The following is a 288,358-nucleotide window of genomic DNA, read 5'->3' as shown; positions in this document are numbered from 1 at the left end:
CTCCCTGGCCCTGGCCAGTTCCAACTGTGAATTGTGTGGATGGCCGGGCAGAAAAAATTCTTACCTGCAGCGAATGTCCGGTTGCTGCAGTGCCCTTGTGGGACATTGCACCAATACAGAACAACTGCCTTGACTGTCTCCCTGAATTGATGCTGAAGTGAATCTATTCTAGAAACCCATTGGACTAGGTTTTCTCATGGTTCCTGCCTGTTTGAAAACATTTTGCAAGTGTAGTTCTTTTACAACCATGATTTTGTACTAAAATAGCACATACTGAATAGCACAGGTAGCAGTCAAATCTCTGAGTAGCAATTTACTTTGTGCTGCTCCTACTGTTCAACTCCTTTACAAATTTCAGCAGCACATCTTGCTGCTCTGGTGTAACAAGGTGGAAAGCACTATCACAGTTGTCGATGAACTCATTGAGTTGCACCTTATTACCTTCAAAAGAATGTTGAAACAATTTAATTGCTTCACTTAAACTAATATACATTCTTTGTGGTGCCAAGGATGATCCCTGTCTACCAAATACCTGCTGCTCGTTAGGCTCATTTTTCTGAAGAATCTGTTCCCCACCTTCTGTGGCGGTGCATCATAACTTGTGGCCGTGCAGTCCACCTTCTACGAGTTGGGTCAAAAAGTTTCCAGCCTAGCAAATATAGAATGACAGAAGTTTCACAATAACAATTTATTTTTCAATATAATACCCGTGGGCACGCTCAAATAATTTCTGCGTACCATTCAAATAAAAGGTCTGTGATTTCGAGTCCAACCAAGTGTTCACTGCATCATCATTGCCAAATCGTTGTCCTTTGAGGTCTTTTTTTAGGTTTGGGAAAAGAAAAAAGTGTGATGGAGCGAAATCTGGAGAATGTGATGGATGACATAATTTGAAGCTAAATGTAAGCCTGTGGAGAGAAAAGCTTCTTCATACAGTTGTACAGCCTCAAGGGCACGCCCATTTGCTTCGCAATGAAGTACGTATCAACTCTTAATTAGTGTAGTCTCTGCCTATGGTGCCTTCACGTTCGTAACTGATTGTGAGGCCGGTACAGCACAGTGCATGTAGGAGTAAAGGGAAGTAATTGCGCATACGTAAACAAACAGATCGTTGATCCCAAACCTTGAGATACCAACTTAAATACCACAGTATTCAGGGGAGGGAAGTAATTGCGCATACATAAACAAACAGATCGTTGATCCCAAACCTTGAGATACCAACTTAAATACCACAGTATTCAGGGGTGTTCACAGTTGTTTCCCAACTTGAACTTAAGTGATACTTCGGCAATGGCTGATTTGTCGACCCATGTTTGTTGGAGGTCTTTTTAAACTTTTGGCCTGTACTTTACATGTGTGAATTATTGACCATCTCTTCTGAAACACCCTGTATATGTATACAAATAAGAACTGATTTGTAATGGAGTGAGGGAAATTTTATTTATGAACATAAATTGGACCACAAACTACAATAAGCACGTTTTTTTTCGCTTTTCAAGGTAGTCACCATGAAAATTTAAGTCGTGGCACAAGCTTTTGGCTCCCGGCATCAAAGAACTCTGTCGTCTGACCGTGAAACCAGTTAGTAACAGTTTCTTTCAACGTCATCATTTTCCATGTGCTTTCCACCAAGGAAGTCCTTCAGTTTTGGAAACAGATAAAAGTGTGATGGTGCGAAGTCCAGGCTTTAAGGTGGATGATCCAGTAATTCCCAGTGAAACCTGTCCAGCTGCGTCTGTTCTCACCACAATGTGAGGGTGAGCATTATCGTGAAGCAGTTTGACACCAGTAGAGAGCAGTCCTCGCCAGCGATTTTGAACAGTGCACGTAAGCTTTAATAATGTTTCGTCGTACCTCTCTGCACTGATCATTTCTCTTGGCAAAAAAGAACGCCTTTCTGGTCCCAAAAAACTGCAGTGAATGTTCTTGTTTGAATTTTTGTGCCTTCGTCAGAGTTTGAATGATGCCAGTCACTGTGTTGACGTTTAGTCTCTGGACTGTAGTGCACAATCCACTTTTCATCAGTGGTCGCAATGTGAATCAAGAACTTGTCACCATCCTTGTGATAGTGCCCCAATCGGATAAAAAATTGTGCCATTTGCTTTGTTTTGTGTTCTTTTGCCAACATTTTTGGTTCCCATCTTGCACACATTTGTTTGTAGTGCAGTTCCTCAGTAATAGTATGAAAAGCTACTGATTTTGAAACTTGTGGAAATTTCTGCTGTAGCTCGTCAATAGTGAAGCGCCTGTTCTGGGGAATTGCCTCATCAACTTTTTGTGTCACGTCTTAATTCATGACAGTAGTCCGTTCTTCATCGTGATCATTTGCCCTTCCTTCATTAAACAGCCTACACCATTTATGCACATTCAGTCATTCATTGCACCTGCACCACAAACTTAACAAGCTGCTGGTGAATTTTAGCAGGATTATCTTGTTCCTCATTTAAGAGCCACATAACCAAGTGTGCTTTACAATTGGCAGGATTAGTGATTGACATGGTGAAAAGCGAAGCAGTGTAACCAGAAAATCAGTACTGGCAGATACATGAAATGTAATGGCGGCATAGTGAGAGACTGGCCAAGAATTGCCGACCGTGAACGGACGTCACATGACGGGACGCACGGACACGATGCGCTATTGGTTCTCACTTTAACACTTACAGTGCTGATGTAGTTAGTAGTCGCTGTCACATGCGGACTGGGTAAAATCAATGTTTTTTGTAATTTCGTACTACTGTACAGCTCACTGTTATTGGAATTCCAAAATATTTTTATGTTTATTGGACTTTTTATGTTAAGTCCTCAAATTTTGGGGTCAATAATTTAAAATTTGAAGGCACCAATGAAATTTCGAGTCAGTCATATTTATTGCTAAAAAGAATTACAGTACTGTGGTATACAATCGGCGATGGCTGGCCTCACACAATGGACTCTGGCTTTCAGTCTTTTGAGCACTTTGCAATAAAAAGCACCTTTGACGGTTTGGCTTCGGGGCACAAACTCGTGACTAACCACACCCCTGACACTGAAAAACACAATCAACACGGCTTTCACTGTTGATTTGCTTATGAGAGTCTCGTTTGGACATGGGCATGCTGCAGTATGTCATTCGGCACTCATGCGCTTTGTCTTCGGGTCATACTGAAACACCCATCTACATCTACATCTACATCTACATCTACATTGATACTCCGCAAGCCACCCAACGGTGTGTGGCGGAGGGCACTTTACGTGCCACTGTCATTACCTCCCTTTCCTGTTCCAGTCGCGTATGGTTCGCGGGAAGAACGACTGTCTGAAAGCCTCCGTGCGCGCTCTAATCTCTCTAATTTTACATTCGTGATCTCCTCGGGAAGTATAAGTAGGGGGAAGCAATATATTCGATACCTCATCCAGAAACGCACCCTCTCGAAACCTGGCGAGCAAGCTACACCGCGATGCAGAGCGCCTCTCTTGCAGAGTCTGCCACTTGAGTTTATTAAACATCTCCGTAACGCTATCACGGTTACCAAATAACCCAGTGACGAAACGCGCCGCTCTTCTTTGGATCTTCTCTATCTCCTCCGTCAACCCGACCTGGTACGGATCCCACACTGATGAGCAATACTCAAGTATAGGTCGAACGAGTGTTTTGTAAGCCACCTCCTTTGTTGATGGACTACTTTTTCTAAGCACTCTCCCAATGAATCTCAACCTGGTACCCGCCTTACCAACAATTAGTTTTATATGATCATTCCACTTCAAATCGTTCCGTACGCATACTCCCAGATATTTTACAGAAGTAACTGCTAGCAGTGTTTGTTCCGCTATCATATAATCATACAATAAAGGATCCTTCTTTCTATGTATTCGCAATACATTACATTTGTCTATGTTAAGGGTCAGTTGCCACTCCCTGCACCAAGTGCCTATCCGCTGCAGATCTTCCTGTATTTCGCTACAATTTTCTAATGCAGCAATTTCTCTGTATACTACAGCATCATCCGCGAAAAGCCGCATGGAACTTCCGACACTATCTACTAAGTCATTTATATATATTGTGAAAAGCAATGGTCCCATAACACTCCCCTGTGGCACGCCAGAGGTTACTTTAACGTCTGTAGACGTCTCTCCATTGATAACAACATGCTGTGTTCTGTTTGCTAAAAACTCTTCAATCCAGCCACACAGCTGGTCTGATATTCCGTAGGCTCTTACTTTGTTTATCAGGCGACAGTGCGGAACTGTATCGAACGCCTTCCGGAAGTCAAGAAAAATAGCATCTACCTGGGAGCCTGTATCTAATATTTTCTGGGTCTCGTGAACAAATAAAGCGAGTTGGGTCTCACACGATCGCTGTTTCCGGAATCCATGTTGGTTCCTACATAGTAGATTCTGGGTTTCCAGAAATGACATGATACGCGAGCAAAAAACATGTTCTAAAATTCTACAAGAGATCGACGTAAGAGATATAGGTCTATAGTTTTGCGCATCTGCTCGACGACCCTTCTTGAAGACTGGGACTATCTGTGCTCTTTTCCAATCATTTGGAACCCTCCGTTCCTCTAGAGACTTGCGGTACACGGCTGTTAGAAGGGGGGCAAGTTCTCTAAAAATTTATCTAAAAATTCCAGATCTGCTTCGAGGCTCTGGAGATTCTTGGCAGGCATCCACACAAGCTCGTTTGCGAACGCCCGACGAAATCTTCCATCTTGGCGCAGATCTTCCTCGTCGACAATTCTTTGGTGACGATGTTGTGCACTGTCATTTTATCAAGTCTGAGGTTGTCTGTGTTGTGGTTGGCATGAGAGCCAACACCGGGTTACTAGAGGAAGCCGAAAGGCACGCGTTTTAGCTCACGCAGGCTGGCGTGAGGTCTGGAACAGGACAAGGAAATTAGACTTTAGAAAAAACGAATGTAGCTGGTGGAATACTTAACTTTAATCCATAAATGGTGAACGTCGCTCTTGACGGTACATTTTTCACAGTATCAATAGTAACTGGTAATGGCGCCTTGCTAGGTCATAGCAAATGACGTAGCTGAAGGCTATGCTAACTATCGTCTCAGCAAATGAGAGCGTATTTTGTCAGTGAACCATCGCTAGCAAAGTCGGTTGTACAACTGGGCGAGTGCTAGGAAGTCTCTCTAGACCTGCTGTGTGGTGGCGCTCGGTCTGCAATCACTGATAGTGGCGACACGTGGGTCTGACGTATACTAACGGACCGCGGCCGATTTAAAGGCTACCACGTAGCAAGTGTGCTGTCTGGCGGTGGCACCACAGTCTGCTATCATCCTGACACTCACCAGATGGTTGGTGTTCAATAAAACGTAAACACGGTTGATGTTTTTGTCAGTTTTGCTGGTTGACAGGCGTCCGGAGCAGTCCTCTTCCTCAATGCTGTCCCGGCCCTCATTAAAGCTCTTCACCCACCTGGAAACCTGGACGTTTGACAGGCAATCATCGCCGTATGCTTGCCGACACGTATCCAACATTTCCGTACCCAGTTTTCGTAGTTTCACAAAAAACTTGTAACATTGCTCGATTGTTTGCTGCACTTCGTGCCATGACCGCTGACTTTGCGACATGTCCACTCAACGCACAATGCTGCCGAGACAGGAGACTGCAGGTGACTGGCGCGCCACTTGTTTTTGGCCAGACACCCCCCTCCTCCACAACCAATCCCCCCTCCCTGGTGAGTGCACACTGCGAAGTACAGTCGCCTCAGCAAACAATCGGTCTCATTACTTCTTATACAGGGTGTCCAGAAAAGAACTCCCTGATTTGAAAATTAAATATCTCGAAAACAAAGATCGATAGAGGAATGCAGTAAACGGTATGTTTATTGTGAAAGCTGTAAGAAGTTTATACAGCAGTTTGAAATAATATTTACAAAAGCTGCTAACAAATGGTGCTGTACGCTGTACAGCTCATATCAGCATACATAAGTGAAATAATCATATGAAAACAATCTTTGCAAACAATCACATCACAATGTTTTCAAAATGTTCACCATTGGCACTACAGAGATGGCGCAAACGAAGAATGAAATTCGCCATCACATTTTGTAGTGTCTCAACCGAAATGGATTCACATGCCACAGAGATCGCCGATTCAAGCTTGTCCAGCATGGCGGGATGCTTCGGCAGACCATGTCTTTCACTGTGCCCCACAGAAAAAAGTCACAGGGAGTCAAATCCGGCGAATATGGAGGCCAATCCATGCCTGCACCAGTAAATTTGGGATATTCCAAAGCAATGACTCGATTCCCGAAGTATTCCTCAAGAAAGCGAAACACTTGTTCGGTCCGATGTGGTCCGGCTCCATCTTGCATAAACCATTCAGTACCTGGTCGATCCTCTAACGCTTGCTGTGTGGCGACAAATTGTTCCAAAATTGCAACTTAACGTGCACCAGTGCGTTTCTCGAATGAAAAAAGGGCCAATAATGCCTCTGCTGCATACTGCAGTCCACACAGTAACTTTAGGAGAATACAGGGGTTTCGCTTCACACCAATATGGCTTTTCGGAACCCTAAAATCGCCAGTTCTGCTTATTCATGTATCCATTCAGGGGGAAGTGTGCTTCATCTGTAAACCAGGTACAGCCAACATCAAATCCTTCACTATCCATCATTGTGAGCATCTGATTAGCAAAGGCAACCCTTTGTTGCACAGCTCGTACGAGTATGGCCGGTGCGTTTGAATTTGAATGGAAACATGTGTAGGCTCTTTCTCAGTATTTTCTGCGTGCTGGAATGCTTCAAACCAGTCTCAGATGCAATTCTACGGACGGATGACATTGGATTTTGCTGAATAATTCCAGAAACTGTGACGATATTTTCAGGGGTAACTGCGCTTTGCTTGTGGCCAACATGCCCCACTAGATCATCAGTTACGCTGCCTGTTCGTTGAAATTTTGTGAAGAGCGTACGAATGGTTTTCGCATCCGGTCCTTTTAGAACATTAAATCGTGCTTTAAAACTTCGCCTTGTTGCCATAGGACTCTTTTCTAACCTGTGGTACTCTAGCACCAGAAAAATGCCTTGTTCAATGGAGTACATGGTTTTAATCTCTTCCTTCGGTACGCTAACCTCCTTTCACGTATCAATAGTGGAACTGATCGCTCTGGGCTTCGGATCACTATGTGTACTAGGCATTACATACAGCGATTACAGCGCCATCTGTTAGCAACTTTTGTAACTATTATTTCAAACTGCTGTATAAACTTCTTACAGCTTTCAAAATAAACATACCGTTTACTGCATTCCTCTATCGATCTTTGTTTTCGAGATATTTAATTTTGAAATCAGGGAGTCCTTTTCTGGACACCCTGTTATTATTATTATTATTATTCGTTACAGTCAACTTTGGACTACGCTAAGCATCAGTCATTTCTTGTGCTTTTTCTTGCGTTCTTCCCAGTACTTCTTCATTTTTTCTGAGTGGGCTTCTTTACGTTCTTGCGACCAGGTTGTTCCCGTCTTCTTTGATTGCGTTCGGTCTTTGAATCCCTGTATTTTGTTGATGGCATTCCTATATTCCATTCTGTTGTAAACTGTCTCTGGTATAATGTTCATTTCTGCAATGTCTTCTTTTACTTCTTTCAGCCAGTTAATTTGTGTCTTTCTGCTTTCCATGTATTCCAGGATTTTCTTTGCCGTTCTTTCTGGTGCCATTCTTTTGACATGCCCATAGAAACTCAGTCTTCTCTTTTTAAAGGATGTTGTCAGTTTTTCAATTTTCTCGTATAACTCTTTATTGGATCGCAATTTATAATCCTGTCCATCCTTTTTAGGTCCTAAGATCTTTCTCAGTATTTTTCTCTCTTTTATTTCCAATTTCTCCAACAGACGTTTTCTGTTCAGTGGGATGCATTCAATCGCATACAAACTTTCTGGTTTTATTACCGCATTGTAGTGCCTGAGCTTGGCATTGATGGAGATCGACTTTTTATTGTATACATTTCGGCATAGCTGGTATGCCGTTTCCATCTTTATTGCTCTTTCCTGTAGTGAAACATTTGGTAACCCTGTCGGTGTAATCCATTCCCCTAGATACTTAAATTTATGAACTCTCTTAATTATTCCATATTTAGTCTGCAATGTCTGTGTTGGGTCTGTTTTGTCCTGTATCATCAGTTCTGTCTTTTCATACGATATTTGTAGACCTGTCTTCTCAGCGATCTCATGCAGCATTTCTATCTGAATCTTTGCTGTTTCGATGTCATCTGCCAATATTGCCATGTCATCAGCAAATGCCAGACATTCAATTTTTGTTTTATTTCTTCCTAACGTTATTCCATTTTTCACTCCAGCTTCTGCCATCTTCTTTCTCCATTCCCTGACCACTTTTTCAAGGACAATATTAAACAACAGCGGGGAGAGCCCATCCCCTTGTCTAACACCTGTTCCAATTACAAACGGTTGTGACAATCTACCCAAAAACTTCACTTGCGATTTTGTTCCCGTAAGGGTTTCCTGGATTAGACTTTTGCTTTTATCATCAATCCCAAATTCTTCTAATGTGTTAATCAGAGTTGGTCTATCAATAGAATCATATGCTTTTTTGAAGTCTATGAATGTAATTACTAGATTTTTCGATGTGCGTGCGCGAAGTTGTATTATGGAGAGTAGACTGAATATCTGTTCACTGCATGATCTTCCTTTTCTAAACCCAGCCTGATATTCACCCAGTTCTTTCTCTACTTGATTTTCAATCCTGTTTTGTAGTGCCTTGGATAGGATCTTATAGGCCACTGATAACAATGAGATACCTCTGTAGTTATTTGCATTTGTCTTGGTACCCTTCTTATGTAACGGATGAATCAATGCTGTCTTCCATTCCTCCGGAATCTTCTCTGTATTCCAAATCTCTTCAAACAGCGCCTCGAAATTATTTATTAAGTTTTCTCCTGCGTATTTCAGTAGTTCCGCGACTAACGAATCTTTACCAGATGCTTTATTGTTTTTCAATCCTTTCAAGATCTCTTTAATTTCTTCTTTATTAGGTGGTTCAGAGTCTGGTAGCTTATTCTTAGGCTTCTCAAATGTCAAGGTTTCATCAGGTCTTTTGCAGCTTAGCAGCGTTTCAAAGTAGTTCGCTAGGTGTTGGCAATTTTGTTCCACGCTGGTGATCAGATTTCCTTTTTCATCTTTGAAGCAGAGTGTCGGTGGTTTATATCTTGTTATTGTAGTTCTGAATGTTTGAAAGAAATTGCGTGTATTATTCTTAGAAAATTCATCTTGTATTTTCTGTATTTGTTGTGTGTCATATTTCCTTCGTTCACTTTTAATGATTTTCGTCATTTCACGTCTTTGCGTTTTGAACTGCTCCCAGTCAGTTGGCCTTTTGGTTGAGTTGTATTTCTCCCAAGTTCTGGCTCTTTTCTGTAGTGCTTTCTCACAGACCTCATTCCACCAGGGATGCTTTTTCTTTTTGGTTAGTAAAATTGTTTGTTCTGCTGCGTCTCGTATTGAGGTTGCAATTTCTTCCCATTTGTGACTTTTGATTTTATCTGTCTTTTCCTTGTAGTCGTCTAAGACTTGCTGATTGAGCATTAAGTCCTGTACTCTGTATTTGGCTATTTTTGTTTCGTCACTCTTGTGACTTCTTTCTGGTGTTAATTTCATCTTAATTTTGGTCAGATAATGGTCAGAATCAAAGTTGACACCCTGTATAATAATATTTTTTTTTTTTATTTTTTTTTTTTATTTTTTTATTTTTTTATTTTTTTTTTTTTTTTGTGCTCTGCTGTGTAATGTACAAACCTGTTACCCTTCACCAAGGAATGGACCCAGTATTTGGCATTGCCCATGGCGGTTAAGGTGAGTCAGGAATTGCTTCTTCGCTAATCAACAGTTTATTACTTGACCATGAATCACAGCGCAGCGCAAGTCACTTCACAATGGCTACACATGCGGGAATAGGGGGGGGGGGGGGGGGCTAAAAATTACTGGTTTTGCATTTTATTGAACTCTACATTCACAGTTCCTTTGAAGTATTATCCATGTGCACTAATGCACTTGCTGCAATGCTGTTGCCACTACTGAAAACATCTCTATAACTCCTGAGGCAGGCTACTGTTCAAAACGAGTTTCCTTTTCCTTGTCATCCACATCACTGAATCACTTTCCCTTCAGTTTTCTTCATTTGTGGGAACAAAAAAAAAAGTCGCATGCAGGGGGATCGGGTGAATAGGATGGATGAGGCACAAGCACCTTTTTTTATGCCAAGAACTGTCAGACATCAGAGCTGTGTGCTTGGAGCAGTCTCTTGGTGGAGTAACCAGTTCCTGTTTCTCCACCGTTCTGGGTGTTCTTGTCACACACTGTCTTGTAATGTTCTTAACACATCCAGATAAGTGTTGGTTCACTGTCCTGGAGGAATAAACTATTTGTGGACAGTGCCAGTGACATCAAAAAAACAAATCAAGCTTATTTTCACATTGGATCGCACTTGAAGTGCTTTCTTGGGACGTGGTGACATTTCAGTTTCGCAATGACTTGACACTTGCTTTGACTCTGGATCATACCTGTAGCACCAACTATAATCCCCAGTCATAACTTATTTAAGAATATTTGGATCATTCTGAACTTCACTCTTCAAAAAGCAACAAACATTCACATGGACCGTGCTCCAGAACGCTATTGTTTTCGTCAGAAATTTGGTCGGTGGTCCTTCGACGATCTTCATCAGTTAAACATTTAATTGTGGGAATGTTTTTGTCAGTTTGGGACGTGGCGTGTTTTCAGTTGACATGATGAAAGATATAAAATGCGAAAGCATTTGTGGACCTGTGATTTTCCCCAAAGCGTTACTATTGAAGGCTTGCTGAAGCATCCCAATAGTCTTGGCTGCAATTTTTCCTAACAGAAAATAAAATTTCACACCGAATCTTTGCTCCTTCCTGTCAGCCATGTCATTAATTGCTGAAAGGTTGAAATAGAAACACAAACAACACAGCACTGCAAACAAACCACTTAACTTCGACTGACCCCACCTTACTGAGTGATGGGAGAGATCCCGAACTAGCAGCACCTAGCAACACAGCACGTAACTAGAAAGTGTGCATGTGCAATAGTATGATTCTGGTTATTTTTGGGTCCCTCCCCATACGAAATGTTCTATATTAGATTGACTGCATCTTCAGTACACTTCAGTTGCTCTCTAATGATGTATTTTAAAGTAACCAAAGGCAACATATGGAGAATGTGAAAAATGTTAGAAATACCGAATACTTAAATAATGAGGACAATGTACCTTACCAAGATAAAAAAAAAAGATAACTTTGAAAGGCGGCGATTAGAAGTAGGGAGTGAGATGAGGATCAAATCTTCCTCCACCACGACCACGACAACACCGTTGCCACCAAAGTATCTGTTCTATGTTATACCTCATTGTCCTTTTAGCTCAAAAAGGTTTTAGTGCCACAGAGATGAAACACACTTTTAATAAAGCTACCAGCTCCAGAATTTTTGCTGTGTTTTACTCTCCATTGGATGCAGTCCTCATATATGTCAGTTTCTTTTTATTATTATTGTTTCTTCCCTTTCTCAGAAGTTATGTCTGGTTAAAAATGGAAAGTGACACGGACCTTGATCAAGTGTGACTTCCTTTTAACTGTACGGTATATGTTACGTTGCATTTAGGAGCTTTCGAGTAATTGAACATGTATCAATAATTACAGATTTCTGTAGTTGTATATATAAGTTTGGATGTAGCTGTACTGCGTTGATGTACTGGTGGATATTGTGTAGTTGATAGTATAATTGGTATAATGTCAACTTTATCCTGATGCCCCATGTGCTTGACTTCCTCGGCCAGTTGGATGTATTTTTCAATTTTTTCTGCTGTTTTCTTCTGTATATGTTATTATTATTATTATTATGTGTGGTTGGACCCTGTTGTATCACGCATTCCATTTATGATTGGGTCATTCCATGTCAAATCAACCAATTGTACTTCATGATTTGAACCAAGACCCCTCAGATTTGGATGAATTTTTTTTTTTATTCAGGTAATGTACCCACTAACACTAGTTTAAATTTGAAATTTGAAATTTTCTGATCTGTGGTTTTTAAGTTTCGAGGATTTAAAAATAAAAAAAACTTTTTTTTGATCAATCGATGATTGTTTTAAAATGCTGTAGCTCAAAAACTATACAACCTAGAGAGCTCAAACTTGCACCATTGTTTTACCTCTAAAAATTCCCTTCAGTTTGATATGTAACATGTCTATGCTACGTAAATCTGAAAATTTTAAACTATCCCAAAAAAAAACATTTTTTGAAATTTCCAAAATACGTACCCTCAGATTTTTTATAAAAATTGTGTGTGTTGTCCAGTCTTGACTGACTACACGCATGCAAATTTTCAAGATGGGATCTCAATGGGTTCTTGTATAAAATAATATTTTACTATCGCAATACACACTAGTGAGGTGAAAAGCAGACTATTTCTAGGCTATGAATACTAAGGTAGGCCTATGAAATTCTAACAAACTTTTATTTTAGCCTTTTTATGCACTTGCCCGCGAAAGGCAAAGGTCCCGAGTTCGAGTCTCGGTCCGGCACACAGTTTTAATCTACCAGGAAGTTTCATTACCCTCTTATTGTTTGTTAATTCGTTAAATGATATAGTGTTGTTTTAATTTAATGTTCATTATTCTTTCAGCTATGCATCAGAAGGAAGTGAACATGTTTTAATTGGTAATATACGTACTACAAGTTAAAATTTTGAGTAAGGCCACTCATCTTCATCCTTAATTGTAAATGGCACAGATTCTCTTTTTCTTGGTTTTCCAGTGTTATTTGTAATCATTTACAACAAATTCCTTATATTAGAAATTGGCATATAAATAATTTCAGTTGGGAAAAAGATTAACTTGTTGATATTTGCATGGATAGAACTGTATTTCTAATACTAATTGGTAATTACAAAGTTAATACACATGGTATTTATACAACTTTAGTGTTTAGTGAGGGTAGGTGTAACATAATTTAAATGTGCTTCTTTTATGATATTTTAAGATATTTTTCCAAACCAAGAGAAGACAACTTCATTTCTTTAGCACTTAAAGTGTAGGTTCTTCCTGTAGCTGTTGTTGGATTCGCTGTTTGTAAAAGAGTATTTCCTGGGACATCTAATATATCTCTTGGTTGTGGATAGTAAAAGGACTGGGTGTAAAAAATTTATTTGGTACATGTCATTGTATTTTTATTCAATGCATCCTAGCCACCAAGAGTCATCATATGCTACTGTCACAAAAACAGCAGCAATATTTTCCGTATGTGACGGTGTTATTTGGTTCAGTGTTGTCACATATTCAAGAGACTCATCCAGACTAAAATGATAAGCCTTGATAGTAATTTCAATCTCTCTGCAGGGTTTATATGAGTGAAACTTTTGTGTTTCCACAATCGCTTTTAATTCACTAAACCGAGGAAGTAAGAATTCTTTGGTCAGTTCATAGTCATCTGTTGTGCAATATTCAAAGTCAATGTTTTTTATGTTTTCCATGGCAAATACAAAAAGTGATTTGGGTGTTAAGATTTGTTGATCATACGGCTTTTGTAAGCTGGCTTTAGCGGCTAGCCGCTTAACAGTTCCACCAAGGCCACCCCATGCACTCTTGCCATGGGATGTTGCAAAGAACTCCCACCCTGCCTCAACTTCAAAATCAGTTTTATGCAAACACAAATTAAGGAAGTTTTTTCTGATTTTTATATTGTGCAGCGCTGCCATCAGAAAAGTAAGTAATCTTTTTGAGTGCAAAAGGCAATGTTTGCTTTATGATTTCTGGCAGTTTTTTCTGGAAGACATAGAAAATGACTGTATTATGTTTCAGGCAATCTGATATGAAGACATACTGTAGATGTTTTAGTTTTCCCTCCCATTTATAATATATGATGAAAGGATGCGGTGTAGCTTGGATGGTAGTCCAGTAAAATGATTGTATTTCATCTTGTACTACGAAAGAGTAGTTTTCTGCAAAATCACAGTTGATTACTACATGACCTTCAGTTAAATTGTCCTTGATTTCACTGTAGTATTCTTTCTGCTGACTAGCTTAAATGAATGAATTTTTACTTTCATTAGTGTGTCCAAAAACTCATCCATAAAGTCATCAGCACTTTTTACTACACTTTCCATCAAACACCTATCTACAGTTACCCACTTTTTGTAGGTAACTTCATCAATCATATAGTCAGTAAACTTTGCATTCAATAGATTTTTAAGTCTAGAGACACCAGGACATTCTTTACAAATATCCATAAAACATTGTTGCGGTGGTGGATTGCACATCATCTTGACTAGGCAGGAATGATAAGATTTCAAAGCAGTTTTATCTCCATCCAAAACAAAATTTTGCATCTTAGCACCATTCATCATTAGCTTAATGTTTCGGTGTAAGGTACACACACAAACAGTACGTGTGCCACTTCTTCCAGCCAGGATACAGTTCCTTGGTCTTAATTCGCAAAACTTGAAAAACCCAATTTTGTTTGCAATGATCTTTTCCTTAAATAACTGGTATATTTCTTGCAAATTTGTCAACACTAGCCCCGTTTGAACCTGGATCTTTCCATCTTTATTTCTTATGGCCACACAATCTTTTTTTCCCTGGCATCATTCTACTAACGTCGTCAGAATTGTAGAAGTCTTTTACACAGTCAGCAGTATTCTCATGTAGAGTTCTTCCAGGTTTAGGATTAGGATTTGACAAAATTCCTTTTTCTTTTACTAACAGTTTTACTGCACGAGCCATGTAGTTTGTCACTCCAAATTCTTCTTCTATTTTCTGACAGCTTCAACTCATGGGTAAGATAGACAAAATTATCATGTTTTCACTTCTTTTTGTTGTTTGAGCAAACTTTTCTTTTAACTGTTGAATAATCTCTGATTCATCTTTGGAATGTTCAGTAATAACTTCTTCAGGGCTCGAATCTGGTAGTAAGTTCTTTTCTAAGCTAGACTTTATTTTATCAAGTTTTTTCTTTGTATAGGTAGGCACAGCATACTTTTTCTTCTTTAGTGGTGACTCACCAATGAGTTCCAGTGACTTGTTCAAATAGTCTATGGAAGATTGAGGATCAATAAAAGAATTGTTTACATTTTTGCTACTGCAAGATAAAACTACTACTTCTGTTTTGTGTTTGTCACTAACCTTTTTCCTACATACGTCACATATTTTCACGCCACTAATGATTCCTGAGTCTAGAGAGCACATCCAGTCTGTTTCATTTCTTAGTGATTGTACACGGACTTTCTTATGTTCTACTTTAGAAGGGTTACAACATTTAGCAGCAATAATTGCCCAGTTCTTCTGAGATGCCATTTCTGTAAGGTAACAAATTCTACTATCAAAAAGTAAATATATATATATACAACTTAAATAACTACTTTTCTGTTATTTGGAACATTCTAGAAAAAATAAATATAGTAAATAATCGTATTTTGTGATGTTTGATATATTACCACATACATGGCACAGCGTACACTAAGACTACACCGCTTATACTAGATCACTTGGACAACTTAACACTAAAACACAGTACAATATAGAGCACTCATAAGTTTTTTTGCTATGATATTTCATACACATTTTAATGTAGGGTCGAGGCCCCACTTACGACCACATTAATTACATGTTTTTAGGTTTTATCATGTTTAACTTGTAGGAAATGAAAATATAATACTTAATCTTATCTCTCAATAAATTAAGTTTCTTCTGATGCTTTGTACAACATGTAGAATACAAAAAAACAGATTGTGTGTTGCTTAAAGAAAAACACTACATAACTTCTGCAACACAGATATTTTCATTAAATGGTGGCTTCAAACAAGACCAACAAAAAAATGTTTCTATAGACAATTGAATAGCACATTTCATATTGCTTGTTACAATCTATGGTAGGATTGGCTTGTATTCCAAAGGAGCTTAAAATTGCGCCCGTTACATCAAAGTGACCATAAGTGGGGTAGTGGCCAAAACAAGAGCCTTGACCCTATATGAAAATCTCATGTTTTTTAATAATAAAAAGCGAATGTCGTATAAAATCGTAAGATTCCTAAATTATAATTTTTTTATATATTTTATTCTCGCATTAAAATATCATTTAATGAATTAACAAACAATAAGAAGATAATGTTGCATAAACACACTAACATAACAATTTAAGTTTGTTAGAATTACATAGGCCTACCTTAGTATTCATAGCCTAGAAATAGTCTGCTTTTCACGTCACTAGTGTGTATTGCGGTAGTAAAATATTATTTTATACAAGAACCCATTGAGATCCCATCTTGAAATTTTGCATGCATGTAGTCAGTCAGACTGGACAACAAATACAATTTTTATAAAAAAAAAAGTCTGAGGGTACATATTTTGGAAATTTCAAAATTTATTTATTTTTTTTTTTTATTTTTTATTTTTTTTTTTTTTTAGTTTAAAATATCCAGATTTAGGTAGCATAGTCATGTTACATATCAAATTGAAGGGAATTTTTAGAGCAAAACAATAGTGCAAGTTTGAGCTCTCTAGGTTGTATGGTTTTTGAGCTACAGCATTTTAAAACAATCATCGATTGATCAAAAACAGAGGTTTTTTTAATTTTTAAACCCTAGAAACTCAAAAACAAAAGGTCAGAAAAATTTGAAATTTCAAATTTAAACTAGTGTTAGTGGATACATTACCTGAAAAAAATTCATCCAAATCTGAGATATCAAGGTTCGGACTATTAGTTGATTTGAGATGGAATGATCCCCAGTCATAACTTATTTAAGAATATTTGGATCATTCTGAACTTCACTCTTCAAGTCACAGCAAACATTCACATGGACTGTTATTGTCTTGTCAGAAATTTGGTCGGTGGTCCTTCGATGATCTTCATCAGTTAAACATTTAACTGTGGGAATGGTTTTTGTCAGTTTTTGTGGTCAAAGGATGATTGGGATGTGGCGTGTTTTCAGTTGACATGATGAAAGATATAAAATGCGAAAACATTGGTGGACCTGTGATTTTCCCCAAAGCATTACTATTGAAGACATGCTGAAGCATCCCAATAGTCTTGGCTGCAATTTTTCCACCGACTCTTTGCTCCGTCCTGTCAGCCATGTCATTAATTGCTGAAAGGTTGAAATAGATACACAAACAACACAGCACTGCAAACAAACCACTTAACTTCGACTGACCCAACCCTTACTGAGTGATGTGGGAGATCCAAACTAGCACCACAGCATGTAACTAGAAAGTGTGTGTGCGCAATAGTATGATTCTGGTTATTTTTGGGTCCCCCCTCATATGAAATGTTCTGTCTTAGATTGACTGCATCTTCAGTACACTTCGGTTGCTCTCTAATGATGTATTTTATTGATTTTAAAGTAACCAAAGGCAATATATGGAGAATGTGAAAAATTTTAGAAATATATTACCGAATACTTAAATAATGAGGACAGTGTACCTTCCCAAGACGAAAAACAGATACATTTGAAGAGCGGCGAATCGAAGTAGGGAGTGAGATGAGGATCAAATCTTCCCCCACCACGACCACGACAACATCGTTGCCGCTATGAGTATCTGTTCTATGTCTTACCTCAATGTTCTTTCAGCTCAAAAAGGTTTTAGTGCCACAGAGATGAATCACACATTTTTTAAAGCTACCAGGTCTGGAATTTTTACTGTGGTTTACTCTCCGTTGGATCCACTCCTCATGTGTCAGTTTCTTTATTATTATTGTTATTATTATTATGATGTGCGTATGGACCCTTTTGTATCACGCATTGCATTTATTATTTGCCTTTCTAATAGCCCATATAGCTTTCATTCTTTCGCTCTGTGTTTTCTTCCTTTCTTCAGACCACTTGGCCCCTGATCATTTAGGGACTTCTTTCTCTGGCTTTACTACCCATTTATTTATCTTCCGACAGTAAAATTTCCTGTCTAGTATGTCCGATGTTCCTACCTGTGACTTTTTCGAGTCATATTTGACTTCTTCTATCCATGGAATGTTCTTCAGTTTCGCAGTGTATGTCAAAATCTTGTGAGTTTGTCTTGAAGATAGGAGTCTATGAATGTGTCCATAGAATTTCAGCCTTCATTTTCTGATATCTGCGGCAGGGTTGGACAGTTCTTCTGTTGCTTTGCGCAATTTGAGTCTATACCCGTCTTCCGTTTTATCTGGTTACAGCATTTTCCTCATGAGCTTTCTTTCCTCCTTGAAGATGTTATCCAGATCGCCTTTTCTATTAAGTACCAAGGTTTTGCTCATGTACAGCACTTGAGGTTTAATCACTGTATTATAATGTTTTATCTTTGTATGAATGGACAGACACTTCTTGTTGTAGATTTCACGCGTTCTCCCATATGCTCGTTTGAGCTTTTGTAACCGAACTTTCTGTGCTTCCTTTTCCAACCCTCTTGGTTCTATGATCTCACTGAGGTATTTAAAGTGTGGAACTCGTTTGATCTGCCCATATTTTGTGTTCAGTTCCTGAATGTCGAATTTAGTGCAAATGAACTTGGTCTTCTCAAATGAAATTTGTAGTTCTTTTCTCAGCGCATTCCTTGAGGATTTCAATCTGTTTGATTGCTGTATTTTCGGGTTTTCTATTTTTTCTCCCATTCTCGGGTGGCTTTATGCAGAACAAGATTGAAGAGCAGTGGTGACAATCCATCGCCTTGTCGCACTCTTGTCTTATATCTCAAAGGGCTCTGACAATTTGCCCATGAATTTCACTTTTAACTTCGTGCCCATGAGTGTCTCCTTGATGAGTCTTAATGTCTTTTGATGAAGTCCTTGTTCTTCTAAGATGTTAAAGAGCGGCTGTCGATCGACCGAATCATATACCTTCTTCAAGTCGATGAACATATAGCTGTTCTTGTGTCTTGTTTGAAGAAAGCATGCATACAGAATTTTGTAGGTGACTTCAAGGAGAGAAATCCCTCTGTAGTTATTGACACCTGTTCTTCTTGTGTAACCGATGGATGAGTGCACACTTCCATTCTTCAGGTACCTTTTCCGTTTTCCGGATGTCTTATGAAGATTTGTGTGAGCTCCTCAAATGTATTTGGGCCTATGTTCTTCGATAGTTCTGTAACTATACCATCTTCTCCACATCCCCTGTTACTATTGAGTCTGAAGATGTGTCCATGGATTTCTTTTTCGGTAGGTGGTGGAGATTCTGAGTTTACTTGTGCAGGAGTCTCTTTGGGCCATGTTGATGTAGGCTCCTGGAAATTCAGTAGCTCTGAGAGATATCGAGCCAATTCTCTACAATTATCTTGCTTGGCCAGCGCGAGTTTGCTGTCTGGTTTTCGGAAACATAAGTTCTGAGGAGTGTATCCTCAAATCCTCCCTCTGAGCATCCTATAAAAGTATCTAGTATTGTGATCTCGGAAGTCTTTTTCTATTGAGTTCAACTGGTCCTTCGTGTGCCTCCTAATTTGTCTGATAATTTTTGAGGCTTTCTTTCTGTAAGGTAATTTTGTTGACTTTCCAGTGACTTCTTAGAGTTATATTTCTGGAAATCACTTTCCTTTTTATTGTTATTTTTTGTCACTGTTGCACTGGCTTTTTTGTTAACAATCTTTAGTTTTGAACGTATCCAATAATTATCTAACCGTTGTCACACCGCATGTTGGCAGTTTTCCCTGCATCAAGCACTTAACAGTTGACTGTATCCCTGACACAAGTCTTAATCAGATGTGGAATTCCAACATTGGATTGACAGAAGGATCTGCAGTTGATTGATTCTAAAATTATTAATGTAATAACATTAATTTATTCTTAGCAGATCACAGGTGTTCAGTTTTAGAAATTCTGTTTTCTTAATATAACTGCGTACTATAATTTTTTACTGCCTGTCTTTCAAGTACCTGATATTTTGCACTTTTATTACATCTCTTTTTGCCTGTTGATCCCACAAACAAGGAGATCTGTTTAGAGTTCCAAGAATTAGACACACACATCACATTGTGTGACTACAGTCACCACTGTTATGTGCATGGTCAGGATGTTCACGAGCTGTGTGCCACTATGGATGACCGTATCTTTGCGGGCAGTCAGATATTGTAGCCATATGGTGGAACAAAATAACCGCCAGTAAGCTCCAAATACTATCAAAGAACTCAATATCAAAAAAAGTTATGGAACTCAATTCGAATGAACTCAGTGCTGCTCTACTCACACTGTAACAAATTTGCTCGATCGTCTAACTGCTTGGATCATCTATAGTGACTTCAATGATGGATGTATGGTAGCATAGTGCCTTCTGGCTCATTACTCAACTCCACAAATGCATTGTCCACCCTGAGGCGACAAATATTGTAACACGGTCATGAAAAGAGACTAAAAACTGACTGCATAATCTGCTGAAAGTTTGTTCTACACACTTGGTCTTGTTTTGTGAGATAAATTAGATATACTGTTCTGTATTTTCAAATAGAAAAGTCTAAAAAACTGCCACCAAGTCTGTGCTAAACAAGTGCACATTTTATGGTACTGAAGTTAATATTCTTTTATTCCCTTCTGATTCAGCTGTTTCATATGAAGTACTGTCACTAACTGTCATTATTATCCATAGTGGCCCAGTGACTTCTCAGTTAAAGTCACAACAAAAGTCAGTTTACTGACAATCATGTTATTGCATAACACTCGGTGATCAGTCAAGTTTGCCAAAATACTTATTTCATTCTAATTGATTTAGTGTCTTGAAGTGAAGTCGACATACTATGCCACATGATGTTATGTAGTAAGAAAGGTAAATTTTCACTTTTGTTTTCAACAGTCAGAAAAATCGATCAAATCGTTTATTAATGGTAATTCCATTTTGTTCTATCCACTATAACACTGGGACCCAAGAATATGTTACTGAAATTTTCAGAGCCTCTGGAGAGACATCCTTTCTAAGTCAGAGATAGATCCTGACTCCTACACATTTCATCTACAGTTCCAGAACAAAAGGCTGTGTTCACGGGCAGCCACTGAGTGTTGTAGCTGTTCTCATATAACTAGATAGATAACCACCTTGATCTGTCATAAGCCTTTAATAAATCCTCATAACCTTCGAAAATATAATCTCTAAAAATTCCGTACAAACTTTAACTAATGTCAGTTTTATATGCCTGAAAGGCTGGAGTATGTATATTACTTTCTCAATATAAATACCAGATATGCGTTCAATTTTGTGTAAAGCAAAAGTCAGTGGCTTGTGTTTCTCTCAAATTGTGGCTGGTTTGGGGTTATCACTCACATTCAATTGCATTGGATAAATCCTGGCTCAAGGTGCAAATCTGCCATTTGAGAAATGGCTCCATTAGCCACCTTTAAACAGTGTAAAAAGGAGGCTCGACTGAAGTGTGCAAAAGAACATATGTCACGGACCGTTGAATGGAACAAAATAATTTTCAGTGATGAGAAGTAGTTTAATTTGGATGAGCCAGATGGTTTTTAGTATTACTGGCATGATCTGAGTACAGAAGAACATGTTTGAAAGGGTAGGAACTTCGGCAGTGGCAGCATTACGATCTGGGTAGCATTTTATGCTGAAGGCAAGTCCAACGTAGCAAGGCTGCACCCTGAAATGAAATCCGATGATTATAAAGGAATGCTGGATATTGAACTGGTTCTTGTGTATGAGGAATTTGACGATGGTAAATTACTGTTCCAGTGCGATAACACTGGAATTCACAGGTCTGCCAAGAAAAAGTTGTGGTTTCAAGACAAAGAAATCCCATGTCTGAGATGACCATCAAGAAGTCCCGAATTTAAATCCTATTGGGAATGTGCGGTGTTTCCTAGCACAATGTGTGTATCTCAGTGGACTACAGTTTGAGAGAGTGACCAGACTGAAAACTCCAGTTCGGATGGAGTGGACCTCAAACTTGGAAGAAGAAATCACTGCCCTTATACATTTGATGCTTAAGAGGATTTTCGCTCTTATTAAGAACAATGATGGTTTGACTAAACACTAGGTCATAGTTGTGATGGATTTACTGTATATGTTTGGTTATTCTGACAATAATTATAAGTGCCTTTATATCAATTTCCAACTCCAAGATTGTCTTAGTTCTTTAAATGTCTTTATGTGCCAATGCCAATGGAAAAAAAAGAATGTATTTTTCTTACTTTGTTGTAAACTATATGGGACAATTGTTTGCAATACCAAATATAGGAATAAATACTTTTTACCACAAGTGACAACATGCTTTTACACTAATTTCCACCATTGTATTGTTCTGCATCTTGTAGTGTGTGCAGTTGACATGAGGGAAGCCAGGGCACGTGGAGAATGAATCTTAAAATGGTATTAAGTATGGGAGGAAAAGAACAAAAATTATAGAACTGGCTATAACAGTTACCATCCAAGGAAAAAAAAAATTGTCTGTAAAATCATTCTGCTCACTTGCTGTACTACGACTTACTTCTTCTTCGTGTATATGTAAAACTCTCAGAAAATTTAACAAACAGCCTTTCTGTGCAATGTGCCGTACTAACATAGAGTTATATGTATCGATAACAGTGTGATCGTGTTCTGCCAAATGCACTCCAAAATAAGTTTTGCTCTATGAACCTTCTTCCAATTATTCATCACTTCTGACTAACATACACCTTTTCCCAGTCTTATATATTCATCTACCCGTACATAAATACTCTTTGAATCCTTCTTGAAGATTGTGGCAGAATGTATTTAAAATGAGACCATATTTGGGTTTCTTTGCATTACATTCATGTATGGAGCATAGGAAGAATGGCTATACAAGTAATAAATAGGGGGCTGAGGAATAGCTTCACATTCTTCACTCAGTACTGCTTCTTGAAATTTTGTGAGTAACTTTTGTGGGATAATTTGTGTGTTATCTTCAGGTTTTCCAACATTCCTGCACCTCTCTCCCATGAGTCAAATGTGTAACTATTTGTGCTGCCCTTCTTTGTATAGATTTGATATCCCCCTGTAGTTCTATTTGGGATGGGTCCTGCACACTTCCGTAGATTTCTGTGATGGGGCATATTAGTGTTTTTAAGCAGTCTCTTTTGTAGACTGGCTGCATTTTTACAGTTTTTCTGCCAGTGAACTGAAATCTGCCACCTGATTTACCAATGACTGAGCATATGTGATTGTTCCATTCCATGTTCTTAAAAACTGTTGCTCTCTGGTATTTGTAAGAGTCTACTGATGGCAGCTGTAACTTACTAGTATTTTAGTTGCAGGATACTACTTTTCTCCATTTGTTAAAATGTAATCTCTAAAAATTCCGTACAAACTTTAAGCAAGTTGCAAATTCTTGGACAAGTTTGAAATCTATTCGAGGTCTGATTGAATATTTTTGCAGCCTGATTTCAGATAGTTACCTCATTATTTGTAACTGCATTGTCTGTAGTCTGGAGCTGCTATTAATATTTGCTGCCAGATCGTTAATATAAAATATAAACAAGGGTCCGTACACACTTCTTCCAGCATGACTGAAGTTACTTCTACTTTTGTTAATGACTCTGCATCCAATATAACATTCCTTGCTTTCCTAATAAGAAATCCTCAACTCGATCACAATTTTATTGATACTCCACATGCAATCATACTTTTGTTAATGAATGTTGATCTGGTGCCAAGTCGGAAACTTTTTGGAACTCTAGCAGTACACATCAACCTGATTTCCTTGATCCATGGCCTTCAGGATGTTTTGTGAGAAAAGATGGGTTTTGCACAGTTGACATTTTTGGGATTCATGCTGGTTGGTGTGGAGGAAGTCATATTGTTGGAGACACATTGTGTTTGAGCTCATATGTTACATGATCTTACAACAGAGGGATGTTAATGGGATTAGATGGTAGTTCTGTGGACCACTTCTGCTACCCTCTTTGTAGACGGATATGACCTGTGCTTTTTTTTCTGGCCGCTCTTGTTGTTCAAGAAATCTGAGGTATATTGACTAAAATGGAAGCTAACCCAGCTGCAGATTATGCACATGTATTTGGGATTATGAAGCTGTATAAAGATTATTTATCATAATACGCCAGAGAGTTTTTATTTTTTGCACTTTCTGTTATTTTGCTTCTTTTAATTTATATCTAATCATGCTGGGAAACTGATGATTTTGGAGCCATTCATTCTAAGGCAAACAAGCAACTACAATAACAAAAACAACCAACAACAAAAAATTGATTTTTATAACTGTAACCAGTGTCTTTGTTTTTTCTTTTCTTTATGTGGAATTAAAGTAGCTTTCAAGACAGTGTCACAAAAACAGTAATAAACAGAATGTGTGAGTTGGAAAGTGAAGTTTTAGACTGGTACTGATGACAGTGATGAATTATGACTTATGTTAAATTTCATCATTATCAGTCCTAGATTATGTCTTACGTCTAGTCCATTTAATGCAATCTGTCTTACTACTGTGTTTCCTCTGAGGTCTGTAGTTCAGTAATTGCAATGGTATCTGTCATTTTTCATCTCTCTCTAATGCGCCAACCATTTGTATTCTAATTTGTAATTATGTCATTATCTACAAATTTATGGAGTTTCTCCATCAGTCAAGACTTTAAAGAAGATGAAACATAATGACAACTGCTGTTGGGAATGAGATTTTCACTCTGCAGCGGAGTGTGCGCTGATACGAAACTTCCTGGCAGATTAAAACTGTGTGCCGGACCGAGACTCGAACTCAGGACCTTTGCCTTTCGCAGGAAAGTACTCTACCAACTGAGCTACCCGAGCACGACTCACGCCCCGTCCTCACAGCTTCACTTCTGCCTGTACCTTGTCTCCTACCTTCCAAACTTTACAGGCGCTCTCCTGTTGGTTCGCAGGAGAGCTCCTGTAAAGTTTGGAAGGTAGGAGACGAGGTACTGGCAGAAGTGAAGCTGTGAGGACGGGGTGTGAGTCGTGCTCGGGTAGCTCAGTTGGTAGAGCACTTTCCTGCGAAAGGCAAAGGTCCCAAGTTCGAGTCTCGGTCCGGCACACAGTTTTAATCTGCCAGGAAGTTTCATATCTGCTGTTGGGAATATCTCGCACCAGATGAGTGTAACCCCAATGTTTGCGTAGTAGAGTAATTATGGTGTACGCGTACGCGGAGAAAGTGTTCGTGCAGCAATTGCTGACATAGTGTAACTTAGGTGGTATAAGGGGAACCAGCCCACATTTACCGAGGCAGGTGGAAAACTGCCTTAAAAACCATCCAAAGACTGGCCAACACACTGGGTCTCGACACTAATCCACCGACCATCCCACTCAGAAAGCAGTGTGTCAGACCGCACGGCTAACTGGGTGGGCTTGCTGAACTTTAGATGTGTATTCTGCAGACCACATTTGAGTTTGAGATTTTGTGGTGTATCACCAATTACTTGATTTGTTTTTATTGCACTGATATGATGTTATTATGTACAGCATTTATCTGTCTGTCAACCAATGTACGGGAGCACAAGTGAAGCTGTAATGTTTTGAGACACATTAAGTTTTGAGTGTAAAGAAAGAAATGTGTACCAGTTTGTAAAAAAGTGTTGAATTTTTTCTGCATGATGTGGTCTTGCCTGTTTGTTATTCATTTATAAATAAGAGGTTTGTCTTCTTATTATTCTGAAGTCTGCCTGTTAAGGTAACTACTTGCAGTCACTGTGGGGATGCATATGTATTTCATAAAAACTGAGAATATATTTGTGTGTAGTACCATTTTTACCTCAAGTAAATGCTGTTATTTTTTCATAGCAAATAAATTGGAAGAGGTGCAGGCTACTCTTATGTAAGTCATTGTGGCAATGAGTAGAAAGTATTCTCTACCAAGTGTCTGAGGCTACAATACTTAAGATGCTGTGATATGTGTGCTATCCCTCATACTAGGAACACCTGAGAAGCTGTCAACATTTATGTTCAAATAATAATTTCTGTGTAATACATCCTTACTGTATGCAAGTTCATTTGTGCCTCATTTTTCTTTCCTTTCCACATGTACTTGTTATTGTGTTTTAGATCTGTTTGTAAAGTTTAGTGCCCCTATGTAAAATATTCATTGTGGGTTAGAAGAAAATGGATTGCTGTTTCACAGAGAATGTTTGCTTATCTTTTCACCACTTAACAATTGATGAAATAAAAATAACTTATCACTAGGTTTTTTAATCTTGCGCAAAAGTTACATCTTTGGGTGTGTATCTGGGATCATTTGATGTCTACTGAAGTTGCACTCAGGACATAGACTTGCTGCAGAGAATACAACAGATCACTATTGCATGGGTCCCAGACAGACGACTCACTGCAGCCTACATCCTTCTGAATCTGCTTAGTGTATTCATCTCTTGGTCTCCCTCAACGATTTTTACCCTCCACGCTGCCCTCCAATACCAAATTGGTGATCCCTCGATGTCTCAGAACATGTCCTACCAACCGATCCCTTCTTCTAATCAAGTTGTGCCACAAGCTCCTCTTCTCTCCAATTCTATTCAATACCTCCTCATTAGTTATGTGATCTACCCACCTTATCTTCAGCATTCTTCTGTAGCACCACATTTCCAAAGCTTCTATTCACTTCTTGTCCAAACTATTTATCGTCCATGTTTCACTTCCATACATGGCTACACTCCATACAAATACTTTCAGAAACGACTTCCTGACATTTAAATCTATACTCGATTTTAACAAATTTTTCTTCTTCAGAAACGCTTTCCTTGCCATTGCCAGTCTACATTTTATGTCCTCTCTACTTCGACCATCATCAGTTATTTTGCTCCCCAAATAGAAAAACTCCTTTACTGCTGTAAGTGTCTCATTTCGTAATCTAATTCCCTCAGCATCACCCGACTTAATTCGACTACATTCCATTATCCTCGTTTTGCTTTTGTTGATGTTCATCTTATACCCTCCTTTCAAGACACTGTCCATTCCGTTCAACTGCTCTTCCAAGTCCTTTGCTGTCTCTGACAGAATTACAATGTCATCGCCAAACCTCAAAAGTTTTTATTTCTTCTCCATGGATTTTAATACCTACTCAGAACTTTTCTTTTGTTTCCTTTACTGCTTGCTCAATATACAGATTGAATAACATCGGGGATAGGCTACAACCCTGTCTCACCCCCTTTCCAACCACTGCTTCCCTTTCATGTCCCTCGACTCTTATAACTGCCATCTGATTTCTGTACAAATTGTAAATAGCCGTTCGCTCCCTGTATTTTACCCCTGCCACCTTCAGAATTTGAAAGAGAGTATTCCAATCAACATTATCAAAAGCTTTCTCCAAGCCTACAAATGCTAGAAACGTAGGTTTGCCTTTCCTTAATCTAGCTTCTAAGATAAGTCGTAGGGTCAGTATTGCCTCACGTGTTCCCACATTTCTACGGAATCCAAACTGATCTTCCCCGAGGTCAGCTTCTACCAGTTTTTCCATTCGTCTGTAAAGAATTCGCGTTAGTATTTTGCACCTGTGACTTATTAAACTGATAGTTCGGTAATTTTCACATCTGTCAACAGCTGCTTTCTTTGGGATTGGAATTATTATATTCTTCTTGAAGTCTGAGGGTATTTCGCCTGTCTCGTACATCTTGCTCACCAGATGGTAGAGTTTTGTCAGGACTGGTTCTCCCAAGGCCACCAGTAGTTCTAATGGAATGTTGTCTACTCTCGGGGCCTTGTTTCGACTCAGGTCTTTCAGTGGTCTGTCAAACTCTTCACACAGTATCGTATCTCCCATTTCATCTTCATCTACATCCTCTTCCATTTACATAATATTGTCCTCAAGTACATTGCCCTTGTATAGACCCTCTATATACTACTCCCACCTTTCTGCTTTCCCTTCTTTGCTTAGAACTGGGTTTCCATCTGAGCTCTTAATATTCATACAAGTGCTCCTATTTTCTCCAAAGGTCTGTTTAATTTTCCTGTAGGCAGTATCTGTCTTACCCCTAGTGAGATAAGTCTCTACATCCTTACATTTGTCCTCTAGCCATCCCTGCTTAGCCATTTTGTATTTCCTGTCGATCTCATTTTTGAGACTTTGTATTCCTTTTTGCCTGCTTCATTTACTACATTTTTATATTTTCTCTTTTCATCATTTAAATTCAATATTTCTTCTGTTACCCAAGGGTTTCTACTAGCCCTCGTCTTTTTACCTATTTGATCCTCTGCTGCCTTCACTATTTCATCCCTCAAAGCTACCCATTCTTCATCTAGTGTATTTCTTTCCCCCATTCCTGTCAATTGTTCCCTTATGCTCACCCTGAAACTTTGTACAACCTCTGGTTCTTTCAGTTTATCCAGGTCCCATCTCCTTAATTTCCCACCTTTTTGCAGTTTCTTCAGTTTTAGTCTACAGTTCATAACCAATAGATTTTGGTCAGAGTGCACATCTGCCCCTGGAAATGTCTTACAATTTAAAACCTGGTTCCTAAACCTCTGTCTTACCATTATATAATCTATCTGATACCTTTCAGTATCTCCAGGGTTCTTCCATGTATACAACCTTCTTTCATGATTCTTAAACCAAGTGTTAGCTATGATTAAGTTATGCTGTGCGCAAAATTCTACCAGGCGGCTTACTCTTTCATTTCTTAGCCACAATCCATAGTCACCTACTATGTTTCCTTCTCTCCCTTTTCCTACTCTTGAATTCCAGTCACTCATGACTATTAAATTTTCGTCTCCCTTCACTACCTGAATAATTCCTTTTATCTCATCATACATTTCATCAATTTCTTCGTCATCTGCAGAGCTAGTTGGCATATAAACTTGCACTACTGTAGTAGGCGTGGGCTTCGTGTCTATCTTGGCCACAATAATGCGTTCACTATGCTATTTGTAGTAGCATACCCACTCTCCTATTTTTGTATTCATTATTAAACCTACTCCTGCATTACCCCTATTTGATTTTGTATTTATGATCCTGTATTCGCCTGACCAGAAGTCTTGTACCTCCTGCCACCGAACTTCACTAATTCCCACTATATCTAACTTCAACCTATCCATTTCCCTTTTTAAATTTTCTAACCTACCTGCCCGATTAAGGGATCTGACATTCCACGCTCCGATCCATAGAACGCCAGTTTTCTTTCTCCTGATAACAACGTCCTCTTGAGTAGTCCCCGCCCGGAGATCTGAATGGGGGACTATTTTACCTCCGGAATATTTTACCCAAGAGGACGCCATCATCATTTAATCATACAGTAAAGCTGCATGCCCTCGGGAAAAATTACGGCTGTAGTTTCCCCTTGCTTTCAGCCGTTCGCAGTACCAGAACAGCAAGGCCATTTTGGTTAGTGCTGCAAGGGCAGATCAGTCAATCATCCAGACTGTGGCCCCTGCAACTACTGAAAAGGCTGCTGTCCCTCTTCAGGAACCACACGTTTGTCTGGCCTCTCAACAGATATCCCTCCGTTGTGGTTGCACCTACGGTACGGCTATCTGTATCTTTGAGGCACGCAAGCCTCCCCACCAACGGCAAGGTCCATGGTTCATGGGGGGAGGAATTAATATTTAAAAAACATAAATCATTCAGAAGTGGGAGAAAACTGACGTGAAACTGCAACAGGGTAAATTAAATAACAGTTGGCATGCAACTGTCGTACTTTTACGAGAAAGGATGTATTTCATTCAGAAATTGAATTATTATTTTAGTTGTTTGTATGACTTTTCTGTGTAATTTGAATTATGTTGTCTTGTTTGAAGTAAGATCTGATGAGCTTTCAATCTGGCTAACAAACCGAACATTGGCATGCACACCATGTCAGTGCAATAAAATTGTTTTTTTTCCTGTGTCATTCTGCTGTGAGTCTGTGATGTTTCACAAGGAATTTTCTCTCCTCTGGTGAAATGTGGATTGGTGCAGCAAAAAACCCGATAAGATTTTATTGCACCAGTATTGGTTGCTTATCGAAGTGTCTTTTGTACTTATTTTTGTTAAGGTGTTATTACTATAAACATTCAAACAGGTGTAGGCAATAAAAATGTGAAAATTGTATGACTTCATTTTGTGGATAGGTACTGATGTGTTATTTTGTGCAGAAATTAATTAATGCTGATTTTTAATTTATGCTATTTATTAAATATATTTATTACATTAAATTTTTTTGTATTGAGAACGTGGTAACCTGTCACAGTAATTTTTACAGAACGTAACTGAGCCACAAGCACTGTTTTCTGGATCTACAAATTACTTGTTACACTGAAAAAGTAGCTATCAGATGTTTTGTAATAAAGCCATTTTTCTTGCAAGGTCTGTTACGTTTCATTTGGAGACAGAAGCTATCTTGTGTTTACTGTTTTATGGTTGTAACTAGGTTCCAGTGTATGCGGCCAACAACTGCTCTTGCACAATGTTCCATATACAAACATGATGGCAGGTTTGATCCCATGGGGAAGCAGTTGTGCCCAGCGACTGTGTTTATTTCAACTAGTAAAGTGTACAGAAATTGGTTGCAAATAATGTTTGTTGTGTATCCAGATTTGTCACTTTGTGGCCTCTTCAGTGCTAAAAGACACACAGAACCAGTTACAATAAGGTAAGATGCATGCCTTATTAAATGTACGGCTGAATAAGCTTTAAATGTGAATCAGTCATAAAATACTTACCAGTATAGGGAAATTAAAACATTAAAAACACTTATATTTGCACGTATTTGCAGCTGGACTATCCATGTCAGACGTTAAGCTCACACTGTGACCGCTGTTTACAGTTTCAGCACGACTGGCTTCAATTTGCTGCATATCAATCTATAGTGCCCTCTTTACTTGTGTAATACAATGACAACATGTATAAACTGTATTTTACAATTCATATGTTGCATCATTTTATTGGTTAATCTGCCAGGAAGTTTCATATCAGCGCACACTCCGCTGCAGAGTGAAAATCTCATTCTGGAAACATCCCCCAGGCTGTGGCTAAGTTATGTCTCCGCAGTATCCTTTCTTTCAGGAGTGCTAGTTCTGCAAGGTTCGCAGGAGAGCTTCGCAGGAGAAGGTAGGAGATGAGATACTGGCAGAAGTAAAGCTGTGAGTACCGGGCCTGAGTCGTGCTTCGGTAGCTCAGATGGTAGAGCACTTGCCCGCGAAAGGCAAAGGTCCCGAGTTCGAGTCTCGGTGCGGCACACAGTTTTAATCTGCCAGGAAGTTTCATTCTGGCATTTTATTGGTTATTTTATGTTTTCTAAGAAACTTATGTAGATAAAATTAAGAATGTGGTTGTAACTAAAAACAGTGACTAATATTTTACAGTTATACATGGTGGTTATTGTGTATACTAAGCTGTGGCATTGGTTATTTCTGTGCACTTTTCAGTTGAACATAATTCTAAAAATACAAAACATCTTGTTCGGAATACCTAAGTTAGTATTTTTTAAATTAAATCTCTTAATTAAGACTGTTTTACATTCTAAGCACATTTGAAGGAATTGGAGCGGACAAGATTGGGGTTACAAGTTCTCGTACGAGCAGCAGTATGTCGAAAGGACCAGAAATCTTTCTGCTGTAAAATGTCCTCTCTCATATGTTTCACATAAAAATACTTTATGATTTAAACAGTTTGTTGTTAAAACTAATAAACTTTCAACTAACTCGTGCAAGGACGTGGGACACACACATCATATTTGTCTACAGAAACTTTGTACTCATATGCAAACTAGGAGTAGTGTAATTGTAAGTAATAGAGTCAGGTAATTAACTGCTTGAGGTATAAGTACTTTCAATGGTTCAAAACCATAACCGTTTTCAGATAATTACAAGCCCAATTTCAGGTGTACAAGACTGTAAAAGGGTAAATAAAGAAGCTATAATAAGATATTGTATAAGACCTAACACTTGTCTATTATAATAATAGTGAGGATTCCCAATTTGGCTATAAATATGGGGTTGATATGGTCGGGTTAGTCAGAATGAAAAAAGGGTGTTACACCAAATAGCTAATAAAATATTTTACAACCGAAACAGTTAAGTGCTCGACATGCGACTCAGTAGCAAATGTCGTTTTAACCGTATCTAATGCAAGCTGTAAGGTTTCTAACTTATCTCAAGTGTTCCGTGAAAGTGATTCGAGCTCTCCTTTTATTGGATGTAGCAGACTTGATGCCTGTACACTGGACATTAGTCAAACAGAAGTGTTCAGTAGTCAATATGTTATGCCACAGAGGTTCTCAGTACAAGCGATGTGATCTTTGATTGTCGCAGCATTGTCGTTGTCAATGAAATATTCAGTGAGAAGAAAAGACTGATTTCAGAAGTGAGAAGAAATTCAGGTAATGTTGTTGCTACCCTGCATGCTTGCGCATAATTTTATGTCATGTGTTTGAGAAATGCAAATATTTAGCACAATCTTTTCTCACAGGTTCAGGTCAGTTAGTTTGATTGTTGAGACATGTTTAAACAAATCAGGGTGTGTATACGACCCGGGAAATCCGGGAAAAACCCGGGAATTTTTTAGAATTCCGGGATATTTTTGTTTAGTTTTAGTTTTCAGTTAATTTTTTGTAATTTTGACTGGTAAGAAATAATACTCTAACGGATATTACTGCATCCCGCTACTGCAGAATAATACTGCAGCAGTAAAACATGTATGAGAGAAAAAATCTAAAAGAAAATGTAAGTTGCAAAGGAAATGTGCCATGTACACAACATAACACAGTGCCCATACAAGCATCTGCCAGTAGAAAAATGTGTCAAAGGCTTTAGGAAGACTATGCAATGCTTCGTAACAACGAATTGCCTCCAATGAGCGTGACGTCAAAACTGTTTACATTAGATTCGTGTGAGCAGTTGCGAGCGGACCCAAGCGCATGCGCAATTGAGTTGCGCATGTACCTTCTCCCGCTTGTGGCTATAAAAGTGTGGCTGTTAGCTGTATAAGCAAGCAGCAAGATGCTATCCAGAAAAATTTTACTGATGTGCGCAAGCTGCCATATTCACTGGGAGCAAACCGGGGTATCTGCCTCAGGAGGCAAGTTCAGACAAGCATTAATCGCCTTGCAGAACAATGAAGCTGTCGGTTTGCTAAAGAAATATGGCTTTATTAATCTTTTCCGCTGAGTCAGTCAATTTTATTGAAACGAAGTGTTTAATTCCACACTATTGGCTAGTTTCAACTGTTCACTGTATTTCAAAAGAGCATGTTTTCAACTTATAGCACGTATGGCATTATGCCATAATAAAAAAACCAAAAATGAGACAATACAGTACTGGTACTCCAAGAAAATTTACAACCGCATCTGGACATACGAATGAGCACTTTAAGCTGAAATATGCGTTTTAGTATGGTTCACGGAACTCCTCTGATGCCTTGTTTCGTTTATGACATAACGTAAGATCTTTTAATGTTTTACGCGTACGAACATAAGGGCTTCCTACGTCATTGTAGCTGCGCAAGCGCGGAGATGTCTGTTATCTGGCGCTCTCTGGCAACTGCTGAAACAAACCTCTTTCTAACAGGTCCTGGGAAAATATTGCGAATGATTGATTGAAAAGCGTCACTTTCAAAGTAAATTATCTTTTACGCTAGATGAACAAAGTGCGAGAATGTGCGATGAATTTCTTAAATCACCGAGCGTTTGACTCTCATTTAAAAATCAAGTATTTGAGGACGATCATATAGAAAAAATTTCGAGCCCAGAAGATCAAGACATTTATGTCGGTATTAAAACTTTTACTGGCACATTTGTGTGTTGTATCTTAAAGTGTAACACTCGCAAAAAAAGATCAAGATTATACGTGAAAGTGTAGCTACTCTTGCAGCTTATTAATCGTTGAGACCAATATTATATGTGAAAGCTCTGCTTTTCTCGTAGCAACACTGCGCATGTTAATGTACACCATTAACTTTTCATATTTGTGTGCACACGCTACCTAATAGTGATAATGCTATTGGCTGACTACATCACGTGCCCTAAGCTCTAAATATCCTCTGTGTCGGCTGGCGAAATCACGTGACTTACTTACAAAAGTGCATCGAAATCTCGATTTCAATGCTTCGGAAAGTAACATGCGGTGTTTGGTGGAATTAGAATTTATACGTTCGTTATACAAAAATATACAGCGTAAATGGTCTTTTTTCTGAGTTTCGTTTTCAAAAGGGCTCAGAAATTCTACGCCAGTGTATAAAACCATAACCATTCAAAGGATTGATAAGTTTTGCAGTTCTGAGGAATATTATACTGTCACTTAACACGGAAAAAGTGATTTTCAACCGGGAGAGAATGTGTTTTTAACTGGGAAATCCGGGAATTTTCTTCCTTGTCCTTGTATACACCCTGCAAATGCTTAACAAACGCAGCAGATTCCGACATTAGCATTGGTGCTGACCCGTGCACGCATGCCGTGCGGCGCCATCACTGGGTTCAGAGGAAGGCTGGCTGTGTACCTTTGATGCAATAAAGACAGTGACAGTTGCCAGTGTTTCTCTGCATGCTTCGGAGTGAGTCACCCCTCTCTCCCTAACCGTACATCTCGGTTGTTGTGAGATACTACAACCCGAGCTTGGGGCTGCCCTCTTTACTTGTGTGAAGCGTTGACAACATATATTAATTTTGTTTTACAATTCGTATGTTTTATTATTTTATATGTTATTTCATGCTTTGCATTTTATCTATTATTACATAATTTATAAGAAACTTATCTACATAAAACAAATAAGATGATTGTAACTAAAAACAGTGACCAATGGTTCATAGTCACACATGAAGGTAATTGTGTTGTGAACTAACCAGTAGCATCAATTATTGTTGCACATGTCACAGCTGAACATAGTTTTAAAAATCGTGTTCAAAATAAGTAAGTTAATAATTTTTTTTAATTAAAAGTGTGTTACATACTAAGTGCAGTCCAAGAGATCTGAACAAAGTTGGTGTTAGAAGCTATCATACCAGCAGTGTTATGTTAAAAGGACCAGAAATCTTTCTGCTAGAAAATGTCTTGTCTCACAAGTTTCGCAGAAAACTACATTATGATTTAAACAGACATTAAAGCTAGCACTTTCATTTAAATCAGGCAAGAATGTGAGACACATTATATTTGTGTCCAGAAACTTTGTACTCATAAACAATCCAAAATGTGTGTAATTGTAACTAGGTTGTTTTTGTCTGATAAGTGTGTCTGCTGGGGCCAGCCCATAATAGCTGAACCTCAATGACTTTTGAGCTGTTCCCAAAACTGGGAGCTTCTTGTAGCCAACTGCTCATTAAGCAGTGTTGTACGAGACGATGCCTGACAACAAAAAATTTCAAACTCCTCCAACAGATTATACGCCTTTCCTCCTCGCATGGATGGAGCATCTTCATATGTGAGAACAAAACTGGTGCAGTACGCTCGCTTTCAAGAAAGTAGGCAGCGAAGTTAAATTTTTCCAGACTCATTTTTAAGATTTAGTGCGACATGTTCGCTAAATCTGTCTTCCAGCCATCTACCATTTTGCCCCATATAGCGAGAATCGCAACCAGGAAATTCAGATGTAATTATGTGGCTCAAACTGGTAGAAGGCTGGAAGCCAGGTTTAGTGAACATGTCGCACTGGATCTTAAAAATGAGGCAGGAAAATCTACCTTTGCTGCCCACTTTCGTGATAATGGAAGACATATTGACCTGTTGGAGAAGTTTGAAATTTTTGCCAATATCAAGCGTTGTCTCGTAGAATGCTGCTTAATGAGCAGCTAGCCATGAGACACTCCCAATTTTGGGAACAGTTCAGAAATAATTGGAATTCGGCTACTATGGGCCAATCCCAACAGATGCATTGATCTGACAATTATGACGTATTTGTGATTTGTAATTGGTTTTTTGTTTTATTATTCTTTTTTTTTGTGTGTAAACTGATTACCAGCCCTTAAAATGTCATGTACGTTTGTTGTAATGGGAATCCAAACAATACAAATGGTGTGCTTAAGTAAATGCTATCTAATGAAATGAGTCGGAAATCCATCTGAGACTATGCAACTGTGTTGCAATTAACCTTTACCAAAAATAATTAGAAAACAAAAAACTGTATCCTAAAGAATTAGACTGGTGAAATTGAGTATTGCTAAAGTGCATGACATCACAGTACATGTCTTGCAATTCTAACATAAAAAAACTAACAAAGTAAAAATTCTACATAAAATTACAAACTGAACTATGGATGAATAACTGCCCAAAATGCTTTTGCGAAAACTGTCCTGCAAATTTCAGTACCAAAACTGAGTAAATAAAATTCCTCAACTCAAAATGGCACATAAACGGAACACATAAGAGTGCACTGTAAAAATAAGAATGTTTTACAAAAAATGAAATCCGAACTGCACTTTCCCTAAACTGAACCTGACAATTTTGTAATGCAATACATAACTGTGAATGACTTTACTGTGTCCTGAATGTGACATTTGAATGTCCCTAACAAACTTTTGTGACCTACCTTGCTGCAACGGAAACTCTGTACTGTTCAAAAGTAGTAAAAATTAAAATTTTGTGCAGCAGCAAACCACTAAAAGAAAACGCCTGCCATGGAAGGAAAAACATCTGTGCTAAGCACATCATGCTCTATGGTTGTTCCAGTAAGTTCAATCGGCAACACACAATTACAAAATTAAACCTTCGTGGTCAGATAGTAGCAGAATCAGAGTTTACTGAATTACGTAGAAGAGGGTAGCATTTAAAAACTGTATTGTGAATTATGAAACTCACTCCGTAACAATTAAACCATCTTTACAAAAATCACTTATTATAAAATAAATTACTCTGCCATAAAATTACGAGGGCAGTTCAATAAGTAATGCAACACATTTTTTTTCTGAAACAGGGGTTGTTTTATTCAGCATTGAAATACACCAGGTTATTCCCCAATCTTTTAGCTACACAACACTATTTTTCAAAGTAATCTCCATTCAATGCTACGGCCTTATGCCACCTTTAAATGAGGGCCTGTATGCCTGCACGGTACTATTCCACTGGTCGATGTCGGAGCCAACGTCGTACTGCATCAATAACTTCTTCATCATCCGCGTAGTGCCTCCCACGGATTGCGTCCTTCATTGGGCCAAACATATGGAAATCCGACGGTGCGAGATCGGGGCTGTAGGGTGCATGAGGAAGAACAGTCCACTGAAGTTTTGTGAGCTCCTCTCGGGTGCGAAGACTTGTGTGAGGTCTTGCGTTGTCATGAAGAAGGAGAAGTTTGTTCAGATTTTTGTGCCTACGAACACGCTGAAGTCGTTTCTTCAATTTCTGAAGAGTAGCACAATACACTTTCAGAGTTGATCGTTTGACCATGGGGAAGGACATCGAACAGAATAACCCCTTCAGTGTCCCAGAAGACTTTACCGGCTGAGGGTATGGCTTTAAACTTTTTCTTGGTAGGGGAGTGGGTGTGGTGCCACTCCATTGATTGCCGTTTTGTTTCAGGTTCGAAGTGATGAACCCATGTTTCATCGCCTGTAACAATCTTTGACAAGAAATTGTCACCCTCAGCCACATGACGAGCAAGCAATTCCACACAGATGGTTCTCCTTTGCTCTTTATGGTGTTCGGTTAGACAACGAGGGACCCAGCGGGAACAAACCTTTGAATATCCCAACTGGTGAACAATTGTGACAGCACTACCAACAGAGATGTCAAGTTGAGCACTGAGTTGTTTGATGGTGATCCGTCGATCATCTCGAACGAGTGTGTTCGCACGCTCCGCCATTGCAGGAGTCACAGCTGTGCACGGCCGGCCCGCACGCGGGTGATCAGACAGTCTTGCTTGACCTTGCGGCGATCATGACACACGCTTTGCCCAATGACTCGCCGTGCTTTTGTCCACTGCCAGATCACCGTAGACATTCTGCAAACGCCTATGAATATCTGAGATGCCCTGGTTTTCCGCCAAAAGAAACTCGATCACTGCCCATTGTTTGCAACGCACATCCGTTACAGACGCCATTTTAACAGCTCCGTACAGCGCTGCCACCTGTCGGAAGTCAATGAAACTATACGAGACGAAGCGGGAATGTTTGAAAATATTCCACAAGAAATTTCCGGTTTTTTCAACCAAAATTGGCCGAGAAAAAAAATGTGTTGCATTACTTATTGAACTGCCCTCGTAATTAAACGGTGAGTGAGTAGTGTGTCTATAACTCTAGAGTCCAAGCTCTGTGAGCAACCCTATATATATATATTAACAGATTGCAATTATACAATTTATCTTTGTGACCCTAACTTACACGGCACATCATGCACCTTACATTGCTCACCAATCCCAGGTTTCTTGCTTTTACCCTTCTTTACTTTCACCTACTGTTGGTTTCCGATAACTGTTGATATCTCTTCTACCATTCTTTAGAATGGTTTTATGCAACTGATGTGTATAACGGACATTTTTGTGGGGAATTTTTATCTTCATGCTGACTGGTGAGGCCATTTCCACAACCTGGTATGGTTCATGGTAATTTGTTAAAAGTTTCTTCTTCTTCCTGTCTGACACATAGGGACTAATGACCATCACCCCCTGCCCCACGCAGTATTGCAGCAATTTGACCATGAATCTGTTTGATTATTCCTGGTGTTCTAGTGCCTTCTTGTTTGCACATTCCTCCAAGCTTCCCTAATTCTTCTGCAAACTTCCTCGCCATCTCACCATGTGGTCCTAATTTAGGAATTGAAATGTCGGAGGGAGATAGCATTTTCCTGCCCTACACCATCTCAATTGGTGACAAGCCTGTTGCAATGTGTACACTGTCCATAAGGTAAATAGGCGTCCCCGTTGTCGTGGCTGGAACCTACATAATAGCTTAATGTCTTTGCAGTTGTCTTGTGGTCACGTTCTGTTCTCGCATTGGTCTGCAGATGAAACTTCCATATACGCACCACGTGACATAGCTGTTTCTTTAAATCTGAGAAAATATTCCTACACTGCTCCGTAATTATGGTCTCGGGCACCCAAACTTTAATATACAGTTGGTTACTAATGCCCGCGCTACAGTATTAGCCCATTGGTCTGCCATCCATACCATTGCCAAAAGAGAGAAAAATAATTGATCATTGTGAGGTGTTGTATTAAATGGCCTGAGGGCATCCTACCCTGATATAGACAATGGACTGGACACATCTGGTAATTAATCTTTGCAGTGGCACTTTTTGATGTGTGATCTCGGCCCTCTACGCATGTGGCATACAGTCCTTCACATGCTGCTCCACATCAAGTTTTCTGTTCTTGCACTAAAACTGCTCTGCTACATGTCTGTCCATTGCATGTCACCCACCATGACCTAACAACATACTATTGTGAGATTGCTACAAAAAAGCCTCTGGAACTACCAGACTTGGTCCAGTGCCATGTCATTCTATTCAACAAATGCTTGTGCGTAACAAAATGTGGCTGTGACTTAAATGCCTGGCACTCCTTATCCCTTTCCTGTGCGTTTCTGCCACTCCTCGATTCTCTTCCCTAGTGAACTTAACATCACTACCACGTGGCTTAACGAATCTACATTTACATGTGATATCCGTGGTCTATGGATTACCTCCTACTTGAATTCACTAAGTGTAAGTGCCCACCGAGTTAATCTACTGGATGGATCTTTTTAACCAAGCAACCATTTCAATGAGGTGTGGTGTGTGTCAACTGTAAATTTCCTACCATATAAACAACACCAAATATACGTAATACCATATATGGTTGCCAACATCTCTTTCTCCATTGTTGAGTAATTACACTCTGCTGTAACTGTCTTGAAGCATAACCTACCGGATGTTCTGACCATATACAGTACCATTTGTCCCAAAACACAATCAACTGCCTCATTTGAAGCATCACACCAAAGGATAAACTCTTTCTCAGAATCCACAAAAACCAATATTGGATCCGAAACTAATATTTCTTTCAATTTTTCAGATGTGTCCTGATATTCCTGTGACCAATGGAATTTCATCCCTTTCTTCAGTAGCGTGTTCAATAGTGCAGCTATTTTCACAGAGTCCTTCACAAACCGTCTATAATTGCGCTCAATAATCACGTGCCCCAGATAGTTTACCTGAGTTTGCGCAGAATGGCACTTGTCCACATTTACTGTCAAATGTGGCGATTTTAGTCTACTAGGCATCCTCCAAACGTTTCACATGCTCTGGTAAATCCTTTGACTAGACAATTACGTTTTTGGCTTTAATCCTCTCAGTACCCCATCTAACAACTGCTGAAAAGTTGCTGGTGTGTTCTTTTGTCCAAATGGCATGCATTAACCTAGACTTAAAGCAAACATGGTGATCCAGTACCTGCTTTGTGGCCATATCCGCTTCTTCTGTAAGTGTTGTTATCCTAACAGCTGACTCTTAAGTCCTCTGGGTTCTCCATCCATACCCTCTGTACCATTTCAGTGGGTATACCATGCAAAAACACTCCCACCACTTTGTTTCCTGCCTCCTGTAACAGTACCCTATTAGTTTCTGCATTCTGGATCTGTACATATGTCTTTGCGTTTAGCTTACGGATTCTGTCGGAGAATGCTGCCACAGACTTGTTGCTCTGCACTGATAATGTACTTAATTTCTCCCAAAAAGTATCACACACTGTTCCGCTTTTGGTACCTCTGGCACAGTCTAGCAGACCACTCCTGGAAAGTATGTGCTTTACTCAGTGTCTCATGGTAGACAACATATGCTTTGACGTGCCCCACCAAATGCATATTAGCAATGTACAGGGTTACTTCATCTGACCACCCATGTGCGTCCATGGTGTCCCTAACATCCTCAATGAAAATTGTAATGCCCTCTGTTGCCTTGGCTGAGAAGGAATTAATCAGTGCGACCGCTGCCGAGTCATATGGAACAAAAGGCATGAAAGCTGTCTAAATCCAGACTTACTTTCTCGTGACTGATTGCAACTCATGGTGACTCTCCTTACGAGCCTCTAACTTAGATTAAGTTCGAAATTTCTCTGTTTCATGCCTTCAGACTGCTCTGTTAATGCTTGCATGTGCTGAGTTACAGCAGCAACTGCATCTGTGGTAGTAGCATGTGTTTCCATCATTTTGAATACTCTACTTCCACATTAATTCACCTGTTTTTTTTCTCTTTTTTAAAAACGACAAAACGCAAACTTTCATTTAACCCTACAAAAGAAAGTAATCACAAGTTACGAGGGTGAGTCAAATGAATACCTAAAATTTTTTTTAAAAATATTCTTTATTGCGCAGAAGTGGTGGAAAGCTGTATCACTTTTCAACATAATCTCCCCCATGCTCAATGCAAGTCCTCCTGTGCTTACAAAGTGCATAAATTCCTTTAGAAAAAAATTCTTTTGCTAGTTCGCGCAACAACTCTTGCAGTCCATGACGTACCTCTTCATCAGAACAGAGCTTCTTTCCTCCCATTGCTTCTTTGAGTTGTCCAAACGTATGGAAATAACTTGGGGCAAGGTCTGGTGAGTATGGTGGAAGAGGAAGAGACTCAAATGCAGGTCTGTGATTGTTGCAAATGTTGTATGGGCAGTGTGGGGCCCTGCATTGTCATGTTGGAAAAGGACACCTGCTCACAGCAATTCAAGTCACTTTGATTTGATTGCAGGCCGCAGATGATTTTTTAGGAGATCTGTATATGATGCAGTGGTCCCTCTTGGCATGTAATGCTCCAAAATGACGCCTTTTTCATTCCAAAAGAGAGTCAGCATAACCTTCCCTGCTGATGGTTCTGTTCGAAACTTCTTTGGTTTTCTTCAATAAAATTCTTCAGGGTATCAGACCGCATTGTCATAATTTAAAATGCGCCAACGTTTCGGCCAGCATTGCAGCTAGCCTTCATCAGGGCCTTACGTTAACTGCTAAATGAACACACTTGGTTCCTTAAATAGCTGCACGAGAAAACCGTGTCGTTACTTGATTGGCTGTAAAAGGAGGAGGAGGAGGGGTGAAAGGTATGCTTTATTGGTTTTGCCTTTGTTATCTGTCATTGGCTGAAATAGCTGTTTTCTATTGGTCTTTATATTAATCCACCCCATTGGAGGAGACGGGCGAATAGCGAACAGGTGACGGCTGTGACGTCACACTATTTCCATGCTGTCCAGACGCCGGCTGCGGCGTGCCATTGCTTTGTGTGCTCGCGACCACTACTGCGGCTCTCCGCGTGTCTGCATGGGCCGCCACGGCTCTGCCGCCGCTCCGTAGCCCTGCTATTGCAGGCAGCCAAGACCTCGGAAGCTTGTACCCGTCCTCCCTATTCATGTTGGCGGGTCTTTTGGCTATTTCTATCGCCTCTCTAATCTTTCTTTTGAAAGTGAGAGGCTGTTTCGCCAGGACGCGGGCTTCTTGAAAAAATATTGGTTTCCCGCACTCGTCTCGGTGTTCCGCCACTGCTGACATAGTGTGTTGTTTCAGGCGGATATATCTTTCATGTTCCGAGAGCCTTGTGCTAATCGGACGTCCCGTCTCACCTATGTAGACTAATCCACACGCACAACCAATTTCATACATGCCAGCTGTGTGTAGTTTGTCAACTGCATCCTTGGTAGAACCGAGCATGTCTGATATTTTGTTTCTGCTTCGGAAAATTGGTTTGATGTCGGCTTTTCGTAGAATTTTGCCAATACGTTCGGTGACCCCTTGTACATATGGTAACACAGCAATGCTCTGTGCCTCCTCCTCCTCTTCCCTATTAGTCTTCTCCCTTGTCGACATGGTGCTGTCTATCATCTGCTTCCCATAGCCATTAGTTCCGAAGCTGGACCTGAGGCGTTCAAGTTCTGTGTTCAGATGTTCTTCGTCGCTTATCCTGTACGCTCTCTTCGTTAGCGTGTGCAGGGCGGACTTCTTCTGCGTGGGGTGATGGTGGGAGGAGGCGTGAAGGTACCTGTCCGTATTGGTTGGTTTCCTGTACACTTTGTGGCCAAGTTTACCATCAGGTTTTCGATAAACTTCCACGTCGAGAAAAGGCAGCACCCCATTCTTCTCTGTTTCCATTGTAAACTGAATTTTCCTATGCTGTTGGTTAAGGTGCTTGTGGAAGTTCTGTAACTCCTCTTCTCCGTGGGGCCAGATGACGAAAGTATCATCGACATAGCGAAGCCAACAATTTGGACGTAATGGTGCGGACTGGAGGGCTGTTTCCTCAAATGCCTCCATGAAAATTTCTGCTGCGATAGGCGATAGGGGTGAGCTCATAGCTACACCGTCAGTTTGTTCATAAAATTGAGCTCTCCACTTGAAATAGGTGGTCGTCAGACAGTGGCGCACAAGCTCACATTGAAACATCCCCTTTTTAACAATTATACATGACTGTGCTTAAACTGACACACAATATTTTGTTAGCGCAACGCAATCTGACTTTCAAAATTCCCTACAAAAGAATGGCCCTGACTAACATTAAACTATACCTTTCACAAATCACTTACCTCACAAAAATCTTCGCTGCTCAAGCTACTGCAATACAGCGAGCGCCACTACTGCCAGCTAAATAAAAGATTCAAACTATGGAAGGCACTAACTACTGATAGGGATAGTTAGCAAATGAAAGATATTAATAGAGAACAAACAATGTATTTACCTTGATATCATCATATATAAATATAGCAGTTCATGACAAATTTCAAAACTCCGCCATCTCTCTCCCCACATCCACCACTGCTGGCGGCTCACCTCCAACTGCGCAATGCTACGCGCTGTTCACAGCCAGCTGCCTAACACTACAATGGCGAGTATTACAACAATGCAAAGCAGCCACAGACTGCACACAGCACAGCCAGTGATTTTCATACAGAGTTGGCGTTACCAATAAAAAACCTAAACAGCCTACTTACATAGAAAAAACATAAACAGCCTACTTACATAGCCCCCATGCTCCCCACAAAAAATTTTACAAATTGGTTTGGGCAGTGCCCAATACAGATTTGAAAAAATTTTTCATAATTACAATAACAAAGATATCAAATGCACACACTTATTGATACAATGTTGGTCAAAAGCTAAAAATTTCTCACAGTCCATAAAGACAGTCCAGATTGTTCATCACAGTAAAAATGCAGATTTTTTTCTCAAAGTCTGAGCAGTGAAAGAAAATGCACATGGAAGTAGTGGATTTCCATGCAGTCGTGAAGAAGTAGCGTTGTCCTTCCAACGGAAAGACAGTGCTGACTCTTGACATGCTGACAGATAATGGGCCACAACAGAGCAAACCCACAGCCGAGTCAGTCGACGTTTTGAAGAATATTGGTAGTTAGGTCATCAGAGAGCAGACCCACTGTAGTCCTGGTAGAAATTACGGTACTGGTGGGCCACCAGAGGTGCAGACCCACTGCAGTCCTTGTAGCAATTGGTGGGCCATCAAAGATGCAGACCCACTGTAGTCCTGGTAGAGACGGCCAGCAGCCATCTGTTGCAAATGTGCAGGTGCACAATCACCATCGAAGAGTCTTGCGGACAATATAGCAAGTCCATAACCACCACTTGTGCACTCACAAAGTTTTTGGAATTGTCCTTAGAACCAGCAATGCTGTTATCCAGTCCCTTGCTGAATTATTAACACACGTGCAAACACTAACAGTCCCTACTTCTCACATATTGTCCATATACTATGACCAACAGAAACGTGTGCAGTGAAATGTAACTTACAAGTTAATAATAAGATGAACTGGTGTCAATTACAATTTTATAAATTTACAACATGAAAATACAATTACAAAGGTACAAAATACATCATTAAAGAACATAATAATACAGATAACATTTGTAGTACAGGCTTTACAAAAGAATCGAAATAACATATACGTCAGTGTTCCAGGAATTATGACATGAGTACATACATAAAAGATCAGAATAACTTTCGAAACACCAACTTCACACATGAGCATTAACACAAAACAGAGTAAATAATATCTAACATCTTTACAAAGTAAATAACATATTATTAATGCCAGTTATATTCGAGGATAACAGTATTCCTCATCATAGTGAATGTAGCTTAATATTAAAAGAAGAAAAAAATTCTATGAAATTACACAGAGACAGGAAGAAAACAAATACACAAGGGTACACAAACACATAGTGGGATAACACCAATAGGAAAGGACAGGGTTCGTTTTCAGTGTAACATGTGGTACTGCAGTCCAACCCAAAACTTCATATATCTTTCCTCTTATTTCATCCTTTGTTTCCACCAAAAAAAATTCTATCTAAGCATGCTTTCTGTATTTATATGTTCACACATTTCTTACCTCAACATTTATTTCCAAGAAAATCCTACCTAAACCTGTTTTCTGTACTTTTTTTCGTATAACTTCTCAATGCACATCTTCCAATTCATCGAAACTCATTCTCTTAGAGGCTACCCCCTCTTAAGATAACTTAAATCTACTGAGCTCAGATGCTAAACTAAGGAACGAGGCAATGCAGCAGCACAAAATAAGTAACACAAACAACAATGACCAAAAAAATGGAAAATTCCAAAGCAAGCTACAGTAAATCTAAATTACCAAGCAATGCAACATTACAACTAATATGAGCCAATGTGCAGCAACAAAAAATAAATCTGGCTTAGCAGAGTAACACAAATTAAAGTTCAGTAGCACTATGCCTGGCAAACAGCAGCTTATATCTAAACATGACATAGCTCAAGCAGAAAAAATAGTACACTAAAGATAACAATGCAGATAAGGGAAATGTATAATCACATCTTAATGTCTAAGTAATTAAAGTGGTGCACCACAACAACTGATTGTAAAAAGAAATATGACCATGTACTTGAAAAGAAAATTGTGTGTTACTGTTACTAGTTCCTTCTTATTGTTCTTTCCTTTCCAAGTGCTCCTTTTTTTTTTAAAGAATGTGGATCACAAAATTATTATTTAATAGATCTGTTGACAGAAAGTGTTCACATTAGCAAATGCATTTAATTTTATTTTATGAAACCAATGCTGCAACACAGCTGGAAAACAGATGTCAAATGAAATAAGCAATTACGCAAACCAAAGCATAAAAATATCATTCAATAGTCATGTGGCATTTCGTAAGTCAGTAGCTCTCAACTCTCGTAGAAAGACACTTGTCATAATCAGGTTTGCAGATGTAAGAATATTTCCCATCAGTTTATAAGCATTTCAGTAAGTAGCAGAAAGTAGGCGCTCCACAATATAATCATATGTTTCCAAGTAATGAGCGTGTCTTATTTGCGATGCTTTCCACAAAGGAATGTCAATAGCCAGGTTAATGGTCTCTCCCTTTTTTTTTTTTTTTTTTTTTTTTTTTTTTTTTTTTTTTTTTTTTTTTTTTTTTTTTCCTGCGCCTCTGAAAGGCTAATGGCTTTTTTTTTTCGGGCGGCCGTCGCCCAGGTGGGTGCCCGCGACGCATTACGTGCAGGTGGTCACTTAACTTTCTTACGGAAATATTTACGACAGCAGTTTCCGCTACAGTGACAGTCTCACATAAAAATATTTCACAGGTCAAGAATTAGCGTTGCAAATCTGTAGAAAGAAAATCCTATAAATATAAGTGTCCAAATAAAATATTCGAAGTCAAGAGTCCCTACCCACTATTCATTACTCCTTACCTTATTATACATATACGTATCCATCGACACTCGTCAATATTTCGTCATTATAAATATGAAGCATAATCAAATAACTCGTATAGCCTCAGCCTATTAATCATAAACATACCTCAGCTGCATAATACACATCGTCGTCGTAAAAATAACATCATAACACCTCAGTCAAATCTCAAAATCGTCGTAGCTTCCTCCAATAATTAAAAAAATTCTCTGCTCATGTCAAAAGTGTCATCTGCCTCAAACGTACCTTAAAAATCATGAATCCATACCAAATACATCATTCAAAGCTCTCATAGTATCACAATGGTTCCGAAAAAATATGAAGAGTTCACACAGTACAGACAAAATACAATTTCGTAAGTGTGAAGTTATCCAACGGTGTAATTACGTAAACATGTGTCACTGACGTAGTAAAAAACATGTTTATCTCTCAGTTAAATGATCAGATAGCTGTGTAATTTGTGTGTTAGAGAAATATGGTACCGATGTGTAAAGTTGTATAAGCAAATACCATATTAGCTAGGGTTCCTTGTGGTTGCCACACACATGGTACACAAAGTAGGCGTATACCCCCCTGAGGATAAATGTAATTATACTCCCAGGTGTTACAAATTACAGCAATGGAATGAAATGTATCACGGAAAACTTTCTTCGTAATTAAAAAAAAATCTTTAAAAATAAGTGTTTTAAGTATAAGATTAATCACTGAAATGCGTGTTCTGTAGCGCTAAATGTGCATCTTGTTGTAAGATAATCTCTGTGGAAGTGTCGTAGTTATTTTCCTCCGAAAGCTAAGTTCTGCAGAAGCCAATGTACTTACCACATGATAAACAAAAGTGAAATGCTTTGCGTATAGATATCGTAGTTATTATGCTTATTGGCGTGATGAAGAAAGTACTGTACAGTAACGTATTGTTATGCCATGAAAAAGGCTGTCTCATTGTTGCTATACCACAAAAGTTACTACTAAAACATGTTTTTCTTCCCAGAAGAATTCAGAAAACTGTGCAGATATGAAACAGAAACACTGCAAAAGCAACATTGTAAATTGTCACTCATTAGTAGCGTCGTGATAAAATCGTGTAGCTGTCACATAAACTAACCACTGTGTCATCTGGTATCTCACTGAAAGTACTTTAAATCCAGAATATATTTTCAAGTAAACCAAAATGTTGCATTAAAATCTCATTAGCAGTACTGGTAAATGTTCTAAGTATGTAAGCCTTATAGTCGTTCCATAATCGTGCAACTAACAAGCAAGAATGTACACACACAATAACACTGTGACGTCTGTTCACTTTAACAATGCATTCGTCATTTCTGTTTCAATAAGTTCTCTTGGTTCTCGATTGGATATTTAACTTCAAACATTGTTGTATGTTAACAGATTCTAAGTCTGACAAAGCATATTAGTAATGTGAAGCGAAAAATTTTATGACAAAGACTAAGTTAAAAAGCAGATTATCTTTCAATAAACGGTTTTACATGTGAAATGTGGTGTAAACCTTTACTCTTCCTAGTACGCAGAGTTTCAACTTCAACGCAATTATCATGTGGTATACGTCGGATTCTGTAAGGTCCATTGTAAACTAGAAAGAATTTGTGACTCAAGTGTTTCTTCTTATGTGACAATGAATGAGCTTTAATGAGAACTTTCTGACCAATATACAACTTCTTTGCATTTGCTTTACCGTGTAGTTTTCTCCTTTTGTCTGCTGCAGATTTTATATTTTTAAGAGCCAAATCAATTATGTCTTTGTGTCGAAGTTTACGTATATTCGGGAAAGGTACAAGCTCTCTGATTCTGTTCGGTGGTTCTTCATTCTTCAGTACAAGAGTAGGTGGTAAAGCAGTGGAGTCGTGAGGCATTTCATTCAGCACGTTTTGAAATAAGTGTAAATATCTGTCCCAATGCTGATGCTTTCTGTGACAATAAAGTCTGCAAAGCTTATTGATTTTTTTCATAATCCGTTCGGAGGGGTTACAATGTGGTGAGTACAATGAAATAAAAACAGGTTTGATTTTATGGTTGCGAAGCATGCGTGACCAAACAGAAGATCTGAATTGCGGTCCGTTATCTGAAATGACTTTACTAACGTGTCCAACTTCACGTAAGAAATTTTTAACAAAGGCGTTGGATACAGACCGTCCAGTGGCTTTACGTAACGGAGTGAAAGAAACAAATTTTGAAGTAAGTTCAACAGCGACTAGAACGTACGAAAATCCATTGGATGTTCTGACAAGCGGTCCCAAGAGATCAACAGCCGCAAATTCTTTTAATTTAGAAGGAATAATAGGAAACAACGGAGCACGATGTGAGACAGTAGATGGTTTCGCTTTTTGACAAAGTTTACAAATAGACAAGACTCTTCGAATTCTTTTTTCCATATTGTTAAAATAACAAGTCGTTCGAAGAATATGATAACATTTTCGTGGACCAAAATGTGCGTAGCTGAAATGAATGTACCAAATGAGCTTATTAACAAAATCGTCTGGAATGCAAAGTACCCATAGCTTGTCATCAACAGTGCAGCGTTTCAAGAGTATGTTGTTTCTAACCAGGTAATAATGCCGAATCTGTGTATGTGTCTTTTCATGCCATTTGCTCTTGATGTCTTTCCAAATCGGATCTTTATCTTGTTCATGAGCAATGTCCTTTAAAGATGTGGTGATGAAGTTTTCAAAGGCGACTTTCTGAATGTAAAGAATACTGAAATTTTTCTCGAGGTTGCCTTCTGTGTTACTTTTCTCAAGCCCAGCCGGTGCGCGTGACAGTGCGTCCGCAACAATGTTCTCCTTGCCGGGAATGTAGACTATTGTGAAGCGGAATTCTTGCAGAAACAATGCCCAACGTTTTAACCTGTCATGATTTAATTTTGAAGACATAAGAAATTGTAATGCACGATGATCACTGTACACTTTTACATGCTTACCAGAAAGAAAGAAACGGAATTTGTTAAATGCCCAAACGATAGCTAAAGCTTCTAATTCAGTAACGGAATAATTTTTTTCAGATTTTGTTAGCACTCGGCTAGCAAAAGCAATGGTTTTCTGAATGGTAGTGTCATTTTCTATGGCTTCTTGAAATAAATGGGCACCAAGACCGACTTTAGAAGAATCCGTGCTAAGGCAGAAATCTTGTGACAGATCTGTATGAGCTAAGATTGGCGCGTGAAGTAACGCTTCTTTCAAAGAATTGAATTCCAGCTGTGCTTGTTCGTCCCAGTTCCAAATAGTATTTTTTCCAGTGAGAGAACAAAGTTTTGGTGTAACAAGAATTTGCATATTCAGAAAACGATGGTAAAAATTTACGAGACCTAGAAAACTGCGGACTTGTCTTTTTGTGGATGGAACTGGAATGGCTCTGATTGCTTCTAACTTTTCTGGATCCGGCTGAATGCCTTCAGAAGAAATAATATGTCCCAAAAACCTCACCTTTGACCTACCGAATTCAGACTTTTCCAAGTTAACTGTAATTCCAGATTCTGCAAAAATACGTAACAAACTGTTGAGGATGCGATTATGTAGTTCCCATGAAGCTTCTGCTATTAGAATATCGTCCACATATAAGGTGATGTGACGTTTTAAGAACTCAGGTAATGTGGAATTTAGCCCGCGAATGAATGCTGCTGAAGAAATGTTCAAACCAAAGGGAAGTTTCCGAAACTGATAACAAACGCCGAAACAAAGGAAAGCTGTGTATTTTCTACATTCTGGATGAAGTTCGATCTGATAAAAGCTGGATCGGAGATCAATGGAAGACAACACTTTTACACCATTAAAATTTTGAAGAAGTTCTTCCAACGTTTGCGGCCTGTCTGTTTCAGGAATAATGATCGTATTGATTTGTCTCGAATCTAAGACAAGCCTGATCGATCCATTTTTCTTCTCAACAACATGTAATGGATTGTTGTATGAGCTTACTGCAGGCTCAATAATGCCCTCGTCGAGCATAGATTGTATTTCTGTTCTAACACGGTCCCTATAATGTGCTGGAATTACATATGGTCTAACACAAGATTTAGTATGCTCACGAACACGAAATTGGTATTGAAATCCCTTGATTGTTCCTGTTTTATGAGTAAAAACTGTGGAATGTGCTTGTAAAATCTCAAAAAGGTCCTGCCTATCAGTGTCATTACAATTCTCAATTGTTTGAATTTTATTCTGAATTAACTTATTAGTGTCAAATGCGCCGTCGATATCATCCCTGTCAGTACTTGCAGAGTGATTGTTAGTGTCTAGTTCCGTAGAAAAGTCCGAACTGTTGTCTAACAGAAGGTAAAGCCGATTAATTTCCTCGTCATGGTTTGAGAGCCAATCTTCAAATTTCAAAGCTATTGACTTACCTTCTTTCTCTAAACCTATTTCAGCATCGTGAAAGTTTAAGATTGCTTTGTATTCATTCAAAAAGTCTACTCCCAATATAATTTCCGTTGACAATAATGGAACAATGAGAAAGCTCATAGAGAAGCTGTGGCTTTGACAATAGAATTCTAAGTTGGTTTGTTGGTGTACATCTACACTTTTTCCAAAGATTGCACCTTGTAATTTAATCTTACGTAACGGAAGTGTGGGACAATCGTTCGATTTGTTGCATTTGCTAAAGGCTGTTTCACTAATTACTGAGATGGGACTGCCAGAGTCAAGTACTGCCGTAAATTTTACGTCATTTACTGTAATGTGAATCACAGGATATGCAATATTGTTATGTTTTATGTCGTGTTCCTGGAGTAAGATGTCCCTAATGTCTTCCATTTTTACGTAATTACTAGCTACGGCAGCTGCGTCGTTAGTGTCATAAGAACGTTTTGTGGCTGCCAGCGGTGTGAGTCATTGCCTATTGTCTCTTTGTTGGCGAGCGCCGTTATTGGGATTTGGAGACCTAACTTCTACAAATTCACCGTGACGAGAGGGCCCTGCCCTGTTTAAATCCCGCCAGTTCTGATGCAATTCAGGTCTGTCGTTACGATCACATCGTCTGTCGTCATGTCGGTAGTTCCTGTAGTTTCTTTCTTGTCGGTTAAGTGGTGGAGAATTTCTCCCTGAATCGTAACTGCGCGCTGGACCGTTGCGTCTAAAGTTATTCTGTCTCCCTTGATAATAATTATTTTGGTTCCCAAATTGTCTGTTTCTCTGATTGTCTCTGTGATAGTCACTACCGCGGAGAGGTGATCTTTCCCTGTAATTATTACTACTCTGCCAACGGTTGTAATACGGGTGGTGTCTGTTTCGGTCACGATTTGTGTTGTGAGAATAGCCTTGTCGCGTGCAGTTATTATTTCTTTCATCGCGGAATTGCGACTGATGTGATCTGTAATTGTTGTGCTCCTGCGTTCCGCGATTGTCAGTGTCACTTTCCAATTCTTGTAACAGTCCCTGAAAAGCTTCAATGTCGTCTTTGCAACGTCCTGCCAAAATAATATGTCGTAAATGTTCAGGTAATTTGATTAAGCAAATGCGGATGAGTTCTGAGGGGCTGTATGGGTTTGACAGGTACTGATTCTTGTGCAACATGTCTTCAAAATATTTCACAAGACTGGAGAATTCAGATTGTTCGAAATGTTTCATCATTATGATACCATCTTTTACTCGGTCTTGTGTGGCTTGAGACCAATATGCTGAGAGGAAGGCATGGTAAAATTCTCCTTCACTGTGGCAATCGTGAATGACCGATCGCATTCTTACAGCTGGTTCATTCTCTAAGTAGCCACACATAAATTCTAATCTGTGCTCCAATGACCAGTTGGGAGGAAAACAATGAGAGAATTGATGGAGCCATGCTTGTGGATGAATGTCGTTGCCAGAATTCTTAAATGTTTTGAATTTACGTGTAGTAATGAACAGCTTATAGTCAAAATCATCATGTCGGCGAGTCGCATATCGGTCATTGTTAGGTCGTGTCGGCCGTTCCATCTCAAAATTCGGTGCACATTGCCAATTTCTTTCATAACTCCCAAAATGCCCTGTGTTGTTATTTTGCGGCTTTTCCGTTTTTCTAAGTCCCTCTTCCCGTGTTGGAGCGCGAGTGTCCTCTGAAATACGTAATTCTTGTATTACCTGTGTCAGCTGATCTTGTACTTCCCGGATTTCTCTTTGGTGTTGTGTATTAATTTGATTCTGATTTTGTTTGAATTTCCTAATTTGTTCGTACTCTTCTGTGTCATTAAAGACTACCGGTCTTGCGTCAATCAGATTATCATCTACCTTCGTAGATAAATTAGTGAACTGATCCAAAAGTTCGGCTACTTTCTCCGATAGTGTACTTATTTCCTCAGTGTGTTTTTCTGAACCAAGTTTCAGAGTATCTACTGTGTCCTTAAAGTTTTCCTGAGTTTTTGCAAGTTGCGTAACCGAATCGGTAGATGCAACTGAGTCATATTTAGCTTGCAAGGTCTCATGATTTTCATGAACAATAATTTGCAGTTCTTTTATGGCTGCTTCATGATTCTGTAATGCATTTTCATGCCGCGAAAAGATTGGTTGAAAATGCTCACAAATTTGAGTTTTTACGTCATTACAGACTTTTTGACATTTCGATTCAATGTGATGTAACTCAGTAGTTAAATCTTCACGCGTTTGTTCAAGAGTTTGTTCCAATGAGTCTAACTTTTGAAGCTGTTGCTGTGTTTGTCTCTGATTTTGTTCCATTGTGTCTAACTTTTTGAGATTTTGTTCCACTGTGTCTAACTGTTGCTGTGTTTGTCTCTGGTGTTGTTCCATTGTGTCTAACTTTTCAAGCTTTTGTCCCATTTGTTGCATTAATTGTAATAACAATGCACTGGTGTCTGAAACATGTTCCTCAGTGCTTTTCGGCAGTGAAGTTGCACCAGCAACATTCACATTTTGACAAGCGGAAAATGTGTCTTGACTCATTTGAGAAAACGGTGAGAACCCAAAACCTGAGTCTGCAGTATTTGCAATATTGTGTTCTGTCATTCCCGATTCCTGAGGCTAGCTGTTGCCGACCAATCGATCGATAACGCTTCCCGGTTCACTACCTGTTTCACTGTCTACACCATTGTTTGCCGCCCGCTCCATTTCCCTATGCGCAATTACCAAATTACTACTTTGAACATTAGTTAATTCATTACTCTGCGGCGCTAACACACTGCCTTCGTCTTCACTGTCATTTCTCAGTTTACTTTGGAGCCTAGTATTACGTTTTTCACACGCCATAATTGTCACAATATTTCACACGATAACACAGAAAAGCACAATTTGAAGAGCAAAATAAAATAACATAGCAATGGAAATAATGTCTACTTAATTGCCAGCGCAGCTGCGAAATACTTGGTGCAAATCTACATGCATGCCACAGCTGTTTTACTGTACAACAATGAAAAACTACAACTACAAAGGAAATTCTCTCTATGATTACGCGCTACCAATAAACAATAGCTACACCAATTACACAAACTACAAGAAAAAAAATCAGAAGATTCCAGTGAGGTATCCTCGGCTAAGGGTCGCCATATGAAACATCCCCTTTTTAACAATTATACATGACTGTGCTTAAACTGACACACAATATTTTGTTAGCGCAACGCAATCTGACTTTCAAAATTCCCTACAAAAGAATGGCCCTGACTAACATTAAACTATACCTTTCACAAATCACTTACCTCACAAAAATCTTCGCTGCTCAAGCTACTGCAATACAGCGAGCGCCACTACTGCCAGCTAAATAAAAGATTCAAACTATGGAAGGCACTAACTACTGATAGGGATAGTTAGCAAATGAAAGATATTGATAGAGAACAAACAATGTATTTACCTTGATATCATCATATATAAATATAGCAGTTCATGACAAATTTCAAAACTCCGCCATCTCTCTCCCCACATCCACCACTGCTGGCGGCTCACCTCCAACTGCGCAATGCTACGCGCTGTTCACAGCCAGCTGCCTAACACTACAATGGCGAGTATTACAACAATGCAAAGCAGCCACAGACTGCACACAGCACAGCCAGTGATTTTCATACAGAGTTGGCGTTACCAATAAAAAACCTAAACAGCCTACTTACATAGAGAAAACATAAACAGCCTACTTACAACATATATCAGGTGCCACGCGTTCTTCTAGGATGTTCACAGTATCTGACACTGGGACATCCGCCACATCCGCATAAGTCTCGATGCTCACAACAGGAATTTGTGTGATCTGCAGCTATTTCTGGCCGGAAAACTTCAGATGGAAGACTGGGATAAAGTCGACAGGTTAACCTTTCAGCAAGCATCAAGGACCAGCAATAGTATTACTAACTGCCAGATGAGAAAGTATGACAAACTACAACAGAAAGCCACGGACGAAACATTGACGCTGGACAGGCGACGGACAGTGGTCAACCTCTCCAGCCACACCTTGAGCGAAGCAACCACAGCAATTCTGGCCAAGGGGATGAATTTCGCAGTCGCACCTAAGCGAGTTCCAAAAGAAGATATCATAGAATCCGTAGAGGCTTCGGTACGTCATCTGCCACAGGCCGAGGCGGAGAAGATCCGGCAGGAAACGGTCAGAGTTCTGAATAAAGCAAAGCCACCGAAGCAAAACATCAACGCTGAGGAATACCGTGCCATCAAGGAACTCAGGGACAACCCCCACTTAGTAGTGGTACAGGCAGATAAGGGCAACGCCACTGTAGTCTTGGACACAACTGATTACAACAAACGAATGGAAGATATTCTCGCAGAACCTATCTACAAGAAACTTCAGGGAGATCCGATGGCCAAGGTAATCAAAACGACGCAGGCACTGCTCAAGCTCTTTAGAATCAACTTCGACAAGGCCAGAAGATTTATCCCGCAAGTGACACAGGCACCAAGGATATATGGTGTACCGAAGGTACACAAAACCGACTTCCCCTTAAGGCCCATAGTAAACAGTATAAATTCGCCGACCTACTACCTAGCGAAAGAACTGGCACCTAGGCTCAGACACCTAGTGCATCAAACCGAGTCCTACGTTAAGGATTCCACTCACTTCGTGTCTCTCTTAAAGGAAATGCGTGTTACGGACCAAGATCTGATGGTTAGTTTCGACGTCAAATTCCTATTCACGAATGTCCCAGTGTCAGATACTGTGAACATCCTAGAAGAACGCGTGGCACCTGATATATGTGAGCTTGTGCGCCACTGTCTGACGACCACTTATTTCAAGTGGAGAGCTCAATTTTATGAACAAACTGACGGTGTAGCTATGAGCTCACCCCTATCGCCTCCTCCTTTTACAGCCAATCAAGAACGACACGGTTTTCTCGTGCAGCTATTTAAGGAACCAAGTGTGTTCATTTAGCAGTTAACGTAAGGCCCTGATGAAGGCTAGCTGCAACACTGGCCGAAACGTTGGCGCATTTTAAATTATGACGATGCGGTCTGATATCCTGAAGAATTTTATTGAAGAAGACAACGGCCGCAGAAGCCTACGCTTACATTCTTTGGTTTTGGCGATGAGGAATGGCGCCATTCCTCGCTCGCTCTCTTCGTTTCCGTTTGGTGGAAGTGAACCCAGGTTTTGTCCCCAGTAACGATTCTTGCAAGGAAGCCATCACCTTCTCGCTCAAAGCGCCGAAGAAATTCTTCACAAACATCAACACGTTGTTCTTTCATTTCAGGAATCAGTTGCTGTGGCACCCATGTTGCAGACACTTTGTGAAACTGGAGCACATCATGCAGAATGTGGTGTGCTGACCCATGACTAACCTGTAAACATGCTGCAATGTCATTCAGTGTTACTTGGCGGTTTTCCTTCACTATGGCTTCAACTGCTGCAGTGTTCTGTGGAGTCACAACTCGTTTTGCCTGACCTGGACGAGGAGCATCTTCCACTGAAGTCACACCATTTGCGCACTTCCTACTCCATTCGTATACACGCTGCTGTGACAAACATGCCTCACTATACTGAAACTTCATTCGTTGGTGAATTTCAATAGGTTTCACACCTTCACTATGCAAAAACCGAATAACAGAACGCTGTTCTTCCCTGGTGCAAGTCACAAGTGGGGCGGCCATCTTTATATTGCGACGGTACGTGTGCATCTGCACTATGCATGCTGTTTGTAGCATGCTTACCAACTTACGAGATAACGGCGCAAAATTTAAATTTGTTGTTACAAATTTAATGTTTTCATTGGACTTACCCTCTTAAATCCTCCAGCAAATCATCGCCCATATACACTCAGTACAACTACGTGACACATGATTAGTACACCAACATACAGAACAAACAGCTGCTACAGCTCTTGTACACAGTAGCTTGTGCCCAGACAAACTGCAAAATGGACACCTCACTGGCTCTAAATTATCACGTCCACCATTACCTCTAAACAAAGACAAGTCAGTGGGGTCCTGTGGCTTCACAAAATTAACTCTAAACAGTGTGTAATCGAGGTCACACAACTAACTCTGACAGTGAAAGCAAACATCAAAAATAATATAAATAGAACTTTGACTCAACTCGCTCACCAAAATATAGTGTCGGATGTGAACGAACACTTTCTGACACAATGTTTTGTGTCGGAAAGCAAAGCGACCACTTCCTGACACCAAATTGTTACAACCTTTCCGAGCTCAGGGGAGAGGGGTGGCTCACGTTGGACTGTGCTGAAAAAGAACGAGGGTGTCATTAATTTTATTGCATCGAAGGTACACAGCTGGCCTTCTGGCGATGCCAGTGATGGTGCCACACTGCGTGCATGCGTGGGGCAGTGCCAGCGCTAATGCTGGAATCTGCTGTGTCGGTGCCAGTTCGCCTAGCCCTCCAGACGTAGCGCACCTACTTGTGTCACGGCTAAGTGGCTGCCACATGTGTTGGCTGCACCGGTAGCCTGGGACACTGTTGACCGCACCCTCGAGTGGAACTCGCGGACCCCACGTAGAGCGCCGAAGGGAAACAGCTATCCACTGTCGTTGTAGTTACCCTTAGCAGCTCGGGCCGTCTGCACAGGGCAGCTCGGTCAGTGATTGCAGTCAGCTCTACACCTGGGAGGTCACGAGATGGCATCCAGGCTCTGTTCCTGCAGATGGCAGCTTGCTGTCCGCCAGACGATGTCTCCCACAGAGCGGAGGTTAGAGCTCTCTCGCTCCTGATGTCGGTTCAGCTGCCAGGTGCGGCCCGCCCTGCCACAGCTGTGGCACGTCCTTACAGTGGAGGTTGTGTTACTTTCAGCAGGCAGATTGGCTGCCAGTATCTATCACAAGATGTCGTCGTGGTTGGCCTGCAACTTAAACAATCATCATTCTCTCTGGTTCTAGACGCGGACAGAATGGCCACATGTGTGGTGTAACAAGGCTTAGGCCTGTCCCACCCCTCATTAAATCGACCAAGACTTATACGAATAATTGTAAGAACAGTTACTATTATTATTATTATGTTCTTTAAGTTTGTTTTTGGGTTTTCAGAAATACTGTGGGAAGAAAGTTTATTTATGTTGCAGATAACGTGGAAGACGTTGCCCAACGATCACCATGAAAGTTCGACGTAGCGGCAAATGGGCAAGGAATAAAACGAATGCTGCAAACTACTGCGAGCCATGGAAGAGCCTGGGCCGCGAGGGCATCGAGCTTCCTAGGTCGTTGTTGGGCAACGTCAAAGGAAGAGATATTCTGCTTTCTCTTTGTAAACAGATCGATCGAGTCTTGAAAGGTTCGTGTAAAACATATAGGCAGGTGACACATTAGGTGGGACCCGATGCCTGTAATACTTCCACAGTTATTAAAAAGTTGTTAAATGGCAAAACCAATAGTTCATCATTTATATAGATAAAAAGTAGTAAAGATCTAGGAAAGGAAGAGTTGCAGCGTCAGAACGAAAAGTGATACATCGCTCAGCAACGAAGGAGGACGTAAACGGCGAGCGTTACGTGGTGAAAACAAATCAACTGATAAAATAGTAAGTCTGTAATTAAGCTTAAAGCCACGTAACACTGCACATGATTACCTGATTTGAGCCTCCAGGATTATGTCACGTATTTATACATGTTTTCCCTATTCTTTATGTTGTCCCTCTGGAGGGAACAAGTGGACTGCTCTTTAATAATTGCAATGTCAGCTTTACTCAGCCTGCCTCGGCCCCGACACACAAGTGCTGTTGTAACTGGGACGTATGGTTCTTCACAGCATGTCAGTGCCCTATGCTGTTCGGATTACTTCAAACTTGTAGACCGTGCCTCTCGGGCCACGCTTTCTTGTCTGCGAGCGGTATTGTAATCCTACCTCGCAGAATTGTTTGCTAAATATCGACATTGCCCACATCTGCTGTCTGATGTGACAATTGGTCTTTAAACTACTACTAGCTGCGTGAAATTTGCAAGAGGTTAGTTTGAGCAGTTGCCAGCTTTGCTGCGCATGCGCAGCTACGATGACATAGTCAGCCCATGCTTGGTGCTTGCTCTGCTCATACACTTTTTGTCGCGTTTCTGTGTGGAATTTCGTGCGTGGTGGGGCATTACGTGACCATGTGCAGCCCTGTGGCACGTTGTTCAGAGGACGCACAGAGTTGTACTTACAGTAGTTGCTTTATCATGTTGTTGTTGTCTTCAGTCCTGAGACTGGTTTGATGCAGCTCTCCATGCTACTCTATACTGTGCAAGCTGCTTCATCTCCCAGTACCTACTGCAACCTACATCCTTCTGAATCTGCTTCGTGTATTCATCTCTTGGTCTCCCTCTACGATTTTTACCCTCCACACTGCCCTCCAGTACTAAATTGGTGATCCCTTGATGCCACAGAACATGTCCTACCAAACGATCCATTCTTCTTGTCAAGTTGTGCCACAAACTCCTCTTCTCCCCAATTCTATACAATACCTCCTCATTAGTTATCTGATCTACCCATCTAATCTTCAGCATTCTTCTGTAGCACCACGTTTCGAAAGCTTCTATTCTCTTCTTGTCCAAACTATTTATCGTCCACATTTCACTTCCATACATGGCTACACTCCATACAAATACTTTCAGAAATGACTTCCTGACTCTTAAATCTATTCTTGATGTTAACGAATTCCTCTTCTTCAGAAACACTTTCCTTGTCGTTGCCAGTCTACATTTTATATCCTCTCTACTTAGACCATCATCAGATATTTTGCTCCCCAAATAGCAAAGCTCCTTTACTACTTTAAGTGTGTCATTTCCTTATCTAATTCCCTCAGCATTACCTGACTTAATTCGACTACATTCTGTTATCCTCATTTTGCTTTTGTTGATGTTCATCTTATATCCTCCTTTCAAGACACTGTCCATTCCGTTCAACTGCTCATCCAAGTCCTTTGCTGTCTCTGACAGAATTACAATGTCAATGGCGAACCTTAAAGTTTTTATTTCTTCTCCATGGATTTTAATGCCTACTCCGAATTTTTCTTTTGTTTACTTTACTGCTTGCACAATACACAAATTGAATAACATTGGGGAGAGGCTACAACCCTGTCTCACTCCCTTCCCAACCACTGCTTCCCTTTCATGTCCCTCGACTCTTATAACTGCCATCTGGTTTCTGTACAATTTGTAAATAGCCTTTCGTTCCCTGTAGTTTACTCCTGCCACCTTCAGAATCTGAAGGAGAGTATTCCAGTCAACATTTTCAAAAGCTTTCTCTAAGTGTACAAATGCTAGAAACGTAGGTTTGCCTTTTCTTACTCTAGCTTCTAAGATAAGCCGTAGGGTCAGTATTGCCTCATGTGTTCCAATATTTCTATGCAATCCGAACTGATCTTCCCCGAGGTCGGCTTCTACCAGTTTTTCCATTCGTCTGTAAAGGATTTGCGTTAGTATTTTGCAGCCGTGACTTATTAAACTGATAGTTCAGTAATTTTCACATCTGTCAACACCTGCTTTCTTTTGGATTGGAATTATTATATTCTTCTTGAAGTCTGAGGGTATTTTGCCTGTCTCATACATTTTGCTCACCAGATGGTAGAGTTTTGTCAGGACTGGCTCTCCCAAGGCTGTCAGTAGTTCTAACGGAATGTTATCTACTCCTGGGACCTTGTTTCAACTCAGGTCTTTCAGTGCTCTGTCAAACTCTTCACACAGTATCGTATCTCCCATTTAATCTTCATCTACATCCTCATCCATTTCCATAATATTGCCCTCAAGTACATCGTCCTTGTATAGACCCTCTATATACTCCTTCCACCTTTCTGCTTTCCCTTCTTTGCTTAGAACTGGGTTTCCATCTGAGCTCTTTATATTCATACAAGTGGTTCTCTTTTCTCCAAAGGTCTCTTTAATTTTCCTGTAGGCAGTATCTATCTTAGCCTTAGTGAGATAAGCCTCGACATCCTTACATTTGTCCTCTAGCCACTCCTGCTTAGCCATTTTGCACTTCCTGTCAATCTCATTTTTGAGAAGTTTGTATTCCTTTATGCCTGCTTCATTTACTGCATTTTTATATTTTCTCCTTTGATCAATTAAATTCAATATTTCTTCTGTTACCCAAGGATTTCTACTAGCCCTCGTCTTTTTACCTACTTGATCCTCTGCTGCCTTCACTGCTTCATCCCTCAAAGCTACCCATTCTTCTTTTACTGTATTTCTCTCCCCCATTCTTGTCAATTGTTCCCTTATGCTTTCCCTGAAACTCTGTACAACCTCTGGTTTAGTCAGTTTATCCAGGTCTCATCTCCTTAAATTCCCACCTTTTTGCAGTTTCTTCAGTTTTAATCTACAGTTCATAACCAATAGATTGTGGTCAGAGTCCATATCTGCCCCTGGAAATGTCTTACAATTTAAAACCTGGTTCCTAAATCTCTGTCTTACCATTATATAATCTATCTGAAACCTTTCAGTATCTCCAGGCTTCTTCCATGTATGCAACCTTCTTTTATGATTCTTGAACCAAGTGTTAGCTGTGATATAAGTTATGCTCTGTGCAAAATTCTATCAGGTGGCTTCCTCTTTCACTTCTTATGCCCAATCCATATTCACCTTCTATGTTTCCTTCTCTTCCTTTTCCCACTATCGAATTCCAGTCACCCATGACTGTTAAATTTTCGTCTCCCTTCACTACCTGAATAATTTCTTTTATCTCATCATACATTTCATCAATTTCTTCGTCATCTGCAGAGCTAGTTGGCATATAAACTTGCACTACTGTAGTAGGCGTGGGCTTCGTGTCTATCTTGGCCACAATAAGGTGTTCACTATGCTGTTTGTAGTAGCTTACCCACATTCCTATTTTCCTATTCATTATTAAACCTACTCCTGCATTACCCCTATTTGATTTTGTATTTATGATCCTGTATTCGCCTGACCAGAAGTCTTGTACCTCCTGCCACCGAACTTCACTAATTCCCACTATATCTAACTTTAACCTATCCATTTCCCTTTTTAAATTTTCTAATCTACCTGCCTGATTAAGGGATCTGACATTCCACGCTCCGATCTGTAGAACGCCAGTTTTCTTTCTCCTGATAACGACATCCTCCTGAGTAGTCCCCGCCCGGAGATCCGAATGGGGGACTATTTTACCTCCGGAATATTTTACCCAAGAGGACGCCATCATCATTTAACCATACAGTAAAGCTGCATGTTTTATCATATCCCACCCAGATTAAGGATCCAAATAAGGAAGCAGTTCATGGCATAATATAAACTCCACAGCTCAAAGTACCATAACATTTTGCTATGTGGTGGCTTTGACAGATTTCTTTTTTAATTCGTACTCTGCAGTATTGTTATGTAGCATTTGCAATTTGCCATCACATTTACATCTACACAGCACTGAAAAAAGCTAGTAAGAAGGAGTACAAATTAAAAGGGGAGGGAGAGAGAGAGAGAGAGAGAGAGAGAGAGAGAGAGAGAGAGAGAGAGAGAGAGTGTTCCTTGTGTAGCTTACACCAGAATAAGTGACAATAAATTTCGTGACTCTTTCAAAATGTGTTAAGAATTAACAAGGTTGTATGGGAGTCAAAGAAATTGTACAACTGATAGTTTTTATTCTTCTCTAATTTGCTTGCTTAGTCAGCTTCAAGTCAATGTTTACGTATGTTCGTATGTATATAGCATTAAGAGATCTTACAGTGTCAAAAGAGAAACAGGACATCAGAGACTACTCCAGGAGCATCGGAATTTCATAAATCATAGTAAAATGCTTCATTCTGCTCTAATTGCACATTTCTATGTCCAGGTGCACTCTGAAGTACCTGATATTCAGCTTTTGTATGTGGTTTTCGGGATACCAATTTTGTTGGAGGTCCAGTACTGTATTCTCATGTTTGGTTCTTTATTATGGTATAATGTTTTTTGTCCTAGGAAGTAAAATTTGCCCTTGAAATTGAACGAAGTTGAAAGTAGCCAATAGTGCGGAATGAAACACTTTGTTTCAAATAAACTAACTGCCTCCGCCGAAAAAATTAATAGAAGAAAATTTCTCTACAAAACTGACAGAAATAGCTTCATTAAGACATTAATAGTTGATTGATAATAACGTGGAAATAATATAAAATCAGAAAATTGGAACTACTAGCTTATTTTAGTCTTTCATTATTATGAGAATGTATGTTAATTCACTTGATGGCTCCAGGCCACAGAAATCTGTTTTGTTTTCATTTGACGTGGGAGCTGTAAACGAAGAGACACTAGCAATTTCCCAAAACATGTACACAGGTCATGTGGAGAATGACCCCCACTATAACTCAGCTTGCTCTGCGTATGTGCGAATCTGGCAGCTTGGGCGCGCCAGAAAAATTTTTCTGGGTAGCTTCTGGCTACTTGCTGCTACTCCTCACACAGCAAACAGCCATGCTTCAAGTAGCCAGAAGCGGGAGAAGGCACTACTCATACACGAATTCAGCTCTGTGCATGCACACGAGCCCGCTGGCAACTGCTCAAACGAACCTAAGAATTCCCCTAATCCACACCTGTACTTATTCTTGGTGCAGCAAAGCTGTAGATTGATATGATGTACACTGAACCTACCTGTGCTGTGTAAACAAAGCCCTCATTGTGAACTCAACATGTGAAATGAATAGTCCAGTTGGGACTACTTGCATATATGGGTGGTTTTAAGGTGTGAACTACTTTTACTGTGTTTTATGAGTGGCTCACATTTAATGCTTATACAACTATATGTTAAATAAGGCATACATGTTACCTTATTGTAACCAGTTCTTTATATGTCTTTGAGCTCTGAAGATGGCCACACAGTGACTGGAATCTAGATGTACAATAAACTGAGGGCTTGCTGTATCCTGTACTATTAGAAACCTGTAATGTTAATAAAAGGAATCTCCCAGAACTGGTATCCACACATGCTCAAGTTTGACCATATCATTTTGCCCCATGTGGTTCCTATTTTAGTGAGGTGCCTAGACTAACTGAAACAACTAACTGAAACATTCACAAAATGGATGTGTGCACTTTGTTAATAATGGTTTCGAAAAAATTGAGTGAGAATGAGCATAAAACATTTGTTATTTTGGCTGCAACAAATTCTGTAATTAACTGTGAAGTCTGTGTTCAAAAACAGCCATTTAATTCAGTAACGCACATCTGTATTTTACTTTTGACATTTGGCCACACTATACACCTATCCATCAATGCACGTATGTTCAAATTAATATTTTATGTATACATAGAGTAAAGAATATTTGTTATTAAAGTATTTAAACATTCATCTTTGCAACCACTAAATATGTGTATCTCCCATATGCAGTTTGCTTTATTTATTTAAAATTTGATCAGCGGTTCTGTTTTGGTTTTATTTCTCCTTACATCTGAAAGCCTCATCTGCAGTCCACTACCAATGTTTTAAATAAATAAAATAAAATAAACATGACAGAGTAATTTAGATTTCAGTAGTTGTAAAGACAGATAAAAAAAAAAGTAACTTCAGACACTGTGGTCACACAAAGGAAGAGGAAAGGCATGTGGTTGAGTCCGTCATTATTACAGCATGATGAATCTAAATATAAAAGAAAGTGTCATCCTAACTAAAACTGTGCTTATGTTAATTTTCTTTCCTAGGATCAATATAACATTGTCTCGTGATTAAGGAACATGTCATTGCACCAAATAGATAATAATGGAACATACAATCAAAATAATATAATGAGTAATGACAGTAATAATTTAATCTCAAGCTACAAATAATGAGCAAATGTTAGGGATGGCAAATGTTGCATGTAGTAGTAGTAATAATAAATAATAATAATAATAATAATAAAATGGTTTTTCCAAGCTTTCCATTAATCACCTATTTAACATCTTTTGCAGAAGACCTAAAAGTCAGTAGCAACTAAACTACTGACTTACTAAATGCAAAAAAGAATTTACACAAAGATGTTATTTGTCATATATTCTGAGAAATGTGCATTTAGAGGACTAAATGAAGACATCAGAAATCCAAGCAGATGCCGAGAGCTTTACAAAAATATGAAGGTAAGTTCAAAGATTTGCAGCCTGGTGTAGAGGTGGTATCGCCATGAGTGAAATTTTGGTTTTGTTTCGTTAGTACATGTTCCATAGTTGTGGTGTCTGTGTAGCGTTTATTGCCAACAAAATTATGTATGGTAAATTAAGGTATGTGTGTCTCTTATTTTCAGGTCTGTGTGCAACAGTTAGGATGACGTATAAGTGCGAAGCATTTTTTTTTTAATGTTGGTATTTCCGGTTGCTATGGGTTTATTTATTGATCATTACCTCTCATTTGTAGTTCACTGCTGCTATTTGATTTTACATATTGTCATTTTGTCGTTTTAAGATAGTGGAGTTGTGCACACTAGAAAATGGAGTGCTGAGTAGAGAAATCTGAACATTTCCAACATGTTCTTCTGATTGAGCACAGTAGACGGGTGACAGCAGCAGAGGCAACCAGAAACATGTGATGTGTTTGGAGATAATGCCACTGGACAGAGCACAGCAAGAAAATGGTTTTTTCGTTTTTTTTTATATTAGTGACTCTCCACATTCAAGAAGACCTTCAGATTTTGATGATGATTGTTTAAACACATTAAATTATTTATGTCAGCATGCTCGAGAACTGGGAAAATGTGATGAACTGCGATCATTCCATCAGTGTGCAACATTTGTGCGCAATGGGGAAGAATCAAAAATTAGGTGTGTGGGTACTGAATGCTCTAAGCCAAAATCAAAAAATCTGCGGGTGGCCATACGTGCATCTCCGTTTACTCCTCTTCAGTTCTCTCGTGAACATCAACCATATGAGGTGCTTGGCCTAGCAATGAAGATGAGAACATATAACATTAATATGCTTCATCCAATGCTGTTCCAATAGTTTTATACCCTTCTGTAGTACCCCCTTGAAAGTGCTGCAGAGTTTTGGTGTACAGCAGCAGTCACTTCTTGGTTGGATGAAAAATGCTGACCTGCAAGAAAGATTTTGAATTTTGGGAAGAGTTGAAGTCTGACCCATGGAATAGGTTGAATAACACAATAATTCATAACGCAGATACCACCACGATTATCCCCTTGGGAAGACATTTTTGCGGGCAGTGCATCATTGTGTTGAAAAGACGATTTTTTCTTCAGCAAATCGGGGCTCTTTTTCTTGAATTTTTGCATCAAAATCTGTTAGAATGTTAGAATAATATTCCCCAGTTACTATTTTAACTCTTAGAAGAAAATCTTCTAACAGAATACCTTTTGTGTCTGAGGACCCCAGTGCCGTGACTTTTCGTGCTGATGACATTGTCTTCTTTGGAACTGAAGACCTAGATACTAGCCACTCTTTCGATTGTTGTGTGGATCTGTGTTTCACGACTGTCTTGTACAGATGCAGAAAATTGCCAGTTTTTATGAAAATGTGCCAAAAACTGTTCATAAATTATTGTGTGAATGTATTACTGTCTGCTGTGTATGGGCTTACTACCTATCTTGAACAAAGCTTTCTCATAGGCATTTCTTATGCAGAATGTAGCCAGTACATTCACAACCTTGGCAATGTCACATAGCTTCATATGCTCATCTTAAAGACTGTATCAAACTCTTCTTTGATGATTTGTGGTGTGGTTGCACTTTGTGAATGTCCTTCATGTGGATCATCTTGAACAGTTTCATAGACTCATTTAAATTTGAGTCAGGCATACACATTTATGGACCTCGAAGTACTAGCATCACAGAAGAGCCTCGGATAGGACTGATCTCTGTAAAACGACCTAAGCAAGAACAAGGACTACGGAAGGAAATACAACTAGGGACCTGGAATGTCAGAAGCCTATACCAACCTGGGGCAGCAAAATGTGTAGTAAGGGAGGCGGATAAGTATCAAATTGATCTATTGGCCCTGCAAGAAACAAGGTGGACAGAAACCGGAGCTACAGAAATGGAAAACTATGTCATATTCCATGGAGCCTCAGAAACGAACCACTCACTAGGAACTGGTTTTGCAGTGAAGAAATCACTCTGTACCACTCTCATAGATTTTAAATCAATCAATCCCAGAATCTCATTCCTAACCATAGACACGGGAAAACACAAACTCACATATATAAATTGTCATGCCCCAACCGAAGAAAGCGATGACATCAAAAAAGATATTTTCTACGAGGAATTAGAAACGGTTTTAGACAATGTACCAAGTGAACATTACAAAATTATCCTTGGAGATTTTAATGCGAAAATAGGGAAAGAAGCAGCATTCATGGGGACTATCGGAAAGCACAGTTTACATGATGTGAGCAGTGATAACGGCACTAGTCTGGTTAGCTTTGCGACTGCAAAAGGCTTGTTTATAAGTAGTACTGATTTCGACAGGAAGAGAATATATAAAGGAACCTGGGTGTCTCCAGATGGGAAAACAGTGAACCAAATTGACCACCTAATTGTAGAGAAGAGAATAAAGAAATGGATACAAAATGTTAGAACGGCAAGAGGTGCGGATTGTGGACCAGACCACTTCCTTGTCAGAGGAAGGATGAAAACAATATGGAGAGCCAGGAAGTACAAAAAAATGCAAAGAGTCACTCGATATGACCATGAGAGTCTGACTGAAGATAATATAAGAAGAACTTTCAAGATAGCACTAACAAACCATTTTGAGGCTTTGAATGAAGAGGAAGGAGATACTGTGGTAGATCCGAACTGGAAGGCGATTGCAGAGACCATTAAAGAAACAGCCCAAGAAGTAATCCCAAAGCGAACTAGGGGAAAAAGAGTGTGGTTCAATGAGGAGTGTGAGGGAGCTATCAGGGAGAGACAACGGGCCAAACTACTGTGGATACAAAGCAATATGCAAGAAGAAGAAAAATCGAAGTTTGAAGAAACGTAACGGCAGACCCAAGTCAGATTGAGGAAAGCAAAGAGAAAATATGCTAAAAGTATCATGGAGGAAGCTGAACAAGACTTTCATGGAAATAGGTATAAAGAACTTTATAGAAAAGTGAAAAGTTTTAAAGGAGGGACATACCATCAACACAGATTCATAAAAGATGCCAATGGAAGAATGTTAACAGAAGATCAAAAAATTGGAAGAAGATGGATGGAATACTTCAGAGAATTACTAAACTCTGATGAACCAACCGAACTACTTGAGTTTGATGAACCAGTAACAATAGACCCAGAATATCCTCCACCCACCATTGAAGAGATAAGGAACCAGATTAAAAACCTTAAGAATGGTAAAAGTCCAGGTGAGGACGGTATTCCTGCTGAACTTCTCAAGGCTGGAGACGAAATCCTCTGTTTCAAAATACACAAGCTAATCGAGCAAATTTGGGTAAAACATGAAATACCAAGGAATGAAAGGTAGCTGTGATATGCCCCATATATAAAAAGAAAGACAAATCCGTATGTGACAACTACAGGGGCATAGCGCTACTCAACACCTGTTTTAAGATCTTGCGCTGCTATGCTTGTTTGCGCTGGCCCACAAGGAAAAGACAATGTGTCAATAGCTGGCGATTGAGTGCATATAGTTACAATAGGACATGTAATAGACATAATGAAAATACAAGTAAATACTGGATAAAGGAAATAATTAAACAATATCTATCCCAAACCCTATCATAATGAAAAATGTATGCAAAATAATATGAATTAAATAATTCTGACAATAAATATGTGATATAATTACATGAAATCAAGGAGGAAACAAAAGGGGTATATAAGAAAAAATTAAATAGAAGAAAAGATAAAATAGGCTGCAAACTGAGTGTTGCAAAATCACTCCACAGGTAAGCGAGTTGTAGCTTGATGTACAAGTTCGTTTGCTGGGTGAAACAGAAGAGACATGTCAGTGGCCACAAACATCCATCTGGCACAGATTATACCTCCAGTTAGCGTAATAACAGCACATTCCAAAGTATGGTGACAAAACAAACAATATGTAAGCTCTTTCTCATCCCGTCCGGTAAGTCTCCCCTGACCCATGGTACTGGGTGACTTTCTGAAATCTACCCCTTCTTGTAAACCTCTCCAGTCATTTTGCTTCATGCTTCTTCCTTCCCCCTTGACACTTCTGCTGGAAGAAGGAGCCACTGGTTCTGGAAGCTTGCATAAGTATGACCTCCTTTTGTGCGTGTTCTGCTGCAGCTTGATGAGTAATTTTTTTTATCTGTCCACTTATATTAAATTGTAAAAAATTGATCAGTTTTTGTTAATAAATTTATAAATGATCATATAAATGTTTAAGAAATATCCCTAATTGCAACTGTGCTGATAGTTACGCGTAAGGTCAGGAACATTCTTATTGAGACTGCAAATCTCAAATTCCTGTAACAAGTCGAGTTTTCTATCTTTGGATGCTCTATGCAATATCTCCATAATGTGTCAGATGTTTCAAAGAGCATGGTGTTCAGCATCCAAATGCATTCCAAAAACTGTCCTGTTCTGAAATATGCTCTTTATAGTGAGTTTCAAAAGAACAAACCATCAGATCATCATAAAAATGATCACAGTCACTTTACCTCATTTTACAAACCGCAGGTCTACTGAATTTATCTTTCTTCTGTCTGTCATTACTAATATTACATGTTCTTATTTATTATAACTATATGTCCTCAGGCCCAATCTACCTGCATATTCCCTTATCCTTGTGGGCCAGCGAAAGAACTTGCCCCCCTTCTAACAGTCGTGTACCACAAGTCTCTAGAGGAACCGAAGGTTCCAAATGATTGGAAAAGAGCACAGGTAGTCCCAGTCTTCAAGAAGGGTCGTCGAGCAGATGCGCAATACTATAGACCTATATCTCTGATGTCGATCTGTTGTAGAATTTTAGAACATGTTTTATGCTCGAGTATCATGTCGTTTTTGGAAACCCAAAATCTACTATATAGGAATCAACATGGATTCCGGAAACAGCGATCGTGTGAGACCCAACTCGCTTTATTTGTTCATGAGACCCAGAAAATATTAGATACAGGCTCCCAGATAGATGCTATTTTTCTTGACTTCCGGAAGGCGCTCGATACAGTTCCGCACTGTCGCCTGATAAACAAAGTAAGAGCCTACGGAATATCAGACCAGCTGTGTGGCTGGATTGAAGAGTTTTTAGCAAACAGAACACAGCATGTTGTTATCAATGGAGAGACGTCTACAGACGTTAAAGTAACCTCTGGCGTGCCACAGGGGAGTGTTATGGGACCATTGCTTTTCACAATATATATAAATGACCTAGTAGATAGTGTCGGAAGTCCCATGCGGCTTTTCGCGGATGATGCTGTAGTATACAGAAAAGTTGCAGCATTAGAAAATTGTAGCGAAATGCAGGAAGATCTGCAGCGGATAGGCACTTGGTGCAGGGAGTGGCAGCTGACCCTTAACATAGACAAATGTAATGTATTGCGAATACATAGAAAGAAGGATCCTTTATTGTATGATTATATGATAGCGGAACAAACACTGGTAGCAGTTACTTCTGTAAAATATCTGGGAGTATGCGTTCGGAATGATTTGAAGTGGAATGATCATATAAAATTAATTGTTGGTAAGGCGGGTACCAGGTTGAGATTCATTGGGAGAGTCCTTAGAAAATGTAGTCCATCAACAAAGGAGGTGGCTTACAAAACACTCGTTCGACCTATACTTGAGTATTGCTCATCAGTGTGGGATCCGTACCAGATCGGGTTGACAGAGGAGATAAAGAAGATCCAAAGAAGAGCGGCGCGTTTCGTCACAGGGTTATTTGGTAACTGTGATAGCATTACGGAGATGTTTAACAAACTCAAGTGGCAGACTCTGCAAGAGAGGCACTCTGCATCACGGTGTAGCTTGCTCGCCAGGTTTCGAGAGGGTGCGTTTCTGGATGAGGTATCGAATATATTACTTCCCCCTACTTATACCTCCCGAGGAGATCACAAATGTAAAATTAGAGAGATTAGAGCGCGCACGGAGGCTTTCAGACAGTCGTTCTTCCCGCGAACCATACGCGACTGGAACAGGAAAGGGAGGTAATGACAGTGGCACGTAAAGTGCCCTCCGCCACACACCATTGGGTGGCTTGCGGAGTATAAATGTAGATGTAAACACGTGTAGCTCATTAGTCTGCTTACAACTGTGAACGGGCCACCTACAACTAGACCTAATAGCATTCCTTTACATAATATGGTTTGGTTGACAAGTTAGTGGTATTACAATAGTTTACGTCAATATGGCTGTTGAAGTGGGTCTGTACTCTGCTTTTTTTTTTTTTTTTTTTTTGTATTGACATCTCTGTTTATCTCTTATATCCTGAATACCTTAATTTTATCTCAGTTGGACTTGTCATTATTTTACTGAGATCCATCTCTTACATAAGTCTTCCACTTCATTGTGGTATACACGAACTGTTTTCAGATTTGCGAATAAGCGTAACTTTACAGTTGTATAATGGAATGACACCAATGAAAATTTGTGCTAGATCAGGACTTGAATCCGGATTTCCCACTTACTTTGAGTGGCCACCTTAGCATCAGGCTATCCGTGCATGGCCAGATCCAAACTTCCATATGTTGTCAACCATGTTTCTACAACGTATTGTAATTCCATTATACAGCTAATGGTTACCTGTATTTGCAACTGCAAATAAGTTTCATGTATTTCATAACAGCTGTAGTTGCCAAAGCAGCTGTTCCTTTGGACGTGCTTACATGTCTGAAGAAACTTCGCCTCGTACTTCTGAATGACATCGGCACTGAAATATCATAGTTGTTGTGATGGGTCACAAATTAGTTGGACTCTAAGTAGATGATGAATGACATGATTATTGCATGTGTAAAATGTACAACTTGAAATATGTTGAGTGAAAATGAACGCTTATCTTTCATTGTACAGTTTCATTTTGCTGTGACTGAGAGTCAGAGAGTGGGTACATTTATATACTTTGATAGAACCAGTAGCGGCAAGTTGAAAAAGAGAGGGTTCGAGGGAGAGACGGGGTGATACATACAAGGTGATTTCAAAAATTAAGGTGAGTTTATATTTTTGTGAAAAAATATTTATTTATTCGTCAGTATTCATGTTGTCTCCATCAAAGTAATCCCCTTGAGATACGATACACTTGTGCTAACACTTCTTCCAATCCTCAAAGCACTTGTTATAAGCACTTCTTGGCACAGCCTCGAGTACTTCCAGCGATGCAGTTTTTATTTCCTCAATCGTTGAAAATCTTCATCCTTTCATAGGCCTCTTCAGTTTTTGGAACAGGAAAAACTCACAGGGGGCCAAATCTGGTGAATACAGTGGCTGAGGTGTGATTGTCATGTTGTTGTTTTTGGCCAAAAAATCTCTCACAAGCAACGATGAATGAGCAGGTGCATCATCATTATGCAAAAGCCGTGAATTGTTTTTCCACAGTTCCGGACATTTTTTGCATATTGCTTCTCGTAAATGGCACATAATGTCAAGGTAATACTCCATATTGACCGTATGACCTTGAGGCAAAAATTCATGGTGCAGTATGCCACAGTAATTGGGGGAAGGGGGGACAGTGAGCAAAACTTCAACATTTGATCAAACTTGGCCTGCTGTTTACAGTCTTGGCTCTCTGGGATGCTTCCATTGGGATGATCAGGCTTTGGTTTCTACTTCTACATGGATACTCTGCAAATCACATTAAGTGCCTGGCAGAGGGTTCATCGAACCACCTTCACAATTCTCTATTATTCCAATCTCGTATAGCACGCAGAAAGGGCACCAGTATCTATGTCATAACTGTAAACCCATATTTTGTCACCAGTTATGATTCTTTTGAGCATATCAGGATGATCATTTATGTCATTCAAGAGCTCCTGAGCGACGCTCATTCTGTTCAAAATTGAGAAGTTTTGGAACAAACTTCACTGACACTCGTCTCGTGCCGAAAACATCTGAAAAAATTGCGTGACACGAGCTGACCGATATGTCAACATCCTCTACAACTTCCTTACGGTAATTCAACAATTTTCCAAAACAATTTTCTTCACAGCTTTGACGTTATCATCTGTTGTTGACGTGCTGGGGCGTCCAGAGTGAGGTTCATCATTGGCCATCTTGGAAAAGCCTGTGCCACTTGTAAACATTTTTTTTTTCCTTGCTTAAATCAGAGTCACCATATGCCACTGTCAACATTTCAAGTGTTTTAGAGCAATTGATCCCATATTTCACACAAAATTTGATGCAAATTATTTGCTCCATCTTTTATAATAATAAAAAATTGCCGAGCACACTAAAACATGTCTAATGATGTATGTTGTACACTTGAAACTGAACATACGTTAGGGACATCTGTACCAACACAACAACAACAAAACAAAAATTGATAACTGAATGTACGTTTCTCTCTCAATTTGAAAAGTCACCTTATTTTTTGAACAGCCCTCATATGTGCATATGACAAACCCTTCGTCTCGAAAATATTTCTCTTCTTCACACCTCCTCTGTGTTACCACAGATGGCGTGTCGTTGACCTCATTTGTACTAGGATTGCAGTACATGTGAGGTACCCATTTGCTTCCACCGCCCTGGGTAAGGTCTAGTAAATGTTCACCAACTTGCATTATTCTATTGTGTTGTCCCTCTGTAGAAAACAGCGCAATGTCATGGATCCATTATCTTAAGGCTGTAAGAAACTCTTTAAGTGAGGAACTGTTATTTTAGAAATAATTAAATTTTTTAATTAGTTTGTTTATTCGGGGTGCAACTTGCTTTTTATTAGCAGAACACGAGAAACTGCACAATTAAATTCCACTTTAGAGTCACAAATAATTTCTGTTCTTCAACAAATTAATAAACAACATATTTTCGTAATTACAGCTTTCACATTCACAAATTAGACATTACAAGTTAAGACTTAGCTGATACCGCAGCAGACAGTGTGGCCATCATCCGAGACTGCCGAACCAGCTCTTTTTTTTTACAAACCATGATCACTAATGAAATCTAATTACACGGACTATAGCAGACATGTCTGTCCTCTGACATTGCTGAACCAGCTTTGATCTTACAGCTGAACCACTTCGCCCACCATCCAAGTCAGGTGCGATCTGAATATCATCGAAGTGCTTTGTCTACCTTTTTGTTTCGCAGTTGTTTATTATTCTTCTGGTTATTAATACGTGTGAAATAATGGAATGATAGCACACTATTGCGAGATGCTTTAATTTGAAATGCAAGTAAATACACCTTTAGTTTTTGTAATATTAATAATAGAAGATTACCATTTTCGCCCACACCTTCCAAACGCAGCAGCCAATCATGGAGAAGTAAGATAATTTGGGTGGTCTTTCTCACAATAAATGTACTGAACAAATCATATGTCATTGGTACCTCACACCACATTATGTCATCTTGTCCTGCTGCCTTCTCAACTGCTCTAACAAGAGCTTCTTGTAGCAAAATATAATGGTTGCAAAGCCAGAAAAAATTACACAGTCTAACCCTTTTGATGAAATAGACTGTCATTGGTAATACAACTCGAAGTGCTGTTCAGTGGAAGCTCTTTCCCAGAGCACTGTTGAAAGACACATTTCACAACTATATGCAAGAACTTGCAAATTAACTTGAAGAATCTAACTGATTGTCTCTAACTTTGTCGTCACCTGACACGATACCGTTCTCACTGCTTACCGTGGACCAGGAGTCGACTTGAACATAGCCTGGCATAGAACTGACATCATGTCTGTGTGTCAGGCTGTTTCAAGACACTCCGACGTGAGGAACAGATCTATGGTGTTGACAACCTGCGTCACAGTTGTGGCGCATGCTGTGTGTCTTAGCCTCATTTCATGAGCAGACTCTATATGTGTGTTTATAATGCGTATGTAACTGACCTTTTGCTTGGATTATTACAGTTGGTGCAATCACTTCTGGTACTCTAACGTAGTGCAGTTATGTGGTATTATTCCAGAACTGAAGATGGCTGTTTAATCAGTTGAAACTAGTCAATGTTATTCACTTGCGATTTTGACTATTAAAAGATTTTGTTTGTAAGTTTCTATGATTTACTCATCTTCTATTAATGTATACCTCAACTTGTTAAGTGGCCCTGAAAGTTCTTTTTGATGGACTTGGTGGAACAGAATGAAAGAAAGAAAGAAAGAAGCCAACAACAAAAAATGTATTATGCAGGTCTACCTATCACCTGTAGCATTATTTGCTGGCCTCTCTTTTTTGATAGTGTGGGAGCTCATACATTGTAGAACTTTTGTACTCTCATCTTATTTTTTAACTAGAAAATTGTCTTATTTCTAATACTTTTTTCTCATCACATGGCACACCCAAGTACTGATATATATCAGAAAGTATGGGAAGAAGTGGTAAAAGCTCATCACAGAACATCTATTTAAGAATTTGCGAACCACACATTTCTGACAGTGACACAGTGTTCAGTGTTGTGATGTGTGAAGTTATGGCTGTAAGTGGAAATAGCAGCTGATACACGGTTGTACAGCCTTGCTGCTCACTAATTTTGTGTGTTAAAGTAGACAATATTCTCAAGTTCTAACATTTTTATGGTGCTCAAATAACATGTGCTGTGGACAAAGGTGGTAATATGCAGGTCAAATGAGGGAAAGAAAGACAGCCTGATAAAAAAATTGAAGCACCCAGAAGAGGAGGAGGAAACAAAATGGAACTTCAGAGTGATGAGGTATGTGATGTTATAAAGAGTTATTTGATTACAAAATAGTCAAATTCATAAAGAACTTGACAGTAAGGTCCCACTTATCAGTATGATGTAGCATCCTCTATGACCTGAACATATGCACCAATTCAGTTGCGAAGGGTGTCATAGAGCTTTTGCATCCTCTTCTGAAGTAAGCTGACCCACAACTGTTGTAACTGAATACTTGCTTCAATTTTTTTGAAGTTATTTCTCTTGAATAAATCATATTATTTTAAGTTAATTGTTATCATTTGGTTGCCTGTACATGTTTATCATCATATCTACTGATTTCTGTCCCATTCAGATAATTGTTGCATGGTGCATTTGGTTTGTTTATTGCACCAAACGCTTGTAGATTCTGGTGCGTGGTTATGTTATACAATATCTATTTAAGACTCCTCTTTCTACATAAAAAAGCTGTTTTTGGCTGGCAATAAGTGCTGATAATGAGAAGCTTTTTATTTCCTGAGGGAAAACTTAATATTTCCCAGGTTTAACTGGCAGAGGAACTTTATTTATTTGACATCATACAACTATGTTTGGTACAAGTCAAGTGTAATTTTTTTTTGTAATTCAGTGAGTATCATTGTAAATTTTTGTTTATGTAATAAGATAGTACAGTGTGCTGCTGGCCTGAATAAAAGCTGGGAAAAGACAAGACCGATCAGTCTCTCCCCTCACCCCCAATTGGTTTACAGTGTTTTGTGTTTTACTTGAAAGTGTGTAAATGTGACTTCCCTTGTTATTGCACCAGACTAGTGTTAGTCATAATTTGTTGTTAGTATACTTTACAGAAGTGGTTGCTTCTGCCTGTTAATGTATAAGTTGACTCGATGCACATCCTCAACTTCCTGATTGGCTGTACAGAATACTATGTGTGAATGACAGGAAGGAAGGAAGGAAGAATGATAGTGTATGCAATAAAATTGTTATAAAGCAATAATTTTATTCCAAACATACAGTATAAAGAGACACAATATATCATACATCAAAAGTTATATACAATTGAAGAACACAAAAGTGGTGATTAAATAAATTATATGATATTGAACTATGACATTTCAAGAATACTGTGTAACTGAAATGTGAGCATAATGTCTTTGATTGTTACTGTTGTACATTTTTACAATGACCGTGTAATATGGGATGCGTGAAAAAATGTTTCTTCAGTCAAGGGCCTGGGAATAGCCCACAGAATGGAAATGCAAATACTGATTCTTACTGTAGCTAAATTGTTTGAAAATTAACACTAAGGCAGCCCATGCTTGCATACTGCTGTGGCAGGCACTCTAAAATACACTAGTCAGTCAAAGTTTGGGTGTTAAGAGTTACATTGAGCAGAAGATATACTGATTAAAACAAGATAGTAATAAGTTGCTATTGTGTAGTTATATGTTCCAGTAGTAAGTACATGTATCAGGTCTTGCAATGTTTACAGACCTACAGTTTACTTCGCAAGCATGAGCGGCATGGCACTTTTACTCTTACACCCTTGTAAACATGAAGATAATAGAAAGAGCAAAGATCATGTACATTCAGACAGCACTGAAATTCTTCTGGACAGCACCGTAACTATTTTAAGTAACAAAATGAACATTCACCTCTAATGGTTGGAAGATATTGATTAGTAGCTCATTGTAGAAAGACCCACAGAAATAACATTAATGTGATATAGCCACATATCTTTTAAGAAGCTCTGTCTCATAAGAATACTGTCCAGGTATTGCAGCACTTTATTATAAAATATATTTACAAAAACCTTCCTTTAAAAAAGTTACCCTGATTAGAAATAAGCTCAAATTATTACACTGTATGCTGTAATGTTTACATTGCTGGGATTGCAGTTCTATTGGAACAGACACTGTGAAAATTGCAGTCAAAATATTCTTCAGTCTCCAAGTATATTGCCTGCCAGTTCTGGGCAACTCACTGTGTGCTCTAGGGGCATGACAGACAGTTACAGCAAATTGTTGAGCTGCTTGTATCAGTTTTTGCTCATTGGCTAGATAAAGTCTGTGAAATATACTAATAGCTGTGAAATCTAGTACAATTACAGGGAAAGAGTAGCAGTCACAGTCTAGGTGAGCTGTGTATGTACTGTACGCATACAGCATCATCTTGTGTGGCAGGGAGGTAAGAGAGGTGTGGGCATGTTTCTGACTGTCTCAGCTCACAGCACCCATTTAACACAGACAAGTGGAGTGTAGCCGGCTGCGGTAGCCGAGGGGTTCTAGGCGCTTCAGTCCGGAACCGCCCGACTGCTACGGTCGCAGGTTCGAATCCTGCCTCGGGCATGGATGTGTGTGATGTCCTTAGGTTAGTTAGGTTTAAGTACTACTAAGTTCTAGGGGACCGATGACCTCAGATGTTAAGTCCTATAGTGCTCAGAGCCATTTGATCCAAGTGGAGTAGAGACCTTGAAGTGGCTACTTCTCCCTCAAATAGCTCCTCAGTTGCCCCCACAGTGAGTGTACCCCTCTCTGGTACTCTCACTAAGGAAATAATTCGTGTCTTTATCAGAAATTGGACCCACTCCTTGCTTAGCAGTGAGATGCACTGATACTTAGGCACGAACGCAATAAACGGATTCCGTATTTTAAAAATATTTGTATTTTTCATTTGACTTTCCTCATATGATGTTATTATGTACAGGTGTTGTAATATATATTTTATTCAAGTAACATAAAATCCACCAGGTTACAATGAAAAACCTCAAGTGAATTTTGGAAACACTGATGAAGGGGATTTCACTGTGAAACACTTATTAAAACCTGGAACACTGAAATACAGGCAGGTGATGGACTTTTGTTCATAAAATGAATCACTGTCTCTGTGCCACATAAAACCATTATGGACTTGTATTTTAGCAATTTTAAGGTAAGGGAGAAGTGCTGGAAGAATACAAGTGGCTTGTGCCCAGGTAGCTCAGCTGCCTGCAAAATGGCCCAAGTTGAAGTCCCTGTCCAGCACACAGTTTTAAACCTTTCTTCGTTACTTGCCACAAGACCTGTGGGGCGCCATGTTGTGATGTAAAGTATCACAGGTGGAGGGCAGTTGCCATACCACTGTTGGTCGGGAGCTGTACCCCTCAGCAGCAGCACGGCAGGCACCGATACGATACTATACAACACTACACTACACTTCACTACACTAAGGTAGGTGCCGGAGCACTCTTGACGGCGGACGAGCGGGCACTGCATGTGCTAGAGCTAGCCAACTGCTCGCTAGCTCACTGCGCCTTGCTCTCGATGTGCAGCACGCGCAAGCCCTTGAGCAGCCAGAAGCAGGATGAGAGTAGGAAGAAGGACTGCAGGACTGAGACACGGGGTCCGCCAGTCACGTGCAGGCCCGAGCCCTGGACATAGGCCAAGAAGGCGAGGCAGCGCACCAGCTCCAGCAAGCTCGCATGTGGGCTGTTGTCAAACAGCAGCCCGATAGCGGTCAGTGACGCAAGCACGTACGCCACAAACAACAGCACCACTGCGGGGCTCATACCCTGAGGACAAAATAGGCACTCACTGGCTTGCACACACAATTGTAGCTACAGATCTACATCTACTACTTCAGCTACAGTTACAACTACACCTACATCGTGGTAGATCGAGATCGTGTTTAGATAAAGTAAGTGTGCGTCAAGAAAGGTCTAGCTCTACCTCTAGGCAGATGTAGGACTATATCGAGAGTGTGTATATGAATGTATAAACAACATCTAGAGGATTTTTCAGAAATTCCCTATACAAACTTCTGGTACTTATAGAGGGGAGTGAGTACACAATATTTTGAACAGGACCCTGGAAACATACCGTTTCCATGCTACAGATGCTTGGAAACTTGTTTGTTTGTTAGGTAGGTTTGCAACAGGGTAGTCATGATGGGGATGCCTGTGACAGATTGCCTGATATATTGGACATGTATCTTACCTTTCTCACCTGGTTGGAGCCTCATGTACATGTCTGTGATTGTTGGAGGTGGTAAGCATGTAGTTGTTCGTCATCCACAACATCCCACATGGTGCTGGGAGCAACATTCATTGCACATGCAATTGCTCATGTACTCGTTACAGATTCTCTTCAACGTGATACATTACGGCCTCTTTGAAGCACTACAGTCATGCTTGTTGATGGTGAAAGTACCCCTTACTCAAAGCCATTGCATAAATGGCATTTTATAAATGCAATGAGCAGCTCTTTCATTAATGTGAGCTTTTTGTCATACAGAAGGATCATGTCAGTGTATTCTGCAAATGTGTACTCAACGACACTGATCTAGCACTCACAGACACTTGAATGAGGCTTGAATCAGGCCAGAGAGGTAGGATAGATGTCAAACAACATCAGCCAATACAATGTAACGCCCCTGCGCCGCGCTTGGGGAATAATGTTAAGGCAAGGTTCAAGATAAAAAAAAAAGTTCTGGATAATTGATCGGGGGGGGGGGGGGGGTGGGGGGGGGGGGGTGGCAGCGGTTGTGTATCACAATTGGATGGAGAAGGGAACTGAGGTTGGGTTCAATTTATAGGGTATGTGGCAAAAGAGTGTTTCCACTGCAGGGCAGTGGCCACTAATGAGTGTAATGGGCAGGGGTACTACGAATGTAGTGTGTGGACATTAATTTGGGAATGTGAGTCTCTTGGGAAGCATGCAAGGGGTAAAGAGTGTCTGCCATGTAAACAGGAGATCCTGGGTTTGAGTCCCAGTCAGGGCACACATTTTCAACCGTCCCCATTGATGTATATCCACGCCTGTCAACAGTGTAAGGTCTTGATTTAATTATCATTTCAATGAGATCAAAGAGAAAAAAAATTAAGAGAGATCTGTGGGTGGATAAGTGTGAAGAAGGGGGACAGCTGGTGTGACTAGGTTAGTAGGTGTAAAGTGGAATAGAGAGGAGGAGGAGGAGGAGGAGGAGTCGGGGAGGAAGGGTTTGATGAGTGAGATAAAAGTTCCTGTGGCAGAGGAAGGTACAGGAAATAACATTAGAAAATACGCAAGAGTGATTATTTTGAAGGTACAGGATTAATGATATAGGTGGGAGTAATGTGGGCCATGAAATGCTGCACCAACAATCGGGACAGCCTTGTAGCCGTCTGTTGAGTGCAGCCGAGGCAGTTGATACAGTATGGCTCGTAAGTAGAGTGTGCAGTGCAGTTTGTAAGGTGACAAGAGAAACACAGGAAAGAAGAAAAACAAGGATGGGCACTGAGTATAGTAATGCATTGGAAAACAGTAAGAAAGGAAAACAGCACTGGGTTATGGAATGGAAGAAAGCTCATCAGGAAAATCAAACAATGGAAAATCCAGGTTGGAATGTAACAATGCACACAAACGCAACTCACACATGATCACAGCCTCTGGCTACTGAAGCAAGACTGCGAGTAGGAGCGCATGATGGGAGAAGCATCCAGGTGATGGGGGGTGAGGAGGTGGCTAAAGCAGGATAGGGGTGAGGGGATGGTAAAGTGCTGCTTGTGGGAGTGTGATGTTTTCCTTTGCAACTATTTTCTAATGTATTGCTATAGTCAGTGTCTGTCGTCCTCTCTCTAGCTTACTTTATCTCTCTCGTTGCCTCACAAACTGCACTGTATGCCCTACTAACAGGCCGCTGTATCAACCGTCTTGGCCGCATACAACAGACTGCTACAAGGTCGCACTGATTGTTAGTGTAGCACTTTATGACCCACATTAATTCCCGCCTTATCATTAATTCTGTACTTTCAAACTGATCACTCTTCTTGCATCACTCTTGCGTATTTTCTCATATTATTGCTCCTTCCACCTGTGCCAATACAGGAAAGTTTCCTTATCACTAGCCACAACACAGTCCCGCATATTGTTCTGCGTTGTTGTTTGGCTCATGGAATCTGATCAAACATCCTCGCCATCAAATTTCCCTTCTCGGGTTGCAACAATGACGTCCATCTGTTCAGATTATGTCAGTCACTAACCCCCATCAACTTAGTCCTGTAACCCCCATCAACTTAGTCCTGCAGAACCAAGTCGAGCAGGCTCAAACGCCCTTGCGATACCTCTTCTCCATCCTAATTCCTGGATCTCACATCACACACTGAAACTCTTGCCCTCCAGGAACTAGAGCAACACGCACAATGCCACCTCAAATTACTCTCCAGCCTGTTCACTACTTCTTCACGCCTTGGACTACTAGTATCCACCACCTCCAAACCCACATCCCTCACAGCTGACAAACCATGTCTCACAAACCTAGTACATTTACCACCACCATCCCAAATTCACCATATAAACTGACTGCAAACACAGTCGTGAGCTTTTCCTCCATATGCCTTAGCCCTGCAAATGTATCAGCCCCTTCCTAAAGGCTTCACCCTTTACCCCACTCCCAAATTCAATCATGCATGACTTTTTGAAGACCTTCTCTCCTCCTCCTGGTCCCTACAGTGGAAACACACTCTTGCCACAAACCCTACCAATCAGACTCAATAAAAGACCAACGTTAAATCCAGCCGGACTCAGTTCACTTCTCCTGCCCAAACATCTTCCCACCACCTACTCCAGTCTGGTCACAAACATCATCACCAATCTGCTCAAAGGCCGTGCTGCCTGTGAAACAAGTTATGTGAATTACAAGCTAAGCTGCAACCACTGTGCTTCATTTTACTTGGGAACGACAACCAACAAGCTGTCTGTCCACATGAATGGGCATGGGCAAACTGTGGTGACGAAACTGTTGGATCACCCCATTGCTGAGAACGCCGCCCAACATGGTGTTCTTCATTTCAGTGACTGCTTCAGAGCCTGTGCCATCTCGATCCTTCCCACAAACATCAGCTATTTTTGAATTTCCCGCAACCCTCCTGGCCTCAACCTTCATTGATCATTGTCCTTACCCATTTAGCCCCATCTCCGTCCCCATTCCAGTGCCAGACAGCCTTCCATCCTGCCAGTGCACCCACAGTCTTGCTACTTATCATCTTTTCTGTCAACCACCCCTCCCTCTCTGCAGGCCTCTCTCCACCTTGTCTCATACACTCTCACAAGCCCCACTTTACCGTCTGCCACCACCCGATTGCCTCTTCCATTATGTGCTGTACTGCTTGCCATTTATCTTCAGTACCCAGAGACTGAGTTGGATTTGTGAACCACTGTGAAGTGAATGGCAGAGGTTATGTACTAGTTATCAGGGTTTCTTCCACTTCCATTCACGTATGGAATGCACGAAACAGTAATTGTTCAAATGCTGTAATTAATCTTGTCATGATCCCTATGTGAGCGACATGTACGGTACGGTAGTACAATGCCTAGAGTCGTCATTTAAGGCCAGATCCTTATGTCTATCTTTAAGAGTCTGCCAGGCCAGTTTCTTCAGTATCACTCTGACACTCTCCTGTGGGCCAGACAAACCAGTGAGTATTCGTGCTGCCCTCTATGTATACAGTCCATATTCTCTGTTAGACATATTGGTACAGGTCCAACACACTCGAGCAATATTCTAGAATGGATCGCATGAATGATTTGTACGCAATCTCCTTTGTTGACTGCATTTTTCCAATAAATTGAGTCTACCATTTGCTTTGTCCATGACTGACCCTATGTGATCGTTACGCATCATATCACAAGAAAGTATTATACTCAGGTATTTGTATGAATTGGCCGATTCCATTTGTGACTCATTGATGTTATAATCGTAGGATACTACATTTTTTTCATGTTGTGGAGTCCACAATTTTACATTTCTATACATTTAAAGCAAGTTGCCGATCTTTGCATCTCTTTGATAGCAAGATCCGACTCATTTAAGCAGCTTCTTTTAGGCAATACTGCATTAGACATCTACATGAATCTAAATTTACCTCTACACGGGTCTACAACCACAAACCACACCTCGATACATATAGAGCCAAATCTCAGCGAACCTATATCTAGATAATTTACTTCTGTTTATATGTGTATAGTCCCCTACAGTTAGGTAGGTCTACATTTTGATAGATTTGCATCCATGTCCAGACAGATGTAGATCCATGTATAGACAAATCCTAATCTACACATAGAATAACAGCAAAGAAAACTTTCACATACACCAATAGCTCACATGAATTGAAATTGAGGAAGCTGTGACAGTCTACACATGAATCCAGTAGAGCAATGAAGTGGGGTGTGCGTTTGAAAATAGCAGACTGTAATATCCCCAGGAATGAAGCAGTGACATGCATGCTTCTCTGAAGGAATGGCGAATACAGCCATTATAAAATACATTAAATGTAATTGCAGAAGCGAATATGGACAAACACCAATTGTATGATGGAACAACGACAGTGAAAGTTTGTGCCAGACTGGCAGGCGACCCTCGGATTTCCCAGCTAACGCGAGTGGTCGCCGTACTACTAGGTTGTCCGAGCACACTTCATGACCAGATCCAAATTCCCATATGTCGCCAACTATGTTTCTACAAGTTGTACTGTTACATTCATTATGTAGATTCCTGTACAGGAGAGACATTTTAATTGAAAGTCCCTTGCCTGAAGTCGGTAGATAAGAACGATATTGCAGTGCCCATGTTGTTCTGAAGTGTGATGTAATGTTCCTTCAGAAATGCATGCATGTACATTGGCATGCACAGAACCAGGCCCACTGTTGGGACCAGAAAGAAGCCATATTGCACGAAACACAAGTTGCTACTGGTAGTGCAAAAGATAAACTGAGAAGTGGGGGAGAGGGAGGCGTGGACAAGAAAGAAACAATGCAGAGAAATCGCAGCATCTGTGGAAAATTCACCACTGAAATTGACACGAAAAAGGTCAGTGAAACTGGTTGTGCCCCAGTCTTTGCACAAAGAATAGAAATAGTACCTAAATTAGGTGCATGTCGACCCACAAGTGTTCAGAATTTTGTCGAAAAATTGTTTAAAATTAAGTGTGACAAAGAGATCCATAGCAAGAATGTGCCATTTACCGGAGTTTCCGGTTATTTAACGTTATTTTAGTCAAACAAAATCCATATTTTTTATGATAAAGTGGATAGCAATATTTCCTGCTTTATGTTACAGGCTGTTTTGGATGGCAGACGAATTTTTTTTTAAATAGTACTGCCAGTCAACGTCAATTTGTTCATCTTTCATTTGGAAGAGCAAGGACTCAGAGGACCACTGGTTTCAGTGAGATGATGCGCCTGCCCATTTTGGTCCAGGAATGTCTTCGTGACGTTTTCTCAGAAACCTGGACTGGCTGTGAATCACTTCCATTACCAGTTACAGTTGCCTGAAGCCCCCAACCTCTCAACATGTGACTACTCGCTCTGGGGTTTTATCGAGAGCATTATTGTGGAGCAATGCTGTGCAACTGTTGATAACTCGAATGAATCTGTAGGCTACATTCCAATGGATTACTGCAGTGACGCTGCGAAAAAAGTACCTGATGCCAAATTATTTTAGGTACAGAAAATGAAGAGATGCAAACTGATGTGGGCAGTTAAAGACGTCACTGGTGGGTACTTTTTTTTTGTGGTAATGCGTATCGTTCCTAGAGGTTAAATATTTACTAAAAGTAATATAGCGGTTAACATGTGTAGGGGATGACAGGACATCGAGCCTATACTGTAGTGCAGAAGACTGATCGAAATCCCACTACACACTCATACATTATGCAATAAATTGAAGTAAAAACGAGGCATGTGAGAAACATGTTTCTCACTGAATGACTGCTGCTTTTCACATCACATGTGATTTGTACAAGAAAAGTGCTATCTCTACGTGAGGTAAACTATGATCATAAAAAAAGAGAATGCTTGCTCCTGAATTCCTCTAAATGGCAGGAACATTGGGAAGCATAGAAAATCGAAGGAAAAATATTACACAAGATTAAGGGCCCCAACTTTCTCCCCAAACCACTTTCAAGAAAACGAGTGCTTGTTGCATTGGTAATGTTGGAACCATTCACTCAAACGATCAAAGAACCATTAGTGCCAAATAGTTTACAATAATTTATTTGGCGCAAGTCATTAATGAAATTGGTTGTAGTCTGGTCTTGAAGATGCTCATCGTAGACCGAACTTAATTACCTGGCACATAATACTGTGGCATGTAACTGGAATAAATATAAATAACTTTATTAGTGTCACAGCAAGCAACATTGTTGCGCTACATTTTTTATGACTTTTGTTTTATCAGATTTCCTTTTCGCAGTGCGGTGTCAGTCTTTATTTGCTTTTGTTGATCATTTTTATTGGACTCTTCGTTTTTAGTACTCTAGTGAGAAACTACTGACTTGGGAAATCTACTTTTGTCATCGTATTGCTCATACAGACATAACATGTTAATACTATTGTTTGTAGACAACAGCAGGAGCTTGCTATTCATGTGAGATATGTTGTGTGAGAGTTTCAGCTGTCGAATTGCATGTCCACTACCGCACCCTGGCTGTTCATGAAGGAGTCCCAACCACAACTATTGTCCCCTCTCCCATGACTCCATATGTGCAGCTATGGGCCGAGTTATAAAAGTTTTCTTTCATTATTTTGGTTAAATACTTAAAAGGTGCCGCTGATGTATCTACTGTGTGTGTGCTGGCGCTCACCATGTGCCTAGCGGCGAGCTCCTGGAAGCCGTAGACGACGACGCAGAAGTGCAACAGCAGGTAGGCATTGCACCACAGTGGAAGCCGCACGTCGTACTTCTCCCGGCTGCGGATCTGTACAAAACAAAAATACTCTGTTTAGGTTGGGTGGTTGGTTTGGAGTGAAATGGACTAAACTGCAAAGTCATAAGTCCCTTCATCCCGACTATGTTAAATTTAGTGACTTGGCTTCCCAGTGTTTCAGGAACTACTGTAGCCATTGACATGAAACTTTTACAGGACATTAAACAGTACGTTCTTGAGCCTGCTAAACTACAATAGAAGGCTGCTAAAAGAGTCACTACAGATTAGGGTACTCTTGCCACTGCAAGAACAAATGTGGCTAAGGGATAATTTAATGGCTATCAATTCAGCAGTGAAGACACTGCAGCCATTTTGCAGAGAGTGGAGTTCACCGTACCATGTGTGTCTGTAAGCAAAGCTTGTTCATCCACCAACTGCTGAGCGATCGGTGAATATCACTTCCAAACCCTGATACTTCAAGGACAGCCAAGAACAGGTGGCGAAAAATCGTGTGTTCAACAGAATCTTTTTGACTGAAGAAGAGTGATAAAAATCTGAGGTTCGGGCACAAGCCATGGCGCCAGTGCAATGTCTCCCTGACCAGAGACGGCAGTGGAGGAAGTTGCAGTTCTGAACAGAGACACTGGAGGCGTGAGGCAATTGCAAACCCAGTTCGGAGTCGCTGCTGTGGGAGGTGAGACTTACTTCCAGCGAAACGGACACGGTAGTGTGCTTTCAGGGAAGCATATTTCTGCAGCTGTTATTGGTGCTTGACAGTGTAATGGTTCATTATTTGCGAAACCATTACCACCTGCCAACCCAATTTTTCGATACTGTAGATTAATGAATATTTTTCTATGTAATGTCTCATATTTTTCACTCTGTTCAAATATTTTGAGATGTTGAAATCGATATAATATCTAGTGTGAATATGTTTGTACTTATTGTTATCTTTGATGCTGGCTTGTGATTTTTTTGGCGCGGAAGTGTAGAGGGCAGTCAAGTTTTTGTGTTGAACGTGAACAGCCTTTACTCTGTGTCGGAAATTAAAAGATGAGTGAGTTGTGGACAATGAAAAATGTTGAGAGTTTTATTAAGAGCAGTAACGGCTGCGAAATTGTATGATGAAGTAATGTTTTGAACATGCGAAAGTATAAAAAGTTTAATAAATGTGAATTCTTGTGAAAAGTGAGTGTCAAGAATTATCTTCAAGTGATCATTGTTTAAAAAAGTATGAAGCACATTGCAATGAAAAACATAAATCATCAAATTAATCCTGAAAAATTGTTTTTGTAAGTTCTTCAAGTCGGCGTAGTTAAATCCGAGTGCCTTTCGCACCAACAGCGATAGTCATGCTACCTAGACAACATTTTTAATTAGGAGCCAAAGCCAGATCGAGATTGTCGTTGGATTGCAAATACAAGGTAAGTGATCTTTCTTTCGCTACTGCCTGTATCCCGCATTGTGCGTAGGATCGGCAGGGTTAAGGACGGATTTGGCATGGTTAAGTTTAAGGGGTGGCCGGATGCCCTTCCTGCCGCCACCCCATACCCCCCAGGACGGAATTAGTGTACCCCAGCTGTCCGCCTCTGGTGTAAATCGTGAAATAGTGTGTGAATGTGTTTCAAATGTCTGCGAGTCGTGTAACTGAGGCGGGACGTGGGGGACCAGCCCGGTATTTACCTAGTAGGATGTGGAAAACCGCCTAAAAACCACATCCAGGCTGGCTGGCACACCGGCCGTCGTCGTCAATCCGCCGGGCGGATTTGATCTGGGGCCGGCACGCCTACCCGAGTCCAGGAAGCAGTGCGCTAGCGCTCTTGGCTATCCTGGCAGGTAAATACAACGTAAGCGATATTGTTAATTTTCTTCAGTGACTGTAATCAATTGATTTAGAAGTACCTGCCACATTAAATACCTTGTAGTTGGGCAATAAAAAGATTATACTTTTGAGTGCGTGACCTGATAATTTTTGAACTAATTAACTGTTAGTGGAGGTATTGTTATAACAGGTAACAGAGAGACAAGCAGGCTGTTCACAGGGCTGGTTCGGAAGACTCCTGCCATAAGTCGGACCCCACAGAGATGAATAGGGTCAAATATCTGCAATGCTGAGGGTGATCAGAACCATATGCAAGACTCCCATAATGAAGACAGGACTGAATCAGGGATTTGTAGACCCCCAACGTGAACTCGGTGGAATAGCTTTGGGACGAGCTGGAATGTTGACTTCGGTCCAGACCCCAGCAATAAACATGGCTACCACCTCCAGTTTCTGCTCTTGAGGGAAAATATCCTGCCATTCCTCTAGAGACATTCAGATACCTCGTTGAAAGTCCCCTTTTTTAAAGACAAAGGGTATACAAACTCCATATTACTGTTTATTAGTAGGCTTTTGGATGCTTTCGATGACATGGTTTAGTCATTGTGTACTGATGACAGAGGAGTCAATATACAGTATTTAAAGTTCCTGTTACAAAGTGTACTACAAAATAATTAATAAAATGCTCATCCCTCTTGTAGCTGCACAAATTCCAGATGACCACCAGAGATCTGCAGTATGAAATCATGTTCATACTGTATTTTAAAAATACACAAAAAAAGAGATTTGAGATGCTCAACTTCGATCATGATGGTAAGATAGTGGTCAGATTTTTTTTCAAAAACATAGAGAGACAGATTTACTCACGTGCTGTGTGACAACTAAACTTATTGTACAGTGCATTACAAAATGTAAGAATCCCAAAAACACTTAATCTCAGCTGTTCAATTCACATACGTAATGAAATGTTGTGTGTTTTATTGTATTGGCATCACTTACATCCAGCTTGTCCTCGTCGAGCCCCAGGCGGGGCTTTCCCGGCTGCCAGCTGGGCCCCTTCCACACGGCTGCCAACTTGTCCCACCAGTTGTCCATGGCACGCCACTTGTCCACCACGTGCTGGTTGTAGAACACCTGCCAACACAAGAGGCATGCCGTTTTGAAGGGGACTCTGTGGTTAAACTGGTGTTATGGCCAGAAAATAATCTGATTTCATCTTGCTGCCTGTTTGGATGAAGTGTAGGGTACAGTTGTCAGAACAACTTGTTTCAAGTAATCTAGAAGTAAGTACCATATTTATCAGTTTAAGCAAATTGGCGCCAGTCGTACTTGGTTGTTAGTATACAGGGTGGTCCATTGATCGTGACCTGGGCCAAATATCTCACGAAATAAGCGTCAAACGAAAAAACTACAAAGAACGAAATTCGTCTAGCTTGAAGGGGGAAACCAGATGGCGATCTAGATGGCGCTGCCATAGCTCAAACGGATATCAACCGCGTTTTTTTTTTTTTTTAATAGGAAATCCAATTTTTTATTACATATTTGTGTAGTACGTGATTAAATATGGATGTTTTAGGTGGAAAACTTTTTTCGCTTTGTGATAGATGGCGCTGTAATAGTCACAAACGTAGAAGTACGTGGTAACACTCCGCCAGTGCCGACTGTATTTGCTTCGTGATACATTACTCGTGTTAAAATGGACCGTTTACCAATTGCGGAAAAGGTCGATATCGTGTTGACGTATGGCTATTGAGATCAAAATGCCCAACGGGCGTGTGCTATGTATCCTGGACGACATCATCCAAGTGTCCGGATCGTTCGCCAGATAGTTACGTTATTTAAGGAAACATGAAGTGTTAAGCCACATGTGAAACGTCAACTACGACCTGCAACAAATGATGATGCCCAAGTAGGTGTTTCAGCTGCTGTCGCTGCTAATCCGCACACCAGTACAAGACAAATTGCGCGAGAATCGGGAATCTCAAAAACGTCGGTGTTGAGAATGCTACATCAACATCGATTGCACGTGTACCATATTTCTATGCACCAGGAATTGCATCGCGACGACTTTGAACGTCGTATACAGCTCTGCCACTGGGGACAAGAGAAATTACGGGACGATGACAGATTTTTTGCACGCGTTCTATTTAGCTACGAAGCGTCATTCACCAACAGCGGTAACGTAAACCGGCATAATATGCACTATTGGGAAACGGAAAATCCACGATGGCTGCGACAAGTGGAACATCAGCGACCTTGGCGGGTTAATGTATGGTGCGGCATTATGGGAGGAAGGATAGTTGGCCCCCATTTTATCGATGGCAGTCGAAACGGTGCAATGTATGCAGATTTCCTACGTAATGTTCTACCGATGTTACTACAAGATGTTTCAGTGCATGACAGAAAGGCGATGTACTTCCAGCCTGATGGATGTCCGACACACAGCTCGCGTGCGGTTGAAGCGGTATTAGATAGCATATTTCATGACAGGTGGATTGGTCGTCGAAGCACCATACCATGGCCCGCGCGTTCACCGGATCTGACATCCCCGGATTTCTTTCCGTGGGGAAAGTTGAAGGATATTTGTTATCGTGATCAACCGACAACGCCAGACAACATGCATCAGCGCATTGTCAATGCATGTGCGAACATTACGGAAGATGAACTCGCTGTTGAGAGGAATGTCGTTACACGTATTGCCAAATGCATTGAGGTTGACGGACATAATTTTCAGCATTTATTGCATTAATGTGGTATTTACAGGTAATCACGCTATAACGGCATGAGTTCTCAGAAATGAAAAGTTCACAAAGGTACATGTATCACATTGGAACAACCGAAATAAAATGTTGAAACGTACCTACGTTCCGTATTTTAATTTAAAAAACCTACCTGTTACCAACTGTTCGTCTAAAATTATGAGCCATATGTTTGTGACTATTACAGTGCCGTCCATCACAAAGCGAAAAAAGTGGTACAACTAAAACATTCATATTTCTTTACATACTACACGAATACGCAATAAGAAATGGAGGTTCCTATTTTTAAAAAAAATGTAGTTGATATCAGTTGACCTATGGCAGCGCCACCTAGGGGGCCATCCATAGCGCCATGTGGTTTCCCCCTTCAAGCTAGACAACTTCCGTTCTTTGTAGTTTTTTCGTTTGACACTTACTTTGTGACATATTTGGCCCGGTCACGATCAATGAACCACCCTGGATGAGATGTATGGGCAACTTGCCTGCCGGACCTGCAACTCCTCTTACGCCTGTGGTATGTGAGCGGCCTAACAGAAAAGAGGTTTCATAACAGCAGATGACAGAACTCAAATCACGCACATTTACTAAGCCAGCAGGAGGTAGCGCGAGAGCCGGTAGATGCCACCGCCCCATGAGGAACTGTTTGCTTCCGTGGACCTTGTGATCGCAAATAGTTCCTGTAGTATCTGCAAGTGGTCTGTCTCTCTAGGGTGGGGCAAATATATTTCGAACCAGTCTTCCGTGAAGCTCTGGGCCAAGTGCCGACTGCACCTGGAGTTTTTCCGTCAGAGTGTCATTTGGAATCTTCTCTACCCATGATGCCTTGCAATTCGCCAGTCACTGCCGGCTGAACGAGATACCAGTGTGTCACCGCCATCACTAAGGCTTTTCAGCATCAGGACTCTGGTATCAGCCACCGATCTTCTCTTCATATATTGTCCTACCAAGCGAACCTTAGACTGGATCTTTGTCTGCTACCAAATAAATACCAGATTTTGCCTATTTCATCACTAAAGCGTAAATTCGGACTTGCGTGGATTCCGTGCTGATCCCGGTCCTTCACGAACTATTGTGATTAATTTTTCTCCAATGAGGAGCTTTTGGTTGATGCATTTATTAATAAAACTGTTCTACATTGTTTACTTGGACTGGTTTTCATTGTGTCTGAATCGGTACAAGTCTGTCTTTTCTGGTTCTTTTTACGTTTTTGATTTATTAATGGCTTTTGGGCATCACCCGTACAGCCAGCCTCAGACAATGGAACCAACAATTATCTGATACATTCATTTAAACTTAAAAAAAAATCAAATGTTTGTGAAATCTTATGGGACTTAACTGCTAAGGTCATCAGTCCCTAAGCTTACAGACTACTTAATCTAAATTATGCTAAGAACAAACACACATACCCTGCCTGAGGGAGGACTTGAACCTCAGTCGGGAGCAGCCGCACAGTCCATGACTGCAGCGCCCTAGACCGCTCGGCTAGTCCCGCGCGACATTTAAACTCAACGATCTAAATAAATTAAGATTCACTATATTATGATGTAAAAAAATTATTTCTTCATGTATTATTATTTGTCACACTGTTATAAAACCATATAGTAGCTTTTACACTTTTGTGGCTTCTGTTGCTAAAAGGGTCTTAATGTTTCTAGGCAAAGTAGTTCCAGAGGTCGATAGACGCTGTACTTTCCTCACTGCTGCATTTAATGAAGATAATGTATCTATCCAAAGTGTCGCCAGAATCTCCCGTGCTTGAAGCAAAGTTGAGTGGTTGTCACTATAAAGTTTCTGCTGAAATTGCAATTTTCGTACCAAGGATATCATGAGGGTTTAGGCATCAATGCGGCATAGTGTCTCCTTTTAATTTCTTTATGTTGTGGAGAACATCATTGGGTGGCACTCCATCATATTTCACTGAGCCACTGTACATAGGTTCCTTTTCCGGAGTATCTACTTTTTCATTTCCCTTTATTCTTCTGTGTACTTTCAACCCATAACATGATGGTCACCTTATTTTGTCGGGAAAGCTCCTGCACTGCTTCTGTAATGCGATATATAGACTAGATAATTTTGGCACTGCTGTCATAGAATTTTTACAACGTCAGTGCTGAGCGCGAGTCTGATAAAATTATGACCGTTTCGCCGTTTCTTCTTTTGCGCCGGCCGGGGTGACCGAGCTGTTATAGGCGCTACAGTCTAGTACCGTGTGACAGCTACGGCCGCAGGTTCGAATCTTGCCTCGGGCATGGATGTGTTTGATGTCCTTAGGTTAGTTAGGTTTAAGTAGTTCTAAGTTCTAGGGGACTGATGACCTCAGATGTTAAGTCCCATAGTGCTCAGAGCCATTTGAACCATTTTCTTCTTTTGCGTATTGAAGTCCCTCTAAAATCGCGAAATGTGCTGCAGTGAGTATGGACAGAACTTCAGGGGGCTTAAATTTGTCGCCTCAGTCTTTCCATCCACAAATACACTTCCTGCCCCGTCTTTTTGTTTAGACTCATCTCTGTAGTGATATGATTATGAATACAGGCTGCAGAATGAAATAAACTTGTCCCAAGGCTGGGGTTCGAACTTGGATCTCGTGCTCACTAGGCCTTTACGCTAACCACCGCACCACCCTGGCACTGTAGCTAACACAGATGCCCAGATTATCCTAGTACCTCTCCTTCCCTAATACAAAACCCAATTCACACCTCAGCCATCCTAGATAAAGCTGAACTTCATATGTCTCTGCAACATATAATTTATCTCGTTAATATACCATCTCTGTAGATCTGTCTTGAGGATGGCTATGCTGCTTAGTTGTCAGCTAGAATTTTCTCATTCAGTGAACCTTGGTCGAATGGAAGACGCATTTTTATTTTCAGCTTCATAAGGTGTTAGTGAAGGGCATTCTGAAGGAGCTTATACTTCGGGAAGAAGAAACGTATTCACAGTTAAGCTAAAGCAGCTAAGTAAAATCCTGTTAAGGGGAGTAGGTTCTTTTTAGTCAAATGTGTGTCTGCATAGCACTTTGTAATGAGCTCTCTAAGTCTTTTTTAATAAATAGTCATCTAAGAAGCGAAAACGTTTCGAGATGAATTAGACTGATTTATTTCCTGCATTGTTCTAATGGCGTTTCATTTACTTCCACCAGCAAAGTGTTAGTTGAAGTCTAATTTGCATACTTCGATGCAGACTATTAACTTCATACTGTCACTTATCCGGCTTCTCTAGTCTATTTGGTGTTGCTGAACTACAGCTGATGCATCTATAATCCATGTAAGACACAAGACTTGTCAGTATACGGGCTATATCAAAAAGAATTACACGATTTAAAAAAATCGTTACTATTGTTTTATTTGAGATGTGCGTGAACAACATACTGTTGGAAAGAGCAAACACTCTAGCTTTACATGTGACCCGCTAGGTAGCAGCAATGTGCCAGTTCTAGGAAAAATTGTGTTCTACCTTTTGCGCAGCGCGGATCAGGAATAACTGTTCAGCGTGACTTTCATACTAGGTATGGTCAAAGAGCAGTAGGCGATGGCATGAGCAATTCCGAGAAACAGGTTTTTTTGTGTAAAGGCATATCGCCAGGCCGTCCGTGGTTGTCTGACACAGTCGTCGGATGCAGCTGCCATGGTTTCACAAGGAGTCTGCAGAAATCCGTTCGCCGTGCAGCTCGATAGCCTCAACATTCCCCCGATGTCCGTCCGGTGGGTGTTGCATCGACGTTTACACACACACACAGTTCAGCTACTGCAAGCACTTCATTAAGATGACAAACAACAAGGTGTGGAGTTGTTCTGTATTTTTGTTCCTGGCAACATGGAGGATGACAGCCTCCAAGGTCACTGAATCTGACTGTATGTGATTATTTCTTATGGAGGTTATAAAAGACTGTTTGTGTGTCTCCGCCACCAACAATAATGAATAAACTGAGACATCACGTAACAGCAACCGTGGAAGCTGTAACTCAATACACGCTCGCTGCAGCGAGGGAACTATTTGAATACCGCATTGACATATGCCGTGCATCTTCAAGGGGGCATATTGAAAACGAGGGGGCATATTGAAAACGTATGAAAAAACCTGAGTTTCCTAGTCTTTAAAAAAAAAAATCATATTACAGGGCTATTACAAATGATTGAAGCGATTTCATAAATTCACTGTAGCTCCATTCATTGACATATGGTCACGACACACTACAGATACGTAGAAAAACTCAAAGTTTTGTTCGGCTGAAGCCGCACTTCAGGTTTCTGCCGCCAGAGCGCTCGAGAGCGCAGTGAGACAAAATGGCGACAGGAGCCGAGAAAGCGCATGTCGTGCTTGAAATGCACTCACATCAGTCAGTCATAACAGTGGAACGACACTTCAGGACGAAGTTCAACAATGATCCACCAACTGCTAACTCCATTCGGCGATGGTATGCGCAGTTTAAAGCTTCTGGATGCCTCTGTGAGGGGAAATCAACGGGTCGGCCTGCAGTGAGCGAAGAAACGGTTGAACGCGTGCGGGCAAGTTTCACGCGTAGCCTGTGGAAGTCGACGAATAAAGCAAGCAGGGAGCTAAACGTACCACAGCCGACGGTTTGGAAAATCTTACAGAAAAGGCTAAAGCAGAAGCATTTCTTAAACAGGAGATTGGAAAACCGATGGATCGGTCGTGGTGGAGATCATGATCAACAATTCATGTCATGGCCTCCACGCTCTCCCGACTTAACCCCATGCGATTTCTTTCTGTGGGGTTATGTGAAAGATTCAGTGTTTAAACCTCCTCTACCAAGAAACGTGCCAGAACTGCGAGCTCCAATCAACGATGCTTTCGAACTCATTGATGGAGACATGCTGCGCCGAGTGTGGGAGGAACTTGATTATCAGCTTGATGTCTGCCGAATCACTAAAGGGGCACATATCGAACATTTGTGAATGCCTAAAAAAACTTTTTGAGTTTTTGTATGCATGTGCAAAGCATTGTGAAAATATCTCAAATAATAAAGTTATTGTAGAGCTGTGAAATCGCTTCAATCATTTGTAATAACCCTGTATATTTTGATTAGTTTCAGAAATATACAGGGTGGTCGGAAATCCCCGCTACAGACTTGTAGGACTTGTAGAGGGGAGTGAGTACATCGTATTTTAAATAGCAACCCATGTCTGGAAACGTCATCCGACGAGACTAAAGAGCCTCAAGTTAAGGGCGCGGGCGTCTGTAAATGTACGTACACAGGGGGTGATTCCGTGATGATGTTGCAGACTTTCTAGGATGATGGAGAACGATAAATGTATTAGTTTGAAGTAAGGATCCCTGTACAGGGAACGAACGAGTCGAAAGTTATAAACGAAAACCGTTCTGATACCTCTGACAGTTGAATACATGTGCCGGTTCTTGTGTTGCGAAGAGTGTAGGGTTGGTAAATTTCAGTGGTGGTAGTGTGGACAAAATGAGAAAAAATGTCCAATAAACGTGGGCTCTAAAGTGAGTACATGAGGAGCTATGACCATTCGTTCATCTTCGCTAATGTGAAACACATCTCCTCTACTGAGCAACTGTTCATAGCTGTTAAGGTACGCACTTTAGAGCCCACGTTTATTGGACATTTTTTTTCTCGTTATTGTCCACACTACCGCCACTGAAAGTTACCAACACTACACTCTTCGCAACACAAGAAACGATACATGTATTCAACAGTCAGAGGTATCAGAACGGTTTTCGTTTATAACTTTCGACTCGCTCGTTTCCGGTACAGGGATCCATATTTCAAATTAATATATTTATCGTTCTCCATCACCTAGAAAGTCTGTAACATCGTAACGGAATCACCCCGTGTATACGCACATTTACAGACTCCCGCGCCTATAACTTTGACGCTTTGTAGTCTCGGTGGATGACGTTTCCGGACATGGGTTCCTATTCAAAATACGATGTACTCACTCCCCTCTACAAGTCCTAGAATTTCCGACCACCCTGTAGATGTGACAAGTCGGATCAATCTTTTTGATACACCCTGTACTTGACAGCTTGTGCAACTCGAGTCTTTAGACATTCCTGAGGGCTGCCCTTCACGACGGGATTATTAACGACATGTCTGAATTGATGAGTGAGTGGAGGGGAAGGTACTGACCTGCAGGTAGAGGGGGTTGAAGGAGGGCTGGTTGAAGACGAGGCCGTAGACGATCTCCTCGCCCTTCCGCTCCTCAGCGAAAGTGCCGAACAGCCGGTCCCACACGATCAGGAAACCGCCGTAGTTCTTGTCCAGGCAGTACAAGTTGCAACCTGCAAGCACACCAGCACACTTCCAGTACATAGCGCAGGCGATTGCGTTCGTGAAAAAGTTTCAAGCGTTTTTTTTTCATAAATTTAATAAATACAAGAGAAACGCATAACATAGACTGTAGTTGTTGTTGTGGTCTTCAGTCCTGAGACTTGTTTGATGCAGCTCTCCATGCTACTCTATCCTGTGCAAGCTTCTTCATCTCCCAGTACCTACTGCAACCTACATCCTTCTGAATCCGCATAGTGTATTCATCTCTTGGTCTCCCTCTATGATTTTTACCCTCCGCACTGCCCTTCGATACTGAACTGGTGATCCCTTGATGCCTCAGAATATGTCCTACCAACTGATCCCTTCTTCTAGTTAAGTTGTGTCATAAACTCCTCCCCAATCCTATTTAGTACCTCCTCATTAGTTATGTTATCTACCCATCTAATCTTCAGCATTCTTCTGTAGCACCACATTTCCAAAGCTTCTATTCTCTTCTTGTCTAAACTAGTTTTCGTCCATGTTTCACTTCCATACATGGCTACACTCCACACAAATACTTGCAGAAACGACTTCCTGACGTTTAAATCTATACTCGATGTTAACAAATTTCCCTTCTTCAGAAACATTTTCCTTGTCATTGTCAGTCTGTCTACTTCGACCATCATCAGTTATTTTGCTCCCCAAATTGTAAAACTCCTTTACTACTTTAAGTGTCTCATTTTCTTATCTAATTCCTTAGCATCGCCCGACTTAATTCGACTACATTCCATTATCCTCGTTTTGCTTTTCTTGATGTTCATCTTATACCCTCCTTTCAAGACACTGTCCATTCCGTTCAACTGCTCTTCCAAGTCCTGTGCTGTCTCTGACAGAATTACAGTGTCATCGGCGAACCTCTAAGTTTTCATTTCTTCTCCACGGATTTTAATACTTACTCCGAATTTTTCTTTTGTTTCCTTTACTGCTAGCTCAATATACAGATAGAATAACATCGGGGATAGGCTACAACCCTGTCTCACTCCCTTCCCAACAACTGCTTCCCTTTCATGTCCCTCGACTCTTATAACTGCCATGTGGTTTCTGTACAAATTGTAAATACCCTTTCGCTCCCTGTACTTTACCCCTGCCACCTTCCGAATTTGAAGGAGAGTATTCCAGTCAACATTGTCAAAAGCTATCTCTAAGTTTACAAATGCTAGACACGTAGGTTTGCCGTTCCTTAATCGATTTTCTAAAATAAGTCGTAGTGTCAATATTGCCTCACGTGTTCCAACATTTCTACCGAATCCAAACTGATCTTCCCCGAGGTCGGCTCCAACCAGTTTTTCCATTCGTCTGTAAAGAATTCGCGTTAGTATTTGCAGCCGTGGCTTATTAAACTGATAGTTCAGTAATTTTCACATCTGTCAACACCTGCTTGTAGTTATCTGTTATATATTCTCCATCATTATTTACTACATTCCGCCAACGATGGGGAAATTATTCGATTCCGCGATAGCAGAAACCGCAGGGGTTTGAGGCGGAGCACTCGTTGAGCCACGTTCGGAGTGCATTTTCATCCGGAAAGGAATTTCTTCGAAGGTTACTCTGTAGATAGCGGAAATAGTGAAAATCCGAGGGCGCAAGATCATGTGAATAACGTGGGTGCGGAATGACTTCCCAACTTAACTCCTATATAGTGTAGTAGAATGTGCGTGGGCGTTATTGTGGAGTAGTATCACTTCGCACAGTCTTCCAGGTCGTTGTTCTCGTACTGGGTTTGCAAGACGTCTCTGTTGTTGACAACAGATGTCAGCAGTAATGGTTACATCTTCGTAGCGCACCACACCGTCGCTGGTGCGTAAGGTTATCTTTTGTTAATGTGCGCACAGTTATGTATGGGGAGTTTTTGTTTTGTTTGGGCTCAGCCATTCCTTATGTTAGCACAAAGACAATTTCTCATCATCAGTAAAGATACAAGACAGGAATGGCCGGTGTTGTTCACGAATTAACTGATGACGAGCAAGCTGAGATGGATATATGGACACCTGCTGATTTTTGATTTCCTTTACAGCATGCGGTACCCATACACCCGATTTTTAAACCTTCCCAAGTGAATGCAAATGTCGGACGATTTTCGTTCACAGTTCATCGCATTTGCGAGTTGTCGAGTACACAGACCTGAATCACTGTGGATTAATGCATTTAAACGCTTTTCATCAAACTCCAAATGTCTTCCTGAACGTGGAGAGTCACTAATGTCAAAACTGTCCTCCTTAAAACGAGAAACCCATTTTCTTGCCGTAGTGTGTCCAGTGGCATTATTCCCATACACAAAAAAGCTCTGACTGCCTCTGCTGCTGTCACCCGCCTACTGAACTCAAACAGAACAATATGTCGCAAATGTTCAGATTTATTCACTTGGCGCTCCATGTTCTAGCGTCCACAGCACCACTCACTATCTACAAATGACAAAGTGTAAACTCAAGTAGCAAAAGTGAACCCAATATAAAAAATGCAATCGCTAAATAAACCCGTAGTACCCGGAATACCAACATGCAAAACTTATGCGCCAACCTAATATTATATACAGACAAGTTGCCGTTTGCTGTTGTTTCCAAACTTGACCAATGTACTTCAGATTTTTACATGGCACTTTTAATGAACATTCGGACGGACATAGACTATATATTTGTTTAATATATAAATATGTTGTATGTAATGGAGAAACGTTGTTACCAAAACTCTTGGAAGTTCTTGACTGATTAACTCCAGAATTTTACACGATATTCTAATGAACATTCTGACTGACATGGGCTATATACCTTTAATATATGTAATATACACTCCTGGAAATGGAAAAAAGAACACATTGACACCGGTGTGTCAGACCCACCATACTTGCTCCGGACACTGCGAGAGGGCTGTACAAGCAATGATCACACGCACGGCACAGCGGACACACCAGGAACCGCGGTGTTGGCCGTCGAATGGCGCTAGCTGCGCAGCGTTTGTGCACCGCCGCCGTCAGTGTCAGCCAGTTTGCCGTGGCATACGGAGCTCCATCGCAGTCTTTAACACTGGTAGCATGCCGCGACAGCGTGGACGTGAACCGTATGTGCAGTTGACGGACTTTGAGCGAGGGCGTATAGTGGGCATGCGGGAGGCCGGGTGGACGTACCGCCGAATTGCTCAACACGTGGGGCGTGAGGTCTCCACAGTACATCGATGTTGTCGCCAGTGGTCGGCGGAAGGTGCACGTGCCCGTCGACCTGGGACCGGACCGCAGCGACGCACGGATGCACGCCAAGACCGTAGGATCCTACGCAGTGCCGTAGGGGACCGCACCGCCAATTCCCAGCAAATTAGGGACACTGTTGCTCCTGGGGTATCGGCGAGGACCATTCGCAACCGTCTCCATGAAGCTGGGCTACGGTCCCGCACACCGTTAGGCTGTCTTCCGCTCACGCCCCAACATCGTGCAGCCCGCCTCCAGTGGTGTCGCGACAGGCGTGAATGGAGGGACGAATGGAGACGTGTCGTCTTCAGCGATGAGAGTCGCTTCTGCCTTGGTGCCAATAATGGTCGTATGCGTGTTTGGCGCCGTGCAGGTGAGCGCCACAATCAGGACTGCATACGACCGAGGCACACAGGGCCAACACCCGGCATCATGGTGTGGGGAGAGATCTCCTACACTGGCCGTACACCACTGGTGATCGTCGAGGGGACACTGAATAGTGCACGGTACATCCAAACCGTCAACGAACCCATCGTTCTACCATTCCTAGACCGCCAAGGGAACTTGCTGTTCCAACAGGACAATGCACGTCCGCATGTATCCCGTGCCACCCAACGTGCTCTAGAAGGTGTAAGTCAACTACCCTGGCCAGCAAGATCTCCGGATCTGTCCCCCATTGAGCATGTTTGGGACTGGATGAAGCGTCGTCTCACGCGGTCTGCACGTCCAGCACGAACGCTGGTCCAACTGAGGCGCCAGGTGGAAATGGCATGGCAAGCCGTTCCACAGGACTACATCCAGCATCTCTACGATCGTCTCCATGGGAGAATAGCAGCCTGCATTGCTGCGAAAGGTGGATATACACTGTACTAGTGCAGACATTGTGCATGCTCTGTTGCCTGTGTCTATGTGCCTGTGGTTCTGTCATTGTGATCATGTGATGTATCTGACCCCAGGAATGTGTCAATAAAGTTTCCCCTTCCTGGGACAATGAATTCACGGTGTTCTTATTTCAATTTCCAGGAGTGTATTAATGTGTATTTAATACATGGAGGACAAATGTTACTAAAAATCTCGAAAAGTTCAAGTTTTTATAGTATATTCTTATGAACATTCAGACGGACCTAGATTACATATCTCTTGAAATATATACAATATATAAATGTATATGTAATACATAAAGAGAAACGTTGTTGCCAAATATCTCGAACCAACAATGTACAGGTTTTCTCTCAAAACCGACTACGAGAAAGAAAATGCTGGCCTGTGCTCTGCTGTGAAAATGTGAGGTTTGTTTCTTTTCTTTCAGTTTTAACTGTAACAGAAGGGTATTTAAATCATTAGTAAAACTGGTTCTCCCATATACTCTATATTGTTTCTAATTACTTGTATTTTTAAACAGAAATGTATACACAACAATGTACCGTTTTCTTTTTACTTCTCGCTGCCGAGTTTCACAGAAAACGTAAAGTTGTATTTATGGCTCATCATTTTATTATTACAGAATATATATATATATATATATATATATATATATATATATATATATATATATAGATAGATAGATAGATAGATAGATAGATAGATAGATAGATAGAGAGAGAGAGAGAGAGAGAGAGAGGGGGGGGGGGGAGATTAGGATGGCATATTCAACTCCCATACATATTTAGCCATTGGGAAATTATGCCAGGTTCGCTAGTACTGTATAGTTCCTTGTCGAACGTGGCATCTCTTGCAACAGTACTAATCAGTGTGGCGGTGGCCTTTGTTTGTGGAAGAGGCGTTATTGTGTTTTGGCGGAAAAATGATACGTGTAATAATAGAGCAACGAATTTTCACATGAAACTGGGAAAAACTGCTGCTGAAACCTTTGTTTTACTACAAGAAGTGTATGAGCAAGACTGTTTATCACGGACAAGAGTTATGGGTGGTTCAGGCGTAGGAACTGACAAAGAATGAGTGAAAGAAATTTTACACAACCAGTTAATATGACAACAATGTGCGCGAAACTAGCCCAGAAATTCTCACAATCGGACAAAAAGATGTTTGTACTGACACTTTTAATATCACTGAAAATGATACTAATTTCTTGGAAAGAGTGATAACATGTGACAAATCTTGGGTTTTCACTTATGGTCCAGAAACTAAGCGCCGACTCCATGCATTGGAGGGCCCCAACTTCACCGACAGCGAAAAAAATCTAATGACCAAATCCAGATTCAAAGCAATAATGATTTCTTTTTAAAAAAAAAGAATTCGTGGAGTTGTGCATCTGCACTGGTTTCCTTGAGGTTCTTGCTAAACTTGGTGAAAAAATAAGAAAAGAAACGACTCGAATTGTGGTCGACCAAGTCATGGGTTCTGCATCAAGACACACTAGCTGATACCGTGTTCTTTGTGAAGAGGTTTCTAACGAAGTATTGCATCCCAGTGCTAGGCCATCCACCTTATTCGCCTGACCCAGCACCCTGTAATATCTATTATCCAACGCCTAATCTGCATCATTAATCGGTTGAAGCAGTGAAAGGAAAAGCGGTACACACCATCAGGATCATAGAGGAAGATTTCGAGCACGTTTTTTGGGGGGGGGGGGGGGGGGGAGGCAGCAGCGGACTTACCGTGGTGGACACGGTGGTGCTTCGGCGTGTTGAGCACCCACTCGAGGGGGCCCAGCGTGGTGACCGCCTGCGTGTGGATCCAGAACTGGTACAGCAGGTTAAACTGCTGGTGCACCAGGAAGTGCGACGGCGGGATGGCCAGCGCCAACGGTAGGTAGAACACCTGCGGACAACACGAGGCCACTGTACAGCCCATCCCAGAGGGGGACCGTTCTGGTAAGGTGACCAGAGAGGTGAATTCCTCACTTCAAATTCCTGCCCATCCCCGTGATCTTCCAAAATCACTCCCCAACACTCATGGACGTGGCACAGTCAGTGTGGTACGTACAGGTTGTCTGAGAAATTCTCCACTCCCCCACCCCCTCCCTCGTGCCTCTTTACAGTATTAAAGAAGGAAATAGCTGGTTTTGGTGCCGCTTCGCAATGAAAGTACCATTAGCGTTGCAACGACCTCATTAAAAAATTGGCCATGCTCGATTAGGAATCGCGCTCTAAGGGTCCCATACAAATTTACATAATGTATGTAGATATTTTTTCCATTCGGGTAACTGAGAATCTCTACGACTTTTGGCTGTTACCGACAAGATATCGGTTCCGGATTTTCTTACTTTATTTCCTTTACTTATACTGTAAACCTCGCTTCCTGCTGAAGTATTCGAGTCTAGCTCAAAGGGAGGCATCCTATAGGTTCTCATAGTATTATAATTTAAAATTCCTTCCATTTTTTATTATTTTTATTTGTTTATAAGACTGGCATACAACTTAAGCAATACAATTGCCTTTTAAAAATTGTCACATTTAATTTAAAAAATGCAATCTACATACGAACTTCATAGATAATATTTCATAAATATGGACAACTATGCTGTATCGTATTTGTGCAGCGTGTAGTATACATGTCAGCTAAAGATTATTGCAGCCTACTCATTGAAAATCGTTTCAATAAAGACATGTTGCTGCTCAATAATACATCGTCTGACGTGACAGTCTTCACCATTCCACTTTTGCAACCATGCCAACCACTAGTTCGCCTATCGATTTTACAACTTCAGTGGAAAGAAGCCTGGTGCCTCATCTTTGGAACGGCGTCCAACTTCACCATGACAACCAGTGGTTGCAAACGGTTCATAACAGGCGTTGAGAGGGCAACCCATTTACTGCCAAGCCGAAGTTCATTTATCCTACATTTATTTACATTTATATATTTTTAACGCTTCTTAATTTATTTATTTGTTTATTTATTTATTTATTTTACACTGCTAAGGGATCTTGAATTTCAGAATGTGACATAAATTTCAACTTGACACGTCTACCTGTTCGTGAGACAGACACAGACAGACAGCCAAGTGATCTATAAGCATTCAATTTCTACCAATTGAGAAAAGAAACCCTAGAAAGGCTTGTGAAGGAAACGATCTAAACCGAAGTTTGTGAATGAATTATCTAATGATGATATGGAGCTGTGTTTGCTGTATGTTGTGCTTTGTTGACACAGTTTACAAATGCCATGACTCTTTTGAGAGGATTGTTTCCTGACGAATGTATAGTATGTTGCAGTTCTGAATGAACGTAATTTTCTGCTCTAAGAAAAGCCCCAAATACATACAAGAGTTGGGAACCCTGGCTCGTATTATGATATGGGCCTGGGCATCATCAGAATATGCACTCCACCATATTTCTATTTTTCAAGGTGACGGAAATGGAAATTTTGTTCGGACAGGTTCAAACGTGATTAATACCTCAGCTCTAAATCGTGGAATCGTGGATCATATGTGGCTACAGCACAATTTTCTATTCAGGTGCAAGAATTCCTTGAGGTTCATTTCTGAGGCTATTAGATCGGGCATTATTCAGCAAGATTTCCAGTCCCTTGAAATGAGTATCTCTAAGTCCAGTCCTTTGAATGTCAGACACTTGATGATTGGGACTTACTAAATCTCACTGGCTTACTGTCATTAGTGCACTAATGCAGAACTGCGAAAGAGTGTTGAGAAAGCCTTTTCAAGTGTAGCTCCTGAGATGCTCCATAAGATGTCAAGGAGATCATTGAAATATACAGATCTCTTTGTAAGGTGCACATGCAGATGCACTAGATAAATAGTTTTTAAATGTAAATACCTCAATATGCGATAGACAGTACTGTCTCCTCTCGTGGAGGCCATATCTGTTGGTCAAGTGCAGTAAACAGAACTAAAGAGATGAAAAAGAAATCCGTTCCAGTCCAGTTTGAGTTTAACCACGGATCCCCCTATATACCTGAAGATAACCATACACAGGGTTCAGATTCTAAGTAGAGGCCACTTGGAAACAGACTACGTAATACACAAAAGTTGTGATCAGCTGGGAAAATATCAAAAAATATGGCCCTGTCCATTCACCCAAGCTGAACTGTGCTTTCCTGCAATTTCTCTACATTTCTTCAGGCATAAACACTCTTCTCTCACAGTCCAGTGCAGGCAGTCGATACATAACGTCTAATCCGAAGACCTAGCGTCAAATACGTACTTACCCAGCCACCCTCATGTGGATTTTCCCATGGTTTCGCTAAGTACCTTGAAACAATAGTAAAGAAGGCTCAAATCCTTAACACAGTCTCTATCATACATACTCTTATCACTTAAGGCCCTGTATTACATTAAAGAATTGTGACAATGTGAAGACCAACCTTCAACACACTACCGACGGAGTTTGTGGTTTTCAATGTTTTCCCTAAATCACTTCCCAACACACTCACGCATAATGCAACCACTACAGCAGGTATATAAAATCCATTCTCGCAGAGACATTCCCTTTGGAACGAGTGTTGGAAAGAAAACGTAAAGCTAGAAAAATGTATATTGTTTTTGTTAAAAAACGTTCTCTATATGTTTAATGTAAATAATTAGGATGTATTGATAATTACAGTTAAGCTTTGTAGCTCATTGTGTTTCAGAAAAATAAAACAATTTAAACAAGAATTATTAAATAGTGTAATGGATAAGGCTGCTGCTTGTGGCAATAGGAAAATTCGCGGTTAAGGGGACCACACCGTGGTTCAAGTCGAAAAAATTCGATTTTCGGTTTTCATCATATTTCGATAGATTAAGGTTTTATTTAAGTACTCTGAAAAGGATTTTGCTGAAAATTTTTTTTCGAGCATTTAAAGAGTATTTTCCTACCATGTGTGTTTATGTACCACGCCCGCTTTTCTGTCACCCACTTTTCTGCATATATTTTAGATCTTTTATCCCATACATTGCACGTTAGGGACTTTTTTTTAACTCCCGAGTGTGTTGGCTACCCTTGGAATGCAACGGTCGGTATTCTTTTGTTTCTGCTGTTTGTAAACGACTCGCTTTCAAACACGCGGTTATAGTTTTGTTCAAGTGTGATTGCGAGTAGCTGTTATAGACAGCTTGCAGGTATACTATGGGCAAAGAGGCAACGAAGAGAGATGTTTGGGCCATATTCTTCCATAAGTACTCTACTGATGATAAGCCATGTCATGGACTGTGTCCATCAAGAGAAAATTCGTGGTGCAAATACAATAGGGCTCAGGCAACTGGAGAATCTTATTCTCATCGGCATTCTCTTCCTGCTGCTGTTATTACAGCAATTAAACCTATTTTCAGAGACTTGGTTCATCCTGGCCTTCTAAGGAAATGTCTGCATGGGCAGACACAGAACCAAATGAATGTTGCAACAGCATAATTTGGAACCGCCTTCCTAAAACTGTATTTGTAGACATGCATACAATGAAACTAGGAGTTCATAATGCTGTTATTACACTCAGTGGTGGTAATATTGGAAAGTGTTGGGTACTGAAAAAGCTGGGAATTAATCCTGGGGAAAATATGATCACTGGGCTGTAACATTACGATAAAATGAGGATAGCCGATGCAGACAGGTCTGTATCTAATATGGCCAATAAAGCAAGACATACATCCAGGAAGGTGAAAAAGAAGCTGGAAGACCTGCTAGAGGCCAAAGAAGGGCCATCATATGCAGCAGGACAGTTTTAATTAACTGTAAATAACGAATTTCAAAAGTTTTTTCTTTAAAGTCAATTTCCAGCAAACTAAAATTTTCATTATATATGCCCAATTATATCAGAAACGATCATAGATAAATGAATGAAATTTTCAGAGACTCTGCATAACATAAAAAGCCACCTCTGGTACTTCATTCATTAATATTCCCCCATTAGGAAGTTCACAAAAAATATTGTCTGCAGAAAAAACTTAAAATTTTTTGTTAATAAAATAAAAAAAGTATTTCTTAAAAACTGTAAAATGGATAAAGTAGATTTTAGCATAGTTGACTCTATTAGCATCATGTAACATACAGTACAAATATTAAAGTCCTGTATCAAATAGTTTTTTCAGAAATGGGTCAAATACTTGGCAAAATTAACACAGGTTAGATAAGCAGGGTGTGGTCCCCTTAAGTCCTAGTGCTGCAAACAATTCCATTTGTGATTACTTGGTTATTTTTAATTAAGTTAGTCTGAAGATGTACAATACAGTTAGCGCTTCAGCATGTCCCAAATGAGTGAAACTACAGTATCAGCAAAATGGGGGGGGGGGGGGAGGGGAGTGAGTGGGTGGTGAGCAGAGGCCACACAAGTGTGTGGAATGATGGTGAGGATACTCACGAATCCGCACCAGCCCTGCAGCAGTGACTGCCGCAGCCCCACGGCCAGGTTGTACTCCTCGGAGCTGTGGTGCACCTGGTGCTGCGCCCACAGGATATGCACCTCTGCAAAAACAAAATTGCGGAACTAATTATTACTTACTTCTGTACTTCGTGCTTTACTAGCTTTATACCTGCGGCTTCACGTGCTTACACATATGCCACACGCACATACACTCTAAAGGGGGGGGGGGGGGGGGAACAACACACCATGAAGAAATTATCCGAATTGGAGGGACATTGATGTGAAGTACGTTTACAGACCAACAAATATTATGATTTCAGAAAAATTGGATAATTGATTCAAGAGAAAGAGCTTCATAATTTGAGCAAGACAGTAGAGCATTGGTTCGTTCAAATTGGTTCAAATGGCTCTGAGCACTATGGGACTTAATATCTGTGGTCATCAGTCCCCTAGAACTTAGAACTACTTAAACCTAGCTAACCTAAGGACATCACACACATCCATGCCTGGAGCAGGATTCGAACCTGCGACCGTAGGAGCTGCGCGGTTCCGGACTGAAGCGCCTAGAACCGCTCGGCCAGAACTTCCGGCTTGTCGGTTCGTCTCTGGCCCTTGTGCAAAGAGTTATTTCGCTTGGCACTGATTGGTAAGAGTTGTTGGATGTGCTCCTGACGGATATCGTGCGAAATTCTGCCCAACTGACGTCTTAGATTTTCAAAATGAGAGATGGTTGGAAGGGCTTTGCACTGACTTTTAAAACGCCCCTCGTATCTTTCACGGAGAGTCATCGACAGTGGTACAACTGACTTCAAGATGCCCCAGGAAAATGTGCTGGGAGCCTTGCTGCCCATGTTTTGCGTTCATGACCTAGAAGGCAATATTAACAGCAGCATGATAGACATGAGTCTTGTGGTGGCTTCATATCACGCTGGCAGTGCACTGGACACATTCTGAGCGCCTTAGTGGTTTGCTGTCTGCAAAGCACACTTATTGGTTGCGTTTCACAAGGTGCTACACTCCTGGAAATTGAAATAAGAACACCGTGAATTCATTGTCCCAGGAAGGGGAAACTTTATTGACACATTCCTGGGGTCAGATACATCACATGATCACACTGACAGAACCACACGCACATAGACACAGGCAACAGAGCATGCACAATGTCGGCACTAGTACAGTGTATATCCACCTTTCGCAGCAATGCAGGCTGCTATTCTCCCATGGAGACGATCGTAGAGATGCTGGATGTAGTCCTGTGGAACGGCTTGCCATGCCATTTCCACCTGGCGCCTCAGTTGGACCAGCGTTCGTGCTGGACGTGCAGACCGCGTGAGACGACACTTCATCCAGTCCCAAACATGCTCAATGGGGGACAGATCCGGAGATCTTGCTGGCCAGGGTAGTTGACTTACACCTTCTAGAGCACGTTGGGTGGCACGGGATACATGCGGACGTGCATTGTCCTGTTGGAACAGCAAGTTCCCTTGCTGGTCTAGGAATGGTAGAACGATGGGTTCGATGACGGTTTGGATGTACCGTGCACTATTCAGTGTCCCCTCGACGATCACCAGTGGTGTACGGCTAGTGTAGGAGATCGCTCCCCACACCATGATGCCGGGTGTTGGCCCTGTGTGCCTCGGTCGTATGCAGTCCTGATTGTGGCGCTCACCTGCACGGCGCCAAACACGCATACGACCATCATTGGCACCAAGGCAGAAGCGACTCTCATCGCTGAAGACGACACGTCTCCATTCGTCCCTCCATTGACGCCTGTCGCGACACCACTGGAGGCGGGCTGCACGATGTTGGGGCGTGAGCGGAAGACGGCCTAACGGTGTGCGGGACCGTAGCCCAGCTTCATGGAGACGGTTGCGAATGGTCCTCGCCGATACCCCAGGAGCAACAGTGTCCCTAATTTGCTGGGAAGTGGCGGTGCGGTCCCCTACGGCACTGCGTAGGATCCTACGGTCTTGGCGTGCATCCGTGCGTCGCTGCGGTCCGGTCCCAGGTCGACGGGCACGTGCACCTTCCGCCGACCACTGGCGACAACATCGACGTACTGTGGAGCCCTCACGCCCCACGTGTTGAGCAATTCGGCGGTACGTCCACCCGGCCTCCCGCATGCCCACTATACGCCCTCGCTCAAAGTCCGTCAACTGCACATACGGTTCACGTCCACGCTGTCGCGGCATGCTACCAGTGTTAAAGACTGCGATGGAGCTCCGTATGCCACGGCAAACTGGCTGACACTGACGGCGGCGGTGCACAAATGCTGCGCAGCTAGCGCCATTCGACGGCCAACACCGCGGTTCCTGGTGTGTCCGCTGTGCCGTGCGTGTGATCATTGCTTGTACAGCCCTCTCGCAGTGTCCGGAGCAAGTATGGTGGGTCTGACACACCGGTGTCAATGTGTTCTTTTTTCCATTTCCAGGAGTGTATATGGCATGATCCGAAGATGGTTGTTCAATAACAGATACCGGTTGTCTAACTACTTATTTGTACTGCGATCAAGACGGATTGATAGTGAGATACGAAGTCTTTTACAACTAAGGCCCGTAATGCAGAAGGTTGCAAACGCAGGAAAATATAGCTATATAAAAAACCACGAACAACTTTGATGGACAAATGGAAAAGGCAACAGGGGGACACGATAAAAGAGTAGTGGAAAAACGGAAAAAAATGGCCGTGTGGGAGTAGGACTTGCGTACTTAGGGTTCCTTAAGGACTTAATTATGACAAGCTCTATAGGTTAACTGCCGTCTTTAGCAACTACAATAAAAGTCTTAGTCAGACCAAACGCCGTTCATTTTATTTAAAGCGTCTTCAGCGGTCGCTGTAACAACGCTTTTCCTCTTACAGTTTTACTTGTTATGAACATCGTCAAGTTGCGTGATTTACTTATTACTATAATCAGTTTTTATTCTTCTCGTTACTCAGCCGGCCGGTGTGGCCGTGCGGTTCTAGGCGCTTCAGTCTGGAACCGCGTAACCGCTACGGTCGCAGGTTCGAATCCTGCCTCGGGCATGGATGTGTGTGATGTCCTTAGGTTAGTTAGGTTTAAGTAGTTCTAAGTTCTAGGGGACTGATGACCTCAGACAAGTCCCATAGTGCTCAGAGCCATTTGAGCTTTTCGTTACTCGCTGTTTTTTGTTGTTTATTGCATTCTTTTTCGTCTTCCACGTGTATGTGTTGAGTTTTTGTAGACAGCAGTTTTACTACACTTTACACATTTGCACCTCTGTGTGGAGAGTATCGCTGTCCTCTCGCCATTTAGTGTTTTGTTTTGCTAGTGGTGGAGACGTCTGCTGTCGCTCGTTAGCGTTTTCCGACGGGAGATGGGGCGAGAGGGAGAGGGAGAGATTTTTTCCTGTAATACACTGTTTTCTGTGTAGTACTTTATGTAGACAGTTATCAATTCCAAGTAATCGGGGATCTCGCCGAGTTTCGCCTGTTATCAACATTGATACCAGCAAGATACTGTTCACAGATATTCCGAGACTTCCAAGAATGTTTTAATATCAAGTTTGTAGTCGTAGAAGAAATGACAAAAGAAATATCTTTTTCGCGTGATATAATTACAAATTAACGATTATCTGATTTTTTTTCCTTTACTTGCACTGTGAAACCCTTCCTCTTCTGAAATTTCCTGCTTTTACGTCAAGGGGGAGTACTCCGTACGTTTGAATGAGTTGGCACGTATCAAAATATGCGACGCAAATTACCGTATTTTTTGTTTGAATTGGTTTGTAAGCTTACTTTTTTACACCGCCACGTGAATACAGACGTCGGTATGCGACGTAAATTTCAACTTGATACGTCTACCCTTCCCTGAAAAAAGATTTTTGGACGGACAGATAGACATCAAAGTTAAATATGAGGGTTCCCTTTCTACCGATTGAAGTATGGAACCGTAAAAACGAAACTATAAGAAAATAGTGGAACTGATGCGTGATTCAGGTCGGTCAAGGGATTAACATCTACGTGATTACTCTGCTATTCACAATAAAGCGCCTGGCAGAGTGTTCAATAAACCACCTTCAAGCTGTCTCTCTACCGTTCCACTCTCGAACGGGACGCGGGAAAAAGAGCACTTAAATTTTTCTGTTCAAGCCCTGATTTCTCTTTATTTTATCGTGATGATCATTTCTCCCTATGTAGATGGGTGCCAACAGAATGATTTCGCAATCGGAGGAGAAAACTGGTGATTGAAATTTCATGAGACGATCCCGTCGCAACGAAAAACGCCTCTGTTTTAATGATTGCCACTCCAATTCACGTATCATGTCTGTGACACTATCTCCCCTATTTCGCGATAATACAGAACGAGCTGCCCTTCTTTGTACTTTTTCGATGTCATCCGTCAGTCCCACCTGATGCGGATCCCACACTGCACAGCAATACTCCAGAATAGGGCGGACAAGCGTGGTGTAAGCAGTCTCTTTAGTAGACCTGTTACACCTTCTAAGTGTTCTGACAATGAATTGCAGTCTTTGGTTTGCTCTACCCACAATATTATCTATGTGATCGTTCGAATTTAGGTTATTTGTAATTGTAATCCCTCAGTATTTAGTTGAATTTACAGCCTTCGGATTTGTGTGACTTATCGCGTAATCGAAATTTAGCTGATTTCTTTTAGTAGTGATGTGAATAACTTCACACTTTTCCTTATTCAGGGTCAAGTGCCACTTTTCGCACCGTACAGATATCTTATCTAAATCATTTTTCAAGTCGTTTTGATCATCTGATGATTTTACAAGACGGTAAATGACAGCATAATCTGTGTCGAGAGGTTGTAACAATGGAAAACTGTACTGAAATGCAGGAGGATCTGCAGCGAATTGACGCATGGTGCAGGGAATGGCAATTGAATCTCAATGTAGACAAGTGTAATGTGCTGCGAATATGTAGAAAGATAGATGCCTTATCATTTAGCTACAAAATAGCAGGTCAGCAACTCGAAGCAGTTAATTCCATAAATTATCTGGGAGTTCGCATTAGGAGTGATTTAAAATGGAATGATCATATAAAGTTGATCGTCGGTAAAGCAGATGCCAGACTGAGATTCACTGGAAGAATCCTAAGGAAATGCAATCCGAAAACAAAGGAAGTAGGTTACAGTACACTTGTTCGCCCACTGCTTGAATACTGCTCAGCGGTGTGGGATCTGTAGCAGATAGGGTCGATATAAGAGATAGAGAAGATCCAACGGAGAGCAGCGTGCTTCGTTACAGTATCATTTAGTAATAGTGAAAGCGTTACGGAGATGATAGATAAACTCCAGTGGAAGACTCTGCAGGAGAGACGCTCAGTAGCTCGGTACAGGACTTTTGTTAAAGTTTCGAAAACATACCTTCACCGAAGAGTAAGCAGTATATTCCTCCCTCCTACGTATATCTTGCGAAGAGACCATGAGGATAAAATCAGAGAGATTAGAGCCCACACAGAGGCATACCGACAATCTTTCTTTCCACGAACAATACGAGACTGGAATAGAAGGGAGAACCGATAGACGTACTCAAGGTACCCTCCGCCACACACCGTCAGGTGGCTTGCAGAGTATGGATGTAGATGTAGATGTAGAAACAATCTAAGACGGCTACTTAGATTGTCTCCTATGTCGTTAATATAGTAATATAATATATAAAAGAGATGGGAAATGAATTGAACAGTTTGGTTGTATTTCCCATGGCAACCATACAAAGAATGTATGCTTCCTGTGTCTGTATGTAGCCACAGCTTGTTACAAAAAACATAAAAACGGCCGTTAGCCAGTTTGCTATGTCTGTTTCTTCGTGTTCATCTCTTCCGTGCGTTATCGGACCAAATCACGGCCTTTAGAGGATTAGACTGGTTCTAACTTCCAGCATGTGGCGGCTAAGTTTGGGCACGATCAGTTAGCATCTCGGCTCACGTAAAGAAACGAGAATTAGTCTCTCTCTCTCTCTTTCCCTCCCAACTATCGCGTGAGCAAGGACCTTGTCTCAGTGGTCGCGGACTGGCTCATAGATACGATCGCCGCTGCCTGTGGCGTCACACAGCCGCGGCTAGAAGCTGCGCCCAAGGCGACCAAGGCGACGCGGAAGAGAAATGCCCAGTCAGAGGCGAATATTTCAGGCTTAGCCCACACGCCCCAGCAAGACTACAGCTAGCCACGCCTACACATCCTTGGTCCGAACCATCGTCGTATATTGTAATGTCACTCAGGCACTATATCCTTACCTCCAGCTCCACAGCACTTTGCATCTTTGTAGTGCTACATCTTCAGTGGGCTGCGATATCCAGATCTACAACTACACTGGAGTCCAAAATTTAGGGACGAAAGCAACTTTCGCACCATGTGCGACTGCGGAGTAACACAGCTCAACGAAACTCGCACCATACGTAGAAAGAACTACTACGGTACAGTAGAGTAGGTGAGTGAAAGAAGTACGCAATGAGACGAACATAAATGTCCTTATTTGAAGACAATAATCATACAGTAGTCATAACAATTGCTGAGGATCTCCTGGACCTTACAAAACTCTGGACAAGGTTCTTAATACACTGAAGAACCAAAGAAACTGGAACACCTGCCTAATATCGTGTAGGGTCCCCGCGAACACGCAGAAGTGCCGCAGCAACACGTAGCGTTGACTCAACTAATCTCTGAAGTAGTACTGGAGGGAACTGATACCATGAATCCTGCAGGGTTGTTCATAAATCCTGCGGAGTACGAAGGGGGGTGGGGGTGGGGGGGGGGAGAGGTCTTTTCTGGAGAGCACGTTGCAAGGCATCTCAGACGTGCTCAGTAATGTTATGTCTGGGGAGTTTGGTGGCCAGCAGAAGTGTCTAAACACAGATGAGTGTTTCTGGAGCCACTCTGTAGCAATTCTGGACGTGTGTGTGTGTGTGGGGGGGGGGGGGGTTGCATTGTGCTGCTGGAATTGGTCAAGTCTATCGGAATGCACAATGGACGTGAATGGATGCACGTGATCGGAAAGGATGCTTACGTACGTGTCACCTGTCAGAGTGTAATCATATACAGTAGATGTTCTTGCAACATACTGTGTCTTACCTTTATCTGCGATAGTGATGTAGGCCGAGACAATGAATTAAAATTTGTACTACTGTCCGGAATCGAACCCAGGTCTCCTCCATACTACACTCATGCTCATAAATTAAGGATAATTGCAGAATGTGGTGCCACACAACGTGGCACTACACAAAATTGGCAGTAATAGCATAGGCACATAGGGAACACACACAACACAGATCTGTAAGTCAACGGTATTGGTGAAGAGTTGAGAAAACCGCCCAGAAACATACGTGCTACAAAACCCACTGTTTCCTGCGCATGTAACCCTACATCAATTTGGGATATGATCATGCACATGTACACAGGCCGCACAACGGGTTGGCATACTCTGGATCAGGTTGTCGAGCAGCTGCTCGGGTATAGCCTCCCATGCTTGCACCAGTGCCTGTCGGAACTCCTGAAGTGTCCTAGGGGTTTGAAGACGTGCAGCGATACGTCGACCGAGAGCATCCCAGACGTTCTCGATGGGGTTTAGGTCTGGAGAACAGGCAAGCCATTCCATTTGCCTGATATCTTCTGTTTCAAGGTACTCCTCCACGATGGCAGCTCGGTGGGACCATGCATTATCATCCAACAGGAGGAAGGTGGGACCCACTGCACCCCTGAAAAGGCGGACAATCTGGTGCAAAATGACGTCCTGATACACCTGATTTCTTACAATTCCTCTGCCAAAAACATGCAGGGGTGTACGTGTACAAATCATAATACCACCCCACACCATTAAACCGCGACCTCCATACAGGTCCCTTTCAAGGTCATTAAGGGGTATTTGGTTCCTGGTTCGCACCAGATGAAAACTCGGCGAGAATCAGTGTTCAGACACTCGTCTGTGAACATAACCTGGGACCACTGTTCCAGTGTCCATGTACTGTGGCCTTGAAGCCAGGCTTTATGGGCTCTCCTGCGACCAGGGGTCAGTGGAATGCACCTTTCAGGTATCCAGGCGAATAAACCGTGTCTGTTCAGTCGTCTGTAGACTGTGTGTCTGGAGACAACAGTTCCAGTGGCTGCGGTAAGGTTCCGAGCAAGGCTACCTACAGTACTCTGTGGTCTTGTACGCTGTGGACGTCCCGTACTGTGGCGCCTACCCACGTTTCCTGTCTGCCGGAATGGTTGCCATAATCGTGAGATCACACTTTGTGGCACACGGAGGGCCTGTGCTACGACCTGCTGTGTTTGACCAGCCTCCAGTCGCCCTAGTATTCTACCCCTCAAAACGTCATCAATATGTGTTCTTTGAGCCATTTTCAACACACAGTCACCTTTAGCACGTCTGAAAACGTCTGCACACTTACTCGCTGCACCGTACTCTGAATGCACCAACACACCTCTGCTTATGTGGACTGCTGCCAGCGCCCCCTTGGGACGACCGCAGGACAAATGCACCGCATGGTCATACCCTGAGGTGATTTAAACCCACAAACCGCCCACAAGAGCGTTGTTTCACCATGCACCAGCATTATCCTTAATTTATGAGCACAAGCGTAGTTATCTCCATTGTCTATTGCTCTACACCAGCACTGTGGCTACCACTCCAGCATAGACGACCCTAGTACGTCTCTCTCCCAACACAAAATGCAGTTTACGCTTTAGCCTGTTGCTGTTCCCCTTCTAAGCTCGCATCAGGCTTTCCGATATTGGAATAGCTCCTTAGCAATGGGCGAAATGGGGTTAGTCTTATTCATATCTCAGGCGTACATGATATATTAATCACACACGGTCTGTTTTCCTGAGATATATTGAGTCCCATCTTTATCTGCAATAATGATGTAGGCTGAAGCAATGCCCTGAGGTGAGACTTGGGATCTGCATCAGAGAAGGAGACGTAGTAGGGTAGTCAGTGTAGCGGTGGTAGCCGCAGTCCCATCGTGGCACAGTGGGTAGTGCATTTGCTTAGTAAGCAGGAGACCTGGGTTCTATCCTGGCACTGGTAAAAATTTTAATTCATTGCTTCAGCCTACATGCTTATTGTATTACGCTTTCCTTCTCTTTCTCCACAGGATGACCACAGCTCATGCCAAGGCTGTGAAGAACAACTGAAAAACCTTATCTTGTTTCTAACATGTATTAGAAGTCACAACACTCTCCTGTTTGCAGTGACGTTACAGGTTCTGTGAAGGACAGCTATCAGCAAATCCAGGTTCAAATGGCTCTGAGCACTATGGGAGTTAACATCTGTGGTCATCAGTCCCCTAGAACTTAGAACTACTTAAACCTAACTAACCTAAGGACATCACACACATCCATGACCGAGGCAGGATTCGAACCTGCGACCGTAGCAGTCGCGCGGTTCCGGACTGAGCGCCTAGAACCGCTAGACCACCGCGGCCGGCAGCAAATCCAGGAAAGCCTGGTATGAGAAAGTGCTCAGACTGCTTCTCGACTTGTCTCTTTAAAGTATTCTGAAGCAAATATTATGTCACAGTCGCTGCTCACGGTCGAAATACCTCGATACAGGTACTACGCTTTATCTAAACGACGATGTTGAGTGTGATATTAATTATGTAAAGGTTTTTTTAAATTACCGCTACCAGTCACAAACTTTGGCAACTATTGTATTATTTATTTAACGACATGTTTGGAGGGAATATCTCATCTTCAGGCTAAATGGCTTTAGAAAAACAGCTTTACAGTAAGGTCATACTATGTTACATAGTCTTCTCGTAAATGCTGTGGTCATCCTGTGGAAGAAGAGAAAACTTAGTAAGAGGCGATGTCACTTTGGAAGCTGGACTGATGTTTGCACGAAAATGTTTTGTAACGGTCGCTCACTTATTTTTGGAAGCCCGAAATTGGATGTTTCTCGTTCGGAATTTGTCTCCTGCAAGTGGTGATTCCTTTGCTCTCTGTTATTCAGCGTACTGTGCTAAGTGTAAAAACCTTTGCAAAACCAGTACAGATTTCTGTAGAGTGAATCTCTCACGAAACACAGTATGAGATCGATTTTTTTCGCAAACAGGTGTCTGGAAACAATGAAATTACGGTAATGTTCACAACTAAGACTATCGATAGAGGTCCTAATCTATCACGTTAAAGGTAATTTGCGTCTAAATAAGTTGAGTGCAGGGAACAGTAGCGGTTAGCGCGTTGAACGGACAGCGGTATCGGAGACGGTTGGAACACGCGGTAACCGACAGTTGCTACAGTTACATCAGGCGATTTCTCCAGTGGCGGACGCAGATCAACAGCAGTACTCCAGGGCAGTCTTCAGTGTCGACTTCCACTACAACCGACGGCATCACCATGGCAGAGGGAACCATCTCAGATACATATGAACGGGGATAGGTGAAAATGTGTGCCCTCACCGGGACTAGAACCCACGATCTCCTGCTTAGATGGCAGACGCTCAATCCATCTGAGCCACCGAGGGCACAGAGGATAGTGCGACTGCAGGGACTATCTCGCGAACGCCTCCCGCGAGGCCCACATTCTCACCTTGTACGTCCACACACGACATTCGTAGTGTCCCACCCCAACACACTCATTACTCGTGGAAGACATTCTTACCAAGTCCCGTAAGAGTTCGGGAAATAGGTGTGCATCCGCATAGAAGGAGGTGGTCATGGCCGGTGTTGCCAGAACAGACACCATATTAATATAAGTAGCAGATCAGATCAGATAAGTGCCTGCGCAAATAGTGAGATAGTGTTTAACTCTGAAGTTCAAGCTCCACTTATAGATATAAAACAGACACCTAGTATGTGTAATTCTGAAAACGGAAGTGACCGTTATAAAACATTTTCGTGCAAACATCAGTCCAACTTCCAAGGTGACATCGACTCTTACTAAGTTTTCTCTTCTTCCACAGGGTGACCACAGCATTTACGAGAAGACTATGTAACATCGGTATGACCTTACTGCAAAGCTGTTTTTGCAATGCCATTTAGCCTGAAGATGAGGTATTCCTTCGAAACATGTCGCTAAATAAATAATACAATAGTTGACAAAGTTTGTGACTGGTAGCGGTAATTCAGATAAAACCTTTACATACTTCTCCAGACAGTCACGGTCAAAAAATAGTCAAGATGATATTTATTAATTAAAATATGATAGTGCATGAAAAGTTTGACAGAGCACAGAAAGACCGAAGTCGAAACACGACCCCAGCAGTAGAAAACATTCCAATAGAACTAGTGACAGCCTTGGGAGAGCCAGTCCTCACAAAAGTCTACCATCTGGTGAGCAAGATGTATGAGACAGGCGAAATACCCTCAGACTTCAAGAAGAATTTTATAATTACAATCCCAAAGAGAGCAGGTGTTGACAGATGTGAAATATACCGAACTATCAGTTTAATAAGTCACGGCTGGAACATATTGAAGCGAATTCTTTACAGACGACTGGAAAAACTGGCAGAAGCCGACCTCGGGGAAGATCAGTTTGAATTCCGTAGAAATGTTGGAACACGTGAGACAATACTGACCCTACGACTTATCTTAGAAGAAAGATTAAGGCAAGGCAAATCTACGTTTCTAGCATTTGTAGACTTAGAGAAAGCTTTTGACAATGTTGGTTGGAATACTCTCTTTCAAATTCTGAAGGTGACTGAGGTCAAATACAGGGAGCGAAAGGCTATTTACAATTTGTACAGAAACCGGATGGCAGTTATAAGAGTCGAGGGACATGAAAGGGAAACAGTGGTTGGGAACGGAGTGAGACAGGGTTGTAGCCTCTCCCCGATGTTATTCAATCTGTATATTGAGCAAGCAGTAAAGGAAACAAAAGAAAAATTCGGAGTAGGAATTAAAATCCATGGAGAAGAAATAAAAACTTTTAGGCTCGTCGATGACATTGTAATTCTGTCAGAGACAGCAAAGGACTTGGAAGAGCAGTTGAACGGAATGGATAGTTTCTTGAAAGGACGGTACAAGATGAACATCAACAAAAGCAAAACGAGGATAATGGAATGTAGTCGAATTAAATTGCGCGATGCTGAGGGAATTGGATTAGAAAATGAGATACTTAAAGTAGTAAAGGAGTTTTGCTATTTGAGGGGCAAAATAACTGATGATTGTCGAAGTAGAGAGGATACAAAATGTGGACTGGCAATGGCAAGGAAAGAGTTTCTGAAGAAGAGAAATTTGTTAACATCGAGTATAGATTTAAGTAGGAAGTCGTTTCTGAAAGTATTTGTATGGAGTGTAGCCATGTATGGAAGCGAAACGTGGACGATAAACAGTTTAGACAAAGAGAGAATAGAAGCTTTCGAAATGTGGTGCTACAGAAGAATGCTGAAGATTAGATGGGTAGATCACATAACTAATGAGGAGATACTGAATAGGATTGGAGAGAAGAGGAGTTTGTGGCACAACTTGACTAGAAGAAGGGATCGGTTGGTAGGACATGTTCTGAGGCATCAAGGGATCACCAATTTAGTATTGGAGGACAGAGTGGAGTGTAAAAATCGTAGAGGGAGACCAAGAGATGAATACACTAAGCAGATTCAGAAGGACGTAGGCTGCAGTAGGTACTGGGATATGAAAAGGATTGCACAGGATAGAGCAGCATGGAGAGCTGATTCAAACCAGTCTCAGGACTGAGGACCACACCAAGAACAATTAAAACAGCGATACAAATACGTCGATAACTTATGAGACACTTTGTAATTTATGATTGAAAAGCAACCTTTCCTATTTATGTACGAAATGCATTCTGTTTAGTTTTTTGTGTTCAATTTTTTTCTGGCAGTGTATTTCGTTTGGTGAGCTTAAGTGCGTACGACATGTTTGGGGAAGCCGGCTGGAGTGGCCGAGCGGTTCTAGGCGCTACAGTCTGGAACCGCGCGACCGCTACGGTCGCAGGTTCGAATCCTGCCTCGGGCATGGATGTGTGTGATGTCCTTAGGTTAGTCAGGTTTAACTAGTTCTAAGTTCTAGGGGACTGATGACCTGAGCTGTCAAGTCTCGTAGTGCTGAGAGCCATTTGAACCATTTTTGTTTGGGAAAACCCATCTCTTCGCTAGAAATGTAGCCTGCATCGAACAAAGAACAGAGGCGCAGCGGTGGCTCACCGTGGCAGGCGCGGTGGACCCAGTAGTAGCAGAAGTCGACGCCGACGAGCGCCAGGTACCACGTGGCCGGGGAGTCCCACGGCAGGTCCAGCAGCCGCCAGCGCTCGTAGATGCTCACGTAGGCCCAGTGCTCGGCCCCGCGGAACACCAGCCTGTGGGCAGACCGGCGCGTCACTGCCTCGCACCTACCCGTAGCTTTACAACACTGTCTGACAAACAGACTGAGGCACTCAGAAGGCATGGGCGGTTTACTATCTTTGGCCCGAAAAAAGCATGTTCTTTGATAATTTTTTTTCTTGGGACGTGTTATACACTACTGGTCATTAAAATTGCTACACCAAGAACAAATGCAGGTGATAAACGGGTATTCATCGGACAAATATATTATACTAGAACTGACATGTGATTACATTTTCACGCAGTTTGGGTGCATAGATCCTGAGAAATCAGTACCCAGAACAACCACCTCTGGCCGTAATAACGGCCTTGATACGCCTGGGCATTGAGTCAGAGCTTCGATGGCGCGTACAGGTACAGCTGCCCATGCAGCTTCAACACGATACCAAGAGTTCATCAAGTTTGGTGACTGGCGTATTGTGACGAGCCAGTTGCTCGGCCACCATTGACTAGACGTTTTCAATTGGTGTGAGATCTGGAGAATGTGCTCACCAAGGCAGCAGTCGAACATTTTCTGTACCCAGAAAGGCCCGGACGGGACCTGCAACATGCGGTCGTGCATTATCCTGCTGAAATGTAGGGTTTTGCGGGGATCGAATGAAGCGTAGAGCCACGGGTCGTAACACATCTGAAATGTAACCTCCACTGTTCAAACAAGAGGTGACCGAGACGTGTAACCAATGGCACCCCATACCGTCACGCCGGGTGATACGCCAGTATGGCGGTGACGAATACACGCTTCCAATGTGCGTTCACCGCGATGTCGCCAAACACGGATGCGACCATCGTGATGCTGTAAACAGAACCTCAATTCATCCGAGAAAATGACGTTTTGCCATTCGTGCACCCAGGTTCGTCGTCGAGTACACCATCGCAGGCGCTGCTGTCTGTGATGCAGCGTCAGGGGTAACCGCAGCCACGGTCTCCGAGCCGATAGTCCACGCTGCTGCAAACGTCGTCGAACTGTTCAAGCAGACGGTTGAAGAAATGCGGAACGATACTACCAGAAATGAGACTTTTACTCAAAGACAATGATTACACTCACGTCACCGCGATTTATGATGGCCCCCTGTTCGGATCAAAGGGCAGGCCAGTCCAATCGAATATCTTTCGCTCCACGAGATCCTCCAGCTGCACTGTTCGCCGGCTTTAAAATTTGGGCAAGTGCGAGCAGGACCCACGCACCAAGGGTTCAGCACAAACTTAATTACGTATAAAGATGGTCCATCAAGTCGGACATACATACAGACATACGACTTACAGACATGCATACAGACAGAAAGAGAGATCCTGTAAGGATTCCAATTGAGATACGAAACCTAAAAAAGGAAGTTTGGGCCGAATTGATCCCTGAAAAGACGCAGATGAGGAAGGAGTACACTATGACACTGAACAGTGGCTATACCGTGTTCAAAGGTTTCGAGTTCACGCACGTTGAACGCTACGGTTGTCCAGGCGAGGACCACGAAAGAGATGAAGTTTGTCGACGATTCACGTCAGAAACGGTGTCTAACATGATCATTTTGCTGGTCCATGTCTTATAGTGTGCCGGCGCACTATGTTGCATGGGCCTCCTGACCTCCAAACCTTTGAAGTCAGTGTTATTGCGGCACTGTACTACTTTTCCATGCGCACCTTTTCAGGCGGGCCGGCCGTGGTGGCCGTGCGGTTCTAGGCGCTGCAGTCCGCAAACGCAGGACTGCTCCGGTCGCAGGTTCGAATTCTGCCTTGGGCATGGATGTGTGTGATGTCCTTAGGTTGGTTAGGCTTAAGTAGTTCTAAGTTCTAGGGGACTGATGGCCTAAGATGTTAAGTCCCATAGTGCTCACAAGGGAAACACCCCGTCGCACCCCCCTCAGATTTAGTTATTACTTGGCACAGTGGATAGGCCTTGATAAACTGAACACAGATCAATTGAGAAAACAGGAAGAAGTTGTGTGGAACTGTGAAAAAATAAGCAAAATATACAAACTGAGTAGTCCATGGTCCACATAGGCAACATTAAGGAGAACGTGAGCTCAGGCGCGCCGCGGTCCCGTGGTAGCGTGAGCAGCTGCAGAAGGAGAGGTCCTTGGTTCAAGTCTTCCCACAAGTGAAAATTTTACTTTCTTCATTTTTGCATAATTATTATCTGTCCGTTCGTTCACCGAGCGAGGTGGCGCAGTGGTTAGACACTGGACTCGCATTCGGGAGGACGACGGTTCAATCCCGCGTCCGGCCATCCTGATTTAGGTTTTCCGTGATTTCCCTAAATCGCTCCAGGCAAATGCCGGGATGGTTCCTTTGTAAAGGGCACGGCCGACTTCCTTCCCCGTCCTTCCCTCATCCGATGAGACCGATGACCTCTGGTCTCCTTCCCCAAACCAACCAACTAACTCTCCGTTCGTTCATTGACGTCTCTGTTCACTGTAATAAGTTTAGTGTCTGTGTTTTGCGACCGCATCGGAAAACCGTGCGATTAGTAGACGAAAGGACGTGCCTCTCCAATCGGAACCGAAAACATTTGATCGCAAGGTCATAGGTCAACCGATTCCTCCACAGGAAAACACATCTGATATATTCTATACGACACCGGTGACGGCATGTGCGTCACATGACAGGAATATGTTGTCGACCCACTTAACTTGTACACTTGGCGAATGGGTAAAAAGATTCTTCTACCTTGCCCGATTTAGGTTTTCTTGTGGATGTGATAATCACTCCCAAAAAAGTGATGAAAACATAAGAGTTTGTCACATAAACTGAAAATAAAAAATTAAAGTTTTCACTCGATGGATGACTTGAACCAAGGACTTTTCGTTCCGCAGCTGCTCAAGTTACCAGGAGACCACAGCGCTCCTGCGGTCCCAGTGTCCTTGATGTTGCCTATCTTCCCCTGAACTACTCAGTTTGTATATTTTGCTTATTTTTTCACAGTTCCATACAACTTCTGCCTGTTTCCTCAATTGATCTGTGTTCAGTTTTTGAAGGCCTATCCACTGTGCCAACTTATAACTAAATCTGAGGGGGGTGCGATGGGGAGGTTCCCTTGTCAGAGCCATTTGAACCTTTTTTTTTTTTTCAGGCGGTGCATTAGGCTCTGACTTCATTTTTGTGGATGGCAGTGCACGACTCTATCGAACTCCACAGGTGGAGCAGCTCTTGGAACGGGCTTAAATCGCATTCGAACACGTGCGGGATGCTTTGGGACTACGTACTGCACCACGTTAATATGCGCCAAGGACCATCCAGCTTTTGTCAATCGTCATGGTGGAGGAATGCAACGCCCTAGCACAATAACTCTTTATTAACCTTGTGACGCACATGGGAACTGGTTGCAGAGGGTGCATTGCCGCGCCTCATGTTCTCACGTGCTATTAAGAACCATGATCCGCTATTGTAATGCCGAGGGGACAGTCATACGAGGGCAGTTCAATAAGTAATGCAACACATTTTTTTTCTGAAACAGGGGTTGTTTTATTCAGCATTGAAATACACCAGGTTATTCCCCAATCTTTTAGCTACACAACACTATTTTTCAACGTAATCTCCATTCAATGCTACGGCCTTACGCCACCTTGAAATGAGGGCCTGTATGCCTACACGGTACCATTCCACTGGTCGATGTTGGAGCCAACGTCGTACTGCATCAATAACTTCTTCATCATCCGCGTAGTGCCTCCCACGGATTGCGTCCTTCATTGGGCCAAACATATGGAAATCCGACGGTGCGAGATCGGGGCTGTAGGGTGCATGAGGAAGAACAGTCCACTGAAGTTTTGTGAGCTCCTCTCGGGTGCGAAGACTTGTGTGAGGTCTTGCGTTGTCGTGAAGAAGGAGAAGTTCGTTCAGATTTTTGTGCCTACGAACACGCTGAAGTCGTTTCTTCAATTTCTGAAGAGTAGCACAATACACTTCAGAGTTGATCGTTTGACCATGGGGAAGGACATCGAACAGAATAACCCCTTCAGCGTCCCAGAAGACCGTAACCATGACTTTACCGGCTGAGGGTATGGCTTTAAACTTTTTCTTGGTAGGGGAGTGGGTGTGGCGCCACTCCATTGATTGCCGTTTTGCTTCAGGTTCGAAGTGATGAACCCATGTTTCATCGCCTGTAGGAATCTTTGACAAGAAATTGTCACCCTCAGCCACATGACGAGCAAGCAATTCCGCACAGATGGTTCTCCTTTGCTCTTTATGGTGTTCGGTTAGACAACGAGGGACCCAGCGGGAACAAACCTTTGAATATCCCAACTGGTGAACAATTGTGACAGCGCTACCAACAGAGATGTCAAGTTGAGCACTGAGTTGTTTGATGGTGATCCGTCGATCATCTCGAACGAGTGTGTTCGCACGCTCCGCCATTGCAGGAGTCACAGCTGTGCACGGCCGGCCCGCACGCGGGAGATCAGACAGTCTTGCTTGACCTTGCGGCGATGATGACACACGCTTTGCCTAACGACTCACCGTGCTTTTGTCCACTGCCAGATCACCGTAGACATTCTGCAAGCGCCTATGAATATCTGAGATGCCCTGGTTTTCCGCCAAAAGAAACTCGATCACTGCCCGTTGTTTGCAACCCACATCCGTTACAGACGCCATTTTAACAGCTCCGTACAGCGCTGCCACCTGTCGGAAGTCAATGAAACTATACGAGACGAAGCGGGAATGTTTGAAAATATTCCTCAAGAAATTTCCGGTTTTTTCAACCAAAATTGTCCGAGAAAAAAAATGTGTTGCATTACTTATTGAACTGCCCTCGTAAATCCCGGTGGCTGGAGTGTAGTTGTTGTCTTTGAGTAAAACTGTCATTTTGGTTCACCTCATAGCGTAATTCTTTCAGCTACTACCTATACTGTACTGTAGCAGTCCTTTCTGTGTATGATCCACCTATCATCGACCTAAGTTTCTTGGCAGTGACAGATCATGCGAAAAATTACTTTCGTCCCTACGTTTTGCACACTAGTATAGACTGTTGACGGGAATGAGCGTACAACTCTCCGGCCGACTTCTCCAGACATTACTTTAACATCTAAAGATCTTATCCCGTATAGCGTCCCCAGTGAAATAATAAGACTTAAAAACACTATAAAGAAGAGACATTTAAAAATTGAATAATAAGTGGACACCAGCCGCTCAGGCGAACATACATTTTTCTCATGTATCCGTATTACAATAATTTCTCTGTGTAAGTTTCGAGGGCAAAGAAATACAACAAAACGATCTAAGGAGACGACAAGTTACGCTCTTTTGTTAATTTTTTAGTCGTTTTCACTTCTCTTGTCTTGGTTGCGTGTAGACGGACATCTTGCGAGTGCTGGCAAATTTAAGCATATTTGTGCTAATTAAGCAGATAATATATTGATTTAATATTATTGTTCACTTTCAATTTGTAAGAGGCGATCCCGATTTCATGTGGGCCTTCCTTGAATTAACCTGCATTTGATTAATTTACAGTGCAACAATCGCAGCGGCCGACGGAGCCAACGACGCCATTACGTGGCGACATTAACTTATAAAAATCAGCGGCAGCGAAAAACTCGCCCGCTATTAACATAACATACATTTTTCTCCTCAACCGCCCGACGTCGCAGAAAATACGTAGCTTTGAGATTCTTATTTTCAGTACCACAGCCGAGAGCCAGAGCCAGGACTCCGACTACAACGCAATGGTTAACGGAGGTAAGAAAAAATACTCTCGCGCGTGTGTGGGCCACAATTGTAATTAATAACAAAAGATTTTTGCTCTAAAGTGAACTGACTAGCCGAGGAAAGCAATATGAAAAGTTTATTCCATTGTTCAACCTATATGCTCATGTTTTAAGATTCAGCGAGTCTAACGTTCATTAACTTAGCAAATAATTTTCACTGAAGATTAATATTGTTAAAAAAAACTTCACAAAAGCATTTAATGGTAAACCCAAATTGAATGAAATATTCTGATTAAGGTCTACCACGTAAGTCGGCAACTATCACCATTACCAATCAATTCCTGTAGTAAATAATAAATTAAATTACGACGGCCGACGGAAGCGAGACCCTTTAAGAATAACGTACTGAGTTCTAAGAGGGGCGTTCAGTAAGTAATGTAACACTTTGTTCTAGGCCAGTTTCGGTTGAAAAAAAAAAAGTGAAATTGTTGTGCGTCATCGTGGAATATTCCCGTTTCAGTCCCAGGCTGTACGTGGCCTTCAAAATGGCATTTGAGGTGTGTTCCAAGCAGATAGCTATAACTGACTTTCTTTTGGCGGAAAACCAGAACATCTCAGATATTCACAGGCGCTTACAGAATGCCTACGGAGACCTGGCAGTAAACAAAACCACGGGGAGTTGTTGGGCGAGGCACCTGTCATGATCTTAACAAAGTCACGCGCGTGCCGGCTGCCCCCTTATAAAATAACTTTTTTTTAACAATATGAATATTTATATATGTGTTTGGAGATATATATATATATTGATTTTTGATTGAGATTTTTGCTTTAAGTCATAACTGGTACCTGAATTTTGGTTGCTGACTCCTTGAATGATCAGCTTCTGCACCAGTTGGTCACGTATTACAGTTTGGAGGAAGTTATTGTTCATTAAGGTTTAACATACGACTCTGTTAGTTACTTGGCCGTATTGCGGATAGCTTTGAGCCAAAGTTTTCGTAGTTTCATACCTAGGGACCACTGTTGTAAGTAAATAAGATCAAACAGCAATCTGTTTTTCGTGAGAAACGGAAATTGCTTGGCACACAAACTACACGTCCTGCTACATCAAAATTGGTCAGTGGAGTTCAGCACAATACTATTGTACAAGAACATAATCCAATTACTGTAATTAAGAAATTATGAGAGGTTGTTACTTGTATTTTAGTGAACTTTGTAAACTTACAATTCTGTCGATTGATAGACGGCGACGACAATGAAGTTCACCTCCTTTTCCAAAAAAAAGATATTTCTATTCTTCAAACAAATGGTTCAAATGGCTCTGAGCACTATGGGACTTAACTTCTGAGGTCATCAGTCCCCTAGAACTTAGAACTACTTAAACCTAACTAACCTAAGGACATCACACATATCCATGCCCGAGGCAGAATTCGAACCTGCGACCGTAGCGGTTGCGCGGTTCCAGACTGTAGCGCCTAGAACCGCTCGGCCACTCCGGCCGGCAATCAAATTTACATTTACGGTATTTACATACATTACTGATCTTCTCAGAATAAAATCAGACACAAATTGGTTACAGAAAAAAGGGGGGGGGCAGTGAGGCTCACATAACATTACAGCCTGCAGTGTTGGAACGTGCAGACACACTCTTTCGAGGTATTGGCCCAGTGACGGATGCACTTAGCGGGAAGAAGTAAGTGGATGATGGAGAGGTTATTGATGGAGCAAGACGTTTACTGCGATATACCGGGTGATCAAAAAGTCAGTATAAATTTGGAAACTGAATAAATCACGGAATAATGTAAATAGAGAGCTACAAATTAACTCACATGCTTGGAATGACATGGGGTTTTATTAGAACCGAAAAAATACAAACGTTCAAAAAATGTCCGACAGATGGCGCTTCATCTGATCAGAATGGCAATAATTAGTATAACACGTAAGACAAAGCAAAGATGATGTTCTTTACAGGAAATGCCCAATATGCCCACCATCATTCCTCAACAATAGCTGTAGTCGAGGAATAATGTTGTGAACAGCACTGTAAAGCATGTCCGGAGTTATGGTGAGGCATTGGCGTCGGATGTTGTCTTTCAGCATCCCTTGAGATGTTGGTCGATCACGATACACTTGCGACTTCAGGTAACCCCAAAGTCAATAACCGCACGGACTGAGGTCTGGGGACCTGGGAGGCAAAGCAAGACGAAAGTGGCGGCTGAGCACACGACCATCACCAAACGACGTGCGCAAGAGATCTTTCAGGCATCTAGTAATATGGGGTGATTCTTATTTTGGTTCTAATAAAACCCCATGTCATTCCAAGCATGTGTGTCAATTTTTACCCCTCTATCTACATTATTCCGTGGTTTATTAAGTTTTCAAATTTATACTGACTTTTTGATCACCCGGTAGATTAGTAGAGCGGTGCCATGCGGGCATACAGGCCAGTAAGGTAACGTAAAGCCGTCGGCACACGGACCGTGCATCCGAACGTTGAGCGTTGAGCGTGCCCAGTTTCTGACGTCATAGCGTGGAATAGCACGCTCGGGAGTCTTTCCGAACGCGCAGAGCAATATCTAGCATGTCAGATATTCTGAGCGTGCGTCTGAGCGTTGACCAATGAGATGGCACAACGCCACCTACGTCACACGCACGCCGTCTCCCTTCAGTACAGAGGTGTGAGGCGCCATATTGACATTCATTTCCAGTCTATACATGTATATGCCGTTTCTGAGCACCAGCGAAGTGAGAATCACTGGGAACCCCGTTGTTAACTGTGTGATTCGTTCCAATAAAATAATGAGAAACATCATAGTCGTGGCAAAAGAATTATTGTAACGAGCGTATTATGAGAGTAGGCTATTTGAAGGCAGCGACACACTGAACATCCATCCAAAACGCATTGTTCTTCGTACAATTTGTTATAATTAAATTTCAATTAGTAACATAATTATCTACTATTAACGTGTCTGGGAAGGCGTAATCCAAAATGATGGAGAATGAGGAATGAGTTGTATGTTTAGCGTAATAAGTAGCGTCTGTATCCAGTAATGAACTTTTGTTGGGGCGGTGGTTCGCGTCTGAACAGTTCCAAATTTTGTTTCCCAACATTCGCGTTTTATTAGGTTCTGATACTTTATTGTTAGTTTAATATAAGAATATGCTACAATATTTGATGTTATGTAAATATAAGTTCACCTTTTTATGAGGGGTGACTTCGTTGGATTGGCTTAATCTACAGGACAGCTTGCGCTACTTGTATAAAGATATTTTGCTCGTTTTTCTTTTACGCTTCGTAATTCACATGTTGCAGAGATTCTGCTGCTGGGTAGGAACAGTCATCAAGTAAGACTGACCTTGGGGTTTTACTAAAATGTGGGAATGACGAAATAATGTTCATCTTATGCGGAGAAGTATTCCAAATTTGTACCGCACTGTTTGTAATGGAACTTTTATAAGCCTGTGTCCTTATTGATTGGACATGGTACTTTCCTTTTCGTGGACGATGGATGAAATGTGCGTTTTAATAGAGCTAAAGTGGGAATTTCACGCGCGCCCGTTGAGTGAACAGTGTGATTTACGAACTAGAAACATCCCTCAAACTGCCGCTGGAGTGCGTTGCGATCGCGTATTCCACGTTGGGGCCCACGTACCGTATGTACAAGTCGCATCGTTCCTGAGCGTTCAGCAGCACGTTGCACTTGGCACGCTCAACGTTAACGTTCGACAGCACGGTCCGTGACAGCACTGAACGCGGATTATGTTGAAAAAATGGAGTTTTGTAACCAGAAGTGTGGGGAATAATATGATGTGTTGGAATCCGGAATAAAAGCAACCTGCCGTCAGAAAAAAATGTGTTCCATTTCTTATTGAACGCCCGTCGTATATGCTAGGAAGCTGTAAAAGCAAGTGACAAACGTGATCCGATACTCGGTAATCTCCTGTTTTGTTGGTAATTGACAGTGCGGAGTGTCAGCCGTAAACAGCAGGTGGAGTGGGGTGGGGGAGTGGCAGTGCCGATCTCCGCCGCTGTGTGCGCCCGTTACGTAACCGGACACCTTGCGTGCCCTGTGACCCGGGACGACGACGAAGGCCGCCAGGGGCGCTGCTTTACGTAAGGTCCGCACCTGGAGCTGGAGCGAACTGGAGTCTGGAGGCTCGCCAGCGTGCGGCGAGTCCCGCTGGCTCCTCCGGGGCGACGGACGATGGATGGGCGCGGGACCGGTTAGCCGCTGCTGGATTAGGCATTAGGCTGTTGCTAGGCGACCCACCACTAGCCAACTTTTCGAAGGCCGGCAGCCTCGCCTTATGTAAAGGCACACCTCCACCAGTCTCTCGCTATCCGCTCTGCTCAACTAGTTTCGCGATATTCTCGCTGCGACGCATATGGCGACCAAAATCCATGCCCTATGGTTGGCGGTAATTGCTGAAATAACCGGTTTTCGGTTACAGTGTTTTTTCCACACCAGTACAGCCTGACTGTTAAAATAACTGATTTTCGTTTTATTTCTATTGTTTCCTAGAATAAATGCAGAAAGCTGACAAAGACTGTAAAATTTTGACTCAATTTCGAGATACATAGAACCAAAATATTATGTTGTTGTGGTCTTTAGTCCTGAGACTGATTTGATGCAGCTCTCCATGCTACTCTATCCTGTGCAAGCTTCTTCATCTCCCAGTACCTACTGCAACCTACATCCTTCTGAATCTGTTTAGTGTATTCATCTCTTGGTCTCCCTCTACGATTTTTACCCTCCACGCTGCCCTCCAATACTGAATTGGTGAACCCTTGATGCCCCAGAACGTGTCCTACCAACCGATCCGTTCTTCTAGCTAAGTTGTGCCACAAACCTCTCCCCAATCCTATTCAATAGCTCCTCATTAGTTATGTGATCTACCCATCTAATCTTCAGCATTCTTCTGTAGCACCACATTTCGAAAGCTTCTATTCTCTTCTTGTCCAAACAAGTTATCGTCCATTGTGGTTCAAATGGCTCTGAGCACTAAACTTCTGAGGTCATCAGTCGCCTAGAACTAATTAAACCTAACTAACCTAAGGACAGCACACACATCCATGCCCGAGGCAGGATCCGAACCTGCGACCGTAGCGGTCGCTCGGTTCCAGACTGTAGCGCCTAGAACCGCACGGCCACTCGGCCGGCAGTTATCGTCCATGTTTCACTTCCATACATGGCTACACTCTATACAAATACTTTCAGAAACGACTTCCTGACACTGAAATCTATACTCGATGTTAACAAATTTCTCTTCTTCAGAAACGCTTTCCTTGCTATTGCCAGTCTACGTTTTATATCCGCTCTACTTCGACCATCATCAGTTATTTTGCTCCCCAAATAGCAAATTCCTTTACTACTTTAGGTGTCTCATTTCCTAATCTAATTCCCTCGGCATCACCCGACTTAATTCGACTACCAAAATATTAAATAGGCAAATAAAAGAAAACTTAGTTTGTCCACCGTTTGCTGCTTTTATCGAAAGTGATAAGTGGTTGAATACTACAAAAATGAAAACAGTATTTTCCTGTTCTACGAGGCGTGTTTTTTAAGTAAGTACCGTTTTGAAATTAAAAAAAAGACGTGCTACGATATCTCAATAATTTTGTTGTTACATGAAAGGCTGTACCTTAATCTACGCACTGACGCCATTACAATCTGATTCTTCCTTGTTTACGTTGTGTACTGAGTGTTTAAGATGCCTCCGATAATCGTGAGTCCCGCCGACTGTGAAGCACGGGCCGTTATAAGATTTCTTAGTGCTAAAGGCCTAAAAGCGATCGATATTCATCGTGAGATCTGTGCAGTTTACGGAGTAAACATTATGAATGATGGAATGGTAAGAAAGAGCATTTAAAGATGGCCGCACAAATGTGCATGATGAAGAACGGAGTGGGCGTCCTTCGGTCGTTAATGAAAGTTTGGTGCAGGAAGTGGACAAGAAGGTGAGAGAAAACAGACGCTTTACTATTTCCTCCTTGCGGGATGACTTTCCTACGTTTCTCGTGGTGTTTTGTATGGCATTGTGACCGAAAACTTCAGTTACCGAAAATTGTGCGCACGTTGGGTACCGAAAATGTTGACGGATGTGCACAAAACCAAACATTTAGACAGTGCATTGACTTTACTTGAGCGGTACCACAACGACGGTGGTGATTTCTTAAGCTAAATTGTTACGGGCGATGAAACATGGGTGGCCTACGTCACACCAGAATCAAAGCAACAGTCCATGGAAGTTCAGCAAGGGCATCGTTTCGCTGCAAGACAATGCCCGTCCGCATGTGGCGAACCAGACCAAAGATCTCTTCACATCTTTTCGACGGGAAACTCTAGATCATCCTCCGTACAGCCCCGATCTTGCGCCCAGTGACTACCAACTGTTCCTGCACTTGAAGAAAAACCTCGGCGGTCAGCGTCTTCAAGACGATGACGAAGTCAAAACAGTGGTGATGCAGTGGTTAACAAGTCAGGCGGCAGACTTCTATGAGGAGGGTATTCAAAAACTGGTACAACGTTGTGACAAGTGCCTCAATATTGACGGAAATTATGTGGAAAAGTAGATTAAGGCACAGCCTTTCATGTAAAAATAAAATTATTGAGATATCTTAGCATGTCTTTTTTTAATTTTAAAACGGTACTTACTTAAAAAAAACACGCCTCGTAATTTTTTTCAAACTCTGCTCAAAAATCGTATTGTAATAGAGGATCATTAGCACTATTTGGACATTACGAATAGCCAGTGCTAAAGGATGATAACTGAGGTTAAAGAATTCTCTCTCTCTCTCTCTCTCTCTCTCTCTCTCTCTCTCTCTCACACACACACACACACACACACACACACACACACACACACACACACATTAATTTTTCCGTGTTCAAAGAGTACAAGCCGATAAAGGGGTAGAACGTAGACACAGGCAGCAGATCGGTTGCATTCTGTTTTTATTGTAAATTATGAATGAATTATTGTTAAATTTTTAATTTTCTGCTGTTACCATAATTTCCTTCCTCTGTTGTTATTTCATAGAAGTGGCAGACGTATGCTTAATCCTTCCTGTTTTTTTGGATCATTAATTTCAGAAGCATTATAGGCAGAAAAGTGGAGGTAATGCACTTTTAGCACTATTGAAATAAGCCCTTCACACACACACACACACACACACACACACACACCACACACACACACACATACACACACGGCCAACCGGGCTGGCTCACCAGATATATGCTTTGTTGTTGGTTTGACAGCTTGACACTTTGATAAGGTGCGAGATTTACACGAGTATTTTTCACTCCTTTTAAAATGTCTAGTTGTCGAACCAACAGGACAGCTTATACAGCTTAAACATTAATAAAACCGAAGTCCTGACTAGGAGGCACAGCCCGTAATGTTAAAAACGACATTATTTTCTAGTCCTCGTAATACGACGCACTGTTTGCTGCTTTTCGTTGCAGTCTTGTTGAGGGGAGAACTTTTATCCCCTATGTGTAGCAATGCTTCCCCTGTCAGTTTTGATCATATTCATTATGCACCAATGCCGTCGGGATAGATGAAAGCCCGCTACTAGCTCCCAGGAAGTTTTAATTGGTTGGTAATGCAGCAAGAAATTTTCTCCTGCCATTGACTGTTCGGGGCACCTTGTATGTTGAAACGACTGTTTTGCAGAGTAATTGCTGTGCGTCACGATGGTTTTCTAGATCGCAATCGCTGGGCTTCTCATAATGAAAATTCTGAATCAATTGCTTTTTATCCTTGTCCACACGTTCAGCAACGACTGTGATCGTCATATGGACGGTAGTGGAATATTACTAATAACGGTAGCCAGAGCGAGTTTCTGTCGCGAATACACTTTTTGATGGGGACCTTTGCTTGGCTGAGCTGTGCGTTCATCATTTTTGTTTGAGCACCTTTTGACGAGGTGGAAAAGGAGTTTTCGGCGACTATGAAAGAAGTGTTGATGGTCTGAGGACTGTTGCTCTTTCTCTTGAAAGACATTCAATTTTTTTTACTTAGAATACATGATTCTGGGGTGTAGTGTTCCGAGTTTTGATCTTAGCTGCCACATTCCAGTTATAGATTGTATGTCAGTGACCTGTCTAGCGTCACACCTAAATATTTTAGTGTGCTGCAATACTGAAATGTCTGGTCACTAAATGTGATATTAGGTTTGTATATCACGAAGGAAAGACACCGAAAGAGGTCTCTCGCAAGACCCTGAACTTCGTAAGAGTGTACCTTTAGTGTGAATTTACCAATTGAGTACAGAAGGTACAAGCAGAGCAAGAAGCGTATGTTTATCTGAAACGCTAAAAGAACATCAAAATGACGCTATTAGCTCAATGGAACAATTAGATTTGTTGGGAGGAAAATGGCGAAGCAGGGTGCATTTGTTGAGAGTCACTTGCCTTCAGTGCACGACTATTAGTACAGAAACACGCTTCCACTTGTCCCGCCTTGCACCGCAGTAGTTAGGCTTCCCTGCGACACACAGCCGTCGGCTGGGTAGCGGGACACACAGGCGCAAGTAACGGAGCAGGGTCCATGAGGCGCTACACAACTTTGGCAGTTGCGACGGGTTGTCAGTGGTTTCCGACTAAGATGCTGAATCGAACTCCTGACTCGGGCCTGGCTATGGCGTTAACTGTGCCGTTATTGAGGTCTTTTATGAGAATTTTCAAAATGTGAGCATATGCGTGATGATTGCATGTGGTACAGCCAACCGAATTGAATTTGACTTACGTATATCTTAACTGATACTGTCAAAGCAAGAAATAATACAGCCAAGATGACGAATTATCCACTCCCTTCGCAAACCAACGCTTCTCAACGGAAGTGCGATCATATCATATCAAACGAAATTTGTACTGGCTTGAGGATTTTTTGGTGGGGGGAGGCGTCGACGATGTAAAGCAAGTTCAGGCGTACCTCAGGGACGAGTGCTGGGACCCTTCCTCTTCATGTTGTATATTAATGACCCGCAGACAATAATGAACTCAGAGTTTCTATCAACGATGTAGTTATCTATAATGAAGAACAGTCGGAAATTTCAGTCAGATTTTAATGTTATTTCAGTGTGGTGGCGGTATCCCGCATCTGCCCGGGTGTCTCCTTCGGTGGTCATCGGGGTTCAATTCGAAACGGGACTACTCCAGTCAATTAGATTCCAGGAGACGCCCCGGATGCCAGCCTGACTGTTGCCCGCCATCCTACCTGACGACCTGGAGTGGTGGTCATCCACGGCACGATTACAATCACAGCGGTACGTCGATGATATTCTGCTCCCCGTTTTGTTGCCCTCCATGGCAAGCCATTCTGGGCTTACAATTCAGCAAGATAATACAGCACACACACGGCGAGGGTTTCTACTGCTTGTCACCGTGCTTTACGAACTCTGCCTTGGCCAGCAAATTCACCGGATCTCTCGCCAACTGAAAACGTTTGGAGCATTATGGGCAGCGTCCTCCAACCGGTTCAGGATTTTGACTGTCTAACAGCCCAAGTGGTCAGAATTTAGCACGATATTCCTCAGGAGGGCATCCAACAGCTCTGTCAATCTATTCCATGCCGGATAACTTCTTGCTTAAGGTCCAGAGATGGATCAACGCGTTATTGACTTGCTCAGTTTGTGAACGTCTTTCTCTTGAATAAGTCATCCAGTTGTTCTGAAATAGTAATCATTTGTTTTATTTGTACATGCACGTCTACCGATTTCCGTTCCATTCTGATGTTCCCTTCGTGTTGGTGCATCTTTTTTTTGTGAGAGCGTGATTTTGCAATCTCGATACTGCAATGTTAACCTCGCAATCTATAATCTTGTAATACTAATCTTGTAATCTTAACGTAGCATTCTCAAACTGACCTCCTCCTTGCAATCACAATCATGCTTCTTGTTATTGGAATATTAATCATTCCTTCTCGTTACTGCAGTCTTAATCTGACAATGACAATATTAATCACACTTTCTTAATTTCAGGATCTTAATCTCACTTTCTTAATTGCACGATCTTGATATTGTAAAATCACTACAGACTAATTCTTCTTGCACTCTTAGTTTTCAAATCGCTGTGTTGATATCTGAATCTTGTCTTGTTGCTCTTGCTATCTTTACACTTGTAAAATTTTATGTGTAATCTTAATGCAACATTAATCTTGCAGTTGCAGTGTTATATTCACAATCTTGTAATTTTAATCTTACCTTCTTGTTCTTGTAATGTTATTTTGCAGTCTGTCTTCTTTTCTTGTTCTTACTATTATAATCTTTCAAACATGATTTTACAATATTGATACTGCAATCTTAATATTGGAATCTTAATCTTATGATCTTGAGTTTGCAATTTTAACCTTGCTCTCTTGTTCTTGGAATGTTAACATTAAACTTGAAATCTTACAATTTTAATCTTTCTTTCGAGATTTCAGTATTGTGGTCTTAATCTTGCGATCTTAACATTGCGATCTTTACCTTTTCTTCTTAATCATGGAATCTTAATCTGGCTGTTTGTTACTTGGCTAAATCTGACAAGCTCAACCTCTCAAGCTTAATTTTTCAGTCTTGCCTGCCTTTCCTGCAATTTTAAGATTTAACTACAAATCTTAGTCTTGAAAAAATCTTTATTGTGCAGCCTTAATCTCGTCTTGTAACCTTAATTTTTGAATCTGGGTCTTGCACTCCTCATGTTGCTATTTTAACTCATTCATTTTCCATCTTGCGATCTTAATCCAGTAATTTTGCTACGTTGTTATTTCTACTACACCGTTGCTCACAACTCTGGCTTTGGAGTCCTCTGGCGTTTGCTTCCAGGTGCCGCGCTTTGCAGGAAAGTCGCTTTTTTGAGATCCCCAAGCACGCACCTCGCTGCGGACGTCCTGGAGTTGGCCAGTCCTACTGGCTGGAGCCTGAGGTCAGGCCGCTGTCCCGGACGCCGATTACGCAACGGACGGGTTCTCTAGCCGCCGCCTGGAGAGTCTCCAGATGCTTCCAGCGCGCCTCCATGTCGAAGCCGGCGCTGCTGCCTGGCGCGCTGGCAAGACTCTCAATATCACTGTGTTGGTCTTTCTATGCCACTTACAACAGTACCTTTGGCTTGTCGTTCGAAATTTCGATATCAATCTGGATACATTTGTTTATTTAAGTTTATTGACACTTACAAACAAAGCACTGCAAGTGCCATAACCCAATTTACCAGAAACTTCGGTTAGTGGAAAGGGGTCAAAATAAGCGAACACTTAGTTTCATATCAGCGCACACTCCGCTGCAGAGTGAAAATCTCATTCTGGAAACATCCCCCAGGCTGTGGCTAAGCCATGTCTCCGCAATATCCTTTCTTTCAGGACTGCTAGTTCTGCAAGGTTCGTAGGAGAGCTTCTGTAAAGTTTGGAAAGTAGGAGACGAGGTACTGACAGAAGTAAAGCTGTGGGGACGGGGCGTGAGTCGTGCTTGGGTAGCTCAGTTGGTAGAGCACTTGCCCGCGAAACGCAAAGGTCCCGAGTTGGAGTTTCGGTCCGGCACACAGTTTTAATCAGCCAGGAAGTTTTTTATCAGCGCACACTCCGCTGCAGAGTGAAAATCTCATTCAAGCGAACACGTATCTCGGCTTATCCGTAGAACTCAATCGTTTGAGAAAACGACCGTCTCCAAGTACTGTATTTAACTTTCACCGCCCTAGGTCGTCAGACGAAATGGTAGCACAATGGTTAGCTTCGCGGCTCTTGAATTTTGCGCCCCATGCTCGAAACCCGATCATTACTTCTATTTTTGTTTTTTCATTTATTTACTCATGTCTGTTGAAATTTACTACACGAAAGTTTTACAGTGTATACTTTGTTACATTGTCCTCATTCGTCTACTAATTATATGTCAAACAACGATTTTTAGAAAAATGATAAAAGTATTTGAAATTGTTTTGAATGAAATTCCTGTTTTCTATTCCTATTATCTCCTGTGACAAATGTAGAAATCGAACAAACAATGAAAAATTTTAGCTCTCTCTGTTTCGAAACACACAGAATCAAAATATTAAATTAAATACACAAGTAAAAGAAAACTTTGTCCGTTCACCGCTCGCTCTTTTCTCGAAAAGTGATAAGTGGTTGAGCACTAAAAGAAAAAAAAGAGTCACCAATATTCACCTACTGATTCTAATTGTTTGAAACTCTTCTCAGAAGTCTTGCTGCAATCGAGGATCATACCACTGTTTGGTCGTTACGAGTCGCCAGTGTTGAAGGATGAAAAATGAGGTTGAATAACACTATCCTTCGTGTTCATTTGTCCGGTTTCAAAGGTACAAACAGATAAAGACATATTATGTAGACACAAACAGCAGATCAGCTCCTTCGTATTTTTATTGTAAACTATGAATGAACTGTTGAGTTCGAAGATTTCTCTTTATATGTGGTAGCAAGTTCGTTGTGGCTACTCCAATTTTCAATCTTTTAAAGCTAACTGAGCGTTGTTCACTACTGGCCGTTAAAATTGCTATACCACGAAGACGACGTGCTACAAACGCGAAATTTAACCGACAGGAAGAACATGCTGTGATATGCAAATGATTAGCTTTTCAGAGCATTCACACAAAGTTGGCGCCGGTGGCGACACCTACAACGTGCTGACATGAAGAAAGTTTCCAACAGATTTCTCATACACAAACAGCAGTCGACCGGCGTTACCTGGTGAAACGTTGTTGTGATGCCTCGTGTAAGGAGGAGAAATGCGTACCATCACGTTTCAGACTTTGATAAGGGTCGGATTGTAGCCTATCGCGATTGCGGTTTAGCGCATCGCGACATAGCTGCTCGCGTTCGTCGAGATACAATGACTGTTAGCAGAATATGGAATCGGTTGGTTCAGGAGGGTAATACGGAACGCCGTGCTGGATCCCAACGGCCTCGTATCACTAGCAGCCGAGATGACAGGTATCTTATCCGCATGGCTGTAACGGATCGTGCAGCCACGTCTCGATCCCTGAGTCAACAGATGGGGACGTTTGCAAGGCAACAACCATCTGCACGAACAGTTCGACGACGTTTGCAGCAGCATGGACTATCAGCTAGGAGACCGTGGCTGCGGTTACCCTTGACGCTGCATCACAGATAGGAGCGCCTGCGATGGTGTACGCAACGACGAACCTGGGTGCACGAATGGCAAAACGTCATATTCTCGGATGAATCCAGGTTCTGTTTATAGCATTATGATGGTCGCATCCGTGTTTGGCGACTTCGCGGTGAACGCACATTGGAAGCGTGTATTCGCCAACGCCATACTGGCGTATCACCCAGCGTGATGGTATGGGGTGCCATTGGTTACACGTCTCGGTCATCTCTTGTTCGCACTGACGGCACTTTGAACAATGGCCGTTACATTTCAGATGTGTTACGACCCGTGGCTCTACCCTTCATTCGATCCCTGCAAAACTCTACATTTCACCAGGATAATGCACGACCGCATGTTGCAGGTCCTGTAGGGGCCTTTCTGAATACAGAAAATGTTCGACTGCTGCCCTGGCCAGCACATTCTCCAGATCTCTCACCAATTGAAAACGTCTGTTCAATGGTGGCCGAGCAACTGGCTCGTCACAATATGCCAGACACTACTCTTGATGAACTGTGATATCGTGTTGAAGCTGCATGGGCAGCTGTACCTGTAAACGCCATCCAAGCTCTGTTTGAGTCAATGCCCAGGCGTATCAAGGTGGTTATTACGGCCAGAGGTGGTTGTTCTGTGTACTGATCTGTCAGGATCTATGCACCCAAATTGCGTGGAAATGTAATCACATGTCAGTTCTAGTACAATATATTTGTCCAATGAATACCCATTTATCATCTGCATTTCTCCTTGGTGTAGCAATTTTAATGGCCAGTAGTGTATTTCACTGATACCGCATTTCATAAAATACTTCCAGACCATGGATGGTCCCATTCTGTAGTACCAGTGTTGTCCAGAAAATAAGTTCCGATCGGTCGCGAAATGGAAACCACTGGGAAAATCCGGTAAAGCTTTGTACAGATGTGTTGGGCATTGTCTCCAGTATGCCCGTCGATCGTGTCGCGTCGCTCGTTTCAGTTTTGAGTGAACAGTGAGCACGTAAAGATGCGTAGGGAATAGCGTCTCCCGCCAAGTATGAGGGCCTGGTTTGCCTGCGTCGTGCAGCCCACATGACAACTGTCGAGCAGTTCCTTCTTCATGCCAATTCTCGGCCGCACACTGCAGGGGCAATGAAGACGCTCCTGCAGCGGTTCCGATGACAAGTGTTTGATCACCCGCAATACAGTCCGTAATTGGCTCCCACTGAGTCTCATCTCTGCTCACAAGAACCGCTGGCTATGAAGACAAAATTTTTCCACAGCAAACGAGCTGCAGACCAGTGCAGATAACTGGCCGAAAGCTTTCTATGACGAGGATATTGGAAAGTTGATACAACACTACGACAAAACTCGAAGGTGGAGCGGCGACTAGGTAGAGAAGTAGGTGGAAGGTGTACCCGGCTGTTGCAAATAAAACGTTTCTGGTTTTCACTGTGGTTTCCATTTCGCGACCGATAGGAACTTACTTTCTGGACAAGCCTCGTACAACTGATGTCCGATGACGACAGCGACAAAGTACCGTACAGACAAGTCTTGCTCACTGCATGTATACAAGTTAGATCTAATAGCCCACGCCACATTATTGTTCAAACAAATTTCAGGCTTGCAGCCGGCCGTCGTTCAATACTTCCGCCAGTCGTATTTCTACGGATTCTTTAATAATGGAGTCTCAGAAAGACGTTGCTGTGGACAAAATCATTTTTTTCTCCTACTCCACTGCATTGAATGTCCAGTAGAAATACAATGTTCAGCAATAGCGGACTTGCTTAGCTGCAAAAGGCGGGTTTAACGTTGATGTTCAGTGCAGCGTTCTTTCGCGGTGCGTGTGGTTTGACCTATGTAAGCCATACCACATTGGCACAGTATCTTGTAAATTCCGGCCTTTCGTAGTAACAGATTGTGCTTAACTGATCCCAAAAGGTCTTCAATCTTCGACATTTTCGGAGGATTCTTGCTATTTTAAACGAAGTGTTGCCAACGAAAGGAAGAAAAGCTAAAGATTGTTCCGGCATGTTCTCCTCTTTATTCACTTCCTGCTTCTTAGTTTTAACTGTCAGTGCCCTGTTAATCCGCCGGATGGAATACCCATTTTCGCTGAATACTGTCTTTAGATGGGCGAGTTCTTGAGGTAAGCCATCTAGATCTGAGACAGTATGAGCTCTATGAACAAGTGTTTTAAGCAAACTCATGGTTTACGATGGGTGATGGCAACTCGATGCTTGCAGGTACAAATCGGTATGAGTGGGTTTCCGGTAAACTGAATGCAGGACATCCAAGAAAGGCAAACAACCATCTTTCTCTGTTTCCATGGTGAACTGGATGTTGCTATAAATGGAGTTGAGGTGATGTAGAAACTCCATTAATTTATCTTCTACATGAGGCCACACTATGAAAGTGTCATCCACATACCGCCAAAAAATTGTTGGTTTCAGGGCAGCAGATTCAAGGGCTCTCTCCTCAAAATCCTCCATAAAAAGGTTGGCCACCAAAGGAGACAGGGGGCTACCCATGGCGACACCGTCAGTTTGTTCAAAATATTCTTGATTAAACATAAAATAAGTTGAGGAAAGAGCGTGCTTGAACAAAGCAGTGATATCAACAGGAAACATGTTACCAGTCAGTGTCAAAGAATCTGCAAGAGGAACTTTTGTAATTCACAGGTACATTATTCTCACCGCAATGCTGTACCTGTTCTTATACCGTGTGCTTATTGCACGTTTGTGCCGGCATTGTTATTAAAACAACACTGAACGCCTTTCCGATTTTCTGTAATAATGCAATATTTGAAAGCAATGGATGTTTGACGAATGAAAATTACTTGTTTTAAAAAAGTTTTATTTAAAAACTAAAATTTTGTCTCTGCTGTCATGGCTAACGAACATTCCAGTTTTGTGCTCGGTCTTCAGTAAAAAATAAAAGAAACAGCTGTTATAACCGACGCCAGACAAATTCCGAAAAATACCGGTTATTCAGAACTAAAATACCGGTATCGGTTTTAACCCGTCGGTTTTTCCCGTCCCTAGCCTAAACTTGCAGCGCGTGACTCTGAGGTCTGTCGGACTTATTACTCGCCAAAGCTCGCTGAGAGTGGGGAGGGGGGACCTCTCACGCGTGTACCCCACTGACAGGTCACAAATGGCGTGAGCGGTTGGCTACACGTAGAGTCCTTTAGTGTGCGTGCTGGTGTGTGCCTTGTGTGTGGTGTCATCCTCAGCGGCTGAGCCAGAACTTCTCTTGCAGTACGTTCGCTCGGTGGCAGCCGGGTCCGGTAGGAGCATCTCGCCGGCCTGCCTGAGACCTGTTACGTGCGGTCTGCGAGCTATAAACAAGTGCGGGCCTTGCAGGGGTCTTTTTTTCTGTCCTCTGAAACTGAAGCGTCAGCCGCGGAGCAGAGGCGCGCGGCTACGTGTGGTGGACCGGTTCTCCCCGCCGAGTTGTGTAACCCACCTCCCAGCACGGCCAGCGCGGCGCTCGCAGATTTAGGCATTTATACGCCCCGGCTCGGTGTATACCGACACCCTATTCGGTGGCGCACCGAAAGTATACGTAAAACAGGTTGTTCTCACAACAAAGGTAGTGTCTTGGTGCCGAACCATTTCAGTCACACGATGATAATTACACTACTGGCCATTAAAATTGCTACTCCAAGAAGAAATGCAGATGATAAACGAGTATTCACTGGACAAATATATGATTACATTTTCATGCAATTTGGATTCATAGATCCTGAGAAATCAGTACCCAGAACAACCACCTCGGGCCGTAATAACGGCCTTGATACGCCTGGGCATTGAGTCAAACAGAGCTAGGATGGCGTGTACAGGTACAGCTGCCCATGCAGTTTCAACACGATATCACAGTTCATCAAGAGTAGTGACTGGCTTCTTGTGACGAGCCAGTTGCTCGGCCACCATTGACCAGACGTTTTCAATTGGTGAGAGATCTGGAGAATGTGCTGGCCAAGGCAGCAGTCGAACATTTTCTGTATCCAGAAATGCCCGTACAGGATCTGCAACATGCGGTCGTGCATTATCCTGCTGAAAGGTAGGGTTTCGCAAGGAGGGAATGAAGGGTAGAGCCACAGGTCGTAACACATATGAAATGTAACGTTCACTGTTCAAAGTGCCGTCAATTCGAACAAGAGGTGACCGAGACGTGTAACCAATGGTACCCCATACCATCACGCCAGGTGATACGCCAGTATGGCGATGACGAATACACGCTTCCAATGTGCGTTCACCGCGATGTCGACAAACACGGATGCGACCATCATGATGCTGTAAACAGAACCTGGATTCATCCGAGAATATGACGTTTTGTCATTCGTGCACACAGGTTCGTCATTGAGTACACCATCGCAAGCGCTCCTGTCTCTGATGCAGCGTCAAGGGTAACCGCAGCCACGGTCTCCGAGCTGATAGTCCATGCTGCTGAAAACGTCGTCGAACTGTTCGTGCAGATGGTTGTTGTCTTGCAAACGTCCCCATCTGTTGACTCAGGGATCGAGACGTGGCTGCACAATCCGTTACAGCCATGCGGATAAGATACCTGTCATCTCGGCTGCTAGTGATACGAGGCCGTTGGGATCCAGCACGGCGTTCCGTATTACCCTCCTGAACCCACCGATTCCATATTCTGCTGTCATCGGATCTCTACCAACGAGAGCAGCAATATCGCGATACGATAAACCGCAATCGCGATAGGCTACAATCCGACCTTTATCAAAGCTGGAAACGTGATGGTACGCATTTCTCCTCCTTATACGAGGCATCACAACAACGTTTCACCAGACAACGCCGGTCAACTGCTGTTTGTGTATGAGAAATCGGTTGGAAACTTTCCTCATGTCAGCACGTTGTAGGTGTCGCCACCGGCGCCAACCTTCTGTGAATGCTCTGAAAAGCTAATCATTTGCATATCAGAGCATCTTCTTCCTGTCGGTTAAATTTCGCGTCTGTAACACTTTATCTTCGTGGTGTAGCAATTTTAATGGGCAGTAGTGTAATATCGCAATGCTTCAATACTTTCAGCGGCGTTTAAAAATTTGTCTCTGATCTCTTTTTAGCGTTTCGTGCCTCAATCTGTAAAAACGGAAATCATACAGGATCGTTTTGTTGTCTGTCTGCCTGCCTCTGTCCATCTGCCTGTTGAAAATTCTTTCTCAGGAATGGGTTGACGTATCAGCTTAAAATTTAAGATGTGGGGTGCAAATTTCTCGACCTCCGCTAACGGGTGGAGAAATGTAGCGTCCCCCTGAATAGGTCAGGCGTGCACCACACGCAGGAAGCGGCTACAAGGGTAGCGGAGTACGTGTGGAGTGCACATATGGGTTTTTTGGCTTAGAGAATTTCCTCCCTAGGCCCGACAAGACGCCTCCTGAGACGCGACAAGGTAGCAGTAGGCAAAATGCAACATTTAATGACAATATTAATGTGGTAATAGTAAACTGCAGGAGCGTCTATAGAAAGGTCCCAGAACTGCTCTCATTAAAAAATGGTCACAATGCCCACATAGTACTAGAGATGGAAATTTCGCTGAAACCAGATGTAAACATTAATGAAATTCTAAACTGAGATTTGAATGTATACCGCAGAGACAGGCCGGACAGTGAAGGGGGAGGCGTGTTTATAGCGATAAAAAGTGCGATAGTATCGAAGGAAATTGACGGAGATCCGAAATGTGAAATGATTTGGGTGAAGGTCACGGTTAAAGCAGGCTCAAAGATGGAAATTGGATGTCTCTACAGACCCCCTGGCTCAGTAGCTGTTGTGGCAGAACACCTGAAGGAAAATTTGGAAAATATTTCGAGTAGATTTCCCGACCATATTATAGATTTGGGTGGAGATTTTAATTTACCAGATATAGACTGGGAGACTCAAACGTTTATAACGGGTGGCAGGGACAAAGAATCCAGTGAATTTTTTTTAAGTGCATTATCTGAAAACTGCCTTGAGCAGTTAAACAGAGAACCGACTCATGGCGAAACATATTAGACCTTCTGGTGACAAAGAGACCCCAACTATTTGAAACAGTTAGCGCAGAACAGGGAATCAGCGATCATAAAGCGGTTACGGCATCGATGATTTCAGCCGTAAATAGAAATATTAAAAAAGGTAGGAAGATTTTTCTGTTTAGCAAAAGTGACAAAAAGCAGATTTCAGATACCTGACGGCTCAACACAAAAGTTTTGTCTCAAGTACAGATAGTGTTGAGGATCAGTGGACAAAGTTCAAAACCATCGTACAATATGCGTTAGATGAGTATGTGCCAAGCAAGATCGTAAGAGATGGAAAAGAGCCACCGTGGTACAACAACCGAGTTAGAAAACTGCTGCGGAAGCAAAGGGAACTTCACAGCAAACATAAACATAGCCAAAGCCTTGCAGACAAACAAAAATTACGCGAAGCGAAATGTAGTGTGAGGAGGGCTATGCGAGAGCCGTTCAGTGAATTCCAAAGTAAAGTTCTACGTACTGACTTGGCAGAAAATCCTAAGCAGTTTTGGTCTTACGTCAAAACGGTAGGTGGATCAAAACAAAATGTCCAGACATTCTGTGACCAAAATAGTACTGAAACAGAGGATGACAGACTAAAAGGCCGAAATACTAAATGTCTTTTTCCAAAACTGTTTCACAGAGAAAGACTGCACTGTAGTTCCTTCTCTAGACTGTCGCACAGATGACAAAATGATAGATATGGAAATAGATGACAGACGGATAGAAAAACAATTAAAATCGCTCAAAAGAGGAACGGCCGCTGGACCTGATGGGATACCAGTTCGATTTTACACAGAGTACGCGAAGGAACTTGGCCCCCTTCTTGCACCGGCGTCCCGTAGTTCTCTGGAAGAGCGTAGCGTCCCAAAGGATTGGAAAAGGGCACAGGTCATCCCCGTTTTCAGGAAGGGACGTCGAACAGATGTGCAGAATTATAGACCTATATATCTAACGTTGATCAGTTTTAGAAATTTGGCACACGTATTATGTTCGAGTATAATGACTTTTCTGGAGACTAGAAATCTACTCTGTAGGAATCAGCACGGGTTTCGAAAAAGACGATCGTGTGAAACCCAGCTCGCGCTATTCGTCCACGAGACACAGAGGGCCATAGGCACGGGTTCCCAGGTAGATGCCGTGTTTCTTGACTTCCGCAAGGCGTTTGATACAGTTCCCCATAGTTGTTTAATGAACAAAGTAAGAGCATATGGACTATCAGAGCAATTGTGTGATTGGACTGAAGAGTTCCTAGATAACAGAACGTAGCAAGTCATTCTCAATGGAGAGAAGTCTTCCAAAGTAAGAGTGATTTCAGGTGTGCCGCAGGGGAGTGTCGTAGGACCGTTGCTATTCACAATATACATAAATGACCTTGGTTGTAACAATGGAAAATTGTACTGAAATGCAGGAGGATCTGCAACGAATTGACGCATGGTGCAGGGAATGGCAATTGAATCTCAATGTAGACACGTGTAATGTGCTATGAATACATAGAAAGAAAGATCCTTTATCATTTAGCTACAATATAGTAGGTCAGCAACTGGAAGCAGTTAATTCCATAAATTATCTGGTAGTAGGCATCAGGAGTGATTTAAAATGGAATGACCTTATAAAATTAATCGTCGGTAAAGCAGATGCCGGACTGAGATTGATTGGAAGAATCCTAAGGAAATGAAGTCATAAACAAAGGAAGTAGGTTACAGTACACTTGTTCGCCCACTGCTTGAATACTGCTCACCGGTGTGGGATCCGTACGAGATGGGGTTGATAGAAGAGACAGAGAAGATCCAACGGCGAGCAGCGCGCTTCGTTACAGGATCATTTAGTAATATCGAAAGCGTTACGGAGATGATAGATAAACTCCAGTGGAAGACTCTGCAGGAGAGACGCTCAGTAGCTCGGTACGGGCTTTTGTTGAAGTTTCGAGAACATACCTTCACCGGGGAGTCAAGTAGTATATTGCGCCCTCCCACGTATATCTCGCGAAGAGACCATGAAGATAAAATCAGAGAGATTAGAGCCCACACAGAGGCATACCGACAATCTTTCTTTCCACGAACAATTCGAGACTGGAATAGAAGGGAAAACCGGTGGAGGAACTCAAGGTGCCCTCCGCCACACACCGTCAGGTGGCTTGCGAAGTATGGGTGTAGATGTAGTGGTAGCATCCGCGTATACGGGCCCTCCCGGTAAGGCCGTCGCATCGAACGCAGATTACGTTGAAAAATAGAGTTTTGTAACAGAAAGAGTGAGGAATAATAGGGTGTGTTGGAATCCCTATAAAACCAACCTGCTTTCAGAAAGAGATTGTTGCATTACTTATTAACGCCTTCCGTACTTGCTGTATCACTGATGAACTAGTTGCTGTCACGTTTCTGGAGTAACCGCGTTACACGCAACAGCAACGCCTTTCGTAGTCGTTGGCGCCTTCTTGTAGGCCACACGCTATACACGACCGCATAGGAAGAAGTCTAGCGGCGTCCGCTCAGGCTCTCGTGCAGCATGCCTCAGGTTGGGACTGCCTGATCACGCCAACCGGTTTGCAAATACGTACGCGCCGTCTTTATCCATTTATTACGACTGGAAAGTTACGGGGACGACATATGTATACGACACTGGAACCACATCATTTAGAGTTCTCAGTGGCACATTTTTAACAAAAAATTATGTACTTTTCCTTCTTCAATGACAGAATGACAGACCACGTGCTGTCCGATTATGCTACAGCACAAACTCGTACCTGAACACTTGACGAAGTGAATGTGTGTTTTCCGTGGACCAGTAGTGCTAAATCATCTGCAAAAGGCAAAAACTTATCAAACATTCTCAAATATCTAAAAACATAAATTTTCTCGGTCCCCTCCCCGCTCTCTCTCTCTCTCTCTCTCTCTCTCTCTCTCTCTCTCTCTCTCTCTCGATATATATATATATATATATATATATATATATATATATATATATATATATATATCTCCACCCCACAGCAGACACACTGCACTAGTTCTCACGAAACTCTCACATTTAGCGCCACATTAAACATAAGACGAACCACGAACAAGTGAGCAGCGACAAAACCATAGCACCTCTCAATGAGTATCGAGACAGAAGTGTGCGCTCAGATCACAAATACGTGTGAAGTGAATTTGTGAACGAAATTTTATAACTAAGTGTCAAAACAGTATACTCAATAGCAGTAGAAAGAGAGAGCGACGAGAATACGCCACAGGACGGAAAATTTACGTAGAGCAACATGCATGACAAGTACCCATCAAATAGTACTCCAGGATTGCACAAAGAAATTTTCTTCATGACTGCTTTGCAGACGACATGCTATCAAAGACGATAAGAAATGGCACAAATGGTTCAAATGGCTCTGAGCACTATGGGACTTAACATCTGAGGTCCTCAGTCCCCTAGAGCTTAGAACTACTTAAACCTAACTAACCTAAGGACATCACACACCGTAGCGGTCGCGCGGTTCCAGACTGTAGCGCCTAGAACCGCCCGGCCACCCCGGCCGACAAATGAGATTCATTAGAATTATGAATCGAACAACTATAAAGAACAAAATCAGGAATCAGTCGAACAGAAAAGCAGCTGGTATTGAGGTTCGTGTTACTAGTATCATAAAGAAACACAGGCTTCAGTGGTATGGGAACATAATGAGAATGAACAGCCAAAGACCTGCCAAGAGGTATTTCAGCCTGAGCCTCGTAGGAAGAAGACCACGGGAAAGACCAAGAAAACGCTGGAGAGAGACTATAAGATCAGATATGGAGGAGGAAGGATACAAAAAATGATTATCACTTAAAAGTCGCCATTCGCCTTACAATATATTAAAACTACTATATCATCCCTCCTCGCCCCCCTGCCCCCCTCCTCAAGAAACTATCGTATGGGTGCTCTTGCTGCCAGCTAATGCTTCGCAGAATTCTTATAATTACAACTTGCACCTTTAGGCTGCACTGTTTTCAAGTTCACTGTTAACTCTCTGCTCCGTATTGTCGCATCGAATTAGTATACTCCTGTAGACATACATCCTAAAGAACAGATTCGCAAAAGCGGGCTATGGTAGCATCTACCCGAGCAATTCGTAGCAATGAATTTCATACGCGAATGTGTTGAACCATGACGAGGGTTTAGATCTCCACAAATCGTGAAAACCTCTCATTTCACGTCTGCGTTCGCGGTGAAATTACTATTTCGAGTCTTCGCTGCCTGGTATTCCAACGCACACGTCATCCATCTTATTAATTACCACATGTTTTGTAAACAATGTGCTCATTCGGCACTTGTCCTTTATTTTTAGGCGCAGAGTTTTATCTCTGACTGACTCTGCTGTGCCGACTGTCTTATCTGTGACGCATGAGCGTCTTACTCTACAGTGTAACATAGTGTCAAGTGGTTTTAATTCAGTTACCGACTCACCTTGAACATGTCTGTGCGGTTGAGAGCCGAAATATTGGAAGAACTGTGGCTGCTCTGGATGCACGCCAGACAGGTAATGGGACAGAACAACGCGTCCTCAAAAACACCATCAGAAACTTTTATAAGGCGTCCAAGATAATCATATCTAGTTAGTTGCCACCAACACTACGTTTCTGTCAAGTAAATCGAGCATTAGAGAAGAATAATAAAGAGAATTGCACGACTTCTTCTAAGGTCTATTCAACTGTAGCCGGCCTGTATGGCCGAGCGGTTCTAGCCGCTTCAGTCTGGAACCGCGCGACCGCTACGGTCGCAGGTTCGAGTCCTGCCACGGGCATGGATGTGTGTGATGTCCTTAGGTTAGTTAGGTTTAAGTAGTTCTAAGTTCTACGGGACTGATGACCACAGCAGTTAAGTCCCATAGTGCTCAGAGCCATCTGAACCAACCATCTTGTCCATTACTGCTACAAGCAAGAGTGGTGATGGGGCACTTCCTTGTAGGACACTTCTCTTTGTTTCAAACCATTACCATCATCCGTTGCCTATCTGGACACAGCTGTAGCACTTTTGGTATAGCACCTTGACTTTATCGATTGGGTGCTTTGGCGTCTTCAGGTCTTCCAGACATTCCCATATTTTGTTTCGAGTGACACTGTCATACGCTTTTTCAATGTCCACAAATAGAATCACAAGATTTCTTCCATATTCCCAGTACTTTTCTGTCAGCATTCTTTTAAGTAGCCATAAAAAAATTCTGGTTCCGACCTTGTTCAAAACTTACATAATGCCAATTTTTAAATCACTTTCTTGAAACAAAAAGACCTGACTACACTATATTTTTTTCCTTTTCCTGAGAGCTAAGGGGGGATGGGGGGGGGGGGGGGAGTTGCCTTCCCTGCCCTCGGCAGACAGATTGATACACAGAAATAAAATGCAGCAAATTTCTGTCGGTTAGTCATTTTCTGTATATTTCCATCTGCCAGTAGTTCTGTGTCCGTTCGGTCTATCCCCGAGTTTGATTTGGTCCTATGACGTTTTATCAGTGGTTAATTTTCAGACCAGTAAATGTGCATTATAAGACCCCGTTAAGAAGTGATTATACCAGCTGCCGTGGTGCGTAACGCATAGCGCGTGGACTCTGCCTACGATCGGGCGGCAATGCTTGTGGTAGGTCATGCACAGCAGCGCACGCAGCTGCGTCTGTTGACAACCCGGCGCAGTGAGTCGGACAGCTCGAGGTGAGCTCCGTGACGTCACAGCACTAGGCACGCACACAAGGCCGCTCTGGGGAGGGCGCCTCCAGTCTTATACCACAGCCTCCTGCTTCTTTCCATTGCGTGGCAGTGCCACACGGCGGTCACATTTCGTCTTCTTATAAAAACAAAACTTATCCACAACAAGTATTCCTGAGGGGCGTCCATAGAGACTAATATCATTAAATTATTAAGAGCATAGCTCGCATTCACACCAACATAACTTATAACTGAGCCGGCCAGTGTGGCCGAGCGGTTCTAGGCACTTCAGTCTGGAACCGCGCGACTGCTACGGTCGCAGGTTCGAATCCTGTCTCGGGCATGGATGTGTGTGATGTCCTTAGGTTAGTTAGGTTTAAGTACTTCTAAGTTCTAGGGGACTGATGACCTCAGAGGTTATGTCCCATAGTGGTCAGAGCCATTTTTTTTTTTTTGTAAATTTGATTCGAAAAGTACTTGAAGTGAAGTGAAGTGAAGCGCAGCTGGACAGCAAGAATCTCTTTAGCGCGCAATCCTCGCAACGATAGTAGTTGTGAATCTTTGAGTATCGACTCTAAAAAAAATTGATTTATTAAAAAAAGAGAACTGTTTATCTGTATCTCGTGGAAAGAGGACGTGTTGCCAGGCCGTCGCTCAGAACGTATTGTTACATATAATGAAAATTGATGTTTTTGTAATAAAACCGAATAAAGTATGCGTAAGAGTTGCCAAACATTCATGTATACAAACTTTCTGGAAATGAAGAATAGAAGCCGGCCGTCGTGGCCGTGCGGTTCTAGGCGCTTCAGTCTGGAACCGCGCGACTGCTACGGCCGCAGGTTCGAATCCTGCCTCGGACATGGATGCGTGTGATGTCCTTAGGTTGGTTAGGTTTAAGTAGTTCTAAGCTCTAGGGGACTGATTACCTCAGATGTTAAGTCCCATAGTGCTCAGAGCTATTTTTGAACTTATAACCGAATACAACGTACCACACTGGTCTAAAGGAAGTCGGACGAATAATTTTATACCGCGCACCTATGAGCCGTAAAGTCGGGAAACTACACTACTGGCTATTAAAATTGCTAAAGCCCATATCAATGATGTTTTGTTGAATGGTTCGCACGCTGACACTTGTTGATGACCCAACATTGACATCTGCAGCAAGAGTTGCGATTCTGTCACGTTGAACGATTCTCTTCAGTCTTCGTTGGTCCCGTTCGTGCAGGATCTTTTTCCAGCTGCAGCGATGTCGGAGATTTGGTGTTTTACCGGATTCCTGATATTCACGGTACAGTCGAGAAATGGTCGTACGGGAAAATCCGCACTTCATCGCTACCTCGGAGATGCTGTGTCACATTGCTCGTGCGCCAACTAAACTCACTTAAATCTTGATAACCTGCCATTGTAGCAGTAATAACCGATCTAACAACTGCGCCAGACGCTTGTTGTCTTATATAGGCGTTGCCGACCGCATCCTGCCTGTTTACATATCTCTATATTTGAATACGCATGCCTACACCAGTTTCTTTGGCACTTTAATGTAAATATAAACTTGGGCTTCCGTGGTCATGGTTGTTGTGGACTGGCAGGAGAGCCAACACTGGGTTACTAGAAGAAGCCGAAAGGCACGCGTTTTAGCTCACGCAGGCTGGCGTGAGGTCTGGAACAGGACAGGGAAATTAGAATTTAGAAAAAACGGACGTAGCTGGTGGAATACTTAACTTTAATCCATAAATGGTGAACGTCGGTCTTGACGGTACATTATTACAGTATCAATAGTAACTGGTACTGGCGCTTTGTTAGGTCGTAGCAAATGACGTAGCTGAAGGCTATGCTAACTATCGTCTCGGCAAATGAGAGCGTATTTTGTCAGTGAACCATCGCTAGCAAAGTCGGCTGTACAACTGGGGCGAGTGCTAGGAAGTCTCTCTAGACCTGCCGTGTGGCGGCGCTCGGTCTGCAATCACTGATAGTGGCGACACGCGGATCCGACGTATACCAACGGACCGCGGCCGATTTAAAGGCTACCACCTAGCAAGTGTGGTGCCTGGCGGTGACACCACAATGGTCACAGTCAATAAAATTATTCTGTATTTGTGAGCGCATTGTCAGCACGTAAAACTATCGACGTATGAGTCACTGTTGCAAGTGACCTGCTTTTTACTGCCGAATGAGAAAACTTTGTTTCTTATATACCTGCAGGCGTGGCTGTCATCTAATTATTAGAAATAATTAATGCAACCCTTCCGCAAATTGCTGCAGATTTAAGTGCTGGGCCATCAACAAGTGGGAGCGTGCGAAGTATTCAACGAAGAATCATCGATATGCGCTTTCGGAGCCGGAAAAAAAGGCTTTACGCCGCGCCTGGGCCAGTCAACACCGACATTGGACTGTTAATGACAGGAAACATGTTGCCTGGTCGGACGAGTCTCGTTTCAAAATTGTATCGAACGGATGGACGTGTAGAAGTATGCAGATATGGAGACAACCTAATGTATCTATGGACCCTGCATGTCAGCAGGGGACTGTTCAAGCTGGTAGAGGCTCTGTAATTGTGTGGGGCGTGTGCAGTTGGGACCCCCTGATACAGGTGACACGTACGTAAGAATCCTGTCTGATCATCTGTAGCCATTCATGTCCATTGCGCATTCCGTCGGTCTTCGGCAATTCCAGCAGGACAATGCGACAACGCACACGTCCGAAACTGAGACAGAGTGGCTCCAGGAACACTCTTCTGAGTTTAAACGCTTCCACTGGCCACCAAATTCCACAGACATGAACATTATTGGGCATATCTGGGATGCCTTCCAACGTGCTGTTCGTAAGAAATCTCCACCCCTTCGTACTTTTACGGATTTATGGACAGCCTTGCTCGATTCAAGGTGTCAGTTCCCTCCAGCACTACTTCAGACATTGGTCGAGTCCATGCCATGTCGTGTTGGGTCACTTCTGCGTGCTCGCGGAGGCCCTGAACGATATTAGGCAGGCGTACCAGTTTCTTTGGCTCTTCAGTGTATGCCTGTGACCTATGTAAACACAGTTAACTTACGAATTTTTCTACGTGTTAAATACGTGTATATGTAAAAGAAAAAAGTTTTCTTGCGACGTGATACTAGTCATACGCAAATCGAAAAATGAATATATAAATAAATTTTTAAAACTTACGTGATGTGCATGAAATGCAGCCACATATGAAGGCAGCTTACAGCAGGAATTGCAGAAATCGTCGACGTTTGCAGAGAGCACCGAAGTCCCAAGGCCCGGACATAACAGCGGCGCGCAGCGGTGCTTACAAGGGAACCTCCCCATCGCACTCCCCTCAGATTTAGTTATAAGTTGGCACGGTGGATAGGCCTTGAAAAATTGAACTCAGATCAATCGAGAAAACAGGAAGAAGTTGTGTGGGACTATGAAAAAAAAAAGCAAAATATACAAACTGAATAGTCCATGCGCAAGATAGGCAAAGTCAAGGAGAACGTGAGTTCAGGAGCGCCGTGGTCCCGCGTTTAGCGTCAGCAGCTGCAAACCGAGAGGTCCCTGGTTCAAGTCTCCCCTCGTTTGAAAATTTTAATTTTTTATTTTCAGACAATTATCAAAGTTCAGGTACTTACACATAATCAACTTCGCTCTTCAAAATTCCAAAACATGTTCAGATTTGCTTGAACATATGCAGGATTTGACGGTCTACACACGGAAAAATTTGAAAACCTTAAAAACATGTGTTTTGACATAGCACAGGGAAAACTGTGCGACTGTGAAACTGTTGCATTCATTTGTTGCAGTTTATGTGACAAACTCTTATGTTTTCATCACTTTTTTGGGAGTGATTATCACACCCACAAGAAAACCTAAATCGGGCAAGGTAGAAGAATCTTTTTACCCATTCGCCAAGTGTACAACTTAGGTGGATCGACAACATATTCCTGTCATATGACGCACATGCCGTCACCAGTGTCGTATAGAATATATCAGACGTGTTTTCCTGCGTAGGAATCGGTTGACCTATGACCTTGCGATCAAATGTTTTCGGTTCCCGTAGGAGAGGCACGTCCTTTCGTCTACTAACTGCACGGTTTTGCGGTGCTGTCGCAAAACAGACACTAAACTTATTACAGTGAACAGAGACGTCAATGAACGAACGGACAGATCATAACTTTGCGAAAACAAAGAATGTAAACTTTTCACTCGAGGGAAGACTTGAACCAAGGACCTCTCGTTTCGCAGTTGCTCACGCTAACCACGGGACCACGGCGCTCCTAAGCTCAGACTATCCCTGATGTTGCCTATCTTGCCCATGGACTACTCCGTTTGTAGATTTTGCTTATTTTTTTCATAGTCCCACACAACTTCTTCCTGTTTTCTCGATTGATCTGTGTTCAGTTTTTCAAGGCCTATCCACTGTGCCAACTTATAACTAAATCTGAGGGGGGTGCGATGGGGAGGTTCCCTTGTTAGCATGCAGAGCAAAGAAAATTAACTGACAGTTAAGTGGGATGTGTGTTTAGGGACGGAGAACTCAGCGAAACCTTCGAGAAAACCACAGGTAGGCAATTCAGGGCTGTGAAGCGAGGGCCGTAAAAGTCAGCAAATCAGTGAAAGTGTCTGCATTTGTCGTAACTTGTCCCAGTCAATACCTGTTATGCTAACGAGCGCAATTGCTGACTTATTGAGCTCAAGGTAATTTCTTAAGGCGAACGGTCAAAGCTAGGTAAGTTAATTAGTATCCGCGACTTGTTTCGATAGGCGCGATATTCATTTATAGTTGCTGAGTGAAACCTGAACTATCATACCGACAGCGCTAGATGGTTTCCATCATTCCGGTAAGAAAAAATGGTTCAAATGGCTCTATGCACTATGCGACTTAACTTCTGAGGTCATCAGTCGCCTAGAACTTAGAACTAATTAAACCTAACTAACCTAAGGACATCACACACATCCATGCCCGAGACAGGATTCGAACCTGCGACCGTAGTGGTCACGCGGTTCCAGACTGAAGCGCCTAGAACCGCACGGCCACACCGGCTGGCCATTTCGGTAAGACAATAAGATAAGCTACTCTTGTCGTCTTCCAAATGAAGGCTGGTTTGAAGCAGTTCTCCACGCACCTCTATCCTCTGCAAACCTCGTCATTTCTGCCTAAGTACCGCAACCTACATCCATGTGTACCGGCATTCTGTATTCAGACCTTGGTCTCAACCTTAGTCCTTACCACCCACACTTTCGTACAATACGAAATTTGCTATCCTTAGAATTCTCTAGTTATGACCCATCAACTTATCGCTACTTTCAGTCAAATTATTTATTTTCTCCCCAATTAGTTTCAATACCTCCTCATTGCGCTCTAGTTCACACCATAGTCCATGTGCGACGACAGTAAGCTGATTTCATGTGTATTTTTTGACATCAGTAAGGGTCGGCCCTTATATTAGCACACGTTTCAAAACAGGTATCCTTCGACGTACTTTAATCGCATGTATTCTAAAACTATGAAACAGACGGCGTAATTTATTGGTTTTAAGATGTTAAACAGTCTGTTAGTTGTATCGACTTTTCCATCTTTTTTGCATAAGAGGTGCGACAAAGTAATGAGACAGATGTGAAAAAATGTCGCTTACCGTTTTAGTCAAGTTTAGTGTCGTTTCCTTCAAAGTAGTTCACTCCTGACTGCACACACATTTTCCAGCGCTTCTGCCATTGATGATAACATTTATGGAACTCATCTTCTGTAATATCCTCCAAGACCCTCGTCACAGCTTTTTGGACATCTTGTGTTGTTTCAAAATGGTGTCCCTTGACCACCGTTTTGACTCTTGGAAATAGAAAAAAGTTACACAGAGCGATATCTGGTGAATAAGGTGGCTGTGGTAGTACTGAAACTTGTTTTGAGGTTAAAGATTGCTATACTGACAGGGCAGTATCGGATGCCGCATTATCGTGATGCAGAATCCGATTATAAGCAATGTTGGCACAGACACAAAGAACTCTTTTACGAAGTCTTTCTAAAATTCCTTTGTAGTAATACTGGTTAACTGTTTGTCCAGGAGCCACCCACTCTTTATGAACATTTCCCTTGGAATCAAAGAAGCACACAAACATACATGGTCACCCACTGCTGTCTGCATCTTCAACATTTTTTTATGCCTTCACCAAACATTTTATGCCAACGCAAAACCTGGGCTCTTGACATAACCTCCTCTCTAAAAGACTTCTCAAGCTTACCGTAAGTGGTCGTCGCGTTTTCGCCCAATTAAACACAAAAAGAAATGGCATACTGTTGCGCAATATTATGCGGTTCCATTTCCGTGACGAGACACACAAACACGTGTTAATTTATTACAGCACAACTCACGACTGAGCAGTTGCATTGATGCGTTGCTTGGACTAGAAGAAGCTTATAGACCAAGGTCAGAGATATTATGCCTACGCAAGCCTGCAGGGTTCCCACATCTTGCAAAGAAAATCAGTCTCATTACTTTATTGTTGCACCTCGTAGATTTGGAGATGGTCACCGCTGACCAAAACCTTAAATCTGAGAACAAGACATTTGTCCTAACAGACTGAAAGAAAAGACATCCGTTTCGAATTAAGGAGCTGTTTTGTAGATAATACTGTGGGGGACCTGTGCCAATTACATGTAACACGAACAAATTTAAATAGTGTAAGTACCTCATCAGAAGAAATTCTGAGTAATTGTAAGTTGAGCTTGTGACAATAAAGAGCTTATAGTGTGAAGGGAGCGAAGAATTACCTGTCACGTGCTTAGTGTTGACGTTTGAATGTGGAAAGCGGTGCATTTCTGAAAACGGCGCGACAGACTACGATACAGTAGGAGTAGAGTTGCGCTCTATTAAAATTACAAAAAATGGTTCAAATGGCTCTGAGCACTATGGGACTTACCATCTGAGGTCATCAGTCGCCTAGAACGTAGAACTACTTATACCTAACTAACCTAAAGACATCACACACATCCATGCCCGAGGCAGGGTTCGAACCTGCGACCGTAGCGGTCGCGCGGTTCCAGACTGTAGCGCCTAGAACCGCTCAGCCACCCCGGCCGCCTTAAAACTACAGCTCAATAGTTTTGGTACACTACGTAAATGACGTAGTAACTGGTGGGATTGCCGGCAGGATTGAGAAAGAAACATACATCAATGTTTAAGGGACAAAATGGGCCCATATAACTTCCTTCTCTTTTCGTTTTTTACATATAAAGAGAACCGCACATCAATCAATGTTAGTCCATTGTATACTTTCTATCCACACAGAATATAAACAGCATTTTGTAAGTGATGATAATTAGTTGATCGGGAAAATTCTGTTCTTTTATGTAACCAAAGAAATTACTTTTGATGCAAGTTCATTTTACATTCACAAGCATTATATGTATTCTTACTTTTTTGCATGCAATAGAACATTATTCTTCTTGATCAAAGACTATAGTTTCTTATTAATCATAAATGCGAAAGTTGCCTACGATTAACAGAAACATGTTTTATTTAAGAACGACGAAGTATGGAAGCGATGTTTGATATATTTTTGCCTTGTGGTTTTTTTATTTTACCCTTCTGCCGAGGAAATTGCGTCCTCTGACGCTGTATGATGAATCTGTATTATTTCCTTTATTTTTACTACAAGAGCCCTGTGTTTCACGTTACAAATCAACACTTCAAATGGTTCAATGGCTTTGAGCACTATGGGACGTAACATCTGAGGTCATCAGTCCCCTAGAAAAATGGTTCAAATGGCTCTGAGCACTATGGGACACAACTGCTGTGGTCATAAGTCCCCTAGAACTTGGAACTACTTAAACCTAACTAACCTAAGGACATCACACATATCCATGCCCGAGGCAGAATTCGAGCCTGCGACCGTAGCGGTCGTGCGTTTCCAGACTGTAGCGCCTTTAAACGCTCGGCCACTCCGGCCGACCAGTCCCCTAGAACTTAGAACTACTTAAACCTAACTAACCTAAGGACATCATACACATCCATGCCTGAGGCAGGATTCGAACCTGCGACCGTAGCGAATCAATAATTCTTGAATAAAATCTCAAAAACTGAAAATTTCAGGTTATAAATACTCAGTTTCTAGATGATTCACCACTTCCGGCTTTTAGGGGCATCTAATAAGGCACTGACCGCATAAATAAAGAAAGCAATCATTGCGAGGTAACGCCTGATAAGTATGCAACACATCTAACTTACAAGTAACACGGGTATAGCGTTAGCTGACCAAAGCTAGTAGGAAAACTGCCTTAGGCTACAGCAGCCTACGGTAGTTTTCAACTCCAGGTAGGAGGCTCCGCGCAGTTCCGAAGCAGCCTGCAGCGGGCGGGATCAACATTCCCTGCCCTCCGTTCTGTTTTGCCTCTGGCGGTGGAGGTCTCTGGGGACCGCTAATGACGCGTCCTTGTGTGGAACGCTGCGCTATGGAGACCACTTTCACCAGACGACCTCACGACGGAGCTAGACTCTACAGCTACTACTACAATGAGGAGACAAAAGGCATGGGATATCTTCTAATATCGTGTCGGATCATCTTTTGCCCGCCGTAGTGTAACAACTCGACGTGGAATGGACTGAACAAGTTGTTGGAACTATTGAGAACTACTGAGTCATTTCGCTCTATAGCTATCCACAATTGCGAAAGTATTGCCGATGCAGGATTTTTTGCACGAACTGACCTTTCGATAATGTCCCATAAATGTTCGGTGGGATTCATGTCGGGCGATCTGTGTGGCTAAATCATTCGCTCGAATTGACCAGAACGTTCTTCAAATCAGTCGCAAAAAACTGTCACCCGGTGACATGGCACACCATCATCCATAAAATTTACATCGTTGCTTGGGAACAAATGGTCTCCGAGTACCCGAACGTAACAATTCCCAGTCAGTGATCAATTTTACCAGAGCACCCAGTCAAGTCCACGTAAATACACGCAACACCACTATGGAGGCACCACCAATTTGCACAGTGTGTTTTCGAGAACCTGGGTCCAGCCGGCCGGTGTGGCCGAGCGGTTCTAGGCACTTCACTACTGAACAGCGCGACTGCTACGGTCGCAGGTTCGAATCCTGCCTCAGGCACGGATGTGTCTGATGTCCTTAGGTTAGTTAGGTTTAAGTAGTTCTAAGTTCTAGGGGACTGATGACCTCAGATGTTAAGTCACATAGTGCTCACAAGGGAACCTCCCCATCGCACCCCCCTCAGATTTAGTTATAAGTTGGCACAGTGGATAGGCCTTGGAAAACTGAACACAGATCAACTGAGAAAACAGGAAGAAGTTGTGTGGAACTGTGAAAAAATAAGCAAAATATACAAACTGAGTAGTTCAAAGGAAGATAGGCAACATTAAGGACGATGGGAACGCAGGAGCGCCGTGGTCTCGTGGTAACGTGAGCAACTGCGGAACGAAAGGTCCTTGGTTCAAATCTTCCATCGAGTGAAAACTTTAATTTTTTATTTTCAGTTTATGTGACAAACTCTTATGTTTTCATCACTTGTTTGGGAGTGATTATCACATCCACAAGAATCTTTTTACCCATTCGCCAAGTGTACAAGTTAGGTGCATCGACAACATATTCCTGTCATGTGACGCACATGCCGTCACCAGTGTCGTATAGAATATATCAGATGTGTTTTCCTGTGTAGGAATCGGTTGACCTATGACCTTGCGATCAAATGTTTTCTGTTCCCATTGGAGAGGCACGTCCTTTCGTCTACTAATCGCACGGTTTTGCGATGCGGTCGCAAAACACAGACACTAAACTTATTCCAGTGAACAGAGATGTCAATGAACGAACGGACAGATAATAACTATGCAAAAATAAAGAAAGTAAGATTTTCAGTCGAGGGAAGACTTGAACCAAGGACCTCTCGTTCTGCAGCTGCTCACGCTACCACGGGACCACGGCGCTCCTAGGCTTACATTTTCCATTATATTGCTTATGTGGCCCATGGACTACTAAGTTTATATATTTTGCTTATTTTTTCACAGTTCCACACAACTTCTTCCTGTTTTCTCAATTGATCTGTGTTCAGTTTATCAAGGTCTATCCACTGTGCCAACTTACAACTAAATCTGAGGGGGGTGCGATGGGGAGGTTCCCTTGTCAGACCCATGTCGGCAAAAGTGAACAATTAGTTGCACTGGGACATATACTTTCCAATCACTCATCATTGCAAACGATATACTTGAATGGATTCGCGTTTTTCCTAGACAAAGTCCCCAATCTCGAAACTTCCGTGAACTCATAATGCCTAAAAAAGTTAAGAGTGGTAAACATTAAGGAAAAATGGGCCTAAAATTTCAGTTTTGTGTAACAACTATATACTTTCCGTTACACTGTTAAAAGCAGTAGTACAAAGTCAAATTTACCTTACAGTTCAAAATTGCTCTGAACACTATGGGACTTAATATCTGAGGTCATCAGTCCCCCCTTATACCTAACTAACATAAGGACAGCACACACGTCCATGTCCGAGGCAGGATTCGGACCTGCGACCGTAGCGGTCGCGCGGTTCCAGACTGAAGCGTCTAGAACCGCTCGGCCACTCCGGCCGGCTACCTTATAGTAACACAGATAAACATACTTTCACTGTCAATGGTCTCTACATTGTCACTACAGGGGGTTCCGAAACTATTCGTTCAAAGTAATACAGAAGGTAGAATGCAGTAAAAAAATGTATTTAGTTACAGTGCGTATGATTGCTGACGGCAGTTTCTGATGCTTTTGTTGATTTACACAGAAGGTAGTTTAGCACACTAATTATAGCAGTTGCGCTCATGTGAGCTGCTCGAATGCGAGATTTTGGCCATGTATGCGCCCAGTGCGTCGTCTCCGTTCGATGGTTCCTTGCACGTCCGCAATGGTCGCCTTCATTTAGAGCCAGGGCAGGGGCTCTGGTCTGCTTAAGAGAACTTTGCTGCGTGTGTTCCACCGCATCGCCTATCCTACCCTCTTGGGTCTGTTGGGTCGCCTGCCGATTTGTGCCTTGGCCTGACTTGGAGCCGCTCTGTCATTTTATTGTAATTTTCAGGTTATGGTGTGTCTCGGCACGACTTTCAATGTAAATTATTAATATTTAATGTTTTCAGGAATTGTGGCAACGTCCTTGCCGCAGTGGATACACCGATTCCCGTGAGATCACCGATGTTAAGCGTTGTCGGGCGTGGCCGGCACTTGGATGGGTGACCATCCAGGCCGCCATGCGCTGTTGCCATTTTTCGGGGTGCACTCAGCCTCGTGATGCCAATTGAGGAGCTACTCGACAGAATAGTAGCGGCTTCGGTCAAGAATACCATCAAAACGACCTGGAGAGCGGTGTGTTGACCCCACGCCCCTCCTATCTGCATCCTCAACTGAGGATGACCCGGCGGTCGGATGGTCCCGGTAAGCCACTCTTGGCCTGAAGATGGAGTGCTTTTTTTCCAGGAATCGTATTTTTCTAAAAAATTAATATCTAAATTCTTACACTTCTGGTGTTTCACATTTAATGACTTTTTTTGAGGGTGAAAGCTCAAGTTTAATCTTTAATGTGTCCGTTTAGTTGAGCCTTGTAATGTTAATTAATAAATTGTTTTAAAGAGAACTTGATAACAAATATGTTCAATAGTTTTACCGAGCGAGGTGGCGCAGTGGTTAGCACACAGGACACGCATTCGGGAGGACGATGTTTCAATCTCGCGTCCGGATATCCTGATTTAGGTTTCCCGTGATTTCCCTAAATCGCTACAGGCGAATGCTGGGATGGTTCCTTTGAAAGGGCACGCTGGCCGAAGTGGCCGAGCGGTTCTAGGCGCTACAGTCGCAGGTTCGAATCCTGCCCCGGGCATGGATGTGTGTGAAGTTCTTAGGTTAGTTAGGTATAAGTAGTTCTAAGTTCTAGGGGACTGATGACCTCAGATGTTAAGTCCCATAGTGCTCATAGCCATTTGAAACATTTTTGATAGGGTATGGACGAATTCCTTCCCTCTCCTTCCCTAATCCGATGAGACCGATGACCTCGGTGTTTGGTCTCTTCCCCCAAACAACCCCCAACCCTGGTTGATGTCTTCCTAAGATATAAGCACTTGTTGCCTGTGTCAGCCCCAGTTCACCCACAAACTTAATCGTGTATTCTTCTTGCTACACGGTCCATGCAGAATAAGAAAATTTGGTTATTCGATATCGTGGTTGCGGTTGCAACTTTAGTGGCCAGTAGTGTAAAGTAGGTTGTCTAGGCGTTACGCAACGGATCGGACCCGATAGCTAGCACGACGGCCCGTTATGGTAGACGCCGAAGAGGGTGCGTAGTGTTCTAGTTTTTAAAGGTCGCAGGACACCAGCGGAGTGCCACACACGTATATCGCCCACATAGAACAGTGACAGCGTTATGTTGCGTTATGTTGCACACTTTGTGGGCAGGTGTGAAAGAGTTATGTGCCTCGCTACGTAAACTGAAAACAAATCTGGAGGGGCAATTAAGATCAGGGAGAAGAAATGAAAATATTGGGGTTTGGCTCTAAGCACTATGGGACTTAACAGCTGAGGTCGTCAGTCCCCTATACTTAGAACTACTTAAACCTAACCATCCTAAGGACATCACACACATCCATGCCCGAGGCAGGATTCGAACGTCACCGCGGCCGGCAAAATATTGGGGTTTGTCAAAGACATTGTAACTGTCTCAAGCGGAGCACAAGACGGGGAAGAACAGTTCAGTAAAATGAATAGTGCCCGAAAAGGGTTTTAAGACCATCATCAACAGAATTAAAACAAGGAGAATGCATTGTAGTGGAATTGCACTGAGGTGATAAAAGTCATGGGATACATCCTAATATCGTGTCCGAGCTGCTTTTGCCCGGCATTTTGCAGTAACTAGACAGAGCATGGACTCCAAAACCTCCTGCAGAAATACTGACGAGGCGACCTGGGAGGTGCATCTAGTTATGAGCTCCCACTTCGCCTGCTTATAGTGTGGGTAGGCACCTGTCACACCCTAAAATTGTAAGTGCCAATGTGGCCTCATTTTTGAAATATTGCCTGTTAAGGTTTGGGCAGCTCTTTATATACAGAAAAGTTTCACTGTTGTGGCAAGGGAGCGGGTAGCCAATTGTCAAGCGAGCGAGACGCCCGTCCAGCCGACCCTGGTTCAAGACCCGTCTATGCTACTTTTGTTTCCTTTTTTTTTCAAATACCTGTTTCAATTTAAATTTAATCATGAAAATTCCGCAAGGAACTGATTAAAAAGAATTACAAGTCTCTATAAATCAAAATTACACACTGAATGTCAAATTTTGTTTCAATCTTTTGCGTTTTTTTTAATTTTATATAGTATTCCATAACGTCAATGGAGTGGCGTTTCCTGCGGGCTTGAGAGAATACAGACGCGATTGCGACGAAAATGAATGCGCATTCGTACAATGTTCGTGGTGTCGAAAGTACAAATGGTTTGATTGTTTTTATAACATGTATCATCCGTCGGAATTTACTCGTCAAAATTTGGGAAATATCGATTAACTTTCCATTAAATGAAACATATTTTTAATCCCTCATTCGTTGGTATTTTTTAAAATATTCCCTACCTCAACGGAACAAAATTAAAAATACAACGAAAAAAATTGATTGATAAAATATTTCAAGAGATTACATTACGGTTAATTTCCTGTTTTAGGAATTTAGGAAACTGACCGAGTAAAGAACTACTTTGTTGTTGTTGTGGTCTTCAGTCCTGAGACTGGTTTGATGCAGCTCTCCATGCTACTCTATCCTGTGCAAGCTGCTTCATCTCCCAGTACCTACTGCAGCCTACATCCTTCTGAATCTGCTTAGTGTATTCATCTCTTGGTCTTGCTCTACGATTTTTACCCTCCACGCTGCCGTCCAATATTAATTAAGTGATACCTTGATGCCTCAGAATATGCCCTACCAACAGATCCCTTCTTCTGGTCAAGTTGTGCCACAAATTTCTCTTCTCCTCAATTCTATTCAATACCTCCTCATTAGTTATGTGATCTGCCCATCTAATCTTCAGCATTTTTCTGTAGCACCACATTTCAAAAGCTTCTTTTCTCTTGTCGAAACTATCTATCGTTCATGTTTCACTTTCGTACATGGCCACACTCCATACAAATAATTTCAGAAAAGACTTCCTGACACTTAAATCTATGCTCGGTTTTAACAAATTTCTCTTCTTCAGAAACGCTTTCCTTGCCATTGCCAGTCTACATTTTATATTCTCCCTACTTCTGCCGTCGTCCGTTATTTTGCTCCCCAAATAGCAAAACTCCTTTACTATTTCAAGCGTCTCATTTCCTAATCCAATTCCCTCAGCATCACACGGCTTAATTCGTCTACATTCCATTATCCTCGTTTTGCTTTTGTTGATGTTCATCTTATATCCTCCTTTCAAGACACTGTCCATTCCGTTCAACTGCTCTTCCAAGTCCTTTGCTGTCTCTGACAGAATTACAATGTCAACGGCGAACCTCAAAGTTTTTATTTCTTCTCCATGGACTCTAATACCTACTCAGAATTTCTTTTGTTTCCTTTATTGCTTGCTCATTATACAGATTGAATAACATCGGGGATAGGCTACAACCCTGTCTCCCTTCCCAACCACTGCTTCCATTTCATGTCCCTCGACTCTTATAACTGCCATCTGCTTTCTGTACAAATTGTAAATAGCCTTTCGCTCACTGTATTTGACCCCTGCCACCTTCAGAATTTGAAAGAGAGTATTCCAGTCAACATTGTCAAAAGCTTTCTCTAGGTCTAAAAATGCTTAATCTATTTTCTAAGATAAGTTGTAGGGTCAGTATTGCCTCCCGTGTTCCACCATTTCTACGGAATCCAAACTGATCTTCCCCGAGGTCGTCTTCTACCAGTTTTTCCATTCGTCTGTAAAGAATTCGTGTATGTATTTTGCAGCCGTGGCTTATTAAACTGATAGTTCGGTAATTTTCACATCTGTCAACACCTGCTTTCTTTGGGATTGGAATTATTATGTTCTTCTTGAAGTCTGAGGGTACTTCGCGTGTTTCATATATCTTGCTCACCAGATGGTAGAGTTTTGTTAGGCGTCACGATTAACCACATTATTACGATACGCACTTATCTACTGCGGAATATGCGAACAAACATAGTTTTATACTTAAGAGGACTTAGAAATCTAATCTTCGAAGGTACGTTTTTTTTTTTTTTTTTAGAACTGCGACGTACTGCTTTAGGAAACTGACCGAGTAAAAAATTACTTGTAGACTTTGATACATGCCGTAATCTAGCCCTTTGCTTCCGGGAGAAATACGTCGTCTTTTCTAGAGATGTTTTCCAGTTACACATTCAAATTGAGTATACGAACCTATACGATCCTAGCAGCATCGAGATTGAAACTTCCTGGCAGATTAAAACGGTGTGCCAGACCGAGACTCGAACTCGGGACCTTTGCCTTTCGCGACCAAGTGCTGTACCGACTGAGCTACCCAAGCACGACTGACGCCCCGTTTCATATCACCGCACACACCGCTGCAGAGTGAAAATCTGATTCTAGCATCGAGATTGTATGTAAGTACGAAGAACTTCGAGGACGACAGACTGTGGAGTTCCCTTGTAAGCAGACAACACATGCGCTTGCCACGGTGGGAAGGCTAGTGAAGTGTGGGAGCTGACCTGCCACACTCCTGGAAGAGGCCGTGCGAGATGGAGGTGAGGCTGTCGTTGAGCCGCGCCGTCGGCCGCCCCTCCAGCCACAGCAGCAGGTTCTCCAGCAGCATGAACGCCACGAAGTACGGCCACGCCTGCAACACAGCACCGCGCAACACGCCCGTCACTCCACTGCGCCCGCTCCGAACAATCACACACTGGCACGGCAGCTCTGAGTCACATCGCTCTCTTAACATCTACATCTACATCTACATCTACATCTACGTTTATACTCCGCAAGCCATCCAACGGTGTGTGGCGGAGGGCACTTTACGTACCACTGTCATTACCTCCCTTTCCGGTTCCAGTCGCGTATGGTTCGTGGGAAGAACGACTGCCGGAAATCCTCCGTGCGCGCTCGAATCTCTCTAATTTCACATTCGTGATCTCCTCGGGAGGTATAAGTAGGGGGAAGCAATATATTCGATACCTCATCCAGAAACGCACCCTCTCGAAACCTGGCGAGCAAGCTACACCGCGATGCAGAGCGCCTCTCTTGCAGAGTCTGCCACTTGAGTTTGCTAAACATCTGCGTAACGCTATCACGGTTACCAAATTACCCTGTGACGAAACGCGCCGCTCTTCTTTGAATCTTCCGTCAACCCGATCTGGTACGGATCCCACACTGATGAGCAATACTCAAGTATAGGTCGAACGAGTGTTGTGTAAGCCACCTCCTTTGTTGATGGACTACATTTTCTAACGACTCTCCCAATGAATCTCAACCTGGCACCCGCCTTACCAACAATTAATTTTATATGATCATTCCACTTCAAATCGTTCCGCACGCATACTCCCAGATATTTTGCAGAAGTAACTGCTACCGGTGTTTGTTCCGCTATCATATAATCATAGAATAAAGGATCCTTCTTTCTATGTATTCGCAATACATTACATTTGTCTATGTTAAGGGTCTGTTGCCACTCCCTGCACCAAGTGCTTATCTGCTGCAGATCTTCCTGCATTTCGCTACAATTTTCTAATGCTGCAACTTTTCTGTATACTACAGCATCATCCGCGAAAAGCCGCTTGGAACTTCCGACACTATCTACTAGGTCATATATATATATATATATATATATATATATATATATATATATATATATATATATATATATATATATATATAGTGAATAGCAGTGGTCCCATAACATTCCCCTGTGGCACGCCAGAGGTTACTTTAACGTCTGTAGACGTTTCTCTATTGATAACAACATACTGTGTTCTGTTTGCTAAAAACTCTTCAATCCAGCCACACAGCTGGTCTGATATTCCGTAGGCTCTTACTTTGTTTATCAGGCGACAGTGCGGAACTGTGTCGAACGCCTTCCGGAAGTCAAGGAAAATAGCATCTACCTGGGAGCCTGTATCTAATATTTTCTGGGTCTCATGAACAAATAAAGCGAGTTGGGTCTCACACGATCGCTGTTTCCGGAATCCATGTTGACTCCTACAGAGTAGATTCTGGGTTTCCAAAAACGACATGATACGCGAGCAAAAAACATGTTCTAAAATTCTACAACAGATCGACGTGTTGCCTGGAGTAAAAATTGTGTACCTTCTCGTGCAGACTGATACCGAGTGGTTGCAACTAAAGTGCAGCCACTCACAGAGGTCCAATGTGGGCGGTAAACATCGTACGGGAACGAAACTTGGTACGTATTCTACTGCGTTACTTCTACATCGACGCGATTGCTCTGCTATTCACAATAAAGTGCCTGGCAGAGGTTTGGATGAACCACCTTCAAGCTGTCTCTCTACCGTTACACTCTCGAACGGCACGCGGGAAAAACGAGCACTTAAATTTTTCTGTGAGAGCCCCGATTTCTTTTATTTTATGGTGATGATCATTTCTCCCATGTAGGTGGGTGCCAACAGAATGTTTTCGCAATCCGAGGAGAAAACTGGTGATTGAAATTTCATGATAACATCCCGTCGCAACGAAAAACGCCTTTGTTTTAATGATTGCAACTCCACGTATCATGTCTGGGTCACTATGTCCCCTATTCCGCGATAATACGAAACGAGCTGCCCTTCTTTGTACTTTTTCGATGTCATCCGTCAGTCCCCCCTGATGCGGATCCCACACCGCACAACAATACTCCAGAATAGGGCGGACAAGCGTGGTGTAAGCAATCTCTTTAGTAGGCCTGTTGCACCTTCTAAGTGTTGTGCCAATGAATCGTAGTCCTTGGTTTGCTCTACCCACAATATTATCTATGTGATCGTTCCAATTTAGGTTATTTGTAATTGTAATCCCTAAGTATTTAGTTGGATTTACAGCCTTCAGATTTGTGTGACTTATCGCGTAATCTAAATTTACCTGATTTCTTTTAGTACTCATGTGAATAACTTCACACTTTTCCTTATTCAGTGCAAACTGCCGCTTTTCACAACATACAGATATCTTATCTAAATCATTTTGCAAGGAAATTGCGTTAGTGAAAAACCGATTTACGCTGGAGAAACATTTGTTGAATTTTGGCCACCAGATGCATAGCTGGAGCTGTGAATGTAAGAAAGACGTGTAGAAATGTTTCCATATGTAATGGATCAGGGATGGTACGCAGGCAGCACAGGTCAAACAACTGAGAAAGGCATCATGTTGATTTTATTATTAAACTGCCGCTTACATAATTTGTTCAATATGAGCGCTAGAGACGTCGACGAGATGGTGTACAACGCCAGACTGGCGCCTGGTGGCCAAAAGTGGAACTGAATTTTCTTTCCATTATAGATCTGTTCCGCATCAACACTTGAGTATACCTACCAAGTTTCTCTGCCATACGTTAATTCGAACCCACTCTGGACCTCCAGAGTAGCTGCACCTTACTGAAACCACGTGGAAGTGCGTTTATATAGATCCTTTCCATGACTAAGCCGCTGAGCCAATTGGGTAACGGATGGAGTTCGGAAATTGTGATGTAAGTAATGTACACGGTGGAAGAAATCAAACTGGACCAGAAAACCTGTCATGCAAATTAAGTTAGGGAACCCAAGTTACAGCATTCCTGCCGAGGCAGACGATGTAAGTTGGCTGTTTACCTTAACGTGCAGGTTACGTTTTATGGCCCAGTTCTATTTTGTCCACCGTGTGTGACATTCATGGAGATACAAATAATGATTCTCACGTCTTTTATTATGCCTGAGGGTGGGCTAGTATTTGATTGAAACTCATAGCCCTGGTGCAGTGACGCATAGCTACCGTGCCAATTCATGGTTTATCAAAATTATTTTATAGCTATCGATGACCACCACCTTCATATCGTCTGCTTCTATTGACAAAAAAATGGTTAAAATGGCTCTGAGCACTATGGAACTTAACTGTTGAGGTCATCAGCCCCCTAGAACTTAGAACTACTTAAACCTAACTAACCTAAGGACATCACACAAATCCATGCCCGAGGCAGGATTCGAAGCTGGGACCGTAGCTGTCGCGCGGTCCGAGACTGTACTTCTGTTGACACCGAACACTTCACGAGCACAGGCCATGCCATGTCTATAGTAACAAGTTGCATCCAATATTCCACTAGGACGCTGGGAAGTGAGTGAGCGTATTGTAATTTTTAACTAATTCGCAACTGGGTAATTTTATTGCTGTTTGGGATCTCTATGACGTAGGATTAAAGGAAGACATCGAAGTATTTCAGAGGCATGCTGCTACATTTGTCACTCGTTCGTTCAGTCAACGTAGGAGTATTACAGAAATGCTCCGTGAACTCAGCAAGGAATGCCTCGTGGGAAGGCGAAGTTCTTATCGCGAAGCAGTATTTAGGAAATTTAGAGAACCGGTATTGGCAGCTGACTCCAGAACGATTCTGCTGCCAAGAAGTCACGATGGGTGTGCAGCAGGTAATGCAACACTTCTTTCTCAACCAATTTTTCATGAAGTTCCGCTAGGTGGCATTGTTATACGTAGCCTTCAAAATGAGATCTGTAACGGGGGCGCGTCCCTAGTAGAGAGCTGTCATTGAGTTCCTTTTGGCGGAAACCACAGTTTCGGAAATATTCATAGGCGCTTGCAGAAAGTCTCCAGAGATCTGACAGTTAAAGTTTGTAACGGGAATTTCTGAATACCCTGTATAAAATGCTTTATTTGTGGAGAAAAGGATCCTGTGCTTAGACCTTCTGGAGGGGGGGGGGGGAGGGGGGAAGAGACAGGGGTGTTTATGAAATGTAGATTTCTTAAAACGTTTTTAACGCATTTCAGAACATTTGTACTGGTAAAAACGTTCTATAGTTCCATTTCTCAAAATCTGCAGTTCTGATTTTCTTCTCTTCTTACCGGTACCTCTGATGGAAAGAAGCGCAGAGATGTGGTTCGATAGAAATATATATTTGTTACCGGTACAAATGTCATATTAATACTTCTAAATGCTCTGAAAAGCGTTAAAAACGTTTTAAGATAGTTTGAAAAATACGCCTCCCTTACCTTCTACCCCCCTCTCCTCCCCTCTCCTGAAGGTCACAGTACACCTATTTCTTTTGTACAAATAAATTACTAACGCACACGCGCGCCCGCATTTGCCTCGAGCGATTTAGGGGTAATCACGGAAAATAACCGGACGCGGGTTTGAACTGTCGTCATCCCGAATGCGAGTCTATTGTGCTAACCACTGCGCTACACCAAGTGTTCAAATGTGTGTGAAATCTTATGGGACTTAACTGCTAAGGTCATCAGTCCCTAAGCTTAGACACTACTTAACCTAAATTATCCTAAGTACAAACACACACACCCGTGCCCGAGGGAGGACTCGAACCTCCGCCGCCACCAGCCGCACAGTCCATGATTGCAGTGCCTTAGACTGCTCAGCTAATCCTGCGCGGAAACACAGTCTCTCACGATATCTTATTTAGTTTACACTGTCGGTTTTTCTTCTTCTTCTTCTGCTTTTACGGCCTCATTGGACCACTTCAGTCAATCATTTCTGGTCCTCTTCTTTGGTATTTTCCCCTTCCGAGTGGCCCAGTATCTCTTCATTCGTTCCGATGCTTTTCGTCGTTCCTTATCTGTAAATACCCTTTTCATTGTATGTCGTTTGTCAATTTTTGGTTTAAATCTTATTTCTGTGTCCCTCAACTTCTTTAAATTTGGCGCTTTGTTCTGCAAATCATCCAGAGTTATTTCCAGTTCTTCCACATCCTCTCTTATTTCCTTAAGCCATCCTCCTTGTTGTTTCAAATTCCAGAGTTTCTCAATAATTTTCCTTGATAGTCTGGTTTCTGGTGTCCTCAGAATGTGACCACAAAAAGAAATCCTTTTCTTTCGTATAGTATCAGTGATGGGCTCCAGTTCTCTGTATACCACTTCATTTGGAACTATCCGCCATTGCCCAGCTTTTTGATATTTCTTATTTATGCATGTTCTAGCAATTCTTCTCTCTGCTTTTAAAATTTTGTCAATTCTGTTTTTCTGGGTGACTTTAAAAAGAGTTTCACTTCCGTATGTAACCTCTGGTTGAACCACCGTCTTGTAATGTTTTAATTTTGTTTTAATTGATACACATTTTTTATTGTACGTAGACCATGTTAGTTTTTGAGCTTTTATCATTTTATTAGTTCTTGCTCGCCATGCAGGTTTCTCGTCCAATTTATGTGTTATAATTTCACCCAGGTATTTAAATTGTTTCACTATTTTAATTTCCCTATTGTTCACTGTGATGTGATCTATTACAAGTGGATCCGTTACCATTATTTCAGTCTTTTCAAATGATATCTGGAGTCCTAATTTTTGTGCTATATTTTGTAAGCTTGTTATTTGTTTCGTGGCTTCCTGAATATTATTAGCTAGTAATGCTAGGTCATCAGCAAATCCCAAGCAATTTAGGTTTATTTTATCTTTCTTAGTTCCAATTTTAATATTCATTGGATTTTGCTTATACCATTCTCTCATTACATATTCAAGAGCACAATTGAATAGCAATGGTGATAAACAATCTCCCTGTCTCAACCCTGTTTTAATCGTAAATGGTTCAGATATTTCTCCTCTAAATTTTACTTTGGATTTGGTGTTTGTTAAGGTTAACTGTATCATTTTTATTAATTTAGGATGAAGTCCAAAATTCCTTAATATTTTCATCATTGAAGATCTATGGATGCAATCATACGCCTTTTTGAAATCTACAAAGGTTATGACTAGTTGTTTTTGCCTTCTTTTGTAGACATCCATAACTAACTTCAAGGTGATTATCTGTTCTGGGCAGCTTCTCCAGGATCTAAATCCTCCTTGATATTCTCCCAGTTCCAAACTTTCGGTTTTATAATTACTTTTTTAATGCAAAATGCAATTATACAGCTTCAGTTTTGGCGACTCGATAGTAGATAGCATTTATGTAATTACAACACTTGCGATGTTCAGCATTACAAGACAGATACGCATGAGTATAAGGATTAGCACTTCAGTTTGGTTTCTGTTCACAAAAACCAAACGTAGAAATAGTACAGCCTTGTTCTCCAGCACGCTTCAGTAAGAGAGAACAAGTTGACGAGAGGGATGTGGCGGCAGCGCCACCATTCAGACTCGTCACACCCGCTGAAGCACAGCGTAAAGGACGGGAGCCGGTGCAGCGGCGCCTTGGCTTCTAGTGTATGCAACCCTCAACGCTAGACTCGCACCGGCTCCTACCCTGGTCCCCAGCGCACACCCGTGGCTGCAGGGAGCCACGCCGCAGCGGCTGCACGTGCGCCCAGGCGGCGGGCTGGAATTTCAGCCCGCCTCCTGCTCCTTACGTAAGGACCCGCCCCGACGCGGTTGCGTAACCTGCCCTGTGCTGTCCCGTGTTGGGTGCCCACTTTAGCCACGTGTGGGTGCACGTGAAAAGTCACTTAGCGGCCTGTCGGTTCATTAGAAGAAGCTCCCCATCTACACTACTCGCCATTAAAATTGCTACACCAAGAAGAAATGCAGATGATAAATGGGTATTCATTTGACAAATATATCATACTAGAACTGACATTACATTTTCACGCATTTTGGGTGCATAGATCCTGAGAAATCAGTACCCACAACATCCACCTCTGGCTGTAATAACGGCCTTGATACGCCTCGGCATTGTCAAAAAGAGCTTGCATGGCGTGGACAGGTACAGCTGCCAATGCAGCTTCAACACGATATCACAGTTCATCAAGAGCAGTGACTGGCGTATTGTGACGAGCCAGTTGCTCGGTCACCATTGACCAGGCGTTTTCAATTCGTGAGAGATCTGGAGAATGTGCTGGCCAGGGCAGCAGTCTAACATTTTCTGTATTCAGAAAGGCCCGTACAGGACCTGCAACATGTGGTCTTCCATTATCCTGCTCAAATGTAGCGTTTCGCAGGGATCGAATGAAGGGTAGAGCCACGGGTCGTAACACATCTGAAATGTAACGTCCACTGTTCAAAGTGCCGTCAGTGCGAACAGATGACCGAGACGTGTAACCAATGGCGTCCCATACCATCATGTCGGGTGATACGCCAGTATGGCGACGACGAATACACGCTTCCAATGTGCGTTAACCGCGATGTCGCCAAACACGCATGCGACCATCATGATGCTGTGAACAGACATAGATTCATCCGAAAAAATGACGTTTTGCCATTCGTGTACCCAGGTTCGTCGTTGAGTACACCATCGCAGGCGTTCCTGTCTGTGATGCAGCGCATACGCTAACCGCAGCCATGGTCTCCGAGCTGATAGTCCATGCTCCTGCAAACGCCGTCGAACTGTTCGTGCAGATGGTTGTTGTCTTGCAAACGTCCCCATCCGTTGACTCAGGGATCGAGACGTGGCTGCACGATCCGTTACAGCCATGCGGATAAGATGCTGTCATCTCGACTGCTAGTGATACGAGGCCGTTGGGATCCAGCACGGCGTTTCGTATTACCCTCCTGAACCAACCGATTCCATATTCTGCTAGCAATCATTGCATCTCGACCAACGCTAGCAGCAATGTCGCGATACGATAAACCGCAATCGCGATAGGCTACAATCCCACCTTTATCAAAGTCTGAAACGTGATGGTACGAATTTCTCCTCCTTACACGAGGCATCACAACAACGTTTCACCAGGCAACGCTGGTGAACTGCTGTTTATCTATGAGAAATCGGTTGTAAACTTTCCTCATGTCATTTCCTCACGTCAGCACGTTGTAGGTGTCGTCACCGGTGCCAGCCTTGTGTGAATGCTCTGAAAAGCTAATCACTTGCACATCACAGCATCTTCTTCCTGTCGGTTAAATTTCGCGTCTGTAGCACGTCATCTTCGTGGTGTAGCAATTTTAATGGCCAGTAGTGTACATCTGCAGTCCGCAAGCCACCTTACCGTCTTTAGCGGAGGCTAGTTCGTATATGACTGTCGTTTTCCCCATTTCCTGTTCCACTCAAAAACAGTTCACAGGGAGAGCAGTTGTCTGTGTGCCTCCCTTTGAGCTCTTATCTATAAACTTTTATCTTCTTAGTCTAATCGTGAGATATAATTACAGGAGGAGGCCACGACACTCCCATCACAGATTTACTTGAAACTTTGTACATCTTTGTAGCTCATTAAAACAACATAATGTGCAAGTAATAAGGTGCATTACTCTGGCATCTCTGAGAAAATCGCAGGAGAAATTTTATGCATCTATCGTGCAGCTGATGTATGTGTGTAAAGGTACCGGTCAGAGGAAGTCGTTGTGATCAAGTCGTAACAGTTCACGCTATGCGAGAAGGTCGTGAATCAGGCGACAGTCCGGACCCCGGTAACATTTTAAGCTATACTGTTTCCATCACTAGTCACATTATTTAATGTATATGTAAAACAGAAGCAATATCTGGCGTTCCCCAAGGAAGTGTTATAAGCCCTCCATTGTGCCTGATCTATATTAACGACCTAGGAGAGAATCTGAGTAGCCGTCTTAGATTGTTTGCAGATGACGCTGTCATTTACCGTCTTGTAAAGTCATCAGATGATCAAATCGACTTGCAAAACGATTTAGATAAGATTTCTGTATGGTGCGAGAAGTGGCAATTGACCCTGCATAATGAAAAGTGTGAAGTTATTCACATCAGTACTAAAAGATATCAGCTAAATTTCGATTACGCGATAAGTCACACAAATCTAAAGGCTGTAAATTCAACTAAATACTTAGGGATTACAGTTACAAATAACCTAAATTGGAAAGATCACATAGATAATATTGTGGGTAGAGCAAACCAAAGACTGCGATTCATTGGCGGGAGACTTAGGTGCAACAGATCTACTAAAGAGACTGCTTACACCACGCTTGTCCACCCTATTCTGGGTATTGCTGTGCGGTGTGGGATCCGCATCAGGTGGGACTGACGGATTACATCGAAAAAGTACAAAGAAGGGCAGCTCGTTTTGTATTATCGGGAAATAGGGGAGACAGTGTCACAGAAACGACACGTGAATTGGAGTGGCAATCATTAAAACAAAGGCGTTTTTCGTTGCGAAGGGATCTTCTCATGAAATTTCAATCACCAGTTTTCTCCTCGGATTGCGAAAACATTCTGTTGGCACCCACCTACATGGGAGAAATGATCATCACGATAGAATAAGAGAAATCGGGGCTCACACAGAAAAATTTAAGTGCTCGTTTTTCCCGCGTGCCGTTCGAGAGTGAAACGGTAGACAGCTTGAATGTGGTTCATTGAACCCTCTGCCAGGCACTTTATTGTGAATAGCAGAGTAATCACGTAGATGTAGATGTAGACATTTGAGAGGTAATATTAATGACAAAAAAACCCACGTGCATCTTCATAAAGTTGTAGTGAATTTCATATGTTATTTCATTATTTACTATTTGTAATTAAATTTTGAAGGACGAGGGATGGGCTTGGGAAGCCAAGGTCAAACCTCAATAAATAATGACGCACATGACATAATCACATTCAGTAATATAGTAAGTCCCAATGTGCCAGACCACAAGGGAAATGTAGTACTACTTGTCGGATGTGCACTCGACATCACACGTTGCAGGATGGTATTTGTCACACAGACAAGGAAAACGGATCGAAACTTCATACAAATGCGCATGTTTTTCTTTTTATTTATATTACCTCTCGAATGTCTTACATATTAAATAATATGACCAGTGATGAAAAAACATTAAAAATTAAGGTTGAGCGGGAGTCCAAGCGTCGCGTCGTACACGTTTGTCTTACGAAGCTCGAGCGCTAATCGTTTTACCACCACGAACTCTAACGTCCGGCACCTACGCACAGATACGTTAGCCACATAACAGACGCGCAAGACTTCTCTTGCGATTTTGTCGGAATTACCAGAGTAGTGCACCTTACTAGTTGCACGTTATGTTGTTTTAATGGCCTACTAAAGGAAGTTTGCAGTAAATCTTTGCTCTCAGCATCGTGACCTTCCCCCTGTTAGGTGGAAGCAATATATTGGTTGCCTCTCTTAGGAAAGCATTTTCTCGAAAAGTCGACTAGAAACAACACCGTGAAGCATAATGGCAGAGTATCTCTGGATCGATTTCGGGCTTACTAAGCGAACGTGTGACGAAATGTGCTGCTCTTCTTTTGATCTTCTGTAATTCCTCCAAGCTGCCTGGTGTCGATCACATACTGGCGTGTAGTATTCAAGTATTGGTCAAACGATGACGTAACTCCTTTGAGGTTGGATTACGCTTTCTAAAGATTCTTCCAATGAATATCAGTCTGCCATCTGCATTCCATAGGATTAATTTTCTACGGTCGTTCGACTTTAAATTACATGCACGCATACTACAAGATATCTAGTACATTTCATTGCTTCCAGTCGTTTTTCAGAAAAGGCGTAATCAAACACGTATTGTGCGTAAATTGGCAGTAACAGCAGTAACTGAAATTTAAATTAAGGACCAGCTTCCAATCCCTGCACGAAGCGTCGATCCTGTTCAGATCTTAGTGCATTTCGCTAGACCCTTCTAGCGTAGTATCATCTGTATACGACAGCACCATCCGTGAAAAGCCTGGAGGAACTTAGGACGTCACCGACTAGGTCGCCTATATACAGGTTGTTCCGAAAATATTCTTTCAAAGAGGAAGAGAACATCAAAACAAATATAACTGAGTCGAGGTACATACGGTCCCTGACGGCAGTTTCTGACGCTACGGGCGATGTACTCACAAGATAGTTCAGCATGCTAAGTACAGCAGGGACATTCATAGCAACAGCTAGAATGCGCGACCATTGGTCTGCATGCGAGCACTAGATCGTCGGACCATTGGCTTTCGCGTTCGTTCGAAGGTTACTTTTTATTTATTTATTGTTCCGTGGGACCAAATTAAGGAGAAGTCTCCATGGTCATGGAACGAGTAAATACATGAAATTATAACACGATAGTAGAAACAGATAAAATGAAATACAAGAAACGTATTCAGGCAACAATACGTAAGTTTAAACAAAGAAAATCAACAATGTAACACTGGAATTTGCTTAATTTTTCAGCTCTTCCAAGAGCTCCTCGACAGGAGTGAGCCAGATTTGATTTCTGCCTAGTATTAACCGAGTGAAAGCTGCTAACTCTTGGGAATAAGCTAATATTGCTGACAACAAACGACATTAAATAAAATATATACTGTGATGGCAATGTCAGAATTCCCAGACTATTGAATAGGGGTCGACAAGAGGTTCTCGAACTTACACCACATATAGCTCGAACAGCCCGTTTTTGAGCCAAAAATACCCTTTTTGAATCAGAAGAATTCCCCCAAAAAACAATACCATATGACATAAGGTATGAAAATATGCGAAGTAGACTACTTTTCGTGTTGAACTATCACTTATTTCAGATACTGTTCTTATGGTAAATAAAGCAGCATTTAGTTTCTGAACAAGACCCTGAACATGGGCTTTCCATAACAGCTTACTATCTATCCGAACGCCTAGGAACGAACTGTTCCGTCTCGCTTATAATATGCCCATTCTCTCTGATCAAAATATCAGTTCTTGTTGAATTGTGAGTTAGAAACTGTAAAAACTGAGTCTTACTGTGATTTAGCATCAAATTATTTTCCACAAGGCACCAACTTACTTCATGAACTACATTATTTGATAATGTTTCAATATTACACACAAGATTCTTCACTACCAAGCTGGTGTCATCAGCAAAGAGAAATATTTTTGAATCACCTGTAATACTAGAAAGCATATCATTTATATAAATAAGAAACAGCAGTGGCCCCAGCACCGACCCTTGGGGAACGCCCCACTAACAGTGCCCCATTGGGACTGAACATCACTACCACTCTCAATATTGCGGAGAATTACCTTCTGCTTTCGGTTCTTAAAGTGAGAGGTAAACCAATTGTAAGCTACTCCCCTTACTCCATAATGGTATGTATGCAATGATCCCAGGAGCGACAGCAATGCTACCGACGAGGTAGTGGTCTGTTTCCAAGGTTTCATATTACATCTGCTTTATATGCCGCCTCCCCCCCCCTCCCTCCGGATGAGAAAAATCTTACACATGGCTGAGAAATGGTATTCGAGTATGTATGTATGTATGTATGGATGGATGGATGGATGTTCTCATGATCGACCTCGCTGTTCTTGGTTTATGTAATGCAAGTTGCGAGGTCCGACTTGAGCAGACGGAAAAACAGGCCAAACACGCGCCAGCGCCCCCAGCTCCGGGGCACCGAACAGGTTTGACTGGTTTACGAAGTTTCATTATCCACAGACACGGATGAGTTGCAAGCACCGAAGGCGTATTTCTTTCTCGCGCCTAGCTCTAACCATAAATTATGCTTTCTTCCTGTTCTATTCGCAGATGCAGAGTGAGAAGACCGTTAGTTGGAAGTACGAGGGCGAGTCAAATGAAAACCTTAAATTTGTAATAACAAATCGAAATTTCGCGCCGTTATCCTGTAAGTTAGTAAATGTGCTACAAACAGCGTGCAGAATGGCCTGTAGGTGGCAGCACAGTTCAGATGCACACATACCGTCACAGTATCAGTATAAAGATGGCCACCCCACTTGCGACTTGCACCAGGGAATAACAGCGTTCTGTTATTGAGTTTTTGCATAGTGAAGGTGTGAAGCCTATTGAACTTCATCGACGAATAAAGGTTGAGTGCGGTGATGCATGTCCGTCACAGCAGCAAGTCTACGAATGGAGTAGGAAGTTCGCAAATGGTGTCACTTCAGTGGAAGATGCTCCTCGTCCAGGTCAGGCACAACGAGTTGTGACTCCACAGAACAATGCAGCAGTTGAAGTCATAGTGAAGGAAAACCGCCGAGTGACACTGAATGACAATGAAGCATGTTTACAGATTAGTGATGGGTCAGCACACCACATTGTGCACGATGTGCTCCAGTTTCACAAAGTGTCTGCAAGATGGGTGCCACGGCAGCTGACTCCTGAAATGAGAGAACGACGTGTTGATGCTTGTGAAGAAATACTTCGGCGCTTTGAACGAGAAGGTGATGGCTTCCTTGCAAGAATAGTTACTGGGGACGAAACCTGGGTCCACTTCCACCAACCGGAAACGAAGAGAGCGAGCAAGGAATCGCGCCATTCCTCATCACCAAAACCAAAGAAGTTTCTAACAGAATCATCAGCAGGGAAGGTTATGCCGACTCTCTTTTGGGGCGAAAAAGGCGTCATTTTGGAGCGTTACATGCCTAGAGGGACCACTGCATCATACACAGATTTCCTGAAAAATCATTTGCGGCCTGCAATCAAATCAAAGCGACGTGGATTGCTGTCAGCAGGTGTCCTTTGGCAATATGACAATGCAAGGCCCACACTGCCCGTACAACTTTTGCAACAATCACAGACCTGCATTTTGAGTGTCTTCCTCATCCACCATACTCACCAGACCTTGCCCACAAGTGATTTCGATATGTTTGGACCACTCAAAGACGCAATGGGAGGAAAGAAGTTCCGTTCTGATGAAGAGGTACGCCACGCAGTGCATGAATGATTGCGCGAACTACCAAAAGAATTTTTTTCTACAGGAATTAATGCACTTTGTAAGCGCTGGAGGACTTTCATTGAGCGTAGCGGAGATTATGTTGAAAAGTGATACAGCTTTGTACCACTTCCGCACAATAAATAATATTTTAAAAAATATATAAGGTTTTCATTTGACTCACGCTCGTATTTCTGCGGAGGTCTAATAAATATTTGTACTTTTCTCTATGCAAAAAATTTAATTTAATATTCGAAATACATTCCAACATAAGAGGGGCGTTCAGTAAGTAGAGTAACACTTTTTTTCCGAAAGCAGGTCGGTTTTATAAGGGATACCAATACACCATATTGTTCCCAACTCTTTTGCCGAAAAAAAACTTTTTTGAACATTATTTCTGTTCAATGAGACGGCCTTTCGCCGCCTTACTGTAAGGGCCTGTATGCTTGCACGGTACCACCCTACTTGTTGGCGCCGAAGCCAAAGTCTTTCTGCATCAGTGACCTCCCCATCACCCCTTACTGGTTCCCGCGGAGTGCATCTTCATTGGGCAAACAGATGGAATTCGGAGGGTGCGAGATCCGGCCTACTGAGTGGATGAGGAAGAACCGTCCACTGACGTGTTTTGAGTTGCTCTCGTCCGTGCAGACTTGGGTGAGTCCTTGTACTGTCATCTAGGAGACGTTCGTCTGCAATTTTTGTGGCGATGAACACGCTGAAGTCTTTTCTTCAATTTCCCGAGGGTGGCGTTTCTGAAGAGAAATTTGTTAACATGGGGTAGAGATTTAAGTGACAGGAAGTCGTTTCTGAAAGTATTTGTACGGAGTGTAGCCATGTATAGAAGTGAAACATGGACGATAAATAGTTTGGACAAGAAGAGAATAGAAGCTTTCGAAATGTGGTGCTACAGAAGAATGCTGAAGATTAGATGGGTAGCTCACATAACTAATGAGGAGGTGTTGAATGGGATTGGGGACAAGAGAAGTTTGTGGCAAAACTTGACTAGAAGAAGGGATCGGTTAGTAGGACATGTTCTGAGGCACCAAGGGATCACCAATTTAGTATTGGAGGCCAGCGTGGAGGGTAAAAATCGTAGAGGGAGACCAAGGGATGAATACACTAAACAGATTCAGAAGGATGTAGGTTCCAGCAGGTACTGGGAGATGAAGAAGCTTGCACAGGATAGAGTACAATGGAGAGCTGCATGAAACCAGTCTCTGGACTGAAGACCACAACAACACCAACAAAAATGAATATGAAATTCAAATAATTTGGAGGCCCGCTAAAACGCTCCATTCGAGTCATGTGATGCCTGTGGCGTCACTGGCTAGCTCGCTGCTCCTACTGTCTTCATGCTAATTCACAGTGATGTCTTGCTTTGGAATTTACGTTTCAGAAAATGGGTTACAAATGGTGTGTAGCACAATATTATACAAATACGTCTGTAAAAACTCCTGAAAAGTTGTTTTTGAGTGTTGCAACGAATGAGAAGATGCGTAAAATGTGGTTGCTAGTTATAACATACGGACTCATTTGCAGAAGTTCTACAATTACTTAGTTTTGAACGAGTTTAATAATGCTATAGGGATCAGGGACTAGAATATCGCTCGTTGCACATATCCCCGTTCTAAACGGGGGGGGGGGGGGGGGGCATAAACACAAGCAACAACTTCACAAGATTTCCACGATCAGCGTTCACAAAATTCCTTTCTGTTCTTAATTAAATGTTGTTACTGCGTTTTCCATCACTAAATAGCTAAAGTGCTTGCAGGAAAAGTACGTAAAAACCTCTTAACTTCGATTAACACTCCCTTTAACACACGTATAGCTTCATCTTACTCGTAGTCTGTGACGTCACCAGAGCTGCAGCCAATAACAGAGCGTTTTCAGTCACGTGAGCAAAGCTTGACACTGAATGATTTTTAAGCTTTAATCACATAAAAGTTACATTTTATAAGAATATTCAATGTAAATGCTATTTGAACGATATAATCAATCAGAATAACAATCCGAACCATAATTTTCAATGCAATAGGGTCTGCAGCTGCGATGAATTTTTTGAAATATTTCGTGATTCCGTCAGCTGCCATTCTCTTTATTCACGTTACATTCGAGCTTCTGAAAATAGCTTGAAATAAGGAGAATGGCAGCTGAAAGCATCATGAAATCTTTTAAAACCATACTTTTAACATAGGAAAATAGCCTATTTGGCAGTGACGACGCCGTGACGCAAGTAGTAGCCTCAACCAAACGCCGATTCTGGTCCGTGACGTAGCGTAGCAAGGCCGAACGGAGATCCTTGGGATCATGCGAGATAGAGAATCTAACTGACGGAAGTAGGAACACGCGGGGCAATGCGGGCCATATGACTCACCTCAGAAAAAAAAGGACAAAAGCATACCCAAATTTATAGCCTTAATATACTTGCCGACAGAAAAGAACTGAAAAGCCGAGATAACAAGGTCGGAATGTAACCTGGTACACGTACACGATCTCGGCGGCTATGTAAATGATCTAGGGTTACAATTCACTGTTACAAGTAGAAAGGCCACTACAGTACATCAGTTATGTTCGGATTTTTTTTTGTTATCACGCCTGGTATGGCATATAACGGGTGTGAACAGCGCCAGATATTGCGTGAATGGCACGGAGATGCTGCTTACTCGTGCGACATAGCGTTATCAGCACCTGACAGTTTTCAAAGGGCCACACTGTGTTGGTGGTGGTGATGGTTTGTGGGGCGTTCAACGCTGTGGTTATTAGCACTCGTACAAAAGCCCAGTCTTTACGCTGTCCAGTTTCGCCATTTCTACATCTACATCCACACTCCGCAAGCCACCAGACGGTGTGTGGCGGAGGGTACCCTGAGTACCTCTGTCGGTTCTCCCGCCTATTCCAGTCTCGTATTGTTCGTGGAAAGAAAGATTGTCGGTATGCCTCTGTGTGGGCTCTAATCTCTCTGATTTTATCCTCATGGTCTCTTCGCGAGATATACGCAGGAGGGAGCAATATACTGCTTGATTCTTCGGTGAAGGTATGTTCTCGAAACTTCAACGAAAGCCCGTACTGAGCGTCTCTCTTGCAGTCTTCCACTGGAGTTTATCTATCATCTCCGTAACGCTTTCGCGATTACTAAATGATGCTGTAACGAAGCGCGCTCCTCTCCGTTGGATCATCTCTCTCTCTCTCTCTCTCTCTCTCTCTCTCTCTCTCTCTCTTCTATCAACCCTATCTGGTACGGATCCCACTCTGGTGAGCAATATTCAAGCAGTGGGCGAACAAGTGTACTGTAACCTACTTCCTTTGTTTTCGTACTGCATTTCCGTAGGATTCTTCCAATGAATCTATCTGGCATCTGCTTCACCGACGATTAATTTTATATGGTCATTACATTTTAAATCACTCCTAATGCCTACTCCCAGATAATTTATGGAATTGACTGCTTCCAGTTGCTGACCTGCTATATTGTAGTTAAATGATAAAGGATTTTCCATTGTTACAACGTCTCGATATACTACAGCATCATCCACAAAAAGCCTCAGTGAAATTCCGATGTTATCCACAAGGTCATTTATACATATTGTGAATAGCAACGGTCCTACGACACTCCCCTGCGACACACCTAAAATCACTCTTACTTTGGAAGACTTCTCTCCATTGAGAATGACATGCTACGTTCTGTTATCTAGGAACTCTTCAGTCCAATCACACGATTGGTCTGATGGCCCATATGCTCTTACTTTGTTCATTAAACGACTGTGGGGAACTGTATCAAACGCCTTGCGGAAGTCAAGAAACACGGCATCTACCTGTGAACCCGTGTCTATGGCCCCCTGAGTCTCGTGGACCAATAGCGCGAGCTGGGTTTCACACGATCGTCTTTTTAGAAACCCATGCTGATTCCTACAGAGTAGATTTATAGTCTCCAGAAAAGTCATTTTACTCGAACATAATATGTGTTCCAAGATTCTATAACTGATCGACGTTAGAGATATAGGTCTATAGTTCTGCACATCTGTTCGATGTCGCTTCTTGAAAACGAGGATGACCTATGCCCTTTTCCAATCCTTCGGAACGCTACGCTCTTCTAGAGACTACGGTACACCGCTGCAAGAAGGGGGGGAAGTTCCTTCGCGTTCTCTGTGTAAAATCGAACTGGTATCCCATCAGGTCCAGCGGCCTTTCCTCTTTCGAGCGATTTTAATTGTTTTTCTATCCCTCTGTCATCTATTTCGGTATCTACCATTATTTCATCTGTGCGAAAATCTAGAGAAGGAACTACAGTGCAGTCTTCCTTTGTGAAACATTTAGTATTTCGGCCTTTAGTCTGTCATCCTTTGCTTCAGTACCATTTTGGTCACAGTGTTTGGACATTTTGTTTTGATCTACCTACCGCTTTGACATAAGACCAAAATTTCTTAGGATTTTCTGCCAAATCAGCACATATAACTTTACTTTCGAATTCGTTGAACGCCTTTCGCATAGCCCTCCTCACATTACATTTCGTTTCGTGTAATTTTTGTTTGTCTACAAGGCTTTGGCTATGTTTATGTTTGCTGTGAAGTTCCCTTTGCTTCCGCAGCAGTTTTCTAACTCGGTTGTTGTACCACGGTGGCTCTTTTCCATCTCTTACGATCTTGCTTGGCACATACTCATCTAATGCATATTGTGCGATGGTTCTGAACTTTGTCCACTGATCCTGAACACTATCTGTACTTGAGATAAAACTTTTGTGTTGAGCCGTCAAGTACTCTGAAATCTGCTTTTTGGCACTTTTGCTGAACTGAAAAATCTTCCTACCTTTTTTAATATTTCTATTTACGGCTGAAATCACCGATGCTGTAACCGTTTTATGATCGCTGATTCCCTGTTCTGTTCATACTGTTTCAAATGGTTCCCAGAATTTTCGAAGTTGTTAACAGACACATTGGAGAAGAATGGGTTGTCTTTAAGTAAAGCTTCGGCATTCGCCGCTGACAACACTAACGTAAACTTTGGCAGAAACCATTTCATTTACATACTTCTTACAGCGGAAAATGATAAAATTGTGAAAGCTGGTTGCAGCGCCCATATTCTCCGCAATGTTCCAAAATACAGTAGTGATAAAATGGAAGTGGTTGTAGGAAGTGTGATACTGATAATATGCAGTCACTTTTGTAGATATGCGAAACGAAGAGCGGGCTTGCAACTCCAATTTCAAGCAAATAAGTTGCTTTTTGTCTCTTGGTCCTGCTGTTGAATGAGCGTTAAAAATATGGTCTGTATTAGAATCATATTTTCTGGAATTCCGCAATGAATGTCCTCGTCTATTAGAAAAGATAATCACACGTGAAAAACGAGAGTAAAAGCTTTGGTGTATTTCTCGTTTCTGAACGACGTAATATTTTTGGTAGAAGTAAAAATGAAGAAGACTGTTGGTTGTTAAGATGCATACTGAAATGCACGGGATTCGCGAAAAAACTGAGCGAACAATGAAAGACAACTTATTCGGAAGTAAGGCAAGAGAGACGATGGACGTAAGACAATCGATTTCCTACAGTTCTACACCAGTTTTGTACATTTGGTGCCACGATATGATCTCTCAGAAATCATCCTTTCCAAGATGCTGTTTTTAAACTTAAAATCACCAAAAATTACGACCGTTTTCAAAAAGCTGTGGAACTTCTAAAGATCGATCAACTGACCATGGACTCGTAATAGGAAGCATTTCAAATAATTAAAAGAAACCTCGACATTGCATAGTCTTTTGACGACATGGGTGTGATTGAGAAATGGAAGAAAATCATGGAAGTATTTCCAAGAATGAAATGCCTAACATTTTTCACGTCTTATCGTTCATCTTTAGCATTCCTAAGCTGCAGCTGTCTCGTAGAAAGGGTTTTTTCACAGATGACATTAAAATGGACTGAGGTAAGAAATAAATGTACGCCGAATTTGATAAAAAGTGAAATAATCATTATTTTCAACGATCATATAAATGCAATGATATTTCTTTAAATACATAAAATCAAACAAAAGCTTGTTAAAAAGTTACATATTAGTCATTAAAATATAAGAAACACCAATGAACCACAAAAAATATTTTGTTTTCATTTGTCCTGGCTAAAAAAAAGAAACCGTTTTTTGTCCAACTGGGCATTTGTTCCTAACAGGGTAAAAAATATCTGGAAATACTAGTACCTTCTAACAGGCCATGCTACATGGGAGCTACTACCTTTTGTCTTCAAATGGCTCTGAGAACTATGGGACTTAACATCTGAGGTCATCAGTCCCCTATAACTCAGTACTGCTTAACCCTAACTAACCTAAGGACGTCACACACATCCATGCCCGAGGCAGGATTAGAACCTGCGACCGTAGCGGTCACGCGGTTCCCGACTGAAGAGCCTAGAACCGCTCGGCCACTTCGGCCGGCTTAAGATTATGTGTATCCTATATGACAACAGCTACTATGCCTCTCACCTGCATTCACATGGAGGCCACTTTGAACATCTGTTGGGACCTGGATGCGATGCAGCTCTGTACTTTGCTGAGCGGCAATGTTGTTGTTTTTGTTGTTCGCACACCGTCCATTTCTGGACACACATTCATAGGACCTTTTTTCCTCCACTTACGTGCGGAATCCTTCCTTGCATTTTGTCGGTTTTATTAATGTTCACCCTACATTCGTGTCCTCGTTTAATGCTGTAAGGGGATAACTCGATGTGATAAAAATCACCATAGCTGCTATAAATATTTTTAGACTGGAAATAAATTCACCGTTCACTGGTTTGTGGGATGTTTTATTCTCCTCCAGAATAGTTCGTCAATCTTTCGTACCCTCTTACAAAGGAAACTCACCATCGCATCCACTAAGACTTTGTGGTAACATGGCCCAGTGGGTACTCCGTCAAAAACCAAACACAGATCAAGCATAAAAGCGGCAAGGAGATGTATTGTACTGTACTATGAAAAAAGCAGCAAAATAGGAACAGTGGACGGTCCCAGTTCAAGAAGTGCGAATTTGAGTAAACTCTGCGTCGTGGTTTGTGCTCACGGTGATGGACGAAGGGGGAGATCGTGTTCAAATCTCATATTTTTTTAAAAAAATCATGCATTATACGTCCGACCATTGACAACAATTTTCGCAGTATTTAGATTTGTGTCTGTGTCGTTTGCAACAGCGAGGTGTAACGTAGAGACCGCCCACATTTGGGTACCTCCTATTTTCTCCACATAATTACCGCATGTTATAACTCTTGCGATCCATTTTGGAAGTTCTGACTGTTGGTGAATTCCTTTAGTTGTAACATCGTCTACACTCGTTTATTTGCTGTTGTCATTTCTGTGAGAGGTCTATGCGGCATCTCGCCTGCTCTCACTATTCATCACATTTACTTCCTACGGTAATATACATATTGTTACCAGGTGAGTTGTATTCTATAACCAATGAATGGGATGACTATTTATTGACACTTAGCACGGTTTCAGAAAATATCATTCTTGTGAAACACAACTAGCTCTTTATACTCACGGAGTAATAAGTGCTATCGACAGGGGATGTCAAATTGATTCCATATTTTTAGATTCCAAGCAGGCTATCGAACCCGTTACTCACAAGCGTCTTCTAACCAAACTGCGCGCCCACGCTGTGCAACTGGATTCGTGATTTCCTGTCAGAAAGGTCACAGTTCGTAGTAATAGACGGAAAGTCATCGAGTAAAACAGAAGAAATATCCAGCGTTCCCCAAGGAAGTGTTATAGGCCCTCTATTGTTTCTGATCTACATTAACGACATAGGAGACAATCTGAGTAGCAGTCTTAGATTGTTTGCAGATGATTCTGTGATTTATCGTCTTGTAAAGTCATCAGATGATCAAAACGACTTGCAAAATGATTTAGATATCTGTATGGTGCGAAAAGTGGCAATTGACCCGGAAAGGCCGGCCAGGGTGGCCGAGCGGTTCTAGGCGCTACAGTCTGGAACTACGCGACCGCTACGATCGCAGTTTCGAATCCTGCCTCGGGCATAGATGTGTGTGATGTCCTTAGGTTAGTTAGGTTTAAGTAGTTCTAAGTTCTAGGGACTGATGACCTCATCAGTGAAGTCCCAAAGTGCTCAGAGCCATTTGAGCCTGAATAAAAAAAAATGTGTGAAGTTATTCACATGAGTACTAAAAGAAATCAGCTAAATTTCGATTACGCGATAAGACACACAGATCTGAAGGCTGTAAATTCAACTAAATACTGAGGGATTACAATTACAAATAACCTAAATTGGAACGATCACATAGATAACATTGTGGGTAGAGCAAACCAAAGACTGCGATTCATTGGCAGAACACTTAGAAGGTGCAACAGATCTACTAAAGAGACTGCTTACACCACGCTTGTCCGCCCTATTCTGGAGTACTGCTGCGCAGTGTGGGATCCACATCAGGTGGGACTGACGGATGACATCGAAAAGTACAAAGAAGGGCAGTTCGTTCTGTATTATCGCGAAATAGGGGAGATAGTGTCACAGACATGATACGTGAATTGGAGTGGCAATCATTAAAACAAAGGCGTTTTTCGTTGCGACTGGATCTTCTCATGAAATTTCAATCACCTGTTTTCTCCTCCGATTGCGGAAACATTCTGTTGGCACCCACCTACATGGGAAGAAATGATCGTAACGATAAAATAAGAGAAATTAGGGCGCGCACAGAAAAATTTAAGTGTTCGTTTTTCCCGCGTGCCGTTCGAGAGTGGAACGGTAGAGAGACAGCTTGAAGGTGGTTCATTGAACCCTCTGCCAGGCACTTTACTGTGAATAGCAGAGCAGTCACGTAGATGTAGACGTAGAAGACAACAGAAGGACAAGTCGCGTAAATGAGACGATGGAAAGTTCATAATTTGGTGAAAAAGGGCACGAGGGAGATTTGAATACGGATCTCTCACTCTGCAGCCCAACACCGTTACCACACAACCACGACGCCGTGGTTCTTGCAAATTTTCTCGATGTTGCACATCTGGAGCTTCTTTTTCCACAGTTCAGTACACCTTCTACCTGTTTTCATGCTTACCGGTCCTGGTGACCGTGCGGTTCTAGGTGCTACAGTCTGAAACCGCGCGACCGCTACGGTCGCAGGTTCGAATCCTACCTCGGGCATGGATGTATGTGATGTCCTTAGGTTGGTTACGTTTAAGTAGTTCTAAGTTCTAGGGGACTCATGACCTCAGAAGTTAAGTCACGTAGTGCTCAGAGCCATTTTTTTGTTTTCTTGCTTGATCTCTAACCACTGGACCATTTTACCACTAAATCTGAAGTGGGATCCAATGGGTAGTTTGCTTAGTTAGAATTGAGGGATTCGGATGAGAGGGGGAAGAGACACTGCATGGGGAAGAGGGGAGGGGGGGCTGTAAACGGCTGTAGGTGGCTTTGTGCAGGCAACTGACACAGCCGGGTACAGTTGACGCTGCGCAACAATACAACACGGCAGGTAAACACAGGCAGCAGGTGTGTGTTGACTTGCGCGCTGGGTCGCCACGGCTATCTGCCCCGACCTCTGACCGCGAGACGTGCGTGAAATACGGCAGCAGGTTGCATCAGTCTGGACCACGTGTGTCCCTCTGTTCTCCTGCTGCACACACCTCAGTATTGACGCGCCCGAACCCCGATACGAGCATTGCTGCGCGTATAAAAGGCCATCGCCCCCATTCCCCTCCACATACAAACCGACACACGCTCCCTGTTTATTCGAGGTCTAGCCACAAACTTTCAATCATATCCTCAAATCAGTCTCGCTGCGGTCATGAACCTCTGTGATTTAGACATCTCCATATCCATTCATTGTCTAAATCTACGTCCGAGGGCCGCGATCTACGGGGCTCCCACTAAGTGGTAGGCGCACTATTGGTGGTACTCTATAAACTGGGTATACTTAGACAGCCGTGGTTACTTTCACTGACTCGCAATTGGGCGTTTAGCACATACTGTTTGGTGGTAAAGTTGCATGGGGGCTTAATTAAATATGATTGAAAATATTTTTGTTTTGTTTTTAATAGCTGTATGTCCGATTACGCTGTGTCTCGTAAACGGCTGGCCCTGACTAGTATTATTACGCTATCTGACTGCAAAGAACAACAACAAGAATGAAATGAAAATTTTCATTAACACAATTAATTAATTAAGTCCCCAGCAACTATAAAATCTACGAAGCCAACAAAGCACAAGTGTAGCTGTTCTGTATGTGGTAGTATGACTCAACGCACATCTGGCACGGTTCTTCTTCAATAAGACAAGAATTTTAAATACCAATTATACTCACGTGATAAAAGAAAATTAGAAAAACTATAATTACGCAAGAAAACCAGAATTACACTCTAATACAAGAACACAAGCCAGATGCTTTGTTGACTGAACCTGTCATGACGCATTATTTAAAACATGGAAATAATGGAAAAAACACGCAATATTTTACCTTCATATATATTGACGAAAAGCACTCTGATCGTTACAATATCTTCATTAGAATAACATCTGCTATCTCTCCCATCAAATAACTGGATAAAACATGGAACAAGCACTCCTTACTACAACATCTCGACAAGCCTTGCCCACTCGCACATCTCTACACGAACTGTCTTCTACGAGCTCTGCCCACGCACTGACTACCACGAGCTCTCAACAAGCACTGTGGAGGCGGCTTAATAATACTCTTTGGCGCAATCTCTGGCGTAGTGGCTCAGTGTAGCCACCTTTCAAAGTTCCATAAATTTTCGCTAGGTGGCACCATGTAGGACGGTTGGTTAAACTATTGCGAGTTACAGTTGTATACAAGAGAGTGTATTACAATCTGGTTGGGCAAAATCCACCGATATCATTTGCCTGGAAAGTCATCGGCGTTTCCCGCTACACTATGATCAAAAGTATCCGGAAACCTGGCTGAAAATGACTTACGAGTCCACAGCGCCCTCTATCGGTAAAGCTGGAATTCAATATGGCGTTGGCCCACCCTTAGCCTTGATGACAGCCTCCATTCTCGCAGGCATACCCTCAGTCAGGTGCTGGAAGGTTTCTTGGGGAATGGCAGCCCATTCTTCACGGAGTGCTGCACTGAGGAGAGGTATCGATGTCGCCTGGCACATCCCAAACGTGTTCTATAGGATTCAGGCTGGACCCTGTGCAGGGCCGTACATTATGAACAGGTGCTCGATCGTGTTGAAATATGCAATCGCGTTCCCGGAGTTGTTCTTCAACAGTGGGAAGCAAGAAGGTGCTTAAAACATCAATGTAGGCCTGTGCTGACATAGTGCCACGCAAAACACGACTACACCATAACACCACCGACTCCTAATTTTGCTGTTGGCACTACACTCGCTGGCAGATGACGTTCAACGGGCATTCGCCATCGGATCGCCACATTGTGTACCATGATTCGTCACTCTACACAACGTTTTCCCAATGTTCAATCGTCCAATGTTAAACGTTCCATACACCAAGCGAAGCGTCGTTTGGAATTTACCGGCATGATGTGTGACTTATGAGCAACCCCTCGACCATGAAATCCTGGTTTTCTCACCTCCCGCCTAACTGTCATAGTACTTGCAGTGGACTCTGATGCAGCTTGGATTCCTGTGTGATGGTCTGGATAGATTTCTGCCTATTAACGACCCTCTTCAACTGTCGGCGGTCTCTGTCGGTCAACAGACGAGGTCGGCCTGTACGTCTTCGTGCTGCACGTGTCCCTTCACGTTTCCACTTCACTACCACATCGGAAACAGTGGACCTAGCGATGTTTTGGAGTGTGAAAATCTCGCGTACAGACGTATGACACAAGTGACACCCAATTACCTGACCACGTTCGAAGCCCGTGAGTTCCGCGGAGCGCCCCATTCTGCTCTCTCACGATGTCTAATGAGTAGTGAAGTCGCTGATATGGAGTACCTGTCAGTACGTGGCAGCACCTAATATGAAACAGTATGTTTTTGGAGGTGTTTCCATACTTTTGATCACGTAGTGTATCTGAGGAAAAGTTAACGAACTTTTATCATTTTGGGGAACTTTTTTTTTTGTCTGTTATGAGGAATTGAGAAAACTCCGTAGCTTCACAATTCGACAGCTCTCTCCACTACGCTAATGTGAACGCACAAAATCCATGCCTGTGTTTTTTAGTTACACTTTCTGTAGGCCACCGATCTGGCATTGTTAAATTTAATTATAACAAATCATAGCAATTCCGACGCGTTTTCGAGAGATCCTCGGTATTTGAAACAGAATATAGTTGTAGGACGTAAGTTATAATGTACAAGATATCAATTACAAGCTTCAACTGCAACGATGAAATCCAATACGGCGTCTCCTCCGAACTCGATAGAATACAAAAGTCAATAGACACTCCGACAGGTTGCAACTGGGCATGTACACGTCATAGCGATGTCACAGAGCGGTATCGATTGATTTGAAGAGAGAGTGACATGTAGTAGATGTCTAGAAAACCATGCCTGTGTTGTTTGACCTAACATATCAGAGATGGCATTGGTAGTAAGGTTCGGCAGATAAAATACTTCCCCAACTGGCCCGGTACCGAAGATTTCGTCCCCAAAAAATTTCTCAAGGTTTCCGTTTACCCAAATGTTCACCCAGAAAAATATTTTTCCCCAAAATTGCGGAAAAAAAACAAATCTGGGGTACGGTCCCAGACTTTTAAGCAATGATCAGCAGTCTGTACAACATGTTTTTTTTGAGCCACTTTGTCGACGAATTATATTCCCTAAGGCGCTTCCCGTGAATCTCAGTTGGCATCTGCTTATCCTGTTATTTGTTTTGTATCGTCATTCCACCTTTACGACGCTCTAGATGGCCACACTCTTTTCAGTGGTATAACGCAACACCGTAATTAGACTGTAACGGTTCTCCGTCCCTATTTTATGAGCGGTTCTTTACATTTATTTGCCTTCAGGGCCCTGCACCAGTTCTCATTCCTCTGCACATCTCCCTGCAATCCGCTACAGTCTTCAGGCATTGTTACCTTCAGACAGGCAACCACGTCATGGTCGCACAGTGTCATGAAGCTTCTACTGTTATCGACTAAATCAGTCACGCATACTGGAAACAACAGCGGTCCTAACATACCGGGTGATCAAGAAAGTATAAATTTGAAAACTGAATAAATCACGGAATAATGTAGATAGAGAGGTACAAATTGACACACATGCTTGGAATGACATGGGGTTTTATTAGAACCAAAAAAATACAAAAGTTCCAAAATGTCCGACAGATGGCGCTTCATCTGATCAAAATAGCAATAATTAGCATAACAAAGTAAGACAAAGCAAATATGATGTTCTTCACAGGAAATGCTCAATATGTCCACTATCATTCCTCAACAATAGCTGTAGTCGAGGAATAATGTTGTGAACAGCACTGTAAAGCATGTCCGGGGTTATGGTGAGGCATTGGCGTCGGATGTTGTCTTTCAGCATCCCTAGAGATGTCGGTCGATCACGTTACACTTGTGACTTCAGGTAACCCCAAAGACAATAATCGCACGGACTGAGGTCAGGGCACCTGGGAGGCCAAGCATGACGAAAGTGGCGGCTGAGCACACGATCATCACCAAACGAGAGATCTTTCACGCGTCTAGCAGTAAGGGGTGGAGCGCCATCCTGCATAAACATCGTACGTTCCAGCAGGTGTTTATCAGCCAGGCTGGGGATGATGCGATTCTGTAACATATCGGCGTACCTCTCACCCGTCACGGTAGCAGTTACTGACGTTCTGCTGTCCAGCGCCATCTGTCGGACATTTTGTGAACTTTTTTTGTTCTAATAAAACCCCATGTCATTCCAAGCATGGGTGTCAATTTTAACCTCTCTATCCACATAATTCTGTGGTTTATTAAGTTTTCAAATTTATACTGACTTTTTGATCACCCTGTACTTCCTCGGGGTAGTCCTTAAACGACTTTCACAACTTTCGATTCATTTCCGCTACAAACGACGTGTAGAGTTCCGTCATGGAAGGTCCGAGATTCTGTAGCCTCGCATTTTTGCACAACTTCAGTGCGACTCATCTCCCGGTTGCATACCAACGTGTTAGCCATTTGAATAATGAGACACTGGACTCCCGAGAAGACAAAGCTTTAGATTACGAAATACGCAGGTATCGTACAGGGTGTCCACAATGAGACTCCAACATTTTAATGTGCTATGTCTTTCTCATTTCAGATGGTGGACCTGTGAATCCTGAAGGGGCAGACAGAGCAACTCAACAAGTTTGTGGTGCGCAAATTAGATACACCAAGTGGCCGTAGTGGAGCTGCAATCAATTGTTTTAGCAAAATGGAGGATATGAAGGAGCGTGCACAAGTGGTCTGGTGGTATGCAGAGACAAAATCGGCGACCCAAGTGCAAAGAAACTTTCGTCGAGTCTGCAACAAAGCGCCCCCGTCGTTCGAGACTATAAAGAAGTGGTGTGACCAGTTTTTGGCTACTGGGAGTGTTGCGAAAGGACACGGTGGCGGTAAGCCTGGGATCAGCGAACATCATGTGGAACAAGTGCGGCGGTCATTCGAACAAAGTCCACAGAAGTCAGTGCGACAGGCAGCACGAGAGCTTCGTACGAAACGTTCAACAGTGCACAAAGTGCTTCATCAGCGTTTGTACGCATATAAACTGCAGGTTGTGCAAGAAATCAAGCCTGATGATCGACCAAAGCGAGAAGAATTTGCATGTGTCATGTTAGATCGCATTGCCGCGGACGAGACATTTTTATCACGCGTGATGTTTACTGACGAGGCAACCTTTCACGTGTCAGGGGCTGTCAATCGTCACAATGTGCGCATCTGGGGGTCCGAAAATCCACATGCACCTGGGGAACACATGCGCGACAGTCGCAAAGTTAATGTGTGGTGTGGTTTGATGATAAATCGTATTGTTGGGCCGTTTTTCTTTCAGGAGCCGACTGTGGATGGAGCCGACATGTTGGAACAATTTGCCGTGCCACAGATAACAGACCTGCAGCCAACTGTGATGTTTCAACAGGACGTTGCACCACCCCATTGGAGTCTTGATATCCGAAAAGTTTTAAATGACACATTCCAGCAACGATGGATTGGCCGTGGAGGTCCAATTCCTTGGCCACCACGTTCGCCCGACATAACCCCCGTCGATTTTTTCTTGTGGGGTTATGTGAAAGACCGGGTTATACGCTACACCAGTAAAGGACCTGCAAGACTTGAAACAGCGCATAAGAATTGTCATCAACTCTGTCCCAGAGCAGATGCTCCGCAATGCATGGCACGAAATCGATTACAGACTTGATATTCTTCGCGCTACCCGTAGCGTCCATGTTCAAGTGTACTGAACCGTCCACCTCTGTATGAAAACTTTATGAGCTGCTGTATGTTTTCCCTGTATTTGTTCGTGAGTAAATTGTGTTTCCTCTCAAATTTTATGAGTTCGAATGTTGGAGTCTCATTGTGGACACCCTGTAAACTTCACTAGACCGCAATTTCGGATACTGCATTAGCCGCTAGCTGAGTCAGTCACACTTCAAGTGTACCTGGGTTGTACACATCCACTGGGCAGACACTTGCACCAGCAGCAGGCCGTGTGGAATTGGGAGCAGGACGCAGACCGGAGGGACGGCTTCTGCTTATGGAAAGCCAACCAGCCGGTCAGGACGCGTGCTGAGCGACAAACACACACACGTAGCTGCTACCACCTCGCCACATTTCATTCTATACTGCACACTACTCTTCAAACCTGCACTGCTCGACATTAAAATTCCAACGTCAGGAACGGTAGCAAGTAATGAAATTTTACCTGTGGTGTGTATAAGGTACAAGAGCAAGAATCCACTGAAGCGCCAAAGAAACTGGTACAGGAATGCGTATTCAAATACAGAGATACGTAAACAGGCGGAATACGGTGCTCCGATCGGCAACGCCAACAGAAGACAAGTGTCTGGCGCAGTAGTTACATCGGTTACTGCTGCTACAATGGCAGGTTATCAAGATTTAAGTGATCAAAATATCCACGGGTATGCTGCCGGTCTATAGTGTCCAACGGGCACAATATTTCGGCGATCACACATGTCGCCATCATCAGGTGAACTGACGGACTGAGCTCCTGTGAACGTGCCGGCACGGAGATCCGTACGCTGTGGCTGCTCAGAGGGAACTGGGTTCGGTCGCGGCGGCGGCCGATTTAAATACCCTCCGCCCGCGGCGCGTTCCCCCTTTTGATTATCAAATACGCCGGGAGAAACTCAAGAATCACAAGATTTAAGTGAGTTTTAACGAGGTGTTACAGTCAGCACACGAGCATCTCCTAGCTAGCCATGAAATGGGGATTTTCCCGTACGACCATTTCATGAGTCTTTGTCTTTCTCGGGCCTTTGTCCCGCTCCAACGCGGGGTCGGCATTGTTATGACGGATTTGGCAGTGTTAGGTGCAGAGGGTGGCCGGATGCCCTTCCTGCCGCCACCCCAACCCCCCGGGATGGAAGTAGTGTACCCCAGCTGTCTGCGACTAGTGTAAGTCATGAAATAGTGCGAACGTTTTCAAATGTCTGTGGGTCGTGTAACTGAGGCGGAAGTTGGGGACCAGCCTGGTACTCACCTAGCGGGATGTGGAAAACCGCCTAAAAACCACATCCAGGCTGGCCGGCATACCGGCCCTCGTCGTTAATCCGCCAGGCGGATTCGATCCTAGGCCGGCGCGTCTAACCAAATGGCTCAAATGCCTCTGAGCGCTACGGGACTTAACATCTGAGGTCATCAGTCCCCTAGAACTTAGAACTACTTAAACCTAACTAACCTAAGGACATCACACACATCCATGCCCGAGGCAGGATTTGAACCTGCGACCGTAGCGGTCACGCGGTTCCAGACTGTGGCGCCTGGAACCGCACGGCCACCCCGGCCGGCTGCGCCTAACCAAGTCGAGGAATCAGCGCATTAGCGCTCTCGGCTACCCTGGCAGGTACGACCATTTCATGAGTGTGCCATCAATATCAGGAATCCGGTAAAACAAATCTCAGACATCGCTGCGGCCGGTAAAAGATCTGCAAGAACGGTACCAAGGATGATTGCAGAGAATCGTTCGACATGACTGAAGTGCGACCCTTCCGCAAACTGCTGCAGATTTCAGTGCTGGGCCATCAGCAAGTCTCAGCTTGCGAAGCATTCAACAAACATGATCGATATGCGATTTCGGAGCCGAAAGCCCACTCGTGTACCCTTGATGACTGCACGACACAAAGCTTTACGTCTCGCCTGGGCCCGTCAACACCGACATTGAACTGTTGATGTCTGGAAACATGTTGCCTGCTCAAGCAAGTCTCGTTTCAAATTTTATCGAGTAAATAGACGTGTACGGGTATGGAGACAAGATCATTAATCCATGGACGCTGCATATCAGCTGGGTCCGCAGCTCGTGGTCGCGGGGGGGTTGCGTTCTCGCTTCCCACGCCCGGGTTCCCGGGTTCGATTCCCGGCGGGGTCAGGGATTTTTCTCTGCCTCGTGATGACTGGGTGTTGTGTGATGTCCTTAGGTTAGTTAGGTTTAAGTAGTTCTAAGTTCTAGGGGACTGATTACCATAGATGTTAAGTCCCATAGCGCTCAGAGCCATTTTAGCCATATCAGCAGGAGACTGTTCAAATTGGTGGAGGCTCTGTAATGGTGTGGGGCGTGATATGGAACCGGTGATACGTCTAGATACGACTCTGACATGTGACACGTACGTAAGCATCCTGTCTGATCATCTGCATTCATTCATGTCCATTGTGCAATCCGACGGACTTGGACAATTTCAGCAGGACAATGCGACACTTCATGTATGTCGTCATTATTCGACTATTTTCCAATGGAGGAATGATACAGAGAAGAAAAATGGTTCCATAAACGGGGGAAATCCATGAGCCACAATTTTTAATCTTCCCTCGTTAATCTAAACAATTACAGCAGCTTGAGGGAAGCCATTTTCCTGCGTAGGCTATTTTTGATTTTGAAATAATCACTTTATTTCGTGGTTTGACTATGAGAATTTCGCTCTCTTGGGCATTTTTTAAGGTTATCTATACGTGATGGATCCGGCTGGGGATCGATGCTCGTGATGAAGGTGTCCAGAAAAATGGAAGGTGGGAAGTCGAAAATCAGGATATACATGAAAGAAAAATTTTTGATGTTTAGATGAACTGAGATGCCGGATATGCAGATTTATGGTGGTTGAATAAATATTAAATAAACATCTTGGCCATATTTATGTGTTGCATAACGGATAGCAGTAGGGCGTAAAATGGAAGTTTGCGAAGGAATACGTAAGCATGTGCTCTAGTAAAAATATCACGTTTATTGAAGAACAGCTGAACAAACTAATAAGCTAAACAACTAAAAATTGGGTGATGGTTGCCGTCCTACGTAATGCTCATAGATGAGTTACAAAATTACATTTACAACTGCATCTTGGAGACCCCAGCACGATTTATCATTAATTATTAATTACGAAAGGGTCAGAGGAATCTTTCAACGGCGACATTCACGCACATAACACATATAATAGAGATTCATGACATCTATAAGAATGAAGGAAAACTTCACCAGTATGCACGTGGTTGGCGAACGGCCGTTCACTTGGCCTGAGTGCACGAAAGAAGTGAACAAGAATTCATCGATAGGAGTTAACTCCTAATAGTTGCTCCACAGAAGAAGTTCTGAAATTAATTTGTAAGTTTTATCCCGGGAATCGGTAACTGACATGTAACATTGTGAGCAATGTTACAATCCGCGAACACGTGGTCGTCACAAACAAGAAGTCTGCACAAAATGAGTGGTAAAATTCAGAATAGCTGACCAAATTGGTCAGGATACATTACTGAGAGTTACGATCTGCGAACTTAAGGCTCTCAGAGCCGTTCTTAACTTGGGCTGAGACAAGAAAGATACGTGGAAGTTAGATTTCTATCTGAAATCGAAGTCAGCGAGGTTTCATCTATTCAATTAAAGAGAGAAATTGGTCTGGAGAAAAAAGCATTTATTTTTACAGAACAATACGTTTTCTACTTTTCAACATAATCCCCTTGAACATTTATGCACTTGTTCCAGCGGGCTACAAGCTTTTTCATTCCGGCTGCAAAGAACACTCTATCTTGATGTTTGAACCAATTTCCGACAAACTTTTTCACCTCGTCGTTGTCCTGGAACATCTTCCCATGTAATGCCTCCTTCAGTGAAAAAAAAAATCACTAGGTACTAAATCGGGACTATAAGGGGGATGAGGCAGTACTTCGCAGCCAATTTTGTTAGTTGAGCAATGTGAGGACGTGCGTTCACTTGCCGGAGAATGTTACCTCTCCTCTGAGATCCACGACGTCTGTCTCTCATGGCTGGCTTCATCTTGTTTAAAAGCAAATCCGAGTAGTACTGCCTGTTCATTGTACGCTGCTCCTCGAGATAATCACAGAAAACTGGACCTTCAGCATCCCAAAACACCGTCAACATGGCTTTTCCTGCTGTTGCTTGGATTTTGAATGTTTTCTTGACAGGTGAGTTGGTGTGCTTCCTTTCCATGCTTTGTCTTTTTGATTCTGGCTCAAAATAGTGAGCCCAAGTTTTATCCAAGTTAAAATTTTGTTTAAGTGCTCACCTTTTCCTTCATAACGGTCCATTAGCTCTGGGCACACTCTCGACCTTGTTTCCTTGCGTAGCCGCATCAACTCCTTTGGGACCCATCTTGCAAATGTTTTGCGTTACTTCAGCTTGTTACAGATGTTATGAACTGTATGGGTACTAACTTGAACCTTATTAACTATCATTTCCACAGTCATACAGTGGTCGGCATGAGTAATATCATCAAATCGACTTTCAAGTGAGGGAGTTGAAACTGCAACTGGTCGGCCAGAACGACGTTCGACAGTCACTGAGTCGTGACCATTTTTGGACTGCTCTACCCACTCGTAAAAATTTGCACGATTCATACAACCTTCACCATAAACTGTAGACATTCTTCAATACATATTCATAGGTTTCTCGCCTTCAGCAAGTATAAAACGAATAAAAGAACATTGTTCGACTAATGTGGACATTTCAAGCGGACTCGCCATCTTGAAATGTATTTTTGAGGTTACAAACAAAACAATGTTGATACATCAGCTTATCAGGGCTCATCCCAGTGATGCCAACTTAAAGCCATAAAAGTACCAAACTTGCCCTGCAAACAGTTTTTTCACCAGACCGATTTGTCTCTCTCTAATTATTCAATGACTGTTGTACTATACTCGTGAGATCACCACCGAACTAAATCAGACTGAACTGAGAAGAGACATCACGTGTCCACATGTTTGAACAGAGATGGAGAGAACAATGGCTTGCATGCGTGGCAAAGTGCAGCTGGTTATAATGTTCCGAAATTAACCAGAAAAATTCCGTCTACCACTCAACAAGCAGTGAGTGATGAGAGCCAGATGTTAATTTTGACTGGAGCTAAAATCTACAGAAATAAGATAATGAATCAACTATGAATAGGAACACACACACACACACACACACACACATACACACCCTTAATCAGTGTTGCCAATCTCGCATCTCCCACAACACTGACGAGCGAACCCTTTCAGAATCCACGCGTTCCGTTCCTCTGGACGTGTCCAGAGAGCTCCCTATTGTGTGGTGCTAGCCTGTACAAGAGCTTCGTCCAAGGAGAACAGAACTCTCTTCGATACCTCGTATGTTCTTTATAGAAGTGGCTAAACTGACACGCTGGCAGACTACTTTTACTGCCAAAGATATACGAGGGGCGACAATAAAGTAATGAGACTTATTTTCTTTGCAAGATGTGGCAACCCTGCAGCCTTGCGTAGGCACAGTATCTTTGACCTTGGTCTATAAGCTGCTTCTAGTCCAAGCGGCACATCGATGCAACTGCTCAGTCGTGAGTTGTGCTGTAATCAGTGAACACGTGTTTGTGTGTCTCGTCACGGAAATGGAGCCGCATAATATTGCGCAACGGTATGCCATTTCTTTTTGCGTTAAACTGTGTGAAAACGCGACAACAACTTACAGTAAGCATCAGAAGGCTTTTGAAGAGGTGGTAATGTCAAGAGAGCAAGCTTTTCGTAGGCCTAAAATGTTCAATGAAGGCAGAACGAATGTTGAAGATGAAGACCACAGTGGACAACCATGCATGCTTGTGTGGTTCTTTGATTCCAAGGGAATTGTTCATAAAGAGTGGGTTCAAATGGCTCTGAGCACTATGGGACTTAACTTCTGAGGTCATCAGTCCCCTAGAACTTAGAACTAATTAAACCTAACTAACCTCAGAACATCACACACATCCATGCCCGAGGCAGGATTCGAACCTGCGACCGTAGCGGTCGCGCAGCTCCAGACTGTAGGGCCTAGAACCGCTCGGCCACCCTGGCCGGCGAGTGGGTTCCTCCTGGGCAAACAGTGAATCAATATTACTACAAAAAATTTTTAGAAAGACTTCCTAAAATTGTTCATGTCTGTGCCAACAGCAATTTTTAACCTCAACACAAATTTCAGTACTACACAGCCACCTTACTCACCAGATATCGCTCTGTGCGATTTTTTTCTATTTCCAAGAGTCAAAACGGAGGTCAAAGGACACCATTTTCAAACAACACAAGACGTCCAAAAAGCTGTGACTAGGGTCTTGCGGGATATTACAGAAGAAGGGTTCCAGAAATGTTACCATCAATGGCAGAAGTGCTGTAAACAGTATATGCAATCAGAAGGAAAGTACTTTGAAGGAGACAACACTAAACTTGACTAAAACGGTAAGCAACATTTTTTTTCACATCAGTCTCATTACTTTATTGTTGCACCTCATAAAAACTGAAATTTACCTTCTACATTCTCATTCATGCTTTTCATTCACCAGGTGAGAGGAGGAAAAGATGTGTATACTGACATACTGCACATAGATGTATTGAATATGCGCGTGGGGCTCCTATAATTACCAAAAATCTCAGTAAAATGTGAAATGAAGGTAATATAATACTTTGTGGCCACTATAGACACACTCAGCTGTTCGGTCTCTATTTTTATGTAGTTTACAGTTTGTGCCCAGAATTGAGGTTCCAGAGCTGGTTACATTAAGTTAAATGTTAAACAAAACGATGAAGCTCATGCACAGACCCTACATTTCAACTACTTATTTCTTGTTTCACAGCAAAAATTTGCGTTCGGGTAGTATCTTAGTGGAGGAAGCGGCATCTGATGACATTCGGCATAACAGTTTGTTACGAGCATGTGAGATATAGGCAAAACTGTCTCAGACGTTAAGTCCGTATGTAAATGCGAACCTTGTACTCGTTTTGGCAGCGTAGAATACATTGAAATACGTTAGCGCGATATTTAAAATAAAACTACACGTGAGCGTGGTCGACGTCTTAAAATCAAAAGACTACTGACTTACGTCGGAACTGTGGCTCTTCAGCTGACTTTAATTCTAACGTACCTAACATGACCGCGACTCTTGAATTCAGAGGCAGTTATTTCTGCACGTGCGGCCTACTACACGGCGAGGTGGCAGGTTTTAAGAGGACCGGTTTTCCACACGTCTAAATTATTCAGCGGTAGCTGTCGACAGACAGATAATGTATTCCAAAGTCCTTGTGCGTGAAAACCAAAGCGACCAACGGCAATGGTTGAAAATGTTCGCTCTTAGAGACGCTACACAACTGTTCACATTTTTACATATACACTACTGGCCATTAAAATTGCTACACCAAGAAGAAATGCAGACGATAAACGGGTATTCATTGGACAGATATATTATACTAGAACTGACATGTGATTACATTTTCACGCAGTTTGCGTGCATAAATCCTGAGAAATCAGTACACAGAACAACCACCTCTGGCCGTAATAACCACCTTGATACGCCTGGGTATTGAGTCAAACAGAGCTTGGATGGCGTGTACAGGTAGAGCTGCCCATGCAGCTTCAACGCGATACTACTTCATCAAGAGTAGTGACTGGCGTATTGTGACGAGCCAGTTGCTCGGCCACCACTGACCAGACGTTCTCAATTGGTGAGAGATCTCGAGAATGTGCTGGCCGGGGCAGCAGTCGAACATTTTCTGTAACCAGAAAGGCCCGTACATGCGGTCGTGCATTATCCTGCTGAAATGTAGGGTTTTACAGGTATCGAATGAAGGGTAGAGCCACGGGTCGTGACACATCTGAAATTTAACGTCCACTGTTCAAAGTGCCGTCAATTCCAACAGGAGGTGACCGAGACGTGTAACCAATGGCACCCCATACCATCACGCCGGGTGATACGCCAGTATGGCGATGACGAATACACGCTTCCAGTGTGCTTTCACCGCGGTGTCGCCAAAGAAGGATGCGACCATCATGATGCTGTAAACGGAACCTGGATTCATCCGAAAAAATGACGTTTTGCCATTCGTGCACCCAGGTTCGTCGTCGAGTACACCATCGAAGGCGCTCCTGTCTGTGATGCAGCGTCAAGGGTAACCGCAGACAGTCTCCGAGCTGATAGTGCATGATGCTGCAAACGTCGGGGAACTGTTCGTGCAGATGGTTGTTGTGTTTCAAACGTCGCCATCTGTTGACTGAGGGATCGAGACGTGGATGCGTGCAGCCATGCTGATAAGATGCCTGTCATCTCGACTGCTAGTGATACGAGGCCGTTGGGATCCAGCACGGCGTTCCGTATTACCCTCCTGAACCCAACGATTCCATATTCTGCCAACACTCATTGGATCTCGACCAACGTGAACAGCAATGTCGCGATACGATAAACCGCAATCGCGATAGGCTACAATGCGACCTTTATCAAAGTCGGAAACGCGATGATAGGCATTTCTCCTCCTTACACGAGGCATCACAACAACGTTTGTCCAGGCAACGCCGGTTAGCTGCTGTTTGTGTATGAGAGATCGGTTGGAAACTTTACTCATGTCAGCACGTTGTAGGTGTCGCCACCGGCGCCAACCTTGTGTGAATCCTCTGAGAAGCTAATCATTTGCATCTTCTTCCTGTCGGTAAAATTTCGCGTCTGTAGCACGTCAATTTCATGGTGTAGCAATTTTAATGGCCAATAGTGTAAGTATATACTGCGCAAGCCTTTAAACAAAGCGTAGCCCACGGAGTGGCCGCACGGTTTGAGGCGCCATGTCCCGGATTGCACGGGCCCTCCCGCCGGAGGTTCGAGTCCTCCCTCGGGCATGGGTGTGTGTGCTCGTCTTTGCACAAGTTAGTGTAAGTAGTGCGCAAGTTTAGGGACCGATGACCTCAGCAGTTGGTCCCTTAGGAATACACACACACACACACACACACACACACACACACACACACACACACACACACAAAGCTGGGCGAGGGCGGACGGTACATCGTGGCAATTGCATCGATTTTGTTTCCTATTTCATTCGCGTTCAAAATGAGGGTCAATTACTGTCTATATGCCTTTCTGCATAAGTTGATCTTTTTTATCGCACTCTCACGATCCATTCGCGAGACACAGTATCGGCTCAAAAGTATTCTGTGTGGTGTCACCGCCAGACACCACACTTGCTAGGTGGTAGCCTTTAAATCGGCCGCGGTCCGGCAGTATACGTCGGACCCGCGTGTCGCCACTATCAGTGATTGCAGACCGAGCGCCGCCACACGGCAGGTCTAGAGAGACTTCCTAGCACTCGCCCCAGTTGTACAGCCGACTTTGCTAGCGATGATTCACTGACAAAATACGCTCTCATTTGCCGAGACTATAGTTAGCATAGCCTTCAGCTACGTCATTTGCTACGACCTAGCAAGGCGCCATTATCAACTGCTATTTATCTTGTGATGCATGTACCGTAAGACCGATGTTCACCAATTATGGATTAAAGTTAAGTATTCCAGAAGCTACGTACTATTTTTGCTACTATAAAGACCTTGTCCTGTTCCAGACCGCACGCCATCCTGCGTGAGCTTAAACGCGTGCCCTTCGGCCTCCCGTCCTAGTGGATTGGCTGTCTTGCCAGTCCATAAAATTCTGAATCCAATTAGTGGACATCAGTAGAGCGCGTGCCCGCCCTTCTGGTGCCTTCATCTTCTGTCGACACGTTCAGTGAGATGTCTGAACGTCTCTGGAGTAGAATTGCGCTCTGCCATAACTACGGTTCGCTACACTACATAAATGATTTAGTAAATGTTAGGGTTGCCGGTAGTACTGGTATGAAATAAAGATAATTAAATGTGTAAGAGAGGAACTGGGAACCGACGAGTTCTGTTCCTTTTTTTGTTTGTTTATTTGTTTTGCACGTAACACTAGTCAACAACCATTTTGCATCTGGGATGTGATACATCAACTAGTATGTATTTTGGTGTGTAGAATCGGAATATACCTTTCAATATGTTCTAGCACGTACCATTTTTGAGTTTTTAAAGGTTTCTTATTTTTCGTAGTTTTTATTTAGCTTTTTGCTATTCTTCCGTTTTGATGTTTCATTGTTTGTTTTTGTTTTGCAGAGGAGACCTAGAAGATCTACAAATCTTCAGTAATTGGTTGGTGTGGTAATCCAGTGATGTGAAAGAGATCCTCAGTGAGTGTGTTTTTATTTAGCTTTTTGCTATTCTTCCGTTTTGATGTTTCATTGTTTTTGTTTTGCAGAGGAGACCTAGAAGATCTACAAATCTTCAGTAATTGGTTGGTGTGGTAATCCAGTGATGTGAAAGAGATCCTCAGTGAGTGTTTCCTCTGAAAGATAGTGCAAACTTTGAGTTTAAAACTTACACTAACAAGGGAACCTCCCCATCGCACCCCCCTCACATTTAGTTATAAGTTGGCACAGTGGATAGGCCTTGAAAAACTGAACACAGATCAATCGAGAAAACAGGAAGAAGTTGTGTGGAACCGTGAAAAAAATTAGTAAAATATACAAACTGAGTAGTCCATACGCAAGATAGGCAACTTAAAGTTTCCTTCCCAGCTGAACATGCGCGACCTCGTGCACATGAAGTTGAAACGTTCATACGTGAAGAAGTTCGTTTAGATCCTAACCACGTTATCGGAATCCATTTTTCGATCACGAGTAGTGTCGTTCATATTAAAATGACAAACACCGAGGTGTGTGAAGATGTTATTCGCCGCCATGCCAATGGACTTAAGTTCAAATACTCTGATGGTCACGTCGGAGCTGTAACACTTGAACTCGCAGAGTACGGTCAACGCACGATTAGGGTGTTTGAGCTACCTTTTGAAGTGCCGAAGGACGAAGTTGTCTCTGCGTTACAACCATACGGTAACGTCATCGGTTACGTAGAGGAAAAATGGCAAACCTTCACGACCTACCATGTCCTTAATGGTGTGCGTCAGGTCAAAATTGAACTGACAAAACATATTCCATCATACCTGACCATTGGCGGGGTGCGAGTCATTGTCATGTACGACGGCCAACCCCGAACGTGTGCGGGTTGTGGACAAGAAGGCCACGTCAGATCCGCCTGCATGCGACGCCGCCTGATCCAGACGCCGGTCGGCGAGGAAGCGTCCCCAGCGGTAATGACTCAGATCCCTGTCACATACGCCAAGGTTGCCCAGGAAGGTAGCACGTATACACAGAGTCTTCCTGCTCCGTTGACGTCGTCTGATCAGGTAGATGCAACCGCTCCTGAGATTCCTTCTGACGTGCCCCAGGCGCCAGATCCTAACCTGCCGAATCATCGCAGCACTGTGACTGAAAATGCTACTGAGATGGACGTTGATCCGGGAGTGGTACCTACTTCTGCTTTCCTTCAGACTGGTCCGGAGTCAGACGAAAGCCACCCGCAATCGGACTCTGAACGACTTGTTCGAAAACAAGGGTCGACACGAAAGAGAAAGAAACGTAGCCGTACACCCCCTGATGAATCCATTCTACGGATGGATACCGGGGATGCAGACCCGAAGATGGACGACAAACCGATCTTTGATGACCGAAAGGCTGATGCGAAAGACCCGCCACAGGCGACCACTGGCAACGAACACCCCTCATTACTGACGCCGTCGCCCCCACAGGTCAACGTTGAAGAGAGCCTATCCGATGAGACGAAAACTACGTCTCCTCTCCACGTGGATGACGTGCACAGCCGATGCCCTACCGCAGTATCAGTCTCCTGGGCGGACGACGTGGAGATCGAAGGGACTGGGGTGGACGCTGCCGATGATGGGGCACCCCCATCGGTTGCGCCCGCGCCCGCAAACTCTCCACAATAGCAGCCTCTTCAGCGGACCGGCAAGATCGACGACCTCTCGCTCCTGAAGAAGAAGCCCCGCCTGTGCCTGTGGGACTCCAACACCAGCATTATCGTGCCGCAACGATTAACATCGCGACCATTCGTGCGCCCCACAAACTAGCGCTGCTCCGCGATATGATTTATGATGCGGACATAGATATTGCGCTTTTTCAGGAAGTGCATGTCGCCGATTTTTCACCACCAAATGGCTTCACGGTGCATCTTTCTCCCGCTTCGGACACCGGTAGTGGTGTTGCCATCATCTTACGCGAAGGTCTTCCTGCGGAAGATGTCCTATACCTCCCCAGCGGCAGAGGTATGGCCCTTACTCTCTTTGGTGTACGCATCATCAATATTTATGCGCCGTCGGGCTCCAGCTACCGTCGTGAACGCAATGCCTTCTTCGCGAATGAAGTCACACCCCTTTTTATGGGACCACACGATGACTGGATCATGGGTGGAGACTTCAACTGCACCCAGCGACCTCAGGATCAATTGCCGCGTCACTCACCATGCGCAGCTCTGGAAACAGTCGTCACGCGGCTACAATTTGTCCACACGTGGAGACATGTTCACGGTGATCTTTTGGGCTTTATGTACCACACTGCGCACTCCTCTAGCCGACTGGATCGCATCTACATCTCGCGATCCCTAATTCAACACACTCGACAGGCTGAAATCTGGCCTGTTGCTTTCTCAGACCATGAGGCTTACTTCTGTGATGTTGTTCTCACAAGACAGGCAGTATGGCACGGACGTGGTTTATGGAAACTGAACACGGCACTTCTTAATTCACCTGACTGTCGACTTCTAATAGAAGACACTTGGATCACATGTAATAGACGCCGACCCACGTATCCGTCTACCATATCCTGGTGGATCCAATGTGCAGAACCTGCTCTTCGAAAAACTTTAATCCGGTATGGCAAAGATGTTGTCGCCTGGAGGAAGAGCACTATGGACTTTTACTACAGGATCCTACGAGAATGCTCCACGATGCCAGCCTCCCCTGAGCGCCATACAAGGATGAACCAAGCTAAGGCCCAAATCTCCAATCTCATGCGACGGCGTTTGGAAGGGGCGATAGTACGATCTCGTACTGCTGATCGCATGCCTCATGAACATCCGTCGATGTACCATATCATCCAAGAACGACAAAATCGACGCCGAAAATTGATTCACGTCCTAACGGATCAAGAAGGGCGTCGCTACGTAACCCAATCTGCCATAGGGAATGTGCTTCACGCCCACTACCGGCAGCTCTACGCCGCAGTTCCACATTCCCCAGAGTTGATCGAGGAAGTCTCACAGCTCAACTTCGGTGGTATCCCAGGAGATGCGGCGATTGACTTGATGTCGGAGGTGACTGATGAGGAAGTCCGCGATGCGATCCGGGCAGGAACCATCAATCGCTCCCCGGGCCCCGACGGTCTTCCCCTCGAATTTTATCGCACCTTCCGTGATTTGTTAGAGTCCACCTTCACCTCCATCTGTCGGGAACTGATGTCTCCGGAAGTACCTGTGCCGGACGCTTTCATGGAAGGAATTATTATTCCTGTCCATAAACCGCACGGTGGCAACAATACCAGTGATTATCGGCCCCTCACCCTCCTTAACAGTGATAGGAAAATCTTCACTCGCCTTTTGGCAGCACGACTTAAAAACGTTGCCCGCTATGTTGTGTCGCCAGACCAAGCATCTTTGGGAGGCGACAACAATATTCGCACGGCTTTATGCCGCTACAGGAATATGATCGCCGTTACCCAGGCACAACGCCTCTCTGGGGCACTTGCGTCTTTGGACTTTAGTCAAGCTTTTGATAGGGTTGACCATTCGTTCCTTACGGCCGTTCTCCACCATATGGGTTTCCCAGTCGCCGTTATCACGGTAGTGAAGCGCCTTCTGCGGGGTGCCTCATCCAGGATTATGTGCAATGGCAGACTCACTCCACCGATAATAATAGGTCGATCCGTACGTCAAGGTTGCCCTCTATCAGCAATTTTGTACGCCTTTTCCTTGGAATCCTTGCTGTGTGGACTAAGACAACGTTTGGTAGGGTTGTCCATAGATCGCTACCGATTCTGTTGCACGGCCTATGCTGACGATGTCGTCATCTGTTTACGTAATGCCGACGAGGTTCGAGCTGTTTTGACGTGGGTAGCGACTTATGGTGAGGCGTCGGGAAGCTCTTTAAACGTACGTAAGTCACAAGTTATGTTCATTGGCACGGGACTTCCCGTGGAGTGCGTTACACCCCTCACCACCGTTGATACCATTCGTTGTTTGAGAATAGATTTTTCATCTGATCTCCGGCGTTCAGCCACCATCAACTGCCGACGCCTCCTTTTAATGATCAGAGCAGGTCTTATGGACCATCGCCTTCGATCCCTAGATATTCTCCAACGAGCTCGATATGTCAATACATATATCGCATCCCGAGTTCCCCATGTAGCACAAGTTCTACCTTTCCCGCTTACTGTGGCACGTCGCATGTTGGCAGCGATGGCATCTTTCGTCAGCTCTGGGATGTTGTTGGTTGGTTGGTTGGTTTGGGGAAGGAGACCAGACAGCGTGGTCATCGGTCTCATCGGATTAGGGAAGGATGGGGGAGGAAGTCGGCCGTGCCCTTTCAGAGGAACCATCCCGGCATTTGCCTGGATTGATTTAGGGAAATCACGGAAAACCTAAATCAGGATGGCCGGACGCGGGATTGAACCGTCGTCCTTCCGAATGCGAGTCCAGTGTCTAACCACTGCGCCACCTCGCTCGGTGGGGATGTTGTTCAAAGTTAACTATGCGACCCTTACTCTTCCCCGTGAGCGAGGTGGGATAGGTCTGTTTCACGTGCCGGATAGAGCTCGCGCCCTATTTGTCAGCTCCCAGATGACGGTATGGACACGTTGCCCAACGAGCCTCACTGGTCTCCTCCTGTCGGCATACTCGCCGGTCTCACTGTCAGCCCCAGTGATGATCTCGGATGTTCCGGCCCAGTTCCATTATATACGGTACTTCTTTCTGGAACTCAGTTATCTACGCCTCACCTTACCAAGACAGCTTTTACTCAAGACAAAGGCAGTATACAATGTCCTCCAATTAGGTCGTCCACCTAACCCGATTGAACTAAAGTTCCCCCAGGTTGACTGGCGTCATGTATGGCGCGCGGTGTTCGCCTGTTACCTTGACACGAATGTTCAATCTGTCTGGTACATAACTGTCAATGGTAAGCAAATCAACCAATTTCGCCTTCATCGTATCCACCTTGCCCAATCACCTCTATGCTCCACGTGTGGAGTGCCAGACAATGATGAACATCGATTTGTTTGCGGACCGGCGGCGGAGGTTTGGCACTTGGTTCGACGTATTGTGGCTTTTCTAATGCGGGACTTTCCGGATCGGATTACTCCCCTTTCATTATTATTTCTGGAACGTGACTATTTTCCTCGGACAAAGACCAATGCTGTGAATTGGATTCGCGGACATGCCATTCACTACTTATTTGGACAAACTGTAAACTCTGTACTCGATTTTTGGACATACCTCAATGACCGTCATTATGTCGTTGTCCGTCACCCAAAATACAGACAATTTTTCTCAAACTTCCTTGGGAGTGCTTTCCACGAGCCGCCTCGCAGCTGGAATGTGTTAAGCCAAGAGAGAAGAAGGTTTCCTGTTTGAACCAATGAACATTTCTGAACAATTGAACGGAACACATCAATTTCGAGAAGACGTGACTCAACATATTACCAGCAGGGCTCAGAAGGCCTCTGATCAATTACACAAAAAAAAAAAAAAAAAACCATAAAAACAATAAAAATAAATTTCAGAAAAAGGAAGATTTTGTTTTGTTTGTAAGGATAGCCCTAACCTTGATTTCCCATATTTCCCCTGGTATATAGGCAGCTCTCTGGGGTAGGTTTAGTCAGGAGCCAACGCCTGAAGTGGCCCAGATTTTTTTTTTTTTTTTTTTTTTTTTTTTTGTTATAGGATGAAAAGTGGCGGTGGCACTTGTTTTTTTAGTTCCATTTTATTTAAAAAAAAAGAAAAAAGATGGATAGAGAAAAAAAAAGGAGTGCCGTGGTCCCGTTGTTAGCGTGAACAGCTGCGGAACGAGAGGTCTTTAGTTCGAATCTGCCCTCGACTGAAAATTTTGCTTTCTTTATTTTCGCAACGTTATGATCTGTCAGTTCGTTCATTGACGTCTCTGTTCACAGTAATAAGTTTAGTGTCTGTGTTTTGCGACAGCACCGCAAAACCGTGCGATTAGTTGACGAAAGGACGTGCCTCTCCAATGGGAACCGAAAACATTTGATCGCAAGGTCATAGGTCAACCGATTCCTCCACAGGAAAACACGTCTGATATATTCTATACGACACTGGTGACGGCATGTGCGTCACATGACAGGAATATGTTGTCGACCCACCTAACTTGTACACTTGGCGAATGGGTAAAAAGATTCTTCTACCTTGCCCGATTTAGGTTTTCTTGTGGATGTAATAATCACTCCAAAAAAAATGATGAAAACATAAGGGTTTGTCACATAAACTGAAAATAAAAAGTTAAAATTTTCGGTCGAGGGAAGATTTGAACCAAAGACCTCTAGATCCGCAGCTGTTTACGCTAACCACGGGACCACGGCTCCCCTCGTCTCACATTCCCCTTAATATTGCATATATTGCACATGGACGACCTAGTTTGTATATTTTGCTTATTTTTTCATAGTTCCACACAACTTCTTCCTGTTTTCTCGATCGATCTGTGTTCAGTTTTTCAAGGCCTATCCACTGTGCTAACTTATAACTAAATCTGAGGGGGGTGCGATGGGGAGGTTCCCTTGTGAGAAGCCCGAGGAGGCTTTACCTCATTCGAAGTCTTTTGTTTACTTTTTCTTTCGACGTACAATCGGAAGGAGCAGACGGGTGAAGCTGATCGAGGCGCAGGTCACGGCACTGATAGGGACGAGGCTGTAGATCCAGCTGCAGATGCAGATGCAGATGGCGTGGGCGCGGCCCCAGCCGGTCGTTCGGTCAAGGCTGGTTACGTAAGCGGCCGCTGAACCTACTCGCACTGGCGCTGGGGTCGGCAGAGCTGCCAGCGAGACGGCTGCGTCTCGGGCACCTGGGCGCACGCGCTTGCTACACGTACACGGCTGTGTAAACAACAGCGGAACCCACCCTACAATCCGCCATTCTTTAAAGAAACCAACACCTATGTACACTGCCGGAGAAAAACGTAACACCTTGAAGGACTGTGTTCAGTGGCTTCAGAATATACGAGGGTGAGTCAAATGAAAACCTTAAATTTGTAATAACAAAACGAAATTTTGCGCCGTTATCCTGTAAGTTGGCAAGCGTGCTACAAACAGCGTCCAGAATGGCCTGTAGGTGGCAACATAGTGCAGATGCACACATACCGTTGCAGTATCAGTATAAAGATGGCCGCCCCACTTGCGACTTGCACTGGGGAAGAACAGCGTTCTGTTATTCAGTTTTTGAGAAGTGAAGGTGCGAAACCTATTGAAATTCGTCGACGAATGAAGGTTCAGTACGGTGATGCATGTTTGTCACAGCATCAAGACTACGAATGGAATAGGAAGTTCGCAAATGGTGCGACTTCAGTGGAAGATGCTGCTCCTCGTCCAGGTCAGGCACAACGAGTTGTGACTCCACAGAACATTGCAGCAGTTGAAGCCATAGTGAAGGAAAACCGCCGAGTGACACTGAATGACAATGCAGCATATTTACAGATTAGTAATGGGTCAGCACACCACATTGTGCATGATGTGCTCCAGTTTCACAAAGTGTCTGCAAGATGGGTGCCACGGCAGCTGACTCCTGAAATGAAAAAACGACATGTTGATGCTTGTGAAGGACTTCTTCGGCGCTTTGAACGAGAAGGTGATGGCTTTCTTGCAAGAATAGTTACTGGGGACGAAACCTGGGTTCACTACCACCAACCGGAAACGAAGAGAGCGAGCGAGGAGTGGCGCCATTCCTCGTCACCAAAAACCAAATAAGTCTCGAACAGCACCATCAGCAGGGAAGGTTATGCTGACTCTCTTTTGAGACGAAAAAGGCGTCATTTTGGGGCATTACATGCCTAGAGGGACCACTGTCACCAGTGCATCATACACAGATCTCCTAAAAAATCATCTGCAGCCTGCAATCAAATAAAAGCGACATGGATTGCTGTCAGCAGGTGTCCTTTTGCAACATGACAATGCAAGGCCCCACACTGCTCGTACAACAGTTGCAACAATCACAGACCTGCATTTTGAGTGTCTTCCTCATCCACCATACTCACCAGACCTTGCCCCAAGTGATTTCCATATGTTTGGACCACTCAAAGACGCAATGGGAGGAAAGAAGTTCCGTTCTGATGAAGAGGTACGCCACGCGGTGCATGAGTGGTTGCACGGACTACCAAAAGAATTTTTTTCTAAAGGAATTTATGCAATTTGTAGGCGCTGGAGGACTTGCATTGAGCGCGGGTGAGATTACGTTGAAAAGTGATACAGCTTTGTACCACTTCTGCACAGTAAATAATATTTAAAAAACATTTAAGGATTTCATTTGACTCACCCTCGTAACATCAGCATTCTGAGGGGTTCTCCTGTCAGTGATTTATTCTTCACGACAGGGGTGGTGGTTATCGTTCAAACAACGGGTTTTCGGTTATTTCTGTTATTTTCGTAAGTCAGTTTAGCCTCACTGTTACAGCTGCTCAAAATATCCAGTTTCTGAAGTAAGCGATATTCGGTTTCGTATTCCTGTTTCCTATAATACACCTACAAATCGAACATATATTGAAAAATTTTGGCTCAGTTTCAAGATGCGTGGAATCAATACGTTAAATTACTTAGGTAGGTAAAAGAAAACTTAGTCCTACCGTTCGCAGCTTTTCTCAAAAAGTGGTAAGTGGTGAACACTACAAAAATATCACCAGTATTCTCCTATTGATTTATTTTTCTTTGAAACTCTTCTCAATAATCATATTGTAATCAGGGGATCATAACACTATCTCGGTGTTACGGATAGTCTGTGCTAAAGGATGAAAACTGAGATCGAAGAACTCTTGTTTTCGTGTCAGTTTGTACGTTTTTAAGGGTTAAAATGGTTCTAATGGCTCTGAGCACTATGGGACTTAACATCTGAGGTCAGTAGTCCCCTAGACTTAGAACTACTTAAACCTAACTAACCAAAGGACGTCACACGCATCCATGCCCGAGGCTGGATTCGAACTTGCGACCGTAGCAGCAGCGCGGTTTCGGACTGAAGCGCCTAGAAACGCTCGGCCACAGCGGTCGGCTGTTTTTAAGGGCATACCATCTACTTCCTATTTTCAATGTATACTACAAACGAATTGATGAATTTTTAATTTATTACTGTTCCCACAATTTCGTTCCTCGTTTATTATTTCACAGAAATGGCAGACAAATCTTTAATCGTTTAAAGCGAATGAAACAATGCACTTCAGTGCCAAGTTACCTCGTAAAAATATTTACTAACTAGGGTTGATGCCATCCTGCAGCCTAACATGCACTGTGTGCTCGAAAGTATCCGGACACCCCCAGAAACATACGTTTTTCATATTAGGTGCATTGTGCTGCCACCTACTGCCAGGTACTCCATATCAGCGACCTCAGTAGTCATTAGACATCGCTAGGGAGCAGAATGGGGCGCTCCGTGGAACTCACGGACTTCGAACGTGGTCAGATAATTGGGTGTCACTTGTGTCATACGTCTGTACGCGAGATTTTCACACTCCAAAACATCGCTAGGTCCACTGTTTCCGATGTGATAGTGAAGTGGAAACGTGAAGGGACACGTACAGCACAAAAGCGTACAGGCCGACGTCGTCTGTTGGCTGAAAGAGGACCGCCGACGGCTGAAGAGGGTCGTAATGTGTAATAACCAGACATCTATCCAGACCATGACAAAGGAATTCCAAACTGCATCATGATCCACTGCATGTACTATGACAGTTAGGCGGGAGGTGAGAGAAGTTGGATTTCATGGTCGAGCGGCTGCTCATAAGCCACACATCACGTCGGTAAATACCAAACGACGCTTCGTTTGGTGTAAGGAGCGTAAACATTGGACGATTGAACAGTGGAAAAACGTCGTGCGGAGTGGCGAATCACGGTACACAATGTGGCGAACGGATGGCAGGCTGTGGGTAATGCGAATGTCCGGTGAACGCTATCTGCCAGCGTGTGTAGTGCCAACAGTAAAATTCGGAGGCGGTGGTGTTATGGTGTGGTCGTGTTTTTGATGGAGGGAGCCTGCACCCTTTGTTGTTTTGCGTGGCATTATCAGAGCACAGTCCTACACTGAAGTTTTAAGCACCTTCTTGCTTCCCACAGTTGAAGAGAAACTCGGAGACGGCGGTTGCACCTTTCAACAACATCGACCACCTGTTCATAATGCACGGCCTGTGGCTGGGTGGTTACACGACAATAACATCCCTTTAATGGACTGGCCTGCACAGAGTCCTGACCTGCATCCCACAAAACACCTCTGGGACGTTTTGGAACGCCGACATCGACACCTCTGCTCACTGCATCACTCCGTGAAGAATGGGCTGCCATTCCCCACGAAACCTTACAGCACCTGACTGAATGTATGCCTGCGAGAGTGGAAGCTGTCATCAAGGCTAAGGCTGGGCCAACACCATACTGAATTCCAGCATTACCGATGGAGGACGCCACGAGCTTGCATGTCATTTTCAGCCAGATGTTCGGATACTTTTGATCCGATAGTGTATGTCCGGCGACGACAGCGAGGAACTACCTTGTAGACCAGGTGGGTTAAGTTGCCTTTCTGTCAGTTTTAATGAATTTTGATGACTGCTTATCCGCGAAACCAGGCAGCTTTATCAGCATCATCATCATCATCATCATCATCATCATCATCATCATGACCAGCGTATTCAGTGGGATGACAATTCTAGTCGGAACGTCCCATCTCAGCCCGCTGGCGGACAGACAAAACACGCCGCGAGGTAACCCAATTGTTCTGTTTTAAGCAGGCAGCGCGGTCCATTACGTAACACCGGCTGTCGGTGGTAGCGGTAGCACGCCTCTCGTACGGTTTCCAGTCGTCCCAAGTCACTTGATGGGAGGCAACGTCACAAACTACACTACTGGCCATTAAAATTGCTACACCAAGAAGAAATGCAGATGATAAACGGGTATTCATTGGACAAATATATTATACTAGAGCTGACATGTGATTACATTTTCACGCAGTTTGGGTGCTTAGATCGTGAGAATTCAGTACCCAGAGCAACCACCTCTGGCCGTAATAACTGCATTGATACGCCTGGGCATTAAGTCAAACAGAGCTTGGATGGTGCGTACAGGTACAGCTGTCCATGCAGCTTCAACACGATACCACAGTTCATCAAGAGTAGTGATTGGCGCATTGTGACGAGCCAGTTGCTCTGCCACCATTGACCAGACGTTTTCAATTGGTGAGAGATCTGGAGAATGTGCTGGCCAGGGCAGCAGTCGAACATTTTCTGCATCCAGAAAGGCTCGTACAGGGCTGCAACATGCGCTCGTGCATCATCCTGCTGAAATGTAGGATTCCGCAGGGATCGAATGAAGGGTAGAGCCACGGGTGGCAACACATCTGAAATGTAACGTCCACTGTTCAAAGTGCCGTCAATGCGAACAAGAGGTGACCGAGACGTGTAACCAATGGCACCCCATACCATCACGCCGGGCGATACGCCAGTATGGCGATGACGAATACACGCTTCCAATGTGCGTTCACCGCGATGTCGCCAAAAACGGATGCGACCATCATGATGCCGTAAACAGAACCTGGATTCATCCGAAAAATGACGTTTTACCATTCGTGCACCCAGGTTCGTCGTCGAGTACACCATCGCAGCCGCTCCTGTCTGTGATGCAGCGTCAAGGGTAACCGCGGCCATGGTCTCCGAGCTGATTGATAGTCCATGCTGCTGCAAACGTCGTCGAACTGTTCGTGCAGATGGTTGTTGTCTTGCAAACGTCCTCATCTGCTGACTCGGGCATCGAGACGTGACTGCACGATCCGTTACAGCCATGCGGATAAGACGCCTGTCATCTCGACTGCTAGTGATAGGAGGCCGTTGGGATCCAGCACGGCGTTCCGTATTACCCTGCTGAACCCACCGATTCCATATTCTGTTAACAGTCATTGGATCTCGACCAACGCGAGTAGTAATGCCGCGATACGATAAACCCCAATCGCGATAGGCTACAATCCGACCTTTATCAAAGTCGGAAACCTGATGGTACGCATTTCTGCTCCTTACACGAGGCATCACAACAACGTTTCACCAGGCAACGACGGTCGACTGCTGTTTGTGTATGAGAAATCAGTTGGAAACTTTCCTCATGTCAGCACGTTGTAGGCGTCGCCACCGTCGCCAACCTTATGTGAATGCTCTGAAAGGCTAATCATTTGCATATGACAGCGTCTTCTTGCTGTAGGTTAAATTTCGCGTCTGTAGCACGTCATCTTCGTGGTGTAGCAATTTTAATGGCCAGTAGTGTAGCTCTAATACGGACAAGGAGTTGCTCAGTCGAGGGTGTCTTGTTGGAAGAAGGGAAACTGCCAATGCGACTCCCCCTCCCCACAGATCAAGCCCGAAAACAGGGAGAAGGTGTACTAAACTGTGAAAAAAGAAGCAAAGTAGAAACGGTGAACGATCCAAGCTCAATATGTGCAAGAGCGATCTAATTGCAAGAACCACGATGTTGTGGTTGTGTGGTCACGGTGATGGACTGCAAACCGGGAGATCCGTGTTCAAATCTCCCTATACCCGGGCCGCTGAAACATTGCACTTGACGTTTGCGTATGAAGTTGGCAGCGTAACAGAGTAACAAGTGAAGAACGATAGGCGTTAGGCGTTCAGCGTGGGGCGCCAGCCAATCACAGCGCAGTGAGCACAGCTGTTACTCACGTGCTGTGACGTCAAAGTTCCCGCGTTGCCGGCTTTGTTTAGTGGATGTGTATACAACGCGAATTGTATGTTGTTTACCGTGTGCTTTCGTTGTACTGTGTGCTATATCGTTGTGACTTTTGTTACGTTGTGAGTGTACATACTTGGAAAATGCCACCGAAAAGACTTCGTTCACCTAGTGACAATCCTTTGCGTCGAGGGGTGCCGCTAAACAGCCAGGCACTGGAGTTACTACGCAGAACTCGTGAGTTTTACGAGCAGGAGAAAAACTACGTAAGCACTCATGGACAGCCATCAATTCCTGCCGACAAAGTGGTGGAACGTACGTCGAAAACTCTTGGTGTTAGTGCAAGAACCGTAGTAAGTAAGGGAGTATTACTACAAAACTTGGAAGATACTGAAGTGAGCCGTAATGATTCCGAGCTGTCTGGATCAAATAATACATTTTTATCAACCCCGGGAAAGAAGAAAAAGCGGCCTAGTCCTATCACAGATTCAGATTCTTTCCAGACAGATGCAATTCGTAGGCATGTTTATGCTTACTACAGCAGAAAAGAGTATCCGACTGTAGCCAAGTTATTAATCTCTTTAAAAGAAAGTGAACTCTTCAGGGGTGGTAAAACATCACTAAAAATTGTGCTAAAAAACATGGGTTTCCGTTACAAAACGCTAGACGGACGCAAAGTACTGTTAGAGAGGGCACATATTGTTACCGCTCGTAGCATTTTCTTGCACAAAATTGTGGGCAGAGACATTCATTCCATAATTTGGCTAGACGAAACGTGGGTTAATGCCGGGGAAGCTGTGAATAAATGTTGGACGGATAACACACCCAGCAGTAGCGGCCATCAGCCGACGGGAAGAGGAGCTAGATTAATTGTGGTCCATGCAGGCTCCTCCAGTGGTTTTGTCCCTGACGCACTTTTAGTTTTTAGATCAAAAAAGACTGGTGATTACCATGAAGATATGGATCACACACGATTTGTTGAGTGGTTCAGGAACCTTTTAAAACAATTTCCTGTCCCTACAACAATTGTAATGGACAATGCGCCATATCATTCGGTGATACAGAACAAAGCCCCAACCACAAATGATCGAAAAGAAGTTATGGTGCAGTGGTTACAGGCTCGAAATATTGCAGCGGATATGAGTATGACAAAGGTTCTGTTATATTCTCTTGTTAAAGAAAATAAGCCTACGACACCTACATATGTAGTAGACGAAATTGCCAAGGAGCAGGGTCATACTGTAATAAGGCTGCCACCATATCACTGCCATTTCAACCCTATTGAGTTAATATGGAGTGATGTAAAAATGTATGTAAGGAACAACAACAAGTCCTTTACAATAACAGAGGTGGAAAAGCTGTTGCGTGAAGCTCTTGGGACTGTGGATGCAGCCTCATGGAGAAAAAAAGTAGAGCACGTCGAGAAGCTTATACGAGCAGCCCAGACAATAGAAGGCATTATCAGTGCCCATGAACAATTAATGATTTGTCTTGCTGATGACGACGATGAAGACGGTTTTGGCGATGAGTCGGACAACAGTGACGATGGCGAGCTGGATGGAATTGCGCCATTATCGCTGTAAATTGGTGAGTGAAAAATTACTAATATTGGTTATTTATTGCAATCTCGGTTATTATTTATTTTGTAAGCTACGTACATTATTGATTTTAAAGTACCAGTCGTCAGATGCTTGTTTTTTTTTTTTTTTTGTATTTCTTTGCTCCGTTATCGAAAGGGTGCGCATTGTTATGCTTTTATATGCATTATTATACGGTTGCTTACTTCCTGTCATTGTAGTACAACTAAAAACGAGTTTTTATATACACTGTAATTGCTCAATCGCTTGCATTTACGAGACGGGACGGAAAACTGTATCGTCTGCTGTGTGTATAGAAGCTGCTGTTGCAACATCGCTATTACAGTATAGCCAACCTAACTAGACAAAAAGCGAACTGTCAAGTGCAATGTTTCGCCGGCGGGGGTATAGTGCCCATTTTTTCACAATATATCACCTTTACGTCCGCTCACTGCCGTGTCTGTTCTCCTTCCGTAGTCTTGGCAACTGTCATACTACACTTTGGTTATATAATATGAGGAATATGGTGACAATATATTACGATCGCAAGTAAATGTAATGATTAGTGAGAGCAGCCGATATGCTTCAATGTCCTCTTTAAAAAATTCAACTCGGATTCCAAGTTGGCGTCATCGCTGATACGGAAGGCACGTGAAGACAGAGTGTTGAGTACTGCTTGCTTCTGGGCTGAGTGGTGGTGCGAAGTGGCATTTAAATACCTGTTTGTGTTAGTCGGCTTCTTCTGCATCAGAGCGGGGATATTAGCCTATGACTATCGCCCACCAATGGTAGCCATATGAATTTTAACCTATACTATTACTACTCCAGCACGAATGCCAGAAAACTCCCCCTTTATAAGTGGACGCGACACTCATCTCTAGCAGTAGTGGACACCAAAAGATCCTGAGGAAGATCCCAGCAGAGGGGTCGAAACGTCAAGCATTTTAGAAGAAACATGACGCGGCCTAATAACCGAGAAGATTTTAACTTCAGTGACAACGGCCACGAAAGCCTGCAGACTTACATAAATCCTGTATTCTGTTTCAATTTAATGTATTTTTGATGAATCGATGGACAGATTTTCTTGCGTGATGATTGTTGCTCAGAAACCGGTTGAGAATAACGGTGTATATGTACAACTGGTAGCTCAAAATGCTTTTATTCTTTACCACTCTGGCACGATTGAGAAGAAAATCAAGTCCGCGCTGAAGAGGAAATGTCCGGCTTGGTAGCGAAAAGGCATGATGCTTCTTTTTCAAGACAGCTCTCGACCTCACACGTCACGACTGACACTGGAAAGCTGTTGCTGAAATAGCATTGCGAGTTCCCACCTCATCGTCCGTACAGCCCCATCTTTATCCCTTCTGATTTTTGTTTGTTCGTATCGATGAAAGTAGCTTGCGTTACCTCAGTTTCAACGGCACCGGTGAGATAAATAAAGCTCAAAACTTGCTTCGAGATCAAGGGAAAGAATTCTGCTCTGAGGGGACTTTTAAGGAGATACGGTAAGTACACAGAAGTGGTGGGGACCACGTGGGAAATGAGACAGTTGTATTGCTTTAGAAAGCTATTTTCGCTGTGGAGCTGTTGATCTTTTTGATTGTTAAATGAATCTTGTATTCTGTCGGGAAAACTTATTTCTGGGGACGGCGAGGTTTATCTCGTTATACGCGCCGCGCCGTGTAACAGTGGGTAGGGTGCCGTGTAGCTGCTATAGTCTGTCTGTAAACCCAAGAGCGAGCAGCGCTTTTGGTGGGGTAAGCGACCTTTCCCGGAAGAACGCAGCCACCGGCCTACAGGGGCACCCAGAATGTGTTGCTCGTTACCTGTCTAGCGGTGCAGTTCGGGGTGCAGTGATATACGTCGTTTCTGTTCGTGCGATCTTAGTTGCCCGTGTCAGTTAACTTTGTATACTTACTAATGTATTTCGATTCCGGAAGTGATGGATAATCGTCTAGCATTGCAAGAAAATGTGCAGAATACTAGGGAGAGGAGGTATTTGCGGAGTAACGAGCGTTAGATCGTCTCTAATGTTATTACAGCGTGTATTAAAGAGGCGGCCCAAAAAGAACTGTCGGCTATTATATTACCAGTCCCAACCAGGCGGCTGCAATTTATGCAAACGTCAGCCACGTCCAATAGGACGCATAAGGAACGCACGCAAAAATAAGCCGCATAGTTTAATGGAATCGCCATGAAGGAAAACTAATAATCTTGGGTGGAAACCGATCGTTATAGACCGTTCCAAAATCACGTAACACCTTTGATGCTTATGGGACACTAAATCTCTATCTCGGTCACTATTCACCTGATTCTGAGACATATTGCTTGAAATACGTGCTCAATAGCTTTTCTAAACACTGTTGAAATTTTCTTCAAAACATGTACATCGATTCTGGACTTCTAAGCAAAAAGCTTGACATACGAGGTGCGTTCACAGATTAATTTTTATTTTTTGGTAAGAACTTTATTTGTTAATCTACAGCAATGTTATCATCTTCAAAATATTCCCCATTACATACCACACACTTGCGCCAGTGCTTTTTCCAGTTCCCGAAATTATTTAGGAACTGTTTCTTCGGGTTAGTTTATAAGTCTCTTAACTGTGCATTTTTAATCTCATCCATGCTTGTAAAACTGCTGTCCTTTAAGGCCTGCTTTGAAATGTTTATACCACTTGTGTGCCCTTGGTTCACTGATATACAGACTCATCAAAAGCAATATTTAACATTTCTAAAAATTTCATGCACTTTATTCCATTCCTATAACAAATAACCATTGATGCTCCCAAAACACATGTAACCTTTTTGACAGCTGACAACAGAGTAAATACCCAATATGCATAACATTGTGTACATACTTTTGAGACATGTTTACGAAGACCGTGACAAGAAAGTAGTGCAAATAGGACTAATACAATACTCAAAATTATAAATTTCTGCTTACCTTTTAAACACTCTTCGTGTTGCAAGTCCTTCAAAAAAAACTTGTACCTTTTAGTAGAAACACAAAGTAAGAACAAGCCTTAAATTCTACAGGCTGATTGCATTATATGGGGTTCGTTTTAAGAATAGCAATAGAGGAACATACAATACATTCACATAAACAGGCATTCGGTTCTATGTTTGTAGTATAATCCCGACTTCCATTCTTATCGTAAGATTATTTATTCTATAATGTTGTGTTTCGGAAGAAGCTATAGTTTTTTGTATTCCTTATAGTCTTAATGCATTTGTCTGTAAATGAACGCAGCCGAGACGTATCTGTACACGGCGTCGCCACAGATTCAAAGCGCGCGCCGCGGCAGGGCCGGCACTACGTTGTGAAACAGCCTGTAGAAACGCCTTGTGACGTAGCTGGGTAGGCGGAGGGGGGGGGGGGGGGCGGGACTCGCTCGCTCGCTCTTCAGTTTACCGACAGACTATAACGCGTGGTCTTAAGTGGGCCACGCCGGCTGATATTGAGCGCTTAGCGACCTTCCAGTAGCTCTCCGTCCACACCTGTTGCCACATACACTGGCCAGCCGTAGCACCACGTCGCATCACGGCGAAAGACTCGTGAACCAAATTCTCGTGTTGTATTTTTCACCCGAGGGAGACACGTGCGCTTTCGAGTTCTTAGCAGAACACACTCTTCACTGTACCTAAAGCGGATTCCGAACTCCAACTGAGACTTACATTGGCGATTTTTGTGGCTACTAGAAAATCCCGGAATCTTTCAAGAATCGAATGCCCATGTACGGTATAAAAGAACTTCAAACTTCTGATTAAGTTACAAATCAGTAACTGTGTTGAGTCTATACTACTGGCCATTCCAAGAAGAAATGCAGATGATAAACGGGTATTCCTTGGACAAATACATTATACTAGAACTGACATGTGATTACATTTTCACGCAATTTGGGTGCATAGATCCTGACAGATCAGTACACAGAACAACCACCTCTGGCCGTAATAACCACCTTGATACGCCTGGGCATTGAGTCAAACAGAGCTTGGATGGCGTGTACAGGTACAGCTGCCCATTAAGCTTTAACACTATACCACAGTTCATCAAGAGTAGTGACTGGCGTAGTGTGACGAGCCAGTTGCTCGGCCACCATTGACCAGACGTTTTCAGTTGGTGACAGATCTAGAGAATGTGCTGGCCAGGGCAGCAGTCGAACTTTTCTGTATCCAGAAAGGCCCGTACAGGACCTGCAACATGTGGTCGTGCATTATCCTGCTGAAATGTAGGGTTTCGCAGGGATCGAATGAAGGGTAGAGCCACGGGTCGTAACACATCTGAAATGTAACGTCCACTGCTCAAAGTGCCGTCAATGCGAACAAGAAGTGACCGAGACGCGTAACCAATGTCAACCCATTGTCAACTCATACCATCAATCCGCCAGTATGGAGATGACGAATACGCGTTTCCAATGTGCGTTACCGCGATGTCGCCAGAAAGGGATGCGACCATCATGATGCTGTAAACAGAACCTGGATTCATCCGAAAAATGTCGTTTTGCCATTCGTGCACCCAGGTTCGTCGTCGAGTACACCATCGCAGCCGCCCCTGTCTGTGATGCAGCGTCAAGTGTAAGCGCGGCCATGGTCTCCGAGCTGATTGATAGTCCATGCTGCTGCAAACGACGTCGAACTGTTCGTGCAGATGGTTGTTGTCTTGCAAACGTCCCCATCTGTTGACTCGGGCATCGAGACGGGCTGCACGATCCGTTACAGCCATGCGGTTAAGATACCTGTCATCTCGACTGCTAGTACGAGGCCGTTGGAATCCAGCACGGCGTTCCGTACTACCCTCCTGAACCCACCGATTCCATATTCTGCTGTCATCGGATCTCTACCAACGCGAGCAGCAATGTCGCGGTACGATAAACCGCAATCGCGATAGGCTACAATCCGATCTTTATCAAAGTCGGAAACGTGATGTTACGTATTTCTCCTGCTTACACGAGGCATCACAACAACGTTTCACCAGGCAACGCCGGTCGACTGCTGTTTGTGTATGAGAAATCGTTTGGGAACTTTCCTCATGTCAGCACGTTGTAGGTGTCGCCACCGGCGCCAACCTTGTGTGAATGCTCTGAAAAGCTAATCATTTGCATATCGCAGCATCTTCTTGCTGTCGGTTAAATTTCGCCTCTGTAGCACGTTATGTTTGTTTGTGGTGTAGCAATTTTAATGGCCAGTAGTGCATTTGACGTTAAGCACGTAAGCGAGAAAAAACTTGTAATTATGCTCGAAGTTTGTTGGATGTCGTAATGTGCTCCCATTGTGAGACACTGGATGAATATCGTTTGGGTATTTGCGCGCACTGAGTTACATGACCTCAATACATACACACAAGTTTCTATCTGTAAGACTTGTCTTACTTTGTGAAGAGTTTAACATATCTTCATGCGTAGATTATGAAAGATTTTTAAATTGAAACGACGCACCAGAAGGAACTGTCCGAATGGGCCGCGAATCAGTAGACGTGATTTAAGTGTATCGACAAACAAATGTTTACAGTTTCAGAAAACTGGATGATTGACTCAAGATAAAGGGCTTCACAAATCGAGCAAGGTAATACATCGACATCCATACTCCGCAAGCCACCTGACGGTGTGTGGCGGAGGGTACCTTGAGTACCTCTATCGGTTCTCCCTTCTATTCCAGTCTAGTATTGTTCGTGGACAGAAAGATTGTCGGTATGCCTCTGTGTGGGCTCTAATCTCTCTGATTTTATCATCATGGTCTCTTCGCGAGATATGCGTAGGAGGGAGCAATACACTGCTTGACTCCTCGGTGAAGGAGTGTTCACGAAACTTCAACAAAAGCCCGTTCCGAGCTACTGAGCGTCTCTGTTGCAGAGTCTTCCACTGAAGTTTATCATCTCCGTAACGCTTCCGCGATTACTAAATGATCCCGTAACGAAGCGCGCTGCTCCCCGTTGGATCTTCTGTATCTCTTCTACCAACTCTATCTGGTACGGATCCCACACCAGTGAGCAGTATTCAAGGAGTGGGCGAACATGTGTACTGCAACCTACTTCCTTTGTTTTCGGACTGCATTTCCTTAGGATTCTTCTAATGAATCTCAGTCTGGCATCTGCTTTACCAACGATTAATTTCATATGGTCATTCCATCTTAAATCACTCCTAATGCCTACTCCCTGATAATTTATGGAATTAACTACTTCCAGCTGCTGACCTGCTATATTGTAGCTAAATGATAAAGGATCTTTCTTTCTATGTATTCGCGGCACATTACGCTTGTTGCCATTCCCTGCACCATGCGTCAATTCGTTGCAGATCCTCCTGCATTTCAGAACAATTTTCCATTGTTACAACCTCTCGATATACTACAGCATCATCCGTGAAAAGCCTCAGTGAATTTCTGATGTTATCCATGAGGTCATTTATATATATTGCGAATAGCAATGGTCCTACCACACTCCCCTGCGGCACACCTGAAATCACTCTTACTTTGGAAGACTTCTCTCCATTGAGAATGACATGCTGCGTTCTGTTATCTAGGAACTCTTCAATCCAATCACACACTTGGTCTGATAGTTGCTTCAGCTATGGCCCTTATGCAAGCAGTCATTCGGCTTGGCATTGTTGTATGTCGTCCTAAGGGATACCGTGCCTAATTCTGCCTCAGTGGCGTGGCATAGCTTCAAAATTCCGAGATAGTTGGAGGGCGCTGCTCAAAATGAGCCAGACGTTCTCAACTGGGGAGAGATCTGCCGACCTTCCTGCCCAAGGTAGGGTTTCGCAATAGGTAAGCACTAGAAACACTCGCCGTATGTGGCAGGCATTATCTTGCTGAAAAGTAAGCCCAGGATGACTTGCTATGAAGGGCAACGAAATGGGGCGTAGAATATCGTAGACGTAGCATTGTGCTGTAAGAGTGGCCCCGATGACAACAAAATGGATCCTGCTAATGAAAGTAAAGGCACCCCGGATATGACTCCAGGGTTGGGCAGAGGTGAGTGAGAGTCATGTTGATATCGCACCGCAGGGTGTCTCGCAACACGCCTTCAGTGGTCATAGGGACTCAGTTTTCATCAGTTTTATTATTGTTCTATGTCATTGCATGGTGGTAACGGTCCGAACAAGTTTATTGTAATGAGAGTAGTTGTAGTGAGAGCTCAAAATACTTTTCACTTGATTCCTATGCATGCTGGGTTACAGCATCGGAGGCGGCGCACACTGCATTTCCGATTGGGGGCTGCACTTCCCCGAATTCTGAGGGGTTCGTACAGTGGACTTAAGCGTCTGGCGGAACGACTGATGTCGGTCGACTTTCGCCTATTGTATGCAGGGCGAAAGGACCTGCGAGACGTCTGAGTGTCACCACAGTTTGTTTGTTTACCGATCCGACGCATCTGGAACGAAGACTCCTGGCACCGACTGACTGCGTTGTCCTCATGATTCTGAGAATACTTGTAGACCGTGCCCTGCTGAGTGCAACTGTCTGGCGCCGGATGGCCGGTGGTCTAGGCAGGTTGTTTTCGTGGTCAGTCAAACGGCAAGTTCAGTGCCCTCAGCTGAATAGCAGAACCATGACTGGTCAACTTAAACTGAGGCCAGTTGACGTCATAAAGCCCGGCTCGAAATTGGAGGGAACGGTCGCTATTGGCACGAATGATGTTCTGAGACAGTGTGGGGCAATTTTGGAATCAGAACTGAATGCTGATTCGTGGTTTTTTGAGGAGAGTAGGGAGCTGAGCAATGTTGGCTTCGCTCTTGCGTTGCGCGGGCGCAGGAGATTCGGGATCTGATCTTCGTCGGGGTCGGACGGTCTTGCGACTCAGTCGCACTTTTTTCGGTAGAACTTAGAATTCTCGGACAGCCTTCGAGGCCAGGGGTTGAAACAGAGTTGCTGCACACCGGAACTCGGCGCCTGCATCACCAGAACGCTGCCTATCGACGACCTGCTGCAGATTTCAGTACTGGTACAGTATTTTGCGGCTCCGGCATTGTAGGACCTATCAATTTTATACTGAAGTCCTCAGCAGCACGCGCAATCGCTTTGCCACAAGTCCACCTTGCTGCGATCCCATGTGAGCTCCCACTACTTATCACGATACTGCAATATAGTCGAGAGAGTAATGTTTGATTGATTAGGACCTCCAGTGATTATTGTCAAGCTTTTGCATCACACAGAGAAGGAGCCCTTGTTCTCGAACCAACTCTTATTCGCATAATAGTTCAGAATACCTTATCGTTTAACCTACTGTTTGTGCTCTGATGTATAATAAATCTCATTGTAATATTTAAGCCGCGTATTATTTAGTAGATATATGCAAAATCCCATTTGCTATTGTTTATTATGATAAAGTTCTTTTTTTTTTCTTTGGGTAGGTTACTCATTTTACCAACTAGCAGAGTCCACCATCATTTCCCTTCGCTACCGTTGTGTGCGTAATTAATTAGGTGGTAGGTAAGGAGGGGCTCGAGTGCATGTGTCGTTCTCATGCAAAATTCGTCAGAATTAAGGAGGTACAAACTCTTCTCCACCCCGGCACCTCGCACACTGAAGACAATTCTACTCCAGTGAACCAGATTCCAAGCCGAAGACGTGTCTGGACGGCGGTGGGACGCCAACCTGAAAGTCGCCCCCCATATAGCCCAGCAAACAGCAGCAATGGTTCGGAGTGGCATTTTATTTCAAAGCACGACCCCTTCGGTTGTCATCCGCAGCGCCCTTACAGTACGGCGGCACGACGACGATATTGCCCTTCAGAACACGTCAACCTTACCTTACATTTCAGCAAGATTTTTCGAGGGTTCCTACTGCTTGTCTTCGTGGTTGCCAAACGTACCTTGGCCAGTAAGGTCGCCGGATCTCTCCCCAACTGAAGACGTTTGCAGCATCATGGGCAGCGTCCTCCAATCATCTCTGGATGTCGCCGATCTAACGCGCCAGTTGGACAGAATTTGGCACGATATCCCTGACGAGGACATCCAACAACTCAATCAGTTAAAACAAAGCAGAGTAACTGCTTGCGTAAGGGCCGGGAGCTGGACTAACCAGTTATTTCCTCATTCAATTTGTGAAGCACTTTCTCTTGTAAGGATCGCGCAGCTTTTCTGAAATCGTAACCGTTTGTTTGTCTGTGCATGTACATCACATCTATCGATTTCCATCCGATTCGTATAATTCCTTCGTGGTGCGTCTTTTTTTGTCTTACACAGTGTAACGCTTACGTTGCGTCTGAAGGTATGGCGCGTATAGCCTTCGATGTATGCAGATTAAACCACACGGCTCCAGTTTCATTAAGGGGGGACGTACACGAAACTGCAGTAATTTTAAAAGTATTTTATAAAACTCTAATTTTTTAAGATAATCAATCCAAATTTGGTACAGTTATTAAGAAATGTTATGCGCATATGAACCTAAATTTTCATTTTTATTGACCTTTTACATCTTTAATTATTAACAATTAATTTTTTTTCAACAATGTAATTACAAATGTTCCTTTTTTGAGAAAACTGTGAGAGCAATGTTAATGAATTTTTGTACACACTTTCATACCAAATAATTACAAAACTCTGTGGAGCAGAATTTTTATATCTTCTTTTGTTCAGTTTTTACGGGTCTCCCAATTTCCCTGAAAAATAATATATCAAATTTAAGGAATATTTTCTACCATAAATACCTTACTATTTTATTAAATGAAAATTCCTTCCACAGAATTTTTCACTATAGTACTGACTAGTCATATACCAAATTTCACTTCTCTACCTTTTGTGGTTTTTGAGAAAAAGGTACATAAAGTTATAAAAATGTAAGTTACGGGAAAACTGAATCAATGATTTGATAGTGTTTGTATTAGGTCTTACCGTCTCTGTGTGAACTAGTGCAAGCCATATGCATACTCCTCTTCATCTGCAAGCAGTCTCTTCTTTGCTTGTCTTCTTTGGTTAACCTGCTGTTCAATTTTATTGGCTGTAATATCAGCCGCAGCAACTCTTTTGTCATCGATGTCCTTCAATATTGAATAGGTGAAAGCTCCTGGATGAAATCCTAGCCTCTGTAGAGTTTTTATTCTTCCAAGATTACCATTGTTAAAAACTAAACAAGCATCATATGCAGCAATTTCAACAATAATTGTTGAAACAAATGTTGTTTTTGGGCAACGTTTCCAAATCAGTGAGTTGTAACTTTCATTAGGGTTTTGTGTCTTTCCATGCACACACTTTCGTAGGAGGTCTGGCTCTGCTAAACACCTAAATGTTGGTTTTATAGCACTTAAAACAGCCACAGGTAAACTGTGCTTGTGTGAATAGTTCATGCCATCACGCTCAGCCTGCTTGAATTTGCACCACGATATGTCACACAAATTATGTACAGGTTTGTCATCTGTGGATAGTTTATGAAAATAAATAGACCACACAGCCTTCTGCATGTTATTCAAATTTCCACTGTTGTCCCTTATTGCCTTGCCATAGTACACTTGTAAAGAATGAATTTCTTTGTCTGTGAGTCTGTTGGGACCACCTAAAAGTTTTCCATCCTCAAGTTTCCTGCCCTTCAATTCACGTTTCAATTTTAAAAGTCTGCCTCCCATTCGTTTTTGCACATGTCCAACACATTCCAACTTTTCTATAGCACAATGGGGACCATAAGGTTCACTTTCCAAAACAGTTTTGAAGGAGCTGGAGTCACCATCACCAAGGTATTTTGTGTATCTAACACCGTACTTTTCCACACTTCGATGGAACATAAGTTTCATAGCTGCAGGTTCCATTCCACCACTAGAACCAGAATAATTTCTACAGCACACTTTCTTGTGTTCAACCTGCCACTTATTTTCTTCCACTTCACCAGCTCTCTTTCCGAGTACACAGCTATAGCAATATTTGCTCATTACCTGAACGTCAAGAATTTTTCCAGTATCAACACTAATGACAGATGATACTCCATACAGTGATGTATGTCCACGCTTCATCCACGTTCCATCACATGACACACACAAATCGGTGTCTGGCGTGTTATCTGCTTCTGTCTTTAGTTCACTATTCATCTTCACAGCTTCCTTTGCAGAGGACTTCAAGTTTTCTTCCACTTCCTCTTGAAGAGCACTTAGCAGTGTTTTATTTCCAGTGGTGTACCTAGCACTTGGTTGTGGCATGTTCATGATCCCACAAAACAGTCTGGTACCTTCCCTGCCTATGCCCAAACATCTCATGCCATATATTAAACGCATATTTGCTTCATATATCCGGTTACTTGATGCCGAAGTTCTAAAAGCAGTGTCTGAATGACAGCTTTCACAAGTAAGATGCAACATACACACTATTCCAATTCTGTTTTCTTCGTCATATAATCTCAAACTTTTTGCACCACAGTCAGCACATACACAAGCAGATGATATAATATCAGATAGTATTTTCAAATCAATAAGCCTAAAACCACTAGTAGCTTGAGTGTCTGAGCCACAATCATCAAGTGATTGACAGCTGTCAATTTTCCTTCTCGAAGCACTCGCTTTCTTGGTTGAAGTATCGTTTCCATTTGTTATTATGGGGCTGGTTTTCAAGTTGTCTTTACTACATCGAGAAGCTTGACACTTTCTAACCTTTTTAAACACCTTACTAGAACGCGGCATGCTGCAAAATATAATAACAAGTCTACTTACAACTTTCGTAAAAATGTATTCCAAACAAACACTCGTAAACAAACGCTATAAATCAAAGAATATAAAACCAGCGGCAGAGATATTATTCCACAGCCTTCTTGATGTAGTACACAAACGTTCCCTGCATTGTGACTGCACAAAACTGGAAAAAAACGCAGTATAAATAGATATACGAGAGGATGAAGACCAAGATGGGGGGGCGTCGCCCTGTGCAAGCTATTACAAATTATTATTTTTTTCCCCCTTAGAAGCGGAATTGGAACGTAATATTTGGTAATTGAAATTTCAATACCATGTAGTAAATGAAGAGCCAATAAAATTTTTTTCACAAATTTGGTCATTTTCATGTACGTCCCCCCTTAAGAATACAGTAGGTATTAGTCCAGTCGCAAAGATGCCTGGAGATCTTATCCCCCTGTCTTCATCGTGTGTGCGGGGATCGAGTTATACGGGAGCGGAGCTAGCGGTACGCGTGCGGAAGTCGACAGCCAGTCTGCCGAGTGTCATTAAACTAACAAGGCCGCTCCATCGAGACGTACGGAGGTGGGGAGAGGCCGCACGTGACTGCCGGCGCCGCTCACGTGACGCAGTGAGTGAGTGAGTGTGTGTGTGTGTGTGTGTGTGTGTGTGTGTGTGGCTATCGGGGCAGCAGATCGCGGCAATGTTCCACTCCGAAACACGTGCCACTTACAAACTCCAGAATCTCGCGCCAGCGTAGCGTTGTGCTGTGCAGCACACCACGCGTTGCGAAGCTGACGTCTGAACACACGGCATTGTGCAGCCACGCACTTCTGTAATCTTGTGGAAATCCTTGTCGACGTGAGACAGCGGCTGATGATATAAACAAAGGAAACGGACCATCACAGCGGTAACAAATTTATTTCAAACGACTAGTTCCGGCGCAACACTTACACCATCGTCAGGTCCACTACAAACCAAAACGTTACTTTCATTGCTTGGCCCATGTATCGTAGAACCCATATGGTACTACCTGTCATGGATTGCATACATCGGGAGCGCATATTCTATATAACACGTTATCACTGCCACAACACGCCGTAGAGTACACACTCCCGATCTATAACTAGTATTATATGGGTTCTGCGATACATGGTCCAAGGAATAAATATACTCCTTTGGTTTATAGTGGCAACGGCCTTGCCGCAGTGGATACACCGGTTCCCGTCAGATCACGTAAATTAAGCGCTGTCGGGCGTGGCCAGCACTTGCATAGGTGACCATCTCAAATGCAGGAGGATCTGCAAAGAATTGACGCATAGTGCAGGGAATGGCAATTGAATATCAATGTAGACAAGTGTAATGTGATGCGAATACATAGAAAGATAGATCCCTTATCATTTAGCTACAAAATAGCGGGTCAACAACTGGAAACAGTTAATTCCATAAATTATCTGGGAGTAGGCAATAGGAGTGATTTAAAATAGAATGACCATATAAAATTAATAGTCGGTAAAGCAGATGCCAGATGGATTCATTGGAAGAATCCCAAGGAAATGCAGCCCCAAAACGAAGGAAGTAGGTTACAGTACACCTTATCGCCCACTGCTTGAATACTGCTCACCGGTGTGGGATCTGTACGAGATAGGGTTGATAGAAGAGATAGAGAAGATCCAACGGAGAGCAGCGCGCTTCGTTACAGGATCATTTAGTAATCGCGAAAGCGCTACGGAGATGATAGATAAACTCCAGTGAAAGACTCTGCAGGAGAGACGCTCAGTAGCTCGGTACGGGCCTTTGTCGAAGTTTCGAGAACATACCTTTACCGAGGAGTCACAGTATATTGCTCCCTCTTACGTATATCTCGCGAAGAGACTATGAGGATAAAATCAGAGAGATTAGAGCCCACACAGAGGCATACCGACAGTATTTCTTTCCACGAGCAATACGAGACTGGAATAGAAGGGAGAACCGATAGAGATACTCAAGGTACACTCCGCCACACACCGTCAGGTGGCTTGCGGAGTATGAATGTAGATGTAGATTTGACATTCTAATACATCACTGGTACATGTGGTGCGGGATACATCGTATTTCTGTGGCTATGTCGCAAAAAAAAAAAAAAAAAAAAAAAAATGCAATAGCGAACATTACTTCCATTAGCCGGGACAAGGCCATTAGCTAGATTTGTGTCGGCGAATGGACGTATTATCATGTACACTATTGTATTATTCGTGTGCCACATACGCACAGAAATATGATGTATACCTGTCGACAAGTACCAGAGATGTATTAGAATCTGAAGTGAAACGTATAGCTCGAAAATGACCCACCGTTGAAACTGGCCAATGACAGGGATAACAAAAAGAATACAGCCTAACTGGACCATGTTTTCATTCTGAATATTCTTTTTGTGTTTCCTCCTTAAGCAAGATCTTTGTTGGTGGGAACCGGTCGTTCTGCAGTCCGTCGCAAATACCACTTCTTTAAGTTTTCTCGGTAGCATTTCGCAAAGAGAACGTCATCTTCCCTCCAGGGAATTCCATTTGTATTCACGGAGCATTTTCGTAACTCGAGTGTTGATCCGATCACCTGGTACTAAATCTGGCACCACACCTCTGAATCGCTTCGATGTCTTCCTGTAATCCTACTTCTTGGGGATCCGAAGTCTCGAACAGTAACGGTAAATTTTGAGAACATTTCTCGTGGAAAAACAGCGGTCTGGTTTAAAATAGTTTAAAAATGGGCTATGAACAAACTCGACAGTAAAAACATGTATTCCGATGGAAACCGGTTTCGGTAGTAGTTTGACTATTATTAGACCCTCATACCATGTTGGTATGCTTGAGCCGTTTACGTTCGTGACCACACAACACGCTCCATCCACCGCCACCGCCTACCATCACGGTATGAGGGTCTGAATGGTCGAACACTGACAAATGATTTTGCGATTGAGACCTTATAATCCGTTTTTAAAGTACTCCGAAGTGGCTCGGACTAGTGTTCCGTACGCCGTATACCTTATACAGTAAAGAGCCACAGAAACTGGTAAACCTGCGTAATATCGTGTACGGCTCCAGCGAGCACGCAGAAGTACCACAACACGACGTGGCACGGAGTCGACTAATGTCTGAAGTAGTGCTGGAGGGAACTGACATCATGAATCCTGCAGGGCTGCCCATAAATCCGGAAGAGTAGTAGGAGGTGGAAATCTTCTGAACAACACGTTGCAAGGCATCCCTAAATAGTATTCAAGTCTGGGGATCTTGGTGGCCAGCGGAAGTGTTTACACGCAGGAGTGTGTTCCTGAAGCCACATTGCAGCAATTCTGGACGTGTGGGGTGTCGCATTGTCCTGCTGGAATTGCCGAACTCCGTCGAAATGCACAATGGACATGAATGGATGCAGCTGATCAGACAGGATGCTACGTGCCACATGTCAGAGTCGTATCTAGTGTTTCAGGGGTCCCATATAACTCTAACTGCACATGCCACACACTATTACATTGCCTTCACCAGCTTTAACAGTCCCTTGCTGACATGCAGGGTCCATGGATTCATGAAGTTGTCTCCGTACCCGTACACGTCCATCCGTTCGATACAATTTGAAACTAGACTCGTCCGACCAGTCATCAACAGTCCACGTCGGTGTTGACGGGCGAGGTGTGAAGCTTTGTGGCGCACATTCATCAAGGATAAACGAGTGGGCTTCGGTTCCGAAAGCCCATATCGATGATGCTTCGTGAAATGGTTCGCACGCTGACACTTTTTGATTGCTCAGCATTTAAATCTGCGGCAATTTGCGGAAGGGTTGCACTTCTGTCACGTTGAACGACTCTCTTCAGTCGTCGTTGGTCCTGTTCTTGCAGGAGCTTTTTCCGGCCGCAGCGATAAGAGATTTGATGTTTTACTGGATTCCTGATATTCACGGTACAGTCGTGAAATTGTCGTACGGGAAAATCCCAACTTCATCGCTACCTCGGAGATGCTGTGTCCCATCTCTCGCGCGCCGACTGTAACACCAAACTAACGTAAGTCTTGATAAGCTGCCATTGTAGCAGCAGTAACTGATCTAATGGCTCTGAGCACCATGGGACAACATTTGAGGTCATCAGTCCCCTAGAGTTAGAACCACTTGAACCTAACTAACCTAAGGACATCACACACATCCATACCCGAGGCAGGCTTCGAACCTGCGACCCTAACGGCAGCGCGGTTTGAAGAACCGCTAGGCCACAACGGCTGGCAGTAACCGATATAACAACTGCACCAGACTCTTGTTGCCTTAAATAAGGGGTTGTTATTGAATATGCATGCCTATACCAGTTTCTTTGGCGCTTCAGTGGAGGTGAGCTGCGCTTTCCTAGAATGCTCCCAATAATCGCTTTCCAACGTTACGCCTTGACATTCCAGGTGAGTGTGACAAGCTGCACACTACCAACACTGTCTTCGACTCACGCGTATTAACTTCGTCCCCCCCCCCCCCCCCCCCACACATTCAGCTCGTGCTGCAAGGTCCCACTGTGTGGTGATAGCAGTTTGCCGGAGATTAACCCAGTTGTCAGCGAGCTGTGAAGACTAGTCGGCCGTCGGCCGAGCGCGCGCAAGTAGGCCGCGGGTGTGGGTTTCAGCCGGGGTTGGATCACGCGACCTCGCGGTGGACGCCCGTCAGGAGACGTCAGCCGCAACGCGCGCCCCCATGCGGAAGCAGAGCGACGACGTGAGAGGGTTGGCAGCTTGTGTGTCGCGCCGCGACCCTGGCACACACTACTCTCGCAAGCACACAAAATACCTGACCCAACCCAACCTCACGTTACGTGAGAACCACCTGCCACTCTGTTCACTAAAGATCGGAAGTACGTTTGGCTGAAACAGCAAAGAGGTCACACGATGTCACACGATCGCTGTTTGCTGGATTCACAAACAACGCAACAAAACACATAGGAGGAAACAAGCACGGCCACAGATTCCGAAAGCGAGAGAACGTAACTCGGAAGGGATCATGGTGTATGCAGGCAGAAGTTTATTTTCCTCTTTCTGTAGAGCTACAATCAATGTACACTGAAGCGCCAAAGAAACTGGTATAGGTATGCCTATTCAAATACGGAGATATGCAAATAGGCATAATACGACACTGCTGTCAAAAAAAAAAAAAGTGTAAGTAGGCTGTTTAGGTTTTTTATCGGTAATGCCACCTCTGTATGAAAATCACTGGCTGTGCTGTGTGCAGTCTGTGGCTGCTTTGCATTGTTGTAATACTCGCCATTGTAGTGTTGGGCAGCTGGGCTGTTAACAGTGCGTAGCGTTGCGCAGTTGGAGGTGAGCCGCCAGCAGTGGTGGATGTGGGGAGAGAGATGGCGGAGTTTTGTAATTTGTCATGAACTGCTATATATATTATGACTATCAAGGTAAATACATTGTTTGTTCTCTATTAATATCTTTCATTTGCTAACTATCCCTATCAGTAGTTAGTGCCTTCCGTAGTTTGAATCTTTTATTTAGCTGGCAGTAGTGGCGCTCACTGTATTGCAGTAGTTCGAGTAATGAAGATTTTTGTGAGGTAAGTGATTTCTGAAAGGTATAGTTTAATGTTACTCAGGGCCATTCTTTTGCAGGGATTTTTGAAAGTCAGATTGCGTTGCGCTAAAAATATTGTATGTCAGTTTAAGCACAGTCTTGTACAAATTGTTCAAAGGGGACGTTTCATAAATCTGTAACACCTGAGGGTATAATTACATTAATCCTCAGGGGGGTACACGCCTACTTTGTGTACCATGTGTTTGGCAAGCACAAGGAGCCCTAGCTAATATGGTATTTGCTTATACAACTTTACACATCGGTACCATATTCCTCTAACACATAAATTACATAGCTATCTGATCATTTAACTGAGAGAGACAAATATTTATTTTACTACATCAGTGACAGATGTTTACATAATTACACAGTTGGATAACTTCACACTTACGAAATTGTATTTTTGTCTGTACTTCATGAATTGTTCATATTTTTTCGGAACCATTGTGATACTATAAGAGCTTTTAATGATATATTTGGTATGGGATCACGATTTTTAAAGTACGTTTGAGGTAGATGACACTTTTGACATGAGCAGAGAATTTTTTTTAGGTTTTGAAATTATTGAAGGAAGCTACGGCGATTTTGAGATTTGGCTGAGGTTTTATGATGTTATGATGACGATGTGTATTACGCTGTTGCGGTATGTTTATGATCAATAAGCTGATGCTGTATGAGTTATTTTATTATGCTACGTATCTGTGATGATGAAATATTGAAGAAGTGTCAACGAATAAGGTAAGAAATAATGAGTAGTGGTTAGGGACGCCGATTTGTGAAAAAGGTTGTTGGAAACCAAGAATCGTACTTTAAGAGTTATGAAATGTGTATAAATGCATGAATGTATCACAATGCCGACGAAAACGTTTTGAACACTGTTATATTCGTAGGATTTTGTATCTACACATTTGCAACGAAAATTCTCGACCTCTGAAATTTTTTATATGAGACTGCCACTGTAGCGGAAACGGCTGTCGTAAATATTTCCGTAAGAAAGTTAAGTAACCACCTGGACGTAATGCGTTTTGGGCGCCCAGCTGAGAGGTAGACGTCTGACAAAAGAAAACCATTAGGTGAAAAAAAAAAAAAAGGGGAGGCCATTATCCACGCTATTGACATTCCTTTGTAGAAAGCATCGCCAATACGACACTCTCAAACTTGATAACATATGATTACACTGTGGAACTCTTAATTTATGATATTTACTGAAATGCCTAATGAAATGACGAGAAATATTTTTATGTCTATACACCTGATTATGACTACTGTCTCTCTCTAGTTGAGAGATTTTTCTACTAACTTATGAAATGCCTCATGACTACTGAATGATGTTCTTATGCTTTACTTTGTACATAATTGCTCATTGTGTTTAATATCTAGTTTCTAGCTGCACTGCAGCATTGGTTAAAATAAAATTTTATAGATGTACTAATATAAATATTTTCTGTCTACAGATCGAGTAAATAATAATTTTTTCAAAAAAATGAGGGAGCGTAAAAAGACATTTCCCTTCACAGGAATTGCATACGGAATTTTCTTTTCAACTGCTTGGTAATTTTTTTGGTAGAATAACTTCTTGTGGTGCATCACTTTAATGACATAGATATTAAGATGTGAATAGACATTTCCCGTATCTGCGTTGTTCTCTTTAGTGTACTATTTTTTCTGCTTGAGTTTTGTCATGTATAGGGATAAGTTTTTGCTTTTGCATCTGCTGTTTGCCAGGCATAGTGCTACTAAATTTCACTTTACATTACTCTGTTAAGCCAGTTTTACTACTGATTTATTTTTCTTGTTTGCTGCGCATTGCCTCATATTAGTTGTAATGTTGAATTGCTTGGTAATTTAGATTTACTGTAGCTTGCTTTGCAAATTTCCATTTTTTTTTTCATTGCTGTTTGTGTTCATTGTTTTGTGCTGCTGCATTGCCTCGTCCCTTAGTTTAGCATCTGAGCTCAGTAGATTTAAGTTAGCTTAAGAGGGGGTAGACTACAGAAGAGAATGAGTTGCGATGAATTTGAAGAAATGCACTGAGAGGCTATACGAGAAAAGTACAGAAAGCAGGTATAGATAGGACTTTTTGGGAACAATGACGAATGAAGGGAGATCTCCGAGAAGTAAAGAAAGTTTTGTTTGCAAAATACTGCAGTAAAAGAAACCCTGTCCTTTCCTTGTGTTATCCCACTATGTGTTTGTGTTCCCTCATGTATTTGTGTTTTTCCTGTCTTTATGTGTTTAGCTAATAAGATTTATGTTGTAGAATTTTTCAAATACTATGTTATTTTCTTCATAAAGGTGTTTAGACATTATTTATTCTGTTTTGTTTTAATGCTCATGTGTAAAGTTGATGTTCCAAACGTTATTCTGATATTTTATGTATCTACTTACCTCATAATTCCTGTAACATTGATGTGTATGTTTATTTCTATTCTTTTGTAAAGCCCCTATTATCTACAAATGTTATCTGTATTATTATGTTTTAATGATGTTTTCTGTATCTTTGTAATTGTATTCTCATGTTATAAAATTGTACTTGACACCAGTTCATCAAATTAAGTAACTTGTGAGTTACATTTCACTGCACACGTTTCTGTTGGTCATAGTATATGGACAATATGTGAGAAGTAGGGACTGATAGTGTTTGCACGTGTGTTAAAAATTCAGCAAGGGGCTGGATAACAGCATTGCTGGTTCTAAGGACATTAAAAAAAAAATTTTTTTTGTGAGTGCACGAGTGGTGGTTTATGGACTTGCTATCTTCTCTGCAAGACTCTTCGATGGTGATTGTGCACCTGCACAGTCGCAATAGATGGCTGCTGGCCGTCTATACAAGGACTATAATGGGTCTGCATCTTTGATGGCCCACCAATACCACAATCTCTACCAGGACTACAGTGGGTCTGCTCTGTGATGACCTACCTACCAATATTCTTCAAAACTTCGAATGACTCTGTTGTGGGTTTGCTCTGTTGTGACCCATTACCTGTCTGCATGTCGAGAGTCAGCGCTGTCTTTCCGTTGGAAGGACAACACTACTTCTTCAAGACTGCATGGAAATCCACTACTTCTGTGTGCAATTTCTTTTACTAATGAGACTTTGCGAAAAAAAACTGTAATTACTATTATGATGAATGATCAGGACTGTCTTTATGGACTGTGACAAAATTTTAGCTTTTGACCAACATTGTATCAATAAGTGTGTGCATTTGATTTCTTTGTTATTGTAATTATGAAAAATTATTTCAAATCTGTATTGGCCACTGCCCAAACCAATTTGTAAAATTTTTTGAGGGGAGCATGGGGGCTATGTAAGTAGGCTGTTTAGGTTTTTTATTGGTAACGCCACCTCTGTATGAAAATCACTGGCTGTGCTGTGTGCAGTCTGTGGCTGCTTTGCATTGTTGTAATACTCGCTATTGTAGTGTTGGGCAGCTGGGCTGTTAACAGCGCGTAGCGTTGCGCAGTTGGAGGTGAGCCGCCAGCAGTGGTGGATGTGGGGAGAGAGATGGCGGATTGGTAACGCCACCTCTGTATGAAAATCACTGGCTGTGCTGTGTGCAGTCTGTGGCTGCTTTGCATTGTTGTAATACTCGCCATTGTAGTGTTGGGCAGCGGCAGCTGGCTGTGAACAGCGCGTAGCGTTGCGCAGTTGGAGGTGAGCCGCCAGCAGTGGTGGATGTGGGGAGAGAGATGGCGGAGTTTTGTAATTTGTCATGAACTGCTATATGTATTATGACTATCAAGGTAAATACATTGTTTGTTCTCTATTAATATCTTTCATTTGCTAACTATCCCTATCAGTAGTTAGTGCCTTCCGTAGTTTGAATCTTTTATTTAGCTGGCAGTAGTGGCGCTCGCTGTATTGCAGTAGTTCGAGTAATGAAGATTTTTGTGAGGTAAGTGATTTCTGAAAGGTATAGTTTAATGTTACTCAGGGCCATTCTTTTGCAGGGATTTTTGAAAGTCAGATTGCGTTGCGCTAAAAATATTGTATGTCAGTTTAAGCAGTCTTGTATAAATTGTTCAAAGGGGACGTTTCAAATGGTTAAAATGACTCTAAGCACTATGGCACTTAACATCTGAGGTCATCAGTCACCTAGACTTAGAACTGCTTAAGCCTAACTAACCTAAGGACATCACACACATCCATGTCAGAGGCAGGATTCGAACCTGCGACTGTAGCAGCAGCACGGTTCCGGACTGAAGCGCCTTACCAGAGGTCGACATACCTGGTATTAGGTAGGTGATCATAAAGTATGTAGACGTACATTTTGGTGTCCCAACGCTTAAAACGGCGTATTAGCGTAGACTTCGGGAGGGCTTCTGACAGCGTAATTGTCGCCTCATCTAAAAGAGTAACGCATATTACAGTAGTAAATAAAGAAAACGAACCACCAAAGCCGTGCCATCACAGAAATTTATTTAAAACGTCTAGTTTCGACGCAACACTTACGTCATCGTCAGGTCCACTATAAATCGGAAGAGTATTTTTATTCCTTGGGCCTTGTATCGCAGAACCCATATAATACTAGTTATACATCGGGAGTGTGTACTCTACGGCGTTTCTAGGCGCTTCAGTATGGAAACGCCCGACCGCTACAGTCGCAGGTTCGAATCCTGCCTCGGGCATGGATGTGTGTGATGTCCTTAGTTAGGTTTAAGTAGTTCTAAGTTCTAGGGGACTGATGACCTCAGAAGTTAAGTCCCATAGTGCTCAGAATCATTTGAACCATTTGAAACTCTGATAGGTATGCGAATTCAAATACGGCAATACGTAAATAGGCAGAATACGGCACTGCAGTCAGCAACGCCTATATAAGACAGTGTCTGGGGCAGTTGTTAGATCGTTTACTGCTGCTACAATGGCAGGTTGTCAAGATTTAAGTGAGTCTGAACGTGGTGTTATAGTCTGCGCACGAGCGATGGGACACAGTATCTCCGAGGTACCGATGAAGAGTGGATTTTCCGGTCCGACAATTTCACGAGTGTATCGTGAATATCAGGAATCCGGTAAAACATGTAATCTCCGACCTCGCCAAGGCTGGAAAAAGATACTGCACGAACGGGACCAACGACGACTTAAGAGAATCATGCAACGTGGCGGAAGTGCAACCCTTCCGAAGATTGCTGCAGATTTCAATGCTGGACCATCAACTAGTGTCAGCGTGCCAACCATTCGACGAAACATCATCGGTAATGGATTTTAGAGCCGAATGCCCACTCGTGTACCCTTGATGACTGCACGACACAAATCTTTATTCCTCGCCTGGGTCCACAACATCGACATTGGACTGCTGATGACTGGAAAAAAGATTGCCTGGTCGGACGAGTCTCGTTTCTAGTTGTATGGAGTGGATTTCCTGGCGGGAAGGAGCGCCTGGTCCCCGGCACGAATCCGCCCGACGGATATGTGTCGAGGTCCGGTGAACCGGCCAGTCTGCTCATGGTTTTTAGGCGGTTTTCGATCTGCCTCGGCGAATGCGGGCTGGTTCCACTTATTCCGGCTCAGTTACACTATTTTTTTTTCTTTGTGGTTTTAGGGCGCACAACTTCAATGGTCATTAGCGCCCAGACTACGTTAGGAATGCACCGCGAGGCACAAGGTTAAAACAACAACTAAAAGGGAAAACACGATAAAAGACAGACTGACAGGCATAGGATTAAAAAAACAGTATAATCAAATGTCCTTAGAGAGGTTTGTCAAGTTGATAAAACGAAGAACGCGAGCAGCTGCTCGTGGGTCATCCGCTAAAATGGCATCTAGAGTACATGGCAGGCCAAGATCAAGACGCAGTGTGTTAAAATCCGGACAGGACGTTAAAATGTGCCAGATCGTCAGCAATTGCCCACATGGGCAGAACGGCGCCGGCGCAGCCGTCAGCAGATGGCGATGGCTGAACCGGCAGTGTCCAATTCGTAACCGGGCCAAAACGACCTCCTCCCGCCGAGAAGGGCGTGAGGAGGACGACCAAGCCGCGGGAAGAGGTTTCAAGGCCCGAAGCTTGTTGTCCGTAAGTGCAGCCCAATCGGCATGCCACAGCGATAAAATGCGCCGACAAATGACCCTGCTACAATCTGATGAAGGGACACAACAAGAAGCTGTCCGAGGCTGGAGGACCGCAGCCTTGGCCGCGGCATCTGCAGCTTCGTTCCCAGGGATACTGACATGGCCAGGAACCCACATAAAGCTAACCGGAGAACCGACGTCCACCAGCTGCTGAAGAGAGCGTTGGATCCGGTGCACGAAAGGGTGAACCGGATACGGATCACTGAGGCTCTGGAGTGCGCTCAGGGAATCGGAGCAGATGACATAAGCAGAATGTCGGTGGCGGCAGATGTAAAGAACAGCCTGGCAGAGGGCAAAGAGCTCAGCTGTGAAGACCGAACAATGGCCATGGAGCCGCTATTTGAAACTTTGTGCCCAGACAATAAAAGAACACCCGACCCCGTCATTGGTCTTAGAGCCATCTGTATAAATGAAGGTCATATTAAGGAACTTCGAACGAAGTTCGACAAAACGGGAGTGGTATACCGAACCGGAGGTAACCTCCTTCGGGAGCGAGCTGAGGTCAAGGTGAACGCGAACCTGAGCCTGGAGCCAAGGTGGCGTGTGGCTCTCGCCCACTCTAAAGGTTGCAGGGAGTGAAAAATCAAGGTGTTGAAGGAGGCGACGAAAGCGAACTCCAGGGGGTAGCAGGGCAGAGACATACAACCCGTATTGACGGTCGAGAGATTCGTCAAAAAAGGAACGATAAGACGGGTGGTCGGGCATTGACAGTAGCCGAAAGGCATACCGAGAAAGCAGTATATCGCGCCGGTAGGTGAGTGGCAATTCACCAGCTTCAGCATGAAGACTCTCGACGGGTCTTGTATAAAACGCTCCGATCGAAAGACGTAAACCCCGATGGTGTATGGAGTTGAGGCGGCGTAAGATGGATGGCCATGCAGAGGAGTATACGAAGATCCCATAAACCAGCTTGGAGCGGACGATCGACCGATATAGGCGAAGTAGGACTCAGTTACACTATGTCGGCGATTGCTGTGCAAACAAGTTCTCCACGTACGCGTACACCACCATTGCTCTACGACGCAAACATAGGGGTTACACTTATCTAGTGTTACACGTTCCCTGGGGGATCCACCGGGGGCCGAACCGCACAATAACCCTGGGTTTGGTGTGGGGCGGCGGAGGGGTGAAGTGGACTGCGGTAGTCGTCGTGGGGTTGTGGACCACTGCGGCTGCGGCGGGGACGGAGTCTCTCTGTCGTTTCTAGGTCCCCGGTTAACATACAATACAATAGAGTGGATGGACATGTACGGGTATGGAGACAATCTCATGAATCCATGGACCTATGGATGTCAGCAGGGGACTGTTCAACCTGGTGGAGACTCTGTGATGGTGTGGGTTGTGTGCAGTTGGAGTGACATGGGACCCCTGATACGTCTAAATACGACTCTGACAGGTGACACTAAGCAGCCTGTCTGATCACCTGCATCCATTCATGTCCATTGTGCATTCCGACGGACTTGAGCAAGTCCAGCAGGACAATGCGACACCCCACACGTCCACAATTGCTACAGTGGCTCCAGGAACACACTTCTGAGTTTAAACACTTCTGCTCGGCATAAACTCCGCACACAAGAACATTACTGAACATACCTGGGATGCCTTGCAACGTGCTTTTCAGAAGAGAAAGTTCGAGAACAGTTACTACGAGGGGCGTTCAGAAAGTAAGCTCCGATCGGTCGCGAAATGGAAACGACTATGAAAATCCGATAAAGCTTTGCACAGATGTGTTGGGTAGTGTCTCTAGTATAACCCCAGTTAGCATCACGTCGCTCTTCTCATTTCTGAGCTCGCAGTGAGTGCGTAAAGATGTCTAGAAAATAGTGTCTGCCGCCAAGTACGAGCGCCTGGTGAGAAATTTCGCCTGAAGCTGTGCAGCTAACATTACATAACTGTCGTGCTGTTTCTTCTTCAAGACAATTCTCAGCCGCATTCTGCAGGGGCAATGAAGATGCTCCTGCATCGTTTTCAAATGGAAATGTGAGATTACCCACAATACAGTCCGCAATTGTCTCCCCCTGAGTTTCATCTCTGGTCACATGAACCGCTGTCTTTGAAGACAACATTTTGACACAGACAACGAGGTGTAGGCCAGCGTGGAGAATTGGCGGAAAGCAATGGCGGCTGCATTCTATGATGAGGCTATTGAAAAGTTGGTACAACGCTATGACAAAAGTCTAAGTCAGAACGGCGACTACGTAGAGAAGTAGCTGAAAGGTGTAGCTAATTGTTACAAGTAAAACATTTCTGATGTTCACTGTGGTTTCAATTTGGCAATCAATCGGAGCTTACTTTCTGAACAGGCCTCGTATTTTCACATATAGTTAAAGGCTACCCAGCCATTGACATCCGTCTTTGCGAATGCGCACAGGTTGCCCGAACTCTTACGGGAATCGTCACCTTAGTGGGCGTGAGTGATGAGTCAATTAGCAAATATGTATTAGGAGCATTACGCACGTAGAGTGTGGACAGTTGGGTATGTGGGTCTCACGGGAAGCGTGCAAGGGATAAGTCCCTGCAGTCGCGCTATTCATCTGTGTCCTCGGTGCTCAGCTGGATAGAGCGTCTGCCATGTAAGGAGGATATCCCGGGTTCGAGTCCCGGTCGGGGCACACATTTTCAACTGTCCTAATCGAGGTATATCAGCAACACCTGTCGGCAGCTGAGGGTTTCAATGAATTATCATTTATGTTAATATTTTTGTTTTTCGTCTTTGTGTTTGTGGCACTTCCTGCGGGGTTTCTTAGACATTTTTCAGGAGTATGTTCTACAAGATTCGATGATATAAATACAGCGTAAAAGAGGGTCAACATTAATAAAACCCAGGAACTGCAGGGACGGGTTCCTGGCTGGAAACGGAGGAAAAAAGGTCTTACGAACACGTATCCGGAAATACATCGTTACCACGGTACATGATGCTGATGAATGGTAGTTGTTCTGTCCACGTGCTGTGTGTTCCTTGCGCGTTGCACGCTGTGTGTTCGACGCAGCTTAATGGTCTGGTATTCTTGTCGAAGACAAGCCGAGATGGTGTTTGTGTACTGCCAAGCAGATGGAAACGATCGAGAGGCTGTACCAAAACAGTTACCCTCACGGACACCAACAGCGTCACAGAACATTTCTAGCCCTTTTTGGGCGTTTGTGTGATCATGGGTCCATTCAGACAGACGATCGTACGGGGAGGCGGCGGACTGTGCTTACATCACATTTGGAGGAGCGGGTTCTGCAGGATGTTGAGGCGAACCCTAGCACAAGCTCCAGGCAAACGGCCCGCCAGCATGGTGCAAGCGAAAGTACGATTATGTGTATCACGCATGACAACCGCTACTATCCCTTTTACCTGTAACACACGTGGAACACTCGACACGTCACCAGCAAAATTATGATTCCTCAGCGCCGTGTACTGTGGCAACGATGCGTTTCCGGACGCATGTTGGTTACGACGTTTTCCCTCCATTTTCAGTCGGGAATTCGTCTCTGCAGTTTGTTAGTTTTACTAACGTTCACGCTGTGTAAGTGCGTGGGTGGCCACGATGTTAGGGTCACAGATTTACTTCAAACTTTGTACACCTTTGGTAGACATTAAAACAACATAACGTGCAAAAAATGTGTGTGAAATCTTATGGGACTTAACTGCTAAGGTCATCAGTCCCTAAGCTTACACACTAAGCAAGCACTCCGTCGTCAGGCCACAAGTAGCCCATCGGGACCATCCGACCGCCGTGTCATCCTCAGTTGGGGATGCGGATAGGAGGGGCGTGTGGTCAGCACACCGCTCTCCCGGTCGTTACGATGGTTTCCTTTGACCGGCGCCGCTACTATTCGGTCGAGTAACTCCTCAATTGCCATCACGAGGCTGAGTGCACCCCGAAAAATGGCAACAGCACATGGCGGCCCGGATGGTCACCCATCCAAGTGCCGACCACGCCCGACAGCGCTTAACTTCGGTGATCTGACGGGAACCGGTGTATCCACTGCGGCGAGGCCGTTGCCAAGCTTACACACTACTTAACCTAAATTATCCTAAGGACAAAGACACATAGCCATGCCAGAGAGAGGACTCGAACCTCCGCCGGGACCAGCCGCGCAGTCCATGACTGCAGCGCCTTAGACCGCTCGGCTCATAACATGCAACTAGTATGGAGAACTATTCTGAAAGTGCCGAGAAAATCACAAGAGAATTTTTAAGCGTCTGTCATGTAACTGATGTATCTGTGGGTAGGTGCCGTCCTCTAGAGCTGAAGGTGGTTAAGTCGTTGGCGTTCGAACTTCGTAAGACGAACGGTTCGAATCCAGATGAAACCTTCATTTTTGTAGTACAAGTGTAAATTCTGTGATATTCAAAAAATTTGCACCTGTACCATTCGTTCTTGCTATATTAGCAACGTGTCTCCGCTACGCAAATGGGAGCCTGAATGCGATTTTCACTCTGCAGCGGAGTGTGCGCTGATGTGAAACTTCCTGGCAGCTTAAAACGGTGGCCCGGACCGAGACTCGAACTCGGGATCTTTGCCTTTCGCGGGCAAGTGCTCTACCATCCGAGTTCGGCAAGGTACGCAGGAGAGGTTCTGTAAAGTTTGGAAGGTAGGAGACGAGGTACTGGCGGAAGTAAAGATGTGAGGAAGGGGCGTGAGTCGTGCTTGGGTAGCTCAGATGGTAGAGCACTTGCTCGCGAAAGGCAAAGGTCCTGAGTTCGAGTCTCGGTTCGGCACACAGTTTTAAGCTGTCAGGAAGTTTCAAATGGGGGCCTGCCTCTGTGTCTGCAGCTCGAAGCGGCGAGGGGCAAAGTAGTTGTGGGTACCTTAACCCATTGCATGTAGAAGGAATTTTGCGAATCACGATAGGCATACATTTTCAGGAAAACTCTCTGCGTTTCTTCGTTTACTAGTCGATAGTTATATTTGTTTTAATAACTACATTTAATTAAAAATAGTAAGTAGACAAGTAACACGAAATTCAGTAATACTTCCGCTGGCCGCGGTGGTCTAGCGGTTCTAGGCACTTCAGTCCGGAACCGCGGGACTGCTACGGTCGCGGGTTCGAATCCTGCCTCGGGCATAGATGCGTGTAATGTCCTTAGGTTAGTTAGGTTTAAGTAGTTCTAAGTTCTAGGGGACTGATGACCACAGATGTTAAGTCCCATAGTGCTCAGAGCCATTTGAACCATTTGAACCAGTAATACTTCCTGCAAATAAGGATGGTTTTAAAATTACATCACCTCCCAAATGCCCTGCTCTACAGAGTATCGACAGGTTGCCTTGGCCTGCTCGATCCAGATCTGTCTCCAGTCGACCACATACGGGAGATGTCAGACAACTCCAGCGTCATCCACAACCAGCATCCCTGTGTTATAAATACGAGGGTAATCCCAAAAGTAACGTCTCCTATTTTTTTTTTTTGGTAAGTACATAGACCTGTTTATTTCTACAATGGTTTAGTTTACAGCTTGCACATTTAGCTATTTTTCGACGTAATCACCATTTTTGTAGACGCTGTGGCAGTTTTTGTATGCCCATTACAGACCAGCTCGCCGCCATGCTGTTCAGAAAGTCATGAACCTCTTCGTTCACCTCGTCGTCGGAGCTGAATCGCTTTCCGGCCAAGTGTTCTTTTAACCTAGGGAACAGGTGATAGTCACTGGGCGCCAAGCTAGGACTGTAGGGTGGGTGGGTGATTATGTTCCACTGAAACTGTTGCAGGAGAGCAACATGGAGAATGTGTACGCCACTGCTCAACACTCTTCTCCGGTTCTGAAATGCCCGTTTGAGCTTTTTCAGAGTATCACAGTACATGTTCGCGTTAATTGTGGTCCCAGCGATTCAGCTCCGACGACGAGGTGAAAGAAGAGGTTCATAACTTTCTAAACAGCATGGCGGCGAGCTGGTATGACATGGGCATACAAAAACTGCCACCGCGTCTACAAAACTGCATCGACACAAAAGGTGATTATGTCGAAAAATATCTGAATGTTCAAGCTGTAAACTGATGTAATCCATTGTAGAAATAAACAGGTCTATGTACTTATAAAAAAAATAGGAGATCTTACATTTGGTATTACCCTCGTACACCAACATATCATATTTGCAATGGCTTATCTGGCGCTTGGAATAACCTGTTTTCTTTCGGTGTGAATGACATGTGACCTGCACAAATTTATTCCAGAAACTTCGTTACACTATATTAAATACGTGTTGGCGTTGCGATTTCCTGCCGTCAGTGTATGTTCGATGACTCAACATATTCGTTCTCCAGGATCGTACGATTTGTAATTTTAACAGTAAAACATACCATGATTCGCAGCACCTCTGTTGCACCGTCTTGTTCTGGAACTGCATGAGCAATCGGTAACGCTTTCGCTTTGACTGAATGAATCATTGACGAAATGTGGTGCTCTTTCAGTTGTTCTCCACTTCCTCTGTCAGCCCTATATGGTGTGCATCCCAGATTGACGAGCAATATTTCATGATGAAAGAATTCTGGAATCTATTACTCTATTGAAAGGCGTCAACTACTCAGGACAAGAATAAGGTGGGACTAGTCTATGAACATAATAGTGGCCGATTTAAAAGGCATATCAAAATTAGAAGTGCCAATTCCGAGTAAAGTAAACATACGAGGGGTACAAGTGAAGGAAGCAGGATCGTGGCAGAATGTGTGTCGTGTAGGGAAAAACGATCCCTTGTAGCGCTGGGCTGATCAGCAAACGAGTGGAGAAAGCGCAGAGGCGCGTGGTCTCGATATGTGGAGCACCCAGACCAAAACTTGTCCAGAGAGGCCCACGCCACATCCGGAGTAGTACTTTCACCAGAAACGCTGGAGTCCCCACGTGGTCCAGCAACAGGAGACTGTCTTACGCTGCGTGCGATGATGTTACAGAAGATGTGGAGACGATGGGGTGCTGCAGTGAGGACATGGTATCTCGTCAGAGTCCTGGTGATGTACGAACGCTGTCATCACAACAGGGATTAATGGGGCTTATTCCGCGACAGTTGAAGATCTCCGTATTGGCAATAACTAGGAGGGGTGGAAAATGGACTATAGTGTAAAACGTAATTGCGACTGTAATAAAAACGAAATACGCTATCTGATCAAAAATATTCGGACACGTATTAGTGGACGTTAATATGTAGTCCGCTCATTCATCACGTCGGTTTGAACGGTGCTGGGTACTCTTTCAGTGGGATGTTTGACTGCGGAGGAATCTCACAAGGGGATGCCACGACGTTTGGAACGCGGATTTACTTCAAACTTCGTACACTCTTAGCACTCCATGAGGACAACAAAATGTGGAAGCATTAGCGCGTATTTCTCAAGCGTTATTGAGAAAATCGCAAAGCCGGCACGGTAGCTCAGCGTGTTCGGTCAGAGGGTTAGCTGCCCTTTGTAATAAAAAAAAAAAACTGAGTTAATCGATCAACAATGAACTTAAACGGATGTCTTACGACGTCCGCCCCGAGCAGATGAAACGAACGAAACTGAACAAAATGAGTGGTTAGCGTTCAAGCCCCGCAATCGCTGGATCGCAGGATCGAGTCCCGTTCCTCAGTCTTTTCTTTTAATTTCTAACAGTCATTTTCTTTACTATTTATATTACAATTGATATAATGGGAAAATACGTGTAATCGGATGAACATTTATTAATTTTACAATGTGCATAAAATGCATAAAGTGATACTAAAAATGTATGCTTGTCCGTGATTTGAGAAATCCCTTATACCTGGAATGAGCCCGAAACGACTTTATACCTCTAAGTTTTGACTGGCACAGACGGCTTTCGAAAGATGTACAATTAATCGTCGCTTTCGACATTACGATTACACGTTGCAGGATAGTATTTTTCGTAAAAACATGGAAAACAAAGTTAAACGGCAGCAGCTGAATTGAATAAATGCTATGTTTCCGCATACGCAAGGTCTTTTGAGGTTTTCCGTGGAAAAACAAACCTCGTTAACATTTTCAAAAACCTCTCTTTCAGACGATAATTTGGAAGCAAACCATGCATAACGCAGCATTTCCTTAAATCTCGGCACTGATCACTGGTCATGCAGTATCGACTGTATTTTAATAGTGTCTTCACGAGAAGCAATTTCTCGTTCTCTTTCGATTAAATACGAACGATTTTGAAGACAGTGGCAAGCAAACATTTTGAGTATCACTTTATGCGTTTGGTCGTTTACTAGTCGGTAGTTATGAATATTATATTATTTGTGATAATAAAAATTTGTAGACTGCCAAATGACACTTTTTTGATGGAATGCAGGATATACATTGAAGCGCCAAAGAAACTGGTATAGGCATGTGTATTCAAGTACAGAGAGATGTAAACAGACAGTTGTTAGCTCGGTTACTGCTGCAACAATGGCCGGTCATCAAGATTTAAGTGAGTTTGAAGGTGGTGTTATAGTCGGCGCACAAGCGATGGGACATGGCACCTTCGAGGTAGCTATGAAGTGGGCATTTTCCGGTAAAACCATTACACGAGTGTACCGTGAATATCAGGAATCCGGTAAAACATCGAATCTCCGACGTCACTGCGGTCGGAAAAAGATCCTGCAAGAACGGGACGAACGACGACTGAAGAGAATCGTTCAACGTGACAGAAGAGCAACCCTTCCGCAAATTGCTGCAGGTTTCAAAGCTGGGTCATCAACAAGTGTCAGCCTGCGAGCTGTTCAACAAAACATCATCGATATGGGCTTCTGGAGCCGAAGGCCCACTCGTGTATCCTTGATGACTGCACGACACAAAGCTTTACGCCTCACCTGGGCCGGCCAACTCCGACACTGCACTAGGAACATGTTGCCTGGTCTGGCGAGTCTCGTTTCAAATTGTTTCGAGCGGATGGACGTGTACGGGTATGGAATCCATGGACCCTGCATGTCAGCAGGGGACTGTTCAAGCTGGTGGACGCTCTGTGATGGTGTGGGGCGTGTGCAGTTGGAGTCTAGATACGACTCTGACAGGTGACTCGTTCGTAAGCATCCTGTCTGATCAACTGCATCCATTCGTGTCCACTGTGCACTCCGACGGACTTGGGCAATTCCAGCATGACAATGCGACGCCTCACACGTCCAAGATTGCTGTAGAGTGGCTCGAGGGACACACGTCTGGGTTTTGAACACTTCCGCCGGTCACCAAACACCCCAGATATGAACATTATTGAGCATATTTTGGATTCCTTGCAGCGTGTTGTTCAGAAGAGATCTCCACCCCTCGTACTGTTACAGATTTACGGACAGCTCTGCAGGATTCGTGGTATCGATTCACTCCAGCACTACTTCTGACATTAGTCGAGTCCATGGTATGTCGTTTTATGGCACTTCTGCGTTCTCCGCGGGGGCCTTACACAATTTAGGGAGGTGTACCTGTTTCTTTGGCTCTTCAGTGTAAAAAACTTTGACGACAATTTTCTTTACTGAAATGCAGGATATAAAAAAGCTGACGCCAATCTATTACATGGCGTTATGTAACACTGTAAATCCTACAGAAGACTGTAGTCCGTGGAAAAATCTGGGAAAGGCTTTTTGTGACTAATGCTGCCATGACGACGACGATAACGGTGATGGTCGTTGTGATTATTTTAGCTGAATTTTGGTTGAGAGTTTTCTTAATCTGCTGTATTGCATGTTCGGTCAAGTACTGCGTTAACTGCCTGAAGCTTTACTTCCCTCCCTCCCTCCCTCCCTCCCACCTTCCCTCCCTCCCCCCCCCCCCCCCTCCCCCGTACGCTGGGAAGAAATAGTTGGTAAGTCACCTCCCTTTCTCTGTTTGATTGCTGTCCTTTACCCGTAGCTTGCACCAGTCTTAAGATACCCACATGACCTCCAACACATTAACACCTTCGTCTGTCACACGTTAAAATTGTGGCTAGCTTCCAATGATCGCTAAATCATTGAGAACCATGACATGATTCCGCACTTTTATTGCTAAGTCTCACCTTCCATCCATCTGCAGGCATTAGGTTTATTGTTGTGGTCTTCGTGTAAAGACTGGTTTGACGCAGCTCTCTGTCCTGCTCTATCCTGTGCAAGCCTCATCATCTCGGAATGATTAGCGCAACCTGAATTTCTTTACTATTACCAAGATGTGCCATAAATTTAAGTATTTCCCCAATTCGTTTCAATACCTCCACGTTTCTTACTCGGCCCATCCGTCCTATCTTCAGCATTCTTCCTGTCTGAATTCTCTATCGTCCACATTTCTTTTCCACAGAAGGAAAAACACCAGAAACTTCCAGGAAAAACTTCCTTGACACTTAAATTAATAATAAATTGCATTTGCTTCACGTCTATAGTACAAATTTATCAACATACTACCGGTTTCGGTCTATAATAAGTATCTTCTGATCTGGGGCAAAATATGGGAAAAACACAAATACACTAGCAGCATAAAACAATAAAATAAACAACAATGCAAACTATTACTGACCTACATGTGCATTTGTGCACTTTAAATATGAAGAGGTATAAGTATTTCATAAAAACAGGTACGCCTACATTAGAAAAGCCCAAGAGCTTTTGGCAGGAAACGATATTACAGAAATTCACACAAATCCAACTAATAAGGATCAGACTGGTTTGCGGAGAAAGACTGAGAGCTCCCAGTTTCTTCTTAACGAATGTGGAGGCAAATCGCTTAAAATGATAAATGTCAAGCTTCCCCACCTTAGATCTTAAGATTCACAAAGATGAAAACGCGGTTCCTCCGATTGCGAACAATATGTCATCACCATGCTATAAACTAAATAAGTTTCTGAACAATAAACTTAAATCAGTTTACACGTTCGATAATTATTTTGGAGCAAAAACAGTTCTGAGCTAGCAAATGCAATCAAGGATATACATACACCAAATAAATTGAAAAAGATAGCTCCATTAACTACCTTGACCTTGCTATTAGGAAAGTTGACAACATACGTAAGTTTTCGATTTTTAGAAAAGCTACTTGTACAGATTTTGAAAGTTGAGTAGCGAGTCAGCTTACTATGTTGTATTTTCATTACTGATTACTATAATGTGCATTTTATGATATAGAAGCATTTTCTATTTTTTCCGAATTTTAAGCGACTAACTTAGAAGCACTGTTATTCAAGTTCGTTTGGTTATTGTGTTTGCCTTCGGAAAGGAGATAAGACGGAATTCACAGATGAATTATTGTTTTATGATATGTGGCATTCGTAATCTTAGATTCTATTTGCTCATTGCTAAAAGCTCTACTTACTTCAGAATGGCTTATTTGATTCATAATTATTTGGGGCGGAAAATACAGATATTACAATCCTCCTACAATTCTGTAATTCGATTTTTTATTTCTTACACAAAAACTGAAAGTGATAGTTCGTGCTTCTGGCTCTCGCCAGAAAACGGCGTAATTAATATAAATAAATAAAATAGGCGAAGGCGTCGTTTACAATATGGTTGACACGTGTCAGAAAACGTATGCGGGAACGTGTTAACGCAGAATGTTACGTGGGGCTGTTTACAACTGCAAGTAGATGCGCAGTTTAAAACGGACAGCTGTATCTTCTACAGGGGGTCACGGGTGATATGCGGCGTTGTTTGCTCGAAGGCTTCCGTTCAAGTTTCGCGATGAGATAAGGTTGAGTGACTGCTCAGATAACAGTAGCTCTACAGCTGAGAGGCGCGGCAGTGGGGAAGTGCAGAAGCGACCAAGTTGGCTCCTGTGTGTTCAGAAGTGACCTTTAGATAGGGACACAGAGATTGCTATTGCATACTGAAAGGAACACTCAAACAAAATGTACGGAGGTATTGAAATGCTGGTAAAATTGATCGAGAGCCCAATTTGCTGCGTTAGTTGTTTTATCGTAATCGCTCAGAGACTGGTACAAACGATTTCGTATCCTGCAGGTACATCCTCGGGTGTATTCCTGTGTAAATTTCTTTATACAGAATACTATAAGGGCAATACTACTGACTTAGTAAATTCAGATTTTTTAATACTAATAAATTAAAATCATGGCACGCGAATTAGTAGTAAAAGACATGACCCGCAATCATAAAATTATTTACAAGGTCAGATGAGACTGCTGTGTTTGGAACGTTTTCATTTATTAGCTCAGAAATTGACTGGGTAGTTTGTTTACAGTGAGCGTTAGAAAGCTAACATTGTAACGAAGATGCGGAAATTATCCATAACGAATATGACAGACTGTTTGCATCGCTCTCTATAACATCGTCTTGATAGTGCACCCGCAAGGAGTGAATTCCGTGAAAGTCGACCGAAACCTACTGCTACTCCGAGGTGCTATGCGCGATATCTGTACTACTAAACAGCTAACTTGGTCCATCGTGCGCGGTTTCAGTTTCGTGGTGAGTTTGTAATGGATTCCAGAGGGAACAAAAATTTCATTTTCAATATTTCATAAAATTGATCTAATTTAAAAATTTAAAATTCTGCCGTAGTCTACTCATTTAATGGTATAGTCTTGCGTTAAAGGTATAACACAGTAACTGAAGCGATACAAGGCAGGAAAGTGGGTTTACATCTTGAGGTAGCGTAACTCACAGGGCAGAAATTAAACATAAATGATAATTAATTGAAACCCTCAGCTGCCGACAGGTGGTGTTGATATACCTCAATGGGAACAGCTGAAAATTGTGTGCCCCGACCAGGAGTCTAACCCGTTATCTCCTGCTCACATGGCAGGCGCTCTATCCATCTTTATTTGTTGTTTTTTTAAATTTTTATAACATTTTAATTTTTTAAAATTTTTCTTTTTGTATTGTATTTATGGATTTATTTTTGTTTCACTACAAAAAATCCATCTGAGCCACCGAGGACACATATGAATAGCGCGACTGCAGGGACTTATCCCTTGCACGCTCCCCGTGTCCTCGGTGGCTCAGATGGATGGAGCGTCTGCCATCTGAGCAGGAGATCCCGGGTTCGAGACCCAGTCGGGGCACACATTTTCAGCTGTTCAGCAACATCTGTCGGCAGCTGAGTGTTTCAATTAATTATTCTAGAGAAGCTGCACGGTTATCAATGGTATCTTTTCTTTCGAGAACAGTTACTATATTCGTACATAGTTAAATGTTACCCGGCCATTGACCTTAGCCTGTGCGAATGCGCATAGGTTGCCCGAACTCTTACGGGAATTGTCACAGAGTGCGCGAGTAATGAGTGGATGGGCAGATATCTATTAGGTATATTACGTATGTAGATTGTGGACAGATGGGAATGTGGGTCTCACGGAGAGCGTGCAAGGGATAAGCCCCTGCAGTCGCGCTATTCATGTGTCCTCGGTGGCTCAGATGGATAGAGCGTCTGCCATATGAGCAGGAGATCCCGGGTTCGAGACCCAGTCGGGGCACACATTTTCAGCTGTTACCATTGAGGTATATCAACAACACCTGTCTGCAGCTCAGGGTTTCAATTAATTATCATATATTCTAGAGAAGCTGTACGGCCATCAATTGTATGTGTTCTTTCGAGAACAGTTACTGTCTTCATATACAAATTAAACAGACTACATTCATCCAGTATTTAATAACGACTGCACTTAGCCACTTGCAACGAACGTTGCACATAATTTCAACCTCCTAGACATATTGTCGCTGACCACCCCCACCCCTCCATCACGCACACAATGAATCACCTTCCGCATCAGGCACGACGTTTTAATTTCTCTCTTCCTCACTGTTAACCGTATTCGCAAAATATTTTGCAGACTGTGTCAATCTACATCTGCATCTACATGGTTAAGCTGTAATTCACAATGAAGTACCTGGCAGAGGGTTCACTGAAACACCTTCAACGCACTTCCCTATCGCTTCACTAACAAGGCGCGGGAAAAACCAGTACTTAAGTCTTTCTCTGCGAACTCTGATTTCTCTTATTATGATAATCATTTCTCCCTATGAAGGCGGGAGCCAACAAAATATTTTTACATTCTGAGGATAAATTTGGTTTGAAACTTCCTGGCAGATTAAAACTGTGTGCTGGACCTAGACTCGAACTCGGGACCTTTGCCTTTCGCGGAAATTTGCTCTTCCGACTGAGCTACCCAACCACGACTCCCGACCCGCCCTCACACCTGCGATTCCGCCAGTACTTCGTCTGCTACCTTCCAAACTTCACGGACTCGGCGAAACTTGCGGAGACACGGCTTTGCCACGGCCTGGGGGATGTTTCCAGAATGAAGAGCTTCTGTGAAGTTTGGAAGGTAGGAGACGAGGTACTGGCGGAATTGAAGCTGTGAGGACGGGGCGTGAGTCGTGCTTGGGTAGCTCAGTTGGTAGAGCACCACTTCACCGTGAAAGGCAAAGATTCCGAGTTCGAGTCTCGGTCCGGCACACAGTTTTAATCTGCCAGGAAGTTTCGTTATCCAGTATTAGTAGATAGGCAAGCATTGCACTAAGCTGTGCCATTTACGAGCAGATATATAGACAGCGTTATCCGGCGCCACCATCACGAGGTAAGAATTTTTTGTTTACTTCTCACGGACAGATTCAGATTGATTTCACACGGCCATGGCGTAGGTCTGCTTACGTCAAAATTTATCAGTTTTTCATGAGTTAAGATTTATCAGTTTTCATACATCAGGATTTAATTATCAAAATTTAATTATTTTTATTTTCTCTTCAGGAAGGTTACACATCATTATTTTATATTTTTTATTTACATGGGAAAGTTACAAAGTTCCTTTGCATTTCTGTGATGGACGCGCTGAAGTCTTTTCTTGAAATTCGTGAAGGCAGCACAATAAATTTCAGTTGATTGTTGTACCATGAAAGGAAGAGATTGGACAGAATAACCCCTTCAGAGACCGTCGCCATGACTTTACCGGCCGTGGGTGAGACTTTAAAATATTCTTCAGAGGAGACGTGGTGTGGCGTCGCTACATTGATTGCAGTTTTGTTTCCTGTTTGAAGTGATAATCCCAGGTTTCGTCGCCTGGAACCCAGCGACCTTGGAATATCCCAACAGATGGACAAATGTGTCAGCACTATCATCAGAGACGGAGGAGGAGGAGATTAGTGTTTAACGTCCCATCGACAACGAGGTCATTAGAGACGGAGCACAAGTTCGGGTTAGGGAAGGATGGGGAAGGATATCGGCCGTGCCCTTTCAAAGGAACCATCCCGGCATTTGCCTGGAGTGATACAGGGAAATCACGGAAAACCTAAATCAGGATGGCCGGACGCGGGATTGAACCGTCGTCCTTCCGAATGCGAGTCCAGTGTGCTAACCACTGCGCCACCTCGCTCGGTTATCATCAGAGACGTCCAGTTGTGCAGAGAGGCGTTTGCCTGCGTTCCGCGGATCACCTCCAATAAGAGTGTCCGCACGTTCCCACGTTGCGGGAAATCTCAGCTGTGTGCGGCCGGCCGGTACGCGGGAGATCGGAAAAGTTTTCGTGACCTTGTTGCAATAACAACACACGTCTCGCCCAACGAGTCACCCTGCTTTTGTTGACGTACATGTGTCTGTAGACATACAGCAATAGCCTTTGAATGTCTGGGATGTTGCCGGCCGCGGTGGCCGAGCGGTTCTAGGCGCTTCAGTCCGGAACCGCGTGAATGCTACGGTCGCAGGTTCGAATCCTGCCTTGGGCATGGATGTGTGTGATGTCCTTAGGGTAGTTAGGTTTAAGTAGCAGGGGACTTATGACCTAATATGTTGAGTCCCATAGTGCTCAGAGCCATTTGAACCATTTTTTTGTCTGGGATGTTCTGTTTTTCCGCCTAAAGAAACTCAATGACTGCTGTCTGCTTGGAACGGGTCTCCGTTACAGACGCTATTTTGAAGGCTACGTACAGCACTGCCACCAATTCCCAGGTAGATGCCGTGTTTCTCGACTCCCGCAAGGCGTTCGATACAGTTGCCCACAGTTGTTTAATGAACAACGTAAGAGCATATGGACTGTCAGACCAATTGTGTGATTGGATTCAAGAGTTCCTAGATAACAGAACGTAGCATGTCATTCTCCGAAGTAAGAGTGATTCCAGGTGTGCCGCAGGGTAGTGTCGTAGTACCGTTGCTATTCATAATATATATAAATGAACTTATGGATGAGATCGGAAGTTCACTGAGGCTTTTTGCGGATGATGCTGTGGTGTATCGAGAGGTTGTAACAATGGAAAATTGTACTGAAATGCAGGAGGATCTGCAACGAATTGACGCATGATGCAGGGAACGGCAATTGAATCTCAATGTAGACAAGTGTAATGTGCTGCGAATACACAGAAAGAAACATCCTTTATCATTTAGCTACAATACAGGTCAGCAACTGGAAGTAGTTAATTCCGTAAATTATGTGCGAGTAGGCATTAGGAGTGATTTAAAATGGAATGACCACATAAAATTAATCGTTGGTAAAGCAGATGCCAGTCTGTGATCTATTGGAAGAATCTTAAGGAAATGCAGTCCGAAAACAAAGGAAGTAGGTTACGGTACACTTGTTTGCCCACTGCTTGAATACTGCTCACCGGTGTGGGATCCGTACCAGATAGGGTTGATAGAAGAGAGAGAGAAGATCCAACGGAGAGTAGCGCGCATCGTCACAGGATCATTTAGTAATCGCGAAAGCGTTACGGAGATGACAGATAATCTCCAGTGGAAGACTCTGCAAGAGAGACGCTCGGTACGAGCTTTTGTTGAAGTTTCGAGAACATACCTTCACCGAGGAGTCAAGCAGTATATTGCTCCCTGCTGGGTATATCTCGCGAAGAGACCATGAGGATAAAATCAGAGAGATTAGAGTTCAGACAGAGGCATGCCGACAATCTTTCTTTCCACGAACAGTACGAGACTGGAATAGAAGGGAGAACCGATAGAGGTACTCAGAGTACCCTCCGTCTCACACCGTCAGGTGGCTTGCGGAGTATGGATGTAATGTAGATCGAAACTTCATGAAACTATAGTGGCTGTAACAGGAATGTTCCGCTATGTCCCACAGCAAATTCCGCATTTTTTTTTCATCCGAAATTGGTGAAGAAAAGTAATGTGTTGCATTGCTTATAGAACGCTCCTCGTACATGAGAGTTAGACCGTTTGAAGAATCGAGATCGGGTTGTTGTTGTTGTTGTGGTCTTCAGTCCAGAGATTACTTTGATGCAGTTGTCCATGCTACTCTATCCTGTGCAAGCTGCTGCATCTCCCAGTACCTACTGCAGCCTACATCCTTCTGAAGCTGCTTAGTGTATTCATCTCGTGGTCTCCATCCACGCTGCACTCCAATACTAAATTGGTCATTCCTTGATGCCTCAGAATATGCCCCACCAATCGATCGCTTCTTCTAGTCAATTTGTGCCACAAATTTCTCTTCTCCCCAATTCTATTCAATACATCCTAATTAGATATGTGATCTATCCATCTGATCATCAGCTTTCTTCCGTAGCACCACATTTCGAAAGATTCTATTCTATTCTTGTCTAAACTATTTATTGTCCATGTTTCACTTCCATGCATGGCTACACTACAAACAAATACTTTCAGAAACGACTTCCTGACACTTAAATCTATACTCGGTGTTAACAAATTTCTCTTCTTCAGAAACGCTTTCCTTGCCATTGCCAGTCTACATTTAATATCCTCTCTACTTCGTCCATCATCAGTTATTTTGCTCCCCAAATAGCAAAACTCTTTACTACTATAAGTGTCTCACTTCCTAATCTAATTCCGTCAGCATCTCCCAATTTAATTCGACTACATTCCTTTATCCTCGTTTTGCTTTTGTTGATGTTCATCTTATACCCTCCTTTCAAGACACTGTCCATTCCGTTCAACTGCTCTTCCAAGTCCTTTGCGGTCTCTGACAGAATTACAATGTCATCGGCGAACCTCAAAGTTTTTATTTCTTCTCCATGGATTTTAATACCTACTCCGAACTTTTCTTTTGTTTCCTTTACTCCTTGCTCAATATAAAGATTGAATAACATCGGGGAGTCTACATTGCCAGTCTACATTTTATATCCTCTTCTACTTCGACAATCATCAGTTATTTTGCTCCCCAAATAGCAAAACTCTTTACTACTATAAGTGTCTCACTTCCTAATCTAATTCCGTCAGCATCTCCCAATTTAATTCGACTACATTCCATTATCCTCGTTTTGCTTTTGTTGATGTTCATCTTATACCCTCCTTTCAAGACACTGTCCATTCCGTTCAACTGCTCTTCCAAGTCCTTTGCGGTCTCTGACAGAATTACAATGTCATCGGCGAACCTCAAAGTTTTTATTTCTTCTCCATGGATTTTAATACCTACTCCGAACTTTTCTTTTGTTTCCTTTACTCCTTGCTCAATATAAAGATTGAATAACATCGGGGAGTCTACATTGCCAGTCTACATTTTATATCCTCTTCTACTTCGACAATCATCAGTTATTTTGCTCCCCAAATAGCAAAACTCTTTACTACTATAAGTGTCTCACTTCCTAATCTAATTCCGTCAGCATCTCCCAATTTAATTCGACTACATTCCATTATCCTCGTTTTGCTTTTGTTGATGTTCATCTTATACCCTCCTTTCAAGACACTGTCCATTCCGTTCAACTGCTCTTCCAAGTCCTTTGCGGTCTCTGACAGAATTACAATGTCATCGGCGAACCTCAAAGTTTTTATTTCTTCTCCATGGATTTTAATACCTACTCCGAACTTTTCTTTTGTTTCCTTTACTCCTTGCTCAATATAAAGATTGAATAACATCGGGGAGAGGCTACAATCCTGTCTCTCTATCTTCCCAACCACTGCTTCCCTTTCATGCCCCTCAACTCTTATAACTGCCATTTGGTTTCTGTACAAATTGTAAATAGCCTTTCGCTCCCTGTATTTTACCCCTGCCACCTTCAGAATTTGAAAGAGACTATTCCAGTCAACATTGTCAAAAGCTTTCTCTAAGTCTACAAATGCTAGAAACGTAGGTTTGCCTTTCCTTAATCTTTCTTCTAAGACAAGTCGTAGGGTCAGTATTGCCTCACGTGTTCCAACATTTCTATTGAATCCAAACTGATCCACGCCGAGGTCGGCTTCTACATTAAAGGTAGGAGACATTTTTCAAGCTGCTCTCGTGTGAGTCTGCCCTCAGGTGGCTGAGAGCGATTGGATGAAGCGCCCAACGAGTTGTTGTCGGGCGCCGGGCCGCCGCCTTGGGCGCAGAAAAGCGTGTCAATGGTGTCGGAAGGAGGTGAGCGGGATCGCACCGCCACAGCCGTGAAGGCCGTCCACTGAGGCGGGCTGGCCCACTGGAGATGATGGCTGCGGAAGAGCAGGCAGCCGCTGCAGGAGGCGAGGCCCGGCTAAGAATAGCGCTGCGGGCGTGGGTGGGTGTCTGGCGGGGGACGTGACGCGCTCCACCCGCTAGCGAGCTGCATACGCAGCCTGGTAACGACAGCGGGGCCGCACCAACTATACAGCTAGCAACGAGCTGACGACGCGCGGTCCGGCATTCCACGACAACCACGACTGCGGAGCCAGGCCGCTGGATCGGCGCGTGCTCTCCGGTTAGTTGCCCGGGCTACGACGGATGGCGTGGCCATTTTTTTCAGCAACAAGACAGGGGTCAGCTAAAGGATACTAATGTCTTTACTTCTTTACTGTCGAGCCGTAGATAATAAATCGCTTATCTCCCGTGGCGAGGCATCATCAATGTAAATTCATATACACTACTGGCCATTAAAATTGATACACCACGAAGATGACGTGCTACAGACGCGAAATTTATCCGACAGCAAGAAGATGCTGTGATAAGCGAATGATTAGCTTTTCAGAGAAAAAAAAAAGGCTCTGAGCACTATGGGACTCAACTTCTGAGGTCATTAGTCCCCTAGAACTTAGAACTACTTAAAACTAACTAACCTAAGGGCATCACACACATCCATGCCCGAGGCAGGATTCGAACCTGCGACCGTAGCGGTCCCGCGGTTCCATACTGCAGCGCCTAGAACCGCATTTTCAGAGCATTCACACAAGGTTGGCGCCGGTGGCGACACCTACAACGTGCTGACATGAGGTAAGTTTCCAACCGATTTCTCATACACAAACAGCAGTTGACCGTCGTTGCCTGGTGAAACGTTGTTGTGATGCCTCGTGTAAGGAGGAGAAATGCGTACCATCACGTTTCCGACTTTGATAAAGGTCGGATTGTAGCCTGTCCCGACTGCGGTTTATCGTATCGCAATATTGCTGCTCGCGTTGGTCGATATCCAGTGACTGATAGCAGAATATGGAATCGGTGGGTTCAGTAGGGTAATACGGAACGCCGTGCTGGATCCCAACGGCCTCGTGTCACTAGCAGTCGAGATGACAGGCATCTTATCCACATGGCTGTAACGGATCGTGCAGCCACGTCTCGATCCCTGAGTCAACAGATGTGGACGTTTGCAACTCAACAACCATCTGCACGAACAGTTCGACGATGTTTGCAGCAGCGCGAACTATCAGCTCGGAGACCGTGGCTGCGGTTACCCTTGACGCTGCATCACAGTCAGGAGCGCCTGCGATGGTGTACTCGACGACGAACCTGGGTGCACGAATGGCAGAACGTCATGTTTTCGGATGAATCCAGGTTCTGTTTACAGCATCATGATGGTCGCATCCGTGTTTGGCGACATCGCGGTGAACGCACACTGGAAGCGTGTATTCGTCATCGCCATACTGGCGTATCACCCGGCGTGATGGTATGGGGTGCCATTCGTTACACGTCTCGGTCGCTTCTTGTTCGCATTGACGGCGCTTTGAACAGCGGACGTTACATCTCAGATGTGTTACCACCCCTGGCAAACCCTACATTTCAGCAGGATAATGCACGACCGCATGTTGCAGGTCCTGCACGGGCCTTTCTGCACACAGAAAATATTCGACTGCTGCCCTGGCCAGCACATTCTCCAGATCTCTCACCAACTGAAAACGTCTGGTCAATGGTGGCCGAGCAACTGACACGTCACTATACGCCAGTCACTAGTCTTGATGAACTGTGGTATCGTGTTGAAGCTGCATGGGCAGCTGTACCTGTACTCGCTATCCAAGCTCCGTTTGACTCAATGCTCAGACGTATCAAGGCCGTTATTGTGGCCAGAGGTGGTTGTTCTGGGTACTGTTTTCTCAGTCAGGGTCTATGCACCCAATTTGCGTGAAAATGTAATCACATGTCAGTTCGATTACAATTTATTTGTCCAATGAATGCTCGTTTATCATCTGCATTTCTTCTTGGTGTAGCAATTTTAATGGCTAGTGGTGTAAATGAATGTGTTTATAGGAGTCAGGACTCGGCATTGCGTACGACTTTGGCGCTTGTATTAATTTAAGGGGAGGTTTACTACCTTTGGCCCGAAAAAGCATGTTCTTTGAGAATTTTTTTCTCGGGATGTGTTATAGATATCAACGTCAAAATTGGTCAAAACGTTTATTTGTATTTCCTCTAAAAACTGGAATTTTTTCGACCGGAAATGTGGAAGAGCAAAGGCGGAAGTGCCGTCGAAACGAAACGAAATTTCGATGTAGACCTCCACGCGTGGTATGTCACAGGTCAGCCGGCTCGTCTGAAATCAAAACTGAGTCGACGTTAGCGAAGTATATAAGATTCTTTAGGAGTTGTACCTCGCTTAAGTTATTTGGACCATAGGAAACAAAATGGCGGCCATTTGATAAAAAAACAGGGTTTTTTTCATCGATTTTTCGACTTCGTCGGCCAAGTAAAAATATTTATAGTTGATGGATCGGAATAAAATTGGTACAACTCTTAGACGATTCATTGCGAGGCCAGGGCGGGACGCTGTTGCTGCTTATGAGCGGTTGTTTTCTGTTTCATGCTGAGAGCAGCAGCGACGCGACGTAAACACGGCGGACCCCGCGCTGCGCCGGCGACCGGCGCACCTTACGCAACAGCCAGCAATAGCAACAGGGATTCCCTCCCTCGTGCTGCGCACGTCTGACTCGGCTGCATTAGTTAAAAATCCGTTGCAGAAACTAAAATGAATGGATATTACGTTTTATGTAGTAATTACGTCACCTTGCAATGGTCAATCTTTATCGAGAACGGATGAACTGGTATTACGTGCACTATACAGGGCGAGTCACTAACTATTGCCGCCAAGAGTAACTCCGAAAGTATGGTAGGAGCTGAAAAGTTCGTGGGACAAAAATCGCATGGCACAAGGGGCCGCAATATGACGTTGGTTTTTTGTTGCTAGGTGGGGTCGCATCTTTAAATGGGATGCTATAGTTTGGTACTTATTTTCTGATAGCGGCTATCAAGACGAATCCAGTAACGTGCAACAGTAAGGTCTTTGAAGATCAACGAAGGTCACAAAGGTGGCATGAACGTCCATTTACCGAAGGTGTTCGACGTTTTAAGTAGTTGTAAGTTCTAGGTGACTGATGACAGAATTCAAGTCCCATAGTGCTCAGAGCCATTTGAACCATTTTTTTTTTTTTTGTAGTTGGAAAGTCTTTATAAACATTGTCTTTTACGAATCCCCACAAGAAAATATCCAGAGGCGTCAAGTCTGGCCACGAAATATCTCCTCCACGTCCAATGCAACGATTTGGGAGTTGTCTCTGCAACTCATTTCTAGCCATCAGCGAAAAATGTGCCGATCACCCGTCGTGCTGATACCACATTCTGTTCCTTGTTCCTAAAGGTATTTCTTCAAGTACCAGACCTGATTTCTCTTGCAGGAATGTGGTGTACGTCCTACCATTAAGATTTCCTTCGATGAAATAGGCGCCTATAATTCTGTCCTCCAGAATCCCACACCATTCATTCACCGGCAACTTGCCGCAGCAAACACGGATTTTCAATTGCCCAATAGTGCATGTTATGCAAATTAACATTTCCTTGGTTCGTGAATGTAGCCTCGTCAGTAACTAAAAATAAATCAATAAATGCGTCACTCCCCTGAATCTGAAGTTGAGCCCGTCGGCAGAATTCAATGCGACGCATACAATCCGTACCAGTTAATTCTTGGTGGAGACTGATATGGTGCGGATGATATTTATGGCGATGCAGAACACGAACAACACTACTCTGGCTCATGCCAGATTCCCTTGCGATTTGACGCGAACTAACACAAGGATTTCGTACCACAGTGGCTAAAGTACCAATTTCCGTATCCTCGTTAGTAACTTTCCTTTGCCAAATATGTTTCGGATGCTTTAGAGATCCAGTTCTTCGAAATTTATCATACACGTATTTAAATGGACGTGTAGGATGAGTACGTGGAAGATATACACTCCTGGAAATTGAAATAAGAACACCGTGAATTCATTGTCCTAGGAAGGGGAAACTTTATTGACACATTCCTGGGGTCAGATACATCACATGATCACACTGACAGAACCACAGGCACATAGACACAGGCAACAGAGCATGCACAATGTCGGCACTAGTACAGTGTATATCCACCTTTCGCAGCAATGCAGGCTGCTATTCTCCCATGGAGACGATCGTAGAGATGCTGGATGTAGTCCAATGGAACGGCTTGCCATGCCATTTCCACCTGGCGCCTCAGTTGGACCAGCGTTCGTGCTGGACGTGCAGACCGCGTGAGACGACGCTTCATCCAGTCCCAAACATGCTCAATGGGGGACAGATCCGGAGATCTTGCTGGCCAGGGTAGTTGACTTACACCTTCTAGAGCACGTTGGGTGGCACGGGATACATGCGGACGTGCATTGTCCTGTTGGAACAGCAAGTTCCCTTGCCGGTCTAGGAATGGTAGAACGATGGGTTCGATGACGGTTTGGATGTACCGTGCACTATTCAGTGTCCCCTCGACGATCATCAGTGGTGTACGGCCAGTGTAGGAGATCGCTCCCCACACCATGATGCCGGGTGTTGGCCCTGTGTGCCTCGGTCGTATGCAGTCCTGATTGTGGCGCTCACCTGCACGGCGCCAAACACGCATATGACCATCATTGGCACCAAGGCAGAAGCGACTCTCATCGCTGAAGACGACACGTCTCCATTCGTCCCTCCATTCACGCCTGTCGCGACACCACTGGAGGCGGGCTGCACGATGTTGGGGCGTGAGCGGAAGACGGCCTAACGGTGTGCGGGACCGTAGCCCAGCTTCATGGAGACGGTTGCGAATGGTCCTCGCCGATACCCCAGGAGCAACAGTGTCCCTAATTTGCTGGGAAGTGGCGGTGCGGTCCCCTACGGCACTGCGTAGGATCCTACGGTCTTGGCGTGCATCCGTGCGTCGCTGCGGTCCGGTCCCAGGTCGACGGGCACGTGCACCTTCCGCCGACCACTCGCGACAACATCGATGTACTGTGGAGACCTCACGCCCCACGTGTTGAGCAATTCGGCGGTACGTCCACCCGGCCTCCCGCATGCCCACTATACGCCCTCGCTCAAAGTCCGTCAAGTGCACATACGGTTCACGTCCACGCTGTCGCGGCATGCTACCAGTGTTAAAGACTGCGATGGAGCTCCGTATGCCACGGCATACTGGCTGACACTGACGGCGGCGGTGCACAAATGCTGCGCAGCTAGCGCCGTTCGACGGCCAACACCGCGGTCCCTGGTGTGTCCGCTGTGCCGCGCGTGTGATCACTGCTTGTACAGCCCTCTCGCAGTGTCCGGAGCAAGTATGGTGGGTCTGACACACCGGTGTCAATGTGTACTTTTTTCCATTTCCAGGAGTGTATTTCAGTGTATAAGTCTCTAACTCTCACTGAATTTCGTTGGCATTCTCCGTAAATGAGAATCATATCGACTTTTTCTTCGAAGGAACACATCATTGACATTCACTTGATTGGACGATACTAGTCTTACCGTTCTTATTAGTGTTGCATTGCGAAACCGTCGAATGGTGTTAACATGTTAATGGGGCGTTAGATAGATACGCGATATTCGTCGAATATTTACTATTATGAGAGAGAATTATCAGAGGATGTGCTTCGATAAGTGCCGAAGTGATAAGGAATACCACTCAGTCCATGATAAAAAGATTGCAGCACTGCATTGATACCAATGGTCATCACTTCGAACACCTTCTGTAAAACTTTGTGACCTTTGTCGACTTTCAAAGACCTTACTGTTACACGTCATTGGATTCCTCTCATTGCCGCTATCAGAAAATAAATACCAAACTATAGTATCCCATTTAAAAAAACAAAGCTGACTTTCATATCTCTGGCGCGACCCCACTTAGCAATAAAAAACCAGCGTCATATTATGGCCCCCATTGTCCAATGCAACATTTGTCACACAAACTTTTCAGCTTCTATCATACTTTCGGCGTTATTTTAGGTGGCAATAGTTAGTGACTCACCCTGTACACAGGGTGATCCAGAATTCCGTGAATTCAAATTCAGAGAATGATTTAGGTGGAGGGGTAAAAATTGACAGGTGTGCCTGAAATGATACGCGATTTTATTCAGACCGAGAAGGAATGCAGAAGCCGGCCAGCAGACGGCGCTGGGTGCCAACACCTTAGTGACTCTGCATGAGGATCGTGTATAGAATGAGCTGTAGTGAGAGAGGGAGTCAGATGCGCCAGCAGTCGCGGCACGATTTTACCTGAAAAGACACTGTTAGGGAAGCTTTATTGTAAGACTGGAGAATCAGCTACTGCAGCTTTACGATCCTATCGCTAAAAGAAGGGTATTCGAACGGGCAGTGGTCCTGTGACAAGTGTCGCTGTGAAGAAAATGATCTCGAAGTTCGAAGGAGCAGATTGTTTAGACGACCGGCTCCGTGGTGGGCGACCAGACGCACGCGCTACTGCCGCTCTGACAGTTCAGGAAGAAATGGAGACTTTAGCTGGTTCATCTCCGCGTGGTCAAGTCAACGCTGGTGAAGTCGCAGGTCGCGCCGGCATTCCACACTCTACTACACAACTGGCGATTGAAATTGCTATACGAAGAAGAAATGCAGATGACAAACGGGTATTCATTGGACAAATATATTATACTAAAACTGACATGTGATTACATTTTCACGCAATTTGGGTGCATACATCCTGAGAAATCAGTACCCAGAACAACCACCTCTGGCCGTAATAACGGCTTTGATACGCCTGGGCATTGAGTCAAACAGACCTTGGATGGCGTGCACAGGTACAGCTGCCCATGCAGCTTCAACACGATACCACAGTTCATCAAGAGCAGTGACTGGCGTATTGTGACGAGCCAGTTGCTCGGCCACCATTGACCAGACGTTATCAGTTGGCGAGAGATCTGGAGAATGTGCTGGCCAGGGCAGCACTCTAATATTTTCTGTATCCAGAAAGGCCAGTATAGGACCTGCAACGTGTGGTCGTGCATTATCCTGCTGAAATGTAGGCTTTTACAGGGATCGAATGAAGGGTAGAGCCACAGGTCGTAACTCATGTGAAATGTAACGTCCACTGTTCAAAGTGCCGTCAATGCGGATAAGAGGTGACCGAGACGTGTAACCAATGGCACCCCATACCATCATGCCGGGTGATACGGCAGTATGGCGATGACGCATACACGCTTCCAATGTGTGTTCACCGCGATGTCGCCCAACACGGATGCGACGATCATGATGCTGTAAAGAGAACCTGGATTCATCCGAAAAAACTACGTTTTGCCATTCGTGCACCCAGCTTCGTCGTTGAGTACACCATCACAGGCGCTCCTGTCTGTGATGGAGCGTCAAGGATAACCGCAGCCACGGTCTCCGAGCTGATAGTCCATGCTGCTACAAACGTCGTCGAACTGTTCATGCAGATGGTTGTTGTCTTGCAAACGTCCCGATCTGTTGACTCAGAGATCGAGACGTGGCTTCACGATCCGTTGCAGCCATGCGGATAAGATGCCTGTCATCTCGACTGCTAGTGATACGAGGCCGTTGGGATCCAGCACGGCGTTCCTGAACTCACCGATTCCATATTCTGCTAACAGTCATTGGATCTCGACCAACGCGAGCAGCAATGTCGCGATACGAAAAACCGCAATCGCGATAGGCTATAATCTGACCTTTATCAAAGTCGGAAACGTGATGGTACGCATTTCTCCTCACACGAGGCATCACAACAACGCTTCACCAGGCAACTCCGGTCAACTGCTATTTGTGTATGAGAAATCGGTTGGAAGCTTTCCTCATGTGAGCACGTTGTAGGTGTCGCCACCGGCGCCAACCTTGTGTGAATGCTCTGGAAAGCTAATCACTTGCATATGACAGCATCTTCTTGCTGTCGGTTAAATTTCGCGTCTGTAGCACGTCATCTTCGTGGTGTAGCAATTTTAATGGGCAGTAGTGTCCATTATTGAAGCTCTCAAATTAGAAATAAAAAACACCAGCATGACACCTGTCGGACACATCAGTTCTTTTGATGCAAACGTTCCAGTATGTATTAAGGTGTACTTAATCTGTGAAAAGTAAATTTGGTAACAAAACCATTCCTCAATTATTGCTGAAGTCATGTTCCCCTAATTCTTTTGAGCAGTGGCTTACCCCACCCTCTTAATTTTCATTGCAGTCTTAATAGCGCCGCTTTCCACACCACTCTGTCTCCCTCATCCACATGATTGTTTACCCGCTTTCAAACTCGCCGTCGCAGTTCATCTGCAGTGCAGGCAAACATCGCAGCGCGGGATGGACATCTTTATTCAGGCTGCGGACACTACTCTGCATTCACAGCACTCTTGCCTCTAGGCCACGCCTCACAGCACGTGGCATTGTCTTACCTCACACAACAGCTGCCTGCGTCCTTGGACCTTGCAACACGCATAACTGTGCTTCTTGTTACGATAGTCTTTTTTTGACATTATGAGTCATCAGAACTCAGACTAGTTTCATGCAGCGTGCTGTGACTGTCTTCTGTACAAACTTACGACTAGGACAGTCTTCTGTACAAACTTTCGACTACGACAGTCTTCTGTACAAACTTTCGACTACGACAGTCTTCTGTACAAACTTTCGATTACGACAGTCTTCTGTACAAACTTTCGACTACGACAGTCTGCTGTACAACCTTTCGACTACGACAGTCTGCTGTACAAACTTTAGACTACGACAGTCTGCTGTACAAACTTTCGACTACGACAGTCTTCTGTACAAACTTTCGACTACGACAGTCTTCTGTACAAACTTTCGACTACGACAGTCTTCTGTACAAACTTTCGACTACGACAGTCTTCTGTACAAACTTTCGACTACGACAGTCTTCTGTACAAACTTTCGACTACGACAGTCTTCTGTACAAACTTTCGACTACGACAGTCTTCTGTACAAACTTTCGACTACGACAGTCTTCTGTACAAACTTTCGACTACGACAGTCTTCTGTACAAACTTTCGACTACGACAGTCTTCTGTACAAACTTTCGACTACGACAGTCTTCTGTACAAACTTTCGACTACGACAGTCTTCTGTACAAACTTTCGACTACGACAGTCTTCTGTACAAACTTTCGACTACGACAGTCTTCTGTACAAACTTTCGACTACGACAGTCTGCTGTACAAACTTTCGACTACGACAGTCTTCTGTACAAACTTTCGACTACGACAGTCTTCTGTACAAACTTTCGACTACGACAGTCTTCCGTACAAACTTTCGACTACGACAGTCTTCTGTACAAAGTTTCGACTACGACAGTCTTCTGTACAAACTTTCGACTACGACAGTCTTCTGTACAAACTTTCGACTACGACAGTCTTCTGTACAAACTTTCGACTACGACAGTCTTCTGTACAAACTTTCGACTACGACAGTCTTCTGTACAAACTTTCGATTACGACAGTCTTCTGTACAAACTTTCGACTACGACAGTCTGCTGTACAAACTTTCGACTACGACAGTCTGCTGTACAAACTTTCGACTACGACAGTCTGCTGTACAAACTTATGACTACGACTGTCTGCTGTACAAACTTACGACTACGACTGTCTGCTGTACAAACTTACGACTACGACAGTCTGCTGTACAAACTTACGACTACGACTGTCTGCTGTACAAACTTACGACTACGACTGTCTGCTGTACAAACTTACGACTACGACTGTCTGCTGTACAAACTTACGACTACGACTGTCTTCTGTACAAACTTACGACTACGACTGTCTGCTGTACAAACTTACGACTACGACTGTCTGCTGTACAAACTTACGACTACGACTGTCTGCTGTACAAACTTACGACTACGACTGTCTTCTGTACAAACTTACGACTACGACTTTCTGTACAAACTTCAACTCTCAGTAGCACTTAACATCTCGGGTTATTTGTTGAACGTATTGCTGCTGTTGGTGGTGACTGAGGTTTGAGGAGAGGGAGCATCTGAAGTAATGCCTCCTATGGAACCAACCACGATGGAATATGGTGGCCGTTCTATCTGCACCTCTAATGATGTACACTCGAATGTCTCGAGACGTCTCGGACAGTGGAGGAATGCCAACCTGCCTGTCGCCTGCCAGATGGCCTGACAGCAGGAGTGATGGTCCGGGGTGCCATTTCTTTTCCAGCAGGACCCCTTTGGCTGTCACCCGCAGCACCCTTACAGCACAGTGGTACTTTGACGATATTCTACTCCCCGTTTTGTTGCCCTGGCAACGGCCTTGCCGCAGTGGATACACCGGTTCCCGTCAGATCACCGAAGTTAAGCGCTGTCGGGCGTGGCCGGCACTTGGATGGGTCACCATCCAGGCCGCCATGTGCTGTTGCCATTTTTCGGAGTGCACTCAGCCTCGTGATGACAATTGAGGAGCTACTCCACCGAATAGTAGCGGCTCCGGTCAAAGAAAACCATCATAGCGACCGGGAGAGCGGTGTGCTGACCACACGCCCCTCCTATCCGCATCCTCCACTGCGGATGGCGCGGCGGTCGGATGGTCCCGATGGGTCACTTGTGGCCTGTAGGCGGAGTGGTGGTTTTGTAGCCCTCCGTGGTAACCCATCCTCATGATGCCCGCCCGCACACGGCGAGAGTCTCTACTGTTTGTGCTTGCCACCCACTACCTTCGCCAGCAAGGTCACCGCATCTTTCCCCCAAATGAGAATCGTGGAGTATTGTTGGTACCGCCCTCCAACCAGCTCAGGATTTGGAAGGTATAATTCTCGCGGTAGCGTTGTCGCTTCCCGAGCATGGGGTCCTAGGTTCGAGTCCCGGTGGGGTCAGGGATTTTCACCTGCCTCGAGATGATTGGGTGTTGTGTCGTCTTCATCATCATTCATCCCCATTACGGTCGGAGGAAGGCAACGGCAAACCATCTCCATTAGGACCTTGCCTAGTACGGCGGTGCGGGTCTCCCGCATCGTCCCCTACGCTCTGTTACGGAGTATGGGACTACATCATCATTTCTCCAACTGGACAGAATTGGAGCGATAGCCCTCAGGAGCACATCCAGCGACTGTATCCATCAATGGCAAGTCTACTAACTGCTTGCGTAAGGGCCAGAGGTGGGCCAAGGCGTTACTGAATTGCTCACGCTCACAAGCCAACGGTAATTCTGTATCTATTTTGTTATGTTGTTATCTGGATCATTACAAAACGGTTCAAACGGCTCTGAGCACTATGGGACTTAACTTCGACGGTCATCAGTCCCCTAGAACTTATAACTATTTAAACCTAACTAACCTAAGGAAATCACACACATCATGCCCGAGGCAAGATTCGAACCTGCGACCGTAGCGGTCGCGCGGTTCCAGACTGTAGCGCCTAGAACCGCTCGGCCACCTCGGCCGACGGATCATTACCATCTTGTTATTGTGGAACGAGGACGCTGTAAATTCTTGTACAATTTTAAAAAATTTGTTATTTTACTTATGTTAAATTATCTCAAACCTTTAGCGCTTATAAAGCCACCAATTAATCATGTACGACATATTTTATACTGTAGTTTGGATATTTCTGGCTATATCACTTCACACATTTCTAAGAACTGTTGCACGCAAGCATTCGTTTTTCTCTGGACGCTGTGTGGCGCCATTAAGGGTACACTATCGCCACCCACCGGTAGAATTTTGTTTCGTGTTGTTGTTATCACTGTGGAACCGTCAGTCTGCCTCTGACAGTTATGTATGTAACATATAACGTCAGTTCATCTGTATAGCTCTGTGTATCTGATGTATGCCTTTTACTTGTTACTTATGAATTTTTGATGCTCCATGTCTTCCTCTTACTCTTATTACGTGACAATTTATCGCCTGCTTCACATATATCTGAAGGTGGTTACCCCGAAACGCATTATGTTAAAGTCATTGATCTACCATTTCATGACGTTTTACGAGTACTAAGTGGCCTGCTTAACTTTTTTGCAGCACTGTTCCAATTCTTTGCAGACCCAGAACAGAAACTTCGAAAATGATGGGCATGTGGATCAAATCGAATTATTTTCCCTATCACACGCAATCGACGACAAGTTGGCCTACGAGATGCAAGGGGGGCGGGGGGGGGGGGGGGGGGGGGGGGAGAGGGCAAAGAAGTATGAGAAATGTGTGTGTAGGGAGTGCCTAACCGTGTCTGCCGCTGTTCTTTCAGTAGAAAATGAACGGAACTAGCTACTTGCCAGTCCCATTTAGTGAACTTCAGGACTTCTTAAACGCAATTCATTTGCAATCTAGCGAATTACCTCAGAGACGGAAAAGGGTCCAGGTTTACCTGGACGATTGCACAAAAAACAGGTATGTGCGATTAGTACTCGAGCATCGAGGTTCCCTACAAACTTATCTGTGTGTTTAGATAGATCATTCAACTCGGGAAGCCGGCCGGTGTGGCCGAGCGGTTCTAGGGGCTTAAGTCTGGAACCACGCAACCGCTACGGTCGCAGGTTCGAATCCTGCCTCGGGCATGGATGTGTGTGATGTCCTTAGGTTAGTTAGGTTTAAGTAGTTCTAAGTTCTAGGGGACTCATGACCTCAGATGTTGAGTCCCATAGTGCTCAGAGCCATTTGAACCATTTTTGAACCAACTCGGGAATCTAAAATTTCGTCTGTTTTTGCCTGTTACCGATATCGATACTGGGACGAAATCAAAATAGGTCACTAACTCACCGTATTTTTTGATTGCCTTCAGGAATAAGATTAAATGTTTTAAACCGAAAAGAGAGAGTGGACCTTCGTATGTGATAAATTTCAACTTCGCATGTCTACCGGTTCCTGAGAAAAGTGGCTCTTAACAGGCAGACGCACGGAGAGAGTGTCAGGTAACAAATAAATCGTTTTTAGTGTGTGACAATTACAAATTAAAAATTTATGGATTTTAACTTTACTTTTAGTGTGAAACCTTGCTGTCTGCCAAATTTCATGACTCTACGCCAACGGCAAGTACCCGATAAGTTATGATGACTGAAGTAATTTCTTAGACTTTCCCGGCGATTTGATGACATCTCGTGGAAATCGGATTTTCTGCCAGATATCAGCGTCTTCCAAACACGATATTTCGACGTCATTACTTGACGTCTTCATCAGGTGTTCCCTGAGTCTCAGGGACGCTGATATCCGCTGATATCCGGCAGAAAACCCGATTTCCACGAGATGTCACATGATGACTGAGTTTGCTAGTGTCAAAATATGTGACGTAAACGACCGTATCTTTAGATTGCATAGACATAGAAGTTTAAATTTTTTTACACCGCCAATAGAACGTAGATCTTAATATTTGACTTAAATTTGAAATTGACATCTATCGGTTACTGAGAGAATGGAGGTTCAACAGACGGGCAGACAGTCCGATCTCAAATGACAAATTTTTTCAATGAAATAATTACAAATAAATAATTTTCAAATTTTTCTCTTCAGTTGTGCCGTGAGCTCTTGCTTTTTGCCAAATTTCATTATTCTACGTCAACGGTAAGTACGTTGTGATGAGTGGGTTAGCGAGTATCAAAATGTGACAGAAGGCAGAAACTTTTGACTGCATTGACTTTTGTTACACATCCAAGGGACAACAGACGTTAGTACGTGAAATAAGTTTCAACATCATCTACATCTACATCTATACTCGGCAAGCCACCCAACGGTGTGAGGCGGAGGACACTTTACGTGCCACTGTCATTACCTCCCTTTCCTGTTCCAGCCGCGTATGGTTCGCGGGAAAAATGACTGCCGGAAAGCCTCCGTGCGCGCTCGAGTCTCTCTAATTTTACATTCGTGATCTCCTCGGGAGGTATAAGTAGGGGGAAGCAATATATTCGATACCTCATCCAGAAACGCACCCTCCCGAAACCTGGATAGCAAGCTACACCGCGATGTAGAGCGCCTCTCTAGCAGAGTCTGCCACTTGAGTTTGCTAAACATCTCCGTAACCCTGTGACGAAACGCGCCGCTCTTCTTTGGATCTTCTCTATCTCCTCTGTCAACCCGACCTGGTACGGATCCCACACTGATGAGCAATACTCAAGTATAGGTCGAGCGAGTTTTTTGTAAGCCACCTCCTTTCTTGATGGCCTACATTTTCTAAGGACTCTCCCAATGAATCTCAACCTGGCACCCTCCTTAACAACAATTAGTTTTATATGATCATTCCACTTCAAATCGTTCCGTACGCATACTCCCAGATATTTTTCAGAAGTAACTGCTACCAGTGTTTGTTCCGCTATCATTTAATCATACAATAAAGGATCCTTCCTTCTATGTATTCGCAATACATTACAATTGTCTATGTTAGGGTCAGTTGCCACTCCCTGAGTGCCTATCCGCTGCAGGTCTTCCTGCATTTCACTGCAATTTTCTAATGCTGCAACTCCTCTGTATACTATAGCATCATCCGCGAAAAGCCGCATGGAACTTCCGACACTATCTGCTAGGTCATTTATATATATTGTGAAAATCAATGGTCCGATAACACTCCCCTATGCCACGCCAGAGGTTACTTTAACGTCTGTAGACGTCTCCCCATTGATAACAACATGCTGTGTTCTGTTTGCTAAAAACTCTTCAATCCAGCGACACAGCTGGTCTGGTATTCCGTAGGCTCTTACTTTGTTTATCAGGCGACAGTGCGGAACTGTATCGAACGCCTTCCGGAAGTCAAGGAAAATGGCATCTACCTGAGAGAAAGAGGTCTTAAACGGACGGACATATCACATAAGAAATCACAAATTTTTTCGTGTCGAATAATTAAAAATCGTCATTTTTCGGATTTTTTCCTTTATGTTTACCGTTAATCCTTCTTCTTGCCAAATATCATGATCCTAGACCAGAGATAAGTAACCTATACGTTTTGATGAATGAGATTGCAATCGTATAAGACTTTCAATTTCATCAATTGAGGTACGGAACGTAAAAACACATGCACGCCTCTGGACAATCTTGAAAATATGACAGATTAGGGGAAAGTCGGACGTATGGCAGCCTTGTATGATAAAGTTGAGGCACCGTCTCCCCTTTCCTTGCCAGCGAAATACTGGCAGTGAAAATGGCATCCATCACAACGATTCGAACCGGCTTACGCCCGAGTCGGGCTGCCCCGGAGTCTGGTACAAAAGAGAAGTAGTAAAAAGGCACCGGCAGTTGCGTTCATCGGCACTGACCTGTCTGAAGAAATTGGGGACGTCGTCGGCATCCTGAAACGTCGTGTCGGCGGGGTCGACGACGTAGAACATGGCGGCGGCGCCCTTGAGCACCCCCGCCGGCGGCTCGCCCGGTAGGAAGAGGTGTGGCGCGTACGATGTGTTCATGGCGGCGTCGCGACGCTGAATGCCGGCGCGCGCGCGGCACAGACGCTTATAGCCGGCCGGCGCCTCCTATCACGTAACAGGCGCCGGGCCGGAGAGGGGAGGGGCCGGGAGGGGAGAGCGCCGTGGAGGGGAGGCCGCGCCCACCCGCACCTGTTGCTGTCGCGCCCTCCCCACCACGCAGCCACCTGTTGCTGCCGCACGCACCCCATTCAACTCACCGTTGGACCGCAGTCAACAGTCGCATGGGCCTTATACTCTTAACTATCTCCTGGAAAGTATCTGAAAACCACTACGTAATGCGGAACTGAACATTCAGGGCCTTCCACAAGTACCAATTTATCGCTAACCGATAAATTGGGCGTGTGTAGGGGCCTCCTGATTAATTTTTCTTCTCTGGCTGTCGGTCGGAGCTGGCCATCGCACGGCCAACTTCCCCCCCCCCCCCCCCCCACCACCACCAACCACCACGCAAATTGTAGCGCTGCCCAACCAACTTCCCGACTGACGATTGAAGATTGCAGTCTGCTCGCGCGTAAATACAAAGGATAGTAGGAAAGTTTTGCAATACGAAGCAAGAATAGTCGCAGGAGGCTGGTTGTTGCTGTGTTCTGAGAATGTCTCACATTTGCATTGTAGCCGTTGTGCCAAGTCTGTGGTACGCCCACGAAGTGAGCTTCGTTCAGTTTTGTGGTACAACATCGCGCGTCGATTAAACAGACTAGTGGTTTGATGAAATGATTCTTGCACTCGGTGATGTATGTCCACATCGTACAAGTATACAGGGTGGTCCATTGATCGTGACCGGGCCACGAAATAAGCATCAAAGGAAAAAATTACAAAGAACGAAACTTGTCTAGCTTGAAGGGGGAAACCAGATGGCGCTATGGTTGGCACGCTAGATGACGCTGCCACAGGTCAAACGGATATCAACTGCGTTTTTACATAGGAACCCCCATTTTTTATTACATATTCGTGTAGTACGTAAAGAAAAATGAACGTTTTAGTTAGAACACTTTTTTCGCTTTGTGATAGATGGCGCTCTAATAGTCACAAACATATGGCTCACAATTTTAGACGATCAGCTGGTAACAGGTAGGTTTCTTAAAATACAGAACGTAAGTACGTTTGAACATTAACCACACATTAAACCGCCAAGGTCGCTGATGTTCCACTTGTCGCAGCCATCGTGGATTTTCCGTTGCCCAATAGTGCATATTTTTGCCGGTTTACGTTACCGCTGTCGGTGAATAATGCTTCGTCGCTAAATAGAACGCGTGCAAAAATCTGTCATCGTCCCGTAATTTCTCTTGTGCCCAGTGGCAGAACTGTACACGACGTTCAAAGTCGTCGCCATGCAATTCCTGGTGCATAGAAATATGGTACGGGTGCAAACGATGTTGATGTAGCATTCTCAACACCGACGTTTTTGAGATTCCCGATTCTCGCGCAATTTGTCTGCTACTGATGTGCGGATTAGCCGCGACAGCAGCTAAAACACCTACTTGGGCATCATCATTTGTTGCATGGCGTGGTTGACGTTTCACATGTGGCTGAACACTTCCCGTTACCTTAGATAACGTAACTATCCGGCGAACGGTCCGGACACTTGGATGATGTCGTCCAGGATACCGAGCAGCATACATAGCACACGCCCGTTGGGCATTTTGATCACAATAGCCATACATCAACACGATATCGACCTTTTCCGCAATTGCTAAACGGTCCATTTTAACACGGGTAATCTATCACGAAGCAAATACCATCCGCACTGGCGGAATGTTACGTGATACCACGTTTATGACTATTACAGCGCCATCTATCACAAAGCGAAAAAAGTGGTCCGAAGAAAACATTCATATTTCTTTACGTACTACACAAATATGTAATAAAAATGGGGGTTCCTATTTTTTAAAAAAAAACAATTGATATCCGTTTGACCTACGGCAGCGCCATCTAGCGGGCCAACGATAGCGCCATCTGCTTTCCCCCTTCAAGCTAGACGAGTTTCGTTCTTTGCAGTTTTTTTCGTTTGATGCTTATTTTGTGAGATATTTGGCCCAGTCACTATCAATGGACCACCCTGTATACTTAGAGGTAAAAATGTGAACATCGATGCTGTGAGGAAAACGCTAGACGAAAACAGCCGAGTGGTGAGTGAGCTACAAGCAGATACAGGATACCTTAAAGCTAAATGCACGAGCGATTCGTTCGATCCTGCACGATCATTTGCAAGTAAACTTTGATGTCTCTGTGTGCCCCATAGACCGATGGAAGAGAAGATGGCACCACGTGTGACTTGGTGCCAGGAAATGTTAAAGAAATTTTCTAAGGGATAATCTCAGTATGTTAATAACATCACGACATGTAACGAGATTTGGTTGTACTATTATGATGTGCCCACTAAGACTCAAAACAAAGTTTGAGTTTTTGAAGATGACGGACACACCCATAAAGGTCAGAAAATCCCGATCAGTAAACAACAAAATGATAGCTTATAAATTGCAGTTGTTTCAAAGAAAATGCCTTTTTTGCGTGGTGCACATCGAAATTTTTATTTTTATTTATACACCCAGCCGCGTTTCACCTTTTTTTACAAGGCATCTTCATTGGGTGTCCTGAAATATTACATGATATGTCCATCTTTACACATATGTTTTGTTTTCACATCTAGGTTACAGATTAAAAACTGTTCCTTAACGTTTTTTATGAAACGGAAAGGTACTTACATGTAACTTCTAATTATTTGCTACTAAGCAAACTGCTTTTTCTCATCTGGCAACCAGGTGGAGATCTTACACTTCACTGTTTACGTTACACATTACGGTAACTGCCATCTTTTTAACACACAGTTTCAATTGTTTTATAAGTGTCAGCAACATTCTCACTTCTCTGCATTCCACTGTTACGTGTGTGTGTGTGTGTGTGTGTGTGTGTGTGTGTGTGTGTGTTAGAGAGCGAGAGAGATTTCTTGTTTTCTTCTTTAAATAATTATTACTATTATTATATTTTCCTATATATACTTATGAGGGGAATCAGATGTGTAATCATTTGTTGGGATTTCTGTCTATTATATGATCAATCAGTGTAAACAGTGAGTTGTTACTCATATTTACTTGGTCATTTAGCAGTTGTTTGTTTTCAGCCTTTGTTTTGTATGTATAGTAATTTTCCTTTAATGTTAGGAGATGTCTTTCATTATTTATTCTAATTATTTTTATATCATTTTCTCTTGTATCAGGTTTGTGGTTATTTTCTCTCAAATTTTCTGCAAAAGTTGAGTGGCTCGTTCCATATTTCCATGCTTTGGTATGTTCTTTGTACCAGGTGTCAAATGTTCTGCTGGTCTGAAATGAAAAATCTCCTAACATTACAGGAAAATTACCACACATACAAAACAAAGGCTGAAAAGAAACAACTACTAAATGACCAAGTAAATATGACTAACAACTCACTGTTTACACTGATTGATCATATAATAGACAGAAATCCCAACAAATGATTACACATCTGATGCCTCTCATATGTATATACAGGAAAATGTAATAATAATAATAATAATAATAATAATAATAACAATAACAATAACAATAATAATGAACCCCGTGGAGGCCCGGGAAAAGAATAGGCCTTCGGTATGTTCTGCCAGTCGTAAAAGGCGATGAAAAGAACAAACCACTAATAGGGCTAACCCCCCTTTTAGTGTGATTACTTGGTTCAGGACAGAACTAATGAAGACTCAGACAAGCGCTGTCATTGTCGGGGACGACGCTTGAACCCTATGCCCATCCAAAATGGTAATGACACTGCTAGCCACACGAAAATAGAGTTGTTTTGCAGGATAGGCTTCCTACAACCACTCTAGAAGGAAAACAAAGACAGAGGATGAGATGGTCAGATGAAGTTAATCGACACCTCATGTTCTGTTATTACCAAGCAACAAACTTAGAAACCAACACAACTGGATACAGATCACAAGTATACACAACATTTATTACCAGATACCCAGAATTAAATTTTTTAACAGAACAACGACTAGCTGATCAGATCCGTGTAACAATAAAAAATAACGGGATACCCCAGTCAGAATTAGAAAACATCAAACAACAAGTACAACAAATACTGGAACAAAAGAATGTGCAATCAGAAGAAGAAGGAAATACAGTAATGGACTCAAACATCCCAGAGCAAACAAACAAAGAACAACAAGCATCAATTAAACAATCAGAGGAAAACGAAATCTTAAGACAGCCACCAGAACAAGCACAAATAGAACACGAAGTGACACACATGTTAGATATAAAAGAAAAATTTCAGCTGACATATATAGAATACAAAGACACACAGACATTAGACCATTCTTGCATAGACCACCAAATAACCCACAAGTCGAAACATCAATAACAAGTATCAACACATTCATACACAACAAAACAAATGAATACACAACTATGGAAGAGTTACAACTACTGGTTTATGTAGGACCACTCACTACTCTAAATATACACACTAGGCAGAGATCAGAACCAACCAACACACAGAAGAAACCCACAAAACCAGCATGGCAACACAGGCTACAGATCAAAATAGAAAAACTGAGAAAAGACATCGGACAGCTAACACAATTTATAAGAAATGAAATGTCAGAAAAAAAACGAAAAGGTTAGGTAAAATCTCACAACAAGAAGCGATAGAGCAATTAGATGAAAAGAAGCAGAAATAACAAGCATTGGCCAAACGACTTAAAAGATACAAAAAAGTGAAAATAGAAGGAAACAAAACCAAACATTCAACACAAACCAAAAGAAATTTTACCAGACAATAGACAACACACATTAAAATAGACAATCCACCAAACATAACAGACATGGAACACTTCTGGAGCAACATATGGTCAAATCCGGTACAATATAACAGGCATGCACGGTGGATACAAGCAGAAACAGACACATACAAGATGATACCACAAATGCCTGAAGTGATAATTTTGCAACATGTTGTCACCCAAGCAATTAATTCTATGCACAATTGGAAAACCCCTAGGAAAGATAAAATAGCAAATTTCTGGCTAAAGAAGTTCACCTCAACACATTCACATCTGACTAAATTATTTAACAGTTACATTGCAGACTCATACACATTCCGTGATACACTTACACAAGGAATAACTTATCTGAAACCTAAAGATCAAGCAGACACAGCAAACCCAGCAAAATATCGCCTCATAACATGCCTACCAACAATATACAAAATATTAACTTCAGTCATTACACAGAAATCAATGACACATACAATACAGAACAAAATTATAAATGAAGAACAAAAAGCCTGTTGCAAAGGAGCACGAGGATATAAAGAGCAACTGACAATAGATGCAGAGGTGACATATCAAGCTAAAGCTAAACAAAGGTCGCTACACTACACATACATTGATTACCAAAAAGCTTTTGACAGTGTACCCCACTCATGGTTACTACAAATATTGGAAATATACAAAGTAGACCCTAAATTGATACAGTTCCTAAACACAGTAATGAAAAATTGGAAAACCACACTTAATATCCAAACAAATTCAAATAATATCACATCACAGCCAATACAGATTAAGCATGGAATATACCAAGGAGACTCATTAAGTCCTTTCTGGTTCTGCCTTGCTCTGAACCCACTATCCAACATGCTAAAAATACAAATTATGGATACAATGTTACTGGAACATACCCACACAAAATCACACATTTGCTATACATGGATGATCTAAAACTACTGACAGCAACAAATCAACAACTCAACCAATTACTAAAGATAACAGAAGTGTTCAGCAATGATACAAATATGGATTTTGAAACAGACAAATGTAAGAAAAATAGCGTAGTCAAGGGAAAACACACTAAACAAGAAGATTACATATTGGATAACCACAGCGACTGCATAGAAGCGATAGAAAAAACAGATGCCTATAAATATCTAGGATACAGACAAAAATCAGGAATAGATAATACAAATATTAAAGAAGAACTAAAAGAAAAATATAGACAAAGACTAACAATAATACTGAAAACAGAATTGACAGCAAGAAACAAGACAAAAGCTATAAATACTTATGCTATACCAATATTTACCTACTCATTTGGAGTAGTGAAATGGAGTAACACAGACCTAGAAGCACTCAATACACTTACACGATCAAAATGCTACAAATATAGAATACATCACATACATTCAGCAACAGAAAGGTTCACATTAAGCAGAAAGGAAGGAGGAAGGGGATTTATCGACATAAAAAAACCTACATTATGGACAGGTAGACAATTTCAGAAAATTCTTTATAGAACAAGCAGAAACTAGCAAAATACACAAAGCAATCACTCATATAAATACATCGGCTACACCACTACAATTTCATAACCACTTCTACAACCCTTTAGATCACATATCAACAGATACAAAGAAAGTAAATTGGAAAAAGAAAACACTACATGGCAAGCACCCGTATCATCTAACACAGCCACATATCGATCAAGCGAACATGTGTCAATAATTACGGATTTCTGTAGTTGTATATATAAGTTAGGATGTAGCTGTATTGCATTGATGTACTGGTGGATATTGTGTGGTATGACTCCTGTAGTTGATAGTATTATTGGTATAATGTCAACTTTATCCTGATGCCACATGTCCTGGACTTCCTCAGCCAGTTGTATGTATTTTTCAATTTTTTCTCCTGTTTTCTTCTGTATATTTGCTGTATTGGGTATGGATATTTCGAATAGTTGTGTTAATTTCTTCTTTTTATTGGTGAGTATGATGTCAGGTTTGTTATGTGGTGGTGTTTTATCTGTTATAATGGTTCTGTTCCAGTATAATTTGTATTCAACATTCTCCAGTACATTTTGTGGTGCATACTTGTATGTGGGAACGTGTTGTTTCATTAGTTTATGTTGTATGGCAAGTTGTTGATGTATTATTTTTGCTACATTATCATGTCTTCTGGGGTATTCTGTATTTGCTAGTATTGTACATCCGCTTGTGATGTGCTCTACTGTTTCTATTTGTTGTTTGCAAAGTCTGCATTTATCTGTTGTGGTATTGGGATCTTTAATAATATGCTTGCTGTAATATCTGGTGTTTATTGTTTGATCCAGTATTGTAATCATGAATCCTTCCATCTCACTGTGTATATTGCCTTTTCTTAGCCATGTGTTGGATGCGTCTTCATCGATGTGTGGCTGTGTTAGATGATACTGGTGCTTGCCATGTAGTGTTTTCTTTGTCCAATTTACTTTCTTCGTATCTGTTGATGTTATGTGATCTAAAGGGTTGTAGAAGTGGTTATGAAATTGCAGTGGTGTAGCCGTTGTATCATATGAGTGATTGCTTTCTGTATTTTGCTAGTTTCTGCTCGTTCTATAAAGAATTTTCTGAAATTGTCTACCTGTCCATAATGTAGGTTTTTTTATGTCCCCTTCCTCCTTCCTTTCTGCTTAATGTGAATCTTTCTGTTGCTGAATGTATGATGTATTCTATATTTGTAGCATTTTGATCGTGTAAGTGTACTGAGTGCTTCTAGGTCTGTGTTACTCCATTTCACTACTCCAAATGAGTAGGTAAATATTGGTATAGCATAAGTATTTATAGCTTTTGTCTTGTTTCTTGCTGTCAATTCTGTTTTCAGTATTATTGTTAGTCTTTGTCTATATTTTTCTTTTAGTTCTTCTTTAATATTTGTATTATCTATTCCTGTTTTTTTTCTGTATCCTAGATATTTATAGGCATCTGTTTTTCCATCGCTTCTATGCAGTCGCTGTGGTTATCCAATATGTAATCTTCTTGTTTAGTGTGTCTTCCCTTGACTGTGCCATTTTTCTTAAATTTGTCTGTTCCAAAATCCATATTTGTATCATTGCTGAATACTTCTGTTATCTTTAGTAATTGGCTGAGTTGTTGATTTGTTGCTGTCAGTAGTTTTAGATCATCCATGTATAGCAAATGTGTGATTTTGTGTGGGTATGTTCCAGTAATATTGTATCCATAATTTGTATTTTTAGCATGTTGGATAGTGGGTTCAGAGCAAGACAGAACCAGAAAGGACTTAATGAGTCTCCTTGGTGTATTCCATGCTTAATCTGTATTGGCTGTGATGTGATATTATTTGAATTTGTTTGGATATTAAGTGTGGTTTTCTAATTTTTCATTACTGTGTTTAGGAACTGTATCAATTTAGGGTCTACTTTGTATATTTCCAATACTTGTAGTGACCATGAGTGGGGTACACTGTCAAAAGCTTTTTGGTAATCAATGTATGTGTAGTGTAGCGACCTTTGTTTAGCTTTAGCTTCATATGTCACCTCTGCATCTATTATCAGTTGCTCTTTACATCCTCGTGCTCCTTTGCAACAGGCTTTTTGTTCTTCATTTATAATTTTGTTCTGTGTTGTATGTGTCATTAATTTCTGTGTAATGACTGAAGTTAATATTTTGTATATTGTTGGTAGGCATGTTATGGGGCGATATTTTGCTGGGTTTGCTGTGTCTGCTTGATCTTTAGGTTTCAGATAAGTTATTCCTTGTGTAAGCGTATCAGGGAATGTGTATGGGTCTGCAATGTAACTGTTAAATAATTGAGTTAGATGTGAATGTGCTGAGGTGAATTTCTTTAGCCAGAAATTTGCTATTTTATCATTTCCAGGGGCTTTCCAATTGTGTGTAGAATTAATTGCTCGGGTGACTTCATGTTGCAAAATTATCACTTCAGGCATTTGTGGTATCATCTTGTATGTGTCTGTTTCTGCTTGTATCCACCGTGCATGCCTGTTATATTGTACCGGGTTTGACCATATGTTGCTCCAGAAGTGTTCCATGTCTGTTATGTTTGGTGGATTGCCTATTTTAATGTGTGTTGTCTATTGTCTGGTAAAATTTCTTTTGGTTTGTGTTGAATGTTTGGTTTTGTTTCCTTCTATTTTCACTTTTTTTGTATCTTTTAAGTCGTTTGGCCAATGCTTGTTATTTCTGCTTCTTTTCCTCTAATTGCTCTATCGCTTCTTGTTTTGAGATTTTACCTAACCTTTTTCTTTTTTTTTTCTGACATTTCATTTCTTATAAATTGTGTTAGCTGTCCGATGTCTTTTCTCAGTTTTTCTATTCTGATCTGTAGCCTGTGTTGCCATGCTGGTTTTGTGGGTATCTTCTGTGTGTTGGTTGGTTCTGATCTCTGCCTAGTGTTTATATTTAGTGTAGTGAGTGCACCTATATAAACCAGTAGCTGTAACTCTTCCATAGTTGTATTTTCATCTATTTTGTTGTGTATGATTGTGTTGATAGTTGTTATTGTTGTTTTGACTTATGGGTTATTTGGTGGTCTATGCAAGAATGGTCTAATGTCTGTATTTGTGTCTTTGTATTCTATATATGTCAGCTGAAATTTTTCTTTTATATCTAACATGTGTGTCACTTCGTGTTCTATTTGTGCTTGTTCTGGTGGCTGTCTTAAGATTTCGTTTTCCTCTGATTGTTTAATTGATGCTTGTTGTTCTTTGTTTGTTTGCTCTGGGATGTTTGAGTCCATTACTGTATTTCCTTCTTCTTCTGATTGCACATTATTTTGTTCCAGTATTTGTTGTACTTGTCTTTGATGTTTCTAATTCTGACTGGGGTATCCTGTTGTTTTTGATTGTTACACGGATCTGATCAGCTAGTCGTTGTTCTGTTAAAAAATTTAATTCTGGGTATCTGGTAATAAATGTTGTGTATACTTGTGATCTGTATCCAGATGTGTTGGTTTCTACGTTTGTTGCTTGGTAATAACAGAACATGAGGTGTCGATTAACTTCATCTGACCATCTAATCCTCTGTCTTTGTTTTCCTTCTAGAGTGGTTGTAGGAAGCATATCCTGCAAAACAACTCTATTTTCGTGTGGCTAGCAGTGTCGTTACCATTGTGGGCGGGCATAGTGTTCAAGCGTCGTCCCCGACCATGACGGCGCTTGTCCGAGGCTTCTTTAGTTCTGTCCTGAACCAAGTAATCACACTAAAAGGGGGGTTAGCCCTATTGGTGGTTTGTTCTTTTCGTCGCCTTTTACAACTGGCAGAACATACCGGAGGCCTATTCTTTACCCGGGCCTTATTATTATTATTATTATTATTATAAGAAAAAAATAAATCTCTCGCCCCCTCTAACACACACACACACACACACACACACACACACACACACACACACACACACACACACACAAAACAGTTGAATGCAGAGAACTGAAAA

General features: G+C 43.0%; 3 protein-coding genes and 2 pseudogenes across 3 annotated transcripts; 2 read left to right on the top strand and 3 right to left on the bottom strand.

Moving 5' to 3' along the window:
* Positions 1 to 54,684: 54,684 nt before the first annotated feature.
* On the top strand, positions 54,685 to 64,974 carry LOC124552311. Its single transcript, XM_047126585.1, has 2 exons — positions 54,685 to 55,146; positions 64,951 to 64,974. Exons 1-2 carry the CDS (start codon positions 54,685 to 54,687, stop codon positions 64,972 to 64,974), a joined length of 486 nt encoding a protein of 161 aa, XP_046982541.1.
* Positions 64,975 to 76,348: 11,374 nt separating this feature from the next.
* On the bottom strand, positions 76,349 to 278,108 carry LOC124552455 (alkylglycerol monooxygenase-like). The gene is made up of 9 exons (XM_047126732.1): positions 277,951 to 278,108; positions 166,622 to 166,749; positions 120,419 to 120,570; positions 107,331 to 107,434; positions 102,698 to 102,860; positions 96,722 to 96,873; positions 88,850 to 88,984; positions 85,966 to 86,079; positions 76,349 to 78,918 (listed from the first exon to the last, which is right to left on the bottom strand). Exons 1-9 carry the CDS (start codon positions 278,095 to 278,097, stop codon positions 78,652 to 78,654), a joined length of 1,362 nt encoding a protein of 453 aa, XP_046982688.1. The 5' UTR covers positions 278,098 to 278,108; the 3' UTR covers positions 76,349 to 78,651.
* LOC124552454 lies at positions 229,850 to 232,153 on the bottom strand. The gene is made up of 2 exons (XM_047126731.1): positions 230,142 to 232,153; positions 229,850 to 229,909 (listed from the first exon to the last, which is right to left on the bottom strand). Exon 1 carries the CDS (start codon positions 231,908 to 231,910, stop codon positions 230,156 to 230,158), a length of 1,755 nt encoding a protein of 584 aa, XP_046982687.1. The 5' UTR covers positions 231,911 to 232,153; the 3' UTR covers positions 229,850 to 229,909; positions 230,142 to 230,155.
* On the bottom strand, positions 247,417 to 247,534 carry LOC124552747 (annotated as a pseudogene).
* LOC124552909 lies at positions 273,027 to 273,144 on the top strand (annotated as a pseudogene).
* Positions 278,109 to 288,358: the final 10,250 nt, after the last annotated feature.

The sequence above is a fragment of the Schistocerca americana genome, chromosome 10, assembly GCF_021461395.2.
Source record: "Schistocerca americana isolate TAMUIC-IGC-003095 chromosome 10, iqSchAmer2.1, whole genome shotgun sequence".
NCBI lineage: Eukaryota > Metazoa > Arthropoda > Insecta > Orthoptera > Acrididae > Schistocerca > Schistocerca americana.
Note: the sequence above shows the minus strand (reverse complement) of the source record. Positions and strands in the feature narration are given on the sequence as shown.

Excerpts from the sequence above, each read along its gene's own strand:
- LOC124552311 (XM_047126585.1), top strand. The coding sequence starts at position 54,685 with ATGAGAAAGTATGACAAACTACAACAGAAAGCCACGGACGAAACATTG. Across the intron at positions 55,147-64,950 it reads AGGGAGATCCGATGGCCAAG|GTCTGTGTGCAACAGTTAGG; the intron begins GTAATCAAAACG and ends TCTTATTTTCAG.
- LOC124552454 (XM_047126731.1), bottom strand. The coding sequence starts at position 231,910 with ATGCCGCGTTCTAGTAAGGTGTTTAAAAAGGTTAGAAAGTGTCAAGCT.
- LOC124552455 (XM_047126732.1), bottom strand. The coding sequence starts at position 278,097 with ATGAACACATCGTACGCGCCACACCTCTTCCTACCGGGCGAGCCGCCG. Across the intron at positions 88,985-96,721 it reads TCAACCCCCTCTACCTGCAG|GTGTTCTACAACCAGCACGT; the intron begins GTCAGTACCTTC and ends TTGTGTTGGCAG. Across the intron at positions 86,080-88,849 it reads TCGACGAGGACAAGCTGGAT|ATCCGCAGCCGGGAGAAGTA; the intron begins GTAAGTGATGCC and ends TGTTTTGTACAG.